Below are 288,358 nucleotides of genomic sequence, written 5' to 3' on the forward strand. Positions count from 1 at the left end.
TGTTTACCCTGTTATGTTAAGGATATATGACACATAGAAGAGGCCTTTACAAAATATATTTTGCCATAGGGTAGGCTACATATTTTTTAAGTGATGAATAGGCCTACTGTATATGGCCGCACTTAGATGCCAGTCAGAATCAGTCTCATGACAATTCTCAAACTTGGTTACACGAGCTGAGACTTGATGTTAGGTTTGTCTCCGCTCACCTCCAAATTGATAAATGCTGAACTTGGCGTGGAAATTACTGTATGCCCAGTTTCCTGTCATATGTTTGCTGAGTAAATGAAGGCCACTGTGTCAAAGTGACACACAGTCAATCTCACACACACAGTCAATCTCACACACACAGTCAAAATGACACACACACAGTCAAATACATCCAGTCATGAGCAGGAATGACAGCTGACAAGTATCAAATTATATAATTTAAATATCAACAAATATAAATGCATAATCCCATGCTGAGATAAGTCCTAAATCTCTGACCTCAACAGCACACTGATACAGACAAGTCCAGTGTGACGTCATGATCTAACCTTCTGCTCCTGCTCCACCCTCATGGCTTGCTGGGCCTCCGTCTCCTCTCTCCTCTGCCTCAGCTCTGCCTCCAGCTGAGAGTTGGACTGTTCCAGCCTGCTGGTCTCCACCTGGGGCACCATGGAGGGAGGGACATGGGACGGAACAATGGATGGTACATGGTAAATGGCAGTCCCTTATATAGCACTTTTATCCAAGGCGCTTATGTAGCGTTTTTATCCAAGGTTAGATCATTGACCAATTCACACACACCAATGGCGGCCACCTGCCATGCAAGGAGCAATTTGGCCTGCTTATTGGGAGCAATTTAGGGTTCAGTGTCTTGCTCAAGGACTCTTCGACATGTAAACAGGAGGAGCCGGGATTCGAACCACCGACCCTGCGGTCACTGGACGACCCGCTCTACCTCCTGAGCCACAGCCACCCTTATCACAGACAAGAGGTTCACATAAGAGAGGCAAACACAAACACACACACACACACACACACACACGCACACGCACACACGCACACACGCACACACGCACACACACACACAAACAAGCAGAAAGTATTCTCACAACTTTGTTGAGCTCTCTTACCTCCAGTTTTTCTTTCTTCTCATTAAGTTCCAGTACGCCACTGTCCCGCAAGGACCGTTCTAGTTTATCATACTACAGGACACACACAGATAAACAGACAACCAGCAATTAATTACAATCATTCATCACCACACCACAAGTCCATATAAGCCATTCACTGTCAAATCAATGCATATAAAAACTGTACTTGTACATACTGTATACACAGTATATAATACAATCTCTTTCAGAGGGGGCTTATCAGAGGGCATCTGTGTGTTATAATGGTGTGATTCGGTAGCTGTTAACTTCTTTGAAAGAAGGGCTCACCTCTAGTTTACAATCAGTCAGTGTCAGGAGAGCTTTGCATTTCTCCTCTAGGTGTTCAGCCACCTGCTTCCCCAGCTTCCTCTGTCTGCCTGTAAAGCGGGAGAGAGGATGGAGGCATGAGGACAGTTCTTCAGGAGATATCAGATACATAACGTGACATTCAAAGAATGGGGACAGGCAGGCGCTGGATGTAATATAATGAGAGGGACCGGACTTACGAGTAGAGAGTCTGCTGCTTATCTGTGGAAACAATGAAAACATACGTTGAAAATGATCCCTACTGTAGGCCTACGATATACTGTACTCGCTGTTTAACATCGCGTATGCGTACAAAAGATGGCTACCACGTGTCTCCTGCATCGGCTGCGGTTGGCTATGCGGGTCCTCGGAAATGAACGCGCCACAAAATAGGCCTTTGTCTTTGTATGTGTTATTAAACAGCACGGGCTTAAACTACTACTCCCTGTTAAATTATGTAAGGATGTGACAGAGTCAGAGAGACAAAGAGACACACAGAGCCCGACTTATTTGGCTGGTATTTGGACCAAGTCTAAATGAGACCCTGCAAACACTAGTATGCATGTAATGCACCAGATTTGGATTTTATACAGAGCACAGTGACAGTCTGAGATTCGAGTTAGTATTCAGAGCACTATGATAGTGCACCAACACGTACAGCATTACAAACTGATAACTGACCGACTGGTAGATCCGGCAGCCGAAGACGAGGAAGGTGACCAGCCCTATCAGCGCTGTGACAACCACAGCCTCCCATGCCAACCCATACAGGTCAGGACCTGGTCTGATGTCATCAGGGAGCGACAACACCACCTGAGGAGACAAACAAACCAAAAAGGATATACTGGTGTCAGGTCAATCATTGGTAGGATCTACTATCTAGCTAGCCCATATCAGGGTTGGAATATGAAGGGTTTGGCTGCAGGGTCTGATAATGCACCACAATATTACTGAGAACCTGCACATTTACTTGCAAGCTAAAGGACGTTAGCTAAACACTAGTGCCTGACCCTGATACAACAATTTAAAAAAAAAACATTGCAGAACTATTAAAATAAGGAACTGGTCGGCTTGCACAACAAAGAGATTGTAGCTGGCTACAGTAAGTTCGTGAACTGACGTTAGCTAGAGCAGACAGCATAGCAAGCAATAGCAATACAGTGTTCTCTGCCTCCAGCATTGGCAAGTAAAATAGGAAGCTAGCTGGTTACTAGACTATCACACAGTAGATCCATACAAATGACAACAATGTTTTAACTAGACAGCTAGCTAGCCAGCCAACCAGCAGCTTGATAACACATTAGCTATCTGGCTAGCTGCCTAGCTCGGTACGAGATGATGAGTCCAAACTGAAATTGACCCACATCTTTCACTCTCTCCACGGCAAGTGTGTAGTACGTCCTGGCTGTTGTTTGTAAATCAGCCGCATCGGCGGCCAATCTGTCAATAGATGGTTGTTCTGCCATTTTTAAAGAATTTGATTCAAATAATTATGTGGTTATTTAGGTAATCATTGAAGAGACAGAGGTCCAGCTGTCAGTCGGAACTCATGGTAGCGGTAACTCAACACAGAGAGCCGAGAAGGGAGCCACGTCAGGTTTAACATTCACAAGGGGTGCGTCATCTGTTGCCTTTCCCATACAAACCACCAAAAACGTCTTAGTTGGGTTACATTTCTTATAAACACACAAATATTTTAAAATGATGCATCCGTAAAAAGCAAGGCGTCTAAGGATTCTTTTCAAACCGACGTTGTAGTTTGCAAGCATTCCGGCACCCCCGCGGACTTCCGACTGTCGAGATGGTTCATTCTCAACGTCACCAATTGTAGAATGCCACACTGGCACATCGGAGCGGATTTAAAGTGACACTTGCGCAAACAGGTGAACCAAAACAAATACTGACATATCCAGATTAATCCCTACATTACATAGTTTTGTTATAGTTACGCTGAATCGTGTTTGTAATTATGCAAAAATAATACTGTGACTGTTATTTCCCCGTGGTCGAATAGGACAAAGCGTCCACTTTCAGTGTGACGACGTCACCTGCCTGCCTGCTATCAGAAAGAGCCAATAATAACAAGTTGCTGCAGCTTTCTCTTCACTTTTCAGTGGTTTACGCAATGCCACAAACTCCCTAACACTCACCAGGTCGACTTCATTGACATCCATTGAAAAGCTTAATAACGAGTTCACATTTCACTATACAGTATAGTACAGTAGTGGTTTCTAATCACAGAGGCCAGCCCTAAAGAATGTTAGTGACGTTTAGGGGCAGTCTGACTGACAGGGCCACCTGTGATGGGGCGTGTTCCACTTCAGAAAGTAGTTCTCTCTGATGTGTCCTCATTCCGGTTACAAATCTGAGGTGGGACTGGGTATCTGCATACCTTGTCCATCCTAGTTTCTTATAGCTTCCCAGTCCTATCACGCCTGTGAAGGGGACTGAAATTGTAGGATCGAACAACCTTCTGAAAGATAATGCACCAATGACTTGCAACTTGACCAACCAGTCTTATAAGCAAATGTTAGACTCGCCTTATGTTAATTTAGAGGATGAGCTGGCAGCAAATGACAAACCATATCCTGTTTGGCTAAGCCTACTTGTTTAAGTGTGAGTTTTAGTCACAGTCCTACCTGAACAATGAGCCCTTTCAGGAAAGCCACAACCGTCAGAATGTGAGCAAAGCCCTCACGAGTGACGTGAAGCCCAGAGGCCAACACATACTCCACATCTACAGTCTTTCCTGAGAGAGGGAATGGCGATCACAAGAGTTAATTGAGGGGAAAAAAACGCCCATCCAGATAGTGAATATTATTTTCTCATGTCATTGTCATGTGATGTGTATGCATGACCTGCTCTGACTCAGTCATCTTACAGAGACCTATATGGGCATTCTTGACATATGAGAAAGAATGAGCACTGAATGATACCGTCACCGTGTAGAGGATGTTGTGTGCCAGGCCGGAGCTGAGTGTTGAGGTAGTCTAGTGGCCCTGGTGTCTCTGTGTTGAAGACCTCATAGGAGTGTGTCTCTGAGTGGGATGGAGGAGGTTGGACGTCGTGCTCCCTTGCATGCTCATTCATCCCATCATCCATCCCTCCATCCATCTGTCCATCCAACCATCCCTCCTCAACAGATTTCCCTTCCCCTCTCATGGTGTCCTTGTCTGCGAAACTGGGATCCTCTTTCTTTGTTGAATCAACATCTTCTTTCCAGGAGTCTGAGGAAACCAGCATGACATGTCACCCATACTCAAATCACAGCCAATTAAAGAGATGTTAATCATCAGGTTTTACACTTAACAAAGGTTAAGTATTTCTAATGCAAAATATCACAATGGTGCAATCAAAGTTCATGCTAGCAAAAACATTTCCCACAACATGCAATCGGACATGCAATTCCATATTAGCATTCCATATCAGTAAGTACCTTGATTGTCTTCAACACTGACAGATGAGATGCGCCTGTGTTTTAGGGTTGACAAGAGCGTGTCTAGTTTCTGTAGTGATAAATTCTTCCTCGATGCATCCTGATCTTCGGGGGTTCCATTAGTTATCTGTCCGTCAGGTGTGGTCAGAGTCTCCATGTGGTATTGCAGGAGTCTCTCCAGGTCTGCTAACATGGACAGGTCATTATTTACATCTCCATTCAGACCCCCTGATCCTCCAAGCCAGTAGTCGAGCCACTGGAGTTTGGGTTTCCCAAACATGTCCATCAACGTGTTGATCTCCTCTGGATTTATGTGCGGCTGGAGGTTCTTGTATTCTCTTAGCAGTGTTGGACGTCTGAGAGGAAGGCCCTGAGAGTGTGTCTGGTGCTGGAGTTGGGGGTTGAGCTGGTGGGGCGCAGGATCGGGTGTAGAGACTTCATCATCAAGAAGTACAGCTGGCTGTGTCTCCTCTTCCTCAGTGTGCTGCTTTAGTTCAGAGTCTTTAGTGTCTGTGGCATCAGAGCTTAGAGTGAAAAAACGCAAGGCTTTTCCAAAGAAACCCACGGTGGTCTCTCTTTCTGTGGCCTCTCTTTCTGCAGTGTCTCTTTCTGCAGCCTCTCTTTCAGTGGTCTCTTTTTCTGTGGCCTCTTTTTCTCTAGCCTCTCTTTCTGAAGCCTCTCTTTCTGTAGCTTCTCTTTCTGCTGCCTCTCTTTCTGCAGCCTCTCTTTCTCTAGCCTCTCTTTCTGCAGCCTCTATTTCTGCAGTCTCTGTTTCTCTAGCCTCTCTTTCTGCTGCCTCTCTTTTTGCAGCCTCTCTTTCTGCTGCCTCTCTTTCTCTCGCCTCTATTTCTCTAGCTTCTCTTTCAGCAGCCTCTCTTTCTGCTGCCTCTCTTTCTGCAGCCTCTCTTTCTGCGGCCTCTCTTTCTGCAGCCTCTCTTTCTGCGGCCTCTCTTTCTCTAGCCTCTATTTCTATAGCCTCTCTTTCAGCAGCCTCTCTTTCTGCAGCCTCTCTTTCTGCGGCCTCTCTTTCTCTAGCCTCTATTTCTATAGCCTCTCTTTCAGCAGCCTCTCTTTCTGCGGCCTCTCTTTCTCTAGCCTCTATTTCTATAGCCTCTCTTTCAGCAGCCTCTCTTTCAGCAGCCTCTCTTTCTCTAGCCTCTATTTCTATAGCCTCTCTTTCAGCAGCCTCTCTTTCAGCAGCCTCTCTTTCTGCAGCCTCTATTTCTGCGGCCTCTCTTTCTCTAGCCTCTATTTCTATAGCCTCTCTTTCAGCAGCCTCTCTTTCAGCAGCCTCTCTTTCTGCAGCCTCTATTTCTATAGCCTCTCTTTCAGCAGCCTCTCTTTCTGCAGCCTCTCTTTCTGCGGCCTCTCTTTCTCTAGCCTCTATTTCTATAGCCTCTCTTTCAGCAGCCTCTCTTTCTGCGGCCTCTCTTTCTCTAGCCTCTATTTCTATAGCCTCTCTTTCAGCAGCCTCTCTTTCAGCAGCCTCTCTTTCTGCAGCCTCTCTTTCTGCGGCCTCTCTTTCTGCAGCCTCTCTTTCTGCGGCCTCTCTTTCTCTAGCCTCTATTTCTATAGCCTCTCTTTCAGCAGCCTCTCTTTCAGCAGCCTCTCTTTCTGCAGCCTCTCTTTCTGCGGCCTCTCTTTCTCTAGCCTCTATTTCTATAGCCTCTCTTTCTGCAGCCTCTCTTTCTGCAGCCTCTCTTTCTGCGGCCTCTCTTTCTCTAGCCTCTATTTCTATAGCCTCTCTTTCAGCAGCCTCTCTTTCTGCGGCCTCTCTTTCTGCAGCCTCTCTTTCTGCGGCCTCTCTTTCTATAGCCTCTCTTTCTGTGGCCTCTCTTTCTGCAGCCTCTCTTTCTCTAGCCTCTGTCTCTGCAGCCTCTCTTTCTCTAGCCTCTATTTCTATAGCCTCTCTTTCTGCAGCCTCTCTTTCTGTGGCCTCTCTTTCTATAGCCTCTATTTCTCTAGCCTCTCTTTCAGCAGCATCTCTTTCTACGGCCTCTCTTTCTCTAGCCTCTCTTTCTGCGGCCTCTCTTTCTGCTGCCTCTCTTTCTGCGGCCTCTATTTCTGCGGCCTCTATTTCTCTAGCCTCTCTTTCTGCTGCCTCTCTTTCTGCGGCCTCTCTTTCTATAGCTTCTATTTCTCTAGCCTCTCTTTCTGTTGCCTCTATTTCTCTAGCCTCTCTTTCAGCAGCCTCTCTTTCTGCTGTCTCTCTTTCTGCGGCCTCTCTTTCTGCGGCCTCTCTTTCTATAGCCTCTATTTCTCTAGCCTCTCTTTCAGCAGCCTCTCTTTCAGCAACCTCTCTTTCAGCAGCCTCTCTTTCTGCTGCCTCTCTTTCTGCGGCCTCTATTTCTCTAGCCTCTCTTTCAGCAGCCTCTCTTTCTGCTGCCTCTATTTCTGCGGCCTCTCTTTCTATAGCCTCTATTTCTCTAGCCTCTGTTTCTGCAGCCTCTCTTTCTGCTGTTTCTTTTTCAGCAGCCTCTCTTTCTCTAGCTTCTATTTCTATAGTCTCTCTTTCTGCAGCCTCTATTTCTATAGCCTCTCTTTCTGCAGCCTCTCTTTCTGCAGCCTCTCTTTCTCCGGCCTCTCTTTCTGCTGCCTCTCTTTCTGCTGCTTCTCTTTCTCTAGCCTTTCTTTCTCTAGCCTCTCTTTCTGCGACCTCTCTTTCTGCTGCCTCTTTTTCTGCAGGCTCTCTTTCTGCGGCCTCTCTTTCTGCAGCCTCTCTTTCAGGAGTCTCTCTTTCTCTAGCCTCTCTTTCTGTGGTGTCATGCTCTCTCTCAGCTTCTTCTAAGGATGCATCCCTTTCTTCTGTCTCCTTGGCATCAGTAGTGTGAATCTCTGAAACGTCATGTGTATCAGAAGACTGTTTTTCATATTTGTCTGTAGAGACGGAGGATCTAGTTCCTGCTACGTCCTCGGAGATATTTCCAGGTTCAGATTTAGCTCTGTCAGGTTCTTGAGCATCACGAAGATGATGGTTAGAGTCAGCTGTCTGAGTCTCCTCTGTCTCAACTTCATCCTTGACCTCCTCTACCTCTGACACGGACATACCTGAGTTTGACCGACCACCATCATCCTGGTCTGTATCCTCCGACGGCTTGTCTCCATACAGGCCAGCGATGTTGTTGTAGATGCTGCTATACCAGCCTCCATCTTCCACCAGTCTGACCTCTCTACCAGCAGTCTCCTCCAGACTCTGACCAGCCGGTTGGCCTTGGCTCTCCTCCTCCCCGGACTCTGAGGGCTGTATGTATGTTCTCTCTCTCTGCTCTCCTCCTCTTTCTCTCCTCTCATGCGATTCTCTCTCTCCTGTCTTGCCACTCTGAGGCTGCCTGGGGTCAAGGCTATACGGATTTCCCGGCAGATCTGTGTCCTCCTTCCTGCCTTCATCCACCAGCTCCACCTCTGCTTCATCCTTATTGGTCTGACCAAACCCTAGAACATCTATGAGTCCCATATTCAACCAGGAGCTGGACTTTGTGGCTTTCTCTTCCTGGCTGACGTCTTTAATCTCACTCTCACTTCTTGGTCTGGCCGGGTCCGGAGGATCTCCTCCGAACCCCAGGGCACTGGTCAGCCCCTTGCCCAGCCAGCCCAACGTCTTCGTTTTGGTCTCCTCCTGCAGTTGGTTCATGTCCATATCCAGGGACAATCTCCTGCTCCTGAAGGACTCATGCTCTCCTGTCTGTTTCTCTGGAGGCTCCTCATGGCTCTCTCCTCCTCTTCCTCCTACAACTCCTCCATTTTCACCTCCTATGCCTATCCCCAGCCAGCCTGACACTGTGGAGCCAAGCCAAGAGGACTCACCTGGTTCGCTGGGTGTGGGTTTGTCAGCATCATCAGAGATGTCTGGTGATGTTCCAACCTGACTGGTATCACTGGTCTCTGTTTCTCTCTTACTGCTCTCTGCCGAGCCTTGAGACACAAACACATCTTCAGACACAGCGGTACTTTGAGCCTTGTCATTGATGGGTATTTCTAGAGTTTCTGAAATAAAGCGTTCCTCTTGATCTTCCCACCCACTGTCCATCAACGATCCATACTCGTCTATGCAGAAGAAATCATGCCTCTGAAAGGAGGATGAATGGGAAGTTATAAAGGAAAGGTGGATTAGGTGTGGCTTGGGGTAAACTTGATTGTCAACTCAAATCTAATCAGAGTAGGTGCATGGAGACGTTTACCTGAGTGGGAACAACTTCTTCTGTAGCTGCATATATCTCATCAACTTTTACAGCATCCTTTGGAAAATACCCAAATTGTTTATCGATCTGAAATACAGAAAAATAAACCTACTATATACTGCATGTATGTGACTGGCAAACGGAGCAGGGTCAGTTGATTTCAATCAGATAACAAGAACCTGACAGTCTTAATGGTATCTTTCACAAGTAGTTCATTGTCATCTAATACATTATTGGTCATGGTTCCACTGGGAAAGACACTTTTACTTAACAGAGATACAAAATCCAACGCACGCTCCCCGCCCACAGGTCGTCTCTCCTCCCTGTCAGTTTGTGGTAAACAAATATGACGTCTCCTCTTCTGAAGCTGAGGAACCTGCAGTCGTGCCCTTTGTGGTCTCTTGTTGCCTGCACTCTGCTCATCAAGCCTAGTTTGAACACACACACACACACACACACACACACGCACACACACACACACACACACACACACACACACACACACACACACACACACACACACACAGATGAACACCAGCTACTGTACCAAATAGAAAGCATATTGCAGAATATATCATCATTGGGATTCCAAAGAAGGTTGATTGCTTGTCCTGTGCTGTTGATTCCTACTCACGTTCACATTCAGAGTCCCCACAAATCTTGTAGTCAGACAACCCCCAATTTGGTTTTGAAAAAATCAAGATAATTAAAATCCAAAGGTATGTCTGAAAAAAAGCCATATTTTGGTATTTGTAATGTCCCTCATGTAGAATGTTGGTCCATACTAGAGCAGTGTCGAGTCTACACTGTCACAAATGGACATTGCTTTCACGTTGGATGAAGGTAAAATGTCAATTGAGGAGAGAGTAGAGATAAGATACAAGGGATAATGATTAACTATAACAGTGGTTGTTTGGTAGTTAACACATTAGTGACAGCTGTAGGAAACACAAAAATGTCACTGCCTTTGTTGATGAAAGCTTGTCATTTCATCAAATGTTTTCTTGGTGTGGCAATTCACTGAGTTTTTAAAAGACCATCAGCAGTGCATTGATCACTGGACTGGAAAGGAAAACGTGGAGATTTCACAGACTTTGACCTTTCATTTGAAGTGAAATCATGAATTATGAATTATAAATCAGCAATTCCTTATGGGTAGGCCTATGTGTTTTTTGTAACACAATTCTGAGCAAAGTGTGTTTCATATGCATTTCCATGATAGCCTGGCTTACTTTGATCATGTTGGATAGATTAGATAGCCTATGGCTAGGTCATGTGTTCAACTGTGACATCATGCCGTTAGGTGCGAGGCTGTGGGATTTGATCTGCAGCTCTGCACTACAATCAGTTTGGCTGGGCGCTTCAGGCCAATGAGAATCTCTGAATAGACAGGCGTCATAGGTGAGGGAAAACAGGTTCAATGTGCACTTGTGTTTTAATTCACTTTCTGATTTGTTTTTAGTATTATAAATGACATATTTTGCACTCATTGTCATCAAACCACTACATGACCATTTAAAGATACCTTGCAGCACCACTGAACTAGCCGACTGTAACAGCTTGTCCTTTAGAATTAGCCAGTTAGCATCCCGTTTTATAGGGCAAAGTGTATGATCATGTAGCCGTTGTGACAGCGAAATATGTACTCAATGACGCCTCAAAGACTGTGAAATCCCAAATCAATCACAGCGAATGTCTAAATTTACAAAGTGACGATTTTGCATAAGAGGGAACAGGAGACACCAACGTTTTACTCAACGTTCTAATAATACATCCATGGTTTTCTCGAACTTGTGGGCGTGGCCTCCCAACGCGTCATCGCAGAGGACGTCATACTTCAAAACATTACCCGGAAGCTGGTGCAAGTTGTTGTGGATCGGTGCCATTATCGATGCCTTTCTTACGTTCAGATTGGCGTTAATTGTACGAGTTTTCTTTTGTTTTTCATTGTCTATCTATCTTACTCTTAAAAATACGTCGTTGTTAACATGACAGAGAAGGCAGGTGCTGCTCCACATGCAAGAACTGTCCTTCAACAGTGCCTCCACGCCAGGCTGCAGGTCAAGCCTGCGGATGAAGAGTCGGAACCTGAATGGGTGGAGGTAGCCTAGTTATCATGATTGTGTAGCCTACTTACGTGCTGCCGCAACAATAGCCTCACAAATATGTGGTATTATATTATAGGCCATCCTGTGCGTTAGTTTAGTTGCACCTGCCGCACAATGTATTAGGAATGGCTGCTGTTGGGTTCTCGTACTCTAATGTGTGTTTAATGTTTAATGTCAGATTAACAGGGGGATGGTGATATACATTTGCTTTTTCAAAGGAGCAACTGAGGATATCATCCCCAAAATGGGTAGGTAGTCTGCATCTGTTTCTCTCCCAGTCTCCTCCTGTCTTCTGTCTGTGTGGTACAGCCACTGTGTATTTGTTAGTTTCTCTCATAGTCAGTCTGTCTTCCCCATGGATGTATTAATAGGTCTTCCCACACCAGCTGCCTCAGTTACATCTAGTCTCGTCTTAGTCTTGCATAGCCAGACCTACAGTATCTCCACACGTTGTTTATATGCTGTGCCAGTGCTGCAGAAAGGTCTGTCTGGACTCATTACCATTCCAAGATAAGGGGGAAAAAGCTTTATTTCTTTGAACCAATCACAATTGTCTTCAGTGGAGCGTGCTATGTTGTTTTTTTGACATCCTTGATTTTTTGTCGCCCTTGGTGATCACAGCTTTAAAAACATGTCAGTGATACAACGAACAATTCTAGGGCCCATACTCTTTACTCTACCACTACTGTACGTGACGTCATCAGGAAGCACAATATTAGCGTAGCAGATGACATCTAGCTCTATATTTCTGTGACACCCGATGACTACAGCTCAGTTGACCACTTGGTAGAATACATTGCTGATATAAATGCATGGATGTCACAGAATTTCCTTCTGTTAAATCAGGACAAAACAGATGTGTTGTGTGAACACTGACACTGAACACCAAATGCCAAGTCAGAAACCTAGGTGTCATGTTTGATTCTGATCTTAATTTTGAGGCCCATATTAAGAATGTGACAAGGAGATCTTTTTATCACCTGAGAGACATTGCTAAGGTGAAACCTTTTCTCGCCCAGGCTGACACTGAAAGACTAATGCCTGCTTTTATCAGTAGCAGGTTGGATTACTTTAACATTCTCCTATCTCGTCTACCCAAGAAAGCTATTAGTTAACTTCAAATGATACAAAATGCTGCAGCATGTGTCCTAAGACCAAAAGGAGGGCACACATCACACCAGTCTTACAATTGCTACGCTGGTTACCGGTCAGTTTTAGAATAGAATTTCCATAGTCATGCACCTGAATACATGTCAGGCATGCTTTTACAGTACACATACACCAAGTATACACCAAGTAGGTCCCTGAGATCCTCTGGCACTGAACTTTTAATGGTTCCTGGAGCCAGGACCAAGAGACATGGGGAGGCAGCCTTCAATTTTTACACCTCCAGCGTCTGGAATACCCTCCCAGAAACTTTGTTCTCTTTTACCATATATGATCTGTCCTGTTTTATTTTATTTTTATCTACTATTTTAACTGTTTTTATTTATCCTGTACAGCACTGTGTGCTACATTTACTTGTATGAACAGTGCTATATAAATAAAGTTAACTTGACTTAACTTTGACTTAATGTTGTCTCACATAGTCTGGATTGAATCAGATTTCCCCGCCACTGATTGGGCAGTAATAAACGAATGACATGGCTTATCCCCAAAACCTACATTTAGACAGGAGACATCACAGTACTACAGACAACACATAACTGACACACTGGCTCATCTTGTATATGAATCAGTATAATAAAATGGTACTAGTTCTGCCTCTCTCTCTCTCTCTCTCCTGCAGTGTCCACCCTGCTGAACCTGAGGCTGTGTGAGTCTGACTCTGGGAAGCATGTGTCTGTGCTGGAGCTGCCGGGCAGTGTGCTCATCGTGCCCCAGGCCACGCTGGGGGGGAAGGCCAAGTGCAGGGCCATGCAGTACCACAACAACATCAGCAAGGAGGAGGGCCTGAGGCTCTACTCTGACTTTGTCTCTCAGTGTGAGAGGGAACTGGCCTTGGCTGGGAGCAAGAGGGAAGCTGGGACCGAGACAACTGTGAAACATGGGACCTACGGGAACAGACAGGTGTTGAATCTGGACACCAATGGACCATACACACATCTCATGGAGTTTTGAACCCATTTGAATGACCAATCTTAACAACCACGAGAAAAACAAACAGTTCCTGAAAAACAGCTGAGCATTGGAAATCAGCAGAAATATGTTTCATAATGTTCATGAATTTTCAATTAAATGTATGCATAAACTCAATCTCATTCCGTTATTGAATAATTAAAATCCTACTTGAGAGCTTTAGTACTGAGTTTGTGTGATAACGGGCCTGCTCTATGACCACCCAGGGGTGACAGCTTGACAGAAGCATGATGAGAATCTTGTTAAAATCTATCAAAAAACAGATGTTTGTCAAGCTGAGACAAGATGTGACCGGTGTCTGTTCGTGTTGTATAATGTCTTGGGTTGTAGGAGAGGCAGACACTTCTCTCTGTTGGTCTTAGTCCATTTATTCTGCCATTGAGAAAACTAAAATAACATTAGGAAACTCCCCCACATCATCTCCTAGTTAGCCGACATACTAGCTGACCAACATTAGAGACCCAACTTACAAAAACAGCAACATTAACAGAACATATGACACATTAGGGATGGGAAAATAAATGAATTATAGAGGTAAAGACTGACGGGGCTGAAGAAAACACACATAGGCTACCTCTTTTGCTGACACACTGCAGGAAAGAGGCAGACGTGAGGTGAGACCAATCATTGACAGGAAATGGCATCAACCAGGGAGGGACAGCTTCCTCTCTAGGTCGTCCTCAGACGAGCCCGCCAAGAGTGCTTCCAGTCTTCCCGGTCCTCCATACCACCACCAGTACTTTCTGCTCCTGCATCCCTTCGGAAGTACGTCCTCGTACGTCAGTGTGGGACGTCTTGGTGATTGATGCCCATGTGTTGGCTCCCACAGCACCAGTTTGCTGAAGCTCTTGGTGTCTTTGGCGGTGACCAGCCAGCAGCCTCATTTTCCTGGCTGCTATTTTCTCACACCCTTGGTGACTCCCCATACAACATGCTCATTCTTGTTGATGTCGAGTACTGCACGCAGCATTCTGGTGTAGCACCTATCAAAGGACCTCTGCAGGGTGGGCTTCAGGGTCCAGCATTCAAAGCCATATAGGAGAACAGACTCTACCATTGTGTAGAAGAAGCTGAGCTTGATTTGTTGATTTCCTGGTGATATAAAATAAATTAATAAAATAATACAATGAATAAGATAATGATTAATGGAAATAATTTTGTGTAATTAATTATATTTCTTTCTGACCTATTACAGTCATATAATTCCTAGTAATGCTACAAAGAGACCATGAAACCTACAGAGAATCACTGGTAGCCTATATAGTTGTATAGCCAATATCAGTTGGGACACATTTAGACACCAGCCAGTAGATGGCGATAGAAGCCTTATAGCTGAATGATTTCCGAGAACGTAGACAGGAAGCGGAAAGTCACAGATAAGAGCATGTTCATCATGCGCCATAACTTCGTTAAGTTGTCCTAAAAGCTGTTTGGGCAAAATAAGGCAGTCCAGGATGTACTGTTTTTTTCCATTTTGTGTGAACGTAAACATAAAGTTGTTGTCAGGCTAAATTCGCACGTTAAAACCCAATTTATTTCTTTAGACCAGTACCTACTTCAACGAGCAGGTAGCATTGTTGCTAAACATTTTGGCTGACGGTGTTACAACACGATCTAGATATTGAACACAGTCGTAACCAGGCTGTTAACGCGCCACACCTCTGAGCAGAAACCAGTTTCTGGCAAATTGTGGAATAGCATCCAGCACCTAGCTGTATAAGTGGATACGGTCATTGGCGCGGTAGGCCTAGATAACATCTGAATAATTGACTGAGATGGAGGACAGGTCAACAGCCAAGTCGTCGATATTGGATCAGAAGGTAAAGTTAAACTGTCGTTGCATGAAAATATAAATTAAACACTTAGAAAGTACCATAATCATATCAAAGACTTTTGTGTAAAGGAGTGTGGTTGATTTGGGTCTGTTGACTATTAGGGCTAGAGATCAGCTGCATAAGCTGCAGGCGGCCCCTGACGTGATTGAAGAGCCGAGTCGTCACAACTGCGCATGCGTGCAAGAAGTTTTATCGACATGAATAGCAAAATATACAAACATTATTGATAGCCAATGGAAACGCTTGTCTCAAGCAATTTGTCGCAATGGGGCGGGCGGCTCAGGAGTTAAAGCGGTTCGTCCAATGATCGTAAGGTTGGCGGTTCGAATCCCAGTCCATTTACTTGTTTTGTGTGCAGCTTTTTCCACTGCAAAGTCATTGGAATCCTGGCTGGTAGACTACTGGTTGTCACATTGAAGCTGAGCTATTAAAAAAGAGATTCATTTTCCATAGAATAGGTAGCCTACTAACATCCAATAAAAGGAGCTGTGTCCTGTTTGTCCAATGCAGTACAATATCTGGTATTGATTTGGAGTCACTGTGTCACACTATATGGAAGCTATATAAAAAAATATGAATTTTCCATTAAAATATTAATATAAAGTATAATAGAGATTAGCTGCTTCGGCTATAGTGGGACCCCTAACACATATAGCTGCTTCGGCTATAGTGGGACCCCTAACACATATTTTAAATCTTTCTCTTAGTGTGGGGTCTGTGCCAAAGATTTGGAAAACTGTGCATGTACTTCCACTCCACAAGGGTGGGGACTTAAGAACCTAATACTCTAATTACCACCCTAATACTCTAATTACCACCCTATGTCCAAGTTGCCTTGTTTAGCCAATATCCTTGAATCTTTAGTTAATTGTCAGCTCCAGTTGTGTTATGGTTCAGGCCGGGTCCTCCCCGGCTCACCCCCTACTCCCAGTCTGGACCCGCGTCCCTGCCCCGGACCCCTGGTTCGCCCCGGACCCCTGGTCTACTCTGCTCGCTCCCGGTCCAGACCCTCGCCCCTGCCCCGGGCCCCTGGTTTGTTCTGCTCACCCCCTGCTCCCGGTCCAGACCCTCGCCCCTGTCCCGGGCCCCTGGTTTGTTCTGCTCACCCCCTGATCCCGGTCCAGACCCTCGCCCCTGCCCCGGACCCCTGGTTCGCCCTGCTCACCCCCTGTTCCCGGCCAGGATTCTTCACCCTGAGCACCTCCCCTCCCAGTGACTGCCCCTGCACTACTCCCAGAGAATCTAGTACACTTTGGTCACTTTGTCACTTGGTTTTGTTCTTCCTCCTTGTGTGTTCAATCTTGTGTTTGTTGTCTTGTCTGATGTCTTCTATGTTGGTTTGTGTCCTCCCAGCTCTAGACACCTGTCCCCTCACTAGTCTCACGTCACTCCAGTCCATAGTTCCCCCCTCTAGTTCCATGTCCCAGCCTCGTTCCCTGTTCCCTTCCCTTGTGTCCTTGTTCCTCTGTCCTTGTGTTGGTGTCTTGTTGATGTCCCTCCATGTCCTTGTCTGGGTGATTGTCTGCACCTGTGTCTCGTTATGTCTGTTGCACACCTGTACGTTGTTCCTTGATTGTTCTCCCAGAGTATATATGCCCTCCTGTTTCCTTTGTTCTCTGTCGGTTCATTGTCAATGTTAGTGTTTCCTCCCGGTGTTCCTCTGTTTGTTTTTTGGATACTAAAACCTATATTTTGGAACCTGCACTGCTTGCCTGCCGTCTGCTATTGGGTCCTCCATCTACCAGCCTCAAACCCTAACAAGTTGTTCCTGAATAGAAACTATTTTAAATAACCTTCAGTCTGGCTTTAGACCTGGTCACAGTACAGTATCAGCTGTATGTGTTCTGGACAATGGACAGCAGTGTACTGCTCTGTGCATTGACCTATCAAAAGCCTTTGATACAGAGTTGACCATTCAATATTAATAGACAGACTAACCATGGCCTAGATCAGAACACTTGCCAGTGGTTCACAAATTATCTCACAAACAGAACCCAATGTATGGCTGACTATTCAATCTACTTTTATGGAGGTCTCCAATGGTGTTCCTCAAGGTTCAATTCTAGGTCCTTTACTTTTCACCTTGTATATGAATAACATTGACTCTTCTACGAATGGCTGAAAGTGCACTTTTATGGTGATGACAGGAATTTGTTAATCTGCTCCTACTCCTACTTAGTCTCTCCTTCAGTAATGTTAGCCCCTCCTTCAGTAATGTTAGCCCCTCCTTCAGTAACGTTAGCCTCTATCAGTAATGTTAGCCCCTCCTTCAGTAACGTTAGCGTCTATCAGTAATGTTAGCCTCTCTATCAGTAATGTTAGCCTCTATCAGTAACGTTAGCCTCTCTATCAGTAATGTTAGCCTCTATCAGTAATGTTAGCCTCTCTATCAGTAACGTTAGTATCTCCTTCAGTAATGTTAGCCTCTATCAGTAACGTTAGCATCTCCTTCAGTAATGTTAGCCTCTCTATCAGTAACGTTATTATCTCCTTCAGTAATGTTAGCCTCTATCTGTAACGTTAGCCTCTATCAGTATCATTAGCCTCCTTCAGCTGTAAGCCTTCTTCAGTCTATGTTAACAGTACATCTCTGGCTTTAATTACTGTAATATGATGTTTATTGACTTCCTACAGTAATAATACTAATTTTATTTATAAAGCAAACAATTCAGTACTAACTGCTTACATAAGAAAAAGACAAGTAGACACGATTATACAATTTAGACAAAATTACACAATAACAACTGTAGGTTAATTAAGAAAGAAATACAAGTGCAAAAGGAACTAAATTAATATACCTGCAAGCAGGAATGTGGGGGCCAAGCAGTTTAACTGCAAGCAGACAAGGAATCAGCTAGACTGACGTGGTGACATGTTTGACAAGGGTCAAGGATGGGCCCGAGATTTTCGGAAGTCAGACATATGGTTGAACGGGATTCGATCTCTGTACCTGCTGCTTGCAAGGCCAACATGCTAACCACTGTGCTACGCCGGATGTTACAGATGTGAATCACCCTAGTCCACAAGGCATGTTAGCCTTCGCTAACCTATTAGCTGAATCCCAATCTGAGTCCTGAGCACTTAATTAATGTCAGCTGGAAGGGCCAGAGGGTGGAAGGGCCCTAAATTAAATGCTATTAAAGCATTTATGATACAACCCAAGTTCCTGTTTAGCGGCATTGTCGCCAAATGCAACTGGCTGTCACAAGCGAACGCATCCAAATCTCATATTGAACCTTTGTAGACTAGGATTGGTCTACAGATTAAGTGTAGGCCTACCACGTTTCATGCAGATAGGAGGAAAATCTGGCATGGGGTTGAACGAGATTTAAACTCAGTACCTGCTGCTTGCAAGGCCGACTTGCTATCCACTGTGCTACGCCTGATCTTGCAAAGGAGAATCGCCCTAGTCCACAAGGCATGTCAGCCGTTGCTTCCTCTCGATTGAGTGAGAGGGGGGGTGTCATTTAAATTGGCACATGGCGAAAAGTACATAGCAGAGCGTAACTATTTACTTCTATAGAATCCAGACAATCACACAAACATTTCGAGGTATAATATGTCCTTCTGTCTTCAAAAGTGTAGGAGAGGTGACGAGTTAGAAACACAACATTGATTCAGTCATTTGCTTCAAGTTAGAGCATGGCTCCATTGGTTTCAATGGAGGGGGGGAGTCATCATTCAAACTGTCACACGGCAAAAAATTATACATCAGAGAGCTTAGTTTTTTGGATTTTACAAATCCCAAGAGTCATGTGAACATTTTTTTATATAATATGTGTATACGCTGTGCAAATTGGAAGAGGGGTGGCAGTTTAGAAAATGTGTGACATTTTTCCTTAGTGCGTTTCTCCCCACTCTAAAATCTGTGAAATTTTGCAGAACACCAAAAGTGTAACTTGCATTCTGCAATCAAGAGAATGAAAAATAATGAAACCATGGTATGTTTTGAACTCGGCTTGGCGCAAGGAATCCAATGATCCCTGAATCATTAAAATCGAACAAACGGTTCAAAAGTTACAAGCATAAACGTGACTCCAACTTTGACACATTGGTGGCGCTAGAGTGCTCAACTTGTCAACATGTGACTTGGTTACAGAGGTCACGGGAGGGTCCCTAACCAGTCTGCTAAATGTGCTTTTGATACATTAAAGCATTTATGCGATATGTCTTAAATTCCTGTTTGGAGGCTTTGTCGCCAAATTCAATTGGCTGTCACAAGCAAACGCATTGGAATATCAACAATTCAAATCAATCCTTTGTAGACATTGGTCTCCAGATTATGTGTATTAATTTTTTTGCAGATTGGTGAAAATCTATAGGAGGAGTAGCATTTTAAGTGTTTTTCACTAAATCCAAAATGGCAGACAATCCAATTTGCTTGAGCTTGGCTTGAGCCAAGGAATCATATGGCACCTTGATTTTGAAAATTGGACTTACGGGTCAAAAGTGGCGTGCATAAATGCATTGCCAACTTTGACATGTTGGTGGCGCTAGAGTGTAGGAGCTGAGGACATGGGTCTTGGTAAGAGGGGTCATGGGACTGTCCCGAATCAGTGTGCCAAATTTCATAACTTTCTACCATACAGTTCTATGGGCTGCTCTAGACTCCAATGGCAGAAGAGTATAATAAAGAAAGAAAGAAAAAAGGATAATAATAAGAAATGGTAGAAACATAATGGTGCAAGTTTGACGTGGCGACATGTTTGACAAGGGTCAAGGCTGGTTCAGAGAATTTCAAAAGTCAGACATATGGTGGAACGGGATTCGATCTCTGTACCTGCTGCTTGCAAGGCCGACATGCTAACCACGTTATGTTCTTAGCCGGTAGACAATGTTCTTAGCCGGTAGACAAACATACTCCAGGAGCTTGCTCGGTCGCCTCGTTGAGAGGGGTCAGGGAAGAATTTTTACAGCTCACTTATCTGGCCCCGGGTGATTACTGTTTTTTTGCTTCCCTCTGGAATATGTAGGGGTGGGATGTCTGCCCACCTCCCTTGTTCTCTGTAAAGCGCATTGTGTTGCCTCTGGGTATGAAATGCGCTATATAAATAAAGCTTTGATTGATTGATTGATTGATTTTAAGTGTTTTACACAAAGTACAAAATGGCGGGAAATCCAATATGGCAGACAATGACGTCATGAGGTGCGTTGAACCTGGCTTGAACCAAGGATTCCAAAGGTACCTTGTTTTTCAAAATCAGACTTACAGGTCAAAAGTTGCATGCATAAAAGCATTGCCAACTTTGACACGTTGGTGGCGCTAAAGGGTTCGAGCTGTGGACATGAGTCTTGGTGAGGAGACTCAGGGGACTGTCCTGAATGAGTGCCAATTTTCATAACTTTCTACCATATGCTTCTATGGGCTGCCATAGACTCCAATGGCAGAAGAATAATAATAAGAAAAGGTAGAAACTTAATGGTGGCCTACGCAGCTGCGCTGCTTGGCCCCCAATAAGAAAAGGTAGAAACATAATGGTGCAAGGCTAGACTGACGTGGCGACATGTTTGACAAGGGTCAAGGATAGTTCAGAGAATTTCAAAAGTCAGACATATGGTGGAACGGGATTCGATCTCTGTACCTGCTGCTTGCAAAGCCGACATGCTAACCACTGTGCTATGCTGGATGTTGCGAAGGTAAATCACCCTAGACCACAAGGCATGTTAGCCTTTGCTAACCCTATTAGCTGAATCCCAATCTGAGTCTGAGTCCTGAGCACTTAATTAATGTCAGCTGGAAGGGTCGCTTCCTCTCGGTTGAGTGAGAGGGGGGGTGTCGTCGTTTAAATTGGTACACAGCGAAAAGTATACATAGCATAGCTCAACTATTTACTTCTTCAGAATCCAGACAATCATGTGAACATTTCCATGTATTATATGTCGTTCGGTCTTCAGAAGTGTAGGAGAGGTGACGAGTTAGAAACATTAACACTGATTCTGTCATTTTCTAGAGTGTGGATCCATTGTTTTCAATGGAGGGGGGGAGTCGTCGTTCCAACTGTCACACAGTGAAAAATATACATCGGAGGGCTTAGCTTTTTTGATTTTATGAATCCCAAGAGTCGTGTGAACGTTTTGATATATAAAATGTATATGAGCTGTGAGAATTGGAAGAGGGATGGCAGTTTAGAAAATTTGTGACTTTTTCCAAAATGCGCCTTTCACCACTCTGAAAGTGGTGAAATTGTGCAGAAGACAAAAGGTGTTCCTTGCATTCTGCAATCAAACAAATGAAGTAATAATGAAACCATGGGGTGTTTTGAACTCAGCATGAGCCAGGGAATCCATTGCTACCATCATTTTGAAGATTGGACATACAGTTAAAAAGTTACTGGCATAAACGCAACTCTAACTTTGACACGCTGGTGGCGCTAGAGTGCACGAGATGTCAACATGAGGCTTGGTGACAGATGTCATGGGTGTGTACCGGATGAGTGTGCTAAATGTGGTTCTGATAGATTAAAACATTACTGAGATATGACCCCAGTTCCTGTTTTGCAGCTTTTCTGCCAATTTTGATTGGCTGTCACGAGCGAACGCAATGGACAATCAGAAATCCCTGTAAGTTTTTTGTGGACATTGGTCTAATGTATGTGTACAGCCAGTTTCATGTAGATTGGTGAAATTCCTTAGGAGAAGATACATTTTAAGTGTTTTACACAAAATACAAAATGGCGGGAAATCCAATTGGTGGAAAATGACATCATAGGATGCGATGAACTCGGCATGAGCGAGGGATTCCAACGGTACCTCATTTTTCAAAATCGGTTACACAGGTCAAAAGTTGTGTGCATTAACGCACTTCCAACTTTGACATGGTGGTGGCGCTAGAGGGTTTGAGCTGTCGCAATGCCACTTGCTGCCAGAGGTCATGGGACTGTCCCCGAAGAGTGTGCCAAATGTGGCTTTAATACATTAACAATTTGCTGAGATATGACCACACTTCCTGTTTGGCGGCTTAGAGGCCAAATTTGATTGGCTGCAGCGAGCGAACGCAATTGACAATCAGAAATCCCTGTAAGACTTTTGTGGACATCGGTCTACAGATTGTGCCTACCGAGTTTCGTGCAGATTGGAGAAAAAACCTAGGAGGAGATACATTTTGAGAGTTTTTCACAAAATCGAAAATGGCAGGAAATCCAATATGGCGGAAAATGATGTCATGGGGTGCGTTGAACTCGGCTTAAGCCAAGGAATCCAACGGTACCTTGTTTTTGAAAATCGGGCTTACATGTCAAAAGTTGTGTGCACAAACGCACCTCCAACTTTGACATGTTGGTGGCGCTAGAGGGTTCGAGCTGTGTACATGGGTCTTGGTGAAAAGACTCAGGGGACTGTCATGAATGAGTGTGCCAATTTTCACAACTTTTTACCATATGGTTCTATGGGCTGCCATAGACTCCAATGCCAGAGGAAGATGAATAATAAGAAAAGGTACAAGAACAATGGGTGCCTGCGCAGCTTCGCTGCTTGGCCCCCAAAAAGGTAGAAACTTAATGGTGGCCTTCGCAGCTGCGCTGCTTGGCCCCCAAATACAATAAATAGGACAAATACAATGCAGGGAAAATGCAAGTCTCTAAAAATGAGTTTTCAGAAGAGATTTAAAGAAGGATTAGCTAGTCTAATATTTTCTGGCAGACTATTCCAGAGCCTAGGAGCTCTCACAGAAAAAAACTTTACAGTAGCCTATGTGAGCGTCATGTCCGGCAGTCCCAATGGTAGAGAGTCCCAGGGTTTGTAATATGCATATTTGATACAATCTATGCATTTGAAGACATATTGGACTGCATGGAGGAGATGTCTAGATCTGGTTTGAAAAACTCTTTTGTCTGTACAGATGGTGCAGTCCTTTAAGAGAATGGATGACGTGGAGTTCCTTCTCCGCACCGGAACCTTCCCCCACGGGTGTGACAAGCACGACAGATCCTCCATAAGAAGAACCAGCAACAATTTTGTCCTCAAAGGTATGAGAAAATTAACCTTGTCAATGCTGTATGCTAGATGGAAATCGGTCTGTTTATGAAGCCAGTTAGAGTACTGTAGGCGTTAGTCCTTTCTTCCGCTTTCAGATATCGATGACCTAACTTGACAGGATTGGCAGTATTTGCATAGAGGAGCACATGCTTTCACTTATCCAATCATGTTACATCAGAGAGTAGTGTACTTTAAGGAAGGGAGAACAGAAGTAAGTATTTTGACATAGCCAGGACTTCTAACTTATGAAGAAGACAGACTGATAAGACAACCAGGCCACCCAGTGTTTTGATTGATTAATTTGTTTTATTAAATAATTAAATGTACACAATGGCAGTAGATACCTAGACCTACATTACAATGGGCTACGATAACACAACCTCAAATACTTTGGGTCCCTCTTTGTCTCCCAGGTGACGTGCTGTGGTACATATTTCGCGGCCGTCTTCGCAGGGTCCTGCGGAGGGAGGAGGAGGTGCGGGAGGTCCTGATGCAGCACCATGACAACAACGACCATGCGGGCCAGAGCAAGGTGCACCATGCAGTCACCAGCCTCTATTACTGGGGCAGCATCGTCCCCACCATCAGAAAGTGGGTGATGGACTGCGAGACCTGCAGGAAGAAGCCCATCAGGACCAATGGGGTGCCTTCCTTCCAACGCTGCATCGCCTACGCCTGTGGGAGCAACAGTAACGAAGAAGGAACCACTTTTTACAAGTACATTTTACAAGTTACTTTTACCAATAAGGATAGTCTTCTGTTTGAAAATGCATCCTTCATTCCTCCCTCCCTTCTATCTCAAATGAAGGGAGGAAGGGATAGGAAGTGAGGAAGGGAGGTTGCATCTTTCAAGTATTTGGACAGGGCCAGTCTCTGCTACATACTGTAGTAAAACATAGTACCACAGAAACCTAGCTTAGTACATCGGATTCCTGATGCTCACCACCTCATTCCTTCCTGTGTCCAGATTCCCTAGAGATGACCCAGAGAGGATGGATTTGTGGTTGACATTGGCCCAGAGAGACAGATGGTCCATCCAATCAAACGTCTACCTCTGCTCCAAACACTTCACTGACGATTGCTTTGAGAGCTCGGAGGAGGGGCGGGTTCTCAGACCGGACGCAGTACCGACCTTGGTGGTGCCACCAGTCAAAGAGGTGACAAAGATGATAATATTAAGACTTTCTAGAAGTGAATCTAGACCCAGATTTTAAGTTTTCTTTGTCCGTAATCATCTCCCCTGTAGCACCTCCCTCCAGAGTTGGAGGATGGGGATGAGGTTCTGAACGACCTCATTGCTGCCTGCAATGGTACCCTGGAACACAACATGGAACATCAGTACGCACTTCCTCCTCCGGAGACCAACAGAAAGTCCTTCAGGAAGGGGTGGCCAGACGTTCCGCAGACATTTGTTAAAGAGCCGTGCTTCGTCCGCTATGACGCGCTGGAGAGATACATGACCACTGGCACCTACTACAGCAACCACTCCAAGACAGCAAAGGGTTCCCTGAGAAAACTGGCCAAGAACTTTGTAATCCAAGGTACTGTAGGAGGAGAGGATATAGTCATACTGTACATAGCTTTTTTTCCTGCCCTTTGAGCAAGGCATTTCAACTTCCCACTTCTCCAGGTGTCACCTCAACACTTCTCCAGGGCTGCAGCAGGGGGCGCTGCCTGTTCTGAGCCGCACTACTCCTTGCCGGGTGATAGCAAGAAGATGATAAGAGGAGAATCGGTTGCACTAAAATATTGATTATGACCACTCTCTTCTGCTCTCATCTCCTCTCCTGTGCCGCTCTACCGTTCTTCTTTACTCTCTCTGTGTAAGACGGCGTGCTCATGAACGCCCAGCGGCCGGTGCTGAGGAAGGTGCCGAGGAACCGCAAGGAAGCCAATGCCATTCTGAAGAAGTTCCACAACGACCAGGGGCACCGCGGGCTGACCTACACCTATCGCGCCGTCAGTAAACAGTACGTCTGGAGCACGCTGACCCGAGACCTGGCCGACTGGATCGCCAACTGTGACCAGTGCAGCGTGGAGAGGGAGTCCAAGAAGCACCAGTGCAGCGTGTACAAGTGTAACAACTACAGCGGGCCGGTGGAGAGAGGCCTGGGGATCACCTTCCACCCGTGAGGAAACAGAGGCTTTATCACTCTCTCACTGTAGACTGACTCACTGAATCACTCTCTCACTGTAGACTGACTCACCGAATCACTCTCACTGTAGACTGACTCACTGAATCACTCTCTCACTATAGACAGACTCACTGAATCACTCTCTCACTATAGACTGACTCACTGAATCACTCTCTCACTGTAGACTGACTCACTGAATCACTCTCTTACTGTAGACTGACTCACTGAATCACTCTCTCACTATAGACTGACTCACTGAATCACTCTCTTACTGTAGACTGACACTGAATCACTCTCTCACTGTAGACTGACTCACTGAATCATTCACTCATTCATTCATTCAAACTCATAACTCACAACACAACAATTTCTGCCAGTTTCTGCCTTGAAACCTGTGTACATTAGAGTCCATTTCAAAAAGCAGTTGAGCTCAACTCCCTTTGGTGTTGGTCCATCTTGCTTGTGTTCCCCCAGGTTTCCCATCCACAAGCCCCACCTGCTGGCCTGCTGGCTGAAGGCTCTGGGCCGGGCCAGCTGGTTCCCCCGGCCCCGGTCTGTGGTCTGCTCGGGACACTTCACAGATGACTGCTTCGACCGGAGCGGCGGAACCGTGGTGCTGAAAGCAGATGCTGTCCCCAGCCGCTTCCTGTACCAGGAGCCCCAGGTAACACAGCCACCTGGGCTGGCGTTATAAGGGCCATGATAATGACATTGATGATGATAATTATAATAATGTTAATGGCAGTAATGATGATAATTGTCATACTGGATCCAGTGGTAATGGAGATATGTTTTTGTACAGTTTTACTGGATTGTAGAGGTAGTTTTTCATAGATTCAAGAGACCAAACCACAGTTTACATAACTTATTAATCAGTAATATCCTTACTACTCTTAACATGCACCTGACGAAGCACATAGCGAAAAGTGCTGTGCAATCTGAATAAAACAAATGCATTTATGAAGTAAGTCAGTCCCTCGCCTGAGTTTTTGGATGTTGGATGTGCACAATTAGCATAAAATCATATGTTTATGCTAATTGTGCATCAATTAAGCAAAACTAAAGATCTTAGTACCACAAAGCGTTGGGGAGCCTGACCTCTGACCTCCTGACCCCTGCGGCAGAACCCCGGCACCTCAGAGCACCCCACGGCCGTCATCGAGCTGTCCCAGGCCACCACCAGCGACCAGGCCTTCTTCGCCAAGTACGACGCCGTGGACAGGTACATCAGGAAGAAAATCTACCCTCCTGGACTCACCTTCGTAGAGAAGAACACTATCAGACGCTTCTGCAAGAAATTCACCATCAAAGGTAAAAAGGACTTGACTTGACGATGGGTTGGTTTCCCCGAACAGAAGCTATGAAGGGTTGCTGTGGTAATGCTTTTGTAAATACTGTCAAATATGGGGTCTGCTTGATTTTGTTTATCAAATGCAATGAAAATTAAACTTAATTACTTTAACAGATGCTTTTGATACAGGTCTTGTAGATACATTTAGATTATTTTTTGTCTCTTTCTCTTCTTTAATTTATTTTTCTCACTGTCACTTTCAAAACTGTTTGCTGTTCTTCCAGATGGCCTGCTGCACATCGTTCTGAAGAGCTGCGAGCGTAAGGTTCTGCGGAGTCGGGAGGAGGTGAACGAGGTTCTGGCGGAGTTCCATGACGACCTCAACCACCTGGACCTGAAGAAGTGCATGAGGCTGCTGACGGAGCGGGTGTTCTGGGGAACGATGAGGGCTGACGTGGCCCGCTGGATAGAGAACTGCAACGTGTGCTCCCCTCCCACGAAGAAGGCCCGCATGGAACCTGATCTCGCGCCGGAACCCACTGGCGGGGGAGTTCCGGAACTGATGGAATCCCAACAGATAATCAATGACCTCGCTCCAGCTTCGGACAGGTAGGGCAGCTCTCTTACTCCCATCTACCCCCCTGTACACACTGACGGCACAGTGAGTACAGAATAAACTAACCAAATCCAACATTAATTACTGAATAGATGTTTATCTAGCCACCCTTGTCTTCCTGCTTTTCCTCTTTTAGCCTTGACCGTTCAGCTGAGGATGATGATGATGATGATGGTGGTGGTGGTAATGGTGATAGTGATGATGAAGGTGGGGCAGCGCAGCAGACAATCACGGGACCCTCCTCCCGGCCTGTTACCACGGACTCTGTGAGACAGATAATACTCCACCAGTGCCTGTACTCCCAGCAGCAGAACAAGGTGTTTCTGGTCCGAGCTGCAGAACCTGGACAAGCGCAGGTACACGGTAGAAGACACAGACGGGCTTCTCTTGTACTGTGCAGATTCATGGTTAAGTGAGGCAGTTAGTGTTACGTTTACAGCAACCAACCAACTCTCCTGTCCCCGTCCTCTGTCCCTCTACAGCCTCCCCAGCCCCCCCAGCCCCAGACCTCACTGCAGACCCTGCCTCAGGCCCAGGTGCAGACCCTGCCTCAGGCCCAGGTGCAGATCCTGCCTCAGGCCCAGGTGCAGACCCTGCCTCAGGCCCAGGTGCAGACCCTGCCTCAGGCCCAGGTGCAGGCTGCTGCGCCGCTCAGAGTGTTGAGCATCAGCTCCGGGCCTCAGCCCCAGCCTCTCCAGGCCCAGCAGCTCCTCCAGTCCAAGCCCCAGACCCGGGCCCAAACCCAGACCAGGTCTCAAACTCGGGCCCAGACCTGTGCCCCGGCCCGGGGGAGAGGTTCTGAGCCTGCTGCTACCAGCAGCTCCAGGACCTGGCCAGAGATCAAGATCTCAGGGACCCCACCCCCATCCACCGCCTCACCACCTAAACCTGCGCTAGGCGGCGAGGCTGGTGAGACCAGGTATGAATGTATATTCTGTAAATAATTGATAGATGTCTGGTATGTGAGACTCCCTCCCTCCTCCCTTCACTGGTATAGCACGTTTAGATAGGTCAAAGCAAGCTGGCTGTTGCATTGCTTTCACCAATCAAAATATGCCACATCAGCTATCACCTCAAGGAAGGAAGGTTGGATAAAAGAGGGAGTAAGGTTGGATAAAAGAAGGAAGGTTCGATAAAAGGATGCATTCTTGAAAGGAATTCTTACAAGGTTTCGGTGAGCTGCGTAGTGGGAGGAGCTAAGCATTGAGAGAATGCACATTCTTGTTTACATGACAATGTTTAATGAAAGCTGAACTTGGAAGTGAAGGCAAGGTTTCCCTTCCAAATTACTCTAGTGCTGACTCAATACACACGGTATTGCCGCATTCCTTCCATAAATTGATTTTTGTTTTACATGTGTAGCTCCATCCATCATTTTGTGATATAAAATGACACCATGTTGATAATGTCTGTCTGTCCTGCCTATCAAGCTCCAAGGCCCCAGATCCCAGGTCAGTCCTATCCAGCTCCAATGCCCCAGATCCCAGGTCAGTCCTATCCAGCTCCAAGACCCCAGACCCCAGGTCAGTCCTATCCAGCTCCAAGACCCCAGATCCCAGGTCAGTCCTATCCAGCTCCAATGCCCCAGATCCCAGGTCAGTCCTATCCAGCTCCAAGGCCCCAGGCCTCCGGGACGCCACCACGGCAGGCTGTAAGAGAGCAGGTGGCCTGCAGGCCAGAACAGTCATCCAGCAGTGCACTCAAGCCCTTCTGAAGATCAGACCTCCCATGGATGGATCTGAGGCAGAGTGGGTAGAGGTGTGTTTTATACAGGCCTGGCCTGTAAACAAGCCTCACATAGATCAATTAATCAATTCATTAATACTTAAAGTTATATTTTGTGTGTTTAATTTATGGGAGAAATGGCCATATGAGACTGTACTGTTCTGGGCTGTGTGCTAATGTTGATTCCCTGTCCTATTGGCAGATTCAGGAGGGCATGGTGGTCTATGTTTGCTTCTTCAAAGGAGCCACAGAAGAGATCATTTCTAAAATGGGTAAGCTCAACCTCACGTATACAAATGCATAATTAACTCCAAAAGTCTCAGCACATTATTATGCCCTAGCTAGAACTAGGCCTAACACTATATACCACATTTGTCTAACTACAGTATAACTAGGTTATAACACAGTGTTCAGACCGACCATTGTGTTCATCCACAAAGTTTATTGTAATCTAACTGTAGTAATAACAAGTCAAGTCACGTGTACATGCTGTCACACAAATCCATAATAAAGGTGTCTATGGCCCAGGGTAACACTAGTGTCTGTCTATCTGCCCTCTCCCCAGTGGAGACTCTGCTAGGCACCAAGCTGTTCCGGAACGCCACAGGCCAGATGGTCTCAGTTCTAGAACTCCCCGGGAGCGTGCTCCTCGTTCCCCAGGACACCCTGACAGGAAACAGCATTTTCAGGAAGCGGTTGCTGCATCATGAAGTGGCTGAGCGCTGGTGGGGGGCCCAGCTCTACGGACAGCTGGTGGCCGGGTGTGAGAGGGCCATGGAGAAAGACAAGAAGCTGAGCACGGACTCAGGGGTGGGGGTCAAACACGGTATCTATGGCATCAGACAAGAGATCCTCATGAACTCTAAAGAACCCTTCACACTCCTGTTGGAGTTCTGATGCCCTGTGCCTTACTGAGAATCCGACCTCGCTCAAATACTTGGGAGTACACTTGAGTTGGTTTACCAGGAACTGTGAAAACTAAGGAACAGTCCTAAAGGTGTGAATTGTGTTGTTGATCAAACACACCTCAAATCACCCCAAATTTGATCTATGTATAAGACCCAGGTCTGGAGATGATGTACTTAATGTAAGTAAGAGATCGCAACACGCCTAGAAATACACTACAGTTAGCCAGACACTACAAGCAGGAGTAAGAGTTATCTGGCTAAAGCTGGGTTCACATACATATGCAGTTTCAAAACGATATTTGAAGTCCTAAAACTACAGTTATCAAAATTCAGCCTGTTAAATTTTTATGGAAAGACTCACGACACTGGGTTATAAGACTCTGTCTCGACAGCAGAGACGGGGTTATAAAACTAGTGTCTCGACAGCATTGCAGGCTGTTACAGTGGCTTACTACAGTATGATATGTGTAAAATATTTGTTTGAGATTGTTTGTTAGGTTTTGTTTGTTGCAGTGCTCTGACAAGGCCATGGTGTTTTCCGTGCATGCACTCATTTGTGAGGGCCTGCCACATAATTGATAAATTTCCCCAATCTAATAAAATATTTGGTTGATTTTGCATCGGAACGCACAGGGCTGAGTTTCCCAGAGGCATCGTAGCGCTACGTTCATCGTAGTGCTATGATGAACGCCATAGCTTACGATGAACGTAGCGCTACGATGCCTCTGGGAAACTCAGCCCAGTTCTGTCCACTGCTTGGGCACTTTCACTTTCTGGTAGCATAGCAGTCCCACTTCAACACCTCTCTTTGTTAGGGCTAGGACTGGGACTGGACCTAGGACTGGGACTGGAACTAGGACTTGGACTGTAACTAAGACTTGGACTAGAATGAGAACTGGGACTGGAGTTAGGGCTGGGAGGGTGAGAGGGACTAGAGGGCAGGGGTGGGGTAACTAGAGGGGAACTGGGGTACAGGAGTAAGGAGGACTAGAGCGGGGAACACAAAGGGGGACTAGAGGGAACTGGGGGTAGAGCTGGGGGAACGGGCTGGGAGGACTGGGACTGGAGCTGGGGACACTAGAAAGACAAGACAATCACAAAACGACGACGGGGTACAGAGAAGAAATTTGCGATTCAAGGCAACAATGTTTACTAGTCTGTGCCACCCTTATGAAGAATGACTAGTATTCCTATTAGGTGACTTTCAGGGGTTTGAGACTGGTAACTATGGTCTGGTTTTCTTTAGTTATATCACCAATAGAGTGGTGAGCTGTGATCCAACGTCTCCTGCATGATAAAATGCCTCTGGTTCACATGTATTGGCACAATGGCATTAGGCTATCACCCGTGCCTGCCAGCCCGGCATCCTGACATCCACACATGCATTAACTAAGGGGCTCACTTTTCCCCCTACAAACTTAAACAGCTTCTGGTAAAGGCGTCCACTACCTTAACCCATCCAAATGTTTCTGGCTATGGCTTTTTGGATAGCTCTTAGGATTTTTGAGACAACAGACTGGGAGGCCTCAGTCAGTGACACTCATAGTCATGGGGAGGACATCAATGGGCTAAAGTATTATGGACTATACAACAAACTCTGGATCACCAGGGACCTGCTAGTCCAGGCATTTTATGACATGACCTTGAACAAATTGCAACAGAAATGGTTTCACCTGTTTTTGTCTCATAAATGTGTGCTTTATAACATATCAAAAGTCCCCCCAAATCCCAGTGGTGGAAAGTATTGAAAATGCTCAAATAGATGATGCCATAATTTCCCATTGACGCCCATGTAAAAAAAAAAAAAAAATCTTGTCTGATGTCCATATAGTCCAGGCATTTTATGAGACAAAAGAGGTCAGTATGGAAAAAAATTGCAACAGAAATTATTTCAACTGTTTTAGTCTCATACATATGTTCTTTATACCATATCAAAAGTCCCCCAAAATCCCAGTGCTGGAAAGTAATGAAAAATGTAAAACAAACTAGTGCTGCGAGCAGCAGTGAGCGGGCCCTCGCACCCCACGCGGGTCGGGGTGTGGCGCAGTTAAAGGGTGTGCTATTTCGGTGTCCAGTACTGACAGAAACTTCCTGTCACCAGTAGGTGGCGCTCTAAGCGTGACTCAATACCGACGCATAGATGTGTTCAGGACAGTACCTTGATGAAGCGTGAGAAATGTTGTGTAAATGGGACAAAGTATGTAGGAGTTATGAGGACTTCCTGTAAGCAGTAGGTGGCGCTGTAGGTATGACGCAATACTGACCTACAGATGTGTTCAAGATGCGACCTTCATCAAGCATGAGCAATTTGGAGTAAATCGGATAATGTATGTAGGAGTTATGAGTACTTCCTGTTTCACCAGTAGGTGGCGCTGTAAGTGTAACTCAATACCGACGCATAGATGTGTTCAGAAGGTGACCTTCATGAAGCGTCAGCAATTTGGTGCAAATCGGATGATGTATGCAGGAGTTATGAGGACTTCCTCTTTCACCAATAGGTGGCGCTATAAGTATGACGCAATACTGACACATAGATGTGTTCAGGACAGAACCGTCATGAAGCGTGAGATAAATCGGACAAATCGGATAATGTATGGAGGAGTTATGAGGACTTCCTGTTTCACCAATAGGTGGCGCTATAAGTATGACGCAATACTGACACATAGATGTGTTCAGGACAGAACCGTCATGAAGCGTGAGATATATCGGACAAATCGGATAATGTATGGAGGAGTTATGAGGACTTCCTGTTTCACCAATAGGTGGCGCTATAAGTATGACGCAATACTGACACATAGATGTGTTCAGGACAGAACCGTCATGAAGCATGAGATATATCAGACAAATTGGATAATGTATGTAGTAGTTATGAGGACTTCCTGTTTCACCAATAGGTGGCGCTATAAGTATGATGCAATACTGACACATAGATGTGTTCAGGACAGAACCGTCATGAAGCGTTAGATATATCGGACGAATTGGATAATGTATGTAGGGGTTATGAGGACTTCCTGTTTCACCAATAGGTGGCGCTATAAGTATGACGCAATACTGACACATAGATGTGTTCAGGACAGAACCGTCATGAAGCGTGAGATATATCAGACAAATTGGATAATGTATGTAGTAGTTATGAGGACTTCCTGTTTCACCAATAGGTGGCGCTATAAGTATGATGCAATACTGACACATAGATGTGTTCAGGACAGAACCGTCATGAAGCGTGAGATATATCGGACGAATTGGATAATGTATGTAGGAGTTATGAGGACTTCCTGTTTCACCAATAGGTGGCGCTATAAGTATGACGCAATACTGACACATAGATGTGTTCAGGACAGAACCGTCATGAAGCGTGAGATATATCGGACAAATCCGATAATGTATGGAGGAGTTATGGGGACCTCGTGTTTTATTGCGAAATGTCAAACTTTGGCGGGGCGCCACGGGAAGGGTGTTTGGTGAAAACTCAATTTTTTTGATAACTTTTGATCACAAAGGTCTTAAGATGAAGCTGACCGAATATGAAGTTGATCGGATGAAATCTGTAGGAGGAGTTCGTTGAAATACGAGGCATGGAAATGGTCAAAACAAGGACAAAATGGCACATTAAAAGCAAAATGGCGGCCTTCCTGTTGCATAATGGGTACAGCTCCAAGAGACATTTTAGTGTGGCTCGATGAAATACATATGCCCACCGAATTTCGTTCGCCTACATCAAACCGAAAGGTGGGGCTCACCATTTTAAATTTTCCAGGGGGCGCTCTTGAGCCGTTTTGCCACGCCCATTTCCCTCATTTGAATTATCAAATTTTTCACCGGGACTGACGTATCTGCAAAGTTTTATCCGTTTTCATTGATGTTTCGGCCGCCAAAAAGGCATTTGTTTTGGAAGAAGGAGAAGGTAGAATAATAACTAGTGCTGCGAGCAGCAGTGAGCGGGCCCTCGCACCCCACCCGGGTCGGGGTGTGGCGCCGTTAAAGGGTGTGCTATTTCGGTGTCCAGTACCGACAGAAACTTCCTGTCACCAGTAGGTGGCGCTCTAAGCGTGACTCAATACCGACGCATAGATGTGTTCAGGACGGTACCTTGATGAAGCGTGAGAAATGTTGTGTAAATCGGACAAAGTATGTAGGAGTTATGAGGACTTCCTGTAAGCAGTAGGTGGCGCTGTAGGTATGACGCAATACTGACCTACAGATGTGTTCAAGATGCGACCTTCATCAAGCATGAGCAATTTGGAGTAAATCGGATAACATATGTAGGAGTTATGAGTACTTCCTGTCACCAGTAGGTGGCGCTCTAGGTGTGACTCAATACCGAAGCATAGTTGTGTTCAGGACGGTACCTTGATGAAGCGTGAGAAATGTTGAGTAAATCGGATAACGTATGTAGGAGTTATGAGGACTTCCTGTTTCACCAGTAGGTGGCGCTATAAGTATGACGCAATACTGACACATAGATGTGTTCAGGACAGAACCGTCATGAAGCGTGAGATATATCGGACAAATTGGATAATGTATGGAGGAGTTATGAGGACTTCCTGTTTCACCAATAGGTGACGCTATAAGTATGACACAATACGGACACATAGATCTGTTCAGGACGGAACCGTCATGAAGCGTGAGATATATCGGACAAATTGGATAATGTATGGAGGAGTTATGAGGACTTCCTGTTTCACCAATAGGTGGCGCTATAAGTATGACGCAATACTGACACATAGATGTGTTCAGGACAGAACCGTCATGAAGCGTGAGATATATCGGACAAATTGGATAATGTATGGAGGAGTTATGAGGACTTCCTGTTTCACCAATAGGTGGCGCTATAAGTATGACGCAATACTGACACATAGATGTGTTCAGGACAGAACCGTCATGAAGCGTGAGATATATCGGACAAATTGGATAATGTATGGAGGAGTTATGAGGACTTCCTGTTTCACCAATAGGTGGCGCTATAAGTATGACGCAATACTGACACATAGATGTGTTCAGGACAGAACCGTCATGAAGCGTGAGATATATCGGACAAATTGGATAATGTATGGAGGAGTTATGAGGACTTCCTGTTTCACCAATAGGTGGCGCTATAAGTATGACGCAATACTGACACATAGATGTGTTCAGGACAGAACCGTCATGAAGCGTGAGATATATCGGACAAATTGGATAATGTATGGAGGAGTTATGAGGACTTCGTGTTTTATGGCGAAATGTCAAACTTTGGCGGGGCGCCACGGCAAGGGTGTGTGGTGAAAACTAATTTTTTTTGATAACTTTTGATCACAAAGGTCTTAAGATGAAGCTGACCCGATATGAAGTTGATCGGATGAAATCTGTAGGAGGAGTTCGTCGAAGTACGAGGCATGGAAATGGTCAAAACAAGGACAAAATGGCACATTAAAAGCAAAATGGCGGACTTCCTGTTGCATGTTGGGTATAGCTCCAAGAGACATTTTAGTGTGTCTCGATGAAATACATATGCCCTCCGAATTTCGTTCGCCTACATCAAACTGAAAGGTGGGGCTCGCCATTTTAAACTTTCCAGGGGGCGCTCTTGAGCCGTTTTGCCACGCCCATTTCCGTCACCCATGAATTATCAAATTTTTCACCGGGACTGACGTATCTGCAAAGTTTCATCCGTTTTCATCGATGTTTAGGCCGTCAAAAAGGCATTTGTTTGGGGAAAAGAATAATAATAATCCTTCGAAATACAATAGGGCCTCGCACCGCCAGTGCTCGGGCCCTAACTAGTGCTGCGAGCAGCAGTGAGCGGGCCCTCGCACCCCACGCGGGTCGGGGTGTGGCGCCGTTAAAGGGTGTGCTATTTCGGTGTCCAGTACTGACAGAAACTTCCTGTCACCAGTAGGTGGCGCTCTAAGCGTGACTCAATACCGACGCATAGATGTGTTCAGGACGGTACCTTGATGAAGTGTGAGAAATGTTGTGTAAATCGGACAAAGTATGTAGGAGTTATGAGGACTTCCTGTAAGCAGTAGGTGGCGCTGTAAGTATGACGCAATACTGACCTACAGATGTGTTCAAGATGCGACCTTCATCAAGCATGAGCAATTTGGAGTAAATCGGATAATGTATGTAGGAGTTATGAGTACTTCCTGTTTCACCAGTAGGTGGCGCTGTAAGTGTTACTCAATACCGACGCATAGATGTGTTCAGAAGGTGACCTTCATGAAGCGTCAGCAATTTGGTGCAAATCGGATGATGTATGCAGGAGTTATGAGGACTTCCTGTTTCACCAATAGGTGGCGCTATAAGTATGACGCAATACTGACACATAGATGTGTTCAGGACAGAACCGTCATGAAGCGTGAGATAAATCGGACAAATCGGATAATGTATGGAGGAGTTATGAGGACTTCCTGTTTCACCAATAGGTGGCGCTATAAGTATGATGCAATACTGACACATAGATGTGTTCAGGACAGAACCGTCATGAAGCGTGAGATATATCGGACAAATCCGATAATGTATGGAGGAGTTATGGGGACTTCCTGTTTCACCAATAGGTGGCGCTATACGTATGACGCAATACTGACACATAGATGTGTTCAGGACAGAACCGTCATGAAGCGTGAGCTATATCGGACAAATTGGATAATGTATGGAGGAGTTATGAGGACTTCCTGTTTCACCAATAGGTGGCGCTATAAGTATGACGCAATACTGACACATAGATGTGTTCAGGACAGAACCGTCATGAAGCGTGAGATATATCGGATAATGTATGGAGAAGTTATGAGGACATCGTGTTTTATGGCGAAATGTCAAACTTTGGCGGGGCGCCACGGCAAGGGTGTTTGGTGAAAACTCAATTTTCTTGATAACTTTTGATCACAAAGGGCTTAAGATGAAGCTGACCGAGTATGAAGTTGATCGGATGAAATCTGTAGGAGGAGTTCGTTAAAATACGAGGCATGGAAATGGTCAAAACAAGGACAAAATGGCACATTAAAAGCAAAATGGCGGCCTTCCTATTGCATGTTGGGTACAGCTCTAAGAGACATTTTAGTGTGGCTCGATGAAATACATATGCCCTCCGAATTTCGTTCGCCTACATTAAACTGAAAGGTGGGGCTCGCCATTTGAAACTTTCCAGGGGGCGCTCTTGAGCCGTTTTGCCACGCCCATTTCCGTCACCCATGAATTATCAAATTTTTCACCGGGACTGACGTATCTGCAAAGTTTCATCCGTTTTCATCGATGTTCAGGCCGCCTAAAAGGCATTTGTTTGGAGTAAAGGAGAAGAAGAAGGAGAAGAAGGAGAAGAATAATAACTAGGGCTGCGAGCAGCAGTGAGCGGGCCCTCGCACCCCATGCGTGTCGGGGTGTGGCGTCGTTAAAGGGTGTGCTATTTCGGTGTGCAGTACTGAGAGAAACTTTCTGTCACCAGTAGGTGGCGCTCTAAGCGTGACTCAATACCGAAGCATAGATGTGTTCAGGACGGTACCTTGATGAAGCGTGAGAAATGTTGAGTAAATTGGATAACGTATGTAGGAGTTATGAGGACTTCCTGTTTCACCAATAGGTGGCGCTATAAGTATGATGCAATACTGACACATAGATGTGTTCAGGACAGAACCGTCATGAAGCGTGAGATATATCGGACAAATTGGATAATGTATGCAGGAGTTATGAGGACTTCCTGTTTCACCAATAGGTGGCGCTATAAGTATGACGCAATACTGACACATAGATGTGTTCAGGACAGAACCGTCATGAAGCGTGAGATATATCGGACAAATTGGATAATGTATGGAGGAGTTATGAGGACTTCCTGTTTCACCAATAGGTGGCGCTATAAGTATGACGCAATACTGACACATAGATGTGTTCAGGACAGAACCGTCATGAAGCGTGAGATATATCGGACAAATTGGATAATGTATGGAGGAGTTATGAGGACTTCCTGTTTCACCAATAGGTGGCGCTATAAGTATGACGCAATACTGACACATAGATGTGTTCAGGACAGAACCGTCATGAAGCGTGAGATATATCGGACAAATTGGATAATGTATGGAGGAGTTATGAGGACTTCCTGTTTCACCAATAGGTGGCGCTATAAGTATGACGCAATACTGACACATAGATGTGTTCAGGACAGAACCGTCATGAAGCGTGAGATATATCGGACAAATTGGATAATGTATGGAGGAGTTATGAGGACTTCCTGTTTCACCAATAGGTGGCGCTATAAGTATGACGCAATACTGACACATAGATGTGTTCAGGACAGAACCGTCATGAAGCGTGAGATATATCGGACAAATTGGATAATGTATGGAGGAGTTATGAGGACTTCGTGTTTTATGGCGAAATGTCAAACTTTGGCAGGGCGCCACGGCAAGGGTGTTTGGTGAAAACTCAATTTTTTTGATAACTTTTGATCACAAAGGTCTTAAGATGAAGCTGACCCGATATGAAGTTGATCGGATGAAATCTGTAGGAGGAGTTCGTCGAAGTACGAGGCATGGAAATGGTCAAAACAAGGACAAAATGGCACATTAAGAGCAAAATGGCGGACTTCCTGTTGCATGTTGGGTATAGCTCCAAGAGACATTTAAGTGTGGCTCGATGAAATACATATGCCCACCGAATTTCGTTAGCCTACATCAAACTGAAAGGTGGGGCTCGCCATTTTAAACTTTCCAGGGGGCGCTCTTGAGCCGTTTTGCCACGCCCATTTCCGTCACCCATGAATTATCAAATTTTTCACCGGGACTGACGTATCTGCAAAGTTTCATCCGTTTTCATCGATGTTCAGGCCGCCTAAAAGGCATTTGTTTGGAGTAAAGGAGAAGAAGGAGAATAATAATCCTTCGAGTTTCAATAGGGCCTCGCACCGCCAGTGCTCGGGCCCTAATAATCCTTCGAGTTTCAATAGGGCCTCGCACCGCCAGTGCTCGGGCCCTAACAAGAACAAGGAGAATAATAATCCTTCGAAATACAATAGGGCCTCGCACCGCCAGTGCTCGGGCCCTAACTAGTGCTGCGAGCAGCAGTGAGCGGGCCCTCGCACCCCACGCGGGTCGGGGTGTGGCGCCGTTAAAGGGTGTGCTATTTCGGTGTCCAGTACTGACAGAAACTTCCTGTCACCAGTAGGTGGCGCTCTAAGCGTGACTCAATACCGACGCATAGATGTGTTCAGGACAGTACCTTGATGAAGCGTGAGAAATGTTGCGTAAATGGGACAAAGTATGTAGGAGTTATGAGGACTTCCTGTAGGCAGTAGGTGGCGCTGTAGGTATGACGCAATACTGACCTACAGATGTGTTCAAGATGCGACCTTCATCAAGCATGAGCAATTTGGAGTAAATCGGATAATGTATGTAGGAGTTATGAGTACTTCCTGTTTCACCAGTAGGTGGCGCTGTAAGTGTAACTCAATACCGACGCATAGATGTGTTCAGAAGGTGACCTTCATGAAGCATCAGCAATTTGGTGCAAATCGGATAATGTATGGAGGAGTTATGAGGACTACCTGTTTCACCAATAGGTGGTGCTATAAGTATGACGCAATACTGACACATAGATGTGTTCAGGACAGAACCGTCATGAAGCGTGAGATATATCGGACAAATCGAATAATGTATGGAGGAGTTATGAGGACTTCCTGATTTACCAATAGGTGGCGCTATAAGTATGACGCAATACTGACACATTGATGTGTTCAGGACAGAACCTTCATGAAGCGTGAGATATATCGGACGAATTGGATAATGTATGGCGGAGTTATGAGGACTTCCTGTTTCAACAATAGGTGGCGCTATAAGTATGATGCAATACTGACACATAGATGTGTTCAGGACAGAACCGTCATGAAGCGTGAGATATATCGGACAAATTGGATAATGTATGGAGGAGTTATGAGGACTTCCTGTTTCACCAATAGGTGGCGCTATACGTATGACGCAATACTGACACATAGATGTGTTCAGGACAGAACCGTCATGAAGCGTGAGCTATATCGGACAAATTGGATAATGTATGGAGGAGTTATGAGGACTTCCTGTTTCACCAATAGGTGGCGCTATAAGTATGACGCAATACTGAAACATAGATGTGTTCAGGACAGAACCGTCATGAAGCGTGAGATATATCGGACTAATTGGATAATGTATGGAGGAGTTATGAGGACTTCCTGTTTCACCAATAGGTGGCGCTATAAGTATGATGCAAAACTGAAACATAGATGTGTTCAGGACAGAACCGTCATGAAGCGTGAGATATATCGGACAAATTGGATAATGTATGGAGGAGTTATGAGGACTTCCTGTTTCACCAATAGGTGGCGCTATACGTATGACGCAATACTGACACATAGATGTGTTCAGGACAGAACCGTCATGAAGCGTGAGCTATATCGGACAAATTGGATAATGTATGGAGGAGTTATGAGGACTTCCTGTTTCACCAATAGGTGGCGCTATAAGTATGACGCAATACTGAAACATAGATGTGTTCAGGACAGAACCGTCATGAAGCGTGAGATATATCGGACTAATTGGATAATGTATGGAGGAGTTATGAGGACTTCCTGTTTCACCAATAGGTGGCGCTATAAGTATGATGCAAAACTGAAACATAGATGTGTTCAGGACAGAACCGTCATGAAGCGTGAGATATATCGGACAAATTGGATAATGTATGTAGGAGTTATGAGGACTTCGTGTTTTATGGCGAAATGTCAAACTTTGGCGGGGCGCCACGGCAAGGGTGTTTGGTGAAAACTCAATTTTTTTGATAACTTTTGATCACAAAGGTCTAAAGATGAAGCTGACCCGATATGAAGTTGATCGGATGAAATCTGTAGGAGGAGTTCGTCGAAGTACGAGGCATGGAAATGGTCAAAACAAGGACAAAATGGCACATTAAGAGCAAAATGGCGGACTTCCTGTTGCATGTTGGGTATAGCTCCAAGAGACATTTAGGTGTGGCTCGATGAAATACATATGCCCACCGAATTTCGTTCGCCTACATCAAACTGAAAGGTGGGGCTCGCCATTTTAAATTTTCCAGGGGGCGCTCTTGAGCCGTTTTGCCACGCCCATTTCCGTCACCCATGAATTATCAAATTTTTCACCAGGACTGACGTATCTGCAAAGTTTCATCCGTTTTCATCGATGTTTAGGCCGCCAAAAAGGCATTTGTTTTGGAAGAAGGAGAAGGTAGGAGAATAATAATAAATATAGCTGCAAGCAGCGATGTGGGGGCCAAGCGGGACGCACGACCAGCGCATCAAAGACAACAAGCAAAACATGTCAAAAGCCAGACATGGTTGAATAGGATTCGATCTCTGTACCTGCTGCTTGCAAGGCCTACACGCTAACCACTGTGCTATGCAGGATGTTGCGAAAGTGAACCACCCTAGTCCACAAGGCATGTGAGCCTTCCCTAACCCCGTGAGTCTGAGTCCTGAGCACTTAATTAATATCACCTGGCAGGGTTGCTTCCTCTCGGTAGAGTGAGAGGGGGGGGTGTCGTTGTTTAAATTGTCACACAGCAAAAAGTATACATAGCATAGCTCAACTATTTACTTCTTCAGAATCCAGACAATCACGCGAACATTTCCATGTATAAAATGTCCTTCGGTCTTCAGAAGTGTAGGAGAGGTGAAGAGTTAGAAACAGTTAGAGATTCTAGAGCGAAGAGAGATTTTCTAGAGCGTGGCTCCATTGATTTCAATGGAGGGGGGGGAGTCATTATTCGAACTGTCCCAGAGTGAAAAATATACATCGAAAAGCTTAGCTTTTTTGATTTTATGAATCCCAAGAGTCGTGTGAACGTTTTGATATATAAAATGTGTATGAGCTGTGAGAATTAGAAGAGGGATGGCAGTTTAGAAAATGTGTGACTTTTTCCAAAAACCTCTGAAACTGGTGAAATTGTGCAGAGGACAAAAAGTGTTTCTTTCATTCTGCAATCAAACAAATGAAGTAATAATGAAACCATGGGGTGTTTTGAACTCGGCATGAGCCAGGGAATCCATTGCTACCATCATTTTGAAGATTGGACATACAGTTCAAAAGTTACTGGCATAAACGCAACTCCAACTTTGACACGCTGGTGGCGCTAGAGTGCACGAGATGTCAACGTAAGGCTTGGTGACAGATGTCATGGGTGTGTCCCGGATGAGTGTGCCAAATGTGGTTTTGATAGATTAAAACATTACTGAGATATGACCCCAGTTCCTGTTTTGCAGCTTTTCGGCCAATTTTGATTGGCTGTCACGAGGGAACGCAATGGACAATCAAAAATCCCTGTAAGACTTTTGTGGACATCGGTCTATAGATTGTGAATACTGCGTGTGGTGCAGAATGGTGAAAAAACCTAGGAGGAGATACATTTTGAGTGTTTTACACTAAATCCAATATGGCGGGAAATCCAATATGGTGGAAAATGATGTCATAGGGTGCGTTGAACTTGGCTTGAGCGAAGGAATCCAACGCTGCCTCGTTTTTGAAAATCAGGCTTACAGGTCAAAAGTTGCATGCACAAATGCACCTCCAACTTTGACACATTGGTGGCGCTAGAGCGTTCAAGCTGTGGACATGGGTCTTGGTGAGAAGACTTTGGGGACTGTCATGAATGAGTGTGCCAATTTTCCCAACTTTTTACCATACGGTTCTATGGGCTGCCATAGACTCCAATGGCAGAAGAATAATAATAAATAATAAGAAAAGGTACAAGAACAATGGGTGCCAGCGCTTAGCGCTTCGCTGCTTGGCCCCCAACTAGGGCTGCGAGCAGCATTGAGCGGGCCCTCGCACCCCACGCATGTCGGGGTGCGGCGCCATTAAAGGCTGTGCTATTTAGGTGTCCAGTACTGAGAGAAACTTCCTGTCACCAGTAGGTGGCGCTCTAAGCGTGACTCAATACCAACACATAGATGTGTTCAGGACAGTACCTTGAAGCGTGAGAAATGTTGTGTAAATCAGACAATGTATGTAGGAGTTATGATGACTTCCTGTAAGCAGTAGGTGGCGCTATTAGTATGACCCAATGCTCACGCACAGATGTGTTCAGGATGCGACCTTCAACAACCCTGAGCAATTTGGAGTAAATGGGATAACGTATGTAGAAGTTATGAGGACTTCCTGCTTGACCTGTAGGCGGCGCTATAAGTATGACTCAATACTGACCTACAGATGTGTTCAGGATGTGACCTTCATCAACCCTGAGCAATTAGGAGTAAATGGGATAACATATGTAGGAGTTATGAGTACTTCCTGTTTCACCAGTAGGTGGCGCTGTAAGTGTGACTCAATACCGACGCTTAGATGTGTTCAGAATGTCACCTTCATGAAGCATCAGCAATTTGGTGCAAATCGGATGATGTATGCAGGAGTTATGAGGAGTTCCTGTTTCACCAATAGGTGGCGCTATAAGTATAATGCAATACTGACACATAGATGTGTTCACGACAGAACCGTCATGAAGCGTGAGATATATCGGACAAATTGGATAATGTATGTAGGAGTTATGAGGACTTCCTGTTTCACCAATAGGTGGCGCTATAAGTATGACGCAATACTGACACATAGATGTGTTCAGGACAGAACCGTCATGAAGCGTGAGATATATGGGACAAATTGGATAATGTATGCAGGAGTTATGAGGACTTCCTGTTTCACCAATAGGTGGCGCTATAAGTATGACGCAATACTGACACATAGATGTGTTCAGGACAGAACCGTCATGAAGCGTGAGATATATCGGACAAATTGGATAATGTATGGAGGAGTTATGAGGACTTCGTGTTTTATGGCGAAATGTCAAATTTGGCGGGGCGCCACGGCAAGGGTGTTTGGTGAAAACTCAATTTTTTTGATAACTTTTGATCACAAAGGTCTTAAGATGAAGCTGACCCGATATGAAGTTGATCGGATTAAATCTGTAGGAGGAGTTCGTCGAAGTACGAGGCATGGAAATGGTCAAAACAAGGACAAAATGGCACATTAAGAGCAAAATGGCGGACTTCCTGTTGCATGTTGGGTATAGCTCCAAGAGACATTTTAGTGTGGCTCGATGAAATACATATGCCCACCGAATTTGGTTCGCCTACATCAAACTGAAAGGTGGGGCTCGCCATTTTAAACTTTCCAGGGGGCGCTCTTGAGCCGTTTTGCCACGCCCATTTCCGTCACCCATGAATTATCAAATTTTTCACCGGGACTAACGTATCTGCAAAGTTTCATCCGTTTTCATCGATGTTTAGGCCGCCAAAAAGGCATTTGTTTTGGAAGAAGAAGGAGAAGGAGAAGGTAGAATAATAACTAGTGCTGCGAGCAGCAGTGAGCGGGCCCTCGCACCCCACGCGGGTCGGGGTGTGGCGCCGTTAAAGGGTGTGCTATTTCGGTGTCCAGTACTGACAGAAACTTCCTGTCACCAGTAGGTGGCGCTCTAAGCGTGACTCAATACCGACGCATAGATGTGTTCAGGACAGTACCTTGATGAAGCGTGAGAAATGTTGTGTAAATCGGACAAAGTATGTAGGAGTTATGAGGACTTCCTGTAAGCAGTAGGTGGCGCTGTAGGTATGACGCAATACTGACCTACAGATGTGTTCAAGATGCGACCTTCATCAAGCATGAGCAATTTGGAGTAAATCGGATAATGTATGTAGGAGTTATGAGTACTTCCTGTTTCACCAGTAGGTGGCGCTGTAAGTGTAACTCAATACCGACGCATAGATGTGTTCAGAAGGTGACCTTCATGAAGCGTCAGCAATTTGGTGCAAATCGGATGATGTATGCAGGAGTTATGAGGACTTCCTGCTTCACCAATAGGTGGCGCTATAAGTATGACGCAATACTGACACATAGATGTGTTCAGGACAGAACCGTCATGAAGCGTGAGATAAATCGGACAAATCGGATAATGTATGGAGGAGTTATGAGGACTTCCTGTTTCACCAATAGGTGGCGCTATAAGTATGACGCAATACTGACACATAGATGTGTTCAGGACAGAAGCGTCATGAAGCGTGAGATATATCGGACAAATTGGATAATGTATGGAGGAGTTATGAGGACTTCGTGTTTTATGGCGAAATGTCAAACTTTGGCGGGGCGCCACGGCAAGGGTGTTTGGTGAAAACTCAATTTTTTTGATAACTTTTGATCACAAAGGTCTTAAGATGAAGCTGACCCGATATGAAGTTGATCGGATGAAATCTGTAGGAGGAGTTCGTCGAAGTACGAGGCATGGAAATGGTAAAAACAAGGACAAAATGGCACATAAAGAGCAAAATGGCGGACTTCCTGTTGCATGTTGGGTATAGCTCCAAGAGACATTTAAGTGTGGCTCGATGAAATACATATGCCCACCAAATTTCGTTCGCCTACATCCAACTGAAAGGTGGGGCTCGCCATTTTAAACTTTCCAGGGGGCGCTCTTGAGCCGTTTTGCCACGCCCATTTCCGTCACCAATGAAATATCCGATTTTCACCAGGACTGATGTATCTGCAAAGTTTCATCCGTTTTCATCGATGTTTAGGCCGCCAAAAAGGCATTTGTTTGGGGAGAAGAAGAAGGTAGAATAATAACTAGGGCTGCGAGCAGCAGTGAGCGGGCCCTCGCACCCCACGCGTGTCGGGGTGCGGTGCCGTTAAAGGGTGTGCTATTTCGGTGTCCAGTACTGAGAGAAACTTCCTGTCACCAGTAGGTGGCGCTCTAAGCGTGACTCAATACCGACGCATAGATGTGTTCAGGACAGTACCTTGATGAAGCGTGAGAAATGTTGTGTAAATCGGACAAAGTATGTAGGAGTTATGAGGACTTCCTGCAAGCAGTAGGTGGCGCTGTAGGTATGACGCAATACTGACCTACAGATGTGTTCAAGATGCGACCTTCATCAAGCATGAGCAATTTTGAGTAAATCGGATAACGTATGTAGGAGTTATGAGTACTTCCTGTTTCACCAGTAGGTGGCGCTGTAAGTGTAACTCAATACCGACGCATAGATGTGTTCAGAAGGTGACCTTCACGAAGCGTCAGTAATTTGGTGCAAATCGGATGATGTATGCAGGAGTTATGAGGACTTCCTGTTTCACCAATAGGTGGCGCTATAAGTATGACGCAATACTGACACATAGATGTGTTCAGGACAGAACCGTCATGAAGCGTGAGATATATCGGACAAATTGGATAATGTATGGAGGAGTTATGAGGACTTCCTGTTTCACCAGTAGGTGGCGCTGTAAGTGTGACTCAATACCGACACATAGATGGGTTCAGAAGGCCACCTTCATGAAGCATCAGCAATTTGGTGCAAATCGGATGATGTATGCAGGAGTTATGAGGACTTCCTGTTTCACCAATAGGTGGCGCTATACGTATGACGCAATACTGACACATAGATGTGTTCAGGACAGAACCGTCATGAAGCGTGAGCTATATCGGACAAATGGGATAATGTATGGAGGAGTTATGAGGACTTCCTGTTTCACCAATAGGTGGCGCTATAAGTATGACGCAATACTGACCCATAGATGTGTTCAGGACAGAACCGTCATGAAGCGTGAGATATATCGGACAAATCGGATAATGTATGGAGGAGTTATGAGGACATCGTGTTTTATGGCGAAATGTCAAACTTTGGCGGGGCGCCGCGGCAAGGGTGTTTGGTGAAAACTCAATTTTTTTGATAACTTTTGATCACAAAGGTCTTAAGATGAAGCTGACCCGATATGAAGTTGATCGGATGAAATCTGTAGGAGGAGTTCGTCGAAGTACGAGGCATGGAAATGGTCAAAACAAGGACAAAATGGCACATTAAGAGCAAAATGGCGGACTTCCTGTTGCATGTTGGGTATAGCTCCAAGAGACATTTTAGTGTGTCTCGATGAAATACATGTGCCCTCCGAATTTCTTTCCCCTACATCCAACTGAAAGGTGGGGCTCGCCATTTTAAACTTTCCAGGGGGCGCTCTTGAGCCGTTTTGCCACGCCCATTTCCGTCACCAATGAAATATCCGATTTTCACCAGGACTGATGTATCTGCAAAGTTTCATCCGTTTTCATCGATGTTTAGGCCGCCAAAAAGGCATTTGTTTGGGGAGAAGAAGAAGGTAGAATAATAATAATAATCCTTCGAGTTTCAATAGGGCCTCGCACCGCCAGTGCTCGGGCCCTAACTAGGGCTGCGAGCAGCAGTGAGCGGGCCCTCGCACCCCATGCGGGTCGGGGTGTGGCGCCGTTAAAGTGTGTGCTATTTCGGTGTCCAGTACTGAGAGAAACTTCCTGTCACCAGTAGGTGGCGCTCTAAGCGTGACTCAATACAAACGCATAGATGTGTTCAGGACAGTACCTTGATGAAGCGTGAGAAATGTTGTGTAAATCGGACAATGTATGTAGGAGTTATGATGACTTCCTGTAAGCAGTAGGTGGCGCTATTTGTATGACCCAATGCTCACGCAGAGATGTGTTCAGGATGCGACCTTCATCAAGCGTGAGCAATTTGGAGTAAATCGGATAACGTATGTAGGAGTTATGAGTACTTCCTGTTTCACCAGTAGGTGGCGCTGTAAGAGTGACTCAATCCGGACGCATAGATGTGTTCAGAATGCGACCTTCATGAATCGTCAGCAATTTGGTGCAAATCGGATAATGTATGGAGGAGTTATGAGGACTTCCTGTTTCACCAATAGGTGGCGCTATAAGTATGACGCAATACTGACACATAGATGTGTTCAGGACAGAACCTTCATGAAGCGTGAGATATATCGGACGAATTGGATAATGTATGGAGGAGTTATGAGGACTTCCTGTTTCACCAATAGGTGGCGCTATAAGTATGATGCAATACTGACACATAGATGTGTTCAGGACAGAACCGTCATGAAGCGTGAGATATATCGGACAAATTGGATAATGTATGGAGGAGTTATGAGGACTTCGTGTTTTTTGGCGAAATGTCAAACTTTGGCGGGGCGCCACGGCAAGGGTGTGTGGTGAAAACTCAATTTTTTTGATAACTTTTGATCACAAAGGTCTTAAGATGAAGCTGACCCGATATGAAGTTGATCGGATGAAATCTGTCGGAGGAGTTCGTCGAAGTACGAGGCATGGAAATGGTCAAAACAAGGACAAAATGGCACATTAAGAGCAAAATGGCGGACTTCCTGTTGCATGTTGGGTATAGCTCCAAGAGACATTTAAGTGTGGCTCGATGAAATACATATGCCCACCGAATTTCGTTCGCCTACATCAAACTGAAAGGTGGGGCTCGCCATTTTAAACTTTCCAGGGGGCGCTCTTGAGCCGTTTTGCCACGCCCATTTCCGTCACCCATGAATTATCAAATTTTTCACCGGGACTGACGTATCTGCAAAGTTTCATCCGTTTTCATCGATGTTTAGGCCGCCAAAAAGGCATTTGTTTTGGAAGAAGAAGGAGAAGGGAGAATAATAACTAGGGCTGCGAGCAGCAGTGAGCGGGCCCTCGCACCCCACGCGTGTCGGGGTGCCGCGCCGTTAAAGGGTGTGCTATTTCGGTGTCCAGTACTGAGAGAAACTTCCTGTCACCAGTAGGTGGCGCTCTAAGCGTGACTCAATATCGATGCATAGGTGTGTTCAGGATGGTACCTTGATGAAGCGTGAGAAATGTTGAGTAAATGGGATAATGTATGTAGGAGTTATGATGACTTCCTGCTTGACCTGTTGGCGGTGCTATAAGTATGACTCAATACTGTCCTACAGATGTGTTCAGGACGGTACCTTGATGAAGCGTGAGAAATGTTGAGTAAATCGGATAACGTATGTAGGAGTTATCAGGACTTCCTGTTTCACCAGTAGGTGGCGCTGTAGGAATGACGCAATACTGACTTACAGAAGTGTTCAAGATGCGACCTTCATCAAGCATGAGCAATTTGGAGTAAATGGGATGACGTATGTAGGAGTTATGAGTACTTCCTGTTTCACCAATAGGTGGCACTGTAAGTGTGACTCAATACCGACGCATAGATGTGTTCAGAAGGTGACCTTCATGAAGCGTCAGCAATTTGGTGCAAATCGGATGATGTATGCAGGAGTTATTAGGACTTCCTGTTTCACCAATAGGTGGCGCTATAAGTATGACACAATACGGACACATAGATCTGTTCAGGACCGAACCGTCATGAAGCGTGAGATATATCGGACAAATTGGATAATGTATGGAGGAGTTATGAGGACTTCCTGTTTCACCAATAGGTGGCGCTATAAGTATGACGCAATACTGACACATAGATGTGTTCAGGACAGAACCGTCATGAAGCGTGAGATATATCGGACAAATTGGATAATGTATGGAGGAGTTATGAGGACTTCCTGTTTCACCAATAGGTGGCGCTATAAGTATGACGCAATACTGACACATAGATGTGTTCAGGACAGAACCGTCATGAAGCGTGAGATAAATCGGACAAATTGGATAATGTATGGAGGAGTTATGAGGACTTCCTGTTTTACCAATAGGTGGCGCTATAAGTATGACGCAATACTGACACATAGATGTGTTCAGGACAGAACCTTCATGAAGCTTGAGATATATCGGCCGAATTGGATAATGTATGGAGGAGTTATGAGGACTTCCTGTTTCACCAATAGGTGGCGCTATAAGTATGATGCAATACTGACACATAGATGTGTTCAGGACAGAACCGTCATGAAGCGTGAGATATATCGGACAAATTGGATAATGTATGGAGGAGTTATGAGGACTTCGTGTTTTATGGCGAAATGTCAAACTTTGGCGGGGCGCCACGGCAAGGGTGTATGGTGAAAACTCATTTTTTTTGATAACTTTTGATCACAAAGGTCTTAAGATGAAGCTGACCGACTATGAAGTTGATCGGATGAAATCTGTAGGAGGAGTTCGTCGAAGTACGAGGGATGGAAATGGTCAAAACAAGGACAAAATGGCACATTAAAAGCAAAATGGCGGACTTCCTGTTGCATGTTGGGTATAGTTCCAAGAGACATTTTAGTGTGTCTCGATGAACTACATAAGCCCACCGAATTTCGTTCGCCTACATCAAACTGAAAGGTGGGGCTCGCCATTTTAAATTTTCCAGGGGGCGCTCTTGAGCCGTTTTGCCACGCCCATTTCCGTCACCCATGAATTATCAAATTTTTCACCGGGACTGACGTATCTGCAAAGTTTCATCCGTTTTCATCGATGTTTAGGCCGCCAAAAAGGCATTTGTTTGGGGAGAAGAATAAGGAGAATAATAATCCTTCGAGTTTCAATAGGGCCTCGCACCGCCAGTGCTCGGGCCCTAATAATCCTTCGAAATACAATAGGGCCTCGCACTGCCAGTGCTCGGGCCCTAATAATCCTTCGAAATTCAATAGGGCCTCGCACCGCCAGTGCTCGGGCCCTAATAATAACTAGGGCTGCGAGCAGCAGTGAGCGGGCCCTCGCACCCCATGCGTGTTGGGGTGTGGCGCCGTTAAAGGGTGTGCTATTTCGGTGTGCAGTACTGAGAGAAACTTTCTGTCGCCAGTAGGTGGCGCTCTAAGCGTGACTCAATACCGAAGAATAGATGTGTTCAGGACGGTACCTTGATGAAGCGTGAGAAATGTTGAGTAAATTGGATAACGTATGTAGGAGTTATGAGGACTTCCTTTTTCACCAGTAGGTGGTGCTGTAGGTATGACGCAATACTGACTTACAGAAGTGTTCAAGATGCGACCTTCATCAAGCATGAGCAATTTGGAGTAAATGGGATAAAATATGTAGGAGTTATGAGTACTTCCTGTTTCACCAGTAGGTGGCGCTGTAAGTGTGACTCAATACCGACGCAAAGATGTGTTCAGAAGGTGACCTTCACGAAGCGTCAGCAATTTGGTGCAAATCGGATGATGTATGCAGGAGCTATGAGGACTTCCTGTTTCACCAATAGGTGGCGCTATACGTATGACGCAATACTGACACATAGATGTGTTCAGGACAGAACCGTCATGAAGCGTGAGATATATCAGACAAATTGGATAATGTATGTAGTAGTTATGAAGACTTCCTGTTTCACCAATAGGTGGCGCTATAAGTATGATGCAATACTGACACATAGATGTGTTCAGGACAGAACCGTCATGAAGCGTGAGATATATCGGACAAATCCGATAATGTATGGAGGAGTTATGAGGACTTCCTGTTTCACCAATAGGTGGCGCTATAAGTATGACGCAATACTGACACATCGATGTGTTCAGGACAGAACCGTCATGAAGCGTGAGATATATCGGACAAATCCGATAATGTATGGAGGAGTTATGGGGACTTCCTGTTTCATCAATAGGTGGCGCTATAAGTATGATGCAATACTGACACATAGATGTGTTCAGGACAGAACCGTCATGAAGCGTGAGATATATCGGACAAATTGGATAATGTATGGAGGAGTTATGAGGACTTCGTGTTTTATGGCGAAATGTCAAACTTTGGCAGGGCGCCACGGCAAGGGTGTTTGGTGAAAACTCAATTTTTTTGATAACTTTTGATCACAAAGGTCTTAAGATGAAGCTGACCCGATATGAAGTTGATCGGATGAAATCTGTAGGAGGAGTTCGTCGAAGTACGAGGCATGGAAATGGTCAAAACAAGGACAAAATGGCACATTAAGAGCAAAATGGCGGACTTCCTGTTGCATGTTGGGTATAGCTCCAAGAGACATTTAAGTGTGGCTCGATGAAATACATATGCCCACCGAATTTCGTTAGCCTACATCAAACTGAAAGGTGGGGCTCGCCATTTTAAACTTTCCAGGGGGCGCTCTTGAGCCGTTTTGCCACGCCCATTTCCGTCACCCATGAATTATCAAATTTTTCACCGGGACTGACGTATCTGCAAAGTTTCATCCGTTTTCATCGATGTTCAGGCCGCCTAAAAGGCATTTGTTTGGAGTAAAGGAGAAGAAGAAGGAGAAGAAGGAGAAGAATAATAATCCTTCGAGTTTCAATAGGGCCTCGCACCGCCAGTGCTCGGGCCCTAATAATCCTTCGAAATTCAATAGGGCCTCGCACCGCCAGTGCTCGGGCCCTAACTAGTGCTGCGAGCAGCAGTGAGCGGGCCCTCGCACCCCACGCGGGTCGGGGTGTGGCGCCATCAAAGGGTGTGCTATTTCAGTGTCCAGTACTGAGAGAAACTTCCTGTCACCAGTAGGTGGCGCTCTAAGCGTGACTCAATACCAACACATAGATGTGTTCAGGACAGTACCTTGATGAAGCGTGAGAAATGTTGTGTAAATCAGACAATGTATGTAGGAGTTATGATGACTTCCTGTAAGCAGTAGGTGGCGCTATTAGTATGACCCAATGCTCACGCACAGATGTGTTCAGGATGCGACCTTCAACAACCCTGAGCAATTTGGAGTAAATGGGATAACGTATGTAGAAGTTATGAGGACTTCCTGCTTGACCTGTAGGCGGCGCTATAAGTATGACTCAATACTGACCTACAGATGTGTTCAGGATGTGACCTTCATCAACCCTGAGCAATTAGGAGTAAATGGGATAACATATGTAGGAGTTATGAGGACTTCCTGTTTCACCAATAGGTGGCGCTATAAGTATGACGCAATACTGACACATAGATGTGTTCAGGACAAAACCGTCATGAAGCGTGAGATATATGGGACAAATTGGATAACGTATGGAGGAGTTATGAGGACTTCCTGTTTCACCAATAGGTGGCGCCATAAGTATGACGCAATACTGACACATAGATGTGTTCAGGACAGAACCGTCATGAAGCGTGAGATAAATCGGACAAATCGGATGATGTATGGAGGAGTTATGAGGACTTCCTGTTTCACCAATAGGTGGCGCTATAAGTATGACGCAATACTGACACATAGATGTGTTCACGACAGAACCGTCATGAAGCATGAGATATATCGGACAAATCGGATAATGTATGGAGGAGTTATGAGGACTTCCTGTTTTACCAATAGGTGGCGCTATACGTATGACGCAATACTGACACATAGATGTGTTCAGGACAGAACCGTCATGAAGCGTGAGATATATCGGACAAATCCGATAATGTATGGAGGAGTTATGGGGACTTCCTGTTTCACCAATAGGTGGCGCTATAAGTGTGATGCAATACTGACACATAGATGTGTTCAGGACAGAACCTTCATGAAGCGTGAGATATATCGGACGAATTGGATAATGTATGGAGGAGTTATGAGGACTTCCTGTTTCACCAATAGGTGGCGCTATAAGTATGATGTAATACTGACACATAGATGTGTTCAGGACAGAACCGTCATGAAGCGTGAGATATATCGGACGAATTGGCTAATGTATGTAGGAGTTATGAGGACTTCCTGTTTCACCAATAGGTGGCGCTATAAGTATGACGCAATACTGACACATAGATGTGTTCAGGACAGAACCGTCATGAAGCGTGAGATATATCGGACAAATTGGATAATGTATGTAGGAGTTATGAGGACTTCCTGTTTCACCAATAGGTGGCACTATAAGTATGATGCAATACTGACACAGATGTGTTCAGGACAGAACCGTCATGAAGCGTGAGATATATGGGACAAATTGGATTATGTATGGAGGAGATATGAGGACTTCCTGTTTCACCAATAGGTGGCGCTATAAGTATGACGCAATACTGACACATAGATGTGTTCAGGACAGAACCGTCATGAAGCGTGAGATATATCGGACAAATTGGATAATGTATGGAGGAGTTATGAGGACTTCCTGTTTCACCAATAGGTGGCGCTATAAGTATGACGCAATACTGACACATAGATGTGTTCAGGACAGAACCGTCATGAAGCGTGAGATATATCGGACAAATTGGATAATGTATGGAGGAGTTATGAGGACTTCCTGTTTCACCAATAGGTGGCGCTATAAGTATGATGCAATACTGACACATAGATGTGTTCAGGACAGAACCGTCATGAAGCGTGAGATATATCGGACAAATTGGATAATGTATGGAGGAGTTATGAGGACTTCGTGTTTTATGGCGAAATGTCAAACTTTGGCGGGGCGCCACGGCAAGGGTGTTTGGTGAAAACTCAATTTTTTTGATAACTTTTGATCACAAAGGTCTTAAGATGATGCTGACCCGATATGAAGTTGATCGGATTAAATCTGTAGGAGGAGTTCGTGGAAGTACAAGGCATGGAAATGGTCAAAACAAGGACAAAATGGCACATTAAGAGCAAAATGGCGGACTTCCTGTTGCATGTTGGGTATAGCTCCAAGAGACATTTAAGTGTGGCTCGATGAAATACATATGCCCACCGAATTTCGTTCGCCTACATCAAACTGAAAGGTGGGGCTCGCCATTTTAAACTTTCCAGGGGGCGCTCTTGAGCCGTTTTGCCACGCCCATTTCCGTCACCAATGAAATATCCGATTTTCACCGGGACTGATGTATCTGCAAAGTTTCATCCGTTTTCATCGATGTTTAGGCCGCCAAAAAGGCATTTGTTTGGGGAGAAGAAGAATAAGGAGAACTAGGGCTGCGAGCAGCAGTGAGCGGGCCCTCGCACCCCATGCGTGTCGGGGTGTGGCGCCGTTAAAGGGTGTGCTATTTCGGTGTGCAGTACTGAGAGAAACTTTCTGTCACCAGTAGGTGGCGCTCTAAGCGTGACTCAATACCGATGCATAGATGTGTTCAGGGCCGTACCTTGATGAAGCGTGAGAAGTGTTGAGTAAATGGGATAATGTATGTAGGAGTTATGAGGACTTCCTGTTTCACCAGTAGGTGGCGCTGTAAGTGTGACTCAATACCGACACATAGATGGGTTCAGAAGGCCACCTTCATGAAGCGTCAGCAATTTGGTGCAAATCGGATGATGTATGCAGGAGTTATGAGGACTTCCTGTTTCACCAATAGGTGGCGCTATACGTATGACGCAATACTGACACATAGATGTGTTCAGGACAGAACCGTCATGAAGCGTGAGATATATCGGACAAAGCGGATAATGTATGGAGGAGTTATGAGGACTTCCTGTTTTACCAATAGGTGGCGCTATAAGTATGACGTAATACTGACACAGATGTGTTCAGGACAGAACCTTCATGAAGCGTGAGATATATTGGACGAATTGGATAATGTATGGAGGAGTAATGAGGACTACCTGTTTCACCAATAGGTGGCGCTATAAGTATGATGCAATACTGACACATAGATGTGTTCAGGACAGAACCGTCATGAAGCGTGAGATATATCGGACGAATTGGATAATGTATGTAGGAGTTATGAGGACTTCCTGTTTCACCAATAGGTTGCGCTATAAGTATGACGCAATACTGACACATAGATGTGTTCAGGACAGAACCGTCATGAAGCGTGAGATATATCGGACAAATCCGATAATGTATGGAGGAGTTATGGGGACTTCCTGTTTCACCAATAGGTGGCGCTATAAGTATGACTCAATACCGACACATAGATGGGTTCAGAAGGCCACCTTCATGAAGCGTCAGCAATTTGGTGCAAATCGGATGATGTATGCAGGAGTTATGAGGACTTCCTGTTTCACCAATAGGTGGCGCTATTAGTATGACGCAATACTGACACATAGATGTGTTCAGGACAGAACTGTCATGAAGCGTGAGACATATCGGACAAATGGGATAATGTATGGAGGAGTTATGAGGACGTACTGTTTCACCAATAGGTGGCGCTATAAGTATGACGCAATACTGACACATAGATGTGTTCAGGACAGAACCGTCATGAAGCGTGAGATATATCGGACAAATTGGATAATGTATGGAGGAGTTATGAGGACTTCCTGTTTCACCAATAGGTGGCGCTATAAGTATGACGCAATACTGACACATAGATGTGTTCAGGACAGAACCGTCATGAAGCGTGAGATATATCGGACAAATTGGATAATGTATGGAGGAGTTATGAGTACTTCCTGTTTCACCAGTAGGTGGCGCTGTAAGTGTGACTCAATATCGACGCATAGATGTGTTCAGAAGGTGACCTTCACGAAGCGTCAGTAATTTGGTGCAAATCGGATGATGTATGCAGGAGTTATGAGGACTTCCTGTTTCACCAATAGGTGGCGCTATAAGTATGACGCAATACTGACACATAGATGTGTTCAGGACAGAACCGTCATGAAGCGTGAGATATATCGGACAAATTGGATAATGTATGGAGGAGTTATGAGGACTTCCTGTTTCACCAGTAGGTGGCGCTGTAAGTGTGACTCAATACCGACACATAGATGGGTTCAGAAGGCCACCTTCATGAAGCATCAGCAATTTGGTGCAAATCGGATGATGTATGCAGGAGTTATGAGGACTTCCTGTTTCACCAATAGGTGGCGCTATACGTATGACGCAATACTGACACATAGATGTGTTCAGGACAGAACCGTCATGAAGCGTGAGATATATCGGACAAATCGGATGATGTATGCAGGAGTTATGAGGACTTCCTGCTTCACCAATAGGTGGCGCTATAAGTATGACGCAATACTGACACATAGATGTGTTCAGGACAGAACCGTCATGAAGCGTGAGATATATCGGACAAATCGGATAATGTATGTAGGAGTTATGAGGACTTCCTGTTTCACCAATAGGTGGCGCTATAAGTATGACGCAATACTGACACATAGATGTGTTCAGGACAGAACCGTCATGAAGCGTGAGATATATCGGACAAATCCGATAATGTATGGGGGAGTTATGAGGACTTCCTGTTTCACCAATAGGTGGCGCTATAAGTATGACGCAATACTGACCCATAGATGTGTTCAGGACACAACCGTCATGAAGCGTGAGATATATCGGACAAATCCGATAATGTATGGAGGAGTTATGAGGACTTCCTGTTTCACCAATAGGTGGCGCTATAAGTATGACGCAATACTGACCCATAGATGTGTTCAGGACAGAACCGTCATGAAGCGTGAGATATATCGGACAAATCGGATAATGTATGGAGGAGTTATGAGGACATCGTGTTTTATGGCGAAATGTCAAACTTTGGCGGGGCGCCGCGGCAAGGGTGTTTGGTGAAAACTCAATTTTTTTGATAACTTTTGATCACAAAGGTCTTAAGATGAAGCTGACCCGATATGAAGTTGATCGGATGAAATCTGTAGGAGGAGTTCGTCGAAGTACGAGGCATGGAAATGGTCAAAACAAGGACAAAATGGCACATTAAGAGCAAAATGGCGGACTTCCTGTTGCATGTTGGGTATAGCTCCAAGAGACATTTTAGTGTGTCTCGATGAAATACATGTGCCCTCCGAATTTCTTTCCCCTACATCCAACTGAAAGGTGGGGCTCGCCATTTTAAACTTTCCAGGGGGCGCTCTTGAGCCGTTTTGCCACGCCCATTTCCGTCACCAATGAAATATCCGATTTTCACCAGGACTGATGTATCTGCAAAGTTTCATCCGTTTTCATCGATGTTTAGGCCGCCAAAAAGGCATTTGTTTGGGGAGAAGAAGAAGGTAGAACTAGTGCTGCGAGCAGCAGTGAGCGGGCCCTCGCACCCCACGCGTGTCGGGGTGCTGCGCCGTTAAAGGCTGTGCTATTTCGGTGTGCAGTACTGAGAGAAATTTCCTGTCACCAGTAGGTGGCGCTCTAGGCGTGACTCAATACCGAAGCATAGATGTGTTCAGGACGGTACCTTGATGAAGCGTGAGAAATGTTGAGTAAATCGGACAATGTATGTAGGAGTTATGATGACTTCCTGCTTGACCTGTAGGTGGTGCTATAAGTATGACTCAATACTGACCTACAGATGTGTTCAGGATGCGACCTTCATCAAGCGTGAGCAATTTGGAGTAAATCGGATGACTTATGTAGGAGTTATGAGTACTTCCTGTTTCACCAGTAGGTGGCGCTGTAAGTGTAACTCAATACCGACGCATAGATGTGTTCAGAAGGTGACCTTCATGAAGCGTCAGCAATTTGGTGCAAATCGGATGATGTATGCAGGAGTTATGAGGACTTCCTGTTTCACCAATAGGTGGCGCTATAAGTATGACGCAATACTGACACATAGATGTGTTCAGGACAGAACCGTCATGAAGCGTGAGATAAATCGGACAAATCGGATAATGTATGGAGGAGTTATGAGGACTTCCTGTTTCACCAATAGGTGGCGCTATAAGTATGACGCAATACTGACACATAGATGTGTTCAGGACAGAACCGTCATGAAGCGTGAGATATATCGGACAAATCGGATAATGTATGGAGGAGTTATGAGGACTTCCAGTTTCACCAATAGGTGGCGCTATAAGTATGACGCAATACTGAAACATAGATGTGTTCAGGACAGAACCGTCATGAAGCGTGAGATATATCGGACAAATCGGATAATGTATAGAGGAGTTATGAGGACTTCCAGTTTCACCAATAGGTGGCGCTATAAGTATGACGCAATACTGACACATAGATGTGTTCAGGACAGAACCGTCATGAAGCGTGAGATATATCGGACAAATCGGATAATGTATGGAGGAGTTATGAGGAGATCGTGTTTTATGGCGAAATGTCAAACTTTGGCGGGGCGCCACGGCAAGGGTGTTTGGTGAAAACTCAATTTTCTTGATAACTTTTGATCACAAAGGGCTTAAGATGAAGCTGACCGAGTATGAAGTTGATCAGATGAAATCTGTATGAGGAGTTCGTTGAAGTACGAGGCATGGAAATGGTCAAAACAAGGACAAAATGGCACATTAAGAGCAAAATGGCGGACTTCCTGTTGCATGTTGGGTATAGCTCCAAGAGACATTTAAGTGTGGCTCGATGAAATACATATGCCCTCCGAATTTCGTTCGCCTACATCAAACTGAAAGGTGGGGCTCGCCATTTTAAATTTTCCAGGGGGCGCTCTTGAGCCGTTTTGCCACGCCTATTTCCGGCACCCATGAATTATCAAATTTTTCACCGGGACTGACGTATCTGCAAAGTTTCATCCGTTTTCATCGATGTTTAGGCCGCCAAAAAGGCATTTGTTTGGGGAGAAGAACAAGAATAATAATAACTAGGGCTGCGAGCAGCAGTGAGCGGGCCCTCGCACCCCATGCGTGTCGGGGTGCTGCGCCGTTAAAGGCTGTGCTATTTCGGTGTGCAGTACTGAGAGAAACTTCCTGTCACCAGTAGGTGGCGCTCTAGGCGTGACTCAATACCGAAGCATAGATGTGTTCAGGATGGTACCTTGATGAAGCGTGATAAATGTTGAGTAAATCGGATAACGTATGTAGGAGTTATGAGGACTTCCTGTTTCACCAGTAGGTGGCGCTGTAAGTGTGACTCAATACCGACACATAGATGGGTTCAGAAGGCCACCTTCATGAAGCATCAGCAATTTGGTGCAAATCGGATGATGTATGCAGGAGTTATGAGGACTTCCTGTTTCACCAATAGGTGGCGCTATTCGTATGACGCAATACTGACACAGATGTGTTCAGGACAGAACCGTCATGAAGCGTGAGATATATCGGACAAATTGGATAATGTATGGAGGAGTTATGAGGACTTCCTGTTTCACCAATAGGTGGCGCTATAAGTATGACGCAATACTGACACATAGATGTGTTCAGGACAGAACCGTCATGAAGCGTGAGATATATGGGACAAATTGGATAATGTATGGAGGAGTTATGAGGACTTCCTGTTTCACCAATAGGTGGCGCTATAAGTAGGACGCAATACTGACACATAGATGTGTTCAGGACAGAACCGTCATGAAGCGTGAGATAAATCGGACAAATCGGATAATGTATGGAGGAGTTATGAGGACTTCCTGTTTCACCAATAGGTGGCGCTATAAGTATGACGCAATACTGACACATAGATGTGTTCAGGACAGAAACGTCATGAATCGTGAGATATATCGGAAAAATTGGATAATGTATGTAGGAGTTATGAGGACTTCCTGTTTCACCAATAGGTGGCGCTATAAGTATGATGCAATACTGACACATAGATGTGTTCAGGACAGAACCATCATGAAGCGTGAGATATATCGGACAAATTGGATAATGTATGTAGGAGTTATGAGGACTTCCTGTTTCACCAATAGGTGGCGCTATAAGTATGATGCAATACTGACACAAAGATGTGTTCAGGACAGAACCGTCATGAAGCGTGAGATATATCGGACAAATTGGATAATGTATGTAGGAGTTATGAGGACTTCCTGTTTCACCAATAGGTGGCGCTGTAAGTATGACGCAATACTGACACAGATGTGTTCAGGACAGAACCTTTATGAAGCGTGAGATATATCGGACGAATTGGATAATGTATGTAGGAGTTATGAGGACTTCCTGTTTCACCAATAGGTGGCGCTATAAGTATGATGCAATACTGACACAAAGATGTGTTCAGGACAGAACCGTCATGAAGCGTGAGATATATCGGACAAATTGGATAATGTATATAGGAGTTATGAGGACTTCATGTTTCACCAATAGGTGGCGCTATAAGTATGATGCAATACTGACACATAGATGTGTTCAGGACAGAACCTTCATGAAGCGTGAGATATATCGGACGAATTGGATAATGTATGGAGGAGTTATGAGGACTTCCTGTTTCACCAATAGGTGGCGCTATAAGTATGACGCAATACTGACACATAGATGTGTTCAGGACAGAACCGTCATGAAGCGTGAGATATATCGGACAAATCGGATAATGTATGGAGGAGTTATGAGGACTTCCTGTTTCACCAATAGGTGGCGCTATAAGTATGACGCAATACTGACACATAGATGTGTTCAGGACAGAACCGTCATGAAGCGTGAGATATATTGGACAAATTGGATAATGTATGGAGGAGTTATGAGGACTTCCTGTTTCACCAATAGGTTGCGCTATAAGTATGACGCAATACTGACACATAGATGTGTTCAGGACAGAACCGTCATGAAGCGTGAGATATATCGGACAAATTGGATAATGTATGGAGGAGTTATGAGGTCTTCCTGTTTCACCAATAGGTGGCGCTATAAGTATGATGCAATACTGACACATAGATGTGTTCAGGACAGAACCGTCATGAAGCGTGAGATATATCGGACAAATTGGATAATGTATGGAGGAGTTATGAGGACTTCGTGTTTTATGGCGAAATGTCAAACTTTGGCGGGGCGCCACGGCAAGGGTGTTTGGTGAAAACTCAATTTTTTTGATAACTTTTGATCACAAAGGTCTTAAGATGAAGCTGACCCGATATGAAGTTGATCGGATGAAATCTGTAGGAGGAGTTCGTCGAAGTACGAGGCATGGAAATGGTCAAAACAAGGACAAAATGGCACATTAAGAGCAAAATGGCGGACTTCCTGTTGCATGTTGGGTATAGCTCCAAGAGACATTTAAGTGTGGCTCGATGAAATACATATGCCCACCGAATTTTGTTCGCCTACATCAAACTGAAAGGTGGGGCTCGCCATTTTAAATTTTCCAGGGGGCGCTCTTGAGCCGTTTTGCCACGCCCATTTCCGCAACCCATGAATTATCAAATTTTTCACCGGGACTGACGTATCTGCAAAGTTTCATCCGTTTTCATCAATGTTTAGGCCGCCAAAAAGGCATTTGTTTCGGAAGAAGAAGGAGAATAATAATCCTTCGAAATACAATAGGGCCTCGCACCGCCAGTGCTCGGGCCCTAACTAGTGCTGCGAGCAGCAGTGAGCGGGCCCTCGCACCCCACGCGGGTCGGGGTGTGGCGCCGTTAAAGGATGTGCTATTTCGGTGTCCAGTACTGACAGAAACGTCCTGTCACCAGTAGGTGGCGCTCTAAGCGTGACTCAATACCGACGCATAGATGTGTTCAGGACAGTACCTTGATGAAGTGTGAGAAATGTTGTGTAAATCGGACAAAGTATGTAGTAGTTATGAGGACTTCCTGTAAGCAGTAGGTGGCGCTGTAAGTATGACGCAATACTGACCTACAGATGTGTTCAAGATGCGACCTTCATCAAGCATGAGCAATTTGGAGTAAATCGGATAATGTATGTAGGAGTTATGAGTACTTCCTGTTTCACCAGTAGGTGGCGCTGTAAGTGTTACTCAATACCGACGCATAGATGTGTTCAGAAGGTGACCTTCATGAAGCGTCAGCAATTTGGTGCAAATCGGATGATGTATGCAGGAGTTATGAGGACTTCCTGTTTCACCAATAGGTGGCGCTATAAGTATGACGCAATACTGACACATAGATGTGTTCAGGACAGAACCGTCATGAAGCGTGAGATAAATCGGACAAATCGGATAATGTATGGAGGAGTTATGAGGACTTCCTGTTTCACCAATAGGTGGCGCTATAAGTATGATGCAATACTGACACATAGATGTGTTCAGGACAGAACCGTCATGAAGCGTGAGATATATCGGACAAATTGGATAATGTATGGAGGAGTTATGAGGACTTCCTGTTTCACCAATAGGTGGCGCTATAAGTATGACGCAATACTGACACAGATGTGTTCAGGACAGAACCGTCATGAAGTGTGAGATATATCGGACAAATTGGATAATTTATGTAGGAGTTATGAGGACTTCCTGTTTTACCAATAGGTGGCGCTATAAGTATGACGCAATACTGACACATAGATGTGTTCAGGACAGAACCTTCATGAAGCGTGAGATATATCGGACAAATTGGATAATGTATGGAGGAGTTATGAGGACTTCCTGTTTCACCAATAGGTGGTGCTATAAGTATGATGCAATACTGACACATAGATGTGTTCAGGACAGAACCGTCATGAAGCGTGAGATATATCGGACAAATCGGATGATGTATGCAGGAGTTATGAGGACTTCCTGCTTCACCAATAGGTGGCGCTATAAGTATGACGCAATACTGACACATAGATGTGTTCAGGACAGAACCGTCATGAAGCGTGAGATATATCGGACAAATCGGATAATGTATGTAGGAGTTATGAGGACTTCCTGTTTCACCAATAGGTGGCGCTATAAGTATGACGCAATACTGACACATAGATGTGTTCAGGACAGAACCGTCATGAAGCGTGAGATATATCGGACAAATCCGATAATGTATGGGGGAGTTATGAGGACTTCCTGTTTCACCAATAGGTGGCGCTATAAGTATGACGCAATACTGACCCATAGATGTGTTCAGGACACAACCGTCATGAAGCGTGAGATATATCGGACAAATCCGATAATGTATGGAGGAGTTATGAGGACTTCCTGTTTCACCAATAGGTGGCGCTATAAGTATGACGCAATACTGACCCATAGATGTGTTCAGGACAGAACCGTCATGAAGCGTGAGATATATCGGACAAATCGGATAATGTATGGAGGAGTTATGAGGACATCGTGTTTTATGGCGAAATGTCAAACTTTGGCGGGGCGCCGCGGCAAGGGTGTTTGGTGAAAACTCAATTTTTTTGATAACTTTTGATCACAAAGGTCTTAAGATGAAGCTGACCCGATATGAAGTTGATCGGATGAAATCTGTAGGAGGAGTTCGTCGAAGTACGAGGCATGGAAATGGTCAAAACAAGGACAAAATGGCACATTAAGAGCAAAATGGCGGACTTCCTGTTGCATGTTGGGTATAGCTCCAAGAGACATTTTAGTGTGTCTCGATGAAATACATGTGCCCTCCGAATTTCTTTCCCCTACATCCAACTGAAAGGTGGGGCTCGCCATTTTAAACTTTCCAGGGGGCGCTCTTGAGCCGTTTTGCCACGCCCATTTCCGTCACCAATGAAATATCCGATTTTCACCAGGACTGATGTATCTGCAAAGTTTCATCCGTTTTCATCGATGTTTAGGCCGCCAAAAAGGCATTTGTTTGGGGAGAAGAAGAAGGTAGAATAATAATAATCCTTCGAGTTTCAATAGGGCCTCGCACCGCCAGTGCTCGGGCCCTAACTAGTGCTGCGAGCAGCAGTGAGCGGGCCCTCGCACCCCACGCGGGTCGGGGTGTGGCGCCGTTAAAGGGTGTGCTATTTCGGTGTCCAGTACTGACAGAAACTTCCTGTCACCAGTAGGTGGCGCTCTAAGCGTGACTCAATACCGACGCATAGATGTGTTCAGGACAGTACCTTGATGAAGCGTGGGAAATGTTGTGTAAATCCGATAATGTATGTAGGAGTTATGAGGACTTCCTGTTTTACCAATAGGTGGCGCTATAAGTATGACGCAATACTGACACATAGATGTGTTCAGGACAGAACCTTCATGAAGCGTGAGATATATCGGACGAATTGGATAATGTATGGAGGAGTTATGAGGACTTCCTGTTTAACCAATAGGTGGCGCTATAAGTATGATGCAATACTGACACATAGATGTGTTCAGGACAGAACCGTCATGAAGCGTGAGATATATCGGACACATCCGATAATGTATGTAGGAGTTATGAGGACTTCCTGTTTTACCAATAGGTGGCGCTATAAGTATGACGCAATACTGACACATAGATGTGTTCAGGACAGAACCGTCATGAAGCGTGAGATATATCGGACAAATCGGATAATGTATGGAGGAGTTATGAGGACTTCCTGTTTCACCAATAGGTTGCGCTATAAGCATGACGCAATACTGACACATAGATGTGTTCAGGACAGAACCGTCATGAAGCGTGAGATATATCGGACAAATTGGATAATGTATGTAGGAGTTATGAAGACTTCCTGTTTCACCAATAGGTGGCGCTATAAGTATGACGCAATACTGACACATAGATGTGTTCAGGACAGAACCGTCATGAAGCGTGAGATATATCGGACAAATCGGATAATGTATGGAGGAGTTATGAGGACTTCCTGTTTCACCAATAGGTGGCGCTATAAGTATGACGCAATACTGACACATAGATGTATTCAGGACAGAACCTTCATGAAGCGTGAGATATATCGGACGAATTGGATAATGTATGGAGGAGTTATGAGGACTTCCTGTTTCACCAATAGGTGGCGCTATAAGTATGACGCAATACTGACACATAGATGTGTTCAGGACAGAACCGTCATGAAGCGTGAGATATATCGGACAAATCGGATAATGTATGGAGGAGTTATGAGGACATCGTGTTTTATGGCGAAATGTCAAACTTTGGCGGGGCGCCACGGCAAGGGTGTTTGGTGAAAACTCAATTTTTTTGATAACTTTTGATCACAAAGGCCTTACGATGAAGCTGACCCGATATGAAGTTGATCGGATGAAATCTGTAGGAGGAGTTCGTTGAAGTACGAGGCATGGAAATGGTCAAAACAAGGACAAAATGGCACATTAAAAGCAAAATGGCGGACTTTCTGTTGCATGTTGGGTATAGCTCCAAGAGACATTTTAGTGTGGCTCGATGAAATACATATGCCCACCGAATTTCGTTCGCCTACATCAAACTGAAAGGTGGGGCTCGCCATTTTAAACTTTCCAGGGGGCGCTCTTGAGCCGTTTTGCCACGCCCAATTCCGTCACCCATGAAATATCCGATTTACACCGGGACTGATGTATCTGCAAAGTTTCATCCGTTTTCATCGATGTTTAGGCCGCCAAAAAGGCATTTGTTTGGGGAGAAGAAGAAGGAGAAGGAGAAGGAGAATAATAATAATCCTTCGAAATACAATAGGGCCTCGCACCGCCAGTGCTCGGGCCCTAATAATCCTTCGAAATACAATAGGGCCTCGCACCGCCAGTGCTCGGGCCCTAATAATAACTAGGGCTGCGAGCAGCATTGAGCGGGCCCTCGCACCCCACGCGTGTCGGGGTGTGGCGCCGTTAGAGGCTGTGCTATTTCGGTGTCCAGTACTGAGAGAAACTTCCTGTAACCAGTAGGTGGCGCTCTAAGCGTGACTCAATACCGATGCATAGATGTGTTCAGGACGGTACCTTGATGAAGCGTGAGAAATGTTGAGTAAATTGGACAATGTATGTAGGAGTTATGATGACTTCCTGCTTGACCTGTAGGCGGCGCTATAAGTAGGACTCAATACTAACCACAGATGTGTTCAGGACGCGACCTTCATCAAGCGTGAGCAATGTGGTGTAAATCGGATAACATATGTAGGAGTTATGAGGACTTCCTGTTTCACCAGCAGGCGGCGCTGTAGGAATGACGCAATACTGACTTACAGAAGTGTTGAAGATGAGACCTTCATCAAGCATGAGCAATTTTGAGTAAATCGGATAACATATGTAGGAGTTATGAGTACTTCCTGTTTCACCAGTAGGTGGCGCTGTAAGTGTGACTCAATACCGATGCATAGATGTGTTCAGAAGGTGACCTTCATGAAGCGTCAGTAATTTGGTGCAAATCGGATGATGTATGCAGGAGTTATGAGGAATTCCTGTTTCACCAATAGGTGGCGCTATAAGTATGATGCAATACTGACACATAGATGTGTTCAGGACAGAACCGTCATGAAGCGTGAGATATATCGGACAAATTGGATAATGTATGGAGGAGTTATGAGGACTTCCTGTTTCACCAATAGGTCGCGCTATAAGTATGACGCAATACTGACACATAGATGTGTTCAGGACAGAACCGTCATGAAGCGTGAGATATATCGGACAAATTGGATAATGTATGGAGGAGTTATGAGGACTTCCTGTTTCACCAATAGGTGGCGCTATAAGTATGACGCAATACTGACACATAGATGTGTTCAGGACAGAACCGTCATGAAGCGTGAGATATATCGGACAAATTGGATAATGTATGGAGGAGTTATGAGGACTTCCTGTTTCACCAATAGGTGGCGCTATAAGTATGACGCAATACTGACACATAGATGTGTTCAGGACAGAACCGTCATGAAGCGTGAGATATATCGGACAAATTGGATAATGTATGGAGGAGTTATGAGGACTTCCTGTTTCACCAATAGGTGGCGCTATAAGTATGACGCAATACTGACACATAGATGTGTTCAGGACAGAACCGTCATGAAGCGTGAGATATATCGGACAAATTGGATAATGTATGTAGGAGTTATGAGGACTTCCTGTTTCACCAATAGGTGGCGCTATAAGTATGACGCAATACTGACACATAGATGTGTTCAGGACAGAACCGTCATGAAGCGTGAGATATATCGGACAAATTGGATAATGTATGGAGGAGTTATGAGGACTTCCTGTTTCACCAATAGGTGGCGCTATAAGTATGACGCAATACTGAAACATAGATGTGTTCAGGACAGAACCGTCATGAAGCGTGAGATATATCGGACAAATTGGATAATGTATGTAGGAGTTATGAGGACTTCCTGTTTCACCAATAGGTGGCGCTATAAGTATGACGCAATACTGACACATAGATGTGTTCAGGACAGAACCGTCATGAAGCGTGAGATATATCGGACAAATTGGATAATGTATGTAGGAGTTATGAGGACTTCGTGTTTTATGGCGAAATGTCAAACTTTGGCGGGGCGCCACGGCAAGGGTGTTTGGTGAAAACTAAATTTTTTTGATAACTTTTGATCACAAAGGTCTTAAGATGAAGCTGACCCGATATGAAGTTGATCGGATGAAATCTGTAGGAGGAGTTCGTCGAAGTACGAGGCATGGAAATGGTAAAAACAAGGACAAAATGGCACATAAAGAGCAAAATGGCGGACTTCCTGTTGCATGTTGGGTATAGCTCCAAGAGACATTTAAGTGTGGCTCGATGAAATACATATGCCCACCAAATTTCGTTCGCCTACGTCCAACTGAAAGGTGGGGCTCGCCATTTTAAACTTTCCAGGGGGCGCTCTTGAGCCGTTTTGCCACGCCCATTTCCGTCACCAATGAAATATCCGATTTTCACCAGGACTGATGTATCTGCAAAGTTTCATCCGTTTTCATCGATGTTTAGCCCGCCAAAAAGGCATTTGTTTGGGGAGAAGAAGAAGGTAGAATAATAATCCTTCGAAATACAATAGGGCCTCGCACCGCCAGTGCTCGGGCCCTAATAATCCTTCGAGTTTCAATAGGGCCTCGCACCGCCAGTGCTCGGGCCCTAATAAGGAGAATAATCCTTCGAAATACAATAGGGCCTCGCACCGCCAGTGCTCGGGCCCTAATTATTTATGCATGTTTTCTTGTCTGATTTCCACACAACACTGTCCTCAATCAACCGGAAACTGGATGCATCACAGTGCATATACAGAAACATATTTTTAATGCTATTGGCATTTGGTGAAGAGAAAAGGGGTGAATCTCACACATATTGCAACCGAAAATCTGACGTGTATTAATCAAATAGCTCAAACTGCTTAGAGCCCTGGAGAGTCTAGAACCCTGGAGAGATCAGAAGAAGCGTGGAGAGAACAGTCTACAACCCTGGAGAACAGTCTACAGCCCTGTAGAGATCAGTAGAATCCTGGCGAGGACAGTCTACAACCCTGGAGAACAGTCTACAGCCCTGTAGAGAACAATAGAACCCTGGAGAGGACAGTCTGAGATGTCCATTTCTGGAGAGAAGAGAACATGAGCAGGATGATAATAACAATAATAATAACTTGCATTCATCATCATCTTCATCATCACATACCTCCTGATGTGAATTTGCACACCCTGATCCTTTACAGCTGCTACATGCAACAGAACACTCAAGGCCATGTTTCTTGCATGTGCACCTCAGGCTGCTGCAGTCTGTCTTGCAGGTGCATCTGAAGACCTTAAGTTCCTAAGTTCTTGTTGAGCTGGTGGTAAGTCCGTCTGGACAGGGACAAGCCTCCCATCATTCTCATCCACATCCATTGTATGACCAAAACGGTGGTAGAGCAATTATCAGACATTCTCAAAAGTGCTAGTTTTGTCAACGTTTTGATCTGAACCATTGTATATGATCATAAGTAACCTTAAAACAGGGGTAAACATGCATTTCCCCTTTACTACTCCTTTAAGGTCATCAGATGCACCTGCAAGACAGAATGCAGCAGCCTGAGGTGCACATGCAAGAAACATGGCCTTGAGTGTTCTGTTGCATGTAGCAGCTGTAAAGGATCAGGGTGTGCAAATTCACATCAGGCGGCATGTGATGATGAAGATGATGATGAATGCAAGCTATTATTATTGTTATTATTATTATTATTATCATCATTATCATCTGCTCATGTTCTCTTCTCTCCTGAAGTGGACCCTCTAATCGTGTGTGTGTGTGTGTGATTTTCATCTGGCTGCTCTGCTATGGACGGTTCTACGTCTCAGACTGTCCTCTCCAGGGTTCTACTGTTCTCTACAGGGCTGTAGACTGTTCTCCAGGGTTGTAGACGGTCCTCTCCAGGATTCTACTGTTCTCTACAGGGCTGTAGACTGTTCTACAGGGTTGTAGACTGTCCTCTTCAGGGTTCTAATGTTCTCTACAGGGCTGTAGACTGTTCTCCAGAACTAAAACTACCGTGTAGCATGGGTCACCTAACAACCCATTCAATTTTGGAGTGGATCCGAATCACGGGGTGGGTCCACGAGCCACCCAAACATGCCTGGCAATTCACCTCCATTCACCTGGACTTAGGGAGTGAAAAATTCCCCCCATTCATTGTCAATTGGGGGAACTGAAACAGCCATATCTTAACATGGGAAGAGAGACACAAGGTTTGGACTAGCATAAAGCTCTCGACCTAACAAATGCAGCATTACCAACATGGGTATAGACTTTAGGGGGGACGCCGGGGACATGTCCCCATCAATATTCAGAGACTACTGAATTGTCCCCAGCAATAATTTGGTACACATGCTTAATACGATACTAACTGACAGTGTTATAAAAATGGTTTAATGTCAAATTCCTCATTTAAACCAAAAGGGGCCATCGTGTTGAGTGCAGCTGTGATATGTTTGTGATTTCCGCCTCTGGGGGGCTTCTCTACTTTTTCTATGCCGACATATCTCAGAGCACTGACGTTGTGACCTGCTTTTTACCTTCGCCCCAGCGACCTATCAAACTCGGATTAGTAACTATCAATTTTATTTTGGTGATAAAAATATTCATTTTGTAAAATCATATAAGTACTTAGGTTTTTATGTTTACGAGCATATAGATTTCATGAAAGGTCCTGTCTGAGTCTGCAGGCCGAGCATTAGGGGGACTTACTGGGAAAATTAAGACAATTAAGGATATTGGGTTTTTGACTTACACTAAACTTTACCAAGCCTGTGTTTGCCCTGCCCTTGATTCTGGTGCAGGGGTCACAAGAGTTACCCTAAAAGTGTATCTGTACATACCTGGGCCCTTCGGTATTTTTGGGGTGTTCATAAATATGCACCGATCCCAGCTGTGACAGGAGATATGGGGTGGGAGTCTATGAGGTTTGGTGGACGATATGTACTGCCATGGAACAGGTTACTTAAGATGAATGGTAGTAGGCTAACCAAAATAATATTTGAATGGGATAGACAACAGAATGGACCCTGGATAGTAGAAATTAGTGACATGCTCTGTAAATATGGATTAAATGAAGTATTCAGGACTGTTGAGAAAATTGATATAGCTACATTGAGGGAGAGTGTGCCATAAGGTCAAATATAACTGGATAGAAGAGATTTGGAGTAAACCTAAGCTTCGTACCTACCGTAAGATCAAATATGAGTACTGTACCGAAAACCATGTACATTAATGTTTAATTTCTCTAAGAGAAAGAGATCACTCTGTGCTCAGATTAGAGGAGGCATGTTTCCACTTCACATTGAGACGGGTAGGTATATTGGGTTGGAAAATCTGTGATATGATGTTTAAAAGTATAAATATAGAGATGGACATGATAAATATGGAGGACTCAAGGTCGCTTTGGATAAAAGCGTCTGCTAAATGACTGACGTAACGTAGGCTACTGCTGTTTCAGTACCATGGACAGAGTCACACATACTCAACACAACACGTGGAACGATGAACGACCAATCAACGATTGATTTAGATTCCTTGTGAGCGACACGGAAGTTAAAACTGCTGGTAGTTCGAGGATTCGGCAGTTGACTCGTCTACTTTCCAGTCTGCCAGGCAGAGTTTGAGAGCAGACGTTTCCACATCAACCAGCTTTAGCATGCAAATAAACTATATTTCATTGTTTACTGAGACATCAGGATCTTCTTGCCGGAGTGAAGTTGTTATCGTTGTCAACATACAGGTATGACAATCACTTTTATTCCAATTCACGATGGACTTCAAGTAGCTAGCTTGGAAGCTAAGTGAAAATCTACAAAAACGGCTCTGTCTATTTGCTGGATAGAGACATTGGTTGTACCACAATATTGACTTGCAAGCTAATGTGTTAAGGTGCTTAGTTTAGACTAATTGGTATTATCACAGTAAAATGATTGGAAAGAACATTGATTGATCTGAATTTTAATTTGGAAATCGTGTCCGATACCACATCAATTTGTATGAACCCGTGTCTTCGTTCCAACTGTGGACAAATTAGTATAAAGCTAGCTAGTAGCTATTTACTACAAAGCCAGTTCGTGCTACCTAGCTAAAGTCATGTTTCCCGTTTTTAAGATAGCTATTTAACACCGAATGGCGAGATGTGTATTGGTTACCAACTACTCGTTAACTAGCGTTATCTCGATAACGCCACAAGTGATAACTCGTGTTTTCATACTTCGTAGACATAGCAGCACTAGCTCGCTAACGTTAGCGGTGTTGTATCGCTTCCCTCAAAACCGCAGATAGCAGTGTCTAGCTACGCCAACTATTCAAATCCTATCCTATCAACTTGAAGCAACGTAACTATATACGACTGAACAGTCTCAACCAAGATATTAGCTTAGAGGGGGGGGGGGGACCCTCCGTGTGAGTTGTCTCTCAGTGTGAAAAGCTAGCTCAGAGCTTCGGTCCAGGCAATGGGTGCTGGTGAATAATTCATTGTCTGAGCTGTCCCAGATAGGCTTACCCTCCTGGCACTCCGAGGAAACATGGGACAGCAGCAGAGGACCTTCTGCTCAGCTGTGTTCATAGACTTGTTTACTAAGAAGGATACTCTGTAAAATTTGCTGTTATGATTGAACTACATCTCTGCCCAACTGTGGATGTAATAATTGCAATATACGAAAATGTTAATGTTTCGACCAATATTGATGTAGACATCTCTTACATATATAACCGACCCACACATTCATGAGTCTGAGCCTCTCTCTCTCTCTCTCTCTCTGTCTCTCGACACCTTTACCCCCCCTCTTCTCCCAGGGTTTGGAGTCATGGCAGAACAGCGCTGGTTTCTCCCACAGTGAGAAGGAATCTGTCTCTGCCGGTCTGTGACTGAAGTCTGGCCTCCGGCTGCCAGAGAAGAAGCGGAGTAGAGGGAGTAGGAGAAGGAAGGATGGAGCGTGCCCACAGTCTCCTCCTGAACGAGGAGGCGTGCAGCCAGCTAGGGGAGCACCAGAGAGTGCAGTTTGTCTTTGAGTGGCTCCGCTACCTGAAGAAGCTGCTACCTGCTGCTGACAGGGTGAGGAGGGGGGAAGGGGGGCGGAGGAGAGTGTAGGGGAGGAGGGAGGGTGGAGGAGGAGGAAGGAGGAGAGGATCGGTGGATGAATAACAGGAATCAAGGGTCGATGTGTGGGGGTGTGAGGAGGAGAAATAAAGGAGAGGGAGAGGGAAGAGAGGACTACCCTAGGATTAGAGGGGAGGAGGGATAGGCAAAGTGTATCATGTTTTGGTCATTGTGTGTATGTGTGTATGTGTGTGTGCGTGTGTGTGCGTGCGTGCGCGCGTGTGTGTGTGTCTGTGTGTGTGTGTGTGTGTGTGTGTGTGTGTGTGTGACACGCGCATGTGTGTGTGCGCGTGTGTGTGTGTGTGTGTGTTTCTCTCTCCCAGGCGGATGTGAAGCAGAACCAGAAGCGCCTGATGGATCAGCTGATGTCGGTTCTGACAGAATCCCCGGGCCCGCCGACCCGCTGGGTCCTGGCCGACTGCCTGGCCCTGCTCTACCGCCTGGGAGACCCCATGTCCTCCAGCCTCGCCGTTGACCGATGCAACGACATCATCCGCAGCAAGGACGACTCCCCCAGCTCCCTGCCCACCCGCCTGTAAGCACTGCAGACAGTCAACTGACCGTCTGAACTCTAATGACTGAGGAGAATCACCCTCGGACGCAGAGTTAAACCCCTGAAGTAGTTTAGTCTCAAAGTCCAGAGATGAGATGGCAGAAATATTCACAGCTCTGTGAGCATAATCAAGTTTCCGGAAATTCTGATCTGGCTGATATCATCTTACCATACAGTAGGGGGCCCTTGGGAGTAGTAATCTTACCCTTGGGATCTAAATGGTATTTCAATTAATACCGCTCGCAGCCTCAAGAGGGAGTAATACTACTCATTGACGCATAGCCTAATGTAGCATGGTGTATAGGCTAGTCCCCCTCCATGCACAGGCAGAGTCCCACTTTCACTTTATGAAATCAGGAGAGTAAAAGAGAAGGCTCTCTAGAGTTTATAGATTGCCTCATTTATGTTATCATTTAAGCCCTATTAGCATTGGGTTTAAATACAAAATATTGCGAAGTAGGTGCTTTTGCCTTTGGCCTCACTTTCGCTTTCCTTTGCAAATGTTGCAAATGTTGCTGCTGTAAGTTTGAAACCCTCATTGCTATATCTGTTTATCTTGTTTAATGCAAACAATTTAGAACATTCTTTGAAAGCTGTTCAAATTTAAGCAGAACAGACACTTGTAAAATGTCCTTACCGGCAGCACTACAAGGCGAATTTGCAAGGAATTATAATCATTATAATAATAATACAATCTATTCTGTAGGCCTATGATCCCCCGATTCTTATAATTCCGAACAGATATCTGTCATTCAATTTGCTCGTAATCTGCAGTGTGATTGTAAATTCCTTGTGTCAAGTATGTTATTGGTTTTTATCACCAGTCAATCAAAGGTTATGATTGAACACGCACCTATTCAACCGTATTCATAGACCACGTTACAGGCTGTATTGGGCGAACTCATAGTAGCCTCCTACAATAGCACACATTACACTAATACTGTACTGCACTAGTACAGCACACATTATACTAATATACAATCAATAAATACTTTAACACTATAATGTGATATGCACTTGAACTCGTGTTGGATTATGGCAAAACATTCCCGGCTTCCTAATCACTCATCAGTCAGGAGGGAGGTTTAATTCATATTGACACCTAGGTGATCTAAACAGCTGGGGGTTGTTAACCCTTCCACCGAAGACATTCCTGCATAATGGCTCTTGCGCATTGAGAAAATGGACCTCATTTATCAATGGAACGTTGAAATTGAACGTTGGATGTTGGATTGGATTGTAAACCAGATCAGAAATGATGGTATTAGCGTTGATGTCTGTTTCATCAAACATTCGTATGGAGCCAATCTCATCGTGAGCTACGAATGATCGGGCATGACAAATGTGGCAGCTGAAACCAATCGTAATTATATTCTGGCCTCGCCCTTGCAGTTTGACATGGAGATTCATAGACTAATACGACTAGTACGACCAAAAACATACATTTCTCCAACCACTTATCCACTCTCCATGGAAAGATTCCTCTGCAGAAACCCCTCTCACATTTGATTTTAAGGGATGATTCACATGTAAATTCACGCAATCAGACATATACAGCGTACGGGCAACTTACGTGCTTTTGTGTGTAGCCTACACAAAAAGCATTGCACACAAATAGCTGTTAATTCGATGATTTATTGTGACAATAAATGTCAAAGAAACAAAATCTCAAATTAGAGCTAAGACCTGAATTTCATCCCGTAAAATATCCTCTTTCAAGCACTAGGCTAGCAGTGGGTGCGAGGGGAGCGAATTTAATGAGTGAGTTAGGAAGGGCTTGGAGGCGTAGCCTCTCACCTCGGCGGTGAGATAGGACGCGCATAGCCTATTTGATGACTGTCAAAGCGTTGTTCAGTAGATGACTGAATAAGTCTACCCACTGCTTTTCACTTGTTGATTTTGATTGCATGTACGTCACCAGTATAGCCATGCATTGATTGATTGATTGAGTGGTGTGAGATTAATTTCACTTTTATTTTAAGACTAAGGCTCTAAGGCTCCCCACTGTAACACAAGGAATATAAATAACGGTCTGAAATGTCACAATGTGATCCGAAACCTACAGATGTAACCGTGTGTGTGTGTGTGCGTGTGCGTGCGCGTGCGTGTGCATGTGTGTGTTCTCCCAGGGCAGCCATTGCCTGTCTAGGTGCTCTATATGAACAGCTGGGTCGTATGCTGGTCAGCTCCTTCAGAGAGACCCTGGGGAATCTGCTCAAGGCCATGAAGAGTGCTGAGGTCAGTGATGATGCGGAGGATGATAGTGATGATAATGATATTGATGATGATGATGGTGATGATTGATGATGGCTGTGCCCTCTGCTCCAGTCCCAGGGCAGGTATGAGATCATGCTGAGTGTGGAGAAGATCCTGCGTGGTCTTGGCTTGAGTGCCGTCCCGTGTCACCGAGACGTCTACAAGGCCACGCGCGTCTGTCTGACTGACCGCTCCATGGCTGTGCGCTGTGCAGCTGCCAAGGTAGCCATCTACTGCTGACGGGAGACGCTACGACTCTAGCAAAACTCTCAAGATTTTATTCCGACATTGGAAATTTGTCTGCGACAGTGAAATCGAGTTTGTAGTCGGTTGGTGTAAGGCCGCCCATAACTCAATGTGCTGTTACTGTGATGTTGTTTCCAGTGTCCAAGTTTGGTCACTCCGGAGTTGAGCTCATGTGTGATGCTCCCTGTATGTTCCCAGTGTCTGTTATCTTAACTCGCTGTGTTCAGATTCAGAGTGGTGTAAAGCGGGGTTCACATCAAACAGCTGTGATGATGGACTAGTTTTAGAACATCTGTCATCTGCAGGTGCAGCTCAGAGAATTTGAATATTATTTTCCGTAATTTCATTCAAACAGTGAAACTACACAGAGTGAAATATTTCAAGCCTTTTTTGTTTTAATCTTTAGGATTGTACAGTATGTTCAGTACAGTATGTGCAGCATGTTCATTTATACACTCAATACTTGGTGGGGGCTCCCTTTGCACAATGGAGGCACATGGAGGCAATCAGCCTTGAAATTTCATTACATGTGTAATGAATATAATATATGAAAGCTTCACTTTTTGAATTAATTAATTAACTTTTCGCAATATTAATTTTCTGAGATGCACCTGTAGTTTTCTTTCCATGAGATTTTAAATGTTGAATTTTGAAAACGGCAGTTTTAGAACTTTCAGGGTTCCAAACCCAGAAGAAAAGGAGGGTTACATCTACCCTGATGAAGGCACTAGGTGGGTTGGTTTCTTTATAATGGCCTAGCTGGACTGGAGCAAATATAGTTTGCGACCCTCCTTTTTTCTTTTGAAAGTTTGGACCTCCACTAACCCCCGCTGGTCAGCACCTTAACTAACTCATGGGTGTGCTGCTGCATCCTTCCTCCTGATAAGCCCTCAAACTGCTTAAGACGGTCTTGGCTGTGGGCTCAACATTGGGGGAGTCAGGAAGCTTTCTCCCTCTTTCAGGTCACTGAGTGGCGGGGTCGAGCTACAGGTTCTCATTAGCGAGGCTGGGGATAATTTGGGTATAATTGGACACTAGGACGGGTGAATTGGCTTCCAAATTAGGGAAAAATTGGGGAAAAATAGCTAAATATGTGGACCCGACTTTTCTCTCCAGTGTCTGCTGGAGCTTCAGAGGGAGGCAGTGTTCCTGTGGACGTCGGAGCTGGAGAACGTGGCGACGCTCTGCTTCAGGGCCTTCGAGGGCTCCAACTACGACGTGAGGGTGGCGGTCGCTAGGCTGCTGGGAACCCTGCTCGCCACTGCCGTGGAACCCAAACAACCCACGGGTAGGTCCTGCTAGAACCTGGACAGAACCGTGATAGAACCTCTTAATATTGCTATTTTAGTTAGTTAGTTAGAGGTTTTATTGTCCCCTTAGGGAAACTGGTGTGCTGCGAGAACACATCAAGGCATCATACATACATGCATTCACACAGATAGTACAATAAAGGCTAACTAAAAAGACAAGGAACAAGAAAACATCATCAACGTTTAGGAGGCACCATATATAAGAACGTTCAGACCAGCTGGACATTGTAGCCTAGCCCTAGCCCCAGAGGAAGAGAACATATTTCATTACTTATTAAGGAGTCTGATGGCCTGTGGGACAAAAGATAACTTGCTTCTATTGGTTCTAGAAAAAGGAGCACGGTATCGGCTCCCAGACGGCAGCAACTCAAAAAACGAGGCAAGAGGGTGTCTCTCATTGCTCACAATGTTGTTTGCCTTTGTTACAATTCTGTCTTTGTAAATGCATTCCATACTTGGAAGCGTGATCCCTAACAGCTTACTGGCTGTTGTGACAATATTCCTGACAGCTTTTCTGTGCTTCAGTGGCATTACCAAATCCGCAACTGATACAGAAGGTCAGGACACTTTCAATAAAAGCACTTTAACTTTTTTACTGTCTTACTTTCTATTCTCTTTTACCATATCTGTTTGCCTATTTTATTTTCTTATTTTATCTACTATTTTAACTTATTTTATTTAGTCTGTAAAGCATCGTTTGCTACATTTGTTTTTACATATATATATAAACTTTTATTTAACCAGATAAAAACCCATTGAGACACAAGTTCTCTTTTACAAGGGTGACCTGGCCAAGAGGCAGCAAGTACATCAATAAAAACATGCAAGTACAGGTAAAAACAAACAGGACAGAAATGGGTACAGACAAAGACAACCAACTGCTCCACTAGAAGGGGCAGAGAAACTACTGTACTGTACACATGTAAACATGTTGTCCCCCACCCATTATGCATGTTCCCTTGTGGTGTCAAGCCCCCTGCTTCTCATTAGCTGTTTTATACAGAGATCCCACTATATTGCCCTATAGAAGACCCCTCAATTTTCTGGCTTTGTTCATAATGAAACAAAGAAAGACAGCATAATGTGTGATTGTATATAACATGCCGGCAATCTGGAATCGAGAGGCATGACCCTTGGACGCAACATTCACTAGTTGTTAAACAAGTCCATGTACCTGTATGGTAAAAAAAGTCCTATAATGAATGTTGAAATACAGATATATCTAGCGCTACTAATGTCACACGTGTATCAATGACCAAAGTAAGCTCTCTACAAACCATGGTAGTGAATGAGTACAATAACGTCTCCATCTAGTGGGCAAATCAGTCCATGTACCTGTATGGTCTAAAGTCCTATAATGAATGTTGAAATACAGACATATCTAGCTCTACTAAACACCTCACGCTCTACTCTCTGTGGATGTAGAAAGTAGGCTACATGGTTTCCCGAGTAAACTTGTCTGAGACTATACTGAGACACCAAGCATAGTTTTTGATGTAAAAATCTAAATGTACTTGTCAATGGAAAAATGCGTTGGAAAGGCGCACCTTTTGTGGTGGGTTCTGGTACTACGGGGGGACTGACAGACTCACTCACACACTGACTCACTGACTCACTCACTACGTGACACCGGCCAACCTAATGTCCCCCCCCTTTGGCTGTCGCTGGGTGGAAAAAACATACAAAATTTAGAACCAGACATCAGTGCAGTAGCAGCTGACTAGGATAGATATGCAAACTGTGCATCAAAGCAGGAGCAGCTAGTGGTAAGGATTTCAGTATTTTTTTGTTTAAAACTAGATAAGGAACAGTGCTATATAAACTTTGGCATGTGTAACACTCTGATAGGTATATCTCTAACACTGCATATGGACTCCCTATAGTTTGTTTATTATAATAGCCAATGGCCTAACCGGGCTCTCTGGGGTAGTTTCAGCCTGTGTGTACGCGTGTACGTGTGCGTGTGTGCGTGTGTGCGTGTGTGTGTGTGTGTGTGTGTGTGTGTGTGTGTGTGTGTGTGTGTGTGTGTGTGTGTGTGAGAGATATTCACCTCTCCCTCACCAATGAACCCTGACCTCTCTGACCTCCCAGCAGCCCCAAGGCCGGGGTCAAGGCGCAGCTCCCTGGAGGAAGTGATGGACCTGCTGACTGGTGGGTTCCTGCGAGGGGGGGTGGGCTTCCTCCGGGCCAGCGGAGACATTCTGAAAGGAACCAGCTCTGTCAGCAAGGACATCAGGATAGGAGTCACACAGGTATGTACCCCCACACCCTAAACCCTACACCCTAGACCCCCTACACCTTAGACCCTACACCCTAGACCCCCACACCCATGTCCTCTACACCCTAGCCCCCTGCACCCGAGCCCCTATACCCTAGACCCCTACAACCTAGCCCCTACACCCTAGACCCTCACACCCTAGACCCTCACACCCTAGACCCCCACACATTCTAAATTGTTGTGATTTGTTTTTCCTCCCCTTCCCTTCTCCTCCCCTCCACCACTGCTCTCTCTCTCTCTCCCTCTCCTTCCCCTCCACCAGTCCTGCGTGGTGTTTATTTCCTGTCTGGGCGGGACCTGGCTGGAGGCCAACTTCCCCTCGCTGCTGTCCCTGCTGATGGAGCTGGTGTCCCACGGCCGCGCCACGCAGACGCCCGCGGACGCCGTGGTGTGCCGCCGCTGCGTGTCATTCGTGCTGCGCGCCAGCCTGAGCTCACTGCTGGGGGAGAAGGCCCAGATCGCCGCCGCCAAGGAGATCTGCCAGGCCGTCAGCCGTCAGAAGAGGGCTGTGGGTGAGTCAAGACTGATCTGAGACCAAGGGGGCTTTAACATTGCTTTATTATTTGACGGTGGACAGGCATGTCCAACTGGAGGTAGCGGAGCCATAGGTGAGGAGGACTGGTCTATACCATCCAACACGTCTTTGAAGGGCTCAGTGACATGGTTCTCTTGAATGGTCCCCCCCCCTCAGAGGCGGCGCTGAGCGATGGGAACGTGGAGACGCGGGTAAGCGCGGTGGACGTGGCGGCCAGCCAGCACGTGGTGGTGTGTGCTCTGCTGGAGCTGGGCAGTCTGCTGCAGGGGCTGGGCTCCACCGCCGGCCCGCTCATCACCGACACCAGCACTGGTGGGTCCGCAGCACACGCATGCACACACACACTCATACACACACACACACACACACACACACACACACACACACACTCACATACAATGAAAAACACACTTGGGGGGGTTAAAAGCACACCATCAAAAGAATATAACACAAAATCCCAGAGGATAGCACTTTACAGCATTACTAAAGCTATACACATGTAAACAAACAAATAAACAAATGAAGGCATGCAAATTCCTAGATGAACCTACCAAACTCCCTGGCCACCCCACACCCATGATTCAAACTCCTTCCTTAAGAGTGAACCATCAGTTCTGCCCATAAATCCTTTAAGCCTTCATGCACACACACACACTGCAGTGAGATGCACACCTGCTGGCACAAGCCTTCATCCACTACTTGTCCCTGTGGGGGAAGTGTGCTAGATTAGATTACTGATGGGAAATGCAGTTTTCTGATGAGTCTGCAGAGGGAGAAAGGAGAGAGAGTGGGGGGAGGGAGTGAGAGAGGACAAGGGACAGAGGGAGAGAATAGGAAGGATAAAGAGTGAAGAGAGTGAGACGGTGGCGTGATGAATGGACCAGAGAGGCAGCTCCAGCCCTGCTGGCTCAGCGCTCCACAGTGAAGAACATCAGTCAGTATCTGTGACCCGGGCGTCAGGGTGAGGGGACGGGAATAGAGGCAGAGAAGCAGAGGGATATCAGAACATTTTTGTGATGTGGCAATGTGAACATATGTTTCCCATATCAATAAAGCCCTTTAAATGGAATTGAATTGAGATACAGAGAGACATGCAGTAGAGAGAGATACAGAGAGACAGAGAGAGAGATACAGACAGATATATAGAGAGACATAGAGAGAGATACAGAGAGACAGAAAGAGCGATACAGACAGATGTATATAGAGAGATACAGAGACATAGAGAGAGAGATACAGAGACATAGAGAGAGAGATACAGAGACATAGAGAGAGAGATACAGAGAGACATAGAGAGAGATACAGAGAGACATGGAGAGAGAGATACAGACAGAAAGAGAGATACAGACAGATGTATATAAAGAGATAGAGAGAGAGACATAGAGAGAGATACAGAGAGACAGAGAGAGAGATACAGAGAGACAGAGAGAGAGATACAGAGAGACATAGAGAGAGAGATACAGAGAGACATGGAGAGAGAGATACAGAGAGACATAGAGAGAGAGATACAGAGAGACAGAAAGAGAGATACAGACAGATATATATAGAGAGATACAGAGAGATAGAGAGTAGAGGTCTTCTCGGGTCTAAAATGTGGACCCAAAACCGAGATGGACCCGAGACATTCGTTCCGAGATCCGACTAAATCCGATCATTTTTTAAAATATGTATACCGGACCCGATTTTGTCCGAGAGCAGGAGTAGGACAGAGACCCGAGACCCGAGTCGGATCGGGTATTTTACGGATCCGACAGGCAGTAGTAGCAAGTAGCAGTAGCATTAATCGCTTAGGCTGTCAGGCTGTTGCCTTGCATGCTGTTGCATCACAGTTTGATGGAATTGCGATTTATCCTCTCAATCTTGACAGGATCAATCGCTGTTTTGTCAGGCTGTGATGTGGCAGCATGGAAATGAAACAGCCTTAAATAAATAAGGCTACACAAAGCTGCTGCTAGGTTTGACCTCTTTATATTCATTTTCTTTCAGCTTATTTTTCACAAGGTAGGCTACTGGTGATTGCTGCCTTGTCTCCGCGTGCGTCGCGCCCGCGGTCTCACTGAATTCGCGTCATGCGTTTCTCTCGGGTATTACGCATAATGATAAACAGACCCGTAATAGAATAGGATCCACCCGAACCCAATTGACAATAATAAAAGCGTGGAAATGTCTCGGATTTACCTGACCCGTGAAGACCTCTAATAGAGAGAGATACAGAGAGACATAGAGAGAGAGACAGAAATATAGAGAGATATACAGTATATAGAGAGAGAGATACTGTACAGAGAGAGAACTACATATCGGAGATCTGTACCTTCAACAAACTCTCACAGTTCTACTGTAGCCATACTGTACATTCTGTTATCCTCTCTGTCATAACGAGTTGTGTGTGTGTGTCCCGCCCAGCCCTCCTGGACACCGTCATCTCCATGCTGCTCCACCCCAGTGTGTCAGCTCGATTAGCCGCTGCCTGGTGCCTTCGCTGCGTTGCAGTGGCAATACCGTCCCAGGGGGCCGTGCTTCTGGACCGCTGCGCTGAGAGGCTGACCGCCCTGAAGTCCAGCCCCGAGGCCGTGGCCGGGTACAGCGCGGCCGTCGCCGCCCTATTGGGCGCCGTGCAGCACTGCCCTCTGGGCATCCCCCACACCAGAGGGAAGGTGAGGAAACGGACTTGAGTGCAGGGCTGCGTTCCGAATTGCATACTTCCATACTATATACAGTAGTATGCCAAAAAAGGAGGTAGTATGTCAATACATAGTATGCCACATGCACTATGAAAAATACCTGGATGTCCTACTACAGCCGGTCGTATTTTGCAGTATGCAAGCCAGCAGGCTTTTCTGGCTATTCTGACCCACAATCCTGTGCGTAGCGGAAATTACGTCACATGTGCAAGTCTCGACAGCTGTGGACGAATGTCGCTTCATGGACTGCGACTGATGTGGTCAAATTTAAAGCCGCAATGTTATGACAAAGTGGTATGTCCCAATTGTATGCATACTGCGTGGAAAGTAGTACTTTCTAAGGGCAGCTGCAGTACATACTGGTAGTAAAAAGTAGATGTACGCGATTTGGAACGCAGCCCAGGACTGGAGATGGGCCGGCCAGAGCCGGAGCTAGATACCCTGTCCAGACGCGTGTTCTTCCACCAGGGCTGAGGGCAGCGTCAAACCGACTGTCCACTAGGGCTTCTTGGTCTGAGCTCCAGCGCCTTTTTCAACTGTTCCTAACAGGCAGTGAGCACTTGCAGCCTCCTGGTGCTTCAAGTTGAAAAAAGTTTGCAGCGCTCGTCAGTGTCACTTTTCGTGAAGCGACCAGCCATAGCGGCAGCATCACCCCTATGAAACTCCTCCAGGGCCAGTGCTAGAGCAAGCCTTCGCTTTGCTGAAATCATTTGAAAACGAAAAATAAACAACAGAGAGCGATATCTTCCAAAAGGGAGGGTATATGCCGTTGTTAACGCTGACGTCAAACCATAGATTTTTTTTCTCCCAGTGCTTTTCTGCCAGAAAAAAAACCCTAGTGGACATGGGCCTTTAAAGGAGTAGTAAAGGGAAAATGCATGTTTAGCCCTGTTTTAAGGTTACTTATGATTATATACAATGGTTCAGATCAAAACGTTGACAAAGCTAGCATTTTCGAGAGAGTTGATAATTGCTCCACCACCGTTTTGGTCATACAACGGATGTGGATGGGCATCTTGAAAAATCATTGAAAAACATGTTAAACTCTCGATTTCAAAGACAAGAAGCTCACCGAGGGTGTAATTGGTGTCCATTAGTGTTCTGACATCAAATTCGCCGCAAAGTATGAATCCTGTAGGGTTTTATTGATCATTTTATGAAATCCATTGACTTGTATTGAAGCGACCGTTGTAGATGTGTAGATCAATCTGCAGAGGGGATTCAGGAAGCGGAACTACTTACGGTAGCTATTGTTATTGTTTATGTTGCTAGGCTACCTAGTTTGCGGAAGTTTACACACGTATGTGCTGCGACTAAATAGTTCTATGCTAAATATTTAAAAAAGCCTTTCCAGATGAACTAGAATCTTACTTTATGGTGAATTATATGTCAGAATGCCAACTAACACCTAGGTGAGTTTCTTGTCTTTGAAATCGAGAGTTTAAAGTCGCACTGAAATGAAAAAAGCATTCTGTCCCATTTTGGTTCACATAATTGGTCATAGTGTTCACCTATTCAATGATGTATGCCAAAAAAATTACAAAATTCAACTTTTGTTGTAATCTTATATCAAAGTATATCATTTCTTACTTCCTGGAAAACGGTAGGTCACGTGCAATGACGACAACAGGTACCTTTAGATTTTAGGCCAATAATCTCACGAGATCCACCCGTCAATCAACGCTGTCCTTCTATCGAATCTGTCTAAAGTTCTTAAAACCCGTCCACTTGTCAATGTTCCAATCAAATTCCTCTCAATATATGTCCCACCCTCATAGCTTGTTAGCGTCGGAAATACGTCAAACTACGGAAGTTAGATGATCTCAAACGTCTGTTTCAGTGCCACTTTAACATGTTTTTGAATGATTTTTCAAGATGCCCATTCACATCCATTGTATGACCAAAACGTTTTGACCAACGTTTTGATCTGAACCATTGTATATGATCATAAGTAACCTTAAAACCGGGCTAAACATGCATTTTCCCTTTACTACTCCTTTAACAACGTAGTTCCCCTTGACCTGGTACAGGTGTTGGTATAAAGAAACGGTACCACATTTAAACTAAAGACTGGCTTAAGCCTGTCAACACAACAATACACATCCAGGGGTTTACCCTTCAAGATCTTGTAGAATTGCTGAATGGACTGTATTTATTTCAGCTGGGCACAGGTTTGTGATATTTAATAAAAGGCATGTACAGTATGTGTTTGTGTCCAGATAGTGCTATGTGTTTGTGATATTTAATGTGTGTGTGTGTGTGTGTGGGTGTGTGTGTGGTGTGTGTGTGTGTGTGTGTGTGTGTGTGTGTGTGTAGGTAGTGTTAGACCTAGCTGAGGACCTCCTCCGCTCCGCCACCCAGAACAGCCGCATCTCCATCCAGAGAACCCAGGCTGGCTGGATGCTGCTGTCTGCTCTCTGTACCCTCGGTATGTACACACACACACACACACACACACACCTACTGGTCACGTTTGTACAGGACACACACAGTCTTGTCTCCAGACCCTGTTAATATGTGCGTGTGTGTGCGTGTGTGTCAGGCCCAGCGGTGGTGGAGCACCACCTGTCCAGGCTGCTGCTGCTGTGTAGGTGTGCCTTCCCCCCGTCCGTCAGAGAGCTGGACATGGAGCTGCGTCGTGGCGACTACTTCACCTGGCAGGTCACCATGGAGGGGCGAGCCGGGGCGCTGTGCGGTGAGACGGCCTTCACACACCAAGGCCTGTTGTTAAGATTTTAAAAAATATCAAATTAGGCCTCTGGCATGCAAAAATGCTGTCATCAAAACTCAACTATTCAAGAGGCCGATTTATGCTGTTTTGGGAAAGTTTGGGTAATGTACGGTGTCTTTAAAGGTAGGGTAGGCCTGTAATTTGTGCTCTTGTACTTTACGCACAAGGATATAGATCTGGATGAAGCGTTGGCTTCTTTTCCTCTGCAACTCCATGCTCATTCATCCATTCTCACCCCTAGCTTGTGTTTTATACTGTAGCACAGCTTCTCCTGAACCGCACCTCCACTAACTTCCAGATATTTTGCATGAGCAAACTCACAGCATTTGCGTATTGTGTTTGACTATAGCCAAAAGTCTTTTGATGATTTGTGTAACCAAATTAGAGCCCTCAATCTCAGTTAAGCAGCTTGGAATTTCAGCTCGATGGTGGCAGTGAGTGAAACTTTGTATAGAAATCTTTTCCGTCAATATCATTATATATGCATGTGAAACTACACTCTGGTCCTGCTGCCAGCACTTTTTTGTAACCTTATTCTCTTGTCCAGAATAATTCGTCTGCTGAATGTCAAAATCAAGTTCTCAATCAAGTGTGGTCCACAAGTCATTAATTAATCCATCCATTCAGAGAACAGGTCTCTGTTGATCATCTTCTGTGTGTAAAGCTGATGTACTTCCTGTTTTTGCATGACCTCTCACCTTTGCAGCCATGCGGAGCCTGGTGGCCCACTGTTCTGACCTCCTCACCGATGATGTCATCAGCCGCCTGCTCACCCCACTGGCCTGCGCCATGGCGCTGCTCACCAAGTGAGTCTCCTATTGGCCGCCTCCCTCACAGAAGGACAGGTCTGATAGGCTGGGTTGTCACTAAGCAGTGATAGCTTATAAGGCATAGCTTTCTGATATCACCAGAGGCTGTTAGCTCTGACCAGCATCAGAGCTGACGGTAGCTGCTATGTCAAAAATGATGATCAATAAACACTCTGGAGGGTTGCCAGAATCCCACTCAACCCTTCTCTGGTGACTCAGCCTTTAAAAATGTGATTGAGTTTGTTGTCATCCCATGGTCTTTAAATACTGCGTGTGTGTGTGCATGCGTGTCCAGGGTGCCTACTCTGATCAAGTCCTATGGAAGCCAGATGAAGGCCTCCTCTGTTGTGTTCAGACTCAGAGTGTATGAGATCCTGGCTCTGCTGCCTCCAAAGACCTATGAAGGTGAGGTTTGTGGCTGTTTTGGGCTGTGTGTGCGCATGTGCGTGCGTGGTGTCTTGGCATTTTCAGATGAGCTGGCATCTGACTAGACTAGCATCCTAGGCCTAAGTAGATTGGCCTACTTTTTTTTCCAATTTTCTAAATACAATAATCTGACTAGAATTTATTCCTGTTATGTCCAGCAATTCAAAATTGTTAGGTTTTGCCAACCAAAAGCTAGCAATTACTTGCTAATGTGTGCATATGTGTGTCAATTGAATCCTCTTCTCATATTCACCGCTTTTCATGTTGAAAAATGAGTTCCTTAAACCTCCATCAAACTTCTGTCAAAATTGACGTTGTGTGACATTCTTCTAAAGTTTCTGGTGAAGTGTAGGTTGTGGGCATGTTATTCTAACGATGTTCTCCCTTGGTTCCCCTGCAGAGAGTTTTGACGTGGTGGTGAAGCAGCTGGTGTTGGATCTGACGGGTCAGGAGAACGCTGGCTGTTCCGAGCTGATGCTGCTCCCCCCCCTCTGCCACGCCCAGGATCTGGCCCTTCTGGGGCCGGCACTGCACGACATGGACCAGAGATACATAGAGGAGCAGGTGTGTGTGTGTGTATGCGTATGCGCCTATGTGTGCGCTTGTGTTTGTTTGTGCGTGCGTGTGTGCGTGCGTGCGTGCGTGTAACCACGTCTCCCTGTGTGTTCCAGCTGCATGGTAGCAGTGTGGGAGGAGGGTCTCTGGAGTACGACCCCTTCACCATCAGTGAGAAGAACCAGGATGTTCCTGTCCCCCTGCCCGCCCCTGCCGCCCTCATCTCTGCCGCCGTCCAGCTGTTTGGGATCATTTTCCCCCACATCATCATCCCTCAGAGGTGTGTGCATGCGTGTGTGTGTGCGTGCGTGCGTGCGTGCGTGCCTGCGTGCGTGCGTACGTGTACCCTGTCCTACCCTACCCCATAACTCAGACCCACATCCTGCCCCAGTCTCCATCCCTGACCCTGTCCCCCATCAACAGTTCCAGTCCCCTGAGCCCAGCCCCCAGTCTCAGCCCCTGACCCCCCTACCCTCAACCCCAGCTACAATCCCCGATGTTGACCCTGAGTCTGGCGCTGGCCCCTACTTCAGCCCCAGTCCCTGTCCAAGCCATAATTCCAGATTCAGTCATATGATTATGGACAAAATCGGCAATTGTATCACAGGGCCCATCTCAGGAGTTCTGTGTTTCACCCCTGGCTTTCTCTCTCCCTCTCTCCCTCTTTCCCTCTCTCTCTCTCTCTCTCTCTCTCTCTTACTCCCCCTCCCTCTCTCTCTCTCTCTCTCAGGAGCCAGATCCTGGAGCAGTTCTGTGAAACGGTGAAGCAGTTGAAGGGAGTCCGGCAGCAGACTGTCCAGACCCACGTCTCTGCTGCCCTCTGCAGTGTGTTAAAGGTACTGCACTCTCTCAGCAGATACCTGGGCCGTGTTTATCAAAGGTCTTGAGAGTGCTGATCTAGGAGCAGAATTAAATGATATGGACGAGCTAAATCCTAGATCAGCACCTGTACTCTGAGAGGCTTGATAAATACAGGCCCTGAACCACAGTACCAGCGGCTCAGTACAGAGGGTACAATAGAGATTCTCCATTGAAAGGACTTTGTAGTTCTTGTCTAGAGTTAATTGGTAAATGGATTGTGCTTATGTAGTGCTTTTATCCAAAGCGCTTTACAATGGCCTCTCATTCACCCATTTACACACACATTCACTAGGGAGGTCACGGTGTGGATTTTTTCCCACAGACTAATAAATCTGTGACAACACTGGTGTTACCAGTAACATTGTCTAGCCTACAATAAGATAGCGCTTACTTTAATCTTTACCGTTAGACCTTTGCCGTATGTTGAACAGCACTGTTGTGTAGCCTTTGGTGTTGGTCCTCCACGGTTTATTCCTCCACGGTTTGTCTGCAGATACGCAATTATGTAAGATAAATGTTACACTCGGTCCTGTGCTTCTTTATAATCAGAATCAGACTTTGTTTATTGCCATGTAGTTTTTCAACATATTAGGAATATTCTTACTCTGATTGTGCATTTGCAAGCAGGCCAAACTGCCTCCGCAAATCGGTGTTGTTATGCACGGAATGCTGCTAGAATAGGCGAGAGAATAGGCTGCTAGAATAAACTAGCCAGTTAGCTAATGCCAACAGCCACTAGGATAAGTTAGCTAAACAGCCAGCAACAGGTGGCTAGGTTAGCTGAATATTAGCTAGGCTAGCTAGCTACGAGAGGCTATTAGCCACAGTCTCCCCCTCCTCCCCCTTCTTCCTTCTCTCTTCACATGAATTGAAACTGAAGTCTGATTCCACTAGACTCCGCTCTGTGCTGCATGCACATGGAGGGGTGGATCAGACGCTGTATGCCCGAACACCGAGTAACACCGGTAACACCGACAACCGTGACAAGCCTAACATTCACACACCAATGGTGGCAGCTGCCATGCAAGGTGCTAGCCTGCTTATTTAGCAATTTGGGGGTCAGTGTCTTGCCCAAGGACACTTCGACATGTGGACAGGAAGAGCCAGGATTCCAACCGCCGACCCTACGATCACTGGATGACCCGCTCTACCTCCTGAGCGACAACCGCCCACATAATTCCGCCCACATAATTCCCTCTCTCTCTTGTCCTTTCTCTCTCTCTCTCTCCCTCTCTCTCTCCCTCCCTCTCTCTTTCTCTCTCTCCTTCTCCCTCCCTCCCTCTTTCTCCCTCCCTCTTTCTCCCTCCCTCTTTCTCCCTCCCTCTCTCTTTCTTTCTCTCTCTCTCCCTCCGTCTCCCTCTCTCTCTCTCTCAGCACCTGGGCTCTAGTAATGGTGTGCTGGGTCCAGAGGAGGTGCGGCGTCCTGCCCTGGCTCTCCTGGTGGGGGCGCTGGAGAGCGGCAGCCCCGTCCTGCGCTGCATGGCGGCCGAGGGCCTGGCACGTCTCGCACAGGTGGTCAATGACCCGGCCTTCACCGTCTCCGTGACGCTGGGCAGCTTTGACAAGTGAGTGGGTGCACACACGCACACACACACATGAACACTAATGCTGGTGGAGAGCATATTCACAGTGAACACGGTAGCGTACCAGACTGGCACTACTAATTAGGGGTGGGAATCGGTGGTGAACTCACAATTTGATTCGATTTTGATTCTTGGGGTCACGATTCGATATCACTTCGACTATCACAGATTCGATTTTGTATTTGATTCGATGATGATAGAATTTTCAGTGACATTTCCACCATTTGACTGCAGTAACCCACTAAATACAGTAACCCATTAAATACAGGGGGTCACTGAAAAACACTGAAACCTCCCAAGCACAAAATTATTGTGAAAAACAGATTAAATGTATGATTTTTTTTTTATGACAAAAAAAAAAGACTTTCGGAATTTGTGAACCGATCGATAATCGTTGAGAATAGATTCGCGATTCTTACATCTTTTTCACCACCCCTACTAGCAGTGCATCCTAACGCTGGTTCCCCACTCCAGACTCAAGGGTGCCCGGGATGCAGTGACTCGTACAGGCCACGCCCTGGCACTGGGAACGCTGTACCGCCACACGGGGGGCATCAGCTCACCTCAGCACCTCAGCGCCTGCGTGGGCATCCTCTTCACACTGTCCCAGGACAGCACCTCACCTGAGGTCCAGGTACAACACACACACACACACACACATACACATACACACACACACACGCACACACTCACATACTTACTGAGTTGTCACATACTTGTCTTTATGTGTGTGTTCTCTCTGACAGACGTGGGCGCTTCACTCTCTGTCTCTGGTGATGGACCTGGCAGGTCCTCTGTACCGCGGTCACGTGGAGCCCAGCTTGGCCCTGGTGCTGCGTCTGCTCCTGTCCAACCCTCCTACGCACGTGGAGGTGCATCAGAGCCTTGGGCGCTGCCTCAACTCCCTCATCACCTCCCTGGGACCTGACCTACAGGGTACCATACTACACTACTACTACAATGCCAACTTATTACGCAACTACTAGTATAGTGTTACTACAACTACTGCTATACTTTTTTGCACTAGCATTTTGTACTCACCCTTTGCACTGTCCTGTCTTTGCTCCAACAGGAATTAATGGGAATTAACAGGAATTAATTCCCATGAATTCCCATAAATTCCTGTTAATTCCCATTGGAAATTTGTGAATATTCCTGGAGTTTTGCAACCCTAGAGCACTCTTCATCACCAATCTCCTGTAACTTGTGTGTGTGTGTGTTTTTCCAGGAGAGGGGGAGTGTGTGTCGTCCCTGCGGGCCTGGTGTCTGCTGGGATGTGGAGTCATGCAGGACAGTGCTGGCTGTCTGGTCCAGGCCCAGGCCATCTCCTGCTTGCAGCAGCTGCACATGTTCGCACCGCGTCACGTCAACCTGGCCAGCCTCGTACCCTCCCTCTGCGTGAGTCACTCCTCCACCCGCTCACTATATGCTGCGCTAAGATCTCTAAGATCTCTGGAGATGGATGGATCAATAGAGAGATACCTGCTTCAGTCGCAATGCTCTTAACAACGGTCTTAGCTGTTGTAAACGGTCTTAGCTGTTGTAAACCCGGAGACACTCCAGTGACGTCTCTTGATACATGACCTGCTGCAGTCCTAGTGTGTCCTTCCGCTTGCTCAGTGACAGTGTTGTGTGTTCTCTCTCATACAGGAGATCTTGTTGGATTATTCTCTGTTGGTAGGTTCCTCCTCCCTCTACAGGGTATGCAGCTGTGTGAGCTCTATCTGCTGTTGACACTGGCTCTTGTGTTATTATACCTTTACTCACCGCCATTGATTTTCACATTGTTTTATTTATTTATTTATTTTAAATTGGTATGTTTCTTTTTTCTGTTGCGTTCGGACTAACCCAAGGAGCTGGTTTCCACAGTGGACCCCTATAGATGATCTGCAGACGCTCAAACCAGCAGCTATCTTAGTGTAGCTGTTGACGCCCAACACCTGGGCCAGACCAGGGTTAGGGTTAGTGGACAGTTAGTTGAATGTTTATAGATAGGTAGTGTATCTATAGACCATCTATGGGGGACCCTCAAAGTGATACAGACTATTTTGGTGCAACTAATAACAACACAACCGCGCCCCCCGCCTGTCTGTCTGTGTTTGAACTCACTCTCTTCTGTTCTCTGGGTTGGTTGGTTTTGGTGATTCTGGGTTAACAACAGTTGACAACAAGTGAAATATCCCTGCTCTTATTTTGGTTGGCTACTTTAAACAATTATTATTGTTTGTTTATACCTCACAACAATTATCTGTGTTTGTACCAGCGTGCATGCTTGTTTGCTGATGTGTAAATTCCTTATTGGATGGTAAGCTGTACACCCCTGTTTCTTTGTACAGTTTGTTCAGTTAAAGTGTGTGTGTGTGTGTAGGTGAACCTGTGTAGCTCCTACCTCTCCCTGCGTCGCGCGGTGGTGGCGTGTCTGAGACAGCTGGCCCAGAGGGAGGCGCTAGAGGTGTCTGAGCACGCGGTCGCCCTAGTCAAGGAGCTGCCCCGCAGAGACAACACACAGCTGGGTGAGACACACATACAGACAAACACACACACACACTCAGACAGACACGGACACACACACACAGACACACACACATTCCAAAACACACAGGCAATTTATGGTCTTCACAAGTATAGCAGTACAAACACACACACACACACACAAACAAACCTTTTGAAATGCATTACCTGACAGTGGTTCTCCCTCTCCACAGATGTGACCATTAAAGAGGTGGGCCTGGAGGGGGCGCTGTTCAGCCTGCTTGACCGGGAGTCGGACCCGCGTCTGTGCAGGGACATCCAGGAGACCCTGGTCCACATGATGGGCTCCATCTCTGTGGGCAAACTGGCCCACTGGCTCAAACTCTGCAAGGACGTTCTCTCTGCCTCCGCAGGTCAGTGGAGGTCTGAGGTCAATTTATGAAGCCCTCTACTGGTACGTTTTTATTCATGAATTGTTCATGGGTCAGTTGGAAGGTGCTTCCTGTTGGCTGTCACTGCTCTAGGATGTGTCAAGGGTATTCCGAACCCGGTGTGGACGTCCACACTTCTGACGTTGAGTTGGAGGGAAGAAGGCATTGAGCAGCCTTTCATGTATTTTGTGTATGTGTGTGTGTGCGTGCCTCTCTGTCTGTGTGTATGTCTTTGTGCCTGTGTGTGTGTCTAGAGTGTCTCAGTGCTCCTGTGGAAACCACCCAGGAGGAGGAGGAGGTGGAGAGGGATGACGACTCGTCGGTCTTCCACGCCAAGTCGGACTCCAGCGGACCCTTCACCAACCTGCGCTGGTCCACGCGCGTCTTTGCCGTGGAGTGTGTATGCTGCATCATCGCCCAGTGCGAGCATGGAAACCGCGCACACTTCGACATGGCGCTGGCTCAAGAGCTCCGCCTCCACGAGTCCACTGGTGAGTCAGCAGGAGTTAAGAAATAGAACAGAGTAGAAGTGGCTTTTTCATCCCCCCAAAAATGCCCTCCTCCTGATGGGCTGGCTGACGCCACAGGACCCTCTTATTAGGCTAATTCCATTTCCCATGTCCCTAGTGGTTAAACCACACTCTCACCCACCTATTTCCCCTCCTCCTCTCTCCCAGACTTCCTGGTTCTCCACCTGGGTGACCTGGTGCGCATGGCGTTCATGGCTGCCACCGACCACAGTGAGCGCCTCCGTCTGTCCGGCCTGCAGACGCTCCTGGTCATCATCCGCAGCTTTTCCTCCATTCCGGAGCCCGAGTTCCCCGGTCACGTGATCCTGGAGCAGTACCAGGCCAACGTGGGCGCCGCCCTCAGACCCGCCTTCGCCCCGGACGCGCCGCCGGACGTCACCGCTAAAGCCTGCCAGGTGGGAGGAGGGGACACGTCTGGGTCTTCTCTGGACCTCCGTTTCATTCTACCATCAGTGTGCCCTCTGAAGAGATGGGGCAGTGTGACTTCATATGGTCCCTGAACACCTGTGTCTGGTCGGGTGTTCAGGGCTGAGTAACCTGTGTCTGGGTCCGTGGTCAGGTGTTCAGTGCTGTGTTAACCTGTGTCTGTGGTTAGGTGTTCAGTGCTATGCTAACCTGTTCTCTGTATCTGTGGTCAGGCGTTCAGTGCTGTGTTAACCTCTGTCTGTGGTCAGGTGTTCAGTGCTGTGTTAACCTGTGTCTGTGGTTAGGTGTTCAGTGCTATGCTAACCTGTTCTCTGTGTCTGTGGTCAGGCGTTCAGTGCTGTGTTAACCTCTGTCTGTGGTCAGGTGTTCAGTGCTGTGTTAACCTGTGTCTGTGGTCAGGTGTTCAGTGCTATGCTAACCTGTTCTCCGTGTCTGTGGTCAGGTGTTCAGTGCTATGTTAACCTGTGTCTGTGGTCAGGTGTTCAGTGCTGTGTTAACCTGTGACTGTGTTCAGTGCTATGCTAACCTGTTCTCTGTGTCTGTGGTCAGGCGTTCAGTGCTGTGTTAACCTGTGTCTGTGGTCAGGTGTTCAGTGCTGTGTTAACCTGTGTCTGTGGTCAGGTGTTCAGTGCTGTGTTAACCTGTGTCTGTGGTCAGGTGTTCAGTGCTGTGTTAACCTGTGTCTGTGTTCAGGTGTGCAGTGCGTGGATCTCCAGCGGGGTGGTGAGTGACCTGAGGGACCTGCGTCGTGTGCACCAGCTGCTGGCCTCCTCGCTGGTCAAGGTGCAGGCTGGGAAGGACACGCCCAGCCAGCTGTACAACGAGGCCACCGCTACCATGGAGACGCTGGCCGTGCTCAAGGCCTGGGCAGAGGTACAGGGATGGGAGGGGGGGGGGGGGGTTGTTAGATAGATGGGGTGGATGTTGGATGCATAGATGATGAATTGATGATGTTGGTGAGTAGATGGATGGATGGATAGATGGACGATGGGTAGATGGCTGGATAGATGGAGGATGATGGGTAGATGGATGGACGGATAGATGGACGATGGGTAGATGGCTGGATAGATGGAGGATGATGGGTAGATGGATGGATGGATAGATAGAGGATGATGGGTAGAGGGATGGATGGATAGATGGACGATGGGTAGATGGCTGGATAGATAGAGGATGATGGGTAGATGGATGGATGGATAGATGGTGGATGATGGGTAGATGGATGGATGGATAGATGGAGGATGATGGGTAGATGGATGGATGGATAGATGGGGGATGATGGGTAGATAGATGGATGGATAGATGGAGGATGATGGGTAGATGGATGGATGGATAGATGGAGGATGATGGGTAGATGGATGGATGGATGGTGGATGATGGGTAGATGGATGGATGGATGGATAGATGGAGGATGATGGGTAGATAGATGGATGGATAGATGGTGGATGATGGGTAGATGGATGGATGGATAGATGGAGGATGATGGGTAGATGGATGGATGGAAAGATGGTGGATGATGGGTAGATGGATGGATGGATGGATAGATGGGGGATGATGGGTAGATGGATGGATGGATGGTGGATGATGGGTAGATGGATGGATGGATGGGTAGATGGAGGATGATGGGTAGATGGGTGGATGGTGGATGGGTGGAGTGATGAATGATGGGATGGTAGGCACCCCCAGCCTTAGCCAGAGTAGGACCCCTGACGTCCCGTCTAGATCATGTCCTCTCCTGTCCTCTTCTTTCCCAGGTGTACATCGTAGCTGTGCAGACCAGCGGACCGAAAGAGAGTCCTGCTGGGCTGGCTGACCCCACTGGACCCGCTCCGTCCAATGAGGGCTCAGGGTCCGAAGCCGGAGGGGCGGGGTTACTGAAGCTGGTCCAATCAGACTTGGGCACGCTGAGCCGCCTGTGGTTGGCTGCCCTACAAGATTACGCCCTGCTGACCCTTCCCCAGGACTACAACACCCAGCTTCCTGCTGCCGGTAAGCTCCTCCCCTTCCTACCAACACCACCACACAGCTCCTTCCACCAACACCATCAACCAGCTATCACCAATCATAGAAATCCTATATATCCTTTACACTGAACACATCTCATTTAAGCAACATGAAGCTGTGCCTTCAGTAACTCATAATACTGATGATCTCGTCGTGTGTGTGTGCGTGTGTGCGTGCGTGTGTGTGTTGATGTATCCGTCCCTCCCCTGCCAGGAGGGTGCTTCTACACAGCGGAGACGGTGGAGCAGGCCCGCCCCCACTACAGCAGCTCGTGGGCGCCTCTGCTCCACGCCACGGCGCTCTGGCTCCACAGCACGGGCTTCGTAATGGCGGACGAGGGCCCCGCCAACCTGTCCAGACCCGTCACACCCACATCCATGGGCCAGTCCACATCCCTGGCCAGCGTCAAGTCCCCGGAGGACGTCAGCGCAGACCGCCTGCACCTCATACTGGGTATGACACCTCCCCTTTAACTCATACTGGGTAGGACACCTCCCCTTTAACTCATACTGGGTAGGACACCTCCCCTTTAACTCATACTGGGTATGACACCGCCCCTTTAACTCATACCCTTTCACTCTTACTGGATGTGACTGCCAAACCTCCCCTTTAAGACTAGTCCCCATCAGCGCAGCCCACATGCTGTCGGGTCTCTATATGCATGCATGATTGTGTCTCTCTCTGTCTTCCCACAGGTATCAGTGTGGAGTTCCTGTGCTCGCCTCACTCCCAGAACCAGATGGAGAACATCACTTCCTGTTTGCTGGCCCTGCAGACTCTGCTGGACGTGTCCTGGCCCCGGGCTAAGATCGGCAGTGACCAGGTGGGATGATACATGCACCGTACCTTAACAGATAGTCTAACAGATAGTCAGCAACCCACACTTCAAGACCATGACCTGCTCATACAGTACAGAACAATTTGAGGTTGACCCTCATCCTGACGGCTCAGAAGAGCCAAGTTGGGGGTTAGGGCTCAGGTTGGGGTTAGGGTTAGGGTAGTGTTGGTGCCCCAGACTCTTGCTTGCACATGGGAAGTCTTGGAAACCAGCTTTACAAAAGTGGCGTACACTGATTACACCTATGGGGCAGCGGGAAAATATCCCCCCGCATAGTGATTGGTTCATCTCAGTGTCTGTCTTCTAACCAGCGACAACCATGAGACAAAAGACACTCAACGCAGATCACTCCCTCTGCCTTCCTCCTGAACCTCGTGACATGAAACAGCGGTTTCTCCTGTTAAAAAATGATCGGTCCAATGAGTGCCGTGGAGGGACTTAACGATCAACCAATCAGCGCCAGAGGCGGGACTAGCGCCGTTGTCAGTCTTTGGTCTCTGTCGTGATTGGTTAGGGAAAATTAAATCTCCCTCCCCCACTGAAATCGGATACAGTGGAGGCAACGTCAGACTAAAAATCTCCACGGAGTGTAACGAGTTGACAATTCTGTCTGATATCAGACGATTGTTCCTGTAGAAGTGCTTCATTCCGGTATTGTGTGTAGGGACCTATGAAGGAACACGCCTCCAGTTTAAGGCACGTCCTTGCTGTTGTGTGAATAGCCAAATTTCAATGACTGAAGAAAAAAAACACTGCTCAGGAAGTTGCCCTGTGATCTCTGACCCCCATGTGGCGCTCTCTCCTCCTCCAGGCCCTGAGCGTGGAGCTGCTGAGCGTGCTCCACAGACTGATGGTGACCCGGGAAGGTCCAGAGGTCCAGCTGCCCGTCCTGGAGCTGGTCAGACAGGTGGTCACCGCCCAGCAAGAACATGTCAAGGAGAAACGCCACAGCGCAGAGGGTGAGCTACACTACAGTAGCTAGTTAGTTAGGTAGTTAGGTAGTTAGTTGATTAGTTAGCTTGTTAGATATTTAGTTAGATAGTTAGCTTGTCAGGTAGCTTGGCAGTTTGTTGGTTCGTTAGCTCTGGTCAGACAGGTGGACACCACCTAAAGAAGCACTTCAGGGAGAAACGCCAGTCGAGGGGAGGGAGGGAGGGACTGATAAGATTGATTGGTTGTTGGAGCTGCTCAGATAGATAGTCAGTCAGTCATAACCAGGGTTGGTTAAAATCCTACTGCTCATGTCATTCTCATCCCTCGTCTGTCGTGTCTCAGTGGATGATGGCGCAGAGGAGAAGGAGACCGTGCCGGAGTTCGGCGAGGGGCGGGACACGGGCGGGCTGGTCCCGGGCCAGTCGCTGGTGTTCGGAGCTCTGGAGGTGTGTCTGTGTGTCCTGGTCCGGAAGCTGCCCCAGCTCAGCCCCAGGCTGGCTGGTACCAGCCACTCAGGGTCCGGAGGCCTGGTCTGGAACATGATGGACAGCGACTGTCGCCTTGTGATCTCTGCCCTCAGCATACTGTCTGACCTGCCCTCTATCTGCTCCCCTGAGGGTAGGGGTGCCACACACGCACATGCACGCACACACACACACACACACACACACACACACACACGCACACACACACACACACACAAAACACCCACATACACACAAACAAACAAACAAACATACACATACATATATACACATAAATACACACACACACACACACACACACACACACACACACAGGTATGTGCACAGAGGTGTACACACACCTCGCACATTCCCCTAAACATACACACACACACAGACACACATATATGCAAACAAACACATACCTTTGGTTGAAACTGCACAGCCTTAATGTAAACAACTCTGATGGATTAGAGAGTTGGTTGATTGAATGATGCTGATCATAGTTTAAAACTCCCATTCCCAAACTCATTAGCAATGACCAGAAACACCTGATTGATTATAGGAATGAAGATCACACACATCCTGATTCTCTCACAACTTTCTCAGTTTAGAATCATCATCACCACTTCTCATGTCTTAGAACTTTACTCATGATTAATGACTGTCCTCGCCTTCCCCCACTCTCTCTCCCCCTCCTTCTCTCACTATGTCTTTCTCCCTCCTTCCCTCCCTCTCTCTCCCTCCCTCTTTCTTTCTCCCTCCCTCCCTCTCTCTCTCTCTCTCTCCACCTCTCTCTCTCTCTCCCCTCCTTCCCTCACCCCCCCCCTCCACCCCAGGGAGTGTGTCCATCCTGCCCACGGTTCTCTACCTGCTGATGGGGGTGTTGAGGGAGCTGGTGCAGCAGCCTGGAGCAGGTGTGGGTGGAGGGGCTCTGGGCCTGGCTCTGGCTCTGTCTGGGGGAAAGCAGGCCTATCCTGGGTCTGGAGGTCTGGGCCTGGTGCTCCAGGGGGCTCTGCAGGCCCTGAAGGCTGTTCTCTCCTCCCCAATGAGCCGGGCGGAGAAGAGCCGGAGGGCTTGGAGCCACCTGCTGCGCTGTGCCCTCAGCACACTGCTGGACTGCTGGGACTCGGGTAAAACACACACACACACACAAACATGCAAGCACACACACACACACACAGACACAAACATGCAAGCACACACACGCACACACACACACCCTCTCAATCCCCAGATGCACATTACAGGGCTTCTAACCTTGTCCACTGGTGGCCTTTAGTGCCAAACAATACACTACTTTACCTTTTTTCATACTGGAGAGACCAGATATTTCTATGAACTTGCTTTGAAATCAAATGACATCAACTGTTTGTAAGCAGATATGGTGCAAAAGCTACTTTTAATAAACATTTCTTGACTTGGTTATCTACAGTCCACACACACAGCTAGTCGCACTAGACGCAGAAAAACTCTGGAGTAGAGGCCTTCAGGGGTCCACCCGAACCCGAAAACCTGACGTGCTCACCGAGACCCAAGCGGGTCGGGTCCAAAATATTGAAGTATACATTGCCACGGGTCTCGGGTAAACACATTGGAAATGTATTTACCCGTATGGACCCATGAGGACCCGATCATCTTTTTTTTCCATATCAAATTTAATCTTCGGTTAAATTGTTCTTAGCCTTGAGTACTTTTTTGAAAGTGAGAATTCACTATACCATGACTGTGTGTGTGCGTGTTCCCAGACAAGCCAGGGCGCGTTGTGGACGAGGTCAGTCTGTTGACGGCCCTGACCATCTTCCTGCTGTCGGCCAGCCCCGAGGTGACCATGGTCCAGCCACTCCACGCACGCTGCGTCCACCGCTTCAGAGCCTGCCTGGAGGCCAAGGACGCCACAGTAGGTCCACCGTGGGGTGTGCTTGATTTTAGTTTGCACAATACAATCAAACCAATGGAATAGTCCAAAGTGCTCTCTCTCTCTCTCTCGCTCAACTCTTGCGTAAATCAAACGCACCTCAAATCCCCTACTCTGGCGTATTTGACCTGTGTTTTTGACCCACCCCTGGGGAGGTCAGTGGTGTTACAGAATTTCTCATACAATAAGGGTCAAGAAGTCAAGACACTGTTCTACAGAGTTAAGAGAATGTTTTACTAGAGATGGGTATCGGGAACCGGTATTTTTTGGTACCGGTACGTCAATACTGGGTCAATACTGAAATATTGATAAGCTCATGGACAAACGGTGCAGCTATCAGTATTTAACGCATTTGCTTCAAAAATCCATGGAGCTACATTCGTATCATGAATCAGCCAACAGCTGGCATGCGTCCCCTAATCATGACCAGGCTGCTGGTGACGGGCGATGATGTTTCATTGTTTGTCTCTCAAGGAAGTAGGCATGGTGGCGGGCAGGGCAAAACGGTACTTTACCAAATCTACTGACGGTGTTGAATGCAATTTAGGTAAAAAGTTAGTTCTGTCCAAAGGGGGTAACACCAGCAACCTCATGAAACACTTACAAGTTTCATTCGGTAAATGTGAAGCAGTGCAGTGTGTCTGACTGCTTTAGCGAAGTGGCCAATGCTAACGCTGATAGAAGCAGATGAGCCAGGCAAAAGATGCAGCTAGGCCTAAGACTCATTATCATTATTATAAATAAGTCTGTACAGTGTATCCCCTATTATTGCCTTGGAGGGGCGGCCCGCCCCCCACTAACAGGACCTCCTGAAAGACCCCGTCCCCGTCCCAAATTAATCCCAACAATCGCAGACTTTTAGATCACTAACGTTTTTAACATAAGTCAATGGAGTTTAACATATCGTAAATGAGCATCGCGCTTAGTGGGCGAGAGGTGATTAAATGAAAATATCCGGTTGCTACAAGTAATGTAACCACAATTTAGTATGTCTTCTGATGTTAGTAACTGTTACTGTTAACAGTTACTGTTAACTGTTGTTATTGTAGGACAGGGGTGCCCACACTTTTTGGGCCTGTGAGCTACTTTTAACATGCTCGCTTGACCACCCACACTCCTCCCCACCGGCAGGCCCTCTCACGCCCCCGGAACCCCCGCCCTTCTGTCACTTGTCACTTAAAATGGCTAGGTTTTAATTCATGTGTCATTAAAGTCATATCTTAAAGAATCCCATTGCTGAAAACCCATTAAAAAAAGAACAACATATTACCGAAATAACAACATATGGCTACTGTTTCAAAATCAATTATTATTAATTATTAATCAAGCTACCAATTAGGCTACTTCTCACTGGAAGTGGAATGTTAACTTTGTTGTATATTTGCCTTGCACAATCTTAACAGGTAACAGTCAGCTTGGTTGTCAGAACAGAGTGTCTTTAGCATACTTAAATGACTCAGTCACACAGCACAATACACTCTGATGACTTGCACTGAATGGATCAGTCAGGGCTGCATAATCCTGACTTTTTTGGAGTTTCTGATTGATTTTGCCGGGTTACTATCAGCTTCTTCGTCGTTTGGGTGAGTTGGTACGTCCTCTCCCCCCAGGCTCGAGGCCGAGGGACTATCCTTTTACCACCCCGATATACAACATAGCAGGAGGAAAAAGCTGCTCATTTGGAAAACGATAGATGACATGACTGCTTGCCTCCTCACACGCAACTTCAACGCGTGGCTTTTCTTTTGAATGGCTTGAAATCTACCACCATACTGTAGCTTCTCAGCCTACTGTTTGATAGCAAACAATGTATTGGGCACCCCTGCTGTAGGGAGATGACCACAGCCCTTGACCCCAGTTCCCACCCCCCTTCCAGAGGCACATTATCAGACACCCTCACACCTGCTTAGCATGCTGTTAAAAAGAGAATCATCATAGCTGAGCTTGCCAATGTGTAAGAAGTAGCCATAACCAGCAATGACTGGACAAGTATCACACAGGATCACTATATTACAGTTACAGTCCACTATGTAAATGAAGGCCAACTGAGACAGAAACATCGACCCAGGCAGTGTATGAGTCCCATAGTGGTAGAGTAGTATTGATAAGTATCGGTATCAATAAGCAATATCGGCACCGATACCGGTATCGATAAAATCCTAACAATACCCATCACTATTTTTTACCCAAAGAAAGTACAAGTACAACACCTGGGGTTGGATCTCAAGCAGCCAGCGTGCTCTAAGGCAGTCAGGGTGAAGAGAAGTGATAGGTTTTCACACTGCCTGTGAAAACAGGAACGACCTTCTTCACATTGTGTGCAGAAAAGTGCATTTTCAGGGCCAGGTGTTCAAGATAACATTTAAAGAACCGTTCTGACCACAACCGTTGTCTGCTAAGGTTTTTCCCCTTTTCAGCAGACAGACAGACGGACAGACAGACAGACAGACAGATGTGACCTTTTGACCTGTCTTCACAAACGCCAAGTTTCACACAATATCTCAAACACATATCACACATCATTAAACTATTTTCCCTTACAGTGATCAGGCCAGCTAGGCAGGATTCTTCAGCGACTGTCCCCTGGGCTCAAAGTAACTGAGAAAGACTTGAACTAACATGTTTTCAAGTTTTTTTTGTTCATGTTTACAAGTCTTGTAGCCAGGTCTCTCTTTTGTTGCAAAGAGGCTTCTCCCATGTAAGTGCATTTTGGAGGGTGTATAGTATGATCACGTTCCAAAGCACAAAGACACATGGAACCAGCTCTCTGCTAATTCGCTCTCTTTCTCTAACTAACTCGCTCTCTCTTTCTCTGTTGACTCGCACTCTCTTTCTCTCCCTCTCTTCCTTCCCTTTCTGTGTCCCTCTCTCCCCCCTTCCCCAGTTGCAGAGTCGTAGCTACCAGCTGCTGACCTCTGTGTTCCAGAGCCCCGGGGAGGTGGGGGTGGCCTACATCCAGGCGCTGGGGGGCTGCGTGGGGCGCCAGCTGCAGGGCGTGGAGAGGCGGAGGCCCCAGAGCCCCCAGGAGTTGCTGGTCGTCCAGGAGGGGGTCCGGGCCATGGAGGCCCTGGTGCTGGCTGCTGATGACGCACACCGTGAGTAACACACGCACACCACGCACCACACACACACACACACACACACACACACTCAAAAGTTAGTTTACTTTAAGTAGTTTACAGTTACTTTAGCGAGTAGTTAAGTAACTTCTACCTCTGCAGTGCCACTCATCTCTCCCTCGCGTGTGTAAACCTCCAGGTCCTCAGCTGGTGGCCATCTTGCTGCCCATCCTCATCTCCTTCCTGCTGGATGAGAACACACTAGGTTCCGCCCCGACGCCGGCCCGCTCCCTCCACGAGGGTTCCCTGCAGGACCTGATGCGCCTGGGCCCCCAGCACCCCGCTGTATTCAAGGCCCTCATGGCCTCCTCGCCGCACCTCAAGGCCCGTCTGGAGGCCGCCGTCAAGGGCAACCAGGAGAGCCTCCACGCCAAGGCCTCCAGCACGCCGTACGTCCCCAGCAAGACCTCCCCCAGCATCCAGCTCAAAACCAACTTCCTGTGAACATAGAAGGGAACAGAGCTGACCCTGAATCCCAAATCAAGTCGCCCTAGCCCAGCCCACCCCACCCCACCCCAGCCCAGCCCAGCCCAGCCCAGCCCAGCCCAGCCCAGCCCAGCCCAGCCCAGCCCAGCCCAGCCCAGCCCAGCCCAGCCCAGCCCAGCCCAGCCCAGCCCAGCCCAGCAGACCAAAATCTCTACCCTGATGCAACAAATTTCAGAGATTGGAAGCGAGAGGCTAGTGTAGATCTGACAGGATTGAATTGGTGTAAGTAAACAGTCCTGGGTGAGTGAGCTCTACCAGGACCGACTGGGCTTCAGAGGGTGACTAATGGGGCAGAGGTCAGATTCGGGATCCAGGGGTCAGTCAGGAAGTCGGGGAACCCTCGCCTCACTGACCTGTCACTTTATCACAGTAGGACTTTGCATTAAGACATATCACCAGTGGCCCAGATCAAACACTGCAGTATTTCATGTCGTATGTAGTCAAGTATAGCTAATGTATAGTTTAACCTCATGGGGCAGTTAGTTATAGGGTTCATTTTAACTGTTTAACCTCTGTGAGGGAACGAAAACCAGGTAAAGACTGTTTCATCGTCATTCACAGGTTAACTTAAGTATCTCTGTCATATTCCCACTTAAGTCTCTCAGATGCCTTCACCAATGGAGAGGCTGAGATAATCAGGCATAACTATCAGCCGTTATGTTGCTAACTGACAGCACATTGGCAGCGCAGCAATAACAAGGTTTTTCTCAAGCTTCACAAACACACACACACAAACACACACATACACGTGCATGTCAATTGACTCGCATACATTATAGAACTATGCAGTATTATGTATTCCGATGCAGTTATAGCAACGCTAACCACAGTACCAGAAAACTGACATGTATCAGTGGTTGTTTTGTTTTGTTTACTTCTGACCAACAACTCACTCTAAAACAGTGTGTCCAACCATAGAACAGAACCATTTCAGACTACGTGAGTAGAGTGTACTGATGTGTTTGGTACTGGCACTTATCATACTCTCTCATGTTGGTCACTATCCTCTCTAGCCGTTATCTGACCTTAATGACACTTCAACATGATCAGATTCAGAATTATTTAATGAATTATAATAATGGTGGTTCAATTTCCGTAGGCTGCAGAGGGCCACCTAGGGAGGATGGGCTCACTAAAGCAGCATTAAGCTCTTATCATCCCCATCCTTTCAGTTTGGTCAGTTATTTCATTGTTTTGTAGCAACACCTTTAATTCTAGATGGCTGAGATGGAAAGAATGTACTATATGTATGAATCCTCGAGTCTAAAGGGACAAAAGCCTTGATTGTGGAATGTATGGATCTGTCCTCAAAATGTCAATGTCAAGATGGTAGCGGGTTACCATTGGAAGACGGTACAGTCAGCAAAGTTAACACTACAGCGTATGTATCTGCAATAAGAAGCATCATAGTACTAAATGCATGGTCCTGCTGTCAGCCTTAGCATTGGCTGTTCAGCTCTTCCATCAATGATGTATAAGTACTAAGCCTGTGTATCCTGATGGTACCTGCTCATCTGTTTTGTAAACTGTACAAATTAAAATCCTGGGTGGATATTAACACTTTATTTTCTAAAGGCAGGAGGTGAATAAAGACTAATTTCTTTTAATCGCTGGCTTCATCGTCTTCAGTCTTTGTAAAACAGACAGACACACACACACACACACACACAATGCTGTGTCATTTGGTAGACATGTGGTAGGTAGAGCATATGATATGCCATAACTGCCATGAATATATTATCTTGCACAATTATAATTGTATAAAAGGTAATATAGATGATAGATGGGCATAAGATAATATCAATACCAAAGGGCCATGTCCGTCTGGCGCTATGGTTCTGTAGACGGTAGCGCCCCCTGCCAAACAGCCGCATTGCTGTCAACCACCCGGTTGCCAGGTTAGCTAGAAACACTCATTTATGTATTTTTCTCGTTCATGTGATTGATGGTTTGGAACATGTATTTATATGGGACTGCAATATGAAAGTGAATATTTATGGTTGAGCTTAATGAGGCTAAGCCTTTATATTGTTTGAGAATTATTGAACAAATTGGTTGAAACAGCGGAAAAAGTGCATGATCATTACTTAAACTGTCTAAGCTTGTGATCCATTCCAGACTTAGACAAAAGTTGTCAAATGCTTGAAGGTGTAGGTAGCTTAGTTGAATTATACATGTCGAGAAAGTCGTGAGAAAAAAGAAAAGAAAGAAAGCTCAACATATTCAACCACTTCGGGGAATGATGCGTTGGAACATGGCAACCCTGAGGAGAGCCAGCTCAGTTAGTTTGCCTCGCTGCTGCTCTCCATTTCGGTAGGATTTGTGTAACATTATTGCGTTACTGTCCACTTTGACCTTTACGTCTCGATAAAAAGAAATGGGAATACAGCTGTTACCCTCTTAGATTTGCCTGTTCCCTGCCGCACTATTTAATTCGATCGACCATCGGTTTCTTCTCGTCGTCGGCGGATAGACGGTAGGTGTTTGTGCTGTTTCAGCTGAGCGAGGCGGGTCTCGTAGGAGGGGAGACCGACGGAGGGGCCGAGGCCCCGGGATCTCCTAGAACTCAAGCTCCGCGGTCTTCAGGCCGTGTTTATACAGCTAGCATTCACATATATTATATGACACATGTCAGGCTCTTTTGGGATTGGCTGTCTTTGTACATCCCAAGGTATTTGCTATTAAGAATCATTAGCTTGTAAGAAAAGGATTCGTAGATTTTCGGACCTGTTCGAAGCTGTCTACTAGCCAGCGACACAGCTAGCTAATGCTAACGTAGCTAGCTAACTTTAGCTAGTTCAACATTGTGACAAGCTCAGCTGTATTTCTCCAGCTAACGTTACCTTGTTGCTGTATTTATTGTTTTGTAGTTGTGCTCATATCCATCTATAGCTTGCGATGTCACAATAATAATTGCAACTCAAGTTAAGCTGGCTTGAAATGTGTAGCTAGTTATAGCTACTTATCTTTGTAACAATACGTTAGCTAAACGTTAGCTTAGCTAGTGGGCTAAGGAGCGTAGCTAGTAGGCTAATGTTAGTAGCTTGTTAACAGGCTCACAGAACAAGTAGCTAGCTATTTTTCATTGTCATGTCTATGTAAATTGTCCCCATCACACGTATATATAGGTAACACTAGTCTTTTGACAATAAATTTGCTTTTTTCGGACAGGCTGGGCTGTTAGCTAACCAACGTTATGCAGTTAGGCCTGCGCACAAATTCTGACATTATTTTCCTATTAATTTTCTACACGACACTTTTAGGGCCCTGTATTTCCCCTGGCTACGACAAGGTAATGTCCCCTTCAATTGTAAAGGGATAGTTTCATATAGCTGTTTTACATCAACAGCCTACTCACTAGTAACTGACACGACGTATGTGCGCGTACTGTTTGGATGAGATGCTCCTCCCCAATTTAGTTCAACTTCTAGTACACATTTGATATATTTTCTGAAAGAAATCTAAGCCCAAATTCTAGCCCTAAGAGCCAAAGACAACCTTCCTGGAAGCAAGTCAAGTGGCAGAGAAGCCAGAAAGGCTGCCTGGCAATTTGTGATTAATCTGTTGATAAGAGGATCTGTCCCTGGCCTGTTTATAGTCAGCTGGGCCCTAACAAAGGACACTGCTGGCCTGGGGTTTCAAATGAGCCCTAATCAGGTTAGCGGATGCTACCATGGGGCTTTCTTCGTCTGTACCCCAATAACTGAAACTATTCAACCTGTTGTGTAGTGGAGGTAGTTGATGTGACAGACAGGCAGCCGTATACCTGAGGCTCTTAATTATGGAGCTGGAGAACTGGTTTGATGCCCCACTTTTCCTCCTATCTTCCTTGGACCCAGTTTCTGTTGGTTTTGTATGATATTACCAGTTATCTTTTATTCTCTCTGTAACTTACAATCTGAGAATGATTGTTGTTGTTCTGGCATGCTAAAAGTAACTCCTTACCACTTCTGTTAGGCTACTCCCCTTATGAAGGCTTTGATTGGTTAATTTATCATACACCTACATGCTTTGGAACAGTGGAACAGCAGTGCACTCCTCAAGTCTGGTGTCGCGAGACTATGCTCCCCATAACTTTGGATCTTTGGCTCCCCCACCTTACATAGATGTTTGGTTTCTACTGGGCTAGATTATTGTGCTGCCATACTACTGAATACATCTAGGGGGTACTAATCAAATCTTCACACTGATCTCAAGAGGATGAATAGCTTCATTTTCGAGTGCTGAGGTTCATATCCTGTTTGGTCCCAATGAGGCACATGGATAATACAGGCTCCTACATGTATTGACATGTCAATAAAGAATACCTGATCCCCTTCTCCAATGACCTCTCCACCATGTAACTCAGTGCTTTCTCACCGTGACAGAATCTTACTTGGGTGTGTGTGTAATGCCCCACCATATTCCTTACCCTAATCTGCGTGTGTTAAATCCACTCGGCAGAGTCCCTTGCCCAACCCCTAACCCTCACATCATTTATAGGATCTAGCACTGTGACTGCTGGTCTCGCGTGTTCTTACTGACCATGACTGGGATATACAGTCAGTTCACTTACTCTTCTAGACAGGTGTACTTATTGTAAGTCGCTTTGCACAAAAGCGTCTGCTAATGACTAAAGTGTAAATGTTATGTAAATCAATGAAAGCCAGTCCTGGTGCTCTGGCATGTGTCAAGGTAGCAGGTAACTAACATGTTTTTTTCCCCCGGCTTTCCTCCATCTCCCACCCCCCTAGGCTAGAAGACTACATGCCCCATCAGGCTGTGTGGCAGTAATCCTCCTCCCATCAGTGTTTCTCCGTCCGGCGGATGAGTCCCCAGAATCCCGGACTGTGATTGGGCGAAGAGCCAGTTAAGGGGTGGCCAGGCAGGTGAGGCCAAGTGGTCAGAGCACTGCCTGCCACTTTCTGAACTTATAGTTGGACCTTCTATTGATATCATCACTAATGTTTAACAGAGAGATGCCAATACATTTAGACATGTGCCTAGCTAAAACGCAATAATTCCGTTCTGGTATTGCGTTGTGGTGTAATTGTCTGTGTGTACTTTGGTGGCAGTCTACTCTGTAGTGTTCTTGAATGCTGTAAGGCTTGTATATCCTGTGTGTGATGATGTTAACTTTTTGGGGTGAGGCCAAAGATTTGCCATTTTGCTGAACAATCAAGCGATTGTATTCTATTCTATTATGTTTGAGGATGTGATTTGTGTGTGATTGTCCGTCGGAAAATTCAATAATCACTTGTATGCAGGGTCCAAAACTAACTAACTTTTTGGCTTACCAGCCAACTGGAAGGTAAATGGAAAAAATACAGCCAGACAGATTTTTTCCACCTGTCACTGGCTATTAAATAGTTATTTTTTTCTGCTTGTATGTTACTGAAAATACAATGAAGTTGATTGTGGTATGGCTTTGGTGGTATTGTCATTATTGTTAAAGACGCACGCTCAAATTAATGTCATTTTGGCTTTAATAAATAAAGTGTGTGGTGTGTGTTTTTGCCCAGGGACCAGGATGGCGGACGTGGACCCAGACACGCTGCTGGAGTGGCTCCAGATGGGCCAGGGGGACGAGAGGGACATGCAGCTCATCGCTCTGGAGCAGCTCTGCATGCTGCTGCTCATGTCCGACAACGTGGACCGCTGCTTCGAGACGTGAGGCCCTCCGCCAACCACCCCTACCGGTTCCCAAACCTTTTCGGTTCACGCCGCCCCCTTTTGAGTTCTGAAAATGTTTCTGACCCCACCCGTTGTATGATAGTAATGTACATTAGTTAACAGTGCATATTTGCCTTTGTTTGAGGCTCTAGCAGTCCAAGTTATCTCAGTATGACATAAGCATTCATTTGAACTCGCTGCATCTATTGGTCTTTTCATACTTTACCCTCTTGATGGCTAGATTATGAGTGTTGTGCATGTCTGTATGTATGTGCGTGTGTGTGAGCCACACAGAGGTCTGAATGAGGAGGTTACCATTTTTCGATACCGAGTATGAGACAAGTACATGGCTGCCATATCCGCCCGATACCGTGGTGCTTACACTATCAGAGCATCCCTAGTTTGATCTGACCCCAAGTCTGTCTCAGAATGGATTAATCTTTAGTCTCCTCCCATCCCTTTCTCTCCTCCCCCATTCACTCCCCCTCACCCCCACCTACCCACAGGTGTCCCCCTCGTACCTTCCTCCCAGCACTCTGTAAGATCTTCCTGGATGAGAGCGCCCCCGACAACGTGCTGGAGGTGACGGCCAGAGCCATCACCTACTACCTGGACGTGTCGGCCGAGTGCACCCGCAGGATCGTGGGCGTGGACGGGGCCATCAAGGCCCTCTGCAACCGTCTGGTGGTGGTGGAGCTCAACAACAGGACCAGCAGGGATCTGGCTGAGCAGTGTGTTAAGGTAGGGACCTGCCTCAGCAGTGTGGTAAGGTAGGGACCTGCCTCAGCAGTGTGGTAAGGTAGGAACCTGCCTCAGCAGTGTGGTAAGGTAGGGACCTGCCTCAGCAGTGTGGTAAGGTAGGAACCTGCCTCAGCAGTGTGGTAAGGTAGGGATCTGCCTCAGCAGTGTGTTAAGGTAGGGACCTGGCTCAGCAGTGTGTTAAGGTAGGGACCTGGCTCAGCAGTGTGTTAAGGTAGGGACCTGCCTCAGCAGTGTGGTAAGGTAGGGACCTGGCTCAGCAGTGTGTTAAGGTAGGGACCTGGCCCAGCAGTGTGTTAAGGTAGGGATATAGCTGGCCCAGGAGTGTGTTAAGGTAGGGACCTGGCTCAGCAGTGTGTTTAGGTAGGGATATAGCTGGCCCAGGAGTGTGTTATGGTAGGGACCTGGCTCAGCAGTGTGTTTAGGTAGGGATATAGCTGACCCAGGAGTGTGTTAAGGTAGTGCCCTGCCTCAGCACTGTGTTATGGTAGGGACCTGGTCCAGCAGTGTGTTAAGGTAGGGACCTGGTCCAGCAGTGTGTTAAGGTAGGGACCTGGTCCAGCAGTGTGTTAAAGGACAGGTTCAGAATTTAGCATTATATGCCATGTTATAATGGGATGTGGATGAATCTACACCTCTGGCTTTGTTGTCAATACAAATCAAACATGATCAATAAAACCTGATCGGAAGCATACTTTGTAAAGATTTTGCCAGAACGATATAAAAAAAAGAATAAGGGCACAACGGTAGGCAATGGTGGCCAAGTGGCCTAGCGGTCCCTGGTCAGGTGCTCTAACTCCTGGGCCACCCTCCGCCTGTTTGTACCAGATGTTTTCTTATATTGGATGCTGATAAAGGCCCCATAATTAAAACGTGTCCAATTGAATACTTCTGCAAATAAAGTGATTCTGGAACAGGATCCAGTGTGTTGTCCATCTGTTCACTCTGTTGTTGTTGTTGTTGTTGTTGTGTTCCAGGTGCTGGAGCTCATCTGTACCCGGGAGTCTGGTGCTGTGTTCGAGGCCGGCGGCCTGAACTGCGTCCTCAGCTTCATCCGAGACAGCGGCCATCTTGTCCACAAGGACACGCTGCACTCTGCCATGGCTGTGGTGTCGCGCCTCTGCAGCAAGATGGAGCCCCAGGACGCCTCGCTCGAGACCTGCGTGGAGTCCCTGTCCAGCCTGCTCCAACACGAGGACCACCAGGTGTGGAAGACAAGGACACACACACACTCACACACCCCTGGTGGCGGGGTTGTTGTGGATCAGAGGTATTGATGAGCGACATGCCTCCTGCTCCCCAGGTGTCTGACGGAGCCCTGCGCTGCTTCGCCTCGCTGGCGGACCGCTTCACGCGCCGCGGTGTGGACCCCGCCCCCCTGGCCAAGCACGGCCTGACGGAGGAGCTGCTGTCCCGCATGGCGGCCGCTGGCGGCACCGTCTCCGGCCCCTCCTCCACCTGCAAGCCCGGCCGCACCCCCACGGGCGCCGCTCCCACCGCCGCCGACTCCAAACTCAGCAACCAGGTGTCGACCATCGTCAGCCTGCTGTCCACGCTCTGCCGCGGCTCTCCCCTGGTCACACATGTAAGGAACCGGCTCCTCCTACTACCGCTGTATTTCTCTGTAGCTTACCTGGACTGTGTGTTGTCTGCAGTCAGTGTCGGCCTCTTGAGCTGTGCAGGAGGCATGTGGCACCTGTGTTTCTCTTTCTCCACCAGTTATTATAGTTAACACATGATATATATTACTGTTTTGTTTTGCGCTGAATTACTAATAACTGCACATTCAAAGTAATATCCATGTGAAAGTGAATGACGTTGACCTCCTATAGACAATAGTGCATGTTTATTCTAACCTCCTCTCCCCTCTCCTCCACCCACCCCTCTCCTCCCCTTTCCCCTCCTCTCCTCTTCTCCCCTCCTCTCCTCCTCCTCCCCCCCAGGACCTCCTGCGCTCGGCTCTCCCAGCCTCCATGGAGTCTGCCCTGCAGGGTGATGAGCGCTGTGTTCTGGACACCATGCGTCTGGTGGACCTGCTGCTGGTGCTGCTGTTCGAGGGCCGCAAGGCGTTGCCCAGGTCGACGGCGGGCTCCGCGGGCCGCGTCCCGGGCCTGAGGAGGCTGGACAGCTCCGGGGAGAGGTCCCACCGACAGCTCATCGACTGTATTCGCAGCAAGGACACGGACGCACTCATAGACGCCATCGACACCGGAGGTAAAGGGGTGGGGGGGGGTGATGATGGTGTTGAGGATGATGATGACACTTGACCTCCATCGTCACTTCATCAATGTTTAACTTTGACACTTACGGTAGATGGTGTTTGTGTGTGCGCGCGTGTGCTTGTGTGTGCGCACATGTGTGTGTGTGTCTTTTTGTGCGTGAGCAGGTGCTAGTCCACTTTTGTAATAAGATTTGTTTTCATGTGTATTCAGTGTTTTGGCTGCTTCTATCTAAGCAGACAGTGCTGCGTGTCATCATGGTGACTAAGTGTTCTGGATAATTTTTGTCTCTACAGCTTTTGAGGTGAATTTCATGGATGACGTGGGTCAGACTCTTCTCAACTGGGCCTCTGCGTTCGGAACACAGGAGATGGTAAGCCGGTAGACAAACATACTCCTGGAGCTTGCTCGATCGCCTTGTTGAGAGGGGTCAGGGAAGAATTTTTACAGCTCACTTATCTTTTATCTTTATCTCTATCTTTATCTCTATCTTGATTACTGTTTTTTTTGCTTCCCTCTGGAATATGTAGAGAGTGGGTCATATGCCCACCTCCCTTGTTCTCTGTAAAGCGCATTGTGTTGCCTCTGGGTATGAAATGCGCTATACAAATAAAGCTTTGATTGATTGATTGATGATTGAAAAGGCTTCAGTATTCCTAACCCAGGATTCTCTCCAGCTCTTTAATAACGAGCTGCTGTTGGGCCAGTTGGTTCAGTCTTGTAACAACGTGATTACACAGTCCATCATGTTGGTGATTATGGTGCTGGGGACAAAATAGAATGGCCCATTGTTGCCTGGGTATTAGGGCTAAAGCTAAGACTAGCATCTCCTTCATTGTGTATTGTAGTTGTGGCTAAGGCTAGCACCAGGCCTTTTGTTGGATGGTGATTGGCTGATGAAAAGCGGGAAGTGTTCTACAGCTTTCAAAGTTATGTCCACGTGGGAACATGGCAACCAGCCAGCCAAACACGAAAGCTGTTCTGTCATTTCCAATAAATCTGGTTGTAATTCTGTGTTATGGGCTGGCTGTGGGGTTGATAACAGCTTGTTAGTCTATTTATATTATCAGAGCTACGCCTCGTAATCGCACCTAGCTACAGGAGACGGGCAGAAAGACACGAGAAAGTTAGTCATGGGGGTCAAAACAGCTCTACCAGGGCAGTTGTTAACAGTGTTTACTACAGTCAATTGGCAGCCCAGCTCTGCCTGTAGTGGACAGTAGTATAGCTTTAATGTGCTGTGGTGACCCGTCCCCTCTACATCTCTGTGCTGTGATTGGTGCAGGTGGAGTTCCTGTGTGAGAGAGGAGCTGATGTCAACAGAGGTCAGAGGTCGTCCTCCCTCCACTACGCAGCCTGCTTCGGTCGACCTCAAGTAGCAAAGGTACTCTGTCTCTCTCCATCTCATCTCTCAGACTTTCTCTCTCTCTCTTTCTCATTTCTTTGTTTCTCTCTCTCAGTCACTCTGTCTAGTTGTCTGTGTGTTTCCTACCACAGTTTGTTCCTCCGCTGATGCTGCTGTTGTCTCTGTCTCCAGACTCTCCTGCGGCACGGTGCCAACCCAGACCTGAGGGACGAGGATGGGAAGACCCCCCTGGACAAGGCCCGCGAGAGGGGCCACAGCGAGGTGGTGGCCATCCTCCAGTCCCCAGGTGCGGACAGCACCTCTCTCACGCGCGCTCACGCACACACAAATACGCACACACACATACGCACACACACCGCTCCTGGTCACAAACGCACACACACGCCCGGCTCTCGCACACAATATATCATACAAAACAGCTTATGCATTGAAATCTTCTGTGTGTGTGCGTGTGTGTGTGCATGTGTGTGTGACAGGAGACTGGATGTGCCCTGTGAATAAAGGGGACGATAAGAAGAAGAAGGAGCTGAACAAGGAGGAGGAGGAGGGGAGCGAGCCCAGAGGAGACCCAGAGATGGCCCCCATCTACCTGAAGAGGCTGCTGCCTGTCTTTGCACAAACCTTCCAGCAAACCATGCTGCCTTCTATTAGGTAACCAACCACACACACATACTTGAATTCTTTATTTAGGTCTGCATTTTTAAATTGCAGGGGTCCAAATATAGTTCTGTTGCCATCATGTTGATGGGTCGTTTAACAAGTGTCACATTTTAGACAATAGATACGAGCAAGCATCTAGGATGTACACAATATGCTTACATGCACATACATACATAAACACACATGCATATATCTTGATGGTATAATATACATAATAATGATGTACAGTAAGCATACAGAAAATACCACTCAGACCAAACCAAATGCAGCGGCTGCCAATAATGGAGGAGATCGAGCAATATTTCAGCAGTCTGCTTTGCTTCACACTTGGTCAACCCCATAATCCTCAGGCTTCTGACTACTAACCTATGGACATGGCTCAGGCGGCCAAATATAAACACAATTAGCTGACACTTTTTTAGCCTAGCTGTATAATGGCTTGTACCAGTGGCTGGTACTTAAGCTGTTTAGTGAGAAACGCCTCTTCTAAACTAGAAACAAAAGTACACCTCACTGTGGTCCTCATCAATCACAATGACATCCGGTGAATTAGCGTGTACATTTGAAAATACATGGGTGTCACTGTGTTGTAAGCGATAGTGATGAATTGTTTTGTCAATATGAAATTGTTCATCAAAGTCTTGGTTATGTAATGATATAAAAATTATTATATATATATAATATAATATTTTATATATATATATATATATATTAGATCTAAATAGCCAGAAAAGGGTTTAGTCACAACAGTTCCCAAATTTAGCAGGCTAATTAGCAGGCTATCAGAATATTCATTACCCACACCACACCCCTACCACACCCCATGATCTTTCACAATGGGCCATCATCTTGGACAAAGGACAGTAACAGCCTGTCGCCTGTCTGCCTGTGACTCAGACACACTCAGCCATGCAGAAGACAGAAATAAAATGTTTTATTTATCTCAAAATTAAAAAAATATAACCACTGTTGTCCATCTAGTGGATGTATTTGTCAATGTATTTGGTACACAAACGGTTAACAGGTCTCGTTGTAGGCTATTTGCCCAGGCACAATGCACAGGATATGCAAGCACAAACTTTGATAAAATCTGATAAACTCTAGCTAGAAGTATAAATATAATCTGTTGTCATTTTGTCCTGAGGGGGTTAAGCATGTTCAGTAAATGGGAGAGGCGTGTAGATGTATATATCCATTCAAAGTCCGGTACCCCTAACCCTTCCTCACGTTGACTGGAATATGATGTCACAGGTTGTGTGAGTGCTCAGGCGAAAACACACACACACACACACACACACACCTAATCGGTACTAACCATATTGTTATAGAGGGCTTTGTCTGACCTGACCCCCCCCCCCCTTCCACCCTCCTCCAGGAAAGCTAGTCTGGCCCTGATCAGGAAGATGGTTCACTACAGCTCCGAACTGCTGCTGAAGGAGGTGTGTGATTCCGACGCTGGTCACAACCTGCCTACGACTCTGGTGGAGATTACTGCTACAGTCCTGGACCAGGAGGTACACAAGCACACACACACACACACAGACCCCTACCTCCCCTCCTCAACAGCACTATTTACACCCTACTGGTGCAGCAGTGTTTTGTGAGCAGACTGTGCGTGATGCCATCCCTCTCCCCCAGGACGACGATGACGGCCACCTGCTGGCTCTGCAGATCATCAGGGACTTGGTGGACCAGGGGGGTGATGTGTTCCTGGACCAGCTGGCCCGACTGGGCGTCATCAACAAGGTCTCCACGCTGGCCGGACCCTCTTCCGACGACGAGAACGAGGAGGAGGCCAAACCAGAGAAGGTACCGCACACACACACACACACAGAGAACATGGAAATAAACACACTAGGAAATAAACACACTAGAACACATGCTCTTACACACACACACACACACACACTCACTTACTCGCAGAACATGAAAATACACACACTGAAACGCACTAGAACACACACACACACACACTAGGCTTGTCACGGTTGTCGGTGTTAGCGGTGTTACTCAGTGTTTGGGCATACAGCGTGTATTCATCGAGCCATTATTTTAACCGCCCACCGTTGTTTTCTGCCCCAACTGTAGTTTTACCTATTTAGTTAATTTTCACATATCAGCGTCCTCTCATCAAACTCAGACAAGTGTCTGTGATCTGCCCCTCCGCGTGCGCAGGGAGTCTAGAGGAATCATATTGCAGTTCACGTGAAGAGAGGAGGGGAGGGGAGGAAAAGGGGGGGTTATGGCTAATACCCTCTTGTGACTAGCTAGCCTAGCTAACGTTCAGCTAACTTAGCTACCTATTGGCTGTTAAGCTAACCTAACCTAGTGGCTGTTGCCATTAGCTAGCTGGCTAGTTTATTCTAGGAGCCTATTCTCTCGCCTATTCTAGCAGCATTCCGTTCATAAAACAGATTTGCGGAGGCAGTTTGGCGTTGTATGCCTCCAATTTGCCATTTGCCTGCAAATGTGCGATCATAGTCAGAATAAGGTGAACATTACACTCGGTCCTGTGCTTTATGATCAGAATCAGAATTAGTTTGTCTTGTAGTTTTTCAACATACTAGGAATTTGCTTCAGACATGGTGCATATTCCTAGTAGACTATGAAAACTGCATGGCAATAAACAAATTCTGATTATAAAGAATCACAAGACTGAGTAACGTTTATCTTTCCTTACTCTGATCATGCATTTGCAGGCAAGCCGGGGAAGCATACAATACCAAATTCAAATAGGCTACACAACAGTGCTGTTCAACGTAGGGTCTAACGTTAAAGATGAAAGTAAGCACTCTTATTGTAGGCTAGTCTGTGTTACCAGTGTTGCCATGAGTTTATTAGTCGGTGTGAAAAAATCCACACCGTGCCATCCCCCCCCCACACACACACTTTATAGCACCTCATAGTCTCCACACTCTTCTATCCACGATTGAGTTCCATAGTTTTTTGAAGCGGTCCAGCCGCTTCTTTGTGACGTGTGTGTCCGTCCATTCGTAGCCTGAGATTTACACCAACCAACCAGCAGAGGGCAGTTAGAGACTGCTCATAAACCGCTTACTTCACCACCTGGGTGTGCTGTTTTGCCCCCCAGGAGGACGAGCACCAGGAGGACGCCAAGGAGGTGCAGCAGGGGAAGCCGTACCACTGGAGGGACTGGTCCATCATCCGCGGCCGCGACTGCCTGTACATCTGGAGCGACGCCGCAGCCCTGGAGCTCTCCAACGGCTCCAACGGCTGGTTCAGGTTCATCCTGGATGGCAAGCTGGCCACCATGTACTCCAGCGGCAGCCCTGAGGGAGGCTCCGACAGCTCTGGTAGGAGGGTCGTACGCACTCGCACACACACGCGCACACATCCATCCATGCATACACACACACGCGTGCGCACATGTACACACACACTCATGCACCTGCACACACACTCGTGGATATACACACACAATCACTCATGCACATACACACATGTGCACACATGCACACATGCGCCCACACACACACACACACACACACACACAGCCCCACTGGAATGATTAGCTAGACCTAGATCACAGCCCACAGCTGTTGGATTGCTGATATCAGACATTGAAATTACATTTCAGGAGTTCTGAATCTCTCTCTCTCTCTCTCTCTCTTTTCTCTCTTCCTTTCCCCTCCCCCCCTCCCTCCCTCCGTCCCTCCCTCCAGAGAGTCGTAGTGAGTTCCTGGAGAAGCTCCAGAGGGCGAGGAGCCAGGTGAAGCCGGTGACGGCCAGCCAGCCCATCCTGTCGTCCCTGGGCCCCACCAAGCTGACGGTGGGGAACTGGTCCCTGACCTGCCTGAAGGAGGGCGAGATCGCCATCCACAACTCAGACGGCCAGCAGGCCACCATCCTGAAGGAGGACCTGCCCGGCTTCGTGTTCGAGTCCAACAGAGGAACCAAGCACTCCTTCACCGCCGAGACGTCTCTGGGTGAGTTATACCCACACACACGCGCACACACAAACACACACACACAGACAAACATGCAGAAACACGTGCACACACACACACACACACACATGCACGCGCACACACGCGCATACGCACGCACAAACATGCATGCACACACACTTTCACAAACAGGATGATCAAGTACTCCGTCAGAGGCCTTCTGGGTGAGTTAGTTAAGAGGCTTAGATCAGTGTGTTTGATATAGCTCCCCTGGTGTAGTAGACTACATTAGGGTCTATTAATCTGTGCCTGTTTGGCAAATCAAACGCACCTCGCCCTCACAGTATGACTGATTTTAAGCGTCTGATTGGTCCATGCTCTGTAACGCTCTTGTCTCTCTCTTTCGGTGTTGCAGGGTCGGAGTTTGTGACTGGCTGGACCGGGAAGAGAGGTCGGAAGCTCAAGTCCAAACTGGAGAAAACCAAACAGAAGGTGGGGGTTAGTTAACCCTCACACAGTAGTCCTGACCTCCACACTGTTAACCCTCACAGTAGAGTCTGTCTGTCTGTAGCGTACCGAACACTAACCCTAAACTCCATTTCACTGACTCCTATGAATTATTGGCGGTCAGCTGATATGATGGTGACAAAATTCGTATCAGTTTCCTAGACACAGATGAAGCTTGGAGTCCCAGATCTAGTTTAGCGTCTGCCTAGTCTTGCGATGTCAGACTTTTGAGGTCTTCCTCTGAAGGTCTGGAGACATCTCCATTGAAAGCTGTTACTAGAACAGCGCCAAAAACCGGCGCTACCAATCAGAGCCACTTCCTACATCTCCAATAGGGTGAAGGACCCACCTTACCGGAAATTGTCCTCCAAACAAACTAGAGTGGCGAATCAAAACAAAACATTCACCACCCCATTAGGAAGGACTGCCCTAAAGGCGTTGGATTGGTTCTGCAATGCAGTTTGTTTTTTTCAATCTCATAGTTTCCACCCACTTTTAGTGACGAAATTTAGATGAATGTCTTCAGTCTATAGTTGAGCGCAGTGTTTTAGAGACTGACTCGTGAGTCTAGCACCTGTCAAGCCTACTGAGTCCTCCTCTCAAAGTGTGTCCAGGCTGTAACCTTGCCCCCTGCCCCCCAGGTGAAGACTATGGCCCGGGACCTGTATGACGACCACTTCAAGGCGGTGGAGAGCATGCCCAGGGGGGTGGTGGTCACCCTCAGAAACATCGCCACTCAGCTGGAGTCTGCCTGGGAGCTGCACACCAACAGACAGGTATACACCTGACCTCTGACCCTTACTAACATACTTTTATCAGACACTTTATTAGGTACACCTGCTCAATCAGCCAGTCATGTGGCTGCAACATAAAGCATGCAGACATGGTGAAGAGGTTTAGTTGTTGTTTGGACAGACATTAGAATGGGCAAGACGCGTGATCAAAGTGACTTGACCGTGATATGATCATTGGTGCCAGATGTGGTGGCTCTACAATACGTTAGTCATTTAGCAGACACTTTTATCCAAAGCGACATACAATAATTGCATTTAACATGGGTAGTCAGTGTACTATTACTTGCCAGAACTCACAAGTGCATCTCCTTTCTAAAACAAGTGATTAAGAGCATAACCTAGTGCTGAAGGCAAAGTGAAGAATGGCAAACTAAAAATACAATGGGTGCTTAAGAGGGAGGATCCTGGTAGTACTTGTTGAAGAGGTGAGTTTTGAGCCTGGCTCTAGCATCTCGGAAACGGCTACCTTCCTGGGATTTTCAGGCACTACAGTCTCTAAACTAGAGGCTGGTGAGAATGAGAATTGTTTTGATGAACAGAAAACATCCAGTGAGCGTCAGTTCTGTGGAAAAAAACACTTTGTTAGTGAGGCAGGTCAGAGGAGAATGTCGAGACTTGTTAAAGAAAGGACACATGCTCAAATAATATCTGTTTACAACAGTGTTAACAGTGTTGTGCAGAAGGGCAGCTTGTTGAATTCAGGCCATGAAGAATTCAGACTGTTCTGGAGGCAAAAGGGGTACTAGATGGGTTTACCTCATGAAGTGTCCACTGAGTGTGTATTTTTAGACGTTGGGCGTGATCAGGTGTGTATGACTGAGATGGAAAGATTATTTACGTACTGGCAGTGTGAAGTCTGGTGGTGGTGTCTGCCTGCCCGGGTTCCTGCGTTCCTGTGTTCTAGTGTATTCAGTGATTGTTGATTGTTGTGTTCTAATGATTTCCAGTGTATGGAGGGGGAGAACACGTGGAGAGACCTGATGAAGACAGCTCTGGAGAACCTGATTGTGGTTCTGAAGGACGAGAACACCATCTCCCCCTATGAGATGTGCAGCAGTGGACTCGTCCAAGCACTTTTTACTGTCCTTAATAATGTATGTTACCAACAGATGAACCATCTGTTGATTTATTTGATCCATTCAACCATTTCGTCATTGTTTCATCCACTCATCCATCTATTCATAAGCCCAGAAGCCAGCTCACTCACCTGTGTCCATCCATATCTAGTCAGTCTCCAGGTCACTCAGACTGTCTGTCATCTGGTCTGTTTCAGAGTGTGGAGCTCGACCTGAAGCATGATTGTAAGCCATTAATGGAGAGGATAAATGTATTTAAAACTGCATTCAGTGAAAACGAAGATCATGAAAGGTGAGCTGGTGCTTTTCTTGTGATTGATATGATTTCATTATGTTAAGGGCTTGGTTTTCATGTACAGATTCTTTTTTTGTGGTCTCGCTCACAACCTGTCTCTCTCTCTTCCTCCCTCCCTCCATCCATCCCTCCCTCCCTCCTGTAGCAGACCAGCAGTTGCCTTAATCCGTAAACTCCTAGCAGTCCTGGAGTCCATAGAACGGCTCCCTCTGCATCTGTACGACACCCCAGGATCCACCTACAACCTGCAGGTCAGTCTACCTCAAGCGCACGCACGCACACACGCGCACACACACACACACACACATACACACACACTTAATAGCCACTGTCCAACTTTAGTCACTTGAATCTGTTGGATGAGAGCTGTTCCTGACTAGTGATGTGTATTTGTGTGGTGTCTGCATGCGCGTGTGTGTGTGTGTGCGCGTATGTGTGTGTGTAGATTCTCACGAGGAGGCTGCGTTTCCGTCTGGAGCGAGCCCCTGGTGAGACCGCTCTGATCGACCGGACCGGTCGCATGCTGAAGATGGAGCCTCTGGCCACGGTGGAGTCTCTGGAACAGTACCTCCTCAAGATGGTGAGATTTACATCCTCTCGTCTCTACCTCCTTTCATCTCTCTACCTCCTTTCATCTCTCTACCTCCTCTCCTCTCTACCTCCTCTCCTCTCTCTACCTCCTCTCCTCTCTCTACATCCTCTCCTCTACTTTCTACCTCCTCTCCTCTCTACCTCCTCTCCTCTCTCTACCTCCTCTCTTCTCTACCTCCTCTCCTCTCTCTACCTCCTCTCCTCTCTACCTCCTCCTCTCTACCTCCTCCTCTCTACCTCCTCTCTTCTCTACCTCCTCTCCTCTCTACCTCATCTCTAGCTCCTCTCTTCTCTACCTCCTCTCCTCTCTACCTCCTCTCCTCTCTACCTCCTCTCCTCTCTACCTCCTCTTCTCTCTACCTCCTCTCCTCTCCTCTCTACCTCCTCTCCTCTCTACCTCCTCTCCTCTCTCTACCTCCTCTCCTCTCTACCTCCTCTCCTCTCTCTACCTCCTCTCCTCTCTCTACCTCCTCTCCTCTCTCTACCTCCTCTCCTCTCTACCTCCTCTCCTCTCTCTACCTCCTCTCTTCTCTACCTCCTCTCTTCTCTACCTCCTCTCTTCTCTACCTCCTCTCCTCTCTCTACCTCCTCTCCTCTCTACCTCCTCTCCTCTCTACATCCTCTCCTCTCTCTACCTCCTCTCCTCTCTACATTCTCTTCTCTCTACCTTCTCATCTCTCTACCTCCTCATCTCTCTACCTCTTCTCCTCTCTACCTCCTCTCATCTCTACCTCTTCTCTCTCTACCTCCTCATCTCTACCTCTTCTCTCTCTACCTCCTCATCTCTCTCCCTCCTCATCTCTCTACCTCCTCTCCTCTCTACCTCCTCTCCTCTCTACCTCCTCTCCTCTCTACATTCTCATCTCTCTACCTCCTCTCCTCTCTACCTCCTCATCTCTATCTCCTCATCTCTCTACCTCTTCTCTCTCTACCTCTTCTCTCTCTACCTCCTCTCCTCTCTCTACCTCCTCTCCTCTCTACCTCCTCTCCTCTCTACCTCCTCTCCTCTCTACATTCTCTTCTCTCTACCTTCTCATCTCTCTACCTCCTCATCTCTACCTCCTCTCATCTCTACCTCTTCTCTCTCTACCTCCTCATCTCTCTACCTCTTCTCTCTACCTCCTCATCTCTCTACCTCCTCTCCTCTCTACCTCCTCTCCTCTCTACCTCCTCTCCTCTCTACATTCTCATCTCTCTACCTCTCCTCTCTACATTCTCTTCTCCTCTCCTCTCCCTCCTCTCCTCTCTACCTCCTCTCCTCTCTACATTCTCTTCTCTCTACCTTCTCATCTCTCTACCTCCTCATCTCTACCTCCTCTCATCTCTACCTCTTCTCTCTCTACCTCCTCATCTCTCTACCTCTTCTCTCTCTACCTCCTCATCTCTCTACCTCCTCTCCTCTCTACCTCCTCTCCTCTCTACCTCCTCTCCTCTCTACATTCTCATCTCTCTACCTCTCCTCTCTACATTCTCTTCTCTCTACCTTCTCATCTCTCTACCTCCTCATCTCTACCTCCTCTCATCTCTCTACCTCTTCTCTCTCTACCTCCTCTCATCTCTCTACCTCTTCTCTCTCTACCTCCTGATCTCTCTACCTCCTCTCTACCTCCTCTCCTCTCTACATTCTCATCTCTCTACCTCCTCTCCTCTCTACATTCTCTTCTCTCTACCTTCTCTTATCTCTCTACCTCCTCTCATCTCTCTACCTCCTCCTCTCTACCTCATCTTTCTACATCCTCCCATCTCTCCCTCCTCTCATCTCTTTACATCTTGTCCTCTCCTCTCTTGTTCCCATCCTGAAGAGCTTGTCTAACCTCGCCCCCCTCCTCCAGGTGGCCAAGCAGTGGTATGACTTTGACCGCGCCTCCTTCATCTTTGTGAGGAAGCTGAGGGAGGGGCAGACCTTCACCTTCAGACACCAGCACGACTTCGATGAGAACGGCATCGTCTACTGGATCGGAACCAATGCCAAGTAAGACCCCATCCATGTCGATTAAAGACCCACTGAGAATATGAGGATCCCAGAACCTTAAAGCTGCAGTATGTGCGATTTTCATAAGAATGTATTCATTTAAATATTGCCATGATAAATAGAAAGGGATAAGTGATTGGGCTCCTCAGTGAAAACCGCGTCTTTGTAAACTGCTGTTTCGCTCTGCTGCAATTTGGTGTCTTGTTGACACCAGAGAATTAAAATAAAAGAAGCTTGAAGGCGTGGCCACACCTGCATGCTGAGACCGAGTCAGCAACACGCTGAATACTTCATGGGTAACCAAAACCCACAAACCGTGAGATTGAAGCAGACTGAAATGAACGTGGCAGATGGAATTTTCCAGTTCATAACCAGATAACTTCTGCACTATCTATACATTTCAAACCACTAGCCCAAACTCATATTAATACAATTGGTTTTGAACTGTACCTTAACCCCATTGTTTTAGAACCAGGCCTGAACCCCACTGGCTTATTGAATTCTGATCTGATTAAAGCTGATTGGTTGCCCCCCTCCCTAGGACCGCCTACGAGTGGGTGAACCCCGCCGCCTACGGCCTGGTGGTCGTGACGTCATCGGAGGGGCGGAACCTCCCGTACGGCCGGCTGGAGGACATCCTCAGCCGGGACAGCTCCGCCCTCAACTGTCACACCAACGACGACAAGAACGCCTGGTTCGCCATGGACCTGGGGCTGTGGGTGATCCCCTCGGCCTACACGCTGCGCCACGCCCGCGGCTACGGGCGCTCCGCCCTCCGCAACTGGGTGTTCCAGGTGTCCAAGGACGGCCAGAACTGGATGACCCTCTACACACATGTGGACGACTGCAGCCTCAACGAGCCTGGGTGGGTGGTGTGAGGGATGCGCACACATATGAACACGTGCGTGCACACACACACACACACACACACACTAGATCTGTGCAATAAAATCAATACAGCAATACATTGCGATATTTGAGGGTATATTTTCACTTGGGTGTCGTTTGTTTCGTTCGTGCACAAAGCAGGATTATACAAAAACTACCAGACTGATTTTCACGAAACTCGGTGGAGGGGTGTAGGATGGGCCAATTTAGAACCCATTACATTTTGGAGCAGATCAGAATCACTGGGCGGATCAGATATACTGTAACACCTGATTAGTATATGGGCTATAACTTTGTGTGTGTCTTTGTGCATGTCCTGGTGTGTTTCTGCCCGTATCCTGGTGTGTCCATAACCGTGTGTGTGTGTGTCCGTGTGTCCTGTTGTGCTGCAGCTCCACGGCTACGTGGCCTCTGGACCCGTCCAGGGAGGAGAAGCAGGGCTGGAGACACGTCCGCATCAAGCAGATGGGGAAGAACGCCAGCGGTCAGACTCACTACCTGTCCCTGTCCGGCCTGGAGATCTACGGCACCGTCAGCGGCGTCTGTGAGGACCAGCTGGGTAAGACCCTGGCCAGGCGGCCTTTACTGACAGGACAGATCAGATGTCACATGTGAGGACCAGCTGGGTAAGCCCCGCCCCACCGCTGCTGGTCGGCCAGGCGACATTTACTGACAGGACAGATCAGAGGTCACATGCAGCGCAACACCCGAGAACAGACGCTCATTTAACCACGTCCGTCTCGCTGTACTCCAGTCAGCACTGTGTGTTTATCGAACAAGTTCCCCATCGGCGCCAGGTCTGTTCCAATATATCTGAGCTGCCCTGTCCCTCTCCTCTCTCCCTCCCTCCCTCCCCCAGGTAAGGCCGTGAAGGAGGCGGAGGCGAACCTGCGGCGCCAGCGGCGTCTGTTCCGCTCCCAGGTGATGAAGTACATCGTGCCCGGGGCGCGCGTGGTGCGCGGCATCGACTGGAAGTGGCGCGACCAGGACGGAAACCCTGCTGGGGAGGGAACCGTGACTGGGGAGGCCCACAACGGTGAGCCCCCCGGCCCTTAACACACACATACAGGCCTCACGCAGAACATACACACACACACACACACTTACATACGGCCCCCTGCCTGGCTGTGTCTGGGGTCTGGAGCTGGAGCTCAGCTCAATTCAGCTCAGCACAGTGCCTGCTTCGAGAGTCTCTGGCCCTGTTTGAATACTCAGAAGAAGCATCCTCCTCTCTTCTCTTCCTTGGGGTAACCTCTGATCTAACATGATTGGATAGGTGAAGACCTGTTCCTCAACACAGCTGTTTCCAAGCTGCTTTTTTCTGAATCTTTCAAAAAATGTCCTAAGTCTCAACTAGGAAATCACAAACCGCATACAGCACCTTTTAAAGGGGCACATTACTCAAAATAAATGTTTTGATGTTTTCCATTAATCCACCCTTGTATAGGTTGTAAAAGTATCATTATTAGGTGGGTAAAAACTGGATGGATTTGGCTGTTTCTGAAACTCCCTCAGAAGTGTGATTATGTGCTAGCTCATTGGTATGTCATTTGTATGCACATCACACTTCTAGGGTGGCAGAAGCAGTTTTGTCTATCATGTTCTAACCCACCAAATAATGCATGTTTTATATAATGCATGTTGGCTTCTTGGAAAACATACAAAACACTTTGAGTAAAGTCCCCTTTACTTACCATAGGGGAGTGTCCAGGACAGGGAATACACATTTACCGTTTTAAACATGGGTTGAAATACTATTTGAAATACTTTCATTCACTGTCATGTTTTACTAAAGTTTGCTTGGAGGGTCACATGGATGGCATTTGCATATTTGAAACAAATTGGGTAATTTGTGCCAGACGAGCAATCATGTAAAGAAAAGTGCATAACATTTTTTTAAATAGTATTTAGACCCCGGCTTTTTCAACACACACCTGCTCTGATATTATTACTTTAACTAGTGAGCACCTAAATGGAGTCATTGGATTAAAACATGCTAAATGGAAACAAATTGTGAACATCAAGTGCATTTAAATGCTTTGAGGAGGCTGTTAGTTGTGTAGCTCTATACCTTTTTTTCACTAACACTTTTTTGTGTAAAGTCAGGAAGTAAAAAGTGACCAGTTGTGTATGAGATGTCATACTACTGTGTGTTTGTGCTAACATGATGATCTGGTGAGGGCTGGATAGACATGATCGGGGTGGTGGTGGTGCTCGATCTCAATTTCCATCTTGGCTAGGGTTGCAAAATTACAACTACCCAAAATTCACAACAGGAATTGATGGCAAATAACGGGAATAAATTCTGTTTACTAATCAAACCAAAATACCTCAGAGTGTACCCCAAAATACAAAAGTGCTACAAACTACCACATTATGCTTATTGAACAGAACAGCACACACCTACAGACCATGCAGGGACTCGCTCTTCTTATCAAAAGGAACAATGACAATGAGCAGCACTTCTTTTTTCCCCGAATGTCCTTGTTTTAAACAAACACTTTTTCCTATTCTATTGAAAAGATTACTTTTGTATTTGAAATTATCAAGCATGTGCATCTGCACTGTGTGCACGTGTGTCACTATGCAGAAGCCTGGAACAAAATAATGTGCAGGCGCCAATGACAGAACATAAGAAAAAACTGTTATACTTTCAGAATTAACTATTAAACTTTGGATTACTTTGGGGATATTTTTTGGGTACTTTTAATTATGTTTGGGTACTTTGGGGTACCTTTTTTGGGTACTTTGAGGTGTATTTTGGCAGTACTCTGGGGTATTTTGGGGTATTCTTAGTGGTGATTGGTAGGATCCTTCCAAATTTATTCCAGTTAATTCCCATAAATTCCTGTTAATTTTTCAACTCTAATCTCGGCTCAGACTGACCTCTCTCTGGCTCTAGACCCAGCTTTGTCACCTGTTTTCAAACTCGCTTTGCTCTTTAACTCCTCCTAATGTATCAACGGTCTATAATGGTTTTATAACCACGCAGGAGCTCCAGGGCCATATGAGATGATCTGAGCACTGCCCCCACAGGGGCAGATATGTTCACATCTGAGTCAGAGGCTCCAGTGTGATCACATGCTGTGGCGCTCCAGCCTCATGTCCTTCCCATGCATGGCTGGAATATGATCCACCCATCTCTGAATGCCAGTTTCAGATTGAAACCCCTATTATATACACTATACAGATGGGTGACAAATGACAGGACAAACGTGAATAAATGAGTGAAACATAATGAATGCAGATGCTTCCATACAGGTGTACTGCATGATACAGTTAAGCAGCGAGCATCCTATCATAAATGCTGAGCAGGCCCAGCCGACCTCAACTTTGGATCAAGATAAGGAAAAGATGGAAATCTTCCTTTGGTCCATACTGCCCTGTACAATACAATAGAACAGCTGTCTCCTGTTTGTTTGCCCTGTAGCCCCTTTCCCCAGGCCTTAAAAGGACAGGTTCAGAATTAACATCAGAATCTACTTCCATACTATATCTCGAGAGTGCACCGTTTGACGAAACGTTAATATTGGCCGTTGTATATGATCATAAATAACCTTATAACATGGCTTATAATGCTAAATTCCGAACCTGTCAGGACACAACAGCAGGACACCCCCCTTCCCCCAGGGGTCCGCTGTTGACGCTCAGAACTAGCCTCCTCTCATATAATTGGTTAGGGAAGTTTGGATTATCTTTTGATAGAATGGTGTGCCATCCCTCCAGAGACTTGTACAATCTATGCCAGGGTGCATTGAAGCTGTTCTGACGGCTCATGGTGGCCCAACACTTTACTAAGATACTCTATGTTGGCTTTTCCTTTAATTTATCACCCATCTGTGTGTGTGTGTGTATGTAATATGTATATATATATATATTATATATATATATATATATTTATTATATACACTATTATATATAATATATATGGCTGTCACCCATACCTAACTCTGTGGTTAGCTTGCTATGTGGAAGAGCTCCCACCACCCTCCCTCGTCTCCCCCACCTCCCCTCTCCCCCAAGATAACAGGTAACCTTCATGCTTTGAACCAGCATCCTCTCTGCCCTGCCTCCTGCCAGTCCCCTGGCCAACCATGTTTTCTCAGTGTGTTGATCCAGATATTACGTCTTTCAACTAATCATCTCCATAAATCAAACTAAGTGCATGTTGATGTCACAATTTGCAAGCCCAAATGGACTCCATTGCCAAGCGTGTTGTGTTATTATGATTATGTGTTTTATTTTGTTTACATCGACACAGGAAAAAAAAAATCTGCAGTTCCTTTTGTTCCTCAAGTGGCTTTTAAGCTTTGCGTTTGCTCAAAAAGAAATTCTACTTTGGCTTTTTTTTTGGCTTTTTCTGTAACTCATGTTCTCTCGCCTAGCTTCACCTGGACCAGATTGAACCACAGTAGATCAATAGCAACGTCTTTAACAATAAACCATAGATCAATAACGACACTACCTGACATTCAGTTTAGTATTAGAATCAAAATACATATAGTTGATTAAGACATTTGCCTTGAACATCTCATCACATTACAATTGACCTCCATGCATCCTATGCTAACATTGAGTAAGCTGGGTGAAGTGTAGTTCTTGTCCAGTGTGGAGCATGGAGCTGCTGTCTGACTATGCTGCTGTGTTTCTCTCTCTCTCTCTCTCTCTCTCTCTCTCTCTCTGCCGGGCCTCTCTCTCACACCGTTCATATCCCTTTCCAGGCTGGATTGATGTCACCTGGGATGCCGGTGGCTCAAACTCTTACCGTATGGGTGCTGAAGGGAAGTTTGACCTCAAGCTTGCGCCAGGGTACGACCCTGAGTCTGCGCCGTCACCCAAACCTGTCTCATCCACTGTTTCAGGCCCGGCGGCCGCGCAGCCCTGGAGCAGCCTGGTGAAAAATAACTGTCCGGACAAGGGCGGCTCGTCCTCGGCCGCGCCCCCCGGGTCCTCCAGCAGGAAGGGCAGTAGCAGTTCGGTGTGTAGCGTGGCCAGCAGCAGCGACATCAGCCTGGGCTCCGCGCGCCTGGAGCGCCTGGAGCGCCGGGCCGAGGGGCTGCTGCTGGAGCAGGGGGGGGCGCTGGGAGGAGGGGGAGGGGCCGCCGGGGCGGAGGGGCAGGAGCCGATCGTGGTGCTGTCGTCGGCGGAGGCGGGTTCCGGATCCGCCTCCAGCACCAGCACGTTGACTGCGGACGCAGCGAGCGAGGATAGGAAGCAGCAGCCGGGCACGGACAGCACCTCGCGGCAGGGCGGAGGAGCCCCCACGCCGGCCGACGCCGCCATCTCCATGGGGCTGGTCAGCGTCAGCTCCCCGGACGTCAGCTCCGTGTCTGAGTCCTCCAGCAAGGACGCGCCGTCCCAGAGGCCCCTCTGTTCGGCCGCCAGCGCACGGCTGTCCGTCAGCTCCCTCCTGGCGGCCGGGGCGCCCATGAGCTCCAGCGCAAGCGTGCCCAACCTGTCGTCCCGCGAGGCCAGCCTCATGGAGTCGTTCGTCAGGCGGGCGCCCAACATGTCGCGCACCAACGCCACCAACAACATGAACCTGAGCCGCAGCAGCAGCGACAACAACACCAACACCCTGGGACGAAACGTGATGAGCAGCGCTAGTGAGTAGCTCTACTGCAGCAGTACTGGAACTACACTACTACTAATAATCCATCAGGTTTATAACGCTCTTCTCATTGTGAGACAGTCTCAAAAGTGCTGAAAAGTGGTTCGGCTAGGGTTGCCTCCTTCACAAATGCGTTAGCTAACGTTACTTCGATTCCCAAACTTAGTTTAGCCTAACCCAACCCAGCTTAACGTTAGCGTTAGCCTAACCTAATTTAGCTAAACCTAGCTTCAGTAAACTATAACTTGGCTTCTGTAGTAGCAGCAGCAGTAGTGGCTGTAGTGGCCCTGCAGTAGTAGTAATTCACCAGTAGTTGCCGACACCGTAGCAGTTGGGATGCGCAGGTAGAGCAGGTGATAGCGGCAGGTAGGTCGCAGGCTATGGCTGGTAGCTACACTTGGGCATAAACCAATTTAGTACAGCATCAGTAGCTCAGCTAGTGAGTAACAGTACTACAGTAGTATTGTAGTAATACAGATCATAGCGAGTATCTCCATTGCAGTAGCATTGCCTAGTTCATACTAGTAATACAGCAGCATGGCACTGTAACGCACAGGCGTTATACTGTTAAGTAGAGAGTCATTGGCGCAGCCTGCTATACTGTAGTAATACGGTAATGTACATTATCAGCTCCACCAGAGGGTAGCAGTACTTTAGCAGAACATGACTGTAGAGCATAGCAGGTGGATTCTGAACGGAGCGTGGAGTGTGTTTTCAAAAGGTCGGAGTGTCGGCCTTCTTTCCCTGCTCCAGTTTCTCTCCGGCCCACACCGCGAGTTTAAGAATCCTGAAGTTTGAGTTGAGTTCAAGTTTTTTTTTGTATTGGTGAGATGATGTAAAATGAAGGTGCAGCAAAATACAACAAGGCATCTTTTTGTCCTTTTGTGGAGCGATGAGCGGTGTTGAGCAGAGTGGGAGAGAGGGAGTGTCTTTAATCCATGTAGCAAAACAGAACTTGAGCTCCCAAGATGGAAAAGGACAATATGAAGCCTCACACAGTCCGCTGACTTGCTTTGGTTTTGCTTTTGGTCATTGGGGTTTAGTTTGGTTTTAACAAGCTGAGATGTATAGTTAATCTTAAGCGGTCCACCCTCATACGTCCTCCAGCAAGGGCTTCTTGTGTGACACTAATAAAAACAAAGTAAAATATTTGTAGTGTTTGAGTTGTCGGATTCAGAAGTGTTCTCTCCACCCAGCACTGCTGACTGGCTGAAGGTGCTGGAGTGTGTTGAGCATGTAGTAGAGGTATCTAGCTAGCAGATCCAGCTCAGCTCTAATACTACCACCTGCTTTATCTTTCAGTTTGAAAACTAACCAGCCCTTTGTTTGTTTGTTTGCAGCTTCTCCTCTCATGGGTGCGCAGAGCTTTCCTAACCTCACAACCACCGGCACCACCTCAACCGTTACCATGTCAACATCTATAGTAACCAGCAGCAATAACGTAGCCACGGCAACCACAGGTTTGTCGGTGGGCCAGTTGCTCAGCAACACGCTGACAACCAGCCTGACCTCCACGTCTAGCGAGAGCGACACAGGGCAGGAGGCGGAGTTCTCCCTCTATGGTAGGACATCCCATAATACTGTTACCCCTCTCCCTCTATGGTAGGACATCCCATAATACTGTTACCCCTGTCTAGGGTAGGACATTCCCAGAGTTATGTTACCCTCTCTCTCTCTGTGGTAGGACATCCCATAATACTGTTACCCCTGTCTAGGGTAGGACATCCCAGAGTTCTGTTACCCTCTCTGTCAATGGTAGGACATCCCATGATACCCCTCTATGATAGGACACCCTCCTAGGGATAACACTAGATTACTACTTCACTATGTCTTGGTACTACAAAAGCACGCTCACACACGCACACGCACACACACACACACACACACACACACACACACACACACACACACAGATAGACATACATACATACTCACTCACACCCACACTTTCTCCTAGCCTTCCTGGGAGTAACAGTGGCTAGTTAGTGAGGCCAGTGTTCTTTGGGGTTCTTACTTCTTGGGGACTGAGGGAGGAAGAACACAAGTATTCAACCAGGGCTAATATCTGAATTACATCAAGACCTCTTTCTCCCCTCCTGGAAAGCTTTGTGATTGGCTCTCCCTCTTTCCCGCAGACTTCCTGGACAGCTGTCGCGCCAACACCCTATTGGCTGAGCTGGACGACGAGGAGGACCTGCCGGAGCCCGACGATGACGACGACGAGAATGAGGATGATAACCAGGAGGACCAGGAGTATGAGGAAGTTCTGGTACGCTCCAGGGTAAACCTGGGTTTCCACATACACTTACATAGGGTAAACCCTGCTGCTCTTTCTACTCCTACCAACCCCTCTAGACCTAGAGCAGACGCATGCCTCCCTGCTACACTCCTAACGGCTGCCTGGTTTCCTCAGACACAGACCAAGCCTAGTTCTCGCACAAAGGAACTTGGTTCTATAGTAAATTCCTAGTTCTAGACTTGGGAATCTGAGTCTTGGAAACCGGCCCCCTTTTACACCTCCGTTTTGAAACTGGACTCGTTGTCTTTTTGTTGTGGATGTCTTGTGAGAGGCTTGCCTCATTTGTGATCTTGGTTTCTATGAGATTAGGGACGCTTGATTTAGAGCACCTGGTGCCCAGCCTGGGTGGGGTTTTTGCTCCTCGAACAACTTAAAATGTCAAGTCCAAACTTAGCCCACCTGATGATGTGCTCTTGTCAGCTAGTAGAAGCAGTCCCGGCACTCACAAATTAATATAAAAATATAAACTTTATTGGGCAACAAGTGGGACGTTTTGGCTTCATGCCTTAAAGGAGTAGTAAAGGGAAAATGCATGTTTAGCCTGTTTTTAAGGTTACTTATGATCATATACAATGGTTCAGATCAAAACGTTGACAAAACGTTTGAGAGTCTGATAATTGCTCTACCACCGTTTTGGTCATACAATGGATGTGGGTGGGCACCGTGAAAAATCATTAAAAAAACATATTAAACTCTCAATTTCAAAGAAAAGAAACTCACCGAGGTGTTAGTTGGCGTTCTGACATAATTCGCTATAAAGTAAGATTCTAGTTCATCTGGAAAGGCTTTTTTAAACATTTAGCATAGAACTATTTAGTCGCAGCACATACGTGTGTAATCTTCCGCAAACTAGGTAACCTAGCAACTTAAACAATAACAATAGCTACCGTAAGTAGTTCCGCTTCCTGAATCCCCTCTGCGGATTGATCTACACCTACAACGGTCGCTTCAATACAAGTCAATGGATTTCATAAAATGATCAATAAAACTCTACAGGATTCATACTTTAAGGCGAATTTGATGTCAGAACACCAACGGATACCAATTACCCCCTCGGTGAGCTTCTTGTCTTTGAAATCGCGAGTTTAACATGTTTTTGAAAGATTTTTCAAGGTGTCCACCCACATCCATTGCATCACCAAAACGGTGGTAGAGCAATTATCAGACTTTCTCAAAAGTGCTAGTTTTGTCAACGTTTTGATCAGAACCATTGTATATGATCATAAGTAACCTTAAAACAGGGCTAAACATGCATTTTCCCTTTACTACTCCTTTAATCAGCATATATAAATGACTTGTCAGCTAAATCAAATGAATTTCAACTTTGTTCTGTCAACTAGATATCTCTGTATCCATGGGCTGGTGTTGACTGAACACAAATTAAGACCTAGTACTAAAAAACAAATCCCAAAAACGAAGTTCTTGGTTGCATGCTTAATCTGTGTTCAGAGAACCCGGCCTGTATGTGTGATATTTATTCACCTAGCTGTGGGCCTCTGCTCCGAGATCTAAAAGGCATGTTGTTCCTGTTGTGAGTTTCAGGAGGAGGAGGAGTACGAAACCAAAGGAGGTCGGCGCCGGACCTGGGACGACGACTTCGTCCTGAAGCGCCAGTTCTCTGCCCTGGTCCCAGCCTTCGACCCCCGGCCCGGACGCACCAACGTACAGCAGACCACGGACCTGGAGATCCCCCCACCAGGTACACACACACACACACACACACTCTCTGTATGCCTCTTTTCTCTCTCTCTCTCTCTCTCTCTCTCTCTCAAATACACACACACACTTGCATAGAAACACAGGCAGGCATTAGGTTTTACTTGTGGTTTCCGTATCCCCCCTGCAGGCACCCCGCGGTCCGAGGTCCAGGAAGAGGTGGAGTGCGCCCCGTCGCCCCACCTGGCCCTGGTCCTGAAGGTGGCTGGCCTGGGCACCAACCGGGAGGTGGAGCTGCCCCTGTCCCACTACAGGTCCACCATCTTCTACTACGTCCAGAAGCTGCTGCAGCTCTCCTGCAACGGCAGCATCAAGTCCGACAAGCTGCGGCGCATCTGGGAGCCCACCTACACGTAAGAACACCACGAACGCCAGGGGACAACCTCAGCTCTCTAACCGCAAAGAACGGACAAGCCCTTTGGATCGTGAAATCACACAGATTAAGCCTAGCTCTAGGTTTAAAAATGTGTCACTGGAGTTGTTGTTTTTTATCGAAAAAGCTGTTTTAGTCCAGATAGACGAGAAGAATAGAGCCTTTTCCTTTTATCCTGACCTGCCCCTCATTTAAAATCTAGAGTTTAAGCTATGAAGGTTTTTTCCCCCCTGGGACAGGTGTTTTTCTAACGAGCTGTGGTTTTGTTCCCTCAGGATCATGTACAGAGAGATGAAGGACTCTGACAAGGAGAAGGAGAGTGGGAAGATGGTAACAACCTCCTTTCACACCCCCCTCCTCTGTTCTCCTCTGCCCATTACAATCTTGGCTGTGAATACCTGTGGCTGTTACCAATGTGTTTAAATATTACCACTGGCTAGACAGGCAGTCAGAGATCACTAACTGTTAGAACCAAGGAGAGACTGTGAAAGCCAGTAGTCATTCTATGTGTGGTAGCTACTGTAACTGCACGGGCGCCACCTAGTGGCTCAGCTGCTGTACTGCATGTGTGTTGCGACCTGTGGGTCCCAGTCAGGAAAGACCAACGTTTGGTTTTTCCTGTTGTAGGGCTGCTGGTCTGTAGAGCATGTGGAACAGTTCCTTGGCACAGATGAGTTACCAAAGAATGACTTGATAACGTTCCTGCAGAAGAATGCAGACTCACCTTTCCTGCGCCACTGGAAATTAACCGGCTCTAAAAAAAGTATTAGGAAAAACAGAAATTGTTCTCAGCTCATAGCCGCGTACAAGGTATAGAATGGCACCGGATAATATATCTATTATTATTATTATTATATTTGCATTTTTCTTTACCCCTTCTTCACTGTTGTTTGTATTGTTATGTGTTTGTTTTCTTCCTTGCTGTCACATGTGTAGCTTCCTGTTAGACCAGTAACTGTCGCTGTCGCTTTTAATTAACCTTCATGTCTTAATGTCTGGCTTTTATGTAAAAACATATTTCTATTATTATTACCATGATTTTAGACCAACCCCATTGTGAATCTGTTGTTTCATTGTCATGGATGTCATATATGTACATATGTTGTGAGATATATGTATATATTAGATATATTGTGATGGATAGATTGTGATGATGCACTAGGTTGATATGAGGTAGTCATAATGTCACGAGTCCCAGTCTAGAGCCAGGATGCTTCAGGAGGGGGCAACACGCTGGCACATCCCATATACAGATACTATGACTACGTATGAGTGGACATGCCTCCACATGACTCTCAATTAGACATCATGGTCTGTTTCCTAAACACAGATTAAGCCTAGCTCTAGATTTAAAATATGTAAGTGACATTTTTATTTTATTGAAAAGGCTGTTTTAGTCCCTCTAGATGTAATCTGTGTCTGGTAAACTCACCACACATCTGATCAGAATCAGAATACACTTTGTCTCACAAAGTGAGAAATTTGTCTTGGGCACACATGCTGTAGTAGACAGTCAACACACTGTTGTTATTGAGGAGCCACATAGCACCAACAAATAAATAATAATAACCATAAATATGCATCTGTTCTGATCCATCTCTGAGTGTTCCGCGACGTTGCCCTCTACTGAACCCCAACCACAGTATTCCACCTGACTGTTTGTCCACTCTGGGGGTGTCAAAACCCTGAACCCTGACCTTTAACCCTTGACCTGTGACCTTCGCCAGGACTTCTGCGAGCAGGGCGGCGGGCTGAACCCTGGCTCGCTGGGCGCCCTGCAGAGCTGTGACATCCTGGGTGGATCCAGGGAGCCAGCGCAGGCCAGGGCGGGCTGCAGCCAGAGCGCCTCTTGTGGCGTGGAGGACGTCCTGCAGCTGCTGCGCATCCTCTTCATCATCGGGGGGGACCCCGCCTCCGCGCGCACTCTGCAGGAAGGTACGTCACTCCAAAACGTCCCCTTAGTAAACATGCTGCAGGAATGTCACCTTAAAATATCCCCCTAGAACCATGCCACAGGGAGGTATGTTTCCCCAGAACCACTTTCAGACATACACATAGCCAGGTGGCAGACTGCGATAGGAGTGCAATACACTTAGCTATAGAACGGCTACTTAATAAGTAGATGGCCTTCATATTGCTAATGCATGTGGTGTTTTAAATGACCTGTTTTGCTGTTGTCTATGTTTTAGTCGATGCTTTAGCGCCTAGGCCTCGCCTCCAAAATACATCCCCCAGAGACGGTCATCTGTCACAATGGTAGTGCACTACAGTTAGCAACTGAGAGTCTTTTTAATGACGGCCTGTTCTGTCTAGATGTGGAGGACCTCCAGTTCAACGCTTCCCCTGAGGAGTTCACCAGCAAGAAGGTGACCACCAAGATCCTGCAGCAGATCGAGGAGCCCCTGGCGCTGGCGAGCGGGGCGCTGCCCGACTGGTGTGAGCAGCTGACCAGCAAGTGTCCTTTCCTCATCCCCTTTGAGACCAGGCAGCTCTACTTCACCTGCACGGCCTTCGGCGCCTCCAGGTCTGGATTGCTGCTTTTTAAAAATTGAATGCAACCTAGGGCTGCTCGATTATGGCAAAAATCATAATCACGATTATTTTGATTGATATTGAGATCACGATTATTTAACACGATTATTCATAGAATATTTTTTTTTAATCAAAAGTTAACATTTTCTTAACAAATCAAATTATTGACTTTGATAACAATTAATTTATTAAATGTTGACAGTGGCTTTTCTTTTTAACAATGTTCTTTGGATTAGATACATTTCTCCCATGGGAGACAAATAGTGAACCTTGACCTCGATAAATAAATTAATAAAAGTGCCAAAACTGATAAATAAAGAAGCTTCAAAGCACCGCCACCACCACAGAAGAAGACTACCTCGGAAAAATAATTTCACTAGGACAGAACGCGTCTAAATAAGTTTATTTAATGGTTGCGCCGAGGCTTCAAAACCCAGCATTTGTTAAAATAGACCCTTTTGCTTAGGTAAGTGACGTTTCATGTTTATCTGACACTTAATAAATATGAGCGCCTCTCCTAAATAGGTCGACACCGATTTATTTTGACGGCAAAGTGAATGGACCGGCAAAGGAGTGTTGTCTGGCATGAACGAGCGGAATGCGACAACGGGACTGAGAAGGGCTACTTTGAGGGGCAGCTACGACTGCGTAGCAAATTTTACACACCGTGTCAACTTGGTCCAAATCTGTCTCTGCGAACCCATAGTGTTTCCACACCACTGACATTGTTTTAGCTCTCTTGTCCACCTCTCGTTCTGCTGCCATAATCTTCTTCTTGTCATGTTTTGTTCGAGAGGAGCATGCGTGCGCCTCGCTTGACAACTCGTCTCGCTTTGAACTAAAGTGTTTGTTTTGGGGCTTTGGGGGGTGGGGGAGGGGTCAAGCACAGTATAGCTCTGCAGTGTAGGGTGCACTTGGATTTATGCAAAATCGTTTTATGGCGATTATTTATTTTTAATGATCGTTGACAGCCCAAATCTTAATCTAGATTAAAATCCGATTAATCGAGCAGCCCTAATGCAACCTCAGAAGGGATGGATGGTAGTGGCCTGGATGGTATTGGTCTAGATGGTAGTGGTCTGGATGGTAGTGGTCTAGATGATACTGGTCTGGATGGTAGTGGTCTGTATTGTAGTGGTCTGGATGGTAATGGTCTAGATGGTAGTGGTCTGGATGGTAGTGGTCTAGATGATACTGGTCTGGATGGTAGTGGTCTGTATTGTAGTGGTCTGGATGGTAATGGTCTAGATGGTAGTGGTCTAGATGGTAGTGGTCTAGATGGTAATGGTCTGGCTCAAAATTATAGCTGGAAACTGAAATTCATGTCCAAATCCCACATTTGTGTCCATACTGACCGCGCCTCTGTGTCCCGCGTGTCCGTCAGGGCGATCGTGTGGCTGCAGAACCGACGCGAGGCGACCATGGAGCGCTCCCGGCCGTCGACCACGGTGCGGAGGGACGACCCAGGGGAGTTCCGTGTGGGCCGGCTCAAACACGAACGGGTGAAGGTGCCACGCGGGGAGAGCATGATGGATTGGGCGGAGAGTGTCATGCAGATCCATGCTGACAGGAAGTCCGTCCTGGAGGTGAGAGGTCACGCTGAGACGCTACACTGTTCTTTATTCATGTCCGGGCTCGTCATTCTCAACAAATCCTTATTTACAATGAGGGCCTGACCAGTATGTTAGAACACACGACAGGCTGTCACAGTTCTGACTGCAGATGGTACTTCAGCCGCTAAAAGCAACATCTATGCACTGTGGCGATCATCCCCTGGCACCAAGAGCAACCTACTGTTATCTTCCATGCAGGGTACAGATGGACCGGCAGTGGGAGATACGCTGCTGTCCGTCAGTTTGAGGCTACAGCGATTCAGATGTTGATACTAAACATGATGTCTGTCTGTCTTTCTCCTGTCTCTCTCTCGTCGGTATTGTCTGTCTCCCATCGCAGGTGGAGTTCCAGGGGGAGGAGGGGACCGGGTTGGGCCCCACCCTGGAGTTCTACGCTCTGGTGGCAGCGGAGTTCCAGAGGACGTCCCTGGGCATCTGGCTGTGTGATGATGACTTCCCCGACGACGAGTCCAGACAGGTAACACATACTGTATACTGGTGTTATACTGTAACACATACTGTATACGGGTGTTATGCTGTAACACATACTGTATATTGGTGGTATACTGTAACACATACTGTATACTGGTGCTACATTCACACACATGATACATGGACACTCTAATACAAAAAACTTTAAAAATTCTCTGTGTGTGCGTGCGTGTGTTTCCAGGTGGACCTGGGTGGGGGTCTGAAGCCCCCTGGCTACTACGTCCAGCGCTCCTGCGGCCTGTTCCCCGCCCCCTTCCCTCAGGACAGTGACGAGCTGGAACGCCTCACCAAGCTCTTCCTCTTCCTGGGCGTGTTCCTGGCCAAGTGCATCCAGGACAACCGGTTGGTGGACCTGCCCATCTCCCGCCCCTTTTTCAAGCTGCTGTGCATGGGCGACATCAAGTCCAACATGAGCAAGCTGCTCTACCAATCACGCACCGGCCCTCACGGCGGACCGCACCTTTACGACCCCGACCGACACTTCTTCTCTGAGATCCAATCAGAGGCCTCGACGGAGGAGAGCCAGGATACGTACTCTGTGGGCAGCTTTGACGAGGACTCCAAGTCCGAGTTCATCCTGGACCCGCCCAAGCCCAAACCCCCCGCCTGGTACCACGGCATACTGACCTGGGAGGACTTTGAGCTGGTCAACCCTCACAGGTACACACACACACACGCACACACATAAACTAAACCCTAACAGGTACTGGACAAACACACACACTCACTACATCTTATTTTGTTTACATGATTTCCAGAATCTCCTTGGCTGTAAAATTACATATTGTTTCTATCGGCCTCTTACGATCTTTGTCTCCTCCTCCTGCCCCTCCTCGCCCAGGGCTGGTTTCCTGAAGGAGGTGAAGGAGCTGGCTGTGAAGAGGAGGCAGATCCTGGGTAACAAGAGTCTGTCTGAGGATGAGAAGAACACGCGCCTGCAGGACCTCATGCTCAAAAATCCCATGGGCTCCGGACCGCCCCTGAGCATAGACGACCTGGGGTAAGACACCACACACACACCACTGCCCCTACACCCTCTCCTGAGCATAGATGACCTGGGGTAAGACTGACACTGCCCCCTTCACACACTCCTACAAACACAACCACTCTTACACCCTCCCCTGGGCTCAGGACACCCCAGTAACGATGCTCTATCTGACTGACTCCGCCTCAAAGCCCCTAAAAACGTAGAGACTTCACCACTGAAGAGGGTGGATGTTAAACAATGTTTTCCATAGCCTAAATTAGGGTTGGGCGATTTGATAATAGTCTCCTCAACTGCGCATTTGAAAGCGTGTGCGAAGAGGATCATGTGTTGGGCAGCAGTCAAGGCAAGTTTATTTGTATAGCACATTTCAGCAACAAGGCAATTCAAAGTGTTTTACCTGAGACATTAAAAGCATCAAGACGAAGTGCAAGAAACACATAAGGTCATATAAAACGAAATGCAAAAAAGGACATTTAAAACAAAATGCAGGAAAAATAAAATACAGGAATAAAAGCTATAGTGCAGTGTATAAATGAATAATTATTTGATTTAATAAAAAGCAGCGGCAAAAATATGTCTTCAGTCTTGATTTAAAAGAACAGAGTTGCAGCAGACCTGCAGTTTTCTGGAAATTTGTTCCAGCTATGTGGAGCATAAAAACTGAACGCTGCTTCTCCATGTTTTGTTTTAACTCGGGACAGAAAGCAGGCCTGTGCCAGACGACCTGAGAGGTCCGGATGGTTCATAAAGCAGATCAGAAATATATTTTGGCCCTAAACCATTCAGTGCTTTATAAACCAACAACAGTATTTTAAAGTCAAGTCTTTGACAGACAGGAAGCCAGTGTAAAGACCTTCGAAATGGAGTGATGTGATCCACTTAGTCTTAGTGAGGACGTTGTGAATCAGCTGCAGCTGTCTGATCGATTTTTTTTTTTTTTTTAGAGAGACCTGTAAACACACTGTTACAGTAGTTGAGTCTACTGAAGATAAACGCATGAACACATTTTTCCAGATCCTGCTGAGACACATTCTTTAATCCTTGATATATTCTTCAGGTGATTGTAGGCTGACTTTGTAATTGTCTTAATATAACTGTTAAAATTCAGGTGACTACATGACTACACCAAGATTTCTGGCTTCGTTTGTGGTTTTTAGCATTACTGATAGGAGCTGAGCGCTCATTTTTAATCGTTCTTCTTTGGCTCCACAGACAATTACTTCAGTTTTATTTTTGTTTAGTTGATGGAGTTCTGGCACATCCAATCGTTGATTGGTTCAATGCTCTTACTCAGCGCTTGTATGGGATTATAGTCCCCTGGTGATATGGTTATATAAATCTTCGTTGCTATGGTAACATTTTGTTGTTATCCATAATTTGAGCTAGTGGGAGCATGTACATGTACACCCCAGAATGGAGCCTTGGGGAACTCCACAGGTCATTTTTGTCTGCTCGTATTTTATAATTGCCTATAGACACAAAGTAGTCCCTGTCCTTCAAGTAGGATTCAAACCAGTCTAGCTCTGTGCCAGAAATTCCCGGCCAGTTTTCCAGTCAGCCTAGTAATATGTTGTGGTCAACCGTGTCGAACAGAAAACAAAGAAATGTTTTGGCTGTCACTAAAACATTTTTGTGGGCATTAGAGCTTAATCTGTCTATGGGAAAATATTTTTCCAGTGAATATCTTAGTTAATACAAGAAGATTGATCTAGGAAAGCAGTTTTGTGTTGTGATATTCCGCTTGGGAAATGGACCGAAATGGACGAAAAACGACTGCTCTACTTCAAGAATCTGTCGACGTAAGGGTCTCCAACTGATGATTCGACTTGTCGACTTTCAGGGGGCAGCCCTAATATATATATATTTATTTATTTATTTTTAGCTCTGAAATTAACCAAACTCAATTATGTGCAAACAAGGACTAAGACCAATCACGTACAGTTTTATTGGGTTTAAGAAACGCGGGGAAAAAAGGAGGTACCACAATGGTAGACCAGGTCCTCGCCCCGCACTACGGCAAACAAAGGCGAAAGAGAGTTGGCGTCCTCTTGTGACTACAGCGGCGTGCGACCAGACCGCCACTGCCTTCCATTCTTCTGGTGAATTTTCAATTACTGAACAACAAAATGGACAAGTGCTGACCCTTACCACAACGAGACACCAGAGACATCTCAGCACTTACACTGAATCCTGGCTAGACTGAGACACTTGTGACACTGCCATCTCTCTGCTTCTCTGTTCACCAGTAGGATAGAACAATGGTGTCGGGGAAAATGTGCGGAGGAGGCAGGTGTCTCATACTGTAGTTTACATCGCGTGGAGTCAGGACATACGGCCTTTGTCTAGTTAATGTTCAAAGAATTTGGAATACTTGACCATGAAATGCAGACCATTTTATTCACCTAGGGAGTTTGCTGCTTCAGTCATGCTTACAGCTGTTAACATCCACCTGCAAGCTGATGCAACTTCTCTTTACGTGAACTACAGGAAGCCATAGCCAGACATGAGTCTCCCTACTCTGATGCTGTGTATGTTGTGGCTAGGGACTTCCATCACTGCAACCTCGAGAAAGGGCTACCAAATACTTTCAACACAGGAAAGACTATTTGGAATCATGGAAACGACCCACTGGGGCTACTTCAAAACATCCACCACAGACCTGAATGGATATGCAAAATCTACCACCAACCAGATCAGGAACTGCATCAGCAGCTGCATTCCCACCAGAACAATCGAGGTACCCAGGACTCCAGGAGCATGTGGTAGGGTCTGCAGACCATCACCAACTACAACGCAAGGCCTGCGGTCCTCTATCCGAGGCTGAGGTGCGCCGGACCTTCAAGAAGATGAACTCTCTTAAAGCTCCTGGTCCCAACGGTATACCACTCCCGAGTCATCAAAAGCTATGCTACACAGCTGGCTCCTGTCATGTCCTGTTCAGATGACATCTACGCATCATTGACACAGACATCCCCATGTGCTTCAAGATGACTACGATAGTGCCCAAGAAAACCAGGGTCACCAGTCTGAATGACTACTTTCCTGTGGCACTCATTCCAGTTGTCAAGAAGTGCGTGGAGAGCTGAGTGATGGGACATATCAACACATGCCAGACTCACTGGACCCACACCAGTTTGCTTACAGAGCTAACAGGAGTGACATATCAACACCGTCATACCAGAGGTCCTACCCCTACATATTCCAGGGGGAAGCAAAAATACAGTTCACCCAATAGTCAGCTGCTTCAGATTCCTGGGGATGCACATCTCTGATGACCTAGCCTGGACCCACAACACAGAAGCCATCCTGAAGGAGGCACAACAACGCCTTTACTTTTTGAGGAGCCTGTGGAGATGGGGCATGAGCACAGAAACGCTTGTGAACTTCTACTGCAGCGTCATTGAAAGTGTCCTGACTGGAGGCATCACAGCCTGGTATGGCAACACCACTTCCCTAAGGACGAGGCAGACACCTTCTCGTGGTGCCCCCCATCAGTAGCTGGTCACAACTCCTAGCGGCAGAAAGATCTCCTGTGAATTCACACTGGAGGAGTTCACTGCTGCCCTCCAGCATGTGAATCCAGGGAACGCCCCGGGGCCTGATTCTATCTGCCCGGAGCTTATACTCCATGCCGTGCCTGCCTTGAAGTCCTGGTTAAGAGCGTTCCTCTCTTCCTGCTTGCGCCAACTCAAGATCCCCAAAATCTGGAGAAGAGCCCTAGTTGTCGCGATCCCTAAACCGAACAAGCCTTGACCCTAAGAGTTACTGCCCCATCTCTCTCTTATGCATCTTCTTCAAGATCCTCGAGTGTCTCATCTCACTGAGGCAGGACATACAGACATACACCCCTCACCCAGGCTCGGGGTGGTAAAAGGATGGCCCCGAGCCTGGGGAGGAGAGGACACAACACCTAACTTGCACGACGAAGAAGAAGACCACTGCCCAGGGGCCTCATTTATAAAGCTTGAGTACGCACAAAAGAATGCGTACGCCAATCATGAGCAAACTTTGGGATTTATAAAAAAAAAACTTGACGGGAGAATGGCGGAGAATGTGCTCACCTCCAAGCACACACTCACCCATGCGTACGCACATTTCTGGCAAAATTAGAAACTGCGATCCTAATGGCAGAAAAGTGAAACCCGAGAAATGCTTTGAAATTGACACCATTGTGAACAATAAATATATCCGATATTGCAAAATAACCCCTCATATGTTGCACAGTCCAACCGGGAATCATAATCAACTGGATCTGTCATCGCTTAACAATTGATTCATTTATTTATTCTCATAAATGTTTCCTTTATTTATTGTCGTAAATAATCATGTGGACAGCTTAGACTGCTCAAAGCAATCACTATAATTCAAATACTGTTGTGAATGACTTGTGAAAGCCTTCATATTTACACTGATGTGAATCCCAATTTTGGTAGAACAACAATCACTCTAGTCGTAGAGAACGCCCTCTCACTGCGGGGAAAATGACAGACACGCAGCAATTGCCTTCCGCAACAAGAAATAAGTGTGCACTGTTTTGCATGACATTTACTCAGGCAATGTGTAGGCTAATATATTATGATGATTTATGATTCACTGTAAGCTGTGTTACACTGAAATAGGCTGTTTGTTGGTTTCATTGCCTCGTTGATTGACTTGGGAATCCACATTCATAGGGCGCCCATCATTATAAGTTATTAAGCCTATTTAGAAATCGGCATACATATTTGATGAATGAAATAGGCTAAACTGATCCTGTGTTCGATGCCTCAGTTGTGCAGATAAGAATGCTGTTACAGTAATTGTCTTAGATGTTATGGATATTATGTGCCATCGGCTGTTCTGTTTTCATGACATCCAGCATTGTCGGAAATAAGTGCCCTCGCCTCTTACATGTCATCCCTGTATCGTCTCCTATACCCAGAAATGAAATCAAACAATCAAACAATGGTTCATATATTGTCAATGACAATCGCACCTGTTCCATAGCCTATAATCATGTCCGTGGGTGGGTATAAAAAGGCATGCAATTCCAATGCGTAATGACGCACAATTGCTGCTTTATATGTAGGCCTACTGCTGTTTGATGTGGATGAAGGAATTCGGAGAGAGCGAGTCCATCAGGGACCGGCAAAACCTACTGGCCAATGACAAGTGGCTCATGAGCCGCTTCCGCTTCTTTGCTGCCACGTTTGCGTGCCACGTCATGTTAGATTTGGGCTGTATCGATTTCTGTGAATTGGAGGCATTTCACTGGCCATCACAAAACACACGTTCACGTGCGCCAAGTTTAGAGGTGATTGAGATTTATAATGGGGAACCGGCGTGGGACGTGCGTGCGCACTTCGTTATAAATCGGAAAATCGTTGGGCGTACCTTTTGGAACTTGCGGATGTCCGCAACCCTTAGTACGCGAATCCTGAGCAAGGTTTTATAAATGAGGCCCCAGGACAGGAAGGTCGTCCAGAGGGTTGTGAAAACAGGGCAGAAGATCATGGGAGTGGAGCTACCGGCTATCAGCAACCTCTACATCTTACGCTGCCGCAGTAGAGCTGTCTCCATTACGAAACAGACTAACCATCCCAGCTGTCCTCTGTTCCATCATGAAGGACACTAACCACCCCAGCTGTCCTCTGTTCCATCATGAAGGACACTAACCACCCCAGCTGTCCTCTGTTCCATCATGAAGGACACTAGCCACCCCAGCTATGTTCCGCCGCCTACTGTCCAGAGACTCCAGATGGCAGAGCATCATGACCAGAACAAACAGGTTCCATGACAGCATTTTCCCCCAGGCGGTGACATGCTCACCAACCTTCAGCAGTAGACCTGCAACCCCTGCTGGACTATTACCCCCCCCCCCCCCCCCCAAACATCAGCAGTAGGCCACCTGCTACCCCTGCTGGATTATTATTAGTCAGGAGCTGATAAGCAACTGTCGAGAGGAGCCGGATCAATAATTCCAATGTACCTGTACTTGTTGCATATGGCAATTAAAACTTGAAACTAAAAACCCACCACCTCCTATCTAGTTCTGCTCTGTACAGTACATGCATGGTGCCAGTGAACGTGAACTAACGTGATCCTCCATCTCTGAAGGTTGAACTTCCAGTTCTGCCCATCCTCCAAGGTGCACGGCTTCTCTGCTGTGGACCTGAAGCCCAACGGAGATGACGAGGTAAAACAGGAGAAACCTTACCATACAACACAATAGAACTTTCTCCAGTCCCTTTTGCAATGGATGTTCATCTCTGTTCAGTTCAACATTACATTTTCATCTACTGGGAGACGGTAGAGTGCATAAGACGCATATGACATCACTCTAATAACTCTGTAAAAACCTCTCTCCTACCCTTCCCCTCCAGATGGTGACCATGGAGAATGCTGAGGAGTATGTTGAACTGATGTTTGACTTCTGCATGCACACTGGCATCCAGAAACAAATGGAGGCCTTCAGAGGTAAAACCTTTACCTTCAGACTGTTTGATACTTGTCTCATATAGTCAGTCCAAGCTGAAATCCATCAAAACCATGGGCATTGCCAGTGGCTATCATTATTCAAACCACAAGCACCCCTCCTTTCTCCTCCTCTTCCTCCATGTCCTCCTTCACCCCTCCCTCCTGCTCTCTTCCTCCCCCCAGAGGGTTTTAACAGAGTGTTCCCCATGGAGAAGCTGAGCTCCTTCAGCCATAAGGAGGTGCAGATGATCCTGTGTGGGAACCAGTCTCCCTCCTGGACCTCGGAGGACATCGTCAACTACACCGAGCCCAAGCTAGGCTACACACGAGACAGGTACAGAGAGAACTCTGCACTAGTTCTGTTACACTGTTACACTGTAATATAGTCACCACCAAGGTACAGAGAGACACCACAGTCTACTGAAAACAGGCCTGTGTGGATTCATTCTTATTGTGCTTTGCTTGTGAAATGGGGGAAATACAAACATTTTCATTTTGTAATATTTTGTAAAATGTGCCCCCATTACATTTCAAACCTGTTCATTATTGTAATTGTTAATAATATACAATACTTTTCCTTTAAAAGGCTTCAAATGTGTAGATGGTTATAGCATTGTGTGCTTGGATGCTGTATTCCCTGGACAATGAATCCACTCCTTTGTCTGTTTTGATTTGATAATGCATATATAAGAAGTTATTTTCCTGCCCGTGATCTGAGTACATCTCCAATGGTACTTGGAAAGTTGTGATTCCCAAGTTTGATGTCAAATCATCATCAAATACGTCACCTGAACTCAGTTTTCCGCCATTTTACTCAGGGTAAAAAATTTATCCTGACTTCGTCAGCTGCTGACCTGCACTCTTCCTCCCCCTCTCCTCCTCCTCTCCCCAGCCCGGGGTTCCTGCGCTTCGTCAGGGTTCTGTGTGGCATGTCATCAGACGAGAGGAAAGCCTTCCTCCAGTTTACCACTGGCTGCTCCACGCTGCCCCCTGGGGGCCTGGCCAACCTGCACCCGCGACTCACCATCGTCCGCAAGGTAATGCCTCACACACACACACACACACACACACTTACTGACTGATTGGTAGCCTGTATCGTTGAGTCATAGGCAAGGGAGGGCAGTGCAGACGGTGGTTGACAAGGCCTCACAGCCTTAGCCAAGCTCTCACTCAGGACTGACTCTACACAAGCTTTTATACTGTAAGTGTTATTACAGTGTACTCTTACTAAACCCACCATGTGTTTGTGTTGCGTGGTTCAGGTGGACGCCACAGACTCCAGCTACCCGTCGGTCAACACGTGTGTGCACTACCTGAAGCTGCCTGAGTACTCCTCGGAGGACATCATGAGAGAGCGCCTCCTGGCGGCTACCATGGAGAAGGGCTTCCACCTCAACTGAGCATGCTCCGTCTCCTCCCTCACCTGACTGACCACCCAACCAACCAAGTAGCCATCGCCCTCTGGTGGTGAAGACGAAGCCTGTCATGTTTTTGTTGCAGAAAAAAAGAAACAAAGCCGTGCCCCCCCCCCCTCCCTCCCCCGTTAGAAAAACAGTCCAATGACGACTCTACTAGCTACTGATACAGAGAAGGGTCAACCCCCTCCCCCATGTTCCCTCCCCTGGACACTACTGCTTTAAGGGCTTCAGCGATGGGGAGCGTGTGTGTTTACTCTCCTCACCCGTCACTCTGGCTGCGCTGCATCTGTGTACAAGTTCTCTATACTACTTTTGGTTTCCAGACGCCACCTCTCTCTCCACACCGTTGACCCCCTCCACCCCAGTCTGAGGGAGAACATCCACCTGCTTCTGTAGTTAACTGCCGTAGAGTGTTTGGCCATCCTCCATACCTTACCCCCCCACCCCCCTGGTTTTAAGTTTTACTAGTGCCTGCATTGTTTGAATATTAGGATTTATTTTGTTTCCTTCCTTTTACTTAATCCTTACTGCATACAATCATGCACATGCTTATCATTTTCCTCTCCTCTTCATTTACCTTTTGGTTACTGTGTGAGTATGACGTCCATCGGTATGTTTTGATTGTCCATCGCCCTGCTATAAGGATCACATGATCAAAGTCCCAGAGTGCATCTGTGTCATTTTACAATGAAGCTATAGAGAGAAAAACACTGGTTCTGTGTGCAAGGCACATTTAAGAAAAAAAAGAAGCAAGCTATGCTTTCCCTTGTATTTTCTTTGTATATTATAAACATTTATTTAACTCAAGTTGCAGTTTGAAGTAAACAGATATTTTCAAATGTGTATGCTCCAAAAAATAATCATTAAAATGTTTGCAAAGTATGAATTGTGTTGTCACCTCTTGTTTATTTAGATAATAGCAACATCCCGCAAACAGAAATGAACTATGGTAGACCCAGTGGATCAGGTGCTTTTTCTACAGATTACATTCTCAAAGAGTCACTGTTGATCATCAATAGAACTATGAAGTTCATGATTTGATGGTCTATTGATGGAAGTATCAGTCCATTTTTACACAGGCAGAATGTGGTCAGGGCCACTAAACAAAACATCCGAGTAGGTTTCACTGTATACTGTATATAACTACTCAAAAGGCACAACTGAATGGTAGATCAGCACTACTCTGAGATGTGTATAACCCCTCCTGGGCTTGAGCAGCACACTGAACCCTCTTCGCTGCATCCGGACCGAGGAGAAGCCTCAAGAGTCGACCATCTTGTCCAGCGCCAGCAGGGGGGCCAGGATGCGGTTCTTGTTGGTCTCGACCACGTGGCCGTTCTGGATCATCTCATCCAGGATGATGTGCACCTTGTCTAGGTTGAACATGATCTGGACAGCAGCTCAGGGAAAACAGCCTAGATAGCTGTAGTGGTTTTTTTCATTTTGCTAGTGTTTTTGTTGCTGTATAGTTTTTGTTTGTGTATATTTATTGCAATGTGGCCTTTGTGTTTTTACTACATGCTGTAAACTACATTGGCCCACCAAGGATAATTAAGACTAATCTAGCCTGCTTTTAAAGATACACTAGACACAGATAGATGGACGTGTTCACACACAGATAGATGGACATTTTCACACAGATAGATGGACGTGTTCACACACACAGGGAAGTTATACACATGGACAAAGCACTGCCTGCTTTCCCTCCAAGCAAGGTCACAACAAGACAACTGGTGGTCTTTGATAAAGGATACATCCAGCTCACTCTGTCAGGGATAAGAAAACGCCATTTAAATGCTGGACTGATTATTTAATACTAACTACTGTACTGAGAAATTACCAACCAAACACTGGCCTGGACTCACCACGCGACTGAAGTACTTATCAAGAACCTCCACAAAGTTGTGCATCAGTTCGTAGATGGACAGCTCATTCTGTGGGAGAGAAGGATATTCCATAGTGTAACTTTTCTCCCCATGCCTCACATTAATCTGGCCCAAAAATCACACCACAGAGATTACATATTATAGGCTATTGTAAATACTGTATTAATCTGGATTACAGCTCATTCTCCTTCCTGGCAGACCCCTCACCTCTGTGTCACTGATGCCCACCACTATGAAGAGAGCAGCATACTGGCGGTACACCAGCTTGAAGTCCTTGTATTCGACAAAGGAGCACTGGCAAGACAACAGACTCACATCAGGGTCCGGACATTACAAACACATACCAGATTTAGGGTCAGTACAATACACTAACACTAACACAGCCACGTCTGAGGTCAGATTACACCTTCATAGAAATGAAAGCTTGACAGTAGGCTATAAAATAAAGTGATAGGTAAACAGCAGTCAAGACAGTATGTATCTATTCAAACACTGTCCAATGTACCCTTATACAGTAGGCTATATGTAATACAGTAGGCTATATGCAACTGCTGAAAGGGATGTGCTGGAGAGACTGCCAGACCAGACCTCCTCCTTCTTGCGTGACAGACATCCCCTGACCACCTCGGCCTCCAGGGGCACTCGCCTAGACACCTCCACCGCCTCATAGTACTTGGACAGCCGTGTCTGGCCCTGCTTATTAACCATCAGCAGGAACTTGATCATGCTGGACACCTGGAGGAGAGGAGGGAGGACATGCAAAGTTTAATCTGATAATATACTGTTATACTGTAAATAAAGTATTTTCAGTAGTATTTTTGGTTGACAGACACCCTCCACAGCATCTGCAAATATCTGTGTGTGTACAGTAAGGCTCCTTTCCAAAAACATTACTCACCACTGGATCAGCAATGTGTAGCTAGATACTGTAGCTAAAACAAGCTTCTTCTGAGTGATTAGGCCTAATCAGACAACATATTGTAGTCATAGAAAATGTCAACGATGGGTGTCCTGTCCATAGTGGCGGTGTCTGACTCCATACAGAGTTCAAAGGCATACATTAATAGCTTATGGTTTCAATAAAAATAAATGTTTCTTTGTCCAGTCTCCCAGGAAGCGAAGGACAGTAGACCGCAACACGCATGCTCGGGAATGTCATTTACAGTAGCTGGATGACAGGGAAAAGGCTGAATATGTCCCGTCATGCAATGCGACACAATTTTCCCTCACCCCGCAGTAAGGAAACTCATCCAGAGACTCATCCAGGGAGCCTCATCCAGGGAAAGGAGTAATGGCGACCGGCAAATCTGTGCGCTGACACCGAATCCAAAACAGACTCGCCACCGCCACCGAGGCATTTCAGAGTCAGTAGCGGCCAAACACAGACACCGATACTGAGCTGAGACGGGGGGAGAGGAGACGAAATCCAACAGCAAATTCTGCTGGGAGCTTGCTCGTCTTAAAGATGGATGAACACCCTGGCGGAGGAGGAGTTGGAATGGCCGCCCCGAGACAGCAGCCGCCGCCGCAGCAAGGGAACAACAACACCGTTAATCCCGGGACCGGCGGCGGCAGCGGGGTGATGGTGGTGCAACAGCCGGACGAGATGCCTCGGCCGCAGCAGTACACCATCCCCGGTATCCTACACTACATCCAACACGAATGGGCCCGATTTGAGATGGAAAGGGCTCATTGGGAAGTGGAGAGGGCCGAACTTCAGGTACTAATATTAGCTACTTTAGCTTAGCCATGCTAGCTAATGTTAGCCAACTAGGTTAGCTAGCTCTCTGTTGTTGTGGTGTGTACCTAGCTAGCTAAATTATACTACAGTGGATTGGCACGAATGTGCTAATTTAGCCAAATATACATTTCATATACAACATTTTTACTAATGATGATCTTACGTTAGCCAGCTATTCGAAGCGAGAGGTCGTGCGTTGTGATGGCTAGTGTTAGCTAGCTAACGTTTGCTATCGTGTTCTCCGCCTATTTGCTTAGCTAGCTAGGCTACAAGCTAACGTTATCTATGTCTTTGACAATGTCGTGTTAGTTGCAGATCTTACCCTTTGATCTGGAATACAATTAAACTCCCGTCGTTGTCACTCTTATAGTGTCTGGATTTGGTACTCAAACATGACTTGATTTGGAAAGAGAGATAAACCAAATTCAGCTAGCAATCAACTAGTCCGTGAATGCAGCCATTTTGGTGTGGTCATTATGGCGTCGTTCTGGCTGGATCCTTGTCAGACACCATCAGGCTAACGTTAGTTTTAGCCACAAACTGTATAACTAATACACATTCAGTCTGTGAAACATGTTTGTTAAAACTACCTATGTAGTTTTAGTAGCCCTCCAGCAGCGACCGACTGTCAAAATATGCGAACTGTCACAATTCTTTGGCTATCTGGCCACAGTGTCCATGCGGGCCTGTCTCTTATTTGGTAGCTGCATAACACTGCAATTCTTTCGGGGACACCCGCATTAAAGAGAACGATGGCTGTTCCCTTGTGGTGGTTCAGTGTTAGAGGTGTTGAGATGCTACCGATAGAAGAACCCTGCTTTGTTCCAACACAGTCCACAGCAGGCCGTGTGAAGTAGTGGAGTCTGGATGGCAGGCTCACGTCGAGGCAGCTACATGTTTGTTTGAGTGCCCTGTGCTGACTTGCTCAGCGACACATACCTCTAGCATGACTCCATCTCTGACCAAGCTGATAGCCTACACAAGCTGTCTGTCAGGGGATTGGAATGGATATAGGCAGTCTTCCGCATAGCCTCCCATCTCTGCTCCACTAGATACACAGCCTCTGTCTAAGTTGTCTCAGAATATGTCCTGATTCAGAATAACTGAAGAACACTTGTTTAATGTTAGGATTTAGCTTGCATTGATGGTCTACCAGATTCTCCATCCTCTCTGAGTAAGAAGAAGGCTTAGGCTAAATGATCTTTGTTTTTCTGCGGTGCGGTAACTGGGCAAAGTCAATTAGCCATCTATTAGTACCTGAAATTTGAACTTTTGTCCTTGTTTGTTACTGGATGGTGTGTGCAGGGAGGAATCAGACATATTTAACAGCTATTAAAGCTAACTCTATCGTGCCAACAGCTTTGCCATCTACACACCAGACCATGTTGCCCTGGTAGCTAACCCCAATCACTCCAATATCAGCAGTGTCACATCAGGCTTGGAAATAGCCTCGCCAGCAACTATCTAGGTTAAATCTGATTTTCCAGGTCACTGGGACTGGCGGGCAAGAGGCAAGTAATACGTCATACTCTTGCGCACTCTCCCCACAGCCTCCTAACCAGTATGGCCTCTCCCATGGACAAGACAGACTAATGACTGACTTGGCCAATTTCATTTCCCATGAAGGTTAGGAAGTGAAGAATATGATTGCAGAGGCCAAGATGTTTAAGGGTTTTGTTTGAATATGCCACTTAGTATTTTGTGGAATTGTGGGTCAAATATTGTTTATCTAGTTTGAATGAAGCTATGCGAAATCAACTCAGTTCCTTTCTTCAAACGTCCCAGGTGACAGTCTGTCAAATAGTGGGTGTGCCACTGTGACAGGGTGTAGTTAGTTTGAGGTCATCCCTGTTCAGAGTGAGGAGGTGATGGGTGAGGTCATGATGGAAGAACCCAGGTGTTACCTGTCTCTCTGCCTCTCTCTCTCTTTCTCTCTCTCTGTCTCAGCCAGCTGGCTTACACTGTCTGCTATGCCTTCTCTCTTTCTAACCAGCATGTTTAATACACCCCCGTCTCTCTAACACATGTCTCTTAACAATCTTTCCAGCTCTTTCTTTCTAATGTTCTCGTGCCTCTCTCTGACCCCCCCCCCCCCCCCTCCAAAGCTCTGGGTTGTTGCCTGGCTGGCTGATAGTCATAAGTAGGCTCAGAATAGCTTCTGCTCCACATCGTCCACTTGGGATGAGTTCAGCTGTGGAAGGAGGAGAGGGACTGACTTTTAGCATCTTGGGTGGCCAGGGTTTGGTGGTGAGAACATGTTTATTGTGGAAATAAATGATTTCAGATTAATAGGCTATTGGCACCATTCCAAATATGACAAGGCTATAGGCTACCCTACTGTGCATAGCTTTGTAGACCTATGTGGGTTTCACCAGTATCATTAGTGTACCTTTGTAGACCTGTATGGGTATATGAATAGTGTAAACCTTAAGCATCTTAAGTGTACCTTGTTTTACAGTGAAGTGGTGTGATTGATCGGTCTCTCCAGATCTGGGTGAGTCAGCCATTATTTGCGTCTCCGTTAGGAGGGAGGCAGCTGTTCACTGGAATGCTGTGAGGAGTTAGTTGCTTAGGTAGCCATGGCCGCTCCTGCTCTTAACAGCCCATAATACTCCTCTGTCAGCCCGCTGGTTTGGCCAGTGAGCTCACCGTGTCCCCAGCCCGACCGGTAGGATTACAGCTCACTGCTGCTGTCATTGACCTCAATCTCACACTAGGTACACACACACACCAGCTCTTTATCATGACCCCCAAACCCTGCTCACCTGGGGCATGCAAGTTACGTTACGTACTTGTTTACTTGTTTTTCAGACTTTTTTTTGCATGGGCAGTTAGGGTATGGCATTCTTCCAGGAGAATTCCTCTGAGAGGTTTGAGCAGTAACTGAGATTCTATCAGTACCTGATCACCTGTCATATGTTCCTTGCCCAGGGCCCCTAGCCTACCACAGCCATGAAGAGGGTCCCTAGCCTACCACAGTCACGCAGAGGGTCCCTAGCCTATCACAGTCATGCAGAAGGCCCCTAGCCTATCACAGTCATGCAGAAGGCCCCTAGCCTATCACAGTCATGCAGAAGGCCCCTAGCCTATCACAGTCACGCAGAGGGTCCCTAGCCTACCACAGCCATGCAGAGAGATCCTGTTTGTTTATTTGGATCTCTGTTACATTGTTACCACAGCAACCGCATGCCAGAGTGACAGTAAAGTGGCGTGTTTCCTGTGAGATAGAGGCAGGAATGAAACCTGAGGGTCCTGGAGCTGACCTGGGCACCAGAGAGGCAGGCTGCTAGGGCAGGGCCAGCAGCCCAGGGGCACGGCAGGGTACCAGAAAGGCCAGAAGGGTAGGGGCAGGGTAGGGGCAGTGAGGTATACTAGGGGGTAGGGGCAATAAGGTATATTAGGGGGTAAGAACAGGGTAGGGTACGGGCAGTGATATTAGGGTGTAGGAGCAGTCCAGTTGGGCGCCTGGTTGGTTGGTTAGCTGAGCTGGTTCCAGAGTGTCCACAACTAAAAGACAAATGGGGACAGCTGTTGTGGTTTGCTGCCAGTGTCCTCCCCCCTCCCTCCCCCACCAGAGGGCTTTTCTGCATGTAGTTGTTGAGGTCTGGTCTGTTTGCTATGGAGGGAGATCCGCTGCTTCTTCAATGAGGACAATCTGAATTACTGGATATCTATATCTAGTTGCCGGAATAATCCAGCTCCATTATTAGATCACCAGTGTATTCTCTCTCTTTCTCTCTCTCTCTCTCTCTCTCTCTCTCTCTCTCTCTCTCTCTCTCTCTCTCTCTCTCTCTCAACCCCTCTTCAGGTCCAGAGCTGTCTGTCTGTTAGCGGTGTGTTACGTAAGGCCGGTGAGCTCAGATGTAGAGTCACTGTGTCAGGGGCACCCCACTTTCCCTGTCTCCATGACGACGCCAGGCCAAGTCAACCCCCAGTTTACCTGACACAGCCCAGGCACTATGATGGCTCCCTCCTCCTTAGATCTAGGAGTTCTGATGGGGGGCAGCTATAAATACCCCTCTGACTTCCCAGTACCCTGTTTGCCCCCCCCACCCCGCCTGCCTCTCAGCCTTCTGGCCTTCAAACAGTGTAGGGTTACACACCCAGCTGCTCAGAGCAACAGAGAGTCAGGCCTGGGTTACACGGCGCCGTTTCAAGAAGGAGAATGACAATGAGAACGAGAATGACGTCCAAGTTACACACAAAGTTTCATCAGCGTTGCTAGAAGTTATCAGGGTTAGGTGGAAACGCTATCGCAGCACCATTCGCAACACTGAGCATGAGCGTGCCTGTTGTAAACAGACCCTGACAGTTATCTATTAAAATAATTTATTTCGAATGCATTTATTTAGAGCTGCCTGTCTTCAACCAAAGGACATCTTGGCCAGCCTGTTCTCAGGCCTACATTTCCAAATTAGCGTATTCCTTAGGTAGGTAGTAGGCCTAATTTGTCACTCAGCATTAATTGTATTATTACTATTTTATTGTTGTAGGCCTGCTAGACCAGGCTCTTCCACCTCATATTCCATAATAACCTCTCATTTTGTCCATCCGAGTCCGATCATGCTCCCCGTTTGAGGTGGCAATCCGAGTCTTAAATCAGTCTTTTTCTCTTGAAGTTCTAGTAAAATCAAACTTGTTTAATATTATCTGAAGTTTTTAGTCTTAATGCAAATTACCTGCATGATCCCAGTCTTTGCAAAATCGTATAGTCTGTGACTAAAAACTCCACGTCTAGATGTTATGTTCTGTCTAGTGTTTGGAGATTGCAGTTTGTCTAAATTATATAATGCTGCTGCGTCTTTGGAGATTGCGTTTTGACTATTATAATGCATAAAAGAATAACAGAACAGATTAGAATAGCAGAACATTATCAAATCAAATAGAATTTGATCCTAACAAAATGAAATAAAGATTGGCCCACTGTTTACAATACGCAACCATGCATTTTAAGACTTTTGTCAGCAGCACCCTGCTCAAAATATGCTCCCGTGGCTATGTATGGAACTAAATCAGTCATCAGTCTTAACATAAATCATATAATTAGGAAACTCGTAGGCTATTTTATTAATGTTATACAGCCTATAGCCAGTTTTTTGTCTAACAAGTGCTCGACTAATAGATCTATATAGAATCTTGGTCGGACAAGAGTAGCCTATTTCGACGAAGCAATCACATTGAATCCTACAATCATATTCTGGGCTTTAAGATGATGTTGTGTTATAATTTAACTGTACAATAGCCGAACGTCCTTCATCGTTATCAAAACGAGATCGCCTTCGCCTGTTTACACAAGGGTGGAATCCAGGAAAATGAGAACGAAAACACCCCTGGTAGTGTTCTCGAAATTTTCACGGCTTTTCAAAACGCTAACACCGTGTTTGTGTAACTGCCAGGTGCAAACGGGAACTGAAAGTCCCGTAAACGGGGTCAAACGTTGCTGTGTAACCCAGGCAGGAGAGAGGGAGGGAGGGAGGGAGTGGGATGTAGAGATGGAGGGAGAGAGGGAGAGAGAAAGGGCGATAGTATAATTATATACTGTCTTTATGTCTTCCTCTCTCGCTCTCCCTCTATCCACTCGCTCTCCATCTCTCTCTCTCTAGAAGGTCTCTACAGGGAGAGAGAGAGGGATAGAGAGAGGGGGAGAAGCGGCCAGAGAGCCTCCCCAGGGCCAGGTAGTGCAGTGGTTCTACAGGCCTTGTTTCTGGTCTCAGCCCAGTCATACATGACCCTCTCTCCCCATAGCTGTGTGTGTGGCCCTGCTCGGACTGGTCCTGTTCACTGGGTCTCTATCACCCTTGGCTTGAGACGCCCCTCTCAGAAACGAACGGGCTAATGTAAATGTTGTCAGAGGTGCACTGTTGATGAGTTCACTTTCACCTGACGCAGAAGGAGAGAGTGCTTCAAATCAAAAGACACTGATACAGTCTGGTGGTCTTGTTCAGAAGTGTAAACATTAATTAATCTCTTGTTCTTTCTCTCTCTCTCTCTCTCCCCTTCCAGGCCCGGATAGCATTCCTTCAAGGAGAAAGGAAGGGTCAAGAAAATCTAAAGAATGATCTAGTAAGAAGAATAAAAATGTTAGAATATGCATTAAAGCAGGAAAGGTAAGTCCAGAACGTACATATCAATCTATCATCCAACTATTATTCAATCAGAAGTGTTTGTCCCACCTCTCTACATGCTAAGGGACCTCCTGTTGTGTCTGACTCCTCCAGAGCAAAATACCACAAGTTAAAATATGGAACCGAGTTGAACCAAGGCGAGGTGAAGATGCCAAGCTTTGAATCAGGTATGGACCTCGCTTCACCAGAACGGACACACTGATCTCTGCAGAGAGGGAAGGACTGTAGTTATCAGACTGTTACATAATTATTTTGCTTTGTATTCCCTTGTCTTACTGTGTGTGTGTGTCCTGTAGAAGAAACCAAAGACACAGAGGTCCCTGCTGTCCCTCAGAACAGCCAACTCACCTGGAAACAGGGACGACATCTCCTCAGACAGTGAGTACACGCACGCACACACACACACACACTTAAGCATGAGCTATCATCGTTTGGGACATTAATTGACAACATGCTTTGTGTGTGTGTGTGCGTGCACGTGTGTGTGTAGGTATCTTCAGGAAGTAGGCTACACGGACACGATACTGGACGTGCGGTCCCAGAGGGTGCGGTCCCTGCTGGGCCTGGCGGGCTCTGAGCAGAACGGCTCGGTGGAAACCAAGAACCTGGAGCAGATCCTCAACGGAGGGGAGTCGCCCACCAAGAGAAAGGGACAGGACCTCAAAAGGTGCACAAGCCGGCAGGGTGGGCAGATAAATCCAGGCTGGAGAACGGGTCATCACACAAACGCTACAGGAGCGCCTGAAACCGAGAGATTTTAGCCAGAACCAAAGGAAAATCACCAGTGCTAAAATGCAAAAAATTTAGAATAAATATAGCAATTAAAATCCTCTCCAAATGTGTTTGATAGCTTGTTTCAAGTGCAGCCCGTACCTTTTTCTTGCATTGTCCATGGTTTGGACCACTAGTAATCGAGATAATTAATAGACAGGTTATCAGTATCTTAAACATTTTGGCTTCATATCCATTTTGTGTCATGTCGGGAGACTTCCCGCGATTGTGAAAAGTGAGCTCAGTCAGAACGACGGCGAAAAGTATAGGCCTATACATGCTGGTAGGCTATCGGGCATAAAACGGAGGGTTCCCCCAAAGATTGTGTGCGCATCACCCCCAAAATACCTATTCTGAGCCAGGAAAAACCCCGCATTAAAGTCCTCATGTGTTTCATGATGAATGCATCGACGTAGAATTTAGGGGGGGACTACTGAATTGTCCTATATGCAATAATTTAACAATTTAATCTTAACTATTTGCAAGTGCACATGTTGGCTAAATGCATGATCATCAATTCAGGAGTTTAAAGAACCAGGCATCAGGATTATCACATCTGACTGTAGGTCAGTATGCTTTTATCTTATGTAGTGCAAAAAAAAATCTGGCTCACGCACTATGCACACTCACTTTTAATGTCCCCACCAAAGCTCAAATCAAAAATACGCCCTTGGATGGATGGATACTTTAATTGTTGTTGTCGTTGTTGTTGTCAGGAACCCGGGTGACGTCCTGGAGACGTTCAACTTCCTGGAGAATGCTGACGACAGCGATGAAGAGGAGGATGAGGAAGGAGACCTGATGGAGGAGGAGTCGGACCGAACGGACAAACATCGGATAAAAAAACACAAGGTCAAGGTGATGAAGAACGTGCGCACACACGCACACACACCACACCAAACACCGATTCCCGAGGAAGACTATGCTCGACCAGAGACATGATGTTGACTCCTCGTTGTGGCCATAGTAACCCTCTGATAGGACTTTCAGCTGTGGACAAGACCAACTAATGTTGTTGTACATGGCCTTCTCTCTCTCTCTCCTGTCTGTCTATTTCCAGGTGGGGAACGAGGGCCTGGCATCTGACCTTCCAGATGACCCCGACACAGAGGAGGCTCTGAAGGAGTTTGACTTCCTGGACGGAGAGGGAGCGGGGGAGAGCCGCAGCTGTGGAGACGGAACAGAGTGGGGTGAGAGAGAGAGAGAGAGAGAGATGGAACAGAGTGGGGAGAGATGGAACAGAGTGGGGTGAGAGAGAGAGAGAGAGAGAGAGAGATGGAACAGAGTGGGGAGAGAGAGAGAGAGATGGAACAGTGGGGTGAGAGAGAGAGATGAGAGAGAGAGATGGAACAGAGTGGGGAGAGAGAGAGAGATGGAACTGAGTGGGGTGAGAGAGAGAGAGATGGAACAGAGTGGGGAGAGAGAGAGAGATGGAACAAAGTGGGGTGAGAGAGAGAGAGATGGAACAGAGTGGGGTGAGAGAGAGAGATGGAACAGAGTGGGGTGAGAGAGAGAGAGATGGAATGAAGTAGTGATGTGCGCAGCGACTATCTATCCAGGTGCAATCGATATAGTGTGACAATAACTACATGCTGACTGAGGTGACTTTAATTATTTAAATCTTTTTATCAAATCTTTTTTTTTAATCAAATTCTATTATATTTAGTTTAGCTGACTAGTATTTCCTAAACGATTAGCAGAAGCTGCACCATAAAGTCAGATAAACGACTCTGCGCACATCCCTAGAACAGAGTGGGGTGAGAGAGACAGAGAGAGAGATGGAACAGAGTGGGATGTGAGAGAGAGATGGAACAGAGTGGGGGGAGAGAGAGAGAGAGATGGAACATAGTGGGGTGAGAGAGAGAGATGAGAGAGATGGAACAGAGTGGGGTGAGAGAGAGAGAGATGGCACAGAGTGGGGTGAGAGAGTGTGTGGTCTAGTGTACTAGTATAGTGAGGATCTGTGGAGTGTGTTCTAGTGAAGGTCTAGTGTACTAGAGTATAGTGAAGGTCTAGTGTACTAGTATAGTTAGGGCTGTCTTCAACTCAGGATTTGTGATTCGACTCAGACTTGGTGTTCAAAGCGACGCGTTGAATCGTCGATGTGTTTTTTCTCTTTCTCCTGGCTATCAGAAAATCACTTGACATCAAGTTTCTGTGATAATTTTGGTTAGGCCTATATTGGTAGCCTATAGAAAGAACCAATTGTTGCCGAGGCACATTTCTAAGTAGGCAAGGCTATTTAAAATAAACGAGAATGACACTTACATAATTACAGCATTTTTAAATAGCTAGAATAGCCTGGCTATCGGTTTGTGGAATAAGATGGAGGGATGCTTCACTTTGTTCAATCTTTTTCTGAACGAACTTTCGTCCATTTATGCTTGAATAGCCTTTATTGGGCTATTTTACCTTGATTGGTGTTTATTATTTTCCTTTCAACAAAAAACTAGAATAAAGTTTCAAAATAAATTGTCCATGGTTTGGACCACTAATAATCAAGATAATTAATAGACAGGTTATCAATATCCTAAACATTTTGTCTTCATTTTGTGTCATGTCTGGAGAATTCGTCCCCCCGTCCCCCCCCCCCCCCCCCCATAGGCTGGAGGGGACAGCTGTGAAATTTTAAACTCAAAATTGCAGGCTGCACAATAAAATACACCTGTTTTCTTGTTAGCGTGAATCATCTAGCATTGTCCATCTACTTCGGATGGTTCGCGTGTTTTTATACAGTTTCTCATAGCCTACATTAGGGTTGGGCAATTTGACGATAGTCTCCTCAACTGCGCATTTGAAAGCTTGCGCGAATAGGCTCATACGTTGGGCAGCAGTCAACAAAGAAATGTTTTGGCTGTCACTAAAGCATTTTCACAGACGTTAGAGCTCAAGCTGTCTATGAGTAACCCTATTTTTACCATTGGATATACAAGAAGATTGATCTAGGAAAGCAGTGTGTTGGGATATTCCATTTGGGAAATGCACGTGATGGCTGGCGCATAGTAGGCTAGACGCTTAGTGGAGAGGAGAGGGTCTCCCTGCCTTCTTCCCTCTGCTATATCAGTCTTAACTCTTCTTTTACAGCCCAACAAATAGCTACGGTAATAGCCTAGGTCTAAAACGAATGATTGGCCTGTCCTATATAAATCACAAGGCAGGTGAGTGATCTTAGTCCACCTCCTAGTCCTTGACAGTGGAGCAGAAAACGACTGCTCGACTTAAAGAATCTGTCGACTTAAAGGTCTCCGACTAATGATTCGACGCGTCGACTTTCAGGGGGCAGCCCTAAGTATAGTTAGGATCTGTGGAATGTGTTCTACTGAAGGTGTAGTTTACTAGTATAGTGATGATCTGTGGAGTGTTCTATTGAAGGTCTAGTGTACTAGTATAGTGAGGATCTGTGGAGTGGAATGGAGGTCTAGTGTAATACTAGAATAGTGTGGAGTGTATTCTCGTGAAGGTCTAATGTACTAGTATAGTGAGGATGTGTGATGTATTCTAGTGGTTTAGTGTATTAGTATAGTGAGGAGTGTGGAGTGTATTCTAGTGGTCTAGTGTACTAGTATAGTGAGGAGTGTATTCTAGTGGTCTAATGTACTAGTATAGTGAGGAGTGTGGAGTGTATTCTAGTGGTCTAGTGTACTAGTATAGTGAGGAGTGTGGAGTGTATTCTAGTGGTCTAGTGTACTAGTATAGTGAGGAGTGAGGAGTGTATTCTAGTGTACTAGTATAGTGATGAGTGTGGAGTGTATTCTAGTGTACTAATATAGTGAGGAGTGTGGTGTATTCTAGTATACTAGTATAGTGAGGAGTGTATTCTAGTGTACTAGTATAGTGAGGAGTGTGGAGTGTATTCTAGTGTACTAGTGTAGTAGTATAGTGAGGAGTGTGGAGTGTATTCTAGTGTACTAGTATAGTGAGGAGTGTGGAGTGTATTCTAGTGGTCCAGTGTAGTAGTTTTCCCGGTTGTATCGTTCCCCTGCGGAATACCGCTACCCGTTCGTGGAGCGCACGTAGCCGTGCCCTGACACAGAGCCGAAGGCTTTGCTATAGCTGTGGGCTCTGCCCTGACTGACATTAAGTCCCTACTGGCTCTTGGAGAACGGCTTTGCCCTCGTGGGCCGTGGCTAGCCTGGCTCAGCTCAGATCTGTGGAGTGTTCTATTGAAGGTCTAGTGTACTAGTATAGTGAGGATCTGTGGAGTGGAATGGAGGTCTAGTGTAATACTAGTATAGTGTGGAGTGTATTCTCGTGAAGGTCTAATGTACTAGTATAGTGAGGATGTGTGATGTATTCTAGTGGTCTAGTGTACTAGTATAGTGAGGAGTGTGGAGTGTATTCTAGTGGTTTAGTGTATTAGTATAGTGAGGAGTGTGGAGTGTATTCTAGTGGTCTAGTGTACTAGTATAGTGAGGAGTGTGGAGTGTATTCTAGTGGTTTAGTGTATTAGTATAGTGAGGAGTGTGGAGTGTATTCTAGTGGTCTAGTGTACTAGTATAGTGAGGAGTGTGGAGTGTATTCTAGTGGTCTAGTGTACTAGTATAGTGAGGAGTGTGGAGTGTATTCTAGTGGTCTAGTGTACTAGTATAGTGAGGAGTGTGGAGTGTATTCTAGTATACTAGTATAGTGAGGAGTGAGGAGTGTATTCTAGTGTACGAGTATAGTGAGGAGTGTGGAGTATATTCTAGTGTACTAGTATAGTGAGGAGTGTGGAGTGTATTCTAGTGTACTAGTATAGTGAGGAGTGTGGAGTGTATTCTAGTGTACTAGTATAGTGAGGAGTGTGGAGTGTATTCTAGTGGTCCAGTGTAGTAGTATAGTGAGGAGTGTGGAGTGTATTCTAGTATACTAGTATAGTGAGGAGCAAGGCTCTGAACCGGTTCAAGGAACGGAAACGAAAACGAACGGTATTTTACAAGGAACAGAAACGGGAACGAAAACGAAATGGTCTTTAATTGTTCCAGAACAGAAACGTTAATTTGAAATCTTTAAAACCGGTTAATAACGTTATTTTTTCGTTCTTTGTAGTAGGCCTATTTAACTTAAAAATAATTTTAAAAAAGAAGAAAGAAAAAAAAAGCTGAGCCTTTTCCCGGTTGTATCGTTCCCCTGCGGAATACCGCTACCCGTTCGTGGAGCGCACGTAGCCGTGCCCTGACACAGAGCCGAAGGCTTTGCTATAGCTGTGGGCTCTGCCCTGACTGACATTAAGTCCCTACTGGCTCTCGGAGAACGGCTTTGCCCTCGTGGGCCGTGGCTAGCCTGGCTCAGCTCGCAACAAGTGCGGAACGGTGAACGGAACGTTGTGTTTCGTTCTTAACCGGTTCAGGAGCGCTATGTTGGCGGCGGAACACAAGAACGGAAACGTTAAATATGCTGGTTCTGCTCGGAGCGAACCGATTGAAAAATAATTTTGTTTTTAAGCCCTGGTGAGGAGTGTGGAGTGTATTCTAGTGGTCTAGTGCATTGGTCCCCAACCACCGGGCTGCGGACCGGTACTGGGCCTCAGCACAGGTGCTACCGGGCCTTGGAAAGTATAGCCTAAAATTAATTCTGTTTTTTTTTTTTTGGGGGGGGTTGGTGGGGTAATACATTTACTGCGTTCAGTCTGTTGGTCATTTTTTCACCAGTAACCACTATCTGTGAAGCCCACAACCATTTACAGATTTTTTACTTCCGACCCGGAAGTTCCAAATAAAGGAGCACTTCCGAGTTAATCTTGAGCTAGCCACGTGAACTGTGTCTGTGTGTTGCCTGCCTTGGCGCTCTTAGCTAGCTAGCATGGAGATAATAATAATAAGAAGAAGAATAAGAATAATCTGTGGTGACACCAGAATAATATGCACTAAGAATGCTCAATGCACTTTAAACAGACGCCAACATGCACTTGAACATTGAAACAACAGAGACAACGATGGAAACAAGTCTTGGACTTTTTGTACTATCCCTGACATTGCACATTATGTTGATAATCTGAAATTTTTATGTTTTTTGTCAATAAATCAAATCAAATCAAAATGTTTTATATCAGTGTGTTAGGCCTACTTAAAACTTATTATTAGGCCTATAATAATAATAATAATAGTAATAATAATAATAATAATAATAATAGAAGACTAATATGTATTGACACCAAAATAATATGTATGTAATGTGTTTAAATCAGTGTGCTGTTAGGCCTACTTTAACTTATGAAAAAGCTACAACACTACAACCTAATAGGCTCAGAAAAAAAAACATGATAGGCTACCCCCCGGGCCTCGGAAAATTTGGCTATATGAAACCGGTCCTCGGTGCAAAAAAGGTTGGGGACCCCTGGTCTAGTGTACTAGTATAGTGAGGAGTGTGTTCTGGGACGTTACTGAGGCCTGCCCTGCCCTCTGGTATCTCTGTCAGGACCAGAGAGGGCTGTGTCAGCTTTCCTCCTCACTGCTACATGGGATATTCTGATATTCTGAGCATACACACACACACACACACACTCGGTGATGTTTCCAGGCTGTCTTGAGAGGTGTGTGTGTGTGCGTGCGTGTATGTGTGCCCAGGGCCCCTCAGTAGGAGTGACGGCTTGTTTACCAGGGCCTGTGTGTGTCTATGTTTAGCGGAGCCGCTGCCCTTCTCCTCCGGCGGGGGCAAGTCCTTCATCCTGGGCTCTGACGAGGCTCTTGAGAGCGTCCTGGGGCTGGGCGACCTCGCTGACCTCACCGTCTCCAACGACGAGGCCGACTACAGCTATGACGTAAGCTTGCCCTGGCATAGAGCACGCATGCACACACACACACACACACACACACACACACACACACACACACACACACACACACACACACACACACACACAGGTACACTATCCAGACAGACAGGCATATAGACCTGCATATTCTTCCTCCCTCTTTCTTTCTCTCCCTCCATCTCTTTCTTGATCTCATTCTCTGTTGCACTCCTTTGCATTTTCTCTCTTGTTCTCTCCCTCCCCCCTCTCCTCCTCCTCTACCACTTCACACCTCGCTGGGGGTGGACATCCCTCAAGAGAGAGGAGCTGCTGCTTTTCTGAAGCCCTCTACGGGGAGAGAGGCAGTCCTGTTGCTCGTCCTCCCCAGGGCAGGCACACACACACACACACACACACGCCCTTCATACCAGCCAGCCAGCCAGCCTGCTTTCAGCTCGCTCCACACCTGTCTAACCAGCTGTCTGTATGTCTCTATCTCTCCCCTGTCCTCCCTCCTGTCTCTCTCCTGACCCCTCTCAGCTGCCGGCCAACGACTCCTTCAGGAAGACGTGGAACCCCAAGTACACGCTACGCAGTCACTTTGACGGCGTGCGTGCTCTGGCCTTCCACCCCGTGGAGCCCGTGCTCGTCACCGTGTCCGAGGACCACACCCTCAAATTGTGGAACCTGCAGAAGACCGTCCCTGCCAAAAAGCAAGTGTTCTGATTGGCTATCTGTTTATTGTTTATTTAGCTGTTTCCATAAATATCATGTATCATACAGAGGCGTGACGGTAACCTGGGTTTGTGACAGTAACCTGGTCTGGGAGAATGCAGGGGATAATCTGTATTAATGGTCTGGGAGAATGGGGGGGAACCTATATTAACCTGGGTCTACATCTGGGAGAACGTGGAGTGAACCTGTAGTAGAGTCTGGGAGAACGTGGGGTGAACAGGTAGTGACCTGGGTCTGGAAGAACGCGGAGGAGAACCTGTAGTAACCTGGGTTTGTGAGAACGTGGGGTGAACCCGTATTAATGGTCTGGGTCTGTGAGAACGTGGTGGGGCACCTGTATTAATGCTGTTTTCTCTGCTCCCTGGTCTGTAGAAGTGCCTCTTTCGATGTGGAGCCCATCTACACATTCAGAGCTCATGTGTAAGTACTCTTCACACTATCTAACACTGTAATTCTAGTTAATAAGTACTCTTACAGTATCTAACACTCTTAACACAGTAACGAATACATTATCTGATAGTATCTAATAGTTTTTTAGTAGCTAATAAGTAAATGGTATCTAATACTCCAATAGTAGCTAGTTGATAAGTACACTTGTAGTATCAAAATAGTATTCTGATGGGTACCATACATTTCATGTCAGAAATGTATGTTCTGAATAGCAGTAGAAAAAGCCTCTCTTCTCCTCGCCAGCGGTCCTGTGCTCTCGTTGGCTATGAGCTCCAGTGGCGAGCAGTGCTACAGCGGCGGGATCGACTCCACCATCCAGTGGTGGAACATCCCCAGCTCCAATGTAGACCCCTACGACACCTACGGTGAGAACACACTCCTCCTCTCTTCCTACAGTAAGATCACACACACCTGCATGGTGCGACCCCCCAAAAATTATAAACATATATTTTCAAAAATAATAATTTACCTGATTTTCAATCATTTAAAAAAGGTAGTGGACCAGCAGTGCACAGGGTGGACTAGTGTTTTGATGGTCGACTAGTCTATGAACACCCTAGTGAGCGCCTGAGCGGCAGTTCTGACGAGGTCAGAGGAGAGCAGCCAGACAGACTTGTTCAAGCTAACAGAAAGGCCACAAATGCTTAAATGACAGCGTTGTGCAGAAAGACGTTTTGTTAAACCCGGGCCATGAAGAATTCAGGCTGTTCTTGAGGCAAAAGCAGGTCTTACCCGGTCTAGAGAGGTGTACCTAAATAAAGTAGCCACTGAGTGTGTATAAAATATAACAGTTATATATGCTGACCTACTGTCCATATTATCCAATATCATTGCGCCTGCTTTGCGAGGCTGAGTGAGTGGAGAACCAGAGCGTGATCTCTCTGTGGAGCCACTGCTGACTCCTCCCCTTCCTCCCCCAGAGCCCAGTGTGCTGGCCGGCTCCTGGCTGGGCCACACGGACGCCGTGTGGGGGCTGGCCTTCAGCAGCATCAAGAACCGCCTGCTGTCCTGTTCTGCCGATGGAACCGTTAAGCTGTGGAACCCCCAGGAGAAGAACCCCTGCATCAGCACCTACAACGCAGACAAGGGTGAGAGAGGAGGAACAGAGAGGAGTATGGGGGAACAGAGGAGTTTGGAGGGGTATGGGGGAACAGAGAGGAGTATGGCGGAACAGAGAGGAGTATGGGGGAACAGAGAGGAGTATGGGGAAACAGAAGAGTATGGAGGAGTATGGGGGAACAGGAGTATGGATGGGGTATGGGGGAGCAGAGAGGAGTATTGGGGAGCAGGGAGGAGTATGGGGGAGCAGGGAGGAGTATGGGGGAGCAGGAGGAGTAGGGAGGAGTATGGGTGAGCAGAGAGGAGTATTGGGGAGCAGGGAGGAGTATGGGGGAGCAGGGAGGAGTATGGGGGAGCAGGAGGAGTAGGGAGGAGTATGGGTGAGCAGAGAGGAGTATGGGGGAACAGAGAGGAGTATGGGGGGAAAGAGAGGAGAGGGATGAATAATAAAACATTTCATATATTCATATTCATGAAGAAAATATCAGCTTTCCACTCCTGTTTGCTGTTGCATTCCATTCTTGTAGGGTTGAGTTAAGTCCTAGTAAGGATGTAGGGGATCTAGGGTGTATTGAGGTGGTCATAATGTTGTAGTGAAGTTGTTCTCCTGATGTGACCTGCAGAGCACGGCGTCCCCACAGCGGTGGACTTCAACGGCTGTGACCCCGCCCACATGGTGGCATCCTTCAACACGGGGAGCGTGGTGGTGTACGACCTGGAGACGTCTCAGCCTGCCGCGGTGCTGCCAGGCCAGGGGGAGAGCAGTGAGTCTCACACACACACACACACATGCACACGCACACCCCAAGGCCTACAACAATCCAGTCACCTTGCAGCCAGTAGTGGTAAGGTAACTATAGTAAGATAACTAGCTAACTTGGGTTAATCGGTGATGTGTTTCTGCTACAGGCTGATAATCAGGAAACAAGGAGTATCACTTCATGACCAATTTCATTCAACAGCTGTACATGATGACATACATCAGGGGTGGGGGATATGTATCACTTTAATGTTGGCTTTTCCTTTAATTTGTCACTCATCTGTATACTGTTCTCCCTCCCTCCCTCCCTCCCTCCCTCCCTCCCTCCCTCCCTCCCTCCCTCCCTCCCTCCCTCCTCAAGCCCTGCCAGCAGCCAATCACATCAACAAGGTGGTGAGCCACCCCACCCTGCCTGTCACCATCACCGCCCACGAGGACAGACACATCAAGTTCTTCGACAACAAATCAGGTAGCTAGACCAGACTGCCATGACCAGGACTACAGACTTGCGTGTCCTGTCCTGTCTGAATGTTAAGGCCTGGTGTCTTCTCTGTCTGTCTGTGTCTCGGTCTGATTGTTATTTGTGTCCATGACCTTCTTGACTGACTGTTCTCCCGGTTTGACTGATGGCGTGTGCGTGTGTGTGTGTGTCCTGTAGGTAAGCTGATCCATGCCATGGTGGCCCACTTGGATGCTGTGACTAGCCTGGCTGTGGACCCCAACGGCATCTACCTGATGTCTGGAAGTAAGTACTGCAGCTAAACAGCTCACTACTCAGAGCTACTGTACCACCCTGGGATTCAACCTAACAACCTAGTACCCACCAGAGCTAACCCTGGGATTCAACCTAACAACCTAGTACCCACCAGAGCAGACACTAGGATTCAATCCAACAATACCCAGAGCTAACCCTGGGATTCAACCTACCAGGAGCTAACATTAGGATTCAGCCTAACCACCTACCCAGAGCTAACACTAGGATTCAAACACATGTCTGATATCAGGACTCCATAGTCACATTGCTGATCCAGTTCTTGCGCTCCCTCTGTCCCGTTCCCCAGGTCACGACTGCTCCATCCGCCTGTGGAACCTGGACAGTAAGACGTGCGTCCAGGAGATCACCGCCCACCGGAAGAAGTCGGACGAGTCCATCTACGACGTGGCCTTCCACCCCTCCAAGGCCTACATCGCCAGCGCAGGGGCCGACGCCCTCGCCAAGGTCTTCGTCTAGGAGGAGAGCGCCCCCTAGTGGCCCAGAGGAGAACAGGGAGAGAGGACGAGGGGGGGGGTGGGGACAGACCCACTGCCTAGTGTTTAAAACTTGACAGACTGACTGACTGAGACTAGCTTATCGTACCTGATGATGACACTACATTGAACCCTCATCCCGCTGGGCTCACCCTGTGGTGGCGAGCAGACTCGACGCCAGGCGCGGGGGAGGAGCAGAGCAGAGTAGAGCGCAGCGCCCCACCGGTTTAATCTCACCTGTCAGACTAAAGTAACCTGTAACTGTAATTTACTGTAAGATTAAGCTGGGGAGAGATCCAACACATGTAGCCCTCTGACTGGGTTTGAGCTGAGCTGATATCTGTTCTGTAGCTATGCGTCAGTGGCCGCCGATTGGCTGTCATGTCCGTCAGTTGGCGTTGGGAGTCACAGGGCGGAGGACTGGGTCATGTGACCGCAGCCCCTGGTGGGCCAATTGGACCCCTGCGTCAATTCAGAGACCCCGCCCACCCAACATCTATGTAGCGTGAAAAGAATATGAGATATTCAAGTCAATCAGCTTCATACTTTAGCATTAGTTACCTATTGACGTTTTTGTGTAAAAAAAATAAATATAGTTTTTATAATCCTTTTTCTATAAATAAAGTCTGTCATAACAGCACTGAACATTAAGTAAAAAAAAAAAAAAAAAAAAAGGGAATAAATGATTCCCTTCTGATCCCTCCATCACAACTCATTGTGTTCCCGCCCATCAACGTCCTGTTTCCTGTCACTGAAGAGGCTTGGGGTGTGTCTCAACAGTCTAGAGTGGTGTCCTGCCCTCATCTCCTCCACTGGGAGAGAGAGCCTGACAGGTGGAGGCAGACTCCCTGCCGGCGTCCACACTCCGTACCCAGAGTGGTCAGACCAGCTGAGGAGTGAGGGGACCAGGAGGAGAGGAAGTGAGGCGCAGCCCTGGTGAAGCCTGTATCTCACAGATGCTGTCTCCTCCGTAGCTTAGCCACCTTAGAGATAAACAGGTCTAAATCTCCTGCGTGCCTGTGCTGCCCGCGGGAGTGAACACCACAGGGCCGGCAGACATGGTCCTTGTCTCCTCGGAGAGCGCTCCACTGTTGGATAATAAACTGCAGCATCCTATCACTATGTGATATTTTTGTACACCTTACTGTATTTGAGTTTATTTATCACAGGTTTTAGACAGCTGATATTTATTTCAGGTTCTGGTTGGTCTGGGCCTCCTGTGTGGGACTGAGGGGAGCTGATCAGACCAGGCCCCTCCAGTCTGAGCACAGGTCACCTGAGAACAGTGAACACCTGTCGCTTTGGTAGAAATGCTCTTTTAAATCAGTCTCTGGTCTGACCCCAAGGTCTCCTTCTGGCCTTGCCCTGCTAAATCAGTGCTTTGAAGCATGGGGAGTAACCGGTATGTTATTTTCTCCCATGTGTTGTTTTTGGGGGGTTGTTTTTAAGAAGGGATTTCGATGGAAAACAAGATAAAATCACGATTCAGAATTTTGTTTGTACTTATCCCTTTTATCCTGTAAAACGTATTTTATTTTCAAAAACATGATACAATTTATGATGTAACTAAAGACTTTTTGTTTGTGTAATGCATGATTAATACAATAAAGTATTTTTTCTAGTCTTCCAAAAAAAATAATTCTGATCGGTTTGCAAGTTTTGATGAGTTTTGTAAGGGTTTTGATTTACAAACTATGAATCAGCTGATTTTAAGGATTGTACCACATAGTAAAATACAACTGTTGAAAAGTAATGTATATAAAATGTCTATAATAAATATTAAATGGTGTACCTGTAGACTACCTCCCAGTTTGTGTTTGTTCTATATGGCTTATGTTTTTGGTAAACATTAACAAATAACAATTCGACACATTGTAAAAATACACTATTGTTTCACTCTTTATTGAAAGAAAACAAAAACAATAAATATGGAATGTGGAATCATCAAAACATTGAATCATAGAATCCCCCTTTTTCAGTTTAAAACAGTAATAGTTCGACATGCAAATGAACGTGTGGGCTAACCGCCTATGGAAAGCATGCTGGCACAGATACAGTAGAAGCAATATAATCACCAGGAGAAGTCAAGAATACATCGTACATTACCTTTATATCTGAGTAAAAGACACTTCAACTGACCTTTGTACAGTTAACTACACAGAACAGAACCACCATGCTGTGATCAGGAGACAGACAGACAGACTTGTGTCCTAGAATAAGTGCACGCATGATCAGATATTTACATTTCCACAGAAAGTGTTTAAAATGGCAGGAGTCCCATCTGTGTGATAGAACTGTCGGACCTGTGTTGAGTGAGTGTTCTTCCCGTGGCCCTAGTTGAATACTGCACAATGCATCCTTCTTTCCTTGCTAAGTTATCCCTGATCTAATATGATTGGGATGGTCAAAGTAACACTGCGCTGCAGTTACCCTGTTAGTTTGACCTTCAAGAAAATTTGGAAGGAAGGAAGTGATATATGAAGGATGCATTGTACTCTAACAGGATGCTTGGCTGCATTCCACTCAGGTAAGCTGCTCTCTCCCATGTGTCCTCGCTCACCTCACCTCTCCTCTCAGGTCTAACTGGCCTGGGCAGGTGTCAACAACAAGGTGGACACTAGGAGGAGCTGTGGAGACATGGAGGGAACAAGGGCACATAAAAGGGATTAACTGTTCAGGAATGGGACGCAGCCCAGTCGCTTCCGGCCCCCCGGGCTGGTGTGTCTGTTTGTGTGTGTGTGTATGTGTGTGTGTCTAGTTGGCTTCATTGTTGAAGTCTTGGCAGATTTGCTGCACCAGTGTGTGGGTGAACTTCTCAAGGCCGGTGAACTCCTTAGTGAAGAAGGTGTGGCTGTCCTTGGGCTCGGACGCCATGGCTCTGACATCCTCCAGCGGTGCCCAGGCCACGCCCACAGAGAACATGGTGATGCCTTTGAATGACAGGAGGGGAGGAGAGGGGAATAAGATTAGGATACACATGAACCTACTGTTGATAAAAATGTTTAAACACACACCAAGGTTATTATCGTTAATGAAAACGAACTACAAAAATGAAAAAACATTTTAGTTAACTGAACTAAAAATGAAAACTAGGCTTTACATGAACGCTAACTAACTACAACTGTATTGTGTGTTTGCAAAACTCACTAAAATAAAAAAAAATTAAAGAGAAAATGTCCTTAGTTGTAGTCTTTTTCATTTCATACATAAGCCTAGTATTTTGGGTGGATATGAAATCTATCTTCCATTTTTTTCTTGCTGTGCCCCTGCGCAGAAATAACGTAACATGCAACAGATGGTTTGTTTCACACGGAATGAGCTTGCGAGCTCAGGATAATCTCACGAGGCTAGCGCAGAAGAAAAAAAAACTAAAACTAGAAATGGTGCTCAGAGAGCTCAGACCTCCACCCCTGAATGCATTTTGTGGCCCTGTGTTCCCAACAATTGAATGGGTTCTAAATTGGCCCATGCTTCACCCCTTCACCGAGTTTCATGAAAATCCTAGTCCAAACCCCATGTCTCTAGCCCCCCATACAGGTAGCTGGCTTTGTTCTAAGTTTAGTTTTCATTCGTGGATCGGGCCTGTGATTCGGATCTGTTCCAAAATGTAATGGGTTCTAAGGTGACCCATGATACACCCCTTAACCGAGTTGCAAAAAAATCAGTTTGGTAGTTTTTGCGTAATCCTGGTTCAAAAAATGAATGGAGGTGAATGGCCGGCCGTGTTTGGGCAGCCCGTGGATGCGACCCGTGCTTTGGATCTGCTCCAAAATGTAATGAATTCTAAGGTGGGCCATGCTACACCCTTCCACCGAGATTTGTGAAAATCGGTCCAGTAGTTTTTGTGTAATCCTGCGAACAGACAAACACACGCACAAACAGACACACCACCGAAAACACTGTCGCTGTCGCTGGGGCGGAGTTACTAATGCTGAAACTAATAAAAACTCATCTAAAACTAAGCATTTTCAAAAAATACTAACTATACTAAACTAGCAAACCTGGTTTAAAGACTAATTAAAACAACTGAAATTGAAAACAAAAAGTTAAAATGATATATAGAAAAAACTAATGAAAAAAGAAAAACTATTATAACCTTGACACACACACACACACACACACACACATATTAACACACACACACTCACACACACACATAAACCCCTCCACACACACACCTTCCTTCTGGGCCGCCAGGGCAGGGCGTATGACGTCATCGTAGGACTGCCCGTCCGTGACCACGATCAGGAAGTTCTTCCAGCCCACCTTCCTGGGCTTGAAGAGCGTCTGGGCCGTGTAGGTGATGGCGTCTCCTGTGGCGGTGCCCCCAGCCATGTAGTGGATGCCCTGCAGGGCCCTGAAGGTGGCCTCCTTGGTCGGGTGGTCGTACAGGCCAAACTCTAACCTCTGGTCATACGTGAATTGGACAGCACCTGAGGAGGACAGGGCACAGGTCAAGGCACCCACACACACACACACACACACACACACACACACACACACACACACACACACACACACACACAGTCAGGCTCATAATTGTGCGAATGGTGTAATGACATCTGGCCACAGGGACAAGGGTTGAAAATTAGCCGTTAGGCTGACACTGGCACATTGACTCTGTGGTTGATTGATGTATCTCTGATCAAAAAATACATAAAACCCCCTCACACATGCACACGCACAGAGACATACACATACCCCCAAACCACACACACACACACACACACGCACACACGCACACACACACACACAGTACGCAGTGATCCAACCACACACTCCCACCTATATGTGTGCCCACGTCGGAGATGTCGAATCTCTTGGCGATGGCGGACAGGAAGTCGAGGACGATGCGGAAATTGCCGTAGCCCACACTGGAGGAGCCGTCGATGAGGAAGCCCAGGTTGATGGAGTTGTAGCAAGTCTTGCTGCAGAGCAGCAGGTCCTTGGAGCACAGGCGCTGGGAGAGCGGCTTCACGTGCTTGGTGGTGCTGAACCAGCTGGGCATGCTCAGGCTGAAGAAACCGTTGTCCCTACACACTGCCTGGCGACACACACACATATAGAGATGAATACACACACATGTTGTTTGACGGCCACCAGGGACCACCATGGAAATAAGTCCTGGACTTTATTGTGTCTGTCAGTGTCAAAGTTCAATATATTGCTACATTTTTTATCAATGTACTCTGCACTTTTTGACAAATAAATAAATAAATATTTATTTAAAAAAAATAAAAAAATAAAGAAAAATAAATATATTTAAATTATAAATAAATTAAATACATATTAAATACATGTGTTTAATAAGCAAGCAGACTAACTGTTTTTTTGCTTCCCTCTGGAATATGTAGAGAGTGGGTCGTATGCCCACCTCCCTTGTTCTCTGTAAAGCGCATTGTGTTGCCTCTGGGTATGAAATGCGCTATATAAATAAAGCTTTGATTGATTGATTGATTGATTGAACTGCTTACTCTACAGTAGATCAAGGATCTAGGCAGGCACTACCTTCTTAGAAGTCCTTGTCTGGAACCCTAGCTACCTTCTTAGTGAAGTCCTTGTCTGGAACCCTAGCTACCTTCTTAGTGAAGTCCTTGTCTGGAACCCTAGCTACCTTCTTAGTGAAGTCCTTGTCTGGAACCCTAGCTACCCTCTTAGTGAAGTCCTTGTCTGGAACCCTAGCTACCTTCTTAGTGAAGTCCTTGTCTGGAATGATGGCGAGCTCTTCAGGGGTGGGCCTGGCGGCGGACACCAGGAACACATTGATGCCCGCCTCTCTGGCCAGCGTGGCGGCCGCCCCCAGGTCGTCAGATGGCCAACCGTCCACCAGCGCCACGATGACCATCGGGTGACCCCGCCTCATGCCCGCTGCGGCGCTGAAGAACGACTCCACTGTGTGTCTGATGGCCTCACCTGCAGGGAGGGGCCAGCACAGTTACTTCACTACACATTTCATTCTTTCATCCATTCACTCACTCACTCACTCACTCACTCACTCACTCACTCACTCACTCACTCACTCACTCACTCACTCACTCACTCACTCACTCACTCACTCACTCACTCACCCATCCATCCATCTATCCATATATCCTCCATCTATGGTAAATGGACTGCACTTTTATCTAAAGCGCTTTACAATGGCCTCTCATTCATCCATTCACACACACATTTACACACCAATGGCATCAGCTGCCATGCAAGGTGCTAGCCTGCTCATTGGGAGAAATTTGGGGTTCAGTGTCTTGTCCAAGGACACTTCGACATGTGGACAGGAGGAGCCAGAATTCAAACCGCCGACCCTGCGGTCATTGGACGACCCGCTCTACCTCCTGAGCTACAGCCGCCTGTCATTCATTCATTGCTCCATCCATCCCTCCATGTATGCGAGGCTTCTGTGTTCAGGTGCAGCAGTGTGAGGCAGGTGTGACCTGTGTTGGTGTTGCCTCCCAGGTATCTGATCTCCTTGATGGCGAAGACCAGGTCTTTGGGCTGAGTGTAGTTGGTCAGGAAGATCTCTGTCCTGGGAGTGTCACTGCAGAGGTGAGAGTCTTGCTAATCATACTCTGAGGCAGGAGACTACACCAGGAGAGGAGAGGAAAGGAAAGGAAAGGAAAGGAAAGGAAATGAAAGGAAAGGAAAGGAAAGGAAAGGAAAGGAAAGGAAAGGAAAGGAAAGGAAAGGAAAGGAAAGGAAAGGAAAAGAAAGGAGAGGAGGGGAGAGGAGAGGAGAGGCGAGGAGAGGAGAGGACAGGACAGGACAGGACAGGACAGGACAGGACAGGAGAGGAGAGGAGAGGAGAGGAGAGGAGGGGAGAGGAGAGGAGAGGAGAGGAGAGGAGAGGAGAGGAGAGGAGAGGAGAGGAGAGGAGAGGAGAGGAGAGGAGAGGAGAGGAGAGGAGAGGAGAGGAGGGAGAGGAGAGAAGAGGAGAGAAGAGGAGGGGAGGGGAGGGGAGGGGAGAGAAGAGAAGAGAAGAGAAGAGAAGAGAAGAGAAGAGAAGAGAAGAGAAGAGAAGAGAAGAGAAGAGAAGAGAAGAGAAGAGAAGAGAAGAGAAGAGGAGGGGAGGGGAGAGGACAGGAGAGGAGAAGAGAGGAGAGGAAAGGAAAGGGGAGGAGGGGAGATAAGAGAGGAGAGGACAGGAAAGGAGAAAAAAGAGAGGAGAGGAGAGGAGAAGAGAGGAGAGGACAGGAAATGAGAAGGGAGGAGAGGAGAGGAGAAGAGAGGGGAAGAGAAGAGGACAGGAGAGGAGAAGAGAGGTGTGACCCACCTGGCCTGCACCACTCCCATGTGTGGTCCGTTGGGGCCAATCCGGAGCATCACGGCTAGCTTGCTGAGGAAGGTTTTCTGCAGGTTGAAGCGCCGCTGGCCAATGTTTTTACTGCTATCCAACAGCACCGCTATCTCCATCTGACAGTCTGGGACAGGAGAGACAAACATGGTTATCTTTCTTTCTTTCTTTCTTTCTTTCTTTCTATCAATCTATCTATCTATCTATCTATCTATCTATCTATCTATCTATCTATCTATCTATCTATCTATCTATCTATCTATATCTATCTGTCTGTCTGTCTGTCTGTCTGTCTGTCTGTCTGCCTGCCTGCCTGCCTGCCTGTCTGTCTCAGCAAGCTCCATCTAGCAGTCTGGACGGAGGACGACAGGAGAGAGACAGGTAGGAGAGAGACAGGCAGGGGAGAGACAGGTAAGAGAGAGACAGACAGGAGAAAGATAGAAAGGAGAGAGGGACAGACAGGAGAGAGACAGGGTTATAGCGGGATAGGATAGTTCTACACTATTAGATTATATTTACATAGGCCAGCCTCTCTGATCCTAGACTGAGTCTAAAAGTGCAGCGTCTCCATGTCACAGAGGAGGCTACAATGAACCATCAGGAGGAACTGTGATACTTCCTCAGAGACTAAAGCAGTTTAACAGGGACTGAACACACACACATACCTTTATTTCCCTCTGATGGGATTTTCTTAACTGGCTTCTTTAGCGGCGTCTCTGAGACACACACACACACACACACACACACACACACACACACACACACACACACACACACACACACACACACACACACACACAACACACACACACGTTCAGGTTACTGTATGGACTTCTCATTAGTGTTATGACGGTCGTAAAGCACCATGGTTAATGTGTCTGTGTCTGAAGACAGAGGAAATACTCTGTTGTGGCTTTGGAATCCCTGACACCGTTTACTTATGATGTGTTATTATCAACACTGCGTGAAAATTCCAGACTGGGGTTCAATCCCACATGTAGTCAGACTGGTTGGAGGACTAGGCTACCTGGTTCAGTAGCAGGGAGGGCAGTAGAGCGGGTCTTACTCGACAGCTCCAGCTGCACCTTAGCTGCACCTGGCCACACAGGGACAAATGGACTCAACAAAGCAGCACCGTAGTATAAATAAATATTTCATAGGCTAATGTCACTGGTTTTACTGTAGAAGTGGATACCATTGAAATACAGTCCTCTCTCCGACACATTATTTTAAGGCACGTCGAGTAGTTATTTGGTATGTGTCGCTACCTACTGGCCACGGTGAAGGATGCGGTCCACCTGGAAAGCGCCTGAGAGTAGACCCCGTGGGAGAAGGAGCTCGTGTAATTATGTTGGCCCTGCAGTTTGTGCACCTTCACCGGTCCCCCAGATGACTGGATCGCACCTCTGGCAGAATTGGGGACGGAGAAAGATTGTCAGCGAAAGTGACAAAGAGCTAATTGTCAAACTAGTGAAGCAACACCAGTGAGCACAAGATCCATCTGATTCCATCCCGGGGTTTTCCTACCTGTGCACCGCCGCGGTACATACACCGGATACGGCGGCATACACACCGGTACCGAACACCGATACCCTCAACTGTGTGCAGTTGGGCGGACACAAAACCACCTGCCGGTCCGCCGGTAGGTCCGCCCCACGGGTCGTACACGCAATCGGCGAGGGAACTGAGGAGGAAATGAATAGGCCAACTGAACTGCGATGGCATCTGTTTTCTGTCAAGTAAAGTAGCCAAATACTGTCAGTTTGGTGTGACCTCACAGAGCTACAGTGCCCGTAGTAAAACTGCCAGCAGGCTTCCAAGAAAGAGGAAAATTAGTTCATTTGCAAAAACCGCCGTTTTCATTAATTTTCATAAATCATTTTTCAGTCAAATATCAATATTAAATATGAATCAAACTGTAATTGGGTTGTTTTGATTAAGTCTTATTTACTTAATCAAAACAGCCAAATGCATGGATAGGAAAAATAAATATCAGTTTTGTTTGTTTGTCAGTTTTCATCCCTTTCCACAGCGACCAGAGACTATAGCCTAGTGGTAGGCTACTGCCCAATAATAACATCAGTACACTTTAGTAATGAAATAAATAGCCTATCAGGTGTTGTAGGTCAGTTTCTCTCCAGTAAAATACTAATTCACAAACCAAATTAAATTATACAATACTGAATGTCTCTAAGACATTCCACCTTGACTAGCAGTTCATTATAAGATTAGGGTAAATTTGATAGACTGCTAGTAAATCGCCAGATTGGGAACCTTGTGTACCAGGAACTGTAATGAGGAATTGATTGGTGCCGATAAGATTGTAAGGACAAGTGATTACAAGAATTCCAATGTGCCTGTACAGGTTATATATGGCGTATACACTTTTTATTATATTCTATTGTATTCTATTGTATTCTATTCTATATGATATATCATGTAGGCTAGGCTACAGAATACAGAATGAGTAGCTAGCTTTATCAACAGAAACATGCTTAAAGGAGTAGTAAAGGGAAAATCATGTTTAGCCCTGTTTTAAGGTTACTTATGATCATATACAATGGTTCAGATCAAAAAGTTGACAAAACTAGCACTTTTGAGAAAGTCTGATAATTGCTCTACCACCGTTTAGGTCATACACACCTGAATAATCATTTCATCCAATAGTGTAAGACAGGAAATAGAGAAGCATGTCTAATTTCAGGAAGTACTGGAGTTGTGCATACAACCCATTGGTGTCCGTTGGTGTTCTGACATCAAATTCGCCGCAAAGTATGAATCCTATAGGGTTTTATTGATCATTTTATGAAATCCATTGACTTGTATTGACGTGACCGTTGTAGATGTGTAGATCAATCCGGAGAGGGGATTCAGGAAGCGGAACTACTTATGGTAGCTATTGTTATTGTTTATGTTAGCTAGGCTAGCTAGTTTGCACACGTATGTGCTGCGACTAAATAGTTATATGCTAAATATTTAAAAAAGCCTTTCCAGATGAACTAGAATCTTACTTTATGACAAATTATATGTCAGAACGCCAACACAGTTTCTTGTCTTTGAAATTGAGAGTTTAACATGTTTTTTTAATGATTTTTCACGTTGCCCACCCACATCCATTGTATGACCAAAACGGTGGTAGAGCAATTATCAGACTCTCTCAAAAGTGCTAGTTTTGTCAACTTTTTGATCTGAACCATTGTATATGATCATAAGTAACCTTAAAGGAGTAGTAAAGGGAAAATGCATGTTTAGCCCTGTTTTAAGGTTACTTATGATCATATACAATGGTTCAGATCAAAATGTTGACCAAGCTAGCATTTTCGAGAAAGTTGATAATTGCTCTACCACCGTTTTGGTCATACAATGGATGTGGATGGGCATCTTGAAAAATCATTCAAAACATGTTAAACTCTCGATTTCAAAGACAAGAAGCTCACAGAGGGTGTAATTGGTGTCCGTTGGTGTTCTGACATCAAATTTGCAGCAAAGTATGAATCCTGTAGGGTTTTATTGATCATTTTATGAAATCCATTGACTTGTATTGAAGCGACCGTTGTAGATGTGTAGATCAGTCCGCAGAGGGGATTCAGGAAGCGGAACTACTTATGGTAGCTATTGTTATTGTTTATGTTGCTAGGCTACCTAGTTTGCGGACGTTTACACACGTATGTGCTGTGACTAAATAGTTCTATGCTAAATATTTAAAAAAGCCTTTCCAGATGAACTAGAATCTTACTTTATGTCAGAACGCCAACTAACACCTAGGTGAGTTTCTTGTCTTTGAAATCGAGAGTTTAACATGTTTTTGAATGATTTTTCAAGATGCCCATCCACATCCATTGTATGACCAAAACGGTGGTAGAGCAATTATCAACTTTCTCGAAAATGCTAGCTTTGTCAACGTTTTGATCTGAACCATTGTATATGATCATAAGTAACCTTAAAACAGGGCTAAACATGCATTTTCCCTTTACTACTCCTTTAAAACAAGGCTAAACATGATTTCCCCTTTACTACTCCTTTAATGACATGCGCATGCTTACTCTTCTGCTAATGATCACTTCCACAGCATCACATTTTCCCATGCAACAACACAGACACAACAGCGATGTCTGTCAATTTAAGATTAGAGTAGAACAGATTCATAGACACTCACCACTTGATTTAGATCCAGATGTTGTGCATATCAGAGAGAGGGCACCTGGAGGGACACAGAGCAGCCGTTGAGGTGGGGATTGACAGCCAGCTGCCAGGCAAGGGCTCTCAGCCAGGTACAGCACCAGGCAGGTTATGTTACAGTGGATCTGCACTACTGACTCCAACAAATACTCAGAGTGAAAAATGAATGGCTCACATTTGTCATGGTCAAGTTTTGCCTGAAAATGATCAGTCTTTTAAAAGGAAAACCATCAGTGAACATCTGTAATGTGATGTAATGTGACACGTGTTAACCACACTGTGGGCTCTCAAAGACCTATTTGCTCTCAATACAATGTTTAGTACAGGAAAAACGCTTTTCATCACCACAATGTCTCCTGTGATCACGTTTCACAGATTAACTTAAAGGTTTAGGGTTTTAAAAGCAGTTCAGTTTGATTTGGCAGATTTATAAACAGCATCGCCCAGTTCTTACCTAAAAGGTGCAGGACATTAAACAGCACTGACATGGTGGACCCAGACACCTACAACGATATCAGTCAATCTATCAATTTTATTTGTATAGCACCTTTCATAAAAAAGTGCTTTGCAACAAAGACATTTTTTTTGTGTGTTTCACATAAAAATAGATAAAATGAACATAAGAACAGGGAAAATAAGATGGAAGATAAAACCCAAGAAAGGTAAGACAAAAAGCAAAGTTATAAAAATAAAGTCAATCAATGAATCAACAGGTAATTACTTATTTCATAGACAGAAGGCTTGGAAGTAAATTAAATGAGGAAGTCATGGTTTTTTGGTCATCTGTCCCAGAGAGAAACATTCAACCAGGCTTCAGACGCTAGATATCTGCTGCTTGGACGGTTCTCAGTCATGCATTCACACACCAGAGCATCGAGGCTAAATTAAGAAATCAGGAAAAAAGACAAGAACAGTGACTAGTAAAAGTCAAGCTTACAGGTAATAAAAAGTTCATCAGATCTTGCTGTGGGAATGTGTGGGTATTCCTGTGAATGTTGCCGTATTCCTGGGATCACTTCTGGCCCAGCAGAGAGAGCGGAGCTCCTTAAATAATCTCCCCCAGTTTCCTAGTCATGTCATCCACACTGACATCAGCAGAGGTGGGAGGACCCAACCTGGGGGATGGGATGGCAGGGGGCATCTGAACCTGGCAACCTGAGAGATGAGGGGTACGAACCTGGCAAGGTGGATGATGAGAAGTCCTTAATGTGTCAGGACAGGTGGGAATATGAGATGAGAAAGGGAAGAATGATGTCATGATCTCAGTATGATCTCAGTATGTTGAGAGGCTCACCTCATCTGAGATACATACACACCTGTCATAATCAACCGGACAACATGGATAGTTACTTGAATGTTTGTTGATGGTTAGGCGATTGTTGATAGTTAGTTGAATTGATTTATTTTAAACTTAATATAAATTTTATATTAACACTATACGATGACTGCTATTTTGTTGTTGTTGTTGAGTGATGCGGTCGTATTCAGAGTTAAGATCTGTGTATGTACATACAGTAGGCTAATGTATGTATGTATATATATACTGTATGTATGTATGTATGTATGTATGTATGTATGTATGTATGTATGTATGTATGTATGTATGTATGTATGTATGTATGTGTATGTGTGCATGCATGCATGTGCGTGTTGGTGCATGCATGTGTGTGTGTATGTGTGTGTGTGTGTGCGCGTGCATGTACTGTATGTGCTCAGAGATGGTCACAAGCTTGGTGTGTCCTTAGCCACATCTTCAAGTGTTTGTTAAAAGTGTTTGTTAAAAGTAAGGTTTCCCTATCTGAAAGTGGTAAGCCATTCCACAAGGCGCTTCCTCTGACAAGACATTTTGAGCGAAAGTGGTGCATCTAATGGGTACTTCACAATCCCCTCTAACCGTGGCCCTTGTGACCCGAGAGGTGGATGTGCTTGTTTGTTGATAGTTAGTTGAATATCTGTTGATCGTTGAATGTTTGTTGATAGTTAGTTGAATGTTTGTTGATAGCTTGTTGACTATCATAGTTGAACTATCAAGTTAGTAGGCCATCTCTAAGGAGACCCTGTGTGACTCTCAAACAATGTTACATCTCTGTCTTAATAGTGACCCAGGCCAAAAAAAATCAACTTCCTGATGCTGAGTAACATCAACAGCATTTCAAAATATTATATATTTTCTGTCCCTCGGCAGATATCTTACATAACATATGAAATAACATATTGAATCACAGTTTCTCTCTGATCTGATAGGACTGGGTCTAGGTCAGTCAGATTTAATGGCTTGACAGTTTGTTATTGTTCTTATGTAACCCTCCTTAACAGAAGTTGAACAGCTGTTTTATGTGAAAGTGTTCTTTTATCAGATGGGGTTACTGCTTGAGGCTGGTCCAAAGGGGCCTCTATTCATCTGATGGGGCTTCAGTGGAGCATCCCTGTCTATCTCTGGCATGTCCGGCCCCTCAAAACAGCTTCAGTGGAGCATCTCTGTCTATCTCTGGCATGTCCAGTCCCTCTGAACAGCTTCACGTTATCCCACTCAGAATCAGAAGTTTTATTGCCTAGTAGGTTTTTGCTAGGAATTTGTTCTGGTCAGTTGCTGTTCATCGACTACAGTTCAGCATTCAATACCATATTCCCCCCCACCCTGGTCACGAAGATGAGGTCAATTAACATCAATACCAAGTTGTGCAAATGGGTGCAAAACTTACTCAGGGACCTGCCCCATGTGGTCAGTGGGTGGCCAGACGTCTGGATCACTAACCCTCAACACAGGGGCTCCTCAGGGGTGCGTCCTGAGCCCACTGTATAACATCTATACCCACAACTGCATAGCCACCGACAGCTCCACCTCCATCATCAAATTCGCAGACGACACTGTGTTGGTAGGTTTGATCTCTAAAAACGATGAACAGGCCTACCTAAATCAGGTAAACGTCCTAGCACAGTGGTGCCAGTCCAACAACCTGACCCTGAATGTCAGCCAGATTAAGGAACTGGTGGTGGACTTCAGGAGACAGCAGATCGGCGAATACGCCCCGCAGTGGAGAACCTGTGGAGAGGGTTTCCAGCTTCAAATACCTCGGTGTGCACATCACTGAGGACCTTACCTAGACTCTCCGCACCCAGAACATACTCAAAAAATCCAGGCAGAGGCTTTACTTCCTTCAAAGTCTCACCCTCCATCCTAAGAACCTTCTATTCCGCGGCTGTGGAGAGTGTCCTGACTGGCTGCGTCACCGTGGGAACTGCTCCTCCCGTGATCTACCTCTACTCCTCTTTTCACCTCTTTTATCCTTGTCTGCTGTTTCTTTGTTGTCCTATTGTATAGTTAACTGTTCTTATTAATCTTCTTACTGTTATGTTATTGTTTTCAGCACAATAATTTGAGCACCCTCCCCTCATTTCACTGCATGTTTTATTATCTCTGGGCACATGCTAAATACACTACCTTGAACCTTGAACCTTGGTGCACAACACTAATGGGTAGACAACATTAGACAGGGTGCAAGGACTAGACAGGACAGTGCAAAGACAGGTGTCAGATTAACATTCAGTCCCTCATCCTTCCTTCTGGGTGAATATAAACCAAGTTAGATGTCTAAACCAACTAAAGAGTATAGTTTTGTTCTCTCAGTCAACTAACCTGTTGAAAGAAACCAAAAGTATGTCTTAAACATCACAGTCTTAAACATCACAGTCTTTCAAGGTTTTAAACCTTATTGCATAGAATCATATCAACACTCCACAAGATACATTTAATCTGAATCCCACACTCTGAGTACCGGATCCCCCATAGTGAGGATAAGAAATGTTCTCTGCAGAGAGCCTACATGACAAAAGACCTAGTGAGTGTGTCACCTGATATCGGTGTCAGTGTCTCCACAGAACAAGTGGCTCATTGTCCAGAAACACCTCACAGCGTCTCGACACCCAGAATTCCTTGTAGTGAAGCCACAGTGTTGGGTGGTGTTGGTTGGTGTTGTTAGCAACGGGTGCTAACCCTTTACCTGAGGGAGTTGTGTGTGTGTGTGGGGGGGGGAACGTGAGTGGAGACCACAAACGCTGTGAGGTCACCTCCACAATGGTCTCTTTGGAAGCGTGAGCATGGCGCTCATGGCTGTAGTCGTCATGGACGCACGTTTCAGGTTTCTCTGGTGTTTCCTGTCAGCTCTGATGTGTCCTTACAGGCGGCGCTGGGCTGCGGGGAGAGGAACAATGGGCTGTGCTGCTCTCTATAACAGTAGGGTATCTTAACAGTGGCAGTTTGGTCTATTGTACTGTAACTCTGCTCTCTGCAGGAATAGAGGACCAGGCTAGATAGTCATTATATCTCCTTCATCCCCTGAGCCCTTTTCCTCTCCGACAGAAGAGAGGGATATAGGATGTCATGAATAGACAGGGTGTTTGTGCTCACCGTGATTGTGTTTTCCTCTAAACATTCACTCCATCATCATATCTCCTCAGATGAACTTGCTAGCTAAAAACAGGGCTCTTGGCTTTTTGGGTCTTGGCCCTGTTCTTTCCCAGTAAGCAGGTGATGGTAGGAACTCTTGGCCTGGCTCACTATTCTCCAAGCTAAAACCAAGCTAAAAGAGTGTGATGGAGTGTGTGTGTGTGCATGTGTGTGTGTGTGTGTGTGTGTGTTGAAGAGTTAGTTTGAACATATGTGTGTGGTGAGAAAGAGAGTGTGGGTGTGTTCATGGGAATATGAACATGTATTGTGTGTGTATGTGTGTGTGTGTTTGTAGTGAGAAAGGGTGTGTGTGTGTGTGTGTGTGTGTTGTGTCAGGAGGGACTGACTAGAAGTGACACAGCTGTTTCAGGCTAGGTCAAGCTAGATCCTTATAGGGCATCCTGTGCCCTAGCAATAGGGAATTAAGATAGATGATCTCTGATGCTTGGAGGAGCAACATGTCCCCTCAGAGGAATGTGCCCAGAGATGGACTACTGATCCTTCCCTTCAGAATTCAGAGGTCATTCTTTGACCTCATAAGGATCGATGCTAGCTAGAAGCACCTTGGGATTGCTGCCATTGTCACCAGAACACCTCAACTGTCAGAAGACTGTGCACTGAACTGCATGACTATGCAATAACAAAGCAATCATGTGATATTACAATGCTATTATACATAAACTATAATATTATAACACTAATATTAACCCCATATGTGTGTGTGTGTGTGTGTGTGTGTGTGTGTGTGTGAGAGAGAGAGAGAGAGAGAGAGAGAGAGAGAGAGAGAGTGAGAGTGTGTGTGTGTGTGTGTGTGTGTGGGGGGGGGGGGGGTGCTTGTGGCTGTGCTGTAGTGGAGTCAGTCCCAGGAACCTCCTAGAGGGGTATTGTCTGCCTGTCCTCCTCCATTAGCACTGCTGATATTCCTACCTGCGACCAGAGTACAGCAGAAACACAGCAGAGAAGCGCCTGGTCTATCAAAAGAAACACTACTACTACTACTACTACTACTAATAATAATAATACTACTAATACTAATAATAATAATACAACTCATGCTGAATAACGAATTAGACCTACTTTATTAACTAACTGAGGAATAGGATCACCTTGATTTGGAAATGTAGGCCTGAGAACAGGCTGACCAAGATTTCCTTTGGTTGAAGACAGGCAGCTCTAAATAAATGCATTCAAAACTAATTATTTTCATAGATAACTGTCAGGGTCTGGCTACAACAGGCACGTACATGCTCAGTGTTGCAATAGTGTTTCCATGTGACCTTGATAACTTAATGTTATCTTACTTAATTAATGAAAAAGGAAAAAATGATTTGATTGAGCAAATTGTTTCCAATGAGCAGGCTAGTACCTTGCATGGCAGCTTTCACCATTGGTGTGTGAATGTATGTGTGAATGGGTGAATGAGAGGCCATTGTAATGCGCTTTGGATAAAAGTGCTACAGTATATAAGTGCAGTGCATTTACCATTTGACTCTAATATAGCCCCATTGAGTTTTATAATCACTGAGAGAGGACAGGGACATTGTTCTTTGCAGGGACTTCATCTGGTCAGAACAGTTAGCTCCTTTAATGGTGTTTCCATGTTCTAATAATCTTGAACTGCAACCTCCCTCCCTTCCTCTAAACTCCAGGATCAAGCGTACTGTACAGTATGCCTGACTCAACTCAAAACACATCAATACTGAGCTCTACCATGCTCTCTGTGAGGGATCTCATGTCTGTCTGCTGTGCTGGCTGACTAACTGGCTGGTTGGCTATCTGGCTGGTTGGCTGACTTGACTGACTGGCTGGTTGCCTGGCTGGTAGGCTGACTGGCTGGCTGGTTGTCTGACTACTGACTAACTGACTGACTGACAGGCTGGCTGAGCGTTCCCCAAGCAACCCTTCAGGACCAGGGAGGGTCCAGATTAGCGAGTGCAGGTCAGTACAGAGCTGCTCTCCCCAACTCTACTGCTCATTATTGCCCCCCTCTCTCCCATTCCCTCCTCTCAAGCACTCTCTGGCCCTCAATCCCCTCCCCTCCCCCAAGTCCTCCTCTCCTCTCCTCTCTTCTCCTTTCCTCTCCTAAGCCCTCTCCTCTCTTGTCCCCTCCCAAGCCCTCCTCTCCTCTCCCCTCCCCTCCCCTCCTCCCCTGTTCCAATCTTGTGCCAATCCAGCCTCGTCTCTCAGCCTTAGAGGACCAGAGGAAGACTGTGGTTGAGCTCACCTGCTCAGCAGGTTGACCTTAAATGAGAATCACCGTCTATCTACCATGCTCCATACTACTGTCTACCTGCCACGCTCCATACTACTATCTATCTACCATACTCCATACTACTGTCTACCTGCCACGCTCCATACTACTGTCTATCTACCATACTCCATATTACTGTCTACCTGCCATGCTCCATACTACTGTCTACCTACCATGCTCCATACTACTGTCTGCCATACTCCATACTACTGTCTACCTACAGTACCATGCTCCATTATACTGTCTACCTGCCATACTCCATACTATTGTCTACCTGCCATGCTCCATACTACTGTCTACCTACCATACTTCATACTACTGTCTACCTACCATGCTCCATTATACTGTCTACCTACCATACTCCATACTACTGTCTACCTGCCATGTTCCATACTACTGTCTACCTGCCATATTCCATACTACTGTCTACCTACCATGCTCCATACTACTGTCTACCTACCACAATCCATACTATTGTCTACCTGCCATGCTCCATACTACTGTCTACCTACCATACTTCATACTACTGTCTACCTACAGTACCATGCTCCATTATACTGTCTACCTGCCATGCTCCATACTATTGTCTACCTGCCATGTTCCATACTACTGTCTACCTGCCATGTTCCATACTACTGTCTACCTGCCACTCTTTGCACTGTCCTGTCTCGCTACTGCACCCTGTCCAATGTTGTCTAAATGTTATGCACCTCATCGGAAAGCAAATTCCTTGCACGTTGTAAAGCTGCATGGCAATAAACGATTTCTGACTCTGATTCTGAGACAAACGACACAACATTTCTCTCCTTCTTTTATTAATGTCAATGGTCTGGTGCTAGGCCATGAAGGGTTTTATATATTAGGTTTATATATTTATATTATATATTAGGTTTTCCCAGCTCAGGAGATTGTACTTAGGAAGTATATTGCAATGATATGATTAAACTGTAATGTAATGTAATGATATGAGGTTTTGAGTTCAATATCCAGTACCTTAAAGGACAATGCTCGTTTTTGACAACCTGGACCTTATTTACGACATATTATAAGACGTTTGACTCACCGAGATCACTTTGGTGTAGTTTGGAGGCATGTAGAAGAAATTTAAAATCCAGCGCGAGCCAGTATATCCATGTAATGTCGGTGGTCGGGGCACTTAGAATGCAGTTTCTAAAAATCTATTTTCTGCCGCGAAACGGTTGTTTTCATCAATCTGTCTTGATGAATCGCTAGTTGTGCTAACATAGAGCATAGGCCTGTGGTGGGTTTTCACATGCCTCTGTAATATGATCTTTAGAAACGTCTTTCGAAACGAAATAGCTTCCTCGCACAGCGCGCAATCGTTGCTCCAGCACGCTGTGCGCATGCGTGCTGGAGCAAGTGAGGAAGCTATTTCGTTTTGAAAGATCACTGTTTTCTGCATGTACATATATTAGTCATCTGCGTACATTTGGTATGTCAGCCCCATGAATTCTACTTTCAAGATAGGATCTGAAGCAGCATAAGTTGTCGGGAGAAAATTTACATTTTGCCAGTTTTGTGATTAAAATTGAGGGATTTACTGTATCAAAGGCTTTCCTTAGATCTAGAACAGCTCCAACAGCTCCAGCCTTACTCAGTTTGTTTTTGACTTTTTCTTTCTGAAAGGATACGGTTACTGTAGCTGTCGCCGTGGAATGGTGGACTGTGAAATCAAAGTGTATGTCCAGATCAGCAATTAGTTGTTCTGCTATAAACCTCTCAGCGACCTTAGACAGAATGTGGAGAATGCTTATGGGACTGTTGACATTAAAGATGGGAGTGATTATGGGCGACTTCCAACCACAGAATATACAGTATCTTCTGATCAAACCTCAGGATATACAGTACCTTCTGATATACTGTACCTTCTGATATACAGTACATTCTGATCAAACCTCAGGATATACAGTACCTTCTGATATACAGTACCTCCTGATCAAAAGACATATTGATGTATGAACATCAAGGAAGGAAGGAATGAACATGAACATCGAGGAATTAACTCAGTCATTGTAAATGGACTGCACTCGCTCTATATAGCGCTTTTATCCAAAGTGCATAAGAATGGCCTCTCCTTCACCCATTCACATACACATTCACACACCAATGGCAGGAGCTGCCATGCAAGAATGGGAATAATTTGGGGTTCAGTGTCATGCCCAAGGACACTTCGACAGGAGGACAGGAAGAGCCAGGATTCGAACCGCCAACCCTACAATCATTGGGCGACCTGCTCTACCACTGAGCCATAGCCGCCCCATAATCCAGTTGAAACAGATTCAGATACCTTTATTGTTACAGTACGTCCTTTGTACAAGGGAGTAAAGCTCTTGGGTTCTGGCTCCTCAACCTCGCAGCAACGACATAAATAACAACACAAGATAGTGACAATAAAGAAGCCAGTATAATACAGCCTAATAATAATAAAAACAATAGCTACAATAGTAATGCAAAAAGTGCAATGTAGCGTAATAGAAAGTTATAGTGTGTGTAAAGTGTATGGTGTATTGGTTTTGTTGACGTTGAGAGAGAGATTGTTCTCCTGGCACAACTATGTCAGATTGTTGACTTTCTTGACTCTTGTAATGGAAATTACTGTTCTAGTAAAAAGGATTTACCAAGATTCGCTCAAAAGGTTAAGTCTGGTTTATTGTGAAAACATACGAGCGCAAGGACTTTCTGAACAACCTAACAGAGTGGTCTATCCAGACAAGTCCCGATTATGGGTTTTGCTGTGCCTTATATGCAATCAAAACAAAGGTACGGTGCTTCCAGGATGTGATTGGCTACTCCATTGTACGTCATATGAAATGGCAGGCGTGGCCAAGAGAACAGACATGTGACATGAGAAAAAGGCGGCAATTGGGGACAAAGGATGACAAAGGATGGTTATTCTGTTGTAGACAGATTCGGCCATTTTGTATGTTAGCACAGCTATGTGAATATTTGGGGGAGGTGATGAATTACAAAAGGAGAGAGAGGACAAAGGTTTAAGGTGTTTGGATGTAAATTCCACAACACTCTCTTGTAGGCCATCTCGTCATTGTCGGTAATCAGGCGTATTACCGTTGTGTCGTCAGTAAACCTGATCACTCTTGTGGAGCTGTGTGTGTGGCTACGCAGTCGAGTAGAAGAGAGAGCTCAGAACACAACCCCCAGGGGGGCCCTGTGATGAGGGTCAGAGGTGTTGGAGCCATCCTCACCACCTGGCGTTGGTCCGACAGGAAGTCCATGATCTGCACAGGCTAGGGTTGAGCCTCAGGTCCCAGAGCTTGGTGTCGGGTCGGGGTAGGTGTTAAACGCTGAACTGTATTCAATGAACAGCTTCCTCACATCGGTATTCCTCTTCTCCTGGTGGGTGACGATGGTGTGTGTTGTAGAAATGGCGTCGTCTGTTGATCTGTTTTGTCTGTATGTGAAAGGGTCTAGGGTGGGCAGTAACACGCTACAGATGTGGTCTTTAACTAACCTCTTGAAGCATTTGAGAGCTACAAGGCGCCAGTCATTTAAGCATGTTCCCATGTTTTTCTTTGGCGATTACGGATGACTTAAAGCAGGAGGGGACTCACAGAGAACACATCTGAGGTTTTTCATTACATTTCATAAGGAATCTATCAACTTCAATACAACTGTTTCTGATATATGTGTTAAGATAAGACTGGTTGTGTATCATCCACAGACATTCAACCCAGTGTTGACATTCTGGGTTAAGGACTTAATTTCACTTAATCAACAGAATGGAGCCTTTGGAGGGGGTGGGTTGAGTCTTGTGTTAAGTTGTCATTCAACTTAATGTGTTATTGGTCTTCTGCTTCAGCTTTCCCTGCCAGCATTTTCAGATTGTTTGAGATTAATTTAGGTTTACCCTTTACTTTACTACCCTGACCAGTTTTGAGTACATTATCCCTTTCTTTCATAAGTGTCCACATGTCACAGTCTTTTGATCATGTTTTGATTTTGAAATGTTTTGTAATCTATTTATTATAAACTGAATAGTGGATATCAAGACCTGGCTGTTTTCCTCAACATCAGTATCTTGTAGACAATCCCTCCAACTGATTTCTTTAATTGCATTCTCAAGTTTAGTTATATTACACCTAAGTATTCTGAGGCAATGTGGCTTTAATAACAGCGACTCAGACAAGGCTTTAAGCGAGGGAGGGGTTGAAGATTTTAGAGGGGCTGCTCAGCTATACAACATGCAAGAGCTGTGATTGAAGACTTCACCATCTTTAACTGGGCTCAGTCCCAGGCACCAGGACATGTATGGTAGGTCTTGGTCTGATCTAGGATCAGATTAGTCTAGAAGAGAAGAAAGTGAGAACTCACCCATCTCATCCCTCTCTCCCACAGAAACCCAGGTGACAGTAATGCCCACCTTGTGCGGAATTAATGTCTTTTAACTTTGTCATTATTTTTCTGTCCCTCCCTCCCTCCCTCCAGTCACAGGTGTTTCCCCAGCTCTGGGAGTGCTGAATCAGGCCAGTAGGTACTCTCTCCAGAGCCTATCTCAGTGATGTTCTCAGCCCAGCATAAAATCCTCCATTCCATCCTTCTTGAATATCTTCAAAGCTCTATCGGTCTCTCTGAGCAAGCTCTGAACTGAACTCTTATTTGTCAGAGACAGAATATGTCTTCCTATGGGCATCTAGGTCTCAGACATGCATGGTCACCTGTGGTGTCCCTCAAGGATCTGTTCTTGGCCCCATTCTGTTCATCCTCTATATGCTCCCCCTCGGTCATATCATCAGCAGGCATGAAATATCATTCCATTGCTATGCCTATGACACCCAGCTGTATTTGAAAACTGCCCCAAGTCCCCCGGCTGTCTGCTCACAGCTCAACACCTGCCTTGAGGAGACAAGGGCATGGGATGAAACAAAACTTCCTTTAACTACACAGCAGCAAAACAGAGGCTCTACTTGTCGGCACCCCTCACCAGGTCCAGCACTCTCTCATAACCAACCTCACCATTACAGGCCAAACCATCACTCTCTCCTCCTCAGTTACCAAACTCTCTCTAGGTCGTTCCCGGACGAGCCCTCCATCGGTGCTTCTAGTCATCATGATTCTTCATACATTTGGCTAGCTCGTCAGTACTTTTCGCTCCTGCATTTTTCTTGAGTATGTCCATGTATGTTAGTGTGGGATGCCCTTGTGACCAATGCCTGTGTGTTGGCACTGGCCATGCCATTCAGAGCCCTCCACGCAAGCTCCTTCCTTACTTTAAGGTTTTACTCAGATGAGTTGACCCATGAGCCCAGGTATTTGAAGTCACTGACTTCCCTCAGAGCAATGCCTCCTATTATTGTTTGAGGTGGATGGTCTAGGAGGATGTTATAAGGGATTACCTTGGTTTTCTTGACATTTAGCCGAAGGCCAACCTTGGCACACTCTGTCTCCACTCTGCACAGGAGCTCCTGTACTTGCTCTATGTGGTCGGAGGGCAGGCTGATGTCGTCCGCGTAGTGGAGGTCTGTTAGGACTATGGCGCGGTGTCATCTTGACCTCCTAGGTGTTATAGTGAGGCCAAGTTCATGCTCCCGTCCACTTGATGGCCTTCCTGAGTGCATAGTCCAGGACTATGATGAAGAGGAAGGGGGCAAAGGTGTCCCCTTGCAACACCCCCGCCAGGTTGTCAGATTTCTCACTGTTGCCGTCTTGAGGTCACCACCTTGGCTCTTGTATCCATGTACATGGCCTCTATTGCCCGGAGTAGACTGAGAGGGACACCGATTTCGTCAGAGCAGGGTTGCAAAACTCGAGGATGATGTCATCAAGATCAGAGTTCTCGTTGGTGTCAAGTTTGATCCCTCCCTGGCCTTTGACACCCACATCAAACATTTCTGTAAGATGTCATTCTACTACCTTCTACTAACATCTCTAAAACATCTCCTATGGCGATGCACTGTTTATTGGGATCCCTGGCAAGAACCTCCAAAAGCTCTAGTACATCCAGAACAGTGCTGCCAGGATCGATTGTGATGAGTGTGGAAATATAATTTACATTACATTAGTCATTTAGCAGATGCTTTTATCCAAAGTGATTAACAATAATTGCATTTAACGTTGGAAAAGCCAATGTACTACTAGTGCTGAAGGCAAAGTGCAACAATAGCAATCTAAAAGACAATAGGTGTTTAAGAAGGTGGATCGTTGTAGTACTTTTTGAAAAGCCCTTTTTGAGCGTTTTGTGTGTGTGCATTGTTAAGTGTAAGCTTATGCAGCCTACTAGCAAACAATTGCTCCATACACACATATATATATAATGTTTCACATTTCGTTTTAATGCTTTTAATGTCTAATTTGTAATGCTTTTAATGCCCCCCCCCCCCCCCGCAATTTGGTTTGGAAATGCTCCCTATTTCTGAGGTCCCAAGGTTGGTGAGTATGGCAAGCTATAAGCTATTAATACAAGCATACCGCTCAAAAAGGGCTTAATACATACAACAAACTGATCAGGCTAATCATTTTTTAATGAAAATGACCACAAGACAACCTCCTGTGCATAGTTGAAATGGTAGTGGGATACGGTGATAAACTGGAGTGATCATTTGACAGCAATTATTAGCCTTTTCCAGGAATGGACAGAAATGGGATATTTTTAGAATAACAGGAATTTATTCACATACAATGTAAAGGAGTTGATGTGTAGCATGAAGATGAAACGATACACTGAGTTTGGGTGTTTTCAGTCAACGTTGGCGTTGACCGCTTCCAGCTATCGAATGGCCGACTGGTGTAAGATGGATAGCCTAACGTTAGAGAGATAAATGTAGGCTATGGTTATGTTAATAAAGCTAACAATGATGTTGTAACATGCATGCAGCACTGCCGATCTGATCTGAACGATTGATTCATTATTACCATGGATCGGTATTGGGATTGATCAAGGGCGAATGTGAAATAGCAGCCACGAACTCAGCGGGTTTTCCGAGATGCGGTAGCCGCGGCCAGAGCTCCTGCTGGCGGGGAGTGAAGCTCTTCAACTCGCCGGTCACTGGCTCCCTGGAGGAATTTAGCCTGGCTGCAATAACGTTATCGCGAACGGAATGAATACCATCTACTAGCAAACAAAACATGTTCAATTATATTTAACCTGTTAAAACTAAGATGCCAGGATCAAAAAATAATTTCTCCAATTGATATATTTGACAAAAACAGGTTAATATGCAAGCCGGTTTTCATTGCTAAATCAAAGCGGGGAGAGCCGAGAGAGCCGGGAACGCGCGTCTACATTTCAGATAAATGTGAACTTTTTCGTGGACGCGCGTCGGCCAGAGAAGCTCAACTGCGCAAGTCAAAAGTCACCGGAAATAGCCAAGTGACTACAAATCTAGCCAAGATGGCGCGGTTCAATAGGCCTTCACTTTAGATTTCGAATCCTGGGGGCTTGGTCTGCAGCCACGACTCGCGGTAGAATGTCCGAGTAGCCTACACTAGAATGGTTTGAGTCTACAACCGCGGTGGCTCAAGCGCTCCCAAGAAATGTGCGAAGTCCCAAGGGACTGTCACCTGGAACCCCACGGGGTGACGTTGAAGGATATCGGCCGGAGACCAGTCGCAGTAAGGGAGATGTCAGGTCCAATGCAGTCGTCCACCAACGCAGACTCGTCCCTCCTCTCCAGGCAACGAAGGAGACCGCGCTATCGTTATAGCCCAAGGCTGAATGGCTAGCTGCGGGAAACACTGGAGCTAAGCTATAGCCGGTGTGGCTACCTAGCTAGCGAATGTACTGATACTCTACGCAATATTGATATTCTACAGGTACTCATGAACGAGTCGCCTGTCCTCTTCGTTCTTCTGTCGCACAATTCTATACTCCGTTTTCACTAATAAAACAACAAACTCGACTGTCCATCCCACGTCTTAGACTATACTCAACAAGTCGTAAAACGGAGAGCCGGTCCACGTTACACACCTTCTCACAGCATCCTTCTCGCACGCCTTTTTTAGTTCCGGTCTCGGCTCCTCTTCCGTAAGCCCCCCCCCTGGTCACCAGGCTGACACTCCGTTAGTCCGACAAAGAAAATAGGTCCAGGCAGAGTTCTACAAGACACTCTCAGTGTCTACATTTCCCCCTCCTTTAAGCTTGCAAAGTCCCACTGCAAGCAACATAAACCTCTCACATCAAGATTACAGAAATATGAAGTCACAGCTCTCTAACACAGGGCAACACATATCCAAGTTCCCACATGGGTTACATTGTCTTTTGCCTCATACAGATCCCGACACACGTTTCATTAAAGCCTTCAAGCACTGTTTACAAAATACACTCTGTAGCACATAATCGTGCCGATACCTAACAGGTAAACGACCTCTAGTAGTCCTCTGTGACCTGTCTGGCCTATCCTCTTCCTGTTCCGACCCCGCATCCGAGTCATCTGAACCTACAGACTGCTCATGGGTTGTAGACTCACTCTCACTGCCCACTGACTGTTCACAAACGCTAGGCTCGCTTTCACTGCTTACCCCACCCCCGCTGTATGGACTAGAACCCACCCCTCTCTCTGAGCCAGACATGACCCCTGTGTTAGCGTGAGGTGAGACTGGGAGAGCATGGGTACGACGGGGGTGGTTGTGAGGGACGTAAACAATGTGATGCCCTTCTGACTCTGAAGCGCATTGAGAGTGTTCTAATATCTTCTGTGGGATACACATGTGCTCTCTCTGTGTGGGGCTGGGAAACGTGCAAGGCTTGAGTTGGTCCCGATGGACTGTTTTCTCTGAGCCACCACCCTCCGGCGAAGACAGGCATTCCTTCCTGGTTCAGTGCCACGACCAGATATGGAGTGGACTCCCACTTGTATTGTATTTTGTTACGACCTCTGGGACGATGGTTCCTCAACAGGACCCAGTCTCCTGGCCTTAAAAGCGCACCTCTGGACTTTCTATCGTAGATCCGCTTACGTCGATGAGACGCATGCTTGGCCATGGCTCCGGCAGCCTCTGCCGCTGCCCTCAGTCGCTCGTGATGTCCTCGGACCCACTCATCCAGGTTCTCTGCCCCACTGTCCTCTACATCTTTGCCACTCAGCACATCCCTTGGCATCCTTGCATCTCTTCCGAAAAGCAGATAAAATGGGGAGTAACCCGTTGAAGAATTGACATGACAGTTGTATGTAAGGACCAACTCTGGCAGATGTTCCTTCCAGTTCCTCTTCTTGTCCACGGGCAGACTGCGTAGCATGTCGTGCATTGTCCGGTTGAATCGTTCGCACTGGGCGTTGCCCTGAGGGTGATATGGGGTCATTCGACTTTTGAAGATGTTGTAGAGCTTGCAGAGTTCCCTGATGACACTGGATTAAAAATTATGGCCTTGATCCGCGTGAAGTCTGGCAGGACAGTCATAGTACACAAACCAATATCGGACCAGAGCAGCCGCGGTCGTCTTGGCAGTTTGGTCCTTGGTTGGGACTGCGATGGTGAACCTTGTGAACATGTCTGTCAATACTAAGACATTCTCGTAGCCTCCAACTGAGGGTTCCAGTACTGTAAAATCCATGGCTAGGACCTCCATGGGAGCCGTCACGTTAGTACAAGTCATTGGAGCTTGAGCTTTGGGGAACACATCTCGAGCTAGGGCACACCGTTTACACTGCTGCACCCAACCGTTCACTTCTGCCTCCATACCCGACCAGTAATAGCCCCACCTCAACAAGTCTATAGTCCCTTGGCTGCCAAAGTGCCCCCCGTGATCGTGCTGGGTCTCGTAAATGTGTCGCCGGAGTCTCATGGGCACCACCAACTGACGAACCTCTTCTCCATCTCGAGGGTCACTGATACATCTAAACAGCACGACATTCACCAGTCGGTAGCCGGGGCCTTGGCCTGTTCCTCCCTCTGCTTAGGCCCCAGGCGGGCGCGGACTTCTTCTGCAGTGATCACCAGAAATTCCTTTTCTGTATCCACAACCTCTGGTTCCTGCCTCATCAGGATGCGAGACAGTGCATCTGCGTTTTGGTTCAACCGACCGGGTTTATACTGTACGATGAAGTCATATTCAGCCAACTGTGCAACCCAGCGCTGCTCTACTGCCCCCAAGTTGGCGGTGTCTAGGTAGCGCAGGGGGTTGTGATCGGTGACTACCGTGAACTGCGAGTAGAGCAGGAACTTCTCTGTGACCGCCCACTTCAGGGCGAGGAGCTCCAATTTGAAGTGTCTAAATAAAGATCATATTACAGAGGCAACAGACTAAGGATGTGAAAACCACAACAAGCCCTCGCTCTATGGAAGCACAACTAGCGATTTATAGAAATAGATTGATGAAAACAACCGTTTTGCGGAAGAAAATACATTTTCTAGAAGCTGCATTCTCGGTGCCCCGTCCGCCGCCATTACATGGATATAATTGGCTCGCACTGGATTTTAAATTTCTTCTACAGGCCTCCGAATTACACCAAAGTTATCTCGGTGAGTCAAACGTTTTATAATATGCCGTAAATAAGGTCCAGGTTGTGGAAAATGAGCCTACCCCTTTAACAAACTCCTCACTAAACCTCTCCTGCAGTCTTCGATCTGGAAGCTGCCTGCTTCTTCATAGCTCCAGGACTAAGTAACTCTCTCATGGGTTTTCTCAGTCTAGCAGACCAGCTGTAGTAATGTGTTCTCAGTCCAGCAGTACCAGCACAAAGATGTTGAAACACTAAGGTTTATTCAAAACACATTTACAGGCTGGAAAACAGAAGAGAGAGGTGTGTCTGTCTGGATATAGGTGAACTCCAATAACAAGGTGCTCTTTGGGAAGAGGTGAAGAGATTGATCCAAAAAAGCAGAAACCAAGGCACTCTTGTTGTAGGATGTTTTTTTTCCTACAAGAGTTTTTTCCTCCAACAAGAATGCCTTGATTTCTGCTTTTTTGGACATTACAAGCTGTAGATATTCCTATAAGCAAATAAATAATATGTGAGTATGTAACTAGAGATGAGGTTTTGAATGTCTTATCCACAATTCTGTAGGACTGTAGAAAAATATAAAAGTCCTCAGGCTTGATAGATGACATGCACAGCTCCTCTTGAGATTCATCAGCCTCTTGGAATCCAACATATTGTCCATGAAAGGATGTTCCTCCATCTAATGACACTGGCACCGCAGGCAAGGTGATCCAGTTGCCCGTTCCAAATCTTTGCCTGTAGCACCCATTCCAAGAGGTATTGTATGCGACCAGATGGTACGATTTGTGGGCTAACGACAACAACAACAACAACGGAGTCAAGCTAGTAAGCTACGGTAAAAGCAGTGACATACTGTAGCCATAGCTACAGTACTATGTTTCGTAGCTAGCCTAGCCCCTGCTAGTTTGGGCAGCATCTTCCAGTTGACTTTGGGGATCCCTCAGGGATATCTGCTACATGACTTCTGCTACAAGACTTCAGCCCTGTAGTAGAATTATAACAGAGAGCTACCTGTGTTATAATTCAATCTTCTCAATTTAAAATGTTTTTAATTCTCTTTTTACATTTTTTGTTTCGTATTTTCTATTCTCTTTTATCATATATTATCAGACCTGCTTTATTTTCTTATATTTTATACCATTTTCTAATAAACTTTTTGTCCTATTCTGTAAAGCACTGTGTGCTACATTTGCGTGTACGAACATATAATAAAATTATATAAATAAAATTGACTGACTTCCAAATGAGACCAACAGCTTTCATGCTTGGTGATACACAAGTGGAATTATTTGCCAAAATAAACACGCAACACAGCGATTCTTCTCCCGTTAGCATAGCAGGACAACAACTTCCGCTTCTCTGCCCTCCTCGGTGGGAGCAGCTGCCTCTGCCCCCTCTCTCTCTCTTTCTCAGTTTTTTGTTGCTGTACTCCAAGCTCGAAGATATACTGTATAGTTGGATATCACTTTCTAACAGGGTGTTGTCAGATAATTCATGCTCATCCTCTAAATCTGCCAACAAATGAAACATGAACAATTATTTATCTAAACCCTTTCCTGGCCAGAGTGGAGCTAAATAGGAGCAGCCTGCTTCATGAACTTAGGAAACAGAGAAGTAGATGATTCACATTCCCGTTCCCATTTGAGGTCCCGGGAGATAGTGGAGTCCAGGAGGCGGAAGGAGTCAACAGTGGACACTGGGGTGTCATTCAGTATGATAGGGGGGAGGGGGGCTGTTTTTTTTTTTAAGTCTACAATCATCTCCACTGTCTTGAGAGCATTGAGCTCCAGGTTGTTTTGGCCGCACCAAGACAGCAGCTGATCGATCTCCCACCTGTAGGCAGACTCGTCTCCCTCAGAGATGAGTCCGATGAGGGTGGTGTCGTCTGCAAACTTCAGAAGCTTGGCAGACTGGTGGCTGGAGGCAGGGGCAGACTGGGAGTGCAGCTGTTTGTGTACAGGGAGAAGAGTAGGGGGGAAGGACACAGCCCTGGGGGGAGCCGGTGCTGATGGACCTGGAGCCCGAGAGGTTTTTTTCCCATCTTCACATGCTGTTCCCTGTCGGACAGGAAGTCGGTGATCCACCTGCAGGTAAAGTCGGGAACATGCAGCTGGGAGAGATTGTACTCCAGTATGGGCGGGAGGATGGTGTTGAAGGCAGAGCTGAAATCCACAAACAGGATCCTGGTGTAGGTGCCTGCGTGTTGCAGATGCTGTAGAATGTAGTGAAGGGCCATGTTTACTGCATCGTCCACAGACCTGTTTGCTCTGTAGGCGAACTGCAGAGGGTCCAGGAGTGGGTCCGTGGTGGATTTCAGGGGCAGAAGAGCGTGCTCAAAGACCTTCAGTGTAGAGCGAATGTGTGTCTGTGTGTGTCATATACTGTAGAATGTGTTTGTGTCGATTTGTGTGCGTATACAGTATGTGTATACAATAGTGTGTGTATGCATATGTATTTGTCTGTGTATAGAGTGTGTATGCATATGTATTTGTCTGTAGTGTAGTGTGTGTGTAGAGTGTGTGTGTGTAGTGTAGTGTGTGTGTGTATGTGTATGTATAGAGTGTGCGTGCGTGTGTGTAGAGCATGTGTGTATAGTAGCCTGATCCACCTGTGTGATGCTATGCTCCATCTACCTGCCTCTTGCTGACCTCAGCCCCTCAGTTGGATCCGTGGGAGGGGCTAACGGTGTGGGGGATTGACACGTGGGAGACGACGATGATGATGATGACAGGTGTAACAGAGTGAAACGTGGAGTGGCTGGTGAAACTCACTCCTCAAAGGAGTGCTGACAGTTCCTCCAAGAAGGACGTCCCTATTGGCGCAACTGTCAGCATGTCCGCCTCCCAAGCGGGAGACCAGGGTTATAATCCTGCCCTGGGCATGCCGACGCGTATGGATTACACAAAAGAAGATACGAGATGTGAGCATGGACCCGGTCCATCTCACACCTACCATACCTACCAGTCTACCTAACACCTACCATACCTACCAGTCTACCTAACACCTACCATACCTACCAGTCTACCCAACACCTACCATACCTACCAGTCTACCTAACACCTACCATACCTACCAGTCTACCTAACACCTACCATACCTACCAGTCTACCTAACACCTACCATACCTACCAGTCTACCTAACACCTACCATACCTACCAGTCTACCCAACACCTACCATACCTACCAGTCTACCCAACACCTACCATACCTACCAGTCTACCTAACACCTACCCTACCTACCAGTCTACCCAAACTTACCATACCTACCAGTTTACCTAACACCTACCATACCTACCAGTCTACCTAACACCTACCATACCTACCAGTCTACCCAACACCTACCATACCTACCAGTCTACCTAACACCTACCATACCTACCAGTCTACCCAACACCTACCATACCTACCAGTCTACCTAACACCTACCATACCTACCAGTCTACCCAACACCTACCATACCTACCAGTCTACCTAACACCTACCATACCTACCAGTCTACCCAACACCTACCATACCTACCAGTCTACCTAACGCCTACCAACCAGTCTACCTAACACCTACCATACCTACCGGTCTACCTAACACCCACCAACCAGTCTAGCTATCACCTACCATACCTACCGGTCTACCTAACACCTACCAACCAGTCTAGCTGTCACCTACCATACCTACCGGTCTACCTAACACCCACCAACCAGTCTAGCTATCACCTACTGGTCTACCTAACACCTACCATAACTACCAGTCGACCTAACACCTACCAACCATTCTACCTAACACCTACTGTACCATACCTACCGGTCTACCTACTGTAACACCTACCATACCTACCAGCTGCAGCAGGGAGCAACAAGGGTTAGGGTTAGTTATGACCTATTGCCAGTATTCTTATTCTTTGAGAGAGAGAGAGAGAGAGAGAGAGAGAGAGAGAGAAAGAGAGAGACAGACAGACAGACAGACAGACAGATAGACAGACAGAGCGAATAAATGGAACCAGAGACACTTGACCAGAACAGGGCACCCAGCCACACTGCAGTGAGTGATCACCATGGCCACGTAGCGCCTGGTGACGAGCCGAGCTGGAGGGAGGAGAAGACGGGCTGTCAGTGGGCTGTCAGCAGGATGACATAGCTACATGATGATAAACACCAGTGACAAACATATGATGGAACGCAAATAGTTTCTTTAAGATAGCAAAGAATGTACATGACCTCATATGAACTATCTGGACGGGGCTGCTGTTCTCCTGAGAGAACAGTTCCAGCATCAGTTCCTCTGAGCCTCTACTGGCAGCTGAGGTGGGGATGTAGGGAGAGCAGGCAGATCTCAGACCTGCTGCCAATGGGTCAACAACACAAACTAACACCCTGAGCCCTGGTCTGATACAGACGGACAGACAGAGAATGACAGAAAGACCAGGGTAAGGAAATATGGTTCTCAATCCAGACCATATCAGATTGGCAGCCCCGTTGTCAGTAGGTTCAGATGGCTTGGTTGAATGTCTGTAGTTGACTCAGTGTCCTCCCACACACTAACCAGTCTTACTGGAGAATGCTGGCAGCAGGACACGACGGCTTTAGTATATTATTATTTATTTGTCAGGGACCATTTGCAAAAACATTAATCTCACACAAGGAGAAGAGATGCATTGTACCAGATTGACTACTAGCTAATTTCCATCTGCAGTTCTTTAAGCACAGTCCTCTCCAACGCTGGAATGTTCTGCGGTCTTTAGTGATTTCTTTTTTGTTACTCACATCTGGAACCTCGGGAACCCCGGTCGCCAGGCAACAGCGGTAAGAGACAGGTTGTTTCCTAAGGAACAGTGAGACTACTTTACTATTTTTTATTACTAAATATTCTTGATGCTAAGATACAAGATAGAAAAACAAAAACTCTGGATTGTAAAGAACACTTTTCAATTTAATTCTGAGGAACTCCGAAAAGTTTATTACAGACCATAGAAATATCTGGAGAGGGAGAGAGAAAGAAAGATGGAGAAAGAGAGTGAAATGGAAGAAACAGACTTGAGAAAAGAAGAGAGATAGGCAAAGAGACATATATACAGTATATGAGAGAGAGGGAGAGAGTGAGAGAGACTGTGTTGCTGTGTTCTTGTAGTAGCCTACCAGGTCCAGTGTTCTGATGAGCTGGCCATCATCGTTGAGAACATTGGAACACCTCCAGGATGCCTGTGAATACTGGCGATGTCTGCATCTGACATGGCCGAGTTAAAGGTCAGGAGGTCAGTGGGGTCCAGGTACTCTACTTGGTCATCGGGATCACCATACGACTGCCTATCCACCACAGCCAGGATCACCACAACATCACCTATCCACCACAGCCAGCCTGAACAACAACTTACCATTTATTCAAACTTAATAATAAACCATATCATACACAATAACTGATAATAATACAACTGATTGTGTATCTTAAAGGAGAAGGCTCCTTTTCGACAACCTTGACTCGCCGAGATAACTTTGGTGTAATTCGGAGGCATGTAGAAGAAATTTAAAATCCAGCGCGAGCCAAGTATATCCATGTAATGGCAGCGGACGGGGCACCGAGAATGCAGCTTCTAAAAAATGTATTTTCTGCCGCGAAACGGTTGTTTTCATCAATCTATTTTTATGAATCGCTAGTTGTGCTTCCATAGAGCAAGGGATTGTTGTGGTTTCCACATGCTTCTGTAATATGATCTTTAGAAACGTCTTTAGATACAGAATAAAGCTTCCCCACTTGCTCCAGCACGCATGCGCACAGCGCGCAGACTGGCTATTCTCCGTCTGTAGGCTACACTCGCGGCTCACATTCTCTAGCCTACGCTACGATCGGCTTGTTGGTGCCTGGAATATTGTGTGCAATATGCCTGAATATTTATTCGATTTTGAGGATATAGAAGATGACTTAGAATATGATAATAACCTTTTCGAGGCAGAAAATAATTTTTTTAGAAGCTGCATTCTCGGTGCCCCGTCCGCCGCCATTAGGTCTACATGGATATACTTGGCTTGCGCTGGATTAAAAATTTCTTCTACAGGCCTCCGAATTACACCAAAGTTATCTTGGTGAGTCAAACGTCTTATAGTATGCTGTAAATAAGGTCCAGGTTGTCTTAAAATAGCCTTCTCCTTTAACTAGTAAACATTATTTGAACATTGGTAGAATAGAAAGTTTATTCCATATATAACTAGAACAGGTACATTGGAATTCTGAAAATGATTGCCTGTGAAAGAACTGAAATGACCGTCATGCCATCCCAGAACTCTGCAGCAGCTGGACAGTCGTAGCTGTGTCTGCAGGCCGGGTCGACTCCAGCAGCAGTCTCACCCTCCTCAGAGGGGGGGGACTCAACCTGCCTCAGGTAGTAGGAGCAGTCCCAGGCGAGACATACCCCTCTGAGCCAGCTGGTACAGGCGAAGGTCAGTAGGTCAGGCGATAGGGAGTCAGAAGCAGCAGACACAGTGGTTAAGGCAGGATGTAGCTCAGCTGAGCCATGACAAAAGACCCTCAGACCAAGTGGGAATCAGGAAGAGATGTTGAGAGTTGTCCCACAGCTCAGGTGAGGGATGTCATATGCTGACCAGCCGTCATTCAGGCAGGTTGTAGCTCAGGTGAGACGAGATGTGGTCTCAGGACGTAGGTGTAGCTGTGACCGAGCAGAGGATTTTACCCGCATCTCACTACACTGATAAAAGTCTACACTGAAGCCTGTCTGTCTGTCTGACAGCTAGAATATCGCTGCCGGGTGACTGAGCATCGCTGTGCCCCATCTAAGCTGTTGATCAGGTTAGCTTGATTAGTCTGTCTGGGTCAGTGCTGGTCAGGTTAGCTTGATTAGTCTGTCTGGGTCTGTGCGGGTCAGGTTAGCTTGAGTAGTCTGTCTGGGTCAGTGCTAGCTAGCTAAGAGAGACACAGAGCTTCAGCTTCTAACGCACGTGCTGACTCCTGGCTCCAGACAAGCAACAGTCAGCTGAGATGAGGACGATATCAACAGAGGAGAAGATCAACAAGGTGTGACGGTATCTCCTCCTAAGTGAGACCACAGAAGATATGATGTGAGGAGACTATGGTCAGGCCGTCATTTTAAATAATCATGTGTTCTTAACTGACTAGCCTGGATATGCTAAAAGTTACATACAATTAATTAAATGAGCATATTGTATAACAAGAAAGCATTAGGGTGGATGGTGGTGGTGATTGGTTAAGCATTAGGGTAGATGGTGATGGTGATTGGTTAAGCATTAGAGTGGATGGTGATGGTGATTGGTTAAGCATTAGGGTGGATGGTGATTGGTTAAGCATTAGGGTGGATGGAGATTGGTTAAGCATTAGGGTGGATGATGATCGGTTCGGTATTCTGCATTATAAGCTACGTTATGAAGTTATTTATGATCAAATACAACGGCCCATATCAAATCTTCGAAAAACTTTGCACTCTCGAGATATGACATGTCACCGCTAATGCACACAATGGATCTCTAGGTGCATATACAAAATTGCTCAAAAAACACCATAAACTCACCGAAACTGTCACTGGTGCCAGTTGATGTTCTGACATAAAAACCGCCGCAAAGTATGATTTGTATCGGGTTTTATTTATCATTTAGCATAGAAGTATTTTCATTCTAATGCTGCTCGTGAAGTCGTAATTCATGCTTTATAATGGCTTATAATGCTAAATACTGAACCAGTCCTTTATGCGTTAGGGTGGATGGTGATGGTGATTGGTTAAACATTAGGGTGGATGGTGATGGTGATTGGTTGCCCTTAATTGATACAATTATTGCTTTGTATTGCAATGTTTATATAAACATTTTACATACTTGTGACTTCAGTACAAACCCATAACAAACACTCCATTGAGACAGTGATGCTGTGCCAAGTAAGACTGTCAAACTTTTATTGTTACGAGTGTAAAGCAAATTGGTTAGACAAACAATGTAAGTAGTATCATACACATTATAAAACATGGAATATCAGAGTCGTTAAATGAGTCATTCAGGGATTCATTCAGAGAGCCTTTCAGCAAGTGGATTGGGGCATAGAGAAGATGTAGAGGGTGGTCTATGAGTCTTCAAGAGAAGTGGAATCCAAGAGCAATGGTCTGTTATGCTCTTGACTTTTTTGTATTTATTTATTTTTTTGGCCAAGTTGAGAAAGCTGTTGAGAGAAATTAAAACAATGAAAAAACAATCATGAAGAAGACACATTCTCATCCAACTAGCAGTGCACTGTTTAAAACCCCTTATCAATTCAAGGGTTTGAGTATGACAGCCACTGTAGTTTACAGCACTGCACTGTACCTGTTTGATAAACTGCCCGGCATTGAAGAGTTCACTGCATCCATACATCACTCTCTTTCCTGGCCTTGACTAGAAAGAAAATATACAAATAGTAAGATACAGACAGACAAATACAGGCCAACAGACATACTGTAGACAGACGGATACACATCTAGTTAAAGGAGGGATTTGAACCATAAACGTACCTTGGTGTAGTCCACCAGGTTCTGATATTCAATGTAGTTCCCTCCTCCGACCACAAAGACTATGGCCTGGGACAGAGGAAGAAACACCAGGATGACACGACACACACACCTACTGTACATAGCTGTTCAATTGTGCTCTAAACATACAACACATACCAGTAAATTCTTTAACACACACTTTCAGTCTTAAAGGAGTAGTAAAGGTAAAATGCATGTTTAGCCCCGTTTTAAGGTTACTTATGATCATATACAATGGTTCAGATCAAAACGTTGACAAAACTAGCACTTTTGAGAAAGTCTGATAACTGCTCTACCACCGTTTTGGTCATACAATGGATGTGGGTGGGCACCTTGAAAAATCTTTAAAAAACATGTTAAACTCTTGATTTCAAAGACAAGAAGCTCACCGAGGGGGTAATTGGTGTCTGTTGGTGTTCTGACATCAAATTCGCCGCAAAGTATGAATCCTGTAGGGTTTTATTGATCATTTTATGAAATCCATTGACTTGTATTGAAGCGACGGTTGTAGATGTGTAGATCAATCCGCAGAGGGGAGTCAGGAAGCGGAACTACTTACGGTAGCTATTGTTATTGTTTATGTTGCTAGGCTACCTAGTTTGCGGAGGTTTACACACGTATGTGCTGCGACTAAATAGTTCTATGCTCAATATTTAAAAAAGCCTCTCCAGATTAACTAGAATCTTACTTTATGGCGAATTATATGTCAGAACGCCAACTAACACCTCGGTGAGTTTCTTGTCTTTGAAATTGAGAGTTTAACATGTTTTTTGAATTATTTTTTACGTTGCCCACCCACATCCATTGTATGACCAAAACGGTGGTAGAGCAATTTTCAACTTTCTCGAAAATGCTAGCTTTGTCAACGTTTTGATCTGAACCATTGTATATGATCATAAGTAACCTTAAAACAGGGCTAAACATGCATTTTGCCTTTAGTACTCCTTTAAGACATGTTAGACCAAAACATTGACTTTTGACATTGACAGATCATGAATAAGACTGAGGTGGTGAACGAGGGGGGCAGAGCAGAGCTGAACCACCTGGGGATGGGGCCAGTGAGGGAAGCAGGATGGAGAGTCCTGCCCAGGTTGGAGAGGTTAGGATGAGGATATGTCCACACACTAACACCTTAAGCTCAGGGGCCAGGCTAGGCCAGGCCAGCGATCTGCTACTAGGGCTTACACAGGCCCTGTGTGTGTGTGTGAATGTCACACATCTTGAATGGCTGTTATGCTCACAAAGGAATGTACAGTATATAGCACATCATGACCAAATAGTGGACTTGATAGTAAAGGACATATCTGATTTTCCAACCTCAGCGAGAATGTACAAACATCCCTGTGTCAATCCCACCATGTTCCATCTCTGCAGTAACCCAGCCACTTTTACACACTGGTCTGCTAATACTGTACATCAGATGTTGTTGAAGTCAGTGAAGTCTCCAGAGAGGTGTTTGTTCTGGAGGTAGCCTGTACATTTGACCCTAGCCTAGAGGAAGCCTTCATGACCAAGGTCATTAAGTACCAACTTCTCCTGAATATCATCTCAGAGCTAGGGTACAGATGTAGTGTGTACTTGTGTTCATATTTGGCAGCCTAGCACATACACATGTTGGTCATAAGACGGTTCCAACAACTGGGGATGCCCAAAAAGAGGCTTAAACGCATTGCTAAGTACTGCTATGTCTCTGCTGTCATAGGCAGCCGCCATATATAGCAGAAATGCTGCTACTTGTACCCTTGAAAGATGTGTGAAAAAGAAAGTGATGCTGCTGGTCCATGAATTGTGATTGCATACTGACTGCACCTCTAGTATTTGTGCCCCTGTATGAATTATTCTCTATGTGGACATAAATAGATTGTTAAAATGTATGTTGGGGCTGTGTGTGTGTGTGTGTGTGAGAGTGCACTCACCTCCTGAAATGGGTTCTTGTTCCTGGGGATGGAGCTGAGGGGAGAAGAGGAGGATGAGAAAAATAAAAATGGAAAGAGAGATGAAAGAAAGAAAGAGAGGGAGAGAGATGGACAGAGAGAAATAGACAGAGTGGAGAGATTAACTTCCTCACATTCTTCCACAGTGTAACAGTCAACATGAGTCAGCACATCCAGCCGTGCTAAACCTGTCCTCTGGTGTCTCTCTGTACAGCAGATTCACAGGCCTGTACCGCTGCATCAAACACTAGCGATGTTCATCACTACTCCATCACCCAGTATCTACCTAGGTCAATCCCAGTACCAACATCCTTCATCACCCATTATCTACCTAGGTCATTCCCAGTAACAATACCCTTCATCGCCCAGTATCTACCCAGTTCAGTCTCAGTATCTACCCAGGTCAGTCCCAGTATCTACCCAGTTCAGTCTCAGTATCTACCTAGGTCAGTCCCAGTATCTACCCAGGTCAGTCCCAGTATCTACTCAGGTCAGTCTCAGTATCTACCTAGGTCAGTCCCAGTATCTACCCAGGTCAGTCTCAGTATCTACCTAGGTCAGTATCAGTACCAACATCCTTCAACCAGTAGTGGAGGTGAGAAATAGTTTCAACTGCTGGATGTGGAGGAAGGTCCTCATGCAATGTACGATCGGTTTGTAGCAGCACCAGGGAGTGCGTGCCAGTGGTGGAGAGGATCAGAGCTTCCCCAAGGTCCAGGCGTCCGGAGGTTATAGCTGCAAGGGAAAGAGTGAGAAGGCTCGCCAACGATTTGGCCAAGAGAAGACTATGGGCAGGTGGTGAGCAATGAATGAGGCAAAACAACAGCTCTTTGATTCCTATGATAAGATCAGAGAGGAAGAGTTGATTGAAAAGGTGCGCAGGGTGGAGACAGCCCGAGGGGAGCAACGATACATGGAGGTTTAAGAACTGCATTCCCCCAGAGGTCTTTAAGAACTGCGACCTTGATGACATCATCTTGGACATCTGTAACCTTGCCCTAATGAAAAATAACAAGCCTGATATATGGTCTCTCTCCACCATCATCCCAGTGCCTAAATCCGGGGATCTCTCAAAGCTGGACAACTACCGCGGCATCAGCCTGACCTGTATCATTGCAAAGATGTACAACCGCATGATACTTAACAGGCTACGGAGTGCCATCGACCCACACTTGAGAGAACCAGAATGGCTTTTGAGAGGGGAGGTCCTCAGTAGCTCAGATCTTGGCCCTAAGGAGGATCATTGAGGAGGTAAAGAAGAACAACATGACAGCGGTGCTGTGCTTTATTGATTTCAAAAAGGCATTTGACTCAATATACAGAGGTGTCATGATGAAAATCCTTAAGGCCTATGGTGTTCCCTGCAATTTACTTCGGATTATAGTGACCATATATTTGAACAGGAGGGTTTTGACATCATGGCGGGAGTGTTGCAAGGGGACACCCTTGCATCCTTGCGCTTTATAATAGTTCTGCACTACGCATTGAGGCAGGCAATCCAGGGAAGGGAGGAGGATCTCGGCTTCACTATAACACCTAGGAGGTCGAGAAGGTATCCCGCTGTAGTCCTAACAGACCTGGACTATGCCGATGACATCAGCCTGATCTAACCACGTGAGGAAAGCACAAGAGCTCCTGACCAGAGTGGAAAAGGAATGTGCCAAGGTGGGTCTTGGACTGAACGCCAAGAAAACTGAGATCATCACCCCGGAACATCTGCCCCTAATGACAGCTGAAGGTACTGCTCTGGAGGAGGTTGAGGACTTCAAATATCTGGGCTCTTGGGTAAACTCAACGGAGCATGACCTCAGAGTGAGGAAGGCACTCGCGTGGAGAGCTCTAAACGGAATGAACAACATGTTGAAATGCAACCTCCCCCATGAAACCAAACTCCACGCCACCGTGGAGGCCGTTCTCCTGTATGGCTGTGAGTGCTGGACCCTGAGCCACTCCCTGCAGAGGTCGCTGGACGGATGCTACACCAGAATGCTACGTGCAGCACTGGACAGAAGTCATAACGCGCACACCAGTATTGAAGATCTGTACAGAGAGGCCAAGGGTGACTGGGAAGATAGCAGCAAGGAGAATGAGGCTGGCAGGGCACTGCTACAGACACTGTGAGCTTCCGGCCAGCAAGCTGCTGTTATGGGAGCCATCGCCATGGCGTGGACACAAGTCGCAAAGACGTCCTACCAAAACATTTGTGGACATAATTAAGATGAATGCGGGAGTGGAGACCACCAATGAGATTGCCAGGTGTGTAGAGGACCGGGATAACTGGAGACAAAGAAGGGAGGCCCGTCTGTGGATGAGCCGATGATGATGATGATGATGATCTACCTAGGTCAGTCCCAGTATCTACCTAGGTCAGACCCAGTACCAACACCCTTCGGACCCCTGCTTATGTCTCACCTCTCACTGCCTCGGAGCATCTTGGGGTCAAAGTACCTGTAGTCATCAGTCTCCTGCAAGGGGGACACTCGGATTAGCAAACATCATCTGAAACATCTGTTACAATCTTAAAACACATCTATAAGAGATTCATAACATGCACACATCACACGGTGATAGCAAACTACATCATCCTGTTGCAGGAAATTCCTCTGCGGAGATTCTACTGCTACGTTTGGTGCTTTGAGAGATAGGACCCCAGTAGACAGTGCAGGGTAGGGAAGGGCAGGGTAGGGGAGGGTTAGAGTGGAGTAGAGTAGATTAGGGTAGAGTAGGGTAAGGAAGAGTAGGGCAGGATAGAGGAGGGGAGGGTTAAAGTGGAGTAGAGTAGATTAGGGTAGAGTAGGGTAGGGTAGGGTAGGGTAGGGTAGAGTTGAGTAGGGTAGGGTAGAGTAGAGTAGAGTAGAGTAGAGTAGGGTAGGGTAGAGTAGAGTAGGGTAGGGTAGGGTAGGGTAGGGAAGGGGAGGGTAGAGTGGAGTAGGGTAAGGAGGGTAGAGTAGGGTAAGGAGGGTAGAGTAGGGGAGGGTAGGGTAGAGAAGAGAAGAGTAGGGTAGGGGAGGGTAGAGTAGGGTAGGGGAGGGGAGGGTAGAGAAGAGTAGGGTAGGGGAGGGTAGAGAAGAGTAGGGTAGGGGAGGGTAGAGTAGGGTAGGGAGGGTAGAGTATGAGAGGGTATGGTAGAGAAGAGTAGGGTAGGGGAGGGTAGAGAAGAGAAGAGTAGAGTAGGGGAGCGGAGGGAAGATTAGAGTAGGGAGGGTAGAGTAGGGGAGGTGAGGGTAGGGGAGGATAGAGTAGGGTAGGGAGGGTAGAGTAGGGGAGGTGAGGGTAGGGGAGGGTAGAGTAGGGTAGGGAGGGTAGAGTAGGGGAGGTGAGGGTAGGGGAGGGTAGAGAAGAGTAGGGTAGGGGAGGGTAGAGTAGTGTAGGTCAGGGTAGAGGAGGATAGAGTAGGGTAGGGGAATGTAGGGTAGATGAGGGTAGAGTAGGGTAGGGTAGAGTAGGTGAGGGTAGCACGTTGTCTTGATGCTTTTAATGTCTCATGTAAAGCACTTTGAATTGTCTTGTTGCTGAAATGTGCTATACAAATAAAATTGCTTTGCCTTGCCTAGAGTAGGGTAGGGGTAGGGTAGAGTAGGACTACAATGTAGCATCGGTGTCTGACTACAGGCTACTGTGTGTATTATATTCCGACAACACCTGCAGCTGCCTGCTTCCAACAGAGCCTCCCTCTTCCCAGGCCATCACCCTGACAACATCCATAATTGACTCCAGAGGCTGCTCTCTCTGTCTCTGTCTCTCTTTCTCTCTCAGCTCATCCATCCTTTTTGGAGTTGGAATAGTCTTTCCGCCTTCTCCTTTCACCTCTCTCCCCCGCCCCTAATCCTCGCTGCCCCCCCCTCCAACTTCTCCCTCTCTGTAGCTGGCCCAGTCAGGGCCGAGACTACCTCCTCCTTATCCACCACTTCTGGTACAAACTAACCCTATCATCTACCCTTCCCTCCTCTACTTACACACTTCCCAGACCTGCCCCTGAATCCACCCCCCCCCCCTCATCCATCCTGTCCAGTGCCAAGTCTCCCCCTCTCTTCCCCACACACGGTATTCTGTCCTGGCTTGCATCCCTCTCTCCCCAGCAGGACTGAATAGTTCCCAGTCAGCCCGCTGAAAGAGGAGCCACTGCCTTCTCTACAGGACCGAATGCTCCAGATTTTTGTGCTATCGTCTTTCTCAGCCCACAGGAATACAGAAGAGAGGAGAAAAGAAGGGGGGGTGATGGAAGAGGAGAGACAGGGAGGGGAGGAAAGGAGCAGAGAGAAGGGGAGTTGAGGAGGAGAGGAGAAGAGAGAAGGGGAGTTCAATCCAAATCTTCTGGTATCACAACTCACAATACACTGGTAGGACTGGTGTCCCTCGTGCCTTTCTTTCTCTCTCTTTCTCTCTCTCTCTCTCTCTCTCTCTCTCACACACACACACAGCCCAATGTCTCCCACTCTCCTCTCCTCTCCCTCCCTCCCTCCCTCTGTTCTCTCGCTCTCCTTAGCTAAAAGAATAAAAGCATCTTTGTACAGGTAAAAACTCCTGTAACTCCAGGAGCTGAGAAAATGATAATATTGTTATGTCCGTTGCAGTGTTTAGAGAGGCACGATAGCAAAGGTGTGTGTGAGAGTGTGTGACAGTAATAGGATCCCCCAGGCTCCACAGACATCCCAGGGCTAGGCGGAGAGTGAAGTGGTGAGGGTGTGTGTGTGTGTGTATCTGTATGTGTGTGTGTGTGCTAGAGGGAGAGATAATTAGAGCGTGTATGCGTAAGTTTGTATGTATGTGTGTGTGTGTGTGTGTGTGAGACAGAGAGAGAGAGAGAGAGAGAGAGAGAGAGAGAGAAGATGCTGATCTGAGATGTGTGTGTGTTGGTGTGTATGAATGTGCGTTGTTGTGGTTCCTAGAGAGCGGAGGTCCAGTAGAGGCTCTGGTAGGTGCTCTGTTTCCAGAGCCGGGTTAGATCTTCACCACTGGGAGCCGGCTGGTCCACCGTAGCAGAACCACAGCAGCTGAACCACACTGGTCACACCGATGGTCACACGGGGGAAATCCCCTGGCTCGGCCTAAAGGCCTGCACTGCACTAGTGGATGAGACACACACTGGCTAATATGGGTCCACATGAGAGAGGGAGGAAGAGATATAGAATGCGTAAAACCACGCACACACGCACACACATGCGCGCACACGCACGCACGCACGCACGCACGCACGCACGCACGCACGCACGCACGCACACACACACACACACACACACACACACACAGTGTTAAACCTGAAACCTGACCCCAGATCAGCAACCAATAACCACACCTGGGCAGCAAGGGACTTTCTGTGTGTGTGTATGTGTGTGTAGTCGTCCTTAATCTGTAGCAGAGGAATGCACTGCTGGCGGCACCAATGCACTACACACACAGGTATGTCCCAAGGAGCTTAGTGCCACACACATGCGCACAAACGCACACACACACATGCACACACACACACACTAGCCTGTATTCCTGATGGTGTTAGAAGCATTGAGTCAGAGCAGTGGAATTGTTGAAGCAGCTCAGCGAGCTCAGCCCCTGACTTCCTCAAAGACATCTGACACTAGTCACAGAGGGTTAACACCTCACCAGCCGGAGGTTAGAGTGGGAGGGATGGACAGATAGGAGGTATTGAAGGAGGGATGGATGGATGGAAGGATTGATAGATAGATAAATGGTAGGGCCAAGATGGTGGAAGGGATGGATGGAGGTATGCATATCTCTCTGACTGCAGACAGTAGGATCCTGTCAGGAGGTTTATGTAGCTAGCACTGTCTGTCATCACTGCTCCCTCATACACACACCTCCTGGAGTAATAACACAGATACTGCAGGAATGTCCACACACACACACACACACACACACACACACACACACACACACACACACACACACACACACACACACACACACACACACACACACACACACACACACACACACACACACACACACACACACACACACACACACACACACTTACAGGGTTAGATTTCATCTCCATCAGGTTGTCCAGGATGCGTGTGACCGGGAGGTTCTGGAAGAGAACGTGTTGTTGTTTTATCATCATATGATGTGCTTGACAACCAGCAGTTCCCTTGTTCCACTTGGCACTATGATCACGCATGGTCATGGCTGTGCTGAGATTTATGCACACTCAAGGAAATGTATGATTTATACACAGATATGTGCTTACACCTCATGCATGGTTGTTAAATGAGGCCCCGGGTTCTTTACCCCCTCCCTCCTCCTCTACCCCCTCCTTCCCTCCCTCCCCTCCCGCCCTCTCTTTTCTCCACCCTCTCTCCCTCCCCTCTCCTCTCTCCCCCTCCCTCCCTCTCTTCTATCCCCCTCCCTCCTCCACCTCCTCTCACCCCTCATCCCTCCCTCTCTCTCCCTCCTCCTCTCTCCTCTTCCCTCCCTCTCCTCCTCCTCACGTGTTGCTTGAGGACCAGGTTCTTGACGCCCTCCATGACGAACTGGGAGCCGGAGTTCATCACCCTGGAGAACAGTCTGTGGGAGGAGGGGGGAGTGCAGGGTTAGTCTGGGTGTCAGGACTATGAATGGACTGTGATTCAATTCTGTGGCGCTAGTACTCAGAAGCAGGAATCTAGAATATCCAACACTAAGAACTATTATGTGTTTGGTGTTGACAGTCAGTGACGGAATGGCGCAGTGCTCCAGACAGAGCTGGTCTTACCCCATGGGCTTGACGCCACTGTTGCCATAGTTAGCTGGCGTCGCCGCCATCTTGGTGAAAGCCCTGGAAACAAGAGATCCACGAGTGAGAAATGAAAAAAAAACAAAAAACATCTCCTAATCACATTTGGAATTTGGACACTGAACTTGTTCTTGGACACTAGTTGGGGTTATGTTTGTATCTAAATGTCAGACGCACTTAGAAAACGTTGAGTAATGTGCCTGTGTTTGTGAAATGTGAGGGTTTGTTTTAAGAAGTGTGATGGAACGTGTGTCCAGCCCATAGCACTGTACTCACTTCCACTGCCTGATATAGCTGAGGGGGGAGAGATCACAGCCAGTATCCAGAAGAGCCTTCTTATACTGCTCCACGTCGGCCTGCCGTAACACACGCACGCACGCACGCACACACACACACCACAGACCGTCAGCACCAGTCAGGCCTGCTCTCTGCCACAGTAACACACACTACAGACCAGCGCAGTAACACACACCACAGACCCTCACAGAGCAGTATTGCACACCGACCTCAGCCTGTATTACACAACAGCAGCCCGGGGGAGACCCTCACAGAGCAGTATTACACACTGACCCCCAGCCTGTATTACACAACAGCAGCCCGGGGGGTTTCAGTGACATCACCTCCCCACATCGCTCAGGACAGACACCATGCCTGGCCGGGCCCTCACAGCAGGGGGGCAGGAGGGAGAGAAGAGGACAAGGAAGAGAGGGAAGGATGATGGAGAGGGAAAGAAAGCACGAGAGAGAGAATGTGAGGGAGAGAGAGAGATGTGGGGACTGAAAGGGAGAAAGGGGGAGAGAGAGAGAGAGAGAGAGAGAGAGAGAGAGAGAGAGAGAAAGAGAGAGAGAGTGTGATGGAGAGGGAGGAGGGAGGGAACTGGTCTCTCCGGAGGAGGGAGCTGAAAGGGGGATGAAAACAGCACACCCCACAGATGTAGAGTCCATTTCCTGCCTGACTTCATCCATCAGCCCAGGGCACCGCAGGGTCCAGGAGGACATAGCATGGTTCAACAACCACAACCTGCACGCTCAACCGCTGCTCGACCGCTGCTCGACCGCACCATACAGACACAAAGCACCGAGATCCATTTTGGATCCTCAAGCTGTCTGTCTGGTTAGGACTGGGGGAGTGTAATCATCTGTTTAGGACTGGGGGAGTGTAATCGTCTGGTTAGGACTGGGGGAGTGTAATCATCTGTTTAGGACTGGGGGAGTGTAATCGTCTGGTTAGGTCTGGGGGAGTGTAATCGTCTGGTTAAGGCTGGGGGAGTGTAATCATCCGGTTAGGACTGGGGGAGTGTAATCGTCTGGTTAGGACTGGGGGAGTGTAATCGTAGTTCAGAGCTGGGACAGTGTGATCCTCCAAGCTTGACACCCGTGCGCCGCACACTCCAGCGGTAGCTTTAGCCTCGGGCCTCGTCCCAGAACTGCCACGTCCAGAGCCAGCAGACAACCACCACACCCACACCCACACACCCACACACCCACACGTGGAGCGGCTGCAGTCACAGTGTTTGGCCCGGACATCACAGACGGGTTAGCAGAAGCAGCAGTGTTCCTGGAGCCGGTCCTACATGTGTCACATCTGGCAGACCCACACAATAAGCCCTATTCAATACTATCTGGAGAGGACAGGATGATGAATATGACTTATGTTGGGACTTGGGAGGTGGTGGTCAGTGGTCTACAAGCCCTGGGGAATAGGGGCGGGTTTTGAGACAGTTGGGGGGCTGGGGAATAGGGGTGTGTTTGGGGACGGTCGGGAGGCTGGGGAGGGGTGGCTCCGGGACAGGCACCAGAGGCAGGAGAGGGTGTGTGGGACGGATTAGGTCAAAGAAAGTGATTGAATTGGGATGAAATGATTGGACAGGAGCACTGCGTGGTGGTGGGTCCTCAATCATACAAAGAACTATCAGGTGCTCTTTCTGACGGGTTAGATCAATAGTAGTTAAAATGTCTAAGCTCGTCTGCAGATTAGCTCAATGTCTAGAGTACTTCCGGATAACCTAAAGAATATCCAAGGCACACAGTTCCTTTATTAATCAATGGCTGTGGCAGACATAAAAATGTTGAACGACGTTGACGAGTTTCAGCTCAAAAGAGCCATCTTCAGGGTAGCTTGGTATTCTATAAGTTCTCCAGAAGCATTATATACATGAACTACTCTACAGAGGAGACAAACTTAGACATTTTAATTACTTTATGATTGAATCGTGATAGGGGTGGAACCTCAAGGTTTTGGCAGCAGGTCTGAGGCAAGTCTGACTACAAGGGTTAGGGTAGGAGGGTATAGTTGGCCTGGGACCTGGGGTTAGGGTAGGAGGGTATAGTTGAACTGGGACCTGGGGTTAGGGTTAGGGTAGGAGGGTATAGTTGGCCTGGGACCTGGGGTTAGGGTAGGAGGGTATAGTTGAACTGGGATCTGAGGTTAGGGTTAGGGTAGGAGGGTATAGTTGAACTGGAACTGGGGTTAGGGTTAGGGTAGGAGGGTATAGTTGGCCTGGGACCTGGGGTTAGGGTATGAGGGTATAGTTGAAATGGGACCTGGGGTTAGGGTAGGAGGGTATAGTTGAACTGGGACCTGGGGTTAGGGTTAGGGTAGGAGGGTATAGTTGGCCTGGGACCTGGGGTTAGGGTAGGAGGTTATAGTTGAACTGGGACCTGGAGTTAGGGTTAGGTTAGGAGGGTATAGTTGAACTGGGACTGGGGTTAGGGTAGGAGGGTATAGTTGGCCTGGGACCTGGGGTTAGGGTAGGAGGGTATAGTTGAACTGGGACCTGAGGTTAGGGCTAAGGTAGGAGGGTATAGTTGAACTGGGACTGGGGTTAGGGTAGGAGGGTATAGTTGGCCTGGGACCTGGGGTTAGGGTAGGAGGGTATAGTTGAACTGGGACCTGAGGTTAGGGTTAAGGTAGGAGGGTATAGTTGAACTGGGACTGGGGTTAGGGTAGGAGGGTATAGTTGGCCTGGGACCTGGGGTTAGGGTAGGAGGGTATAGTTGAACTGGGACCTGGGGTTAGGGTAGGAGGTTATAGTTGAACTGGGACCTGGAGTTAGGGTTAGGGTAGGAGGGTATAGTTGAACTGAGACCTGGGGGGGGGTTAGGGTTAGGGGTCGTAAGGTCTTACCTCTGAGGGGGGCTGCTGGGCTGTGATGTAGAAGATCAGAAACAACCTCATCTTATCCTCTGGGGTCCCCGCTGGTAAACAATAAACAAAACATTCACCACAAGTAAACATTAATTAGAAGTCAATGTATTGTTCATAGGCAATCATTTCAAAATGGGGCTAAATTAGCAGCAGGCCTTGTGTCCAACAACTACACCAGACTTCACTGGACTCTGGGTTAGGGTTAGACGTTAGGCTAGCAGGCAGGCAGACGTACCGTCTGGGTCGCTGATGATGTCCAGGAGAGATTTGTCCAAAGTGGACTTGCTCATCAGCTTCTCCTCATACTCAAAGTACACATCCAGCTTACGGCTCTGAGCGACGGGGTACAGAACACAATCTCACACACCAGTGTCTCACAACAGGTGATGTCATTCTAACTCGCCACTTCCTAAATTACTATTACAACATATATCATTACAAAAAATGCCAAAAATAAATGAATGCCCACAGTAAATATATAGCTCGAATTTGATATAAATGTATGTAACATTATGTTTATTTATTGTCTCATTCATTAATTCCAGTATTTATTTCAGTATTTATTCCCTTAGAATTGAATTCCGTATTTATACATTTCTTTTTATTTATTTTCTCATTCACGCATGTGACATTTCCATACATATTCTTTGCCGTATATATTTGTAGAGTGGTGAGGTCTGACTAAACTTAAACTTTTCAGCCTACAAAATGACAACATCACCACTCTATTTCCCGATTTCCCTGTCTTAATGCTAAATAAGGGGGCTGTCAATCAAACCTAGTCATGGTGTTCCCTTACTCCCAGTAGTTGATCAGTACCAGAGTGAATTGACTGTGCTTTATGCTAACCTTGATGTGGTCCAAGACAGCAGTAGCTACATTAGTGTGGAGGTCAATCAGCCTTTTCTTCTCCAGCAGCTCAGGCAGGGAGCTGGAAGAGGAGAGTGACAACATAAGGAGAGTGATAACATGAGGAGTGATAACATGAGGAATGAGTGATAACATGAGTATAGAGTGTGACAAAATGAGGAGTGACAACATGACATGGATATGACGGCACAAACAGTCAAACAGGGTATTATTATTAAATCACTGAGATCACTGTTGTGATTGGGATGAGAGTGCTTACCTGACAGCGGAGGTGAGTTTGGCCGTGTTGTCTGACAGCATGCTGATGGCCCCCTCATCCTCCCCCTCTAGTCCCTGTAGGACAGCTTGGTGTTGAAATCTAATTATACAACAGGTACTTTCGACCCCGCGTTATGATTGGACGAGGCATTCTGAACCGTGTGTATATATGATACAATGGTTAAATCACCTGTAAATGTATCACTGCGCCGCAGGCTGTGTGCTTTCGATTGCTACAACACGTCTGATTTGTTGTTCCTCCTTGCTAGTAATGTTTCAAAACAAACTTCCTGAACATCGCATCAGTGAGTGATGCACTAGACTAGTAATTGCAGCTCTCTCTGTAATTGCAGGCTGCGGAAGTACTGTGTCTGGCGTTGCTTACAGTGCACCAAACTACTACATTAATTGGGGGATGAATATCTCTTTACCTAGAGAGCTCTGTAAACTAGCTAATTGGCATTCACAGCAAGCAAGCTAGCTGAATCCAAGCTGGCCCAGAGTAAACAAGTGTGGAGATAGGTCTGGCTATGCAAGACTTACTGACTCGGTGACCATATACAACCATATACGACATACATATAGACATACGTTATGGGTGGTATTATAGCACCACCTATTGGATGTATGCCGACACTTTGTTGGACTTCACTGGCAGGGTCTGTAGCCTGTGGTCCAAGAGCCTGGTCCAAGATCCCTGTCACTTCACTTATCGGCACATCCCGTCACGCAATTCAACTCGCAATTAATGTACTTGAAGCAGTGTTTGAATGTACCGATATTGAAAGCACAGATTTGATGTGGAAAAAAGTTACTGATTCGGGGACAATAGGGTGTCTAGCTATCATAAACAGCTTGTTGGCAATTAGATTTGACAACTGGACAATTGATATGTTGCATAGCAAATGTGTAGCCAGTACTAGCCACACTTCGTTCCTGGCTAGCTAGCAATATCAAGTACAGTATGGAATTACTGTAGCTTGGGTTGCTATGGGTCATTGTTTGGGTTGCTAGGTCGTATCCCGGGGGAGGAAACATTGCTGAAAGAATAGGTAGCTGTCGCTTTCCATTTTACTTACAGTTCCAAACCCATGTTAACTATTGGATGGCATCGCTGTTCCTCAAGGGAATATGATCACCATCTGAAATGACCCTCCAGCTGCGCTCTCGTGCCTCTGAGTGCAGCACAGCTACTCCCATATTCATGACATAGCACGGACTCTCGTGTGTTACTGCCAAAATAACACACTCCAAGATGCTACTGTTGCATCCATTAAACACATATTAATGGTATGGTGCTCTTGTATGGTGTGCGCACTGTGTGTGTGTGTGTGTGTCCTACCATGATGCTCTTGAGACGCTTGACCTCGTCCTCCTGGGCTCTGTAGGTGTCCAGCTCCTCTTGAACAGACTCCGCCACCTCTGGGAACGGGCTACACACACACACACACACACACACGCACACACACAATCCTGTCAGCCAATCATAACACAGCTGAATACAAGGATGCTAAAAAGATGCCTGTACAAAATGGTGTGTGTACAACACGGTGTAAGAGTCTGATTGGTCTGCCCTTACAGGCAGTAAGATTGTGACTGGCCGGCCCTTGTGTGTGCGTGTATCTGTGTGGTGTGTGCACGTATGTGTGTATGCAGTAAAAGTGTGACCAACCTGCCTTTGTGTGTGTGTCTGTGCACAGTAAGACTGACCTGCCCTTGTGTGCGTGTGTGCGCGCAGAATGTGACTGTCGACCGACATGCCCTTGTGGGTGTTGTATGTATGTGTGTGTATGCAGTGTGCGACCCACCTGCCCTTGTGTGTGTATGTGTGTGTATGCAGTGTGCGACCCACCTGCCCTTGTGTGTGTGTGTGTATGCAGTGTGTGACTGTCCACCGACCTGCTCTCGTGTGTGTGTGTCTATGCAGTATGTGACCCACCTGCCCTTGTGTGTGTGTATGCAGTAAGATTGTGACTGACCTGCCCTTGTGTGTGTGTGTGAGACCCACCTGCCTTTGTGTGTGTGTGTGTGTGTGTGTGTGTGTGTGAGACCCACCTGCCCTTGTGTGTGTGTGTGTGTGTGTGAGACCCACCTGCCCTTGTGTGTGTGTGTGTGAGACCCACTTGCCCTTGTGTGTGTGTGTGTGAGACCCACCTGCCCTTGTGTGTGTGTGTGTGAGACCCACCTGCCCTTGTGTGTGTGTGTGTGAGACCCACCTGCCCTTGTGCGTGTGTGTGAGACCCACCTGCCCTTGTGTGTGTGTGTGAGACCCACCTGCCCTTGTGTGTGTGTGTGTGTGTGTGTGTGAGACCCACCTGCCCTTGTGTTTCTGCCAGAACCTGTCTGCGGCGGTGAGGTCGTAGCTCTTCTTGTTCTTCTTCTTTGGTCTGGCTCCTGTAGGGGACGCTCCGGCGTCCACACACTCCTCCAGACTCACCCTGTTCAGGTGCACGTCCTGGTCACACACACACACACACACACACGCACGCACGCACGCACGCACATAATTAAAAACACTGCTACGACATATACACGGTTAGAAAGTCAACAGAATGGCTTCTGGCGAATGGGGACATAGTATTTTTATGAGTCATGGTACGGAGGTTCCTATAACTCCTCGGTGCTGGAAGAGGCGGGACGCTGGTTGGCAGGGCGACACCGTCGTCCCACAGCGGTGGAAAAACAACCTGATCATGCAGAGACAGACAGACTACATCTGGGTCCAACACTGACATCACGCCGTCTTCCTAGTGCCTCGACAAGCACAATAGCTACTGTTGTCATGAACACAGCAGGGTTAGTGCTGGAGTGTGTGTGTGTGCGTGTGTGCCTGTGTGAGCCGGTGTACAAGGCAGGAAACCAGTCAGGAGACTAGAGGATGATGAACCCTTTGGCGGTGGTCACACACACACACACACACACACACACACACACACACACGCACACACACTGAGCCGCTCGAACCTCCTTCAGCTTCCCCAGCTGGGGTCAGAGCGCTGGGGCTGCTATACCTATCACCAGACCCTCCTCCCAGGTGGGTGTCTGAGCTTCCCGCCGCGGGTCCTGTCTGGGATGACGGATCTCCAGCCCCTCCAGAGCCCGTCTGCTGCTTTCACAAAGCATCTCCTCTCTGCTCCTCGGCCTGCTAGAACCTCTGCCCCACCCCCCGAGACTGCCTGTCCTATAAAGCTACCCCCCCCCCGCCCACCCACCCTGACGGAGGGTATCTAGTATTGACAGATCTGTGTGTGCGTGTGTGTGTGTGTACCAGCACGTCGTGGATGAGAGCTTGGTAGGTCCAAGTGTGGTGCAGGGGAGTGGCCAGGTCCAGGTTTCGGTCAGCAAGAACAAACAGTGGCCTCTGGAAACTAGAGAGAGAGAGAGAGAGAGAGAGAGAGAGAGATGGAGGAGGGGGGGAGAAAGAGAGCAGGATAGGGAGAGAGGGATAGCAAGATGGAAGGAGATGGGGAGAGAAAGGAGAGGGGGATGGAAGGAGAGAGCGGGGAGAGGGAAGGAGAGATAGCAGGAGAGAGGGGGAAAAGAGACAGAGAGGGAGGGAGACAGGGAACAGAGGAGGAGAAACAGAGCAGTGAAAATGGATTGTGAGAGAGAAAGAGAGAGCAAGAGAAAATTGGGGAAAAGAAAGACAGAGAGAGGGAGGGATGGAGACAGACCGATGAAAGGAAAGGATGATTAATCGATCCCGGACCTCCCTAGGCTCTGTGCTCCACAACTGGAAACAGAGACAGGTTTGAGATGAATCCTGGGAGATGTGGTCCCGGAGGAGCCATCATGGCTGGCTGCTCTCCGTCCTCCTCCTCTCAGTCCCAGCTCAGGGCGCAGCGCCCGGCACAACAGACATATTTATGAGTTCTGACAATGATTTTTTATTCTATTCAATTGTAGCTTATGAGTTTGTCGGGTGGAATGGAGCATAGGCTTTCCAAAGTTAGCCTACGCACAGGATGAAAAGGGACTAAGTACCTTCAGCTCCTCTGGCATCTCATTTGAGCTCCTAGTTCGTCTTATCTGAGAGACGGCTACAAAAGCCAATGGCCAAAACACATCTGTTGTCTTGATACGCTGTATTAAAAAACTTTTTTCCATTATGGTGAGAGCGCGGCACGCTCTGCTCTGAGGCATACCTGAACTGCCCGGCGGCCATGTTGTCTCCGGTGAAGAGGCTGTTCCTGGCGTCACGCAGGTTCTCACGGAGCTTCTTGTCCAGTTTCTGGAACACAGAGAAGGACAGAGTTAGACATCTTCTCTGATGTAGTTAACATCTCTAATGTAGCTAACTTTTATGGCATAGCTAATTAACATGTTAAAGGAGTAGTAAAGGGAAAATGCATGTTTAGCCCTGTTTTAAGGTTACTTATGATGATATACAATGGTTCAGATCAAATCTTGACAAAACTAGCACTTTTGAGAAAGTTGATAATTGCTCTACCACCGTTTTGGTCATACAATGGATGTGGGTGGGCAGCTTGAAAAATCTTTCAAAAACAAACTCTCAATTCAAAAGACAAGAAACTCACCGAGGTGTTAGTTGGCGTTCTGACATATAATTCGCCATAAAGTAAGATTCTAGTTCATCTGGAAAGGCTTTTTAAAATATTTAGCATAGAACTATTTAGTTGCAGCACATACGTGTGTAAACCTCCGCAAACTAGGTAGCCTACCAACATAAACAATAGCTACCGTAAGTAGTTCCGCTTCCTGAATCCCCTCTGCGGATTGATCTAAATATCTACAACGGTCGCGTCAATACATTCAATACATACAGTCAATGGATTTCATAAAATGATCAATAAAACTCTACAGGATTCATACTTTGCGGCAAATTTGATGTCAGAACACCAACGGACACCAATTACCCCTTCGGTGAGCTTCTTGTCTTTGAAATCGAGAGTTTAACATGTTTTTGAACGATTTTTCAAGGTGCCCACCCACATCCATAGTATGACCTAAACGGTGGTAGAGTAATTATCAGACTTTCTCAAAAGTGCTAGTTTTGTCAACGTTTTGATCTGAACCATTGTATATAATCATAAGTAACCTTAAAACAGGGCTAAACATGCATTTTCCCTTTACTACTCCTTTAATTTCCCTAAACTAGCTACCTGTGCTGGCTAGAGATGTTTACTTAATGAGGTGTTAAAAAGGATCTGGAACAAAACTTTTCTGAAAAAATGCTTAGGCCTAGTCCTTCCCCTGAAAAGCATTATTGCAGTCAAATATCACATAGTTGGTCTTGCTGGAAGATATTAAATGACTGTCAACACTAGAGGCGGCGCTAGAGGTGTTGCATGCTCCAACTCATTTTGGTAACAATAGTCAGCCAGAGGCACATTCATATCCGGAGAGAAAGAGACAGAGAGATAGAGAGAGAGCGAGAGAGGGGGGGGGGGGGGAGAGAAAGGGAGAGGGGGGGGGGGGGGGAGAGAGAGAGAGGGAGGGGGTGGTAAATGGACTGCACTTATATAGCGCTTTTCCACCCGAGCGGCATTCAATGCACTTTACAATGGCCTCTCATTCACCCATTCACACACACATTCACACACCAATGGCGGTAGCTGCCATGCAAGGAGCTAGCCTGCTCATTGGGAGCAATTTGGGGTTCAGTGTCTGCTCAAGGACACTTCGACATGTGGACAGTCGGAGCTGGGATTCGAACCACTGACCCTTCGATCATTGAACGACCCGCTCTACCAACTGTGCTAATAGCCGCCCCTGGTAGAGAGTGAGAGGGGGGAAGAGAGAGAAAGGGAGAGGGAGAGAGGGGGGGGTGAGAGGGACAGAGAGAGAGAGGGGGAGAGACAGAGAGAAAGAGGGAGAGAGAAGGGGGAGAGGGAGAGAGAGAGAAGGGGGAGAGAGAGAGAGGGTGAGAGAGCGCACGGGCGCCTCCCATACACGCTGCCTACTGTCTGCTCCTGGCTGCCCTTGGGGGAAGGACGGGAGGGTGAGAGCAGGTGTGCGCGTGTTTGTCTCGGCATTGTCGCCTACACTGTGTAATGTGTGCATACTCACTGTGTGACGTATAAAGATGTTTGTTTGTTTGTTGTTTTTGTTTATTTAGCTCCACCCAAGACGATGTTCAGGAGGTTATGCTTTCGTTGCTGTGTTCGTTCACGCTCGCGGCTCACATTCTCTACGCTAAGATCGGCTTCCATCATATTCTAAGTCATCTTCTATATCCTCAAAATCTAATAAATATTCAGCCATATTGCACACAATATTCCAGTCACTAACAAGCCGATCGTAGAGAATGTGAGCCGCGAGTGTAGCCTACAGACGGAGAATAGCCAGTCTGCACGCTGTGTGCATGCGTGCTGGAGCAAGTGGGGAAGCTGTATTTCGTTTCTAAAGACGTTTCTAAAGATCATATTACAGAGGCATGTGAAAACCACAACAAGCCCTCGCTCTATGGAAGCACAACTAGCGATTCATAAAAATAGCCCGGGCACTCACTCCCGTACCCCCAGACCCAGGCACTCACTCCCGTACCCCCAGACCCGGGCACTCACTCCCGTACCCCCAGACCCAGGCACTCACTCCTGTACCCCCAGACCCAGGCACTCACTCCCGTACCCCCAGACCCTCACTCCTGTACCCCCAGACCCAGGCACTCACTCCCGTACCCCCAGACCCAGGCACTCACTCCCGTACCCCCAGACCCGGGCACTCACTCCCGTACCCCCAGACCCTCACTCCTGTACCCCCAGACCCAGGCACTCACTCCCGTACCCCCAGACCCAGGCACTCACTCCCGTACCCCCAGACCCGGGCACTCACTCCCGTACCCCCAGACCCGGGCACTCACTCCCGTACCCCCAGACCCGGGCACTCACTCCCGTACCCCCAGACCCAGGCACTCACTCCCGTACCCCCAGACCCAGGCACTCACTCCCGTACCCCCAGACCTGGGCACTCACTCCAGGTCCGGTCGCCCATCTCCCAGCCCACCCGTCTCCAGACAACCTCCACCTGGAGCTCCGGGTGGAGCATGAGGGGGGAGGAGGGGCAATGAGACAGATATCAACTTATACCTTCACCAATCTTGTTTTAAATCAGTAGAGAGGAGTGCACACATAGGACAGAGGGGAGGGACTACAGGCTCTTTCTAACACACAGTGTCTGAGAAGGGCCATTCAAACAGAGCAGATGAGAGAGAGAGTGAAAAGAGGGTTCTCACCACGGCTACCATCTCTGCAGCGTTGCCACGGGGACAGCGGATGATGGGAACAGCACCTGTGAAAACATACCTGATCTGTCAGAAAGGGCAGGGGTGACTGAGCGTGGTTTGGGATGATGTGACCAGTGTGGATAAAGTGGGCGTTAAGATGGGGTTTCTGATGTATCCAAAATCCCAACATGATTGCCTTTCCAATGCCTCCATCTTTTCATACTATTGCTGTGAAGCTGTATTAATCAAATAAAGGTAGTGTTGCCACCTAGTGGATTTAAAGGGTAGTGTTTAAAGAGTGAGTAGGGAGTAGGTATTGTGCAAGTAGAGAGTGAGTATAGTGTGTGAATGTTAGGGCTGTCAAATAAATACTCAAACTTCGACTAGTCGTCGACTTTATGGAAAAAATGCATAATCGATCTTAAAAATATAGATTTGATTAGTAGGCTACCGCAAAACAGTGCGCGTCACACAGTCTCTGGAGTCCTGCCCATCTTCTAATCATACCAAAGCACATTTACATTAGTATTAATTCTTTTCAACATGGTTAAAAAACTGCCACAAAACAGACACAAAATATTAGTTCACGTTACCGTTTGTGCTTGACAATAGGCACCCTCTTGTGGTTAGAACTGGTACTGAACAGTTCTACTATAATATGTATCATTTTCTATACAAAATTATAATACCAATAATCGAATATATTAAATTTTCTGAAAATATTTAAGAGAGAAAGTCAAAAATCATTTCTGAGCTCAGGTGACAGCCCTAGAGAGTGTGTGCAATTAGTGTGTGTGTGTGTGTGTGAGAGTATTTGAATTCACCCAGAGTGACGAAGAAGCAGAAGAGACTGTCCACTATCGTATCCATAATGGCCTCCATGTCTGTGTCCATGATGTCTGGCTTGTTGATTGCTGTAAGCCACAACAACAACAACAACAACAACAGAATTAATCAGGAAGCTAACTAAAGTTAGGTCTAGCTCTATGTCTTCATCCGTTGTGTTTTGCCTAGCCGCTAGGCTGTATTGTGTGTGGCTCACCATGGTAGGAGATGAGCTCCTTGTTCTGGTTGCAGAGGATAAACATGTCATCTTCCAGAGTGATGAAGTTGAGGTACTGGTCAAATACCTTGGAGGACAGACAGACATACAGACACAATATATTGGGACTATACCTAATATACACCTATACAAACCATATGTGACACACAGGTCTAGCCCAATTTAGGTCTGTGTTGCTGTGAGGATCAGTGGTAGCACTGGTAGGTAACCCGAGGCCTATACTATAAAGCAAATTCAATGTACCCAGGATATCTTTTTGTTAGCTGGCTTCACTAAGCCTTCCATTGTCACAGCAAGGGTAGACACAAGCCGGCCTCCTGGTATACCCCGGTGACGAGTGAACCACTGTCGTGACACTGAAAACCCAGGGTTTAGTCTTGCGATGTCAGATTTTTGAGGTCTTCGCCTCCGAAGGTCTGAAGACATCTCCAGTGAAAATCGTTGCTAGAACAGAGCCAAAAACCGACGCTACCAATCAGAGCCACTGCCTACATCTCCAATAGGGTGATGGACCAGCCTTACCATAAATGATGTCCTCCAAACAAACTGGAGTGGAGAATCAAAACCAAACATTCACCGCCCCATTAGGAAGGACCGCCCTAAAGGTGGTGGATTGGTTCTGCAGTGTCTCTAGTTGCGTGCAGTGTTTAGAGATTTTATTTTATTTTTTTGTTTGTTTAGAGATTGACTTGTGAGTCTATCCAGTGTTAAACCTGAAGTTAGCTCGCTAACCCCCAAATCCTGCTTCATAGTATAGGCTTCTGGTTGACATCTATGCATGTCTAGGTCATGTATGTCTATGTTACTATGTGTGTGGACGGACCTTGGTGACCTGGTTGACTGCGTTGGCGGCCAGAGCAGCGCTGGCGATGTCCTCTAGTTTACTCCTGGAGATGGCTGAGATGAAGTTCAGGTAGTAGGACTCATACATCTGGTTACGAAGGTCCTGGCACACACAAACAACAATAATAGAAAACCGAAGTTGTTTACAAACATTGACAAACTGGGCCAGTCTCCTGGGCCTAGTTAAGGCTAGTCTAGTCTACAAAGCATCCTCAATCTGTATCATTCTCCAAAGGCAGAGTTTTCTTATCTGGGACCAAGGGTTCATCTGTCCCTGGGAGAGTTCCTTCAGAGAGGTAAGTTCAGAGGTACCTTCAGAGAGGTAAGTTCAAAGAGGTAACTTCAGAGAGGTACCGTGAAGGGCAAGCATAATGGAGTTTTCCTGATCTCTCATGCTGATGTGATGTCTTGTGTACAGGAAGCTTACTTACTGTATGATGTGTTCAGGACCAGAGCTGTGTTCCAAACCGTCCCCTATATAGTACACTATATAGTGTGTCCGCAATTTTTTTCTAGTGTCTGAATTCTCAACAGTTAATTTCATTCATTCTTAAGTCCACTACAAAATACCCACAATTCACAGTGATTTCTAGTGAACAGAACTCTACACTACAATTTCTCCCGTATATCACAATGCAATGCAGTCGTGTCGAGACAACGACATCGGCTAAAGGAACAATCGTTAACCAACGATAACTGCTTTAGCCACCGATTGCTACCGTTATAAGCTGGTGCTTGTGAGCTAACGTTACTCGCTTGTTGTGCAACTTGGTATTAGCAGCATAGTGGACAAAACCACACTTGCACATCATTAGAATTTCACCAATTTAATTGGGATTTAAAATGATCTTGCAAGAGCAAAACTGATACTACTTGAGTGAATACATTTCAACTTGCTGCCATGAATGCTCTGTTTGTTTACGTGATACTGGGTGCGTCCGCTTTTGATGTTCCGTGTAGGGTCTGAGAACCTAATCGTTTCCTATATAGTTCAATATATGACAAACAACACATAGGGAACAGTGAGTGAGTGGACGGTTTCGAACACAGCTCAGGAATCTTACTTGGCATATCCTGTCGATGTTCTCTTCTGTGGGCATCACAAAGAAGATGGCGGGCACATCAGGGATTGGGTCTCTGTCTGAATGCAGCAGCCTGGATAGAAACACATGCACGCGCGCGCGCGCACGCACGCACGCACACGCACACACACACACACACACACACACACACACACAGAGCAGCTCTTAACCATGTCCCCATCTTAATAATTGTACCGCCTATATTATGGTCACTGTCATCCATGACTGGATGGAATACATAGATGAGTGTCAATTTGATAGACTGCTAGACTACAGATAGTAAATTGCCAGATTGGGAACCTTCTCATGTCTAGTTGCGTACCTAGGAACCGGAATGAAGAATTGATTAGTGCTGATAAGATATTGTAAGGACAAGTGATATCAAGAATTCCAATGTACCTGTACTGGTTATATATAGCAAAATAAACATTCTATTCTATTCATGGATGTGACTTGAAGGTGGACTGGTACACACAGGTACACTACCAGTGTGTAACACCTATGAAGGACATGGTAAAAGCAATGTTAAAAAGGTATATTTTAAGATCTCGCTTAAAGGTTTCCAATTTCTCTGTGGTTCAGTGGACACAGGGGATATCTGGGAGGAAGCTAGCAGGTGTTTTGGTTATGTGTGCCAGTCACTGCTGGAACTAGGAACTGTAAACCAGGTGAATCACTTACAGGTGCAGTGTGATTCCCATGTCCCTTAACTCTTTCACCGCCAGGAGAGGGGAAATGATGTCCTGGCCAAACCGGTCGTAAATCAACACCTAAACCACAGCAAAACAACAATAAACAACTGTTGCTATATTTGTAAACAGTGAACCCATTAACTTAATACAGATGAAATCAAGTCAGTCTAAGAGTGAAGTATGGCATTGGTCATTTTTATTTCTAGCATCCTTTGTATAACAAGTTTCCTGGATGAGGTTTGCACACCGCACTAACAGTGAAGCAATGGAGGAGTTCATGTCAAAGACATGCAGTGTGTTCCGAATGCATACTTCTACTTTTTTCTTCTAATACGTACTACAGCTGCCCTAAGAATGTGTACTTTGCATGCAGTACGCATACAATTGGATTACAATTTGTCATAACATTACGGCTTGAAATGTGATCACATCCGTCGCAGTCCATAAAGCAACATTCATCCACAGCTGCTGCGACTCACATGTGACAACATTTCTGCTGGGCACAGGATTGTGGGCCAGAACAGCCAGAAAAGCCTGCTGGCTTGCATACTGCAAAATACGATCGGATGTAGTAGAACATCCTGGTATTTTTGCCATACAGCATGTGGCATACTATGTATTGGGACATATTACAGATGCTTCTTTGGCGTACTATATAGTATGGAACAGTGGTTCTTAACCTTGTTGGAGGTACTGAACCCCACCAGTTTCATATGCGCATTCACCGAACCCTTCTTAATTGGAAAAATAAAATATGATTTTTTCAAATTCAAAACATAGGTATATATTTTACTGGTGCACAAAATGAACCGTGCATCAACATCACTGTGTTCAAAGAACAAAACCATCAAAACATGATTTTCACACAAAAACAAAAACATAATAATGAATATTTACTGCAAATCAGTGTGACTTCTGCTGTTGCCTTTCAGAGACCAGTTCACAAATGCGCAGCTTCACCATGGCAAGTGCCACTCTCATGTCATTTTCGCAAACAAAGTCTGTTCCTTTCACAATCACACGACGTACCATCACGACAGTCACAAGTCGACTACTGAGCACACCAAATTCCCTGCAGCACAGATAGGCCAATCGATGTAGCGTGGTCACCTGCAGCCAATGATGGCCAAGCGGGGCGTGTCATCACGAATCATATGAGTCGGGTGTGTGTCTTGACCTCCGCCGAACCCCTGAGACTGACTCACCGAACCCCTGGGGTTCGATCGAACCCAGGTTAAGAACCACTGGTATGGAAGTATGCGATTCAGAACACAGCCATGATGACACTGTCTGCATGTTGGTGGGAGTGGCCTGTACCTTCCATACTGGCTCGGCTGCAGCGTTCTTCAGAGGAGGGGCGTTGAAGTTCAGCATGCGCTTCAGGGCAGCTGGTTTGGACAGAACCACACACACACACACACACACACACACACACATACCACTGAGTTAATGAGGCTTCTGAGGGTGTTCCACGAAGCCCGATTTGAGATAATGTTGGATGTTTCAGTGGTCATTGATTCTTTCTTCACAATTGTGTCAATATCCCGATTCAGCTTTGCGTAAGAGATCGTGGGTTCAACTTTACTACGATAAAGAGTTTTTTTCTTAGGTTTAACAACCTCGCAGGGAACATACTGGCTTCTATGCTGTGCATATGTAACGGTAAACGTTAGAAACAATTCACTTTAGCATCACAGCTAGCTAGCGCCACACAGACTCCCTGACTTATGATAACTTTAGTTATTTTTACATTTATACTCGGTATTTAGTGATATTTATCTAGCTAACGAAACTAACGGTAGCCCCACCAAATTATACCCATGGGCAGCAGGTTAGCTGACTAGCTAGCTAATATAGCCTATTTCCATAGGCGCCGTTATGAGAAAACGCACCAGGGTGGCTGGTTATGAATCAGGTTAATCCCAACAATATCTAGCTAGCCGGTTCCTGGTTTGCTGGCTAGCTACCTTAGTTGTCCAGTTCATCATTCAATCATCATTCAATACTAGCTATGCTCTGCCTGGCTGGGTAGCCAAATAACGATGATCAGCTAGCTAGTGATGAATAACCCATTGAGTTTGACAACTCTTTCTAGCTAATATATTAGACACGATTTTGAAATGTACGGCCAGACGTCCTTCTCCCACGCCTGTACAACTGTTTGTTTTCGCAAAACAAATGAATAAACGATCATTGACAAACCTGTCTGTTTTTCCCGAACGGACGCCGCCATCTTGTCTGTTTATGTGATGACGAGGCATCGGATGACGTGGCAGCCTGGAGATGAGCGGAGCGACTACCACACTACTGCCCCCTACCGGCTACTATTGATTTATCAATGATTTAGCCATAGTTATTGCCCTTTATATTTTTTTAAAAGTATTTTTTTTTTCATACTGCACTCTGTGAAGCACCTTGAGATTTGTCCTACATTTTCAAGTGTGCTATATAAATAAAATTAATTATTTATTAGAAGTAAAAGGTATCGCTTGCACCTGGTTTGGACTTTAATCTGAATTCACAAAAAATAAAATTGACTTTGACCAGACAACCAAAGGACTACATCACCATGTAGCCGGAGGCCTACATAATCAGGCAGCTGGAGGACTGCATCACCAAGCAGCTGGAGGACTACATCACCCAGCTGGGGGACTACATCACCAGGCAACTGAAGGACTACATCACCAGCAGCTCGAGGACTACATCACCATACAGCTGGAGGACTACATCACCAGACTACATGTCAGACATGCTTTTACGATATATACACAAAGTAGGTCCCTGCGGTCCTCTGGCACTGAACTTTTAATGATTGCTGGAGCCATGACCAAGAGACATGGGGAGGCAGCCTTCAGTTTTTACACACTCAGCCTTTGGAATACCCTGCCAGAAAACCTAAGAATGGCTGAAACTGCGGGAACCTTTAAGCAAGATCTTAAGACATACCTTTTTAATCTTGCTTATTATCATAGTTTTACTAACACTTAAAAAAAAATCTAATATATATATATATTTTTTTTTTTACGGTTTCTTATTTTGTTTCTATTTTACCATATATGCTCTGTCTTGTTTTATTTTCTTATATACCATCTACTAATAAACTATGTTTTTATTTATTCTGTAAAGCACTGTGCGCTACATTTGCTTGTATGAACATGTGCTATATAAAAAAAATGGACATAGACCAGGCAGCTGGAGGACTACATCACCATTCCAGAGTACAAGTTAACATTTATTTGGGGAAACAGACACAAAGAAAAGAAAACATTGCACCATTTCAACTACACACTACACAATAAACATTAGACAACAGTAGCATAATGAGGATAATATTACAGGCACAATTGTGGTCACATTTGTTTAATCCGATATTTGGATTAAATACACCATCTGTGTAGTCCTGTATAGCCAGATCTAACTCCACATTTAGTTTATGCTGTGCCAGCGCTGGAGAAAGGTCTGACAGCACTCATTACCACTCGGGGATAGGGAGGAAAAATACTGTAGTTCTTTAAACCAGCCACACTAGTCAAGGGCGGAGCGGTGGCTAGGTTGTTGTTGTTTCACGTCTGATTGGATGGGGAACAGATTCCGCCGCCACTTACTGGGCAGTAATAAACTAATGACAAGGCTTATCCTCAAAACTACATCCGGTGAGTCAGACTACCGTCAGTGCATCTGTTTCCCTACACAGAAGATGGATTCGGAGAAAAACCTCAAAGGGCAAACACGTCCAGTGACGTCACAATTTAAGCATTTAGTCCAAATAATATAAACTGAAACAAGTGTGACTTGCCCCTTTTAAATGTCATCAAAAAATTATAAGAATAGAACCATAAATATTTAAAAACTGGGATTAACTTCAAACGGGCATGTAAAAAGACAATACATAATTTGACCACTAATTCATTTGAATAGTGTCTAGTTGTGACTGACAGTCAAGGCTCTTCCTTTTCCTTATCATACATCTCCAAAGAAATGTAAAAATCCAAAAAAGAGGTTAGAAGAATATGAGTGTGATTTAGATATCCTGCTACATCAAGGACAGCCCTTCTGAGATCTCAGGACAAGTTCATTCATGAATCAACTGCCATTCCCTACCCCCTATACCCTTGTGGAGATATGCGTGGATAGGACAGGTGGCAATTTCACTCATTCAATCAGAGGGCAAGTTGAGGCTTTCACAAATGTCCACAAACCTCCATAAGTGCCTAGGGATTAGAGGGCAAAAAGGCTTTAGAGTTTAGTGACAGTGGATACAGAGGACTGTGTGGTTCACATGGTCTGCATGACAGTGAGATTGCAGATGGCGTACTCCAGCTGCTTCTTCAAGGTTTCGTAGGTGGGAACCACGGGCAGGTAGAGTCGGTTGTCGCTGGGCCTGCTGGCGGGGAACACCCCTGTGGGGTCCAGGGGATGGAGAAAGGAGAGGCTGAGGGCGGGGTGGAAGCCTGCAGCGGGGACCTTGTCAGCTGAGGTGACGAACACCAGAACATCCTCTAGAGACGACGCACAGTGGCCCACTGGGAGAGACCGTTGTGTGATTGGATTAGGCATACAGGAAGTGGAATGAAGAAGATCTTAATGACAGGATATTGTGAATTTACTGCCACAGCATACCAAAAACAAACGCACACACACACACTAGGGCTGACCCTGAATATTGATTGATTGATCAAAGAAAGGAGCCTGATTCGAAAGCCAATCTCACAGTTGAATCGTTGCAGTTGCGGGAAAATGTGGTTATGAAACACATCATTCCATTCAGGCTCTATGGAGGCACTGAATGTCTGCTTAATTGCCTGGTTTCTCCCAATGAATCATGATATATAGGCTATTTTTGTATAAATATCAGCCTATTAATAAAAATTTAAATAACTCTGTGCTTTCGATAGATCTCTTTAGTCTGCAAGCATGAATAAATCATAATGGAAGACAATCGTACAACAGCTTGCACCATTGAACCAGGCCTAAAAGATGCCGTGTTTGTTATTCTTAAATATGATCTGCCTATGATGTAGGGGCTTGTAGAATATATTTTCTTCTTCTTCTCTCAGATGCACCTGCAGACTAACAAGAGATCATCAAGTAGCCTACTGCTGCTGAGCGCACAGTATGCTAAACTATTGTGCAATGTGCACCTTCTGACTTTACTTTATTTTATGCACCTTCTGACTTTGATTTAGTTATTCTGACTTTTATTTTGTTATGTATTTTTCATTAGGGGCCAGGCAGCGTAGCTGCCGGAACCCTATTGTCTTCTTCTCTCAGATGCACCTGCAGACTAACAAGAGCTCATCAAGTAGCCTACTGCTGCTGAGCGCACAGTATGCTAAACTATTGTGCAATGTGCACCTTCTGACTTTACTTTATTTTATGCACCTTCTGACTTTGATTTAGTTATTCTGACTTTTATTTTGTTATGTATTTTTTATTAGGGGCCAGGCAGCGTAGCTGCCGGAACCCTATTGTATTTGCCTATATTATTATTCTCCATCTTCCACTGAAGTCTAACTTCCCGTGGACAAAAAATCACCAAAATTTGCACATAGCTCCAGTACTATACCCAAAGTCCTCACCCTGCATTGTAGGTCAATAAACCTCAAGGTGGCGCTACAGCAACAGTCTAAAGTTTAAAACTTTAAAAAATCATAACAAATCAGCCATAGGTGCTATCACTGTAAAACCACCACGTGAATGTAGTCCCAATTGAGACAAAACTGTCATATGCTTTGACCTTGCAGGAATTTTGAAGTCCATCACTCTGATTTCTTCATAAACTGTAAAACCTATCAAACCTATCTCCTCCCACATTTTTTGTTCAATTGACACCAAAATTGATCTACTGTATCGTCAGACTGTCCTTACCAAACGATCCTCACAGATTTTTGAAATATGAAAAATTGAGCCCACAGCACATCAAAAAGTTTTACTGTTAACAGTTCTGTATACAGTTCCTATTAATTCTCGCCAAATCAATGTCTGATCATCCTCATAAAAAGTGACAACATTGGCCACATATCCAAGATGTAGTATGCATTTTTTTTATCTCAAAAATTGAATTTTTTAAAATATGTTTAATTCTGTCCTCTGAAACCAACACTTCATACAAAGAAAACTGCGTTACCCACAATCCAACGCAAGCTCCACGAATCTGAGACATCGCTGTTGGCAACCCTACCCAACCCCCGCCGAGGATTACAATGACTAAATCGATTGATTGGCTACTGACTGAGCACACAGCTGCTGAAGTCAATGTTCAAATATGAAGAAAAGCAAACAAAACCTGTAAAGATTAATAAACATATCTCATGCCACATTTTTCAATCAATTAACACCAAACTTGCTACACTGGATCTTCAGACTGTAATTCACAAACTCATTGACCAGATTATTGAATTATCAAAATCGAGTTTACAATGCATCAAAAGGTTTTACAAATGTTTTACTATACCATATGAATGTACAAAATGAACATTGGAATGTCAACTTTCTTGTTGTCTTCCTATTCTCTCGCTTATTGCTCCGTAACTTGTCGGAAATTGCCTGGCCCCGCCTCATCGCTGCGTAGCAGCTTTAATTAGACTTATTATATTCAAATTTTTTTCTAGTAAAAATAGGATGTTACTCTGCACTTCCAATTGAAAAATGCAGTTTTAGATCTAATTTGATTTAAATCCAAAGCATGCACATTTGTTATCTAAACTAGGCCTATATTTTCATTATGGTAATTTTTATATAGGTAGGTTTATGCAAATGATTTGACGACCAATCAACGATAAGTAAGACTTGGGCAATCAGAGCCGACTATTTAAATTCTTAGTTGGGGACAGCCCTAATAGACACACATGTCCAAATATTTGACAGGCAATACACAAACCTTCACACTCCTCAAGGTAATATCTCCAGAAGGTAACCACAGAGGCCTCCTTGGCTGACAGCTCTTCCTGGTCAGAGAAGAGCGCGGTGAAGAGGCTGGCAACCGTCCCGGCACTCAGCTTCTCAGCAGGACCGCAGAACAGACTGAGGAAGGCGTCCGGAAACATCTGGACCTGGTTGAACACACCCAGGGTCTTCAGCCCCTCGCGGAATCTGAGGGGATACAGAGGACATTTTATACAAATAGACTAACCACAATCACACATACATATAGACATTAGTAGTTTTTATACACCATATCAGGTCCTCACCTCTGGAAGGGGAGCTGCATCCTGGTGATGAGATGGAAGTTGATGATGTCCTCCACCAGAGGCTGCTTGTCAGCCAGACTGCTGATGGGCCTCATACAGCCAGCCACCTCTAGGTACTCTGCTGCCGTCTGCATGGCCTCTCGCAGCTCCTCCACAGACCTGGACTCCTCTATCTGTCACACACAGCCAGGGAGAGAGTAAATTACAACATAGCATGATACATAAACAAAATGTCAAAATAATAAACTATAATACAATGGAACTTTATTGGGTCGTTTTGCTGTCTCAATAGTTACCCAAACCATCCGTCTGTCTCACACACAATCACACATTAGTTCCTGCTGCTTATATACCACAAAAATATCATTTTTCTACTCTACACAAGAGTAGAAACACAAGACTGTTGAAGACTATTCACTCACTATTTCATGTCCTACTCCCTCTCCATCCCCTCTTCCCCTGTAACTCCTCCTTCTACCCACATGGTTACCACCCGTAGCCATCTCCGCTCGCTCTCCCCTACTGACCTTTCCTCTGCCGTCACCTCCGCCCTCCCCGCCCCTGAATCCTTCTCTCTCCTACCCTCTGATACTGCCACTGATCTTCTCCTCTCTACTTTCCTCTTCTCTGGACAATCTCTGTCCCCTCACCTCCAGGCCAGCACGCCCAACCCCACCTGCCCCATGGCTGTCGGACTCAGTGCGTACTGATAGACGGAGCCTGAGAATAGCTGAGCGTAAATGGAGGAAAGGCAAGCTCCCAGAGGACCTTCTTAATTTCTAATCTCTTCTTTCCACATTCTCCTCCTCTCTGTCTGCTGCTAAAGCTGCTTTCTTCTGCTCTAAAATCCTAACCTCTGCTTCCAATCCTAAAAAACTCTTTGAAACCTTCTCTTCACTACTCCAGCCGCCACCTCCTACTCCCAACTCCTCCCTTCTCCCTGATGATTTCGCCAACTTCTTTGACAAGAAAGTTAACGATATCAGATCCTCTTTCCCCCCTCCCCCGGTCAATGCTCCGTGCACGAAACTCACTCCCCCACCCTCTCTCCCCTCCCTGCTCCCCCCCTCTCCACGCCCCACCTTATCCCACTTTCTCCCCTCTCCCCCAACGAGGCCCTCAACCTTGTAACATCTAACCGCCCCACCACGTGCTCCCTAGACCCTGTTCCCTCGACTCTCCTTCAGTCTGTTGTACCCAAACTCCTTCCCTTCCTAACCCACCTCATCAATGCATCTCTTGTATCAGGATGCTTTCCCTCTGCTTTCAAGACTGCCAGAGTCACCCCCCTCCTAAAGAAACCATCTCTCGACCCCTCTGATGTCAAAAACTACAGACCGGTTTCCCTTCTATCCTTTCTATCCAAAACACTTGAACGTGCTCCCTTTCAGTAAGGGAGTCACTCCATGCCGCGAGAGCGAACTCTCTCTCCTCTGTCCTGATACTCCTAGACCTGTCAGCAGCATTTGATATGGTAGACCACCAGATCCTCCTCTCCACCCTCGAGGAGAAAGGCATCGCTGGCTCTGCACACTCCCTGTTTGCATCCTACCTGACGGGCCGCTCCTACCAGGTGACATGTAGAGGGTCGACGTCGGAACTGTGTAGTCTGACTACGGGGGTTCCACAAGGGTCTGTCCTGGGTCCTCTCCTGTTTTCCCTCTACACTACATCTCTGGGCTCTGTCATTCGCTCGCATGGCTTCTCCTATCACTGCTATGCCGATGACACCAAACTGGTCCTGTCATTTCCCCCTTCTGATACAAAAGTGGAGACACGCATAGCTGGGTGCTTGGCTGACATCTCGGAGTGGATGACGACTCATCACCTCAAGCTCAATCTGGACAAGACTGAGCTGCTGTTCCTCCCAGGGAAGGGCTGCCCGCACCGGGACCTGGCCATCACCATTGAAGACACAGTGGTGACCCCGACTCGGACTGCGAGGAATCTGGGTGTTACCCTGGATGACCAACTGTCATTTTCCGCACATGTCACATCCGTCACACGTTCCTGCAGATTCATGCTCTACAACATCAGGAGGATTCGCCCTTTCCTCACTAATGAAACAGCGCTCATCCAGGCCCTGGTCATCTCCCGCCTGGACTACTGCAACTCCCTCCTCGCTGGGGCACCGGCGTCAGCCATTAAACCTCTGGAACTTGTCCAGAAAGCTTCTGCTCGCCTGGTGTTCAACCACCCCAAATTCTCCCACACAACTTCCCTCCTCCGTTCCCTACACTGGCTCCCTGTAGCGGCTCGCATCCAGTTTAAAACTCTGGCGCTAACCTACAGGGCAATGAAAGGAACAGCCCCCTCCTACCTCCAGGCCATGGTCAAACCCTACACTCCCTCCCGACCGCTACGCTCTGCTACCTCAGGGCGACTGGTTGCCCCGTCACTCCGAGGCTCCTGCGGTCGATTGACACGGTCACGGCTCTTCTCTGTCCTGGCCCCGCAGTGGTGGAATGAACTGCCCACTGATGTCAGGACAGCAGAGTCGCTGCCCATCTTTCGTCGCAGGCTCAAAACTCATCTCTTCAAGAAGTATGCAAACAATCCTCCCGCCTAAGCACTTGTATTATATTATATTGCACTGTACTTTAGATTGCGATTCTTGCACTTTGCCTTCAGCACTAGATTATGCTCTTAGTCACTTGTTTTAGAAAGAAGATGCACTTGTGAGTTCTGGCAAGTAGTAGTACATTGGCTCTTCCTACGTTAAATGCAATTATTGTTAGTCGCTTTGGATAAAAGCGTCTGCTAAATGACTGTAATGTAATGTAATGTAAGATGTACCAGTCTGATTTTGTGTGTGAAGTGCGTGTCCCCCATGTCATCCAGGGTGAGGGGCTTGTCTCGGGGATGGTTGAACAGGCACTGGTAGAGCGCTCTGGAGAAGAAGCCCAGAGGAGGACCTCCGTGGACCAGGCTGAGGGCCAGCAAACAGCCAATGTCATAGTAGACATCCTCACGTAGAGCTGTGGGGGGGGGGGGGGGGGGGGGTAGAGAGGGACAGAGAGAGAACTTGTTGAATGTGAACTTGTCTTCAGATGGTACCTTTCTTCTATAGCTAGGATTGCAGGAGATTTTATTGCATCAGTCCAGTTCTCTACCGTGAGAGTCCAGGGCCAGGTTCTTGGCTTCTTCAGGGCCCTCGAACAGCGTGGAGCTCTGGATCTGCCTGACCAGCAGCTGCAGGAAGTGACGTGTGTTCCCGGTGCCGGGGCTTCTTGGAAATGTAGTCCTCTGGCTGCCTGTGAACCTGACAGAGAGGGGCCGGGCTGGGCTAAATTGGCTGCTCTTCACCAGCTCCAGGGCGGCGCTTAGAGCCTGGTCACCTGACACCAGCACCTCCATGGGGCCTGGGGAGCGGTTGGGGCTGGGGGTCAGGCTGGGGCTGGACCGTGTGGCTTGGCTGGATCTAGTGATGGGATTGCGGGTCCGGCTGGGACTGGAGGGGGGCAGCTGGAGGAATTGGCTGGCTAGGGCCTGAAGCATCTCTGCAGGGGAGCCTCCAGGCAGAGATGGCCTTTGAGAGAGAAGGAAAGTGGAGGGTTTATGTCCTGTCCCAATTCAACCCCTAAGCCCTAGTACCCCATAGTTATAATGGTAATTACTTTAATAATCCCCACAGGGAGATTTTGTTGCAGCATCATACATACATACAATTTCAGATAAACATGATATGTGGAATGTTCTTATACAGAGATAAAGGTCTATGAATATCTATGTGGTATTTCTATTCTGGTATGTAGACGGTACAGTATCTATGGTGTATATCTATGCTGTCCTACCTCTCTGGTACAGTATCTATGTGGTGTATATCTATCCTGTCCTACCTCTCTGGTACAGTATCTATGTGTTGTATACCTATGCTGTCCTACCTGTCTTTAGGATTGGGGCTAAGAGGATGAAGAAAGAGGGGGCGTCGCTTCAAGTCTTTCCTCTGTCCTCCTGACTGGTGAGTGTCCAGCAGTCTGGGGCTGGGGAGAGACGCTGTAGCAAACACACGCGCACACACACACGCACAGATAATTTGCCCCATGTTGGCTGACAACGCACTAGAACAATTAACATAATGGCGCAATTAACATAGTGAATTTCCCAATCAATGAATCGGTGTCAGTAGTGGCTTGGTTGGTCCTACCTTGGCCCTGTGCTGTAGCAGAGCAGTCCTCACACACCCAGCTGTTGCTGTAGAGTTTGAGGGCGGAGCATTTACGGTGGGTTCCTCTTGAGCCGCAGATCTCGCAGCGCACAATCTCAAACCAGCTGGACACACACACACACACAGGCAACATGAAAGCATTCATCACAGCAGGAAAGACACACACACACACACACTCTCCCCGCCTCCCTCACCCGGTGTTGGCCGTAGCGTTCCTCCCCTTTTGGCAGACACACTTGCGAGCGTCACAGTGCTGGTACACCTCCAGCAGCTCTCCATAGGCGTTCTCCTCCAGTTCCCAGGATGCATCTCTGCAGGAGCAGACATCAGTGTTAATCACAGTTCCAACACACAGACAGAGGTCTGTGAATACCGCTGGTATGCGGATGTTACGGGAACTATGTGGTGTATATCTATGCTTTCCCACTAGGGATCTTCTGACACTGACCAACCTTCGTTAAAGGAGTAGTAAAGGGAAAATGCATGTTTAGCCCTGTTTTAAGGTTACTTATGATCATATACAATGGTTCAGATCAAAACGTTGACAAAGCTAGCATTTTCAAGAAAGTTGATAATTGCTCTACCACCGTTTTGGTCATACAATGGATGTGGATGGGCATCTTGAAAAATCATTCAAAAACATGTTAAACTCACTATTTCAAAGACAAGAAGCTCACTGAGAGGGTAATTGGTGTCCATTGGTGTTCTGACATCAAATTTGCCGCAAAGTATGAATCCTGTAGGGTTTTATTGATCATTTTATGAAATCCATTGACTTGTATTGAAGCGACCGTTGTAGATGTGTAGATCAATCCGCAGAGGGGATTCAGGAAGCGGAACTACTTACGGTAGCTATTGTTATTGTTTATGTTGCTAGGCTACCTAGTTTGCGGAAGTTTACACACTTATGTGCTGTGACTAAATAGTTCTATGCTAAATATTTTAAAAAGCCTTTCCAGATGAACTAGAATCTTACTTTATGGCGAATTATATGTCAGAACGCCAACTAACACCTAGGTGAGTTTCTTGTCTTTGAAATCGAGAGTTTAACATGTTTTTGAATGATTTTTCAAGATGCCCATCCACAAGAGAATTTTCATTTTCTCGAAAATGCTAGCTTTGTCAACATTTTGATCTGAACCATTGTATATGATCATAAGTAACCTTAAAACAGGTCTAAACATGCATTTTCCCTTTACTACTCCTTTAAACGTTTATTCACTGATAAGCCTTAAGTAAACTATAAAACTCAGGACGTGACCTAAATACTGTATTAAGTACAGTTAAGTAGCCTGCATTTAAACAAAAATATAGCTAAATACAGGGCCAAATAGCCTAATCTGAGAGCCACTCACAATTTTTGTTGCTAAAGATCTATGCTCTTGTAGGCCACTGTTGACTGTCAGACCGGCAGCTGAGAATAGGCTACCCATTCCGAAGGCAATGATGTCCGGGGTAAGCACAATTAGCCTCTTGCCAAAGCTGGCAGCCTCCGGTTGTTAGTTTGAAATTAACAGTTTAACTGGTTTGACCGATCTGGTACAGCATCTATGTGAGGTATATCTATGTTGTCCCATCTCTCTGGTATGTGGATGGAGACAGAGTATATGAATCTGCCTTTACACGCATATGAACTGTGACATCCCATTCTTAATCCATAGGGTTTAATATGACGTCGGCCCACCCTGACCCCGTTTACACCTTGCATTAAAATACGTCTTGTATCGAGATTGTATCTAGATAATGATTTAGACTGATTACATTTACACCTGGCATTAATATGCATTTCGAGTATCTTCAACCCGATCCGTTCGAGATCCGATCGACCCTGTCCAGCTGACAATCGAACGTCACATCCTGAATGTGCTTGAATATTTTCGTCCGACCAAATTGAGAGTAGACTCGTCTGGACTCCAACCTTCACCAGGATCCATTTTTATGCTTTCTTGCTATCACAACATCAGCTTCCATAATATTAACTTGGCTAAAAAGCATCTAACTGCATCATGATGGTCAGCGATGAGACGGCTGATAACCCTCCGTCACGGGAAGGGAAAGTGCATCAGTCGGCTGTGATCCTTAACAGTAGCCTACGTTATGTCTGAATACAATCCAACGGCTAATTCCCAATAAAGAATCCATCCAGTGCACAAGCAACTGCCCCAAATATAATAATGAGAAGCACAAGCTGGCAAGTGGAAAAGTTCAAGCATAGTTGTGTTTGGCTAGGATATTAATGGGACATCATCGGACGCAAAACTAGCAACAGCCGATTGGCTACAGCTGTGTCAAACTCAGCTGCTTAAACAGGTGATGCACAATTACTTAGTGAAATTCTCCGATGACCCCGCCGTTTTGGGCTTATAATAGCCTGAGATCAGGACACATCACTTTCCCACTCCAAAAGCTTAGCTTCATTTAAGATAATAAACAATGGTTAGTTGCTGCTTCTTGCTGGTCTGGAACCGGCGCCTGCCAACGGCTACGTATTTCCGCCCACGTTGTTGATATGTGGATTAAAAACGCATTCCCGATCGGATCGCAATCCGTCCTCAAAACGTTTTGGGCGCATTTACACCTGTACTTTCATGTGGTTTAGCACGATCAGATTGCAATCTGATCACCAAAAACAAATTTTAATGCAAGGTGTAAACGGGGTCCCTTTGTAGCTATAACAGCTTCAGCTCTTCTGGGAAGGCTTTCCACAAGGTTTAGGAGTGTGTTTATGGGAATTTTTGACCATTCTTTCAGAAGCGCATTTGTGAGGTCAGACACTGATGTTGGACGAGAAGGCCTGGCTCACAGTCTCCGCTCTAATTCATCCCAAAGGTGTTCTATCGGATTGAGGTCAGGACTATGTGCAGGCCAGTCAAGTTCTTCCGCACTGTTCTTGAGCTAATCTGAAGGCCATATGAAGTTTGGAGGTCTGTAGCGATTGACTCTGCAGAAAGTTGGCGACATCTGCGCACTATGCGCCTCAGCATCCGCTGACACCGCTCTGTCATTTTACGCGGCCTATCACTTCGTGGCTGAGTTGCTTTTGTTCCCAATCGCTTCCACTTTGTTATAATACCACTGACAGTTGACTGTGGAATATTTAGTAGCGAGGAAATTTCACAACTGGACTTGTTGCACAGGTGGCATCCTATCACAGTACCACGCTGGAATTCACTGAGCTCCTGAGAGTGACCCATTCTTTCACAAATGTTTGTAGAAGCACTCTGCATGCCTAGGTGCTTGATTGTATACACCTGTGGACATGGAAGTGATTGGAACACCTGAATTCAATTATTTGGATGGGTGAGTGAATACTTTTGGCAATATAGTGTATCTGTGCTGTAGCAATGTAGAGAGGAAATACCTTTCAGGTATGTGGATGCCCATGCGCAGCATCTCCTGCTGAAACTGCTCCTTGTTGTTGCACAGAGTACACCTGAAGAAGAACAAGCCTGCACTGAGGGCCTGGCGCTGCACAACAGAGACACAACCCACCGATCAGTCAATCAATCACTGAATCAATCAATCAACCAACCAACTAGTTAATCAACCAACCAACGAATCAGTCCACTAACCAATCAGATGGATGGAGATTTAAACAAATTGACTGAACACCAGGACAGCCAGTGCTGCTGAAATAGGATCCGTGTGAGGGCCAGTTTACAAAGAAGGGCTGTTACCAACCACCTGCCAGAGACCCTCCCCTACCTGGACACAGTCTCTGTGGAACCAGCTGTTGAGGCAGCAGGGACACTTGAGGACAGAGTAGGACAGGAGCGGCTCCAGGGAGTCCAGACACACGGAGCAGGACTGGGGCAGGCTCACATCACACGACACCAGCTGGCTGGGACTGTGCTCCTTACAGTAGGCTCTAGGGAGGGTGAATAGACGTTCACTTATCTGGCAACCCAGATTGAATGTGGTCACATATCTGGCAACGCATAGTGAATTCACAAGCCACTCTTTACTCAAACTTTGGAAAAACATTTTGATGGGGGCTATATACTATGCTAAAACTATCAGCAGCCAATATTCATATCCAAAAATCTGGCAAATATAAGATATGAGTGACGTACGGGAATAATCCTGTAAACTGGAAGATAAACTGTTGTTCTTTCCCGCAGGAGAAATGGACGGTCTTCCTGCAGTTCCTGACATAGCAGCCAATGGAGGCACCTGTTTTCTTGCAGCCTGTACATCTCTACAACACAGTAAAACAACCAGTCAGCTGTGGAAACACGGTATGCTACACGCATAACTTTAGGAATGGTAGGATTATTATTTAGGCAAAATAAGAAGTGAAACATGTGCCCAGTTAGCTAATTCCTGTAGAAAATTTAGGCTATTCGGGGGCCCACTGGACTTGACTGCAAGCATCGAGACCAGGCTAATGTATAACTGTGTCTGACACCCCCGGGCTGTGGGAGTACGATAATACTGACCAGTCTGGATGACCTGCGGACCTCCTGCTTGATGTCGTCCAAAAGGAAGCCGTAGATGCCCTCCTCCTCCTCCCCTCGCTGATACACCCCGCTGGACATCAGCTTGCAGGCATGGAGGAACACACAAGGTAGATGAATTAGATTTACTGGGTATCATAGACCGCTGAGCTTCACCTCCAGCTCAGGAGGATTTAAAAGTGCATCTTGATAGACTGGGTCTAGATGGATTCCAATTGTTTGATATTGAAATGCATTGTGTAATAGCTACTTTATTCAGGCATCTCTCTCTCACTCTACTCTCTTCACTTACCAGGCAAAAGTAATGGACAGTGAGTTTATCTTCAACCCTGATCATTTCCCCATACTTGTCTGGACTGTTGTCTCCGAGTTTACAAAAGGCACAACCTAGAAAACAGGAGACATTGCAGCCGGTAGAGTACATGGCTGTACATGACTCATTATCTAGCTTGTCGTGGAAGCTAAAGCTGCTGTAACTAAGAATTCCACTCACAGACTGATTTTAAGTTGTCCTCAGGTCTCCGAATCATCGTCGTCTTCATGGTCTGAGAGAGGCAGCTAGCCTTGATATCCTTCAAATGTGGTAGGTAGGTATGTTAGTCCAAAACACAATTGTTGGACAGTTAGGTTAAATTATTGTGACTTCAGAATGTCTACGAAGCTAGCAGCACTAGCCAGGGATTCCCTGCGCACCGCCTATTGCTTTTTTCTTAGTATTCCCTATTTTGTACATGTCTCTGGGTAACGTTACCTTGAAAAGCGCTTCTAAATCGAATTCATTATTATACCAGTCTTAGACTGAGTCTATATATACGTTTACGTTACTGCAGATAATACGCTATTTCTAATGGTCCAGGACCTCGCTTGCCATAAGCCTTTGAAATCCCTTGGCATACAGTGACGCATTTGCTAAATAATGACTTCCTGAGTAGCTTGATATAACTTTAACGTTAGCTAACTGTTACCTAATTAGCTTGTTCGCTAATTTGGCTAGCTAGCTAGCTACTAGCTTAGCCATAAACAATAACGTTAGCAGTCTGTAACTAGCTAGCTACTTGCTGGCATAGCTAACAAGCTAGTGCTAGCTAGCTAAAACTAGTAGTTTTAGAAAGTCGAAATTGTTAATATGATACAATGTTTGCGAGCATTAATATAATGTATGTGAATCGTGATAGTTAGCTATGCTAGATTAACAATTTACTCACAGTGCGTTGTGGTTTTTCTTTCTCACTCGCGAACATTTTTAAATTTCCCTCTTCTGTTCTTCTTCGACGGTACTAAAGACTGACGTCACATTGTAGTCTTCTTCTTCTTCTCTGGGTTTTATGGCGGATTGCAAAAAGCTTAAAGGTGCATACCGCCACCTACTGTACAAGAGTGTGCAAAATCATGTCACATAGATCCTATATCCGTTTCATGAGCCCCGTGTCACCCAAGAATGTGAAAAGCGCCTTCCGGCCGAGTCCTACCCCCTCACCCTCAGTTCCCAATAATCCCCTCAGACTCCACTCTCGTCCTGCCTCACTGATTCCATCCCGTAAACACTTCCGTGCCTCCTCAAAAATGGTGCAGTGTAACAGAATCTGTGCAACGTTTTCCTCCACACCACAGCCCACATACCTATCACTCTCCCTCTTACCCAACGTAAATAAAGTGCTACCCAGTCCTGTGTGATTCAGCCTGAGACGTGTCAACACTATTTCCTCCCTCCGAGACCCTAGAGTACAGTTCTTTGTTGCTACAGACCGTTGGACATTGTAATAAGCTCTCCCTTTCAGGTCCCCATCCCACCTGTGCTGCCAGATCTCCAGTCCCTTTCTCCTAATCAGTGTCTTCCACTCACCGTGCCCCAGTGGAACTGGCACAGTGACCTCCTCCATCAGTGCCCCTTTCGCCAGTGCATCAGCACACTCATTCCTCAGAACACCCTTGTGTGCGGGAACCCAGCAGAACTGTACAGTACATCCACCCCACCCCTGTGAAGTCTGAGCAAACAGTGAAACAAATCTATGAGTAGGTCTTCCCTGACGGTACGTGTTGACCGCACTCTATCCAACACCGCTCTGGAGTCTGTACAAACCACCACCCGGTCCGGACGGACTTCCTCCACCCACTGTAACCCAAGTATGACCGCCACCAGTTCCCCCGTGTATCACATTGTAGTCCGCGCTTTGCTTCCGGGTCGCTAGATGTTTTTTTTCCCTAGGAGAGCCTGGTGGACTGTTCACAACCCAAACTTTTTTTTTTTGAGCAGGCTATATTTCAAAAATTGCAATAACATGTACAATAAGTGACATACTGAAAAACATTCTTTAGAACATCTTACAAACATACATTAAACTAAATATAAGACATCGCAAAAACAAAACAAATCAAAACTAATATATCTACTGTATCAATGAAAGCAAAATCCAATACATACAGCAGCAGCAACAACAACAAAAGTACACTTAACTTAAGTAGCCTACAAAGTAAATGCAAGTTCTGCAAGTGAAAAGAAACACAAAATTATCATTTGGTATAGGGTTGGTCTAACTTGACTCGTGCCAGAGTGGAGTGAAACAACGTGAGCTCGCGAAATTGGTGGTTTTGGGATGCTAGGGTTGGTCTGGTGTTCTGTTTTTTGCTCTGCTGTTCACACTGAGGTCGCATTGCAAAACATGTATCTGATTCAGGACCACATATGGAAGTGGTGTGAATCTGATTTAACCAAACCAGGTCCAGCCTGGCTTATGGGCTGGGCCGGCTTGTTTCTGTTCAGGACTGATTAATAGGATGGAATCAGCTAGCCATGCCGCCGAAATAACTGTGAACTGAAATGACATGAAATAATGTCTGATAAATGAAGAGTCTTGTCACCTGGACACATCATATCAAATCACACTTTATTTGTATAGCACATTTCATACACAGAGGCAACAAAATGCGCTTTACAGAGAGCAAAGGGGGGTGGGCGAAGGTCCCACCCCCCACCCTACATATTCCAGAGGGAATTAAAAAAAAAAGTAGAAAAGGCAGAAAAGTGAGCTGTAAAAATTCTTCCCTGACCTCTCTCAACGAGACGATCGAGCAAACTCCTGAAAAACGTTTGTCTATTTGCTAAGAACATTTACAGAGCAGTAAGCATGGGCTAAATACTTCATAGGAGAGACATGACTATCAGTAGAGTATACAGATAGTTACAGAGATGTTTCCTACATGGTAGGCCATTATGTATTAGCTATCCCTGTAGTCTCTGATATGATATGATATTAAGTGAATCATATAACAAGGCACAGTAAGCACTTAGCAGAACAGGCTCATAGAGAATGCCGTAAAGCAGGGGTGGGGAGACAGAAAGCAGCGAGCCAAGAGTAAAAAAGGGGTAGGTTTGGCTGGACTGAGACAGCTGACAACACAGGGTGGGAAGGAGCTGGACACGAGAAAGAAAGGGGGCCTCTCCAGGAGCCATGGGGAGCCATTTGGAGGGCTTGGGCCGGTTTCGAGACCCACGCCGCTGTGGTAAGGACTAGTCTTTACATAGTACACGCCCCAGCCCATTGAGCTACCGGGTCGCCCCAGTATATTGTAATAAGTAATATCAGTGTTGTACAGTACAGATTAGATTACAGTCAACATAGATACATGTTGTCTAGCTAGATAGCCAACTTGTCTGAATATGATGTTAACGTTACTGTAAACTGTTGAGGCAAAATAAACTGAAATTATGCGGGGGGGGTCTCAGCTCAGAGATGGAGAGTGGAGATGACAGCACTGGAGAGTGTGGAGAGACGAATGTGAAGTGGAGTGCACGTAGAGTCAATAATGTGTTAATGATTGATGAGTTGTATAGGAATTGATATTACAATGTATGAGTGTTCATGTGTGATGGGTGAATAGATGGTCACATTTCACAGCAGTAGTCACAGTGGATAATAACACACAACACACACACTGTTGATGATGGGGCTGAGGACGAACCAGGTGGAGGTGATGCCAGCTCAGAGAAAGAAAATGCGGAGAAAGCACTGGAGAGTATAGGGAGAGAGGAACGGGAAGTGGATGCAGGTAGAGTGAATAACCAAACCAGCGAGGAGCCAGGAGAGACCAAGGGAGGATGAAGTCAACCTGGACCTCCTTCCTGCCAGGTGCTCTGAAGTCAGGGCCAGTCTGGTAAGAGAGTGTGTGTGTCAACCTGGACCTCCTTCCTGCCAGGTGCTCTGAAGTCAGGGCCAGTCTGGTAAGAGAGTGTGTGTGTGTGCGTGCGTGCGTGCGCGCGCGTGTGTTGGTTCATACTGCTAAATCTAACCAATCAATCCAAACTGAGTTGTACTATGCTGGGATGTTTTTGGTGGCGTGTTTCTTTGTTTGTTAGCACATTACAACTTTCGATAAGCAGCTGGTGACCCACCAACTGAGCCTGGAGGTCCAGGACTCCATTCACCGCTGGTAATGCAGACGCACCTTTAACAAGGCCAGCATGACGCAGACAGCTGTACAGGTTGGACACACACACATACAGCTCTCACAGACACACACACCAAACAACACACACTGTGGCAATATAGTTAGCTATCTCGTACGTACGAGTTAATATCTCGTATATACAAGTTAGTGAGCGTTTTTTTTTCTTTTCACGTGCGCCTAGGAAGCTCCGTATAAAGGATCAATATACTTCAATAAAGCCATTATTAAAAGCAAACAATGAAAAGGGAGAATCTGGATGAATCCGAATTAGGAATTATTAACATGTTCGCATTGGCATATGAATCAAATTCGGGTGCGAAGCTAACTTTAAAATTATACATGGGAGTGGAAGGATTAAAGGGAAATGACACAGCATACATGAAACAAAACTGGGAGAGGGAGGCAAATAATAATAATAATACATCATCATCATCATCATCATCATCTTCATCTGCTTATCCAGGGTCGGGTCGCGGAGGCAGCAGCTCCAGCAGGGGGCCCCAGACATCCCTTTCCCTAGCAGCATCAACCAGCTCTGCCTGGGGAATCTTTAGCCGCTCACAGGCCAGTGCGGAGATGTAGTCCCGCCACCTAGTCCTGGGTCTACCCCGCGGCCTCCTCCCAGCCGGACACGCCTGGAACACCTCCCTAGGGAGGCGCCCAGGAGGCATCCTCACTAGATGCCCGAACCACCTCAACTGGCTCCTTTCGACGCAAAGGAGCAGCGGCTCTACTCCGAGTCTCTCCCGGATGACTGAACTTCTCACCCGATCTCTCAGGGAGACCCCAGCCACCCTCCGGAGAAAACTCATTTCGGCCGCTTGTATCCGTGATCTCGTTCTTTCGGTCATGACCCATCCTTCATGACCATAGGTGAGGGTGGGGACGAAGATAGACCGGTAGATCGAGAGCTTTGCCTTTTGGCTCAGCTCTCTTTTCGTCACAACAGTGCGGTAAAGCGACTGCAGAACCGCACCAGCTGCTCCGATTCTCCGGCCAAACTCCCTCTCCATGGTTCCCTCACTCGTGAACAAGACCCCCAGATACTTGAACTCCTTCACTTGGGGTAAGGACTCATTTCCTACTCGGAGCGGACAGGCCACCGGTTTCCTGCTGAGAACCATGGCCTCAGATTTAGAAGTGCTTATTCTCATCCCAGCCGCTTCACACTCAGTTGCGAACCTATCCAGAGAGTGCTGGAGGTCGCAGGCAGCTGATGCCATCAGGACCACATCATCTGCAAAAAGCAGTGACGTGATCCCCAGCTCACCGAACTGCAAACCCACCTCCCCCCGGCTACGCCTCGATATCCTGTCCATGAAAATCACAAACAGGATTGGTGACAAAGCGCAGCCCTGGCGGAGGCCAACACCCACCGGAAAGGAAGACGACTTACTGCCGAGGACCCGGACACAGCTCTCGCTCTGGGTGTACAGGGATTGGATGGCCCTAAGTAGGGACCCCCTCACCCCATACTCCCGCATAACCCTCCACAAGACCTCTCGGGGGACCCGGTCGTAAGCCTTCTCCAAGTCCACAAAACACATGTAGACAGGTTGGGCAAACTCCCACGCCCCCTCCAAGATCCTTGCGAGAGTGAAGAGCTGGTCAGTAGTTCCACGACCAGGACGAAATCCGCATTGTTCCTCTTCGATCTGAGGTTCGACTATCGGCCGGACCCTCCTTTCCAGCACCTTGGAGTAAACTTTCCCTGGGAGGCTGAGTAATGTGATGCCTCTATAATTCGCACACACCCTCTGGTCCCCTTTTTTGAATATTGGGACCACCACCCCAGTCTGCCACTCCTTCGGCACTGACCCAGACTTCCACGCAATGTTACAGAGGCGTGTCAACCAAGACAGCCCCTCTACACCCAGCGCCTTCAGCATTTCTGGACGGATCTCATCAGTCCCTGGGGCTCTGCCACTGTGGAGTTGTTTGACTACCTCAGTGACCTCCTCCAAGGACATTGACGACCCCCCATCATCTTCCGGCTCTGCCTCGATCGTAGAGGGTGGATTAGTCGGGTTCAGGAGTTCCTCAAAGTGCTCCTTCCAACGCTCAACAACCTCCTCAGTTGAGGTCAGCAGTGTCCCCTCCTTGCTGTATACAGCTTGGATGGTCCCCCGCTTTCCCTTCCTGAGGTGTCTGATGGTCTTCCAGAAACACTTTGGTGCCGACCGAAAGTCCTTCTCCATGGTTTCTCCGAACTCCTCCCACACCCGCTGCTTTGCCTTGGTCACGGCCGAAGCCGCAGCCCTCCGGGCCAGTCGATACCCTGCAACTGTTTCTGGGGTCTCCCGGGCTAACATAACCCGGAAGGCCTCCTTCTTCAGTCGGACGGCTTCCCTCACCACCGCTGTCCACCACGGTGTCCGAGGGTTACCGCCCCTTGAGGTACCTATGGCCCTCAGGCCACAGCTCCCAGCCGCAGCTTCAGCAATGGAGGCTTTGAACACCGACCACTCATGCTCGATGTCCCCAACCTCCACAGGGATGCCTGAGAAGCTCCGCCGGAGGTGGCAATTGAAATCTCTCCGGACAGGCTCTTCCTCCAGACGTTCCCAGTTCACCCTCACTACACGCTTGGGTTTTCCAGGTCTGTCCAGAAGTTTCCCCCGCCATCGAAACCAGCTCACCACCAGATGGTGATCAGTGGACAGCTCTGCCCCTCTCTTTACCCGAGTGTCCAAAACGCATGGCCTCAGATCAGATGATACGATAACGAAATCGATCATCGACCTTCGGCCTAAGGTGTTCTGATGCCAGGTGTACTTGTGGGCATCCTTGTGTTCGAACATGGTGTTTGTTATGGACAAACCGTGACTAGCACAGAAGTCCAACAACAAAACACCACTCGGGTTCAGATCGTGGTGGCCATGCCTCCCAATCACGCCCCTCCAAGTTTCTCCATCATTGCCTACGTGTGCATTGAAGTCCCCCAGTAGGACACTGGAGTCCCCTGCAGGAGCCCCCAAAAGGACTCCACTCAGGGTCTGCAGGAAGGCTGAGTACTCTGAACTGCTGTTCGGTGCATAAGCACAAACCACAGTCAGAGTCCCCCCCCCCACAGTCCTAAGGCGCAGGGAGGCGACCCTCTCGTCCACTGGGGTGAACTCCAGCACAGAGGCGCTCAGCTGGGGGCTAGCTAGTATAGCCACACCTGCCTTACGCCTCATACTGTGAGCAACTCCGGAGAAGAACAGGGTCCAACCCCTATCCAGGAGTTTGGTTCCGGCGCCGGTGCTGTGCGTGGAGGTTAGCCCCACCAGGTGTAATTGGTATCGCTCCACCTCCCTCACAAGCTCCGGCTCCTTCCCCCCCAGCGAGGTCACGTTCCATGTCCCCAGAGCCAGCCTTTGCCGCCCGGGTCTGGTCCGTCGGTGTCCCCCGCCTTCACCGCCACCTAGTTGGCAGCGCACCCGACCCCGACAATTCCTCCCGCGGGTGGTGGGTCCACGGGACGATGGAGGAGGAGATGGTGCTTCCACGTTGCTTATTCGGGCTGGGCCCGGCTGGGCTCCGTGGTAAGCCCGGCCACCAGGCGCTCGCATGCGGGCCCTCCGTCTGGGCCTGGCTCCAGACGAGGGCCCCGGGCTTCCTCTGGGCCGGGTCTCTCTTCCTTTAGGTTGTTTTGTCATCAGGGTTTTTGCCTGTAACCCCAGGTAGGGGGGCTAGGGGGTACTACCACTTGCCCAAGGTGGACCCCCAGACTAGTGGAGGGAAGGAGGCGTCTTACTTCTCCATTCTAGTTTTGCAACTAGCCACTGCCGCAAAGTTGTAAAATAATAAAAATAATACATTTTATTTTTATAGGCCTAGCGCTTTTCAGTAACCCAAAGTCACTTACAGAGATGTCGGTAAGAGCAAAAGAACATAAAACAGACAGTGTAGGAGCCATAATGTTTATTTTGTTTGTGTATGTTTATATTTGGTTTATTGTTTATGAGCCTGCATAACTGCCTTTGTTTATTGTCTATTATTTTGTCATTGGGTTCCTCTAATTGTTATGTGTGGGTGTGTCTACCTACAGGGTGTGGTTCTACCTACATAACTGGAGGGAGGGCCTAGAACAGGTAGACAGAGAGAGAGGGGGTTAGTTGGCTCGGGAAATTTTCTGTTGACCGTCATTTACGTTTTCATTAATTTCTTTCAGTTTAGTTTCATATTGTTCTCTTCCTCATAAGTTGAAGTGCTATTTAGTTTGATTTAATAAAACCTTAAACGTCATTTTTGTCTGGACATGGATCTCTCAAACGAGTCAAACAGCAACGAGTCCATCTAAGCCTCTCAGCGACCCTATATTGTTTTGTTTAGAAGTCGCTACAATAGACAGTGTTATCAGTGGATGAATGGGAAAAGATTAATGAGCAACAGTGGAAAACACCATGCATCTTGGAGAGAACATGGGTGGAAGAACATCACACGATTCTTTAGAACACTAGCACAGAAAAAATATCATGATACAAGATGCTGGAGATTATGCAGTGCAGATAGAGCTGATCATTTCCATATATTTTGGGGTTGCCCTCATATTGGATGTTACTGTCAGGAACTGAAGAAATGCATATAGTGCAATAATGCAATAGTGAGGGTAGACCTCCCACTTACATTTGAGGTACTATACTTGGGTAAATTTGGATATAGGATTTAGAGGATTTGGGGATGAACATATGTTTAGGATCATGTTAATTGTGAGTGAAAAAGCTATTACCAGAAAATGGTGGAAGAAAGAGGTACCTAAATTTGAGGACTGGGTTGAGGTAATGCATGGTATATATGTGATGGAGAAGCTGAATTACTCTTCTAGACTGGAACTGGATACGTTTAAGATAATTTGGGAGAATTGGATTGAATTTATATTGCCAATTAGATCATACTTTATTTGATAGAGTGCATACTTTAGATAGAAGAACCCCTTGGTTCATAGCTACATATTTTGTAGTTTAGTTTGTGTTTCTTGTTTTTGTGTTTGAATAGATCTTCTCGATTAATTAATGTGTGGAGATACAGAATAAGTTACTATTAAAACAAAACTGTCTGCTTCCAAGTGCTAATTCCACTTCAGGCACATTTTGGGACCCCAGGTAGACGCAACTGTGTCATGGTAAATGCAGTTCATTTATCTGCCCCTGGTGTTGTGAGCAATGCTTTCTGTAGCCTACATGTGTAGCCCCACACAGTTTCCTGTATGGGTCAAAGATTTTATCACTGATATTTAATAGATAGATTGATAGACAGGTAGATGGATCGATTGATCAATCAACAAACCACACCGTTCCCATGGGCACTAATGACCAACGTGATGTGCCTACAGACCAACATGACACTATGTGGCCAACGCCAAACACACATTTTTAACCATATTGTCAAAGGAATGACTAAATAGAAATACATGGAATATTTTATTGGTTTGAGTAGGCTATATTTTTGTAGCTAATACACTTTAAGTCTGATGATTTTCAACACCATGTGAAACAGTTGTGCTTGACTAAAAAGAGAAAGCCTTTTATATGGGGAACAAACCAGTGTCCTTTTCCAATGTCCAGTGCCCAACTCTAACCTACAGCCTAGTGTCTGAAAAAACGGCAAACATAACAGGTGCTTGTGTTTTGTCAGTGGATCACAATTTAAAGTCTGTTTCTGTATTTTTAGTAGCCTATATTTTTAATAGACCTCTTTCCCTCAGTCGCATGCTCCTTAACACCATGTGTGTCTCCTAGAGCGCCAGCTCTTTGCGGGTAGCCTCTCTCTTGGTTCCTCACCTCAGCCACTTTCTCACTTAACAGCCTGTCTCTTAGCCAGTATCTCTCTCTCTCCACAACCTCTGGCCATGTCTTATTCTAGCTTGTTTAGCTAGTATTCTCAATTAGCTTGTATTCTCTGACACCAGCTGTGCTGTGGGCATCGGTTGTGTTACCTCTGATTCGCTCTTAGTTGAGAACTTTCTCTGTTCTGCAACCTGATGAATTTTCACTATTCTGCAACTTTCCTGGCCTCTTCATTGGCCCACCATTCACACACACATTCACACGTCAAAGACACGTTGACATGTGGACAGGAGGAGCTGGGATTCGGGGGAGGTGAATGCAACCTCATTTCATTCATCTGGGACCTTTCTCCACAGCAGCATCTCCTGGCCCTTAGAGTAAAGATTCCTCCTTCGGCCCCCATCTTCAGGGCTCTGGCCGCCCAGACTCCTGAGTAGAGCCCGACCGATATATCGAAAGAGCCGATATATCGGCTGTTTTTAGACCTTTTTAATGACATCGGTATCGGCCGTTATGCAGCCGATATGTCCCTATTTAAAAAAACATTATTTCTGCCTGTATTTTCCACTTAAACGCTGTAAAATAAAATAAAAACGGATATTTCTACAATTATCCAGTAGAGGGAGCAAGTGAACTGCAGCACTTGTGCCTCCCATATCCACAGCAAAACTTACTACACAGTTTGAATATTTATGAATACTCAGCAATGAACCTGTGAAAGTTTACGACCACACTGCTTATCAATCCTCATTATCGAGCGAGCTATGTAACATTTGGTTAACTATTTGAGGTGGCTAGCAAGCTTATTATGAAGTGGCAGGTGGAAGTTTTGCTTACCGCAAGATGTTATGAGGGGAAAATGGATCTAACATTAGCTACATTTGCAGAGGACATCGCTGTATTCTCAAATAAATAACCAGACGAAATAAAATGGTGACTGAATGCATCACACGTTTTGTTCTTTTAATCTGAGATAATGATATTAGATAGCTTGTAACGTAAGCGGAGGGCTACAAAACGTGTCAGTCAAGACAAACATAGCAAGCTGTGCTCAGAGGCTCGCGTCTAACTTAAGTCTGGACGAATTTACCTCGATATGAGCCGAGTAGGAATGATGCCTGAAAGGGCTTGTACGACCACCAGTTTGAATTGTTCGCCTACCGCCCCCCAGACCACGAGTTATGGGTATTGATTTAACCGGCCACGATAGAGATGAATGTGTCCCACTGACGGTCAATGGGGCTTATTATACTATACTCCTCATGGGTAAAAGCGGAAAAAAAATCCTGCGACGGAAAGACTGCCCGCACGAGTGAAACCTCCTGCCCTGACAGGAGGTTTCTAGGTGCCAAAAGGGCTCTTGAGCAGTGGCATTTTATGTAATAAAAAAACATACAAGAAAATTACAATGGCCTAAATGAGGGCACTGCAATACTGAGCGCTGCACTTAAGAACTCTCCTGCGCTCTAACACCCCCCCCCCACACACACACACACACCCACACACACACACACACAGAGCAAAGGCACGCACGGAGAAAAGGAGAGCAATAGGCCTACTGTCAGAGGCACATTGACACCAACCTAAAATAAAATTAATCTGACACAACCAATATCAGAGTAAATGACAGGGCAGTCGACACCACTATAGGCCACATCGCGCTTGATTGCCGCTTGGCTCTGCTTTAACGCACCCTCTCGGTGTATGGAACATTAAGGCTTGTCTCTCTTTAACGCACCCTCTCGGTGTATGGAACATTAAGGCTTGTCTCTCTTTAACGCACCCTCTCGGTGTATGGAACATTAAGGCTTGTCTCTCTTTAACGCACCCTCTCGGTGTATGGAACATTAAGGCTTGTCTCTCTTTAACGCACCCTCTCAGTGTATGGAACATTAAAGGCACCCAACGAAACGTGAATCAAAACAATCCGTTCTTTGTTTATTTTCGAAATTCCTCAATTATATGGTTCCTTGTAGTCTAATAAACATGTTGAATCACTTGAATGTCTTTCCTACCTTGTAATTTCTTCGCAAAATGATATTTAGCTAATGTTTTGAAAACAACAAAGATGTGTGAAACGTCACTTATGTGTTCCGTGTATTGACGCAATGACGTAGTACGCAATTTTCGGGGACCACCTTCTCAAATTTGCTCTAGAGCGCATACTAGTGGTCAAAAACTACATTGCGTACCTTTAAGGCTTGTCTCTCTTTAACGCACCCTCTCGGTGTATGGAACATTAAGGCTTGACTCTGCTTTAACGCACCCTCTTGGTGTATGGAACATTAAGGCTTGGCTCTGCTTTAACGCACCCTCTCGGTGTATGGAACATTAAGGCTTGTCTCTCTTTAACGCACCCTCTCGGTGTATGGAACATTAAGGCTTGGCTCTGCTTTAACGCACCCTCTCGGTGTATGGAACATTAAGGCTTGTCTCTCTTTAACGCACCATCTCGGTGTACAGTATGGAACATTAAGGCTTGTCTGTCTTTAACGCACCATCTCGGTGTACAGTATGGAACATTAAGGCTTGTCTGTCTTTAACGCACCCTCTCGGTGTATGGAACATTACGGCTTGGCTCTCTTTAACGCACCCTCTCGGTGTATGGAACATTAAGGCTTGGCTCTCTTTAACGCACCCTCTCGGTGTATGGAACATTAAGGCTTGTCTCTCTTTAACGCACCCTCTCGGTGTATGGAACATTAAGGCTTGTCTCTCTTTAACGCACCCTCTCGGTGTATGGAACATTAAGGCTTGTCTCTTTAACGCACCCTCTCGGCGTATGGAACATTGAGGCTTGGCTCTCTTTAACGCACCCTCTCGGTGTATGGAACATTAAGGCTTGTCTCTCTTTAACGCACCCTCTCGGTGTATGGAACATTAAGGCTTGTCTCTCTTTAACGCACCCTCTCGGTGTATGGAACATTAAGGCGGCTGTTGGAACACATTGGAGCTGTAGCCTCCTGGCTGCTGACTAGAACCAGTGGTGGGCAGAGGGGTCGAAAGCCCCCCGCAGACCGCATCCGCCACCGCCACGACACGACACAAAACGACGTTCCAAATAAATAGCTCCCATTGTTTCCTATGGAAGCCCGCACACCGGCGGCGTGCCGACAGCTGCCGACAATGTCGCCCCGGGTTGATTTCGACTCGGCTCTATTTTTTGGAATGCGGCTGCCGACACGTGGCAATCCAACTTGGATTAATGCATGTGATTTCCTGCAATGCCTGTCTATTAAATATATGTAAAAGTAAGCTAATCATTAAAAGTTAAACATTTTTATTCCCATCTCTTCCATGTCCTTGTTGTGTCGTTTAGGCCTATTGTTTTGCTAAAATGTAGGCTAGCCTACATCTATTTTATTAACGGTTATTTTAGTCTACCCAGCTGTATTACAATAGAGGAGAAAATAATTGCCGAGGTGCAGAAATATCCAATGCTATATGACCCCATGTCCAAACATTACAAAAGACAACATAAGAGACCGGTGCTGGCGAGAGATTGGTGAAATCGTGGGATTATCAGGTAAAGTACTCACTATGCTGGGCAGTCTTGAGTCTTGACCATGATAACTTGATAGAGTAAAATTAGCTAGTGTTAGCTAGTTGAACTGGTGATAACTGGTGACAAGTTTGAAAAGTATCTTTAGCCACGATCATCTTCGCCTACATTCATCGTATGGAGATAGTGCTTGTAGAAACAGCACCAGTCACCAGGTCTGCGTTCAGCCCCGACAAAATGTAGCTAACGTTAGCAAAACGTTTATTGAAACAGATCAGGTGGTGGATTGAATCACTCTGCTGATTGGGTTAAAGTGGGAACCGTAACAAAACGGTGCACACAGGTTTATAGATTAAATATGGCCCAGGTGCAGGCTGTGTCTATATGGTAGGCTATACCAGACTGCCCTCTAGTGGTGCCTACTGTACAGAATAAAATAACGTTATAACTATTATAATATTTGCTATGTGTAAAATAAGTATGAGTAGCCTACAGGTACATTGGGATTCTTGTAATCGCTTGTCCTTACAGTGTCAGTACAAACCAGTTCCTCAGTTCAGTCCTAGGTACTCCACTAGACGTAAAGGTTCCCAAACGGACAATTTACATTACTATCTGTAATCTATCAGTATCATCCTCATCTACTTATCCCATCCCTTCCCTACTTATCCCATCCCATAACTGTTTGTGTCCATGACATAGTCAGTGCAATTAAATAACATGGGTGTGTTATGTTCATAGCTATAATAAATAATCCTGGGGTTGAACTATGACCAAAAAACTAAACTGCTAAATCAATATTCCTTCCATAGTAGCATAACTGTAGTCATGTTCATTTTGAATAAAAAATGGCATGAGTGCATGGATTTATATAATGAATTTATTGTTTAATAATACTACTACTGCTGGTTGTGTTGGTGGTGGTGTGTGTGTGTGTGAGAGAGAGAGAGAGAGAGAGTGTGTGTGTGTGTGTGTGTGTGTGTGTGTGTCTGTAGTGGTGAGGGAGGGGTGAGGGGGGATTGGTTTGGTCACACCCTTCCATCCCCCAGTACAGACTGCCCTCTGGGGAGCTGAAGAAAGCAGTCAGCTTGTCACAGAGGTGCCAGGTGGTATAGGCTGGTGAGGACTGCATTACATTTACATTACATTACAATCATTTAGCAGACACTTTTATCCAAAGCGACTAACAATAATTGCATGTAACGTAGGAAAAGCCAATGTACTACTACTTGCCAGAACTCACAAGTGCATCTTCTCTCTAAAACAAGTGACTAAGAGCATAATCTAGTGCTGAAGGCAAAGTTCAAGAATAGCAATCTAAAGTACAGTGCAATACAATACAATACAATAAAATACAATAAGTGCTTAGGAGGGAAGATTGTTGTAGTACTTCTTGAAGAGATGAGTTTTGAGCCTGCGACGAAAGATGGGCAGCGACTCTTCTGTCCTGACATCAGTGGGCAGTTCATTCCACCACTGCGGGGCCAGGACAGAGAAGAGCCATGACCGTGTCGATCGACCGCAGGGGCCTCGGAGTGACCGGGCAACCAGTCACCCCGAAGTAGCAGAGCGTAGCGGTCGGGACGGGGTGTAGGGTTTGACCATGGCGTGGAGGTAGGAGGGGGCTGTTCCTTTCATTGCCCTGTAGGTTAGCGCCAGAGTTTTAAACTGGATGCGAGCCGCTACAGGGAGCCAGTGTAGGGAACGGAGAAGGGAAGTTGTGTGGGAGAACTTGGGGTGGTTGAACACCAGGCGAGCAGCAGCTTTCTAGACAAGTTCCAGAGGTTTAATGGCTGACGCCGGGGCCCCAGCGAGGAGGGAGTTGCAGTAGTCAAGGCGGTACTGTACTAACGTCTGTTAACTACGTTATGTTACATAACATACATACATAAGGTCCGTTATCTAGGCTAACGTTAGCACAATATTGCGAGTGCCAGATAGGCTAGCTACAATGTTTTGCCACAATGTTGCCTACTGAAACAGACACAAAAACGGTTATGTGACTGATACAGCATCAAAGTAATTGTTTCTAAAAGATACAAAATCACTTAGTGATTTTACAATCACAATAGCTTAGCTACTATCACCATTATTTTATTGAAGAAATTATAAGATTAACTTACCCATTGCGAGGTTGTTGGACATTTGTCATTGTCTGATCAACTGGGATTTTTTTTTTTTTTTTTAAGTGCACTAGAATGCGTCGAATGTCGCAGCCTGTGTGCGGGGCTAGCTGGACATAGCGCTGTGCGCCGTCGTACGACATCGTGGCGGATGCGGTCTGCGGGGGGCTTTACTCTCTCTCCTTCTCTCCCCCTCACCACCCCCAAGGTTATTATAGTTAACAAAAACTAACTAAAAACATCTCTTCTAGGTCAAAATGCTGAGAAGCTTTGCTTCATATTTTATAATCTGCCACTGCTTGAGTGGCAGTACTGACTGGAGAGGCTAACCATGGCGCCAGTGGTACAGGTCCTGGTCCATGTTAGATTGCTAAAATAGCATGTTCATTTGTGCATTTTTTGTTTTTGTTCATTCAAACAGAAATGTTCTTGTCATATATTGACACTGAATATTGTGATAATTAGACATTTATTTAAAAAAAAGTTTTTCAGCTTGATTTGAAAATGTAGCACTTTTTTTAATATATTGGTCCAAAATATCGGTATCAGTCAGCTAAGACTCTCCTAAATCAATATTGGTATCGGCCCCCAAAATCTGATATCGGTCGGGCTCTACTTTAGACTGCCATAAAGCTCTTGACCCAACAAATGCACCCTCATGCTGACATCACTGCAATGCTTGGCATGAAAAGTCAGATGTAATCTTCCCAGTGTGATGTATGCCCCCCGCCTGCCCCCCACCCCCCCCCCCCCAAACGCACGCATGCAAGCACACACGCACAATTAATGCTGATGATCATTCAATGATGATTCCACAGCTTTCTTCTATGACATCATAGAACAATCATAGCCATAACAAAGACAGCAAACTAAATTCTAAAGATCCATCACACATTCCTTCTCCTCCTGGAGTGCATTCACCATTAATTTCCTGTGAACGTTTCAGACTTTCCTGATGGCTTTTCCGCATTTAAAGCTTCTCATTGGAGTTGCTCTCTTGGTGGCTGCGACCAAGATCGATCCTTCGGGCATCGAGGCCTTCAGAGACACCCTGATGTCTCTCACTGTGCCTGGCCAGTGGGCTGCCTCTCCGCCCACTAGAGCGGACCGCGTCTTCATCACCCACGACTGCCACTTACTGGACTATGACGACGCCCGCTTCGCTGGTCTTCAAACGGGGACAGAGACGCCTGACGCCCAGCAGATGGAGACCAGCATGTTCTGGGTCTGGGACCTGTTAGCTAAGACCTTTGCGACAAAGAACACCAACGCCCACCAGAAGACGAGAGTAGCCCTGGTCATCCCCATGATCGAAACACCGACAAGGGTCAGGGCTTTGGACAGCGGCACACAGAAGAAGACCGGCGGGTTCTGGGACCTCTCAGCTAAGACCTCGGCTAAAATATTCCTTGCTGTGGGAGTTACGTTCCTAGGAGCAGCAATGTTCTGCCTTCTGCGAGGAATTCATTAGGGGCAGTCCTCCAGGTAAACTGGGGCAGCATGGAGGGGCTGATGAGGTGCAGACTGGCCAATAGGAGGAGACTGACAGAAACCTCTGATATTTTCTTTTTTGTTTGTTTTAATAGTTTAATAAAAGTGTCAATGTATTGGGTATCTGTTTTTGAGGCTTTGTTGCCTTGCTGCTTTCATATCTCTCAATAGCTGTCTGTTGATTTTGTCCACTTATACATTCAACTAGAGCCCGACCGATATATCGGCTGTTTTTAGACCTTTTTAACATTATTAAAAAAACATTATTTCTGCCTGTATTTTCTACTTAAACGCTGTAAAATTAAATAAAAACGGATATTTCTACAATTATCCAGTAGAGGGAGCAAGTGAACTGCAGCACTTGTGCCTCCTATATCCACAGCAAAGAGTCAAGACACGACGTGCCTGCCCTGTATTACTGACATTGCCTTCGGTAATGAATGAAGGTTTGTATCATTTGCACTAACTTACTACACAGTTTGAATATTTATGAATACTCAGCAATGAACCTGTGAAAGTTTACGACCACACTGCTTATCAATCCTCATTAGTTTAGAAGCTTTGTTTCCTATTTTATAATCTACCACTGCTTGAGTGGCAGTACTAGAGACTGGAGAGGTCAGATAAACATGAAACTTCACTTACCTTAGCAAAAGGGTCTATTTTAACAAATGCTGGGTTGAAGCTTCAAAGCACCGCCACCACCACAGAAGAAGACTACCTCAGAAAAATAATTTCACTCGGACATCTAAATAAATTATTTAATGGTAGCGCCGAGGCTTCAAAACCCAGCATTTGTTAAAATAGACCCTTTTGCTTAGGTACGTGTTAAAATAGACCCTTTTGCTTAGGTAAGTGAAGTTTCATGTTTATCTTGCTTTAGCTAAGGTTAGCTACTACAAGCTAGCTAGTCCTTGTCACCAACACTTGCCTCACAACGTAGCTAGCTAAACTATTCACACAGCAAGCAACGTCAGCTGACTGGGACTGTCTCGTGAGTAGAATAACCGGTGTTGTGAAATACATTTAACAACTGGTCAGTTGATATGTTGCACAGCAATCGAGAAGGACAATATTATTAGGGCTAGGTTAGGTAGCTAGCAAAGTCATCTTGCCTAGCTGGTATGGTTATAGGCTCATTGCTATGGGATAGCTTAGTAGTTTGTGATTTAGCAATGGGTTGACTAATCACTAGATCAATATTTTCAGTTGGGGATAGGACTACAACACCACCTGTGCTGTGGCACCAGTAATCTGCTCTGACCACTGTTTTTATTCACCACCATATCATGTTATTATGGAGATTAAGTTTACTGTATGTCTACGTGACACAAAAAAGGCTTTATATAAATGTTTTTTGGCTGGGGAAAAAAAGGTTTGGCTGGTAAAATTTTTCATCTACCAGACATTTGGCTGGTGAGATAAAAAGTTAATTTTGACCCTTGCATGTATGTAATAATGTCTTAAGTTTAAAGTGAAGGGATTAAGAGAGGATGTTTTTCTCCAGTAGGTATTAAGCAAATCGTAACCCATAACCTACAATTATGATGGGATCTGCAAGTTAGGAATTTCTTGTAATATGGCTTCGATCAGTATTTCTGTTCATTAATTGAGCTTTTTTATGTTTAGGTACCATAAAAGCAAGTGAACTACCTGATCGACAAAGGGATAGCGTCAAGAGCAGCAATGCAGTCATCAACTACTGTTAGAGCCATTTTTCATTTCATCCATACGATTATACTTAATTGATTAATTTTCTTTATTTTTGACATATCTGCCTATTTATTATTCACTTTGCCTGAACCAGCGAATGTTGAGCACTCCCCCTGCTGTTGTTTCATATGCATTGTGTAGAACAGGAAATGACTTCCTGAAGGGGTGTTGGCATAAAGGGGTTAATGAGGACAGGTGTGGGGGAGAGATTGTTTGTTTTGAGAAGATGGGAGCGGTATAGTCTTTTGACCGCTAGCTTTTTGTTAATATTATTTGGGCAAAGTTCATCACAGATTTTTGTAAGTTGTCTTCCTGTGGCTGCATCACCAAAATAAATGAAGGTAAAGCAAAGTCCTTGAATCTCTGTGATTGCTTTGATTGGATGGAAGCAAAGAGCCAGTGTGTCCTAAACCACATACCCAATACAAAGGCAAGTGGCTATCATTTTAAAAGTAGTAAGAAGCCATTACAACTACATTTCTTCAACAACTATGGAGTTGGAGAAACACATGTGGAACTTCATTGTGACAACTGCAGTGGACAAAACAAGAACAACTTTGTGCTGTGGTACTGTGCTTGACAGACCATGCCCAAGCTTCACCTGAAGCTTTACCTACACTTCCTGATTGCAGGCCACACCAAATTTGCCCCTGACTGGTGCTTTGGCTTGACCAAGCAGCACTATAGGAAGACCAGAGTGGACACTTTTACTGACATTGCTGGGGGTGGTGAGAGACAGCGCTCCTGTGAAGAAAGTCAACACCCCACAGCTTGTCGGAGTTGAGGACGGCACAGTGCTTGTTGAAAGCTACAACTGGCACCAGCATCTGAGTAGCTATTTCAAAAAGCTCCCAAACATTAAGAGTTACCAGCTCTTCAGGTAATTAGCATTGTCATGTATTAGCTATTCCATTTTATGGACATGGTATGGTTGTATTTTATTTGTGGCCAATATTTTACTGCACTATTTTAATGCACTATCTCCCTTCTGTTCTGTTGCAGCTTTGATGCTGGGATGCCCGGTGTGGTTGAGGCCAGAGAACACTGTGATGCAACACCAGTCAGGTGTCGGCTGCTGTGCAATGCTGATGTCCAGCCCCCCCAAAGATGGTCTTCAGGTGCAAGCCCCACCCGGACAGGACATGGCCAGACAGCAGTATCTGATCATGGATGGCTGTGACTGTGTCCATGATACAGGCAGTGCAATTACATAACATGTCAAGTATACCGTACAGTAGTATACAGTACTGCAGAGTGAGTTCTCTATATAGACAAGGTGTTCAATTGCTCAAATGTTGTCAGGTGTTGATTCAAGTGATAGTGTACAGTAGTGTAGAGTCAGTTGTCTATTGTATAGACAAGGTGTTCAATTGCTCAAGTGTTGTCAGGTGTTGGTTCGAGTGTACAATGGTGCAGAGTCAGTTGTCTATTGTATAGACAAGGTGCAAAGTGTCACATGTTCACTTCTGTTATGATGAGGCTCAAGACATCACTTTCCCCCTGCCAAAGAGTAGCTCGGAAGAAGACCCCTGCCAACCAGCAGCTCAGAAGAAGACTGTCCGTTTATAGTACTCTGGTTGTACAGATGTGGGAACATAAGAATGTAACTTGACCCGCGGTATTCTAACAGGCGCTTTACGGCATTCCGCACCACCGCTCGCCTGCCCATAGGGGCGCAGTAATACCACTCATTGACCCATTGCTGTAGCTCATCTCGCACATTAGATGAGCCTACCGTTCTCAAACTCCTTGTTCTCTGTCTGGTTGTAATTTAATTATTACGAACAAAGCCTATCTATTTATAGTTTCTATCTCTGTAAATGTCGCCGGGTCTATCTCTGTTAACTGTCGGGACAAGTAGAAGTTTAATACATTAGGCTGACTGAGTGTTCTCATATGGAACATGGCATCAGGACGAGTAAGATGGCTAACGGAGATGACCAGAGATGTGTTTGAAATGGTTCACTCACTCCCTATTCCCTATTACCATGGATGTATTGAGTGCGACTCATAGTGAACTACATGGGGAATGATTTAACAGTTTTGGGACACATGGAATGCAACTGCGTAAGATATTCATGAATCAAACAAGCAGACGCGCCGATCACTGATGGCAGCAGGTTGAAATATCAGGTAGTATTCAGGTTCCATGTTTAGTTGAATGATAAATCCCATATAAATGGTTGGAATTCTAATGATGTGCAAGTGTGATTTTGTCAACTTTAGTGCTGTCTGCTAATAGCAGGCTGTGAAGCTGCACGATAAGACCGTGATAGCAAGTTAGCTCACGACAGCAGCTTCCATAATATTAACGGTAGCTGTCGGTGGCTAAAAAACAGATGGCTAACTTTACAACGTTGATTCCTGTAGCTATTTTGATTTTGATGCTATTAGTTCAACTTCTGTTTCTCGGGCAAGAACGGAGACGAACTCGCATTAGCAGCAAAGCAGCTAGAGGAATGATCTTAACATTAGCTAACTGCTTTAGCTACTGCTAGCTACCGTCTTCTTCACTTCTCCTTCGGTAAAACATGACACCGTTGTGTTGTGGTATTGTGGAGGGCTTAGGCAGAAGCAGGAAGAGAAACCACTTTTGCCCCATATAAGTAAAATAATGGTCTCATAAGCATTTTTCGATTGTAAAATTGTGTTCACTTGTTTTAGTTTGCAAACATATGCAATTTTCTTAGCATATCTACTGGCTACATGATAACATAGCTGCAGGGGTGCGCGAGTGACATTTGGGCAGAATGAACAGGTGAAATGAAAGCTCTCGAAGAGATCTTTCTAATGCTATTGGTCAGCTTTGTATGTAGTTTTAATGTGAAAGATACATCTTGAATGCAGTCAAGACATATTATTTTGCCTCTTAACTTTTGTCAAACCCCCTGGTTCCAGTCAATTGGATTATAGGCTATAGGCTACTTTCGTTTACAATGACGTTACCTTATGAACACAAATAGCTTAACCTATAGGCCTACATAAAAACAATAGCCTAAAACCATGTTTATTTACAATGTATTTTCTTTCATTGATAGCATGCCAATAGTTAGGGTGAGGAAAACGACGCGCGGTCTCTTTAGCCCTGAGACCATCAGGCAGGCAGCTCAGGAGGTCGTTGAAGGCTATATATATTATTATGATATTATGTCTAATAATACATTTGTTGAAAGTACACAGGCGGATCTACTATACGGAATTGGACCGTGGAGTGTTCTCATATGGAACTAGGCTGCACACGCCCGCCCGCGACAAGAGCTGAATGGTAGTCAGCTTTCCCCGCTGCGCGCAGGACGCGTGCGTCCCCCGCTGATCCGAGCGAGAACGCAGGCGGAATGTCGCTCCCCGTCTGAAACGGCCTTGACTCCTGGAATCCCAAGGTCTTTCATATTGAAATTCTCTTGATGGTCTGGAAAGTTGCTAGACGTGTTAAGGGAGTGCATCAGTCGTGAGCCTTGACAGTAGGCTACCAGCCTGCGCTGCGCAGAGCACAAAGTTGGATGAATGGATGGACTTATTGGAATCCTGGAAAATGTTGATTGCGCTCTAAAATTATGAAAGCATAAATGTAAAAATGCAGCAACAGAAGTAGTCTAGATGAGATGGTGGTTTAAATGAATGGCAACACGTAGCCTAGAGGAAAACATAAATTGAGACTGGTGATAATGCTGATAATCTACAGTAGGGCCTACCTCTGGCTGAGTTCATGGCTACAACCATTCATCTCTTACACATGGGCCTATACAATACTTGCACAATCTACTTTGGACGTTAAATCCATCCAGGGCCGGCCCTAGCATTTCAGCAGCTCTAGGCGAGATTCTGAAAAGCGCCCCTTGCGCGGGGCCGCGGCCGCCGAAACAGTCTTAAGCACGGGCACACAGCAATAAGTACGGTAAGTACTGTATATTTAGTTCAGCGTAAAGGTAAGTATTAGGTAGGATTAGGAATAGAGTAGGTTTAGAACTAGAACTAGCAAGTTAAGTGATTAGGTAGTATAATAAATCGAACCATTACTATTTCTTTTCCACAGGGCTTAATTTAAGAAATTTAATTTAATACATTTTAAGACTTTTTAAGGACCCACGGACACCCTGTATGCAGTGTTCATGCATAACTCACAACCTAATTCCTCCAACACTGCCCCCCCTTATCAGAATATCACACCAACTCACATCAATACAAAAACACAAAACACACTTTAGTTAGAATTCAACATATTTTAATAAACAAGTAGTTTCCACAGAAGGAGGTACAGAACACTTTTAAGAACACACGTATTGTAATAATAAAATTATATTAAATAAATTTAAAAATAATAACAATTAGAATATCTGTTTATGAATACACATATTGTAATAATAAATAAAACAAATAAAAAATAAATAAATAAACTGAAAGCCCAGAAAGCCCTTTCTGCTTTCTGCTGAAGCCACTGTCACCCTAACCCTAACTCTTCTCCTTGAGGACAGCATCCACTCCAATGTCCTCACAAATAATAACAAATAAATAAAAACTATTATATACAGAAAAATAACAATTACAATTTCTGTTTATGAACACACATATTGTAATAATAAATAAAACAAAAAATAAATAAACAGTTATAAGAAAGCCCTTTCTGCTTTCTGCTGAAGCCACTGTCACCCTAACCCTAACTCTTCTCCTTGAGGACAGCATCCACTCCAATGTACTCACACATAATAACAAATAAATAAAAACTATTATATACAGAAAAATAACAATTACAATTTCTGTTTATGAACACACATATTGTAATAATAAATAAAACAAATAAAAAATAAATAAACTGTTATACAAAAGAAAGCCCTTTCTGCTTTCTGCTAAAGCCACTGTCACCCTAACCCTAACTCTTCTCCTTGAGGACAGCATCCACACCCATGTCCTCACACATGTCTGTAGCACAGATCTGAGCAGAGGCAAAACCAGTTGCTCTGTACTCTTCCAGGCTAGCAATTATCTTTCTCAGGTCAACTGCAATGTCAAGTTGCATTGACAGATTGCATGACCTAACTGACTTGTTTGACTTCAACACTCAGAATTTCACTCGTCTAGACTTCTTTGCTGCAAAGTCCTCAATAACATCATCATATGACAGCTGGCGAGAAACATCATGGTTAATGCTAATGATGGCAAGTCCACTAAGGCGATCTTGGACCATTGTAGACCTCAGGTAGGTTTTAATTAACTTCAACTTTGAGAAGCTTCTTTCTGCTGAAGCCACTGTCACTGGCAAAGTGACTGCAATCCTGAGGGCCACCCACATATTAGGATAAACCTCCCTCAGTTTCTTCCCTTCCAAGAACACCAACAGTTCCATGGTGGTCATTGTGGCTGAGGGGAGATTTGGAAAGTTCATCAGCTCCAGTGCCAACTCTTTTCCATCTATGTCTGACTGTCCCCCACAGGTCAGGGTGTCGCTCAGTGTTTGACACTGCTTTGTCAGCTCATTGCTGGCCAGTTCGGGGAAGTTAACAAGCACCCCAAACTTTGCGTGAACTTCTCCCAGATGTTCAAAACGCTCATTGAGGGAAGTGATGCAAACATCAACCACCCTGTTGAAAAATGTCACTTCCATCTTTTTTAGGGCATCGGCCATTGGCTCATCAGGTGCTTCATAAGAGAACTGCCTCTTGGTTGACCTCAGCCTCTTCTCCTTGAGGACAGCATCCACACCCATGTCCTCACACATGTCTTTGGCACAGATCTGAGCAGAGGCAAAACCAGTTGCTCTGTACTCTTCCAGGCTAGCCTTTGTCTTTCTCAGGAGGTCAACTGCAATGTCAAGTTGCATTGACACAGACTGCATGACCTTATTGACATGTTTGACTTTGCTGAGGATATCGTACCACACCACAGTGCAAATGGAGAAGCGGTAGGACCCCACCTCCTCAGCCAAAGACTGTGCCTCTACTTTGATCATTGGGTCAGTGGCCTTGTCCCTCACCTCCAAAAGTGCATCTCGAACATGTACAGCCTGATATCGCACAGCTTCCACACTGTTGACACGGCTCTCCCACCTGGTTTCAGACCATGATTTCAAGGTAGTGGTGACATGACTCTTCAAAATGTCCCAACGCTTTGTGGATGCTGAAAACAGTGCAAAAAGCTTTTGGAGGTAGCCAAAGTATGCAGTGGCATCTAGGGAGCTTTTTGCTGCATCAGCTACCACCAGATTCAGAGTGTGTGCGCCACATGGCACGAATAGTGCCCTCGAGTTTAGTTCAAGTAACCTGGCTTGAACTCCTTTATTTTTCCCTCGCATATTAGCACCATTGTCATAGGACTGTCCCCTACAGTCCTCGAAGGGGATATTCATTTCTTGGAGCCTGTTCAGGATGAGGGATGACAAACCCTCGCCAGTTGATTCCTCAGCGACAAGGAACCCCATGAAGTGTTCCCTAACTTGTGGCGTCTCCTCCATTGTAACAATCCGCAAGATAACTGATAATTGCTCTGTGTGGCTAATGTCAGGTGTGCAGTCCAGAATGATGGAATAATATTTAGCTTTCTTAATTTCTTCAGTCAAGTGGGCACTGATTCTCTCACTGATACAGCCAATGAGTTCATTTTGAACAGTTTTTCCGAGATATGAGACATGGCTTGCACCCCTTTCGACTCTAGCAACATGTTCTTTCATTACAGGATCAAACATTGCCATCAGCTCCACCTCTTTAAGGAAGTTGCCATTGTCTGGTTTGTTGAGTGTATTGGACGTTCCCCTCAGGCTCATGTTTCTCTCAGCTAATGACTGAATGATGGCGACCAACCTGGTTAACACCTCACGCCATCTCTTCTTTTCTGTGTCTATCAGTCTCATCTCAATCCTATCGATAGTTTGACCCTTTTCTAAGCGAAACTCTAACTCTTTCCATGATGCCATGTGTTTAGTATGTTCTGGATTGCTCTCGTGTGCTTTCAGTAATTGGTGGCAATTTTTCCAGTCATTTAGTCCTGCACTGATTAAGTTGTACTCTTTCTGGGAGAACAGCTTGCAGCAAAAACAGTAAAGGCTGTTGTTTTTCTGTGAGTACATTAGCCAGCTTCTCTTTATTCTTTCACCGTTTGCCAGTTTTCTATAAAAGTGGTGGTGGTGGCAGCTTCTGCCATCCTCACTTTTCTGAAAAATTAAGTCTGGTTTCACCCGATAGGGTCCCCTGCTTACAAACTCTGTTCTGACCTTATCAGACATGGATGGCCAGTCGGCTGGGTCAATAGCTGCTGCCTTTGTAGGCTCACGTGCTGCAGACTGTGCTGTCGTAGATAAGGTCTCTCCAACTGCAGATTGTGTAGGTACACTTGAGACACGCCTTCTTGATGAGTGTTCACCTGCAGGCACAGTCAAACATGCATGGGTACAGTTAGACACCCACTATGAGTGTTTGTGTGTGTTGTACATTAACATATACATAATTAGTAATATTATTAGTAATAGAAGTGCTATTGTAATAATGTGCAATAATAAACTGGACTCACTTGCTGCAGACTGTGCTGCAATACATGACGTCGATGTCTCTCCTGCAGATTGTGTAGCAGGTAATGTAGATGGCAAGACGTGTTCACCTGCAGGCACAGTCAAACATGCATGGGTACAGTTAGACACCCACTATGAGTGTTTGTGTGTGTTGTACATTAACATATACATAATTAGTAATATTATTAGTAATAGAAGTGCTATTGTAATAATGTGCAATAATAAACTGGACTCACTTGCTGCAGACTGTGCTGCAATACATGACGTCGATGTCTCTCCTGCAGATTGTGTAGCAGGTAATGTAGATGGCAAGACGTGTTCACCTGCAGGCACAGTCAAACATGCATGGGTACAGTTAGACACCCACTATGAGTGTTTGTGTGTGTTGTACATTAACATATACATAATTAGTAATATTATTAGTAATAGAAGTGCTATTGTAATAATGTGCAATAATAAACTGGACTCACTTGCTGCAGACTGTGCTGCAATACATGACGTCGATGTCTCTCCTGCAGATTGTGTAGCAGGTAATGTAGATGGCAAGACGTGTTCACCTGCAGGCACAGTCAAACATGCATGGGTACAGTTAGACACCCACTATGAGTGTTTGTGTGTGTTGTACATTAACATATACATAATTAGTAATATTATTAGTAATAGAAGTGCTATTGTAATAATGTGCAATAATAAACTGGACTCACTTGCTGCAGACTGTGCTGCAATACATGACGTCGATGTCTCTCCTGCAGATTGTGTAGCAGGTAATGTAGATGGCAAGACGTGTTCACCTGCAGGCACAGTCAAACATGCATGGGTACAGTTAGACACCCACTATGAGTGTTTGTGTGTGTTGTACATTAACATATACATAATTAGTAATATTATTAGTAATAGAAGTGCTATTGTAATAATGTGCAATAATAAACTGGACTCACTTGCTGCAGACTGTGCTGCAATACATGACGTCGATGTCTCTCCTGCAGATTGTGTAGCAGGTAATGTAGATGGCAAGACGTGTTCACCTGCAGGCACAGTCAAACATGCATGGGTACAGTTAGACACCCACTATGAGTGTGTGTGTGTGTGTGTGTGTGTGTGTGTGTCTGTGCGTGCGTGCGTGTATGAGTGGGTGGGTGGGGATTGGGGGGGGGGTTAGACATAACTAAGTGGCAATAAAAGTGCTACTGTATGGTACTGTACTGCACTGTACTGTAGCTACTGTACTGTACTGTAACACTAGAAAACTGTGGTACTGTGCTGGGAAGCTTCCAGGTGTGATATCTCAACAGGCAATATCACAAAAATACTTGACTGAACTCACCTGCTACAGGCAGTGATCCAGACTGAGTAGCAGAGTCCTCAGGTTGTGCAGTGGTGGGCTTGTCCAGATATTTTAACAGTGCACCTGAAAATTATACAGATAATAATGTAGGTATCTATCTGCAATGATACTGAGCAGCCTGATTAGCTGACATAATTAGACGTAGTTAGCTAGCTAGCTAGCTAAGTTAGATGACGACAGGTTGCAGCTCATAGCTTGGGCGGCAGCTCCCATCATTAGCTAGCTGGCTAGTATGGAGGTCCGTTTGTGTCTCAAAAAAAAAAAAAAGTTTCATTCAAAAAATAAACTGTTGAAAGTATTTTTTCAACTTCAACTTTTTTTTTTTGCTTGCAACATTTACTTTTTTGAATGAAACTTTTTTTTTTGATTACAACATTTAATTTTTTGAATGAAACTTTTTTCTTTGCTTGCAACTCTCTTTTTTTTGATTGAAATATAAAGACACAAACGGACCTCCATAGCTAGTGGCTGGCTTTGAACCTTTGCTTGAAAAATGTCAATAAACACAAACAGTCATGAGACATACTGTTTTCCTTCAAAATAGATGGCGTTAGTAATATCAGTGAGGTAAATGTAACATTAGTTAGGCTATCTAGCTGCTAGCAAGATGACGACAGGCAGCTCATCTAGCTACCGTTACCAGCTCCCAGTATGACAGCCAGACTATAGCTAACGTTAGCTAGCTGCTAGCTATATGGCTAGTTGTTGACCCTTTGCTTGAAAAATGTCAAAAAACACAAACAGTCATCAGACATACCTCTGTTTTCCTGCCGTTTTTCCTCTTCCCTCTTTTTTCGCCTCTTCCAGTGTGCTCCAGAAGGCTTTTTGTTGGGTTGGTCGCGGTCGCCCCTCTTTGTTGTAGTGATATTTCCCCCAACTTATTCTAGTCGCTTGTTCTTGTTCTCCTCGCGAGCGCAGTGCCGCCGCCGGCGCCACAAGGGTTGGAGTGGGGGGGGGGGGCGCCCGGAGTTTTTTTGGGGGAGGGGGGCGTCCCATGGGGGGGAGGCGCCCGGCGCTGGGCGGAGGCGCCGCATCGCATTGCGAAGCGTAATAGAGACAGTAGGGATTACGGAATGAAATTATTTTAATAAAAATAAAAAATAAATTTTTTTTTTTTTTTTTGGTGCTCCTTGGCCAGGCGCCCCTTGGCCATTTGGCGCCCTAGGCGACCGCCTATTTCGCCTATGCCTCGGGCCGGCCCTGAATCCATCTATCAATCAAACTAGCGAATTCAATGGCCGGTCATGGCAAAGCACCCTCTAACGCAGGCTACCCCCCTCCCCACGATCCAGGGCTAGGAAACCGGTTCATCCAGTTTATTTGAATATAAAAGAATTTGGGGGGGGGTGTTACAATAGTCTAGTCCAGGTTCGCTGGCGAGTGACGAGACGCCTGACGCCCAGCAGATGGAGACCAGCATGTTCTGGGTCTGGGACCTGTTAGCTAAGACCTTTGCGACAAAGAACACCAACGCCCACCAGAAGACGAGAGTAGCCCTGGTCATCCCCATGATCGAAACACCGACAAGGGTCAGGGCTTTGGACAGCGGCGCACAGAAGGAGACCGGCGGGTTCTGGGACCTCTCAGCTAAGACCTCGGCTAAAATATTCCTTGCTGTGGGAGTTACGTTCCTAGGATCAGCAATGTTCTGCCTTCTGCGAGGAATTCATTAGGGGCAATCCTCCAGGTAAACTGGGGCAGCATGGAGGGGCTGAGGAGGTGCAGACTGGCCAATAGGAGGAGACTGACAGAAACCTCTGATATTTTCTTTTTTGTTTGTTTTAATAGTTTAATAAAAGTGTCAATGTACTGGGTATCTGTTTTTGAGGCTTTGTTGCCTTGCTGCTTTCATATCTCTCAATAGCTGTCTGTTGATTTTGTCCACTTATACATTCAACTAGAGCCCGACCGATATATCGGCTGTTTTTAGACCTTTTTAACAACATCGGTATCGGCCGTTATGCAGCCGATATGTCCCTATTTAAAAAACATTATTTCTGCCTGTATTTTCCACTTAAACGCTGTAAAATAAAATAAAAACGGATATTTCTACAATTATCCAGTAGAGGGAGCAAGTGAACTGCAGCACTTGTGCCTCCTATATCCACAGCAAAGAGTCAAGACACGACGTGCCTGCCCTGTATTACTGACATTGCCTTCGGTAATGAATGAAGGTTTGTATCATTTGCACTAACTTACTACACAGTTTGAATATTTATGAATACTCAGCAATGAACCTGTGAAAGTTTACGACCACACTGCTTATCAATCCTCATTAGTTTAGAAGCTTTGTTTCCTATTTTATAATCTGCCACTGCTTGAGTGGCAGTACTAGAGACTGGAGAGGTCAGATAAACATGAAACTTCACTTACCTTAGCAAAAGGGTCTATTTTAACAAATGCTGGGTTGAAGCTTCAAAGCACCGCCACCACCACAGAAGAAGACTACCTCAGAAAAATAATTTCACTCGGACGTCTAAATAAATTATTTAATGGTAGCGCCGTTGGGCAGTGGCTAGTTGCAAAACTATAATGGAGAAGTAAGACGCCTCCTTCCCTCCACTAGTCTGGGGGTCCACCTTGGGCAAGTGGTAGTACCCCCTAGCCCCCCTACCTGGGGTTACAGGCAAAAACCCTGATGAAATTACAACTACAAGGAAGAGAGACCCGGCCCGGAGGAAGCCCGGGGCCCTCGTCTGGAGCCAGGCCCAGACGGAGGGCCCGCATGCGAGCGCCTGGTGGCCGGGCTTACCACGGAGCCCGGCCGGGCCCAGCCCGAATAAGCAACGTGGAAGCACCATCTCCTCCTCCATCGTCCCGTGGACCCACCACCCGCGGGAGGAATTGTCGGGGTCGGGTGCGCTGCCAACTAGGTGGCGGTGAAGGCGGGGGACACCGACGGACCGGACCCGGGCGGCAAAGGCTGGCTCTGGGGACATGGAACGTGACCTCGCTGGGGGGGAAGGAGCCGGAGCTTGTGAGGGAGGTGGAGCGATACCAATTACACCTGGTGGGGCTAACCTCCACGCACAGCACCGGCGCCGGAACCAAACTCCTGGATAGGGGTTGGACCCTGTTCTTCTCCGGAGTTGCTCACGGTATGAGGCGTAAGGCAGGTGTGGCTATACTAGCTAGCCCCCAGCTGAGCGCCTCTGTGCTGGAGTTCACCCCAGTGGACGAGAGGGTCGCCTCCCTGCGCCTTAGGACTGTGGGGGGGGGGACTCTGACTGTGGTTTGTGCTTATGCACCGAACAGCAGTTCAGAGTACTCAGCCTTCCTGCAGACCCTGAGTGGAGTCCTTTTGGGGGCTCCTGCAGGGGACTCCAGTGTCCTACTGGGGGACTTCAATGCACACGTAGGCAATGATGGAGAAACTTGGAGGGGCGTGATTGGGAGGCATGGCCACCACGATCTGAACCCGAGTGGTGTTTTGTTGTTGGACTTCTGTGCTAGTCACGGTTTGTCCATAACAAACACCATGTTCGAACACAAGGATGCCCACAAGTACACCTGGCATCAGAACACCTTAGGCCGAAGGTCGATGATCGATTTCGTTATCGTATCATCTGATCTGAGGCCATGCGTTTTGGACACTCGGGTAAAGAGAGGGGCAGAGCTGTCCACTGATCACCATCTGGTGGTGAGCTGGTTTCGATGGCGGGGGAAACTTCTGGACAGACCTGGAAAACCCAAGCGTGTAGTGAGGGTGAACTGGGAACGTCTGGAGGAAGAGCCTGTCCGGAGAGATTTCAATTGCCACCTCCGGCGGAGCTTCTCAGGCATCCCTGTGGAGGTTGGGGACATCGAGCATGAGTGGTCGGTGTTCAAAGCCTCCATTGCTGAAGCTGCGGCTGGGAGCTGTGGCCTGAGGGCCATAGGTACCTCAAGGGGCGGTAACCCTCGGACACCGTGGTGGACAGCGGTGGTGAGGGAAGCCGTCCGACTGAAGAAGGAGGCCTTCCGGGTTATGTTAGCCCGGGAGACCCCAGAAACAGTTGCAGGGTATCGACTGGCCCGGAGGGCTGCGGCTTCGGCCGTGACCAAGGCAAAGCAGCGGGTGTGGGAGGAGTTCGGAGAAACCATGGAGAAGGACTTTCGGTCGGCACCAAAGTGTTTCTGGAAGACCATCAGACACCTCAGGAAGGGAAAGCGGGGGACCATCCAAGCTGTATACAGCAAGGAGGGGACACTGCTGACCTCAACTGAGGAGGTTGTTGAGCGTTGGAAGGAGCACTTTGAGGAACTCCTGAACCCGACTAATCCACCCTCTACGATCGAGGCAGAGCCGGAAGATGATGGGGGGTCGTCAATGTCCTTGGAGGAGGTCACTGAGGTAGTCAAACAACTCCACAGTGGCAGAGCCCCAGGGACTGATGAGATCCGTCCAGAAATGCTGAAGGCGCTGGGTGTAGAGGGGCTGTCTTGGTTGACACGCCTCTGTAACATTGCGTGGAAGTCTGGGTCAGTGCCGAAGGAGTGGCAGACTGGGGTGGTGGTCCCAATATTCAAAAAAGGGGACCAGAGGGTGTGTGCGAATTATAGAGGCATCACATTACTCAGCCTCCCAGGGAAAGTTTACTCCAAGGTGCTGGAAAGGAGGGTCCGGCCGATAGTCGAACCTCAGATCGAAGAGGAACAATGCGGATTTCGTCCTGGTCGTGGAACTACCGACCAGCTCTTCACTCTCGCAAGGATCTTGGAGGGGGCTTGGGAGTTTGCCCAACCTGTCTACATGTGTTTTGTGGACTTGGAGAAGGCTTACGACCGGGTCCCCCGAGAGGTCTTGTGGAGGGTTATGCGGGAGTATGGGGTGAGGGGGTCCCTACTTAGGGCCATCCAATCCCTGTACACCCAGAGCGAGAGCTGTGTCCGGGTCCTCGGCAGTAAGTCGTCTGCCTTTCCGGTGGGTGTTGGCCTCCGCCAGGGCTGCGCTTTGTCACCAATCCTGTTTGTGATTTTCATGGACAGGATATCGAGGCGTAGCCGGGGGGAGGTGGGTTTGCAGTTCGGTGAGCTGGGGATCACGTCACTGCTTTTTGCAGATGATGTGGTCCTGATGGCATCAGCTGCCTGCGACCTCCAGCACTCTCTGGATAGGTTCGCAACTGAGTGTGAAGCGGCTGGGATGAGAATAAGCACTTCTAAATCTGAGGCCATGGTTCTCAGCAGGAAACCGGTGGCCTGTCCGCTCCGAGTAGGAAATGAGTCCTTACCCCAAGTGAAGGAGTTCAAGTATCTGGGGGTCTTGTTCACGAGTGAGGGAACCGTGGAGAGGGAGTTTGGCCGGAGAATCGGAGCAGCTGGTGCGGTTCTGCAGTCGCTTTACCGCACTGTTGTGACGAAAAGAGAGCTGAGCCAAAAGGCAAAGCTCTCGATCTACCGGTCTATCTTCGTCCCCACCCTCACCTATGGTCATGAAGGATGGGTCATGACCGAAAGAACGAGATCACGGATACAAGCGGCCGAAATGAGTTTTCTCCGGAGGGTGGCTGGGGTCTCCCTGAGAGATCGGGTGAGAAGTTCAGTCATCCGGGAGAGACTCGGAGTAGAGCCGCTGCTCCTTTGCGTCGAAAGGAGCCAGTTGAGGTGGTTCGGGCATCTAGTGAGGATGCCTCCTGGGCGCCTCCCTAGGGAGGTGTTCCAGGCGTGTCCGGCTGGGAGGAGGCCGCGGGGTAGACCCAGGACTAGGTGGCGGGACTACATCTCCGCACTGGCCTGTGAGCGGCTAAAGATTCCCCAGGCAGAGCTGGTTGATGCTGCTAGGGAAAGGGATGTCTGGGGCCCCCTGCTGGAGCTGCTGCCTCCGCGACCCGACCCTGGATAAGCGGATGAAGATGATGATGATGATGATGGTAGCGCCGAGGCTTCAAAACCCAGCATTTGTTAAAATAGACCCTTTTGCTTAGGTACGTGTTAAAATAGACCCTTTTGCTTAGGTAAGTGAAGTTTCATGTTTATCTTGCTTTAGCTAAGGTTAGCTACTACAAGCTAGCTAGTCCTTGTCACCAACACTTGCCTCACAACGTAGCTAGCTAAACTATTCACACAGCAAGCAACGTCAGCTGACTGGGACTGTCTTGTGAGTAGAATAACCGGTGTTGTGAAATACATTTAACAACTGGTCAGTTGATATGTTGCACAGCAATCGAGAAGGACAATATTATTAGGGCTAGGTTAGGTAGCTAGCAAAGTCATCTTGCCTAGCTGGTATGGTTATAGGCTCATTGCTATGGGATAGCTTAGTAGTTTGTGATTTAGCAATTGGTTGACTAATCACTAGATCAATATTTTCAGTTGGGGATAGGACTACAACACCACCTGTGCTGTGGCACCAGTAATCTGCTCTGACCACTGTTTTTATTCACCACCATATCATGTTATTATGGAGATTAAGTTTACTGTATGTCTACGTGACACAAAAAAGGCTTTATATAAATGTTTTTTGGCTGGGGAAAAAAAGGTTTGGCGGGTAAAATTTTTCATCTACCAGACATTTGGCTGGTGAGATAAAAAGTTAATTTTGACCCTTGCATGTATGTAATAATGTCTTAAGTTTAAAGTGAAGGGATTAAGAGAGGATGTTTTTCTCCAGTAGGTATTAAGCAAATCGTAACCCATAACCTACAATTATGATGGGATCTGCAAGTTAGGAATTTCTTGTAATATGGCTTCGATCAGTATTTCTGTTCATTAATTGAGCTTTTTTATGTTTAGGTACCATAAAAGCAAGTGAACTACCTGATCGACAAAGGGATGGCGTCAAGAGCAGCAATGCAGTCATCAACTACTGTTAGAGACATTTTTCATTTCATCCATACGATTATACTTAATTGATTAATTTTCTTTATTTTTGACATATCTGCCTATTTATTATTCACTTTGCCTGAACCAGCCAATGTTGAGCACTCCCCCTGCTGTTGTTTCATATGCATTGTGTAGAACAGGAAATGACTTCCTGAAGGGGTGTTGGCATAAAGGGGTTAATGAGGACAGGTGTGGGGGAGAGATTGTTTGTTTTGAGAAGATGGGAGCGGTATAGTCTTTTGACCGCTAGCTTTTTGTTAATATTATTTGGGCAAAGTTCATCACAGATTTTTGTAAGTTGTCTTCCTGTGGCTGCATCACCAAAATAAATGAAGGTAAAGCAAAGTCCTTGAATCTCTGTGATTGCTTTGATTGGATGGAAGCAAAGAGCCAGTGTGTCCTAAACCACATACCCAATACAAAGGCAAGTGGCTATCATTTTAAAAGTAGTAAGAAGCCATTACAACTACATTTCTTCAACAACTATGGAGTTGGAGAAACACATGTGGAACTTCATTGTGACAACTGCAGTGGACAAAACAAGAACAACTTTGTGCTGTGGTACTGTGCTTGACAGACCATGCCCAAGCTTCACCTGAAGCTTTACCTACACTTCCTGATTGCAGGCCACACCAAATTTGCCCCTGACTGGTGCTTTGGCTTGACCAAGCAGCACTATAGGAAGACCAGAGTGGACACTTTTACTGACATTGCTGGGGGTGGTGAGAGACAGCGCTCCTGTGAAGAAAGTCAACACCCCACAGCTTGTCGGAGTTGAGGACGGCACAGTGCTTGTTGAAAGCTACAACTGGCACCAGCATCTGAGTAGCTATTTCAAAAAGCTCCCAAACATTAAGAGTTACCAGCTCTTCAGGTAATTAGCATTGTCATGTATTAGCTATTCCATTTTATGGACATGGTATGGTTGTATTTTATTTGTGGCCAATATTTTACTGCACTATTTTAATGCACTATCTCCCTTCTGTTCTGTTGCAGCTTTGATGCTGGGATGCCCGGTGTGGTTGAGGCCAGAGAACACTGTGATGCAACACCAGTCAGGTGTCGGCTGCTGTGCAATGCTGATGTCCAGCCCCCCCAAAGATGGTCTTCAGGTGCAAGCCCCACCCGGACAGGACATGGCCAGACAGCAGTATCTGATCATGGATGGCTGTGACTGTGTCCATGATACAGGCAGTGCAATTACATAACATGTCAAGTATACCGTACAGTAGTATACAGTACTGCAGAGTGAGTTCTCTATATAGACAAGGTGTTCAATTGCTCAAATGTTGTCAGGTGTTGATTCAAGTGATAGTGTACAGTAGTGTAGAGTCAGTTGTCTATTGTATAGACAAGGTGTTCAATTGCTCAAGTGTTGTCAGGTGTTGGTTCGAGTGTACAATGGTGCAGAGTCAGTTGTCTATTGTATAGACAAGGTGCAAAGTGTCACATGTTCACTTCTGTTATGATGAGGCTCAAGACATCACTTTCCCCCTGCCAAAGAGTAGCTCGGAAGAAGACCCCTGCTAACCAGCAGCTCAGAAGAAGACTGTCCGTTTATAGTACTCTGGTTGTACAGATGTGGGAACATAAGAATGTAACTTGACCCGCGGTATTCTAACAGGCGCTTTACGGCATTCCGCACCACCGCTCGCCTGCCCATAGGGGCGCAGTAATACCACTCATTGACCCATTGCTGTAGCTCATCTCGCACATTAGATGAGCCTACCGTTCTCAAACTCCTTGTTCTCTGTCTGGTTGTAATTTAATTATTACGAACAAAGCCTATCTATTTATAGTTTCTATCTCTGTAAATGTCGCCGGGTCTATCTCTGTTAACTGTCGGGACAAGTAGAAGTTTAATACATTAGGCTGACTGAGTGTTCTCATATGGAACATGGCATCAGGACGAGTAAGATGGCTAACGGAGATGACCAGAGATGTGTTTGAAATGGTTCACTCACTCCCTATTCCCTATTACCATGGATGTATTGAGTGCGACTCATAGTGAACTACATGGGGAATGATTTAACAGTTTTGGGACACATGGAATGCAACTGCGTAAGATATTCATGAATCAAACAAGCAGACGCGCCGATCACTGATGGCAGCAGGTTGAAATATCAGGTAGTATTCAGGTTCCATGTTTAGTTGAATGATAAATCCCATATAAATGGTTGGAATTCTAATGATGTGCAAGTGTGATTTTGTCAACTTTAGTGCTGTCTGCTAATAGCAGGCTGTGAAGCTGCACGATAAGACCGTGATAGCAAGTTAGCTCACGACAGCAGCTTCCATAATATTAACGGTAGCTGTCGGTGGCTAAAAAACAGATGGCTAACTTTACAACGTTGATTCCTGTAGCTATTTTGATTTTGATGCTATTAGTTCAACTTCTGTTTCTCGGGCAGGAACGGAGACGAACTCGCATTAGCAGCAAAGCAGCTAGAGGAATGATCTTAACATTAGCTAACTGCTTTAGCTACTGCTAGCTACCGTCTTCTTCACTTCTCCTTCGGTAAAACATGACACCGTTGTGTTGTGGTATTGTGGAGGGCTTAGGCAGAAGCAGGAAGAGAAACCACTTTTGCCCCATATAAGTAAAATAATGGTCTCATAAGCATTTTTCGATTGTAAAATTGTGTTCACTTGTTTTAGTTTGCAAACATATGCAATTTTCTTAGCATATCTACTGGCTACATGATAACATAGCTGCAGGGGTGCGCGAGTGACATTTGGGCAGAATGAACAGGTGAAATGAAAGCTCTCGAAGAGATCTTTCTAATGCTATTGGTCAGCTTTGTATGTAGTTTTAATGTGAAAGATACATCTTGAATGCAGTCAAGACATATTATTTTGCCTCTTAACTTTTGTCAAACCCCCTGGTTCCAGTCAATTGGATTATAGGCTATAGGCTACTTTCGTTTACAATGACGTTACCTTATGAACACAAATAGCTTAACCTATAGGCCTACATAAAAACAATAGCCTAAAACCATGTTTATTTACAATGTATTTTCTTTCATTGATAGCATGCCAATAGTTAGGGTGAGGAAAACGACGCGCGGTCTCTTTAGCCCCGAGACCATCAGGCAGGCAGCTCAGGAGGTCGTTGAAGGCTAGATATATTATTATGATATTATGTCTAATAATACATTCGTTGAAAGTACACAGGCGGATCTACTATACGGAATTGGACCGAGGAGTGTTCTCATATGGAACTAGGCTGCACACGCCCGCCCGCGACAAGAGCTGAATTGTAGTCAGCTTTCCCCGCTGCGCGCAGGACGCGTGCGTCCCCCGCTGATCCGAGCGAGAACGCAGGCGGAATGTCGCTCCCCGTCTGAAACGGCCTTGACTCCTGGAATCCCAAGGTCTTTCATATTGAAATTCTCTTGATGGTCTGGAAAGTTGCTAGACGTGTTAAGGGAGTGCATCAGTCGTGAGCCTTGACAGTAGGCTACCAGCCTGCGCTGCGCAGAGCACAAAGTTGGATGAATGGATGGACTTATTGGAATCCTGGAAAATGTTGATTGCGCTCTAAAATTATGAAAGCATAAATGTAAAAATGCAGCAACAGAAGTAGTCTAGATGAGATGGTGGTTTAAATGAATGGCAACACGTAGCCTAGAGGAAAACATAAATTGAGACTGGTGATAATGCTGATAATCTACAGTAGGGCCTACCTCTGGCTGAGTTCATGGTTACAACCATTCATCTCTTACACATGGGCCTATACAATACTTGCACAATCTACTTTGGACGTTAAATCCATCTATCAATCAAACTAGCAAATTCAATGGCCGGTCATGGCAAAGCACCCTCTAACGCAGGCTACCCCCCTCCCCACGATCCAGGGCTAGGAAACCGGTTCATCCAGTTTATTTGAATATAAAAGAATTTGGGGGGGGGTGTTACAATAGTCTAGTCCAGGTTCGCTGGCGAGTGACGAGCTAGTCAGATGGCGCATGCATGTGTGGACATTGTAGGCCGATTCTGTAAAACCTAAAGAATAAAAGTAGGCTACGTTCAACATTCATTGGAGTGGTCCAGTTGGATAGGCTAGTCTAATCTAAATAAATTGAGGACCTGTATTTTCAGTGTTTGCTGGTAGCGAATGCCACAGACAGACAGGAAATCTTTTCGTTTCATTGTTTCATTGTTTGTGCTCTGTATGCACAAGATAGTTAATGTTCGGATATAATTGGCAGTAGGGCGGGAAAAAACCCTATCAAAGGCCAAGATTAGAAGGGATTTGAAGATGTAATTGGTCATTTTAAATGGGCCTACTTTATCTTTTGATGCCTATTTGAACGGACTGCATCGATCAATGCAATGACTCCATGTTTTTCAGTTTTACCCTTTTCATCAATAAAACATCATTTTTACATTCATGTCTCAACCATTATTATCGAATTATCTAGTTGATATATGAATAAAACAATAAGCCGTTTTAATGGCTATGGGCTACTAGTTGTAGCTATACACGAGTTGATGCGCTCTGCTCTTACGCACGGTTGAGGCGGCAGCTCAAATACACTTCGCACATATCCTCTGCTATAGCCTCTCACAGACAGCTAGGTGCACTTCATGCATTGGTAGACAGTTCTGTTCTTGCTGCAGCTTGTCTTCACCATGCAGGTGAAGACAAACAGCCGGTGGCTGTTTGGACGCCAGAGCGCGCAGCTCTTCAGCCAACTGGAGGATGTCGCGTCTGGGGAGGCTCTGCGTCTCTCCACCAGTCCCCAGCGAGTCCAAGCTCCCCCAATGAATAATACTTATTTATAATAGCCTACGTAGCGCGAAACTGTGCATATAATAGGCTGTAGCCAGCGCGAAACTGCGCATTCCCTATAGCCGTTCATGGAACGACTGGTGGCCGGTATAAATAACTAAAAACATACACGATATTTTCTTATTTGAATGATCTTGAATATATATATATTCAAGATCATTCAAATAACAAAATATTGTGTATATTGTGCATGTGAAGGCACTCACTGTCAAACCTGCCGCTATCTATGCACAAGATAGTTAATGTCCGGATATGATTGGCAATGAGTGATCTTTACTCATGGCGACTATGTCAATTTTGTATGGATCCACAAGTCGATCAAGCTTATTTTTTCTTTGTATCGTGCTGAAGCCATATAGCCTACTGCGCTCAGACTTGGCTACATTAGCTGGTGCCCCGTCTTCAAATTTACTTCCGGGGTTTACGAGTAGCCTACCAGTTGAATGCGTTCCAGAAACAAAACGCAAAACCCCCACGTTCACCATATCTTTACTTACAAATATATTTACAATACTGTTATTTTGCGCATTTGACCTAACAGCCACCACGTCTTGACCCGACGTCAGTTACCGAGATAGATAGGCTACTGTAGGCCTAGATATAGGTGTTCGTAATAATTAAATTACATCCAGATGGAGAAAACGTGTTTGAGAACAAGGTAATAATAACAATTAAACGTTATTTGTAAAGCACCTTTCATACAGATAAATTCAGCTCAAAGTGCTTTACAACAGAGCATTTAAATTAAAGAATGTGAAACTTAATGATGCTTCATTCGTAGACTATAGGAGAAAAACAGAGCCCAGCCTGCTAAATCTACTCAAAGACGCCACCTGGCGGTGGTGCATCACTAAAACGAAATAACACCCGTCTGAAATCCCACAAGATTTCCAACGGGATTTCCCTGCCAAATACCGCGACGTGAAATGCTGCAGCATGTGACATTTCTAACTTCCCACATCTGTACTAGAAATTTGACTAGGGTTAAGGCATATGCTGTTGTAGACACAGGACTGGGAGCAGGACAGTGCATGCAAAGACATGACAGTTTTCTTGCATGTCAAGTTGGTCAGTTGGTGACATGTTTTAATTGTCGTTTTGTGTTCACTGTCTTTGTGATATTTTCTGATGACCAAGCCTTTGATCTAAGCAGAGCCTTAGCACATTATGGAGGAACCATGACCCTTCCTTTCGATCCCTGAGAGCAAGACCTATGAATGTCCTGAACAGTGTGGTGACCACATTTGTTGGGAATTTGGGTGGAAACAGTGTGGAACATCATTGCATAGTTTGACTGCCATTTCATACCAACATTATCTGAAAGTGGAGAAGTAGGCTATACCTTGTAAAAAAAAAATCACCAATAGAAAATACTATAGGTGTGCAATTCTTTTGTACAGCCTGGTAGTTAAATTGTTAAAAATGGGCAAGCAATAACATTGGAGGGAAATGTATACTGACACCGATGATTGTTTCAGAAATGGTCTGAGACAAAATAATGAAATGTTATACATATGTATTGTGAAACACTGAACATATTTTAATGACTGACAAGGAGATAGGAAACAGTCCAAGTTAATCAATAATAACTAGGCTCACTATGAACAGTGTGTATTATTGGCTCTGTTCTGACGTCAGTGCACAGTTCATTCCACCAATGTGAGGCCAGGACAGAAAAGAGCCATGGCCGTTAGAATCTGCCATAGGGGGGCTTGGAGCAACTGGGGAACCAATCACCTCAAGGCAGCAGAGCTTGACCACAGCCTGGAGGTAGGAGGGAGCTGTTCATTTGCTCTGTAGGCTTGCACCACAGTCCTAAACTGGATGGGACAGCGCAGGGAGCCAGTGCTGAGAACAGAGTAGGGAAGTTGTGTGGAAGAGCATGAGGCTGTTGAACACCAGGTCAGCAGCAGCTTTCTCCAGGAGTCTGATGGCCAACGCTGCAGGATGGCAGCAAGTAGAGAGTTGCAGGAGTCCAGGCGGGAGATGACAATAGCCTGGATGAGCACTAGCGACGAATCACACCAAGATTTCTTTCCTAGCACAAAGTTTGATAAAAGAGATGAGTATTAGCAAAGGCAAGGAGAATGATTATATCAGTGTACAATGAGCTATGATGGGGAAGAATTACACTAGTAATTTGATTTTCAGGCATGGAATATACATGGCATGCTTACTTGCAATGGTAATAATGCCTTCAGGTAATAACAATAAACATGCTTGATTCATTTGATGTATAATGTGGCAAATGCTATAGTAGCAGCAGCAAGCATCAGCCCACTATAGCTAAATAACGCCCAAGATTACAGACTGTAATCAATGTATGAACAATGTCACATTGAGCATGCTCAACATTATGTTAAAATTGAAATACATCTGAAACCTCCGAACGTTACGTTAGCATTAACTAACGTTAACTAAAGTAAACCCTAAGCCGTTAGCATTAGCTACCGTTAGCATAGCTACCTAGCCTATCAATATAGTTGACGTTAATATAAAGAAATGTAACATTAGATAATGTTAGCCAAGTTATTCAACATTGACCCACTTACCCTCTAGATCTTTTCCAAAGATGTCCTAAAGTAACCACATGTCATGATCATTTGCATCATAGACATACGTTCATATCTATGATTAGCATGATCATAGCAGCTTCATTGCTAAAAGCATAGCAAATGTTAGCCGACGTCATTGCATATGACTGCCTTAAAACTATCCAATCAGAGGCAGAGTAGGGCGGGTCTTCCTATGGTGACGTGTTTTCCGCCGAGTTCGCGGGACTCATGAATGTGCGCCCAGCGTCCCCGAGGCTCGTTCACAGCACATGTTTCAAATGGGCTCGATACAGGTATTGGTGGCTTCAAAAACAAAAAACCCCAATCGAATTAAAAGTTTATATTGATTAGATTGGTCTCTGATGCTGAATGATACCCAGAAAAAAAATAGTTTTCCTTTTCTAGCCCTATATATCATAATCCACAAACCATGGGAAATAAGGGTCTTGGGCCCAAGCCCCCAGGAATCGAAATCTAAAGTGAAGGCCTATTGAACCGCGCCATCTTGGCTAGATTTGTAGTCACTTGGCTATTTCCGGTGACTTTTGACTTGCGCAGTTGAGCTTCTCTGGCCGACGCGCGTCCACGAAAAAGTTCACATTTATGTGAAATGTAGACGCGCGTTCCCGGCTCTCTCGGCTCTCCCCGCTTTGATTTAGCAATGAAAACCGGCTTGCATATTAACCTGTTTTTGTCAAATATATCAATTGGAGAAATTATTTTTTGATCCTGGCATCTTAGTTTTAACAGGTTAAATATAATTGAACATGTTTTGTTTGCTAGTAGATGGTATTCATTCCGTTCGCGATAACGTTATTGCAGCCAGGCTAAATTCCTCCAGGGAGCCAGTGACCGGCGAGTTGAAGAGCTTCACTCCCCGCCAGCAGGAGCTCTGGCCGCGGCTACCGCATCTCGGATAACCCGCTGAGTTCCTGGCTGCTATTTCACACTCGCCCTTGATCAATCCCAATACCGATCCATGGTTACAATGAATCAATCGTTCAGATCAGATCGGCAGTGCTGCATGCATGTTACAACATCATTGTTACCTTTATTAACATAACCATAGCCTACATTTATCTCTCTAACGTTAGGCTATCCATCTTACACCAGTCGGCCATTCGATAGCTGGAAGCGGTCAACGCCAACGTTGACTGAAAACACCCAAACTCAGTGTATCGTTTCATCTTCATGCTACACATCAACTCCTTTACATTGTATGTGAATAAATTCCTGTT

At 46.2% G+C, this 288,358-nt stretch overlaps 9 protein-coding genes across 23 annotated transcripts in view; 4 read left to right on the forward strand and 5 right to left on the reverse strand.

Moving 5' to 3' along the window:
* mia2 (MIA SH3 domain ER export factor 2) overlaps positions 1-9,878 on the reverse strand; it is a 19,718-nt gene extending 9,840 nt beyond the window's left edge. For 2 of the 6 annotated variants that reach the window (XM_084438117.1, XM_084438115.1), the window contains exons 1-11: positions 9,697-9,878; positions 9,357-9,490; positions 9,063-9,149; positions 4,885-8,950; positions 4,385-4,675; positions 4,088-4,197; positions 2,130-2,261; positions 1,649-1,670; positions 1,431-1,519; positions 1,122-1,193; positions 540-650 (exon numbers count right to left, since the gene is read on the reverse strand). In XM_084438117.1, coding sequence (XP_084294243.1) covers positions 540-650; positions 1,122-1,193; positions 1,431-1,519; positions 1,649-1,670; positions 2,130-2,261; positions 4,088-4,197; positions 4,385-4,675; positions 4,885-8,950; positions 9,063-9,149; positions 9,357-9,490; positions 9,697-9,802 — 5,220 coding nt within the window. In that variant the 5' untranslated portion in view covers positions 9,803-9,878. The remainder of the gene's footprint in view (positions 1-539; positions 651-1,121; positions 1,194-1,430; positions 1,520-1,648; positions 1,671-2,129; positions 2,262-4,087; positions 4,198-4,384; positions 4,676-4,884; positions 8,951-9,062; positions 9,150-9,356; positions 9,491-9,696) is intronic. The other 4 variants (XM_084438118.1, XM_084438119.1, XM_084438116.1 and 1 more) reach the window with 4 other exon arrangements.
* Positions 9,879-10,955: 1,077 nt separating this feature from the next.
* On the forward strand, positions 10,956-13,314 carry dtd2 (D-aminoacyl-tRNA deacylase 2). The gene is made up of 3 exons (XM_084438699.1): positions 10,956-11,164; positions 11,349-11,418; positions 12,960-13,314. The coding sequence occupies exons 1-3, from the start codon at positions 11,051-11,053 to the stop codon at positions 13,289-13,291; spliced, it is 516 nt and encodes a 171-aa protein (XP_084294825.1). The 5' UTR covers positions 10,956-11,050; the 3' UTR covers positions 13,292-13,314.
* Positions 13,315-70,765: 57,451 nt separating this feature from the next.
* heatr5a (HEAT repeat containing 5a) lies at positions 70,766-104,231 on the forward strand. Its single transcript, XM_084437667.1, has 36 exons — positions 70,766-70,891; positions 71,950-72,208; positions 72,577-72,788; positions 74,936-75,044; positions 75,135-75,284; positions 76,425-76,596; positions 78,713-78,870; positions 79,159-79,408; positions 79,588-79,743; positions 81,832-82,082; positions 84,426-84,537; positions 84,652-84,804; positions 85,547-85,646; positions 85,945-86,054; positions 86,476-86,639; positions 86,747-86,910; positions 87,361-87,466; positions 88,866-89,056; positions 89,549-89,708; positions 89,821-90,010; positions 90,303-90,472; positions 90,725-90,751; positions 91,443-91,587; positions 91,780-91,959; positions 92,232-92,468; positions 92,655-92,902; positions 93,627-93,806; positions 94,685-94,919; positions 95,148-95,387; positions 95,630-95,757; positions 96,584-96,731; positions 97,048-97,323; positions 98,009-98,302; positions 98,918-99,069; positions 101,972-102,182; positions 102,346-104,231. Exons 2-36 carry the CDS (start codon positions 72,083-72,085, stop codon positions 102,648-102,650), a joined length of 6,210 nt encoding a protein of 2,069 aa, XP_084293793.1. The 5' UTR covers positions 70,766-70,891; positions 71,950-72,082; the 3' UTR covers positions 102,651-104,231.
* Positions 104,232-104,983: 752 nt separating this feature from the next.
* Positions 104,984-147,742, forward strand: hectd1 (HECT domain containing 1). Of its 9 annotated transcripts, none has more exons than XM_084438509.1 (43): positions 104,984-105,168; positions 107,426-107,560; positions 108,194-108,341; positions 108,851-109,085; positions 110,081-110,308; positions 110,407-110,688; positions 111,047-111,317; positions 111,619-111,695; positions 112,608-112,706; positions 112,860-112,974; positions 113,165-113,339; positions 114,724-114,862; positions 114,987-115,157; positions 116,440-116,662; positions 117,032-117,295; positions 117,672-117,754; positions 118,405-118,539; positions 119,505-119,651; positions 119,831-119,925; positions 120,074-120,179; positions 120,374-120,508; positions 122,352-122,491; positions 123,033-123,356; positions 123,772-123,938; positions 124,239-124,415; positions 128,101-128,985; positions 130,331-130,552; positions 131,126-131,304; positions 132,826-132,988; positions 133,136-133,358; positions 133,654-133,708; positions 134,006-134,188; positions 135,106-135,313; positions 135,692-135,902; positions 137,295-137,496; positions 137,864-138,001; positions 138,197-138,675; positions 138,857-139,015; positions 145,100-145,178; positions 145,366-145,459; positions 145,643-145,793; positions 146,352-146,496; positions 146,722-147,742. In XM_084438509.1, the coding sequence occupies exons 3-43, from the start codon at positions 108,202-108,204 to the stop codon at positions 146,857-146,859; spliced, it is 7,842 nt and encodes a 2,613-aa protein (XP_084294635.1). In that variant the 5' UTR covers positions 104,984-105,168; positions 107,426-107,560; positions 108,194-108,201; the 3' UTR covers positions 146,860-147,742. The 9 variants fall into 9 exon arrangements, with proteins under 9 accessions (XP_084294635.1, XP_084294637.1, XP_084294638.1 ...); XM_084438511.1 differs by having other exon boundaries at positions 131,126-131,259; XM_084438512.1 differs by having other exon boundaries at positions 131,126-131,259; positions 132,832-132,988.
* Positions 147,743-147,763: 21 nt separating this feature from the next.
* On the reverse strand, positions 147,764-149,912 carry ap4s1 (adaptor related protein complex 4 subunit sigma 1). The gene is given in 6 exon segments (XM_084438526.1): positions 147,764-148,279; positions 148,281-148,300; positions 148,746-148,811; positions 148,971-149,057; positions 149,352-149,498; positions 149,662-149,912. Coding segments are annotated over 5 exon segments (453 nt in total). The 5' UTR covers positions 149,490-149,498; positions 149,662-149,912; the 3' UTR covers positions 147,764-148,137.
* Positions 149,913-150,048: 136 nt separating this feature from the next.
* strn3 (striatin, calmodulin binding protein 3) lies at positions 150,049-170,142 on the forward strand. 2 transcript variants are annotated; one of them, XM_084438520.1, is made up of 16 exons: positions 150,049-150,483; positions 156,508-156,611; positions 156,723-156,796; positions 156,926-157,007; positions 157,120-157,296; positions 158,117-158,258; positions 158,461-158,590; positions 164,003-164,139; positions 164,653-164,825; positions 165,220-165,267; positions 165,541-165,662; positions 166,218-166,385; positions 166,980-167,120; positions 167,478-167,585; positions 167,775-167,861; positions 168,178-170,142. In XM_084438520.1, the coding sequence occupies exons 1-16, from the start codon at positions 150,229-150,231 to the stop codon at positions 168,345-168,347; spliced, it is 2,118 nt and encodes a 705-aa protein (XP_084294646.1). In that variant the 5' UTR covers positions 150,049-150,228; the 3' UTR covers positions 168,348-170,142. The 2 variants fall into 2 exon arrangements, with proteins under 2 accessions (XP_084294646.1, XP_084294647.1); XM_084438521.1 differs by having other exon boundaries at positions 158,117-158,252.
* Positions 170,143-171,118: 976 nt separating this feature from the next.
* On the reverse strand, positions 171,119-195,602 carry coch (coagulation factor C homolog, cochlin (Limulus polyphemus); the record flags this gene model as incomplete). The annotated part of the gene is made up of 10 exons (XM_084438911.1): positions 171,119-171,294; positions 172,543-172,797; positions 173,150-173,408; positions 174,051-174,277; positions 174,796-174,899; positions 175,632-175,779; positions 176,680-176,748; positions 176,925-177,058; positions 177,180-177,384; positions 195,461-195,602. The coding sequence occupies 10 exons, from the start codon at positions 195,600-195,602 to the stop codon at positions 171,119-171,121; spliced, it is 1,719 nt and encodes a 572-aa protein (XP_084295037.1).
* Positions 195,603-204,835: 9,233 nt separating this feature from the next.
* Positions 204,836-231,506, reverse strand: scfd1 (sec1 family domain containing 1). Its single transcript, XM_084438736.1, has 25 exons — positions 231,468-231,506; positions 230,583-230,653; positions 229,255-229,343; positions 228,556-228,646; positions 227,472-227,594; positions 226,628-226,715; positions 226,410-226,499; positions 225,595-225,650; positions 222,545-222,630; positions 221,668-221,767; positions 220,715-220,854; positions 219,742-219,832; positions 218,401-218,474; positions 218,121-218,202; positions 217,507-217,603; positions 217,251-217,321; positions 214,401-214,480; positions 214,104-214,166; positions 213,841-213,916; positions 213,387-213,440; positions 209,804-209,856; positions 207,374-207,407; positions 205,440-205,505; positions 205,255-205,323; positions 204,836-205,111 (listed from the first exon to the last, which is right to left on the reverse strand). The coding sequence occupies exons 1-25, from the start codon at positions 231,496-231,498 to the stop codon at positions 205,082-205,084; spliced, it is 1,905 nt and encodes a 634-aa protein (XP_084294862.1). The 5' UTR covers positions 231,499-231,506; the 3' UTR covers positions 204,836-205,081.
* Positions 231,507-233,540: 2,034 nt separating this feature from the next.
* g2e3 (G2/M-phase specific E3 ubiquitin protein ligase) lies at positions 233,541-246,960 on the reverse strand (the record flags this gene model as incomplete). Its single annotated transcript, XM_084438912.1, has 14 exons — positions 233,541-233,788; positions 236,146-236,357; positions 236,456-236,628; positions 239,252-239,433; positions 239,569-239,984; positions 240,340-240,451; positions 240,603-240,727; positions 240,818-240,934; positions 243,985-244,091; positions 244,329-244,491; positions 244,697-244,821; positions 245,063-245,164; positions 245,373-245,467; positions 246,924-246,960. The coding sequence occupies 14 exons, from the start codon at positions 246,958-246,960 to the stop codon at positions 233,541-233,543; spliced, it is 2,214 nt and encodes a 737-aa protein (XP_084295038.1).
* Positions 246,961-288,358: the final 41,398 nt, after the last annotated feature.

The sequence above is a fragment of the Borostomias antarcticus genome, assembly GCF_949987555.1.
Source record: "Borostomias antarcticus genome assembly, chromosome: 5".
Lineage (NCBI taxonomy): Eukaryota > Metazoa > Chordata > Actinopteri > Stomiiformes > Stomiidae > Borostomias > Borostomias antarcticus.

What these genes read in the sequence shown, in the direction of transcription:
- dtd2 (XM_084438699.1), top strand. Translation starts at nt 11,051, where the DNA reads ATGACAGAGAAGGCAGGTGCTGCTCCACATGCAAGAACTGTCCTTCAA. An exon ending in CGGAACCTGAATGGGTGGAG is followed by an intron (nt 11,165 to 11,348) that starts GTAGCCTAGTTA and finishes GTTTAATGTCAG; the next exon opens with ATTAACAGGGGGATGGTGAT. An exon ending in GGATATCATCCCCAAAATGG is followed by an intron (nt 11,419 to 12,959) that starts GTAGGTAGTCTG and finishes TCTCTCCTGCAG; the next exon opens with TGTCCACCCTGCTGAACCTG.
- heatr5a (XM_084437667.1), top strand. Translation starts at nt 72,083, where the DNA reads ATGGAGCGTGCCCACAGTCTCCTCCTGAACGAGGAGGCGTGCAGCCAG. An exon ending in TGGAGGCCAAGGACGCCACA is followed by an intron (nt 99,070 to 101,971) that starts GTAGGTCCACCG and finishes CCCCTTCCCCAG; the next exon opens with TTGCAGAGTCGTAGCTACCA. An exon ending in GGCTGCTGATGACGCACACC is followed by an intron (nt 102,183 to 102,345) that starts GTGAGTAACACA and finishes GTAAACCTCCAG; the next exon opens with GTCCTCAGCTGGTGGCCATC.
- hectd1 (XM_084438509.1), top strand. Translation starts at nt 108,202, where the DNA reads ATGGCGGACGTGGACCCAGACACGCTGCTGGAGTGGCTCCAGATGGGC. An exon ending in TCCACATACACTTACATAGG is followed by an intron (nt 131,305 to 132,825) that starts GTAAACCCTGCT and finishes TCCTGTTGTGAG; the next exon opens with TTTCAGGAGGAGGAGGAGTA. An exon ending in ATCTGGGAGCCCACCTACAC is followed by an intron (nt 133,359 to 133,653) that starts GTAAGAACACCA and finishes TTGTTCCCTCAG; the next exon opens with GATCATGTACAGAGAGATGA.
- strn3 (XM_084438520.1), top strand. Translation starts at nt 150,229, where the DNA reads ATGGATGAACACCCTGGCGGAGGAGGAGTTGGAATGGCCGCCCCGAGA. An exon ending in TGGAGAGGGCCGAACTTCAG is followed by an intron (nt 150,484 to 156,507) that starts GTACTAATATTA and finishes CTCCCCTTCCAG; the next exon opens with GCCCGGATAGCATTCCTTCA. An exon ending in AAGGGACAGGACCTCAAAAG is followed by an intron (nt 157,297 to 158,116) that starts GTGCACAAGCCG and finishes TGTTGTTGTCAG; the next exon opens with GAACCCGGGTGACGTCCTGG.
- scfd1 (XM_084438736.1), bottom strand. Translation starts at nt 231,498, where the DNA reads ATGGCGGCGTCCGTTCGGGAAAAACAGACAG. An exon ending in AGCTATATCAGGCAGTGGAA is followed by an intron (nt 214,167 to 214,400) that starts GTGAGTACAGTG and finishes TCTTGTTTCCAG; the next exon opens with GGCTTTCACCAAGATGGCGG. An exon ending in ACCTGGTGGACTACACCAAG is followed by an intron (nt 205,324 to 205,439) that starts GTACGTTTATGG and finishes TTTTCTTTCTAG; the next exon opens with TCAAGGCCAGGAAAGAGAGT.